Genomic DNA, 288,358 nt, shown 5'->3' with positions numbered 1-288,358 from the left:
CCATTGAGTCTGTTCTGCTATTCATTGAGATCATGGCAGATCTGCTAATCCTCAACTCCACTTCCCTGCCTTTTCCCCATAACCCTTGATTCCCTTAGTGATTAAAAATCTGTCTGTCTCAGCCTTGAATATACTTAACAACCCAGCCTCTACAGCCCGCTGCAGTAAAGAATTCCACAGATTCACTACCCTATGAGAGAAGAAATTCCTCAACATCTGTTTTAAATGGGCAACCCCTTACTCTAAGATTATGCCCTCTGGTCCTAGACTTTTCCACAAGGGCTGCTCCTAGACTCTTCCACAAGGGGAAACAACCTCTCAGTATCTACCCTGTCAAGCACCCTAAGGATCTTATATGTTTCAATAAGGTTGCCTCTCATTCTTCTAAACTCCAATGAGTAAAGGCCCAACCTGCTCAACCTCTCCTCCTAAGAAAATCCCTCCATACCCTCGATCAACCTAATGAACATTCTCTGGACTGCCTACAATGCCAGTACTTCTTTCCTTAGATAAGGGGACCAAAATTGCAGTATTCTAGATGTGGTCTAACTAGTGCCTTGTATAGTTTTAGCAATACTTCCCTATTTTTATACTCCCTTCCCTTTGAAATAAAGGCCAACATTCCATTTGCCTTTTCTATTACCTGCTGAAATTATATGCTAGCTTTTTGGGATTCATGCATAAGAACCCCCAAATCCCTCCATGCTGCAGCTTTCTGCAGTCTTTCTCCATTAAAATAATATTCAGCTCCTCTATTCTTCCTGCCAAAGTGCATAACCTCACATTTTCACACATTATATTCCATCTACCAAGTTTTTGCCCACTCACTTAATTATAAAAGATTTAATAGCTGAGCACATGAAAAACAGTGGCAGAATCAGACAGAGTCAGCATGGATTTATGAAAGGGAAATCATGCTTGACAAATCTACTGGAATTTTTCGAGGATGTAACTAGTAGAGTTGATGAGGGGGAGCCAGCAGATGTAGTTTATTTGGACGTTCAGATGGCTTTCGACAAAGTCCCACATAAGAGATTGGCATGTAAAATTAAAGCGCATGGGATTGGGGATAGTGTATTGAGATGGATAGAAAACTAGTTGGTAGACAAGAAACAAAGCGTAGGAATAAATGGGTCTTTTTCCAAATGGCAGGCAGTGACTAGTTGGGTACCACAGGGATCGGTGCTGGGACCCCAGTTATTCACAATACATATTGAGTTAGATGAGGGAATTAAATATATCTCCAAATTTGCAGATGACACAAAGCTGGGTGGGAGGGTGAGCTGAGGAGGATGCAGAGGTGCTTCAGTGTGATTTGGACAAGCTGAGTGAGTGGGCAAGTGCATGGCAGATGCAGGATAATGTGGATAGATGTGAGGTTATCCATTTTGGTACACAGGAAGGCAGATTATTATCTGAATGGCTATAAATCAAGAGAGGGGAATGTGCAATGAGACCTGGGTGTCCTTGTACACCAGTCGCTGAAGGTAAGCATGCAGGTGCAGCAGGCGGTAAAGAAGGCAAATGGTATGTTGGCCTTCATAGCCAGAGAGCTTGAGTACAGGAACAGGGATGTCTTGCTGTAATTGTACAGGGCCTTGGTGAGACTATGCCTGGAATATTGTGTGCAGTTTTGGTCTCCTTATCTGAGGAAAGATGTACTTGCTATAGAGGGCGTGCAGTGAAGGTTTACCCGACTGATTCCTGGGATGGCGGGACTGACATATGAGGAGAGATTGAGTCAATTAGGATTATATTCGCTGCAGTTGAGAAGAATGAGGGTGGGGGGGGATCTCATAGAAACCTATAAAATTCTAACAGGATCAGACAGGGTAGATGCAGGGTGTTCCCGATGGTGGGGGAGTCCAGAACCAGGGGTCACAGTCTGAGGATATGGGGTAGACCATTTAGGACTGAGATTTCTTCACCCAGAGAGTGGTGAGCCTATGGAATTCGTTACCAGAGAAAGTAGTTGAGACCAAAACATTGTATGTTTTCAAGAAGGAGTTAGATATAGCTCTTAGGGCGAAAGGGATCAAAGGGTGGGGAGAAATCGGGAGCAGGCTATTGAGTTGGATGATCAGCCATGATCATAATGAATGGCGGAGCAAGCTCGAAGGGCCGAATGGCCTACTCCTAGTTTCTATGTAAAAGGACATAGGTTGGTGGAATGGATGAACAAGTGGCAGATGAAACTGAACGTAGTGCAATGTGAAATTATTCATTTCAGTAGGAAGAATAAAAAATAAAGGGTACAATTCCAAAGGCAGTGTGGGATCAAAGGGATCTAGGGTTATTTGTGCATAAATCAATGAAGGTGGCATGAAAGATTGAGAAAATGGTTAATAAAGCAATGGTAGCCCGGGCTATGTCAATAGGGGCATAACATACAAAAGCAAGGAAGTTATGTTAAACCACAAAATAATGGTTTGGCCTCAACTGAAGTATTGCACTAGTTCTTGGCGCCACACTTTAGGAAGAAAATGTAGGCATTAGAGAAATTGCAGAAGGGCTTCACAAGAATAGTTCCAGGAGTGAGAAACTTCAGTTAAGTAGACAGACTGGAGAAATTGGGATTGTTTTCCTTGGAGAAGGTTGGAAGAAGATTTGATAGAAGTATTCAAAATCATGAGTGATCTGTGTTGTAATGAAGTATTCATAGTCTTCTATATGTTAAGAGCAAGTCTTTATTAACTACTTGTAACTATATACAAATATACAGTAAAGGGTACAGGCATGGAGCCATCTCCATCTCTAGTTCTTAACACATCTCTGGCCAACACCATATTGACCCGAGGTCTGGGTCATGTGCCTTCTTAAGGTCCCACATTAATCCTGTATACTTATAATATAGTCTGGACAGAGTAGATATGGAGAAACTGTTCCCATTGGTGGAAGGATTGAGAATGGGAGGACACAGATTAAAGGTAATTGACAAATTAAGCAATGGCAACACAGCAAGCGGTTAGGATCTGGAAAGCACTGCTCGAGTGTGTGGTGGAAGCAGGATCACTTGAAGCTTTCAAAATGGAATTGGTTCATTATCTGAAAAGGAAAAATTTGCAGGGCTACGGGGAAAAGACCAGGGGAGTGGCAATAGGTGAATTATTCCTTCTGAGGGCCAACAGAGAAACAACTGGCCAAATGGCCTCTTTCTGTGCTGTAACTATTCTATGATAATGACAGCAACAACAAAAAGAGTGCACCAAAGAGTGTCACTACCAGAACAAAACCCTGTTTGACCCCACTGCGGATCTCAAAATATTGCCCCATCATAGCTGACCATGTTATCTTGGAAAAAGAAGCTCACATTGGGCAGCTTCAGGAGGCTGCCCATTTTCTCCTCCACTTCACTACACTGCTCACATCGTCGAATGCCTTGGTGGAATCGAAGACGGCAATATATAGTGGTCTCCTTTGTTCACATTTCTCTTGCAGCTGACGGACTGAGATCATCATTCAATTGTAGATCTCTTAGTTCTGAAACCATACTGGAAATTGATGTAGATGCGTTCAATCAGGATCTGCAGTCTGCCAAAGGCAACATGAGAAAATACTTTACCCACAATGTTCAGCAGGGAGATGCCTCAATAGTTGTTGCAATCACTGGAGTTGCCCTTGTTCTTGTACAGGGTCACAAACTTCGGATTAGGCCTATCCCGGATACTGTCCCCTCCCTCCAGCAGAGCCAGAGAAATTAATACAGATGCTGCAGGACTGCTGGTTTCCCATGATGAGTTCAGGCAGTATAGGATCAGCTCCTGGAGCTTTGCTCTTGGCGAGCAACTCAATAGCTTTGCTAATCTCCTCACTGAGAGTTCAATATCCAGCTCTGCCATGGCAGGCAGGCTTTCTATGGTGTCTAGAGCTTCCTCAGTAAGTGTTCTCCCTGGAGTACAACTCAAGACAGCATTCCACCCATTTCTCCAACTGTTAATTGGGTAATTTTCTCCCAGCCTTTGTTTTCAATTGAGCTGTTTTCTTTCCTGATGGACTTGTTACCTTTTGGATGCCTTCATTCATGCTCCTAACATTCCCTGTATTGAAGGGCATCTGGATATTCTGGCAAAGTTGTAACCAGCAGTCACTGGCGCACCACTTAGCAATCTGTTAGACTTTATGTCACGTGGCTCTTAGTGCATTTAGAGTCTTCTCACTTGGACTCTGAAGAGCCATTCGGACTCAAAACGTTAACGCTGTTTCTCTCTCCACAGACGCTGATGGACCTGCTGAGTTTTTCCAGCATTTTCTGTTTTTATTTCGGATTTCCAGCATCCACAGTATTTTGCTTTTATTTTCTCACTTGGATCTCTCTTCTAATTAACGAGAGTGGACTGCTTGGCTTTAGTGACAGGTTCCATCATAGTAATGTTAGCCTTGAACCAGGCAGCATTTTTTCACTCTTGTTTCCTATATGATGACAAAGCAGTATTGCAGACAGTGTCTCGAAGTACATTACACTTTGCTTCTGTACTCTGTGAGAATCTGGAGAGCACCTGTTCAATTGAGTCGAGGAACTATTGGTTTTTATCTGGGTAGGCAATATCGTTGACATTGATACGAGGATGGCATTTCTGCTTTGAATGGAGACACTACACGGGTTGCAACCTAACCCTGGTGCACACCAAAGAATGATTGGTATCACAGTCAGCACTATGGTAGCTGTGTGTTGAGAATACTGTTTAGTCACATCAGGTGATAATCAGGTTCAGCTGGTGCCAAAGCCCCAATCTTGGATGTCTCCAGGACACCTTGTGACATTGTCTGTTCTGAAAGGTGTTAGTTAAACAAAGCACATGATAGAAGCAAAGATCAAGTAGTCTCTGCCTGTTCTCATTTATCTTTCCCAGGCCATGATGTCCAAGGCAGGAGGGCCATGCCTCATGGTTTGTGCCTACACTTGCATTGAAATCCCCCAGCAGGTAAAGATATTCTGACTTAGGGATTCTGCTGATAGCAATGTCAAGCTCCTCAAAGCTAGTCTTTTGCCTCTGTAGTGGAGCACAGCATCGGAGCATAGACACTCTTGAGGTCATAAGGTTAACTGATCCTGTTTGAGTTGAAAGGTGGGTGGAGAGAACACGTCCTGAGCCATTTGTGAAGGTTTCTATCATTGAGAGTAGCGAAGTCCTTGCAGCAAAGCCTACACCTTGCCCATGCATTTCCTCTGAACTCTTCCACTGCCAGATGAATGTGTAATGATTTTCCAGTGGTTTTTCTAACTACTGGTAAGGAATATTTTGTTCATATAAGACTTCATGGGTTGAAATCAGTCTTTAGTTGTGAAATGATGAGTAAATCAGGACTGCACTTCATCTGACTGAATTGAACAGAAAAGAAAATTGTACGCATTGTAAAGTGAGCTGCTGATTCACAATTTCCTGCTTTATGCTACCGCTCAAGAATGATTTCAACTTCCAGTAGTTTTAATTAGCATTAGCCCTTTCCTTTCCAAATATTCAATCTAACTAACTCCAACTGGAGGACAAATTTAGGGTGAAACTCCATTTTGAGGACATACTGAAGACAACTGATATGGCATTTCTACTACAGGACGCAGAACTTCAAAAGCTTAACATTTTAAGTAATGCAATCCAAACAAAGAAGTCCAGAAATTAACCAGTAGCCTGAAATGATGTGCACCGAAGCAACTAACCTTAAGTACTGCATCATCATCTTAAGTAGTGCTGATGACTGTTAGCACCATGAATTGTTGGGGGAGTTTAGCACACGACAGGTCAGGCAAACCAAAATCAAGGAAAGGAATCTCCAACAAGTTGAGGACCTTTATTTACATGTTATTGCTTTACATAATTCTAGCATGTGCACTCAAAACCTATGGAGAAAATGGATTCGATGGGGTACATTTCAGTCTCGTAATAACCACATGCTTCCTACCATTTCATTGTTTTATCCACCTGTTTAGCTACTGAATTTCCAGGCTACTAACTCTAAGTTTAATCTCGAAGGCTTAATGACACTCACTGTGTTAATGTATAGATGTTCTAACGGATTGAAAGTGATTGCGGGGCTGTTCTCAGAAAAGGAGGAGAAATTTGACATATTTTCTTCAAAAGAAGTTCTTAAAGATACATTTATCTAGCTCCCTGTTAAAGGAAGTGATGCTGGTTCAATTCCAACTGCTATATATATATATAAAATACTCTACAAAAAAAAAACTACTATTCTGAAAAGTACAACATTAATTCATTTTGAGCAGCATTTTGCCCATTATAAATAATTACGTTGGTTAATCAATGACCATTGCCTTCCACCTCGGTGATTGCAGAACCCATCTTTAGATTGGTCTAAAAGACTGGAAGAGAGTCAAAGGCAGCATAATACAGTGCCAGCTTGTAATCTGATCCGTACTGTTTAAGAAAAATTGTAAAGAAAATAACCAAACATCCTGTTATACTTTCCTCACATTCTCCAATACTGCACATCCTCTTTTTGCTTACAATGCCCATGGCAGCTTCCTCCATTGGATTGAGGGTTCTCGTCCCCTTTAGTTCCGATTCTCCTGTTGTTGCTTACCATATTGCCCTGCAAGAAGGGTGGGAATGAGCTGGTATATGACACTTGAAAGGAAGTGAAGATATCTGAGGTGGCTTCTGGTAGTACGAATGATCAAAGAGAAGCAGTAGAGCAGAAAATGGTGCTGTGTTCAAGAAAGTACCACAAAATGAAAGCAGTTAGCTGAATAATGAAATGCATTCCAATTGTAATCACGTAAAAGTAGACTGTTGTTCATGCCAGTCAGTGCAGGTGTTGTAAGCAGAGAAAGGTGTGGTGCAATGTTGTGATTATTGGGTGGAATTCTATAGTTGCTTCCTCCATTCAATGTTCACAGAGAATAAAAATTCACCCCAATTTGTAGAGCAATGATGTGCAGAATGCAGCATACTAAGATGTCACCATGGTTAGATTTTTAAAAATTCGTGCATGGGATGTAGGCATCTCTGACGAAACCAGCATTTATTGACCATCCCTAATTGCCCTTGATAAGCTGGTCATAAAGAGCCTACTTCAATTGCTGCAGTCTGTACAGTGTAGGTATACCCAAAGTGCTGTCAGGGAGAGAACTCTAGGTCTTCGATCCAACAACAATGAAGGAACAGTGGTATATTTCCAAAGCAGAATGGTGTGTGATTTTGAGGAGAACTTACATGTGGCGAGGTTCCCATGTACCTTCTTTCCTTGTTCTTCTCAGCAGTAGAGGTTGAATTTGGAAAGGGCTGTCAAAGGAGTCTTGTAGATGGATCACACTGCAGTCGTGGTGTTCTGGCAGTGGAAGGAGTGAATGTTAAAGGGCTGCCAGTCAAGCAGGCTGATTGTCCTGGATGGTGACAAGCCTCTTGAGTGTTTTTGGAGCCACACTCATCCAAGCAAGTGGACTGACTTGTGCCTTGCAGATGGTAGACAGGGTTTGGAGGGTCATGGGGGCTATTTGCAGCACAATACCCAGCCTCAGACTCACTCTTGTAGTCACAGTATTTATGTGGTTGGTCCAGTTAGGTTCTAGTCAATGGTGATCTCCAGGATGTTGATGGTAGAGGATTCAGTCATGGTAATGTCACTGAATGTCAAGGGGAGGTGATTAGACCCTCTCTTAACGGAGGTGGTTATTACCTTGCACATGTATGGCATGAATATTACTTGCCTCTCATCGGGCCAAATGTTATCCTGCTGCATATAGCCATGGTGGGCTTCATCATTCATTCTGACCCTATGATGGAAGGAAAATCCTTGTTGAAACAGCGGAGGACGGTTGGGCCTAGGACACCACTCTGAGGAACTCCTGCTGTGATGTCCTCGGGCAGAGATGAGTGGCCTCCAACAACCACAAGCATCATCCTTTGTGCTGGGTATGATTCCAGCCAGAAGAGGTTTCCCCTTGCTTCCTATTTTACCAGGGTTCCTTGATGTCACTCAGTCAAATGTTGCTTTGATGTCAAGGGGATTCACTCTCACCTCATCTCTGAAATACAGCTCGTTTGGTCATGCTTGAACCAAGACTGTAATGAGGTCTAGAACTGAACTGACCTGTCAGATCCCAAAATGAGCATTGGTGAGCAGAGCATTGGTAAGTGCGACTTGATTGGCTTGATTTAATTTGCTCTGCTTTTACTGGACAGGACATACTTGGGCAATTTTCCACTTTGCTGGGAAGATGTGCGTGTGGCAGCTGTTGCGGACAGCTTGGTTAAAGGAGGAGCTAGTTCTGGAACACATGCCTTCAGCACTATAACCAGGATGTTGTTGAGAAGGTCAAGCTGGTTATTCCCTTGTGTTGGTTCCCTCACCACCTGCTTTAGACCCAGTTTGGCAGCTACGTCCTTTAAGGACTCAGGTCAGTAATGGTACTACCGAGCCACTCTTGGTGATGGACATTGAAATTGCCCCAGAGTACATTCTGTGCTCTTGCTACGCTCAGTGCTTCTCCCAAATGTGTTCAACATGGAAGAATAGTCAGTTGGGGGGGGGGGCAGTAGATGGTAATCAACAGCCCATGTTTGGCCTGATGCCCTGAGACTTCACATGACTTCCATAAGAGTTAATGTTGAGAATTCCCAGGACCACACCCTCCCGACTCTATACCCAACCTGATGGATCTATCCCACCTGTGGGACAGGACATACTAGGGATGGTATCGGAGGAGTCTGGGATATTTTCTGATGGGTATAAACCTGTAATTATGACTCCATCTGTGGAACAGCTCACTCAATTTTGGCACAAGGTACCAAGTGTTATTGAGGAGGATTTTGCACAAGTCAGTTGGACTGTGTGTGACTTTGTCGTTTCCAATGCCAAGTTCAAAGCCAGATGTTCAGTAAGGCTTTATTCTTATTCAACTTTTACTTAACAGTTTGAAACAACTGAGCAGCTGGCTAGGCCATTACAGAGGGCAGTCATGTCAACTGCATTGCTGTGGGACTGGAGGCATACATATTTCCTTGCCTGAAGTTCCTAAAGGGCATTTGTGAACCAGATGGCTTTTTATGATAACTCAGTGGTTCCATGGTGACCATTAATAATTTAAATTAACTGAATTTAAATTCCCCATCTCCCGTAGTGGGATTTGAATTCCGGACGATTACTCCTCCAGTAACATAATCATTATGCCACCCTTCCAGTTGTACTATTAACTATCTTCAATCTGTTCAGGCACCAGAATTTTTGCTTCAACATCCCAATTGTATTTTCAACGATGTTCTTGGTGGAAGCTTTGGCCTTTATAACTATGATTAGTTTTTGTATGGATGCTACAGAGATGACATGAACCTAGGTAACTAGGGATCAATCTTGTACTACCTGATGATTTTCAAAAGAATGGGTGAAGAAAATTGGTGGAATTTGGGACTCATGCATGGTGTGATACAGATCTTCACTCACAGGGGATGCACTGATAAAACAGATACCCTTATAGTCACATAATGTGCACTTCCTTTACCTGGAATACAAAGGGTAACTTGCAAGCTAACCATAAGCCCCTGCACATTGAGAAATCCCATCATTTGGAAGCAATCCAGTGCTTTAGCCACAGAAAAACAATATCATGATCCTCAAGGCCCTCTGGCTCTCTGACCTGACGCAATTGTTAGTTCCTCAAAATAAGTTACCTGCTTTATGCAGCAATAAATAGCAGAGTGGCAGATGAGATTTATGTCCCAAGCAAATAAATTAAGGTATTGGTGACCTTTGCTGCTAATTGTATTACTATCTTTACCTTGGACTAAGGCTGCAGATCATAGTGTTCATGTACTATGGGGAACGGGCAGGGAAGTGAGTTGAAGTCCAAGATCAGCCATGGTTGTATTGAATGATAGAGCAGGCTCGAAGGGCCATATGATCTATAGCTTCTATTTCTTGTGTTCTTGTATGCATCAGCTCCTGAGAGAAATGAATCCTTTAATGGTATTAGTCCTCCATGAGGTTGATTAAGAGCTGCAGGCTTGATATAAAAGCATAAAAACTGGCAAGTGCTTTTCTGTGGTGATGAAGACTGACCTCTTTAGCAGTCAGAATTGCACCCTGCTAGTCCTCTCCACCTCCAAACAAGTAAGTAACAACAGTATCCCAAAAGCGACCACCATTTTGTAGGGTCAATTTTCTTGGTAAGCTTTTCTTTAGCTGCCCCCTAAAAAATAGGCAGGTTAGCACTAGCTCTGGCAGTTCCTTCACTAGTTGTTGCACAGAAAGATCCCAAAATTGATTTTTTTAAACTGTGTCTAGACCTTTAAGCTTGACCACCACAGAAAAACAATATCATGATCCTCAAGGCCCTCTTTTCCTGAGGGCAGCTGGTATCTAGCCTGCAGGTAGCAGGAGTGAAGGCAAAGCAACTGCAGGTCTTTACAATGTCATTATTCACTTATTTGCATGCAGTTTAAATACGTGTACTTTTTCAGTCACTTAGCAAAGCACCACAGGTGCAGCACACCAGTCTACATGTTCAGATGGAAACCAAATAGAACAGTTCGCTATCCAACTAATGCACAAATATTTTGACTGTTATGCTAAAATAAAAAAAATATCTTTAGGACTACCTGTTTAGAAGATAAGCTCAGTCTCACATTGTGCAACGTACTTTCACACGGCTACATTATGCATAACAATAAAATGCAGAAGCACTAGAGCAGTGACTGGTCTCTCGCTTAAATATTTTTCTTTTTTTGTTGTGCTTTTCTTTAACAAATGGTACAATATTTACTTTTAAGTATGGAATATCTTTGAATTGGAACACAGAAGGGAGACATTTGGCCCATATATCCTGTGCTGAATAATTTTGAACACTTGTATTAAATCTTCCCTTAACCTTACCTTAAGAACAATCTCTAGCTTCTCCACATAACCAAAATTTATCATCCAACATTAAAGGGATCCAAAATGCGTTAAATAAAAATCTAGGATACATAAATAATTGAATAATCATTAGGAGTAGAGGGATACTAAGCTAACTATGTATACGAATGTAAGTATGTAAGACTTTTAAGCAAGTTGATGGCATGAGAAACAATTGCTTGCAATTTCTATGCCATGTGATAACTCCAAGACACTTCATATGTCCTCAATAACCACTTGTTTCAGTTGTTTTAACCCAAGCTCAGGACATCTGATGTTGAGGAGCAGCTAGAATCACATTGGGTACGGGAGCCTGAGAATTTCTTGGAATGCATGTTCCAGGAGCCGTTCACCCCAAAGGCAGAGAGTTCAGAAGGATAGTAAGTAGATGGCCAACAGACAGTGTAGGAACTGGCAGGCCATGGAGGAATTCTCTGGGAGTGTCTCAGTACTGAATACCAGTGAGGGTGACAACACCCAATTCTTCCATCCCTGATAGCACTCTAATTAACCTCCTCTGCGCCTTGATATTTTTCCTAAACTACGGTGCTCAGAATTGAACTCAATACTCCAGCATTTGGGCATAACCAATATTTTGTAAAGGCTTAGCATAACTTCCTTGCTTATATACTCTGGGTCTTTATTAGAAATAACAAGCCTTATTTTTCTGTTTTAGTTTAATCTGTATATCTTTAGTCACTCAGGGAGCTCTAGCTTTGGATGTCCTTGTTCCCTCCTTGTAGGAATTTGTCTAGTTTGTACCCAAACTATCTTCTTTTTGAAACCTCTCATTGCTCATTTACTGTTTTACCTGCCAATCTTGATTCCAATACTCTTTTCAACACAATAAAATTAACCCTCCTCCAGTTGTGTTGTTATATTTGATTTTCCTTTGATCTTTTCCATAACTACTTGAAATCTAATGATATTGCGATCATTATTTCCCAAATGCTCCCACAGAAACACTTGCCCATTCATTATTCCCCATGTCCTGTCCAGGAGACAGGAAGAAATATATATGCGTATATAAATCTACGTCAGCCTGACTATACAGTTATTGTGTGTTTTTCAAAATGGACAATTGCTGGATTGATAAAATGGCTGCAGCTGATCACATGCTGGTTTCTGGAAGTTTCTGAGCAGTTTGAAAATGAACAAAGGATAACACATCAAACCCGCTGGACTGTAAATAAAAGCAAAATACTGTGGATGCTGGAAATCCCCTAGAATGTAACTTGCCTGGCATCATATAAACATTCCAGCCAAGCCAACACAAAGGATAATAGATGATAAGTCTGCACCAGCCTCCTAATCTCCAGTGTTGTGCTAATGGTCCCACTGTTACCTGTTCCAAAACACAATGGGTTTCAACCAGGGGCCTCGATAGCTGAATAGCTCAACCCAAAACCACCTTGTCACATGACCGAGAATTGAGCTGTCTGAATTCCTTTAATTACACAGCTTTTGAATTTTATCTTTAATTGCCATTCAACCTCTGAGGAGAACAGGATTCTAGGCTAGCAGCCTGCCTTTCACCTCCATCTCTTTCCAAGACTGATTTCCAGATATTATGACACAACTGATGATAAAGGCGGAGTTGTTCAAAACCCAGAGGGAAACTTGAAACAACTGTCATAATCCATTTTTGCAATTTGTATGTTTCGAGATGTAGGCTTTGAATTCAGTAGTAATAAGACCATCGAGTCTCAAGAGGTTTTTTTTTACATAAAACTAAATTAAGCATTTATTAATTTAACAACAAATTAAACACATACACATGGCTACAAATTTCTACTACAATAACTTTTAAACAAATCCCCAAATTAACCACTTCCGGTTAAATCTCCACCATGGCAACAATAACCCATATATTTTAAAAGACCCCAGGCAAAGCACATTTGACTGTACAAATTCAAAATGAGGTTCCTTGCAAGCACAGTTGGAGGTGTACAGGCTGGTTAGATCTTAAATGACTCTGCCTTACACACACAAAAACTCCTTTCTGTTTATACCAAGCTTTTCCTTTGAATGTAAATTTTCCATTGTATCACTAGGCTTTAAACGTTACATCTTCTAACAATAATATCCTTTAATTCCACTAATTTCATTAGTAAGCTCAAAATAAACTACATTGCTTGGTGTTTTCTAGTTAGGTGAAAGATTTCACGCATTCTTTTGAATGGCTTATTCAACAAATGTACACTTTACCTTTTAACTTCCTTATTGTTTTCCCAAATAACATCTCAAAACTACTATACATCAAAGCACCCAGACTAGCTGGCTTTAATCCAATTAAGACACATATGCCACTAAGCTCTATTTTAAAAAATAATTTCCATTAACATTATAGGCATTAATCTCTTCATGACACAGAAAGAACCCCGTATTTCACCTACAGAGTGAACTAATATCCAGGATTCAAGAATATTTTGCTGCATCTTCAACAGACTCAACCTGCAGCCAAGATCCTAGGACCAAGACCAGCAATTCTGCCACACAAACCCCCAGAAGAACCTTCCTTAGACATTAACTCTGGACTCATGTAAAACCATAATTCTTATTTTTAATCATGGTCTTTGCCCTGAACCCCTTTCTTTCCCTTATCCCTCTTTTATTGTATGAATGCAAAAGGGGCGGACATTGAAAAACCCCTTCCCACATTTTGTGTGCGTGTGTAAAATAAACTACCTCTGTTATTTTACATTATCTCCAGTTTGCTGTGGGGTTATTAATAGAGGATTAAATGACTCCAAAACTGAAGGGTTGGGGAAAATACATCATCACTTATAAAGGGGGAAATCAAAAATATCTTTTTGTTTATTTTATTGTTCTCACTGGAGATTGAGGGGTGACTTGATAGAAGTTTACAAAATTATGAGTGGCATGGACAGACTAGATCGTCAAAAGCTTTTCCCCAGGTGGAAGAGTCAATTACATAGATTTAAAGTGAGAGGAGAAAACTATAGAGGAGATGTGCGGGGCAAGTTTTTTACACAGAGGGTAGTGAGTGTCTGGAATTTGCTGCCAGAGGAGGTGTTGGAAGCAGGTACGTTTAAGAGGCAGCTTGACAAGTACATGAATAGGATGGAAATAGAGGGATACAGACCCTGGAAGTGCAAAATGTTTTAGTTGATGGGCAATATGATCGGCGCAGGTTTGGCGGGCTGAAGGGCCTGTTCCTGTGCTGTACTTTTCTCTGTTCTTTACAGACGGGTTGAGAGTGGGGAAATCAGGGCTGTTTAAATTAATTCACCTCCTGCCCATAACACCCTGAATTAGATCCAACATTGCTTCCTTCCTTGTTAGGCTAGAAATACACTGATCAAGTAAGCTCTTTTGTCAAGGCAAAGTTTTTTTGTAGTTGTTTCAGGAATCCCTCCTTCTCTTTGCCTCCCACTTGGTTATTTTTCCAGTCTGCATTAGGGTAATTGAAGTCCCTAACGTAAAGTTCTTGCAATTATTGGCAATTTGTCTGAAAAAGTGCGCCTCCATCTCCTTCCCACTATTTGATGGCATATAGTATATGCCCAACAGTGTGTTTTATTGTTCCTTATCCTAATCAAAGATTCTATCTTTGGAACATCAACAATATTACTCCTTTCGAGTGCTGTAACACTGCCAGCTCCCTCATCCCACCGCTGCTGTTTTCTTCCCTGTCTTTCATGAATACATTGTAGTCAGGAATAGAAAGTGCATTTATGCACATACACTCCAAACCTATCTTAGTCTATCTTACATTCCCCTCATCTGATCCCTTCTATTTCTAAACCACTTTATTCTAACACTGTTTGTTGTTCCCAGTCCTTTGTGCACCTTATATTTCTCCTCTCTAATGCTTCATCCTCCCCTTTTATTGTTGATTCTATTAGGGGGTTAAGTTGATGCTGAATTTGTTTCACCTTGAGGATTTAGAATTATCCTGCCCCTCCCCTAAAGTATGTAGATCCACTGATTTCTAAGTAACCAACAATCACCATGCTGATTGCACAATATATAAATTAGAAAATATTTTCAATCCGAAGACCGGGCTGGATGCTGTCTTATTCATATCTTTGCGTGTCATGTTCCACAAGCAAAAAATCTTGGGATTCAATTATATTTTAATAAACTTTGTTTAAATAATCAGCTGTCCAAGCTGCTACTTCAGAGCTTTGCTAATCATTCGAATCCTTAAGTGTCATCGGTTAGACTGGATAGTCTTGTATTTCACTAAGCTCCCAGAAGGCCTGTAGACCTCAAACAATTTGCACTGCTAACGATTTGAGGGTTAAAATTAAATTGAGCTGAAGGATGAGGAAATATAATCCAACTCACGCCGTTCACCGCAAGTGCCCGGCGCCACCTACACTTTTTATTATAGTGACTATGATAACTTGCATCACCCTTCATGTCACAATCATGATTGACATACACCCAGTTCTGTGTCCACTACTAACACTGCGTGACTGAGGGTTTATCATGGGGTTTTAGATGTTAAATTGGTATCTTAGGGTTACAGGGTCAATGGTTAGGAAAGTTTTCAGGCTGTAGCGGTTGGAGTGGTTAGGTGTTACAGGTCAATTTTTAGATGTTAAGGTTGGGAGTTGTGGTTAGTTATGTAGTTAAGGCTAGGACAGTGATTAGGAGTTTTGGTCAGTGGTTCAGGTTAAAAGTTGGGATTAGGGTTCAGTGGTAAAGAGCTGGAGTCAATGGTTTGGGATGAGTGTAAGGGTTTGAAGGTAACAAACACTCATGACCAGCACATGTCTCAATGCACTTCACAGCCAATGATATACTTTTTGAACTGTTGTCACTGTTCTAATGTATGAAACATGGCAGCCAATTTTCACACATTAAGGTCCCACGAACAGCAATGTGATAACGACCAGATAATATGTGCATGTGATTCTGATGGCTGGATAAGTATTGGCCAGGGCACGTGATAACTCTTCTTCTAAACAGTGCCATGGGATCTTTTACACACATCTGAGCTGGCAGCCGGGGACTCAGTTTAATGCTTCATCCAATAGTCGCTCAACACCGTACTGGATGTGTCAGCCAGGGTTAGGGGCCAGTGGTTAGGATTTGGGGGTAGGTGGTTAGGGTCAAGTTGGGGGTGAGTGGAATAGGTGATTAGGGTCAAGTTGGGGTGAGGGGCATAGATGGTTAGGGTCAAGTTGGGGGTGAGGGGGATAGGTGGTTAAGGTCAAATTGGGGGTGAGGGGGATAGGTGATTAGGGTCAAGTTGGGGGTGAGGGGGATAGGTGGTTAGGGTCAAGTTGGGGGTGAGGGGGATAGGTGGTTAGGGTCAAGTTGGGGATGAGGGGGATAGGTGATTAAGGTCAAATTGGGGGTGAGGGGGATAGGTGGTAAGGGTCAAATTGAGGATAAGGGGGATAGGTGGTTAGGGTCAAGTTGGGGGTGAGGGGGATAGGTGGTTAGGGTCAAGTTGAGGGAGAGGGGGATAGGTGATTAGGGTCACATTGGGGGTGAGGGGGATAGGTGGTTAAGGTCAAATTGGGGATGAGGGGGATAGGTGGTTAGGGTCAAGTTGGGGATGAGGGGGACAGGTGGTTAGGGTCAAGTTGGGGGTGAGGAGAATAGGTGGTTAGGGTTAAGTTGGGGATGAGCGGGATAGGCGGTTAGGGTCAAGTTGGGGATGAGGGAGATAGGGTCAAGTTGGGGGTGAGGGGGATAGGTGGTTAGGGGCAAGTTGGGGGTGAGGGCTTTAGGGTCAAGTTGGGGGTGAGGGGGTTAGGTGGATAGGGTCAAGTTGGGGGTGAGGGGGATAGGTGGTTAGGGTCAAGATGGGGGTGAGGGGTATACGTGGTTAGGGTCAAGTTGGGGATGAGGGGGATAGGTGATTAAGGTCAAATTGGGGGTGAGGGGGATAGGTGGTTAGGGTCAAGTTGGGGATAAGGGGGATAGGTGGTCAGGGTCAAGTTGGGGGTGAGGGGGATAGGTGGTTAGGGTCAAGTTGAGGGAGAGGGGGATAGGTAATTAGGGTCACGTTGGGGGTGAGGGGGATAGGTGGTTAAGGGCAAATTGGGGGAGAGGGGGATAGGTGGTTAGGGTCAAGTTGGGGATGAGGGGGATAGGTGGTTAGGGTCAAGTTGGGGGTGAGGACAATAGATGGTTAGGGTCAAGTTGGGGATGAGGGGGATAGGTGGTTAGGGTCAAGTTGGGGGTGAGGGGGTTAGGATCAAGTTGGGGATGAGGGGGATAGGTGGTTAGGGTCAAGTTGGGGGTGAGGAGAATAGATGGTTAGGGTCAAGTTGGGGATGAGCGGGATAGGTGGTTAGGGTCAAGTTGGGGATGAGGGGGATAGGATCAAGTTGGGGGTGAGGGGGCTAGGTGGTTAGGGTCAAGTTGGGGGTGAGGGGGTTAGGGTCAAGTTGGGGGTGAGGGGGTTAGGGTCAAGTTGGGGGTGAGGGGGTTAGGGTCAAGTTGGGGGTGAGGGGGTTAGGGTCAAGTTGGGGGTGAGGGGGAGAGGGGGTTAGGGTCAAGTTGGGGGTGAGGGGGAGAGGTGGTTAGGGTTTAGTTAGACACCATTCTTGCCATCAGGTCGTCAATGTGAGTAACACTTCCCCAATCTCCAGTGCCTTGTCCCCGCCCCCGCGGTCAGGGCTCACCGACCTCTTCTTGTATTTCTCCTTGTCCGCCTTGAGGCAGTTGAGCTCCTTCTGCTGCTCCTCCAGCCGGAGCTTCAGGTCGCACCTGGCCTTCTGGAAGATGGCCTCGACACGGCCGTTCTCCTCCTTCTCGGCCAGCTTGAGCTCGGCCAGCAGGTCCTTGTTCTTGCGCAGCAGGTTGAGGATGGTGTTGTTGATGTACTTGGCGAAGCGGTCGTTGAGGTCCTTGAAGCGCTCCTTGCCCTCCTCCAGGCCATCGTGCAGCTCCTTCTCCACCTGCTCGCCCGTTTTGTCGGGGTAGGTGGCCACGGGCCTGTGGCAGCTCGGGTGCATGTCTCCGCGGTCCGAGAGGCGGCGGCGGCGGCGGCGACGACGACCGTCCTCCGCTCTCTCCCACCCCCCCCCCCACCCCCCGCGTAAATCCGCTTTATATCTTGTTTAAAATATAAGTTATGACCGATGAGAACGAAATGGAAATTCAAGATCTCGCCAGTTTGTTTGGTGGTGAGAAAGGGGCGGGTGGGGGGTGTGTGTGTTGGGGGGCGGGGGGGGGGGGTGGAGAAGGAAGGGGTGAGGTAAATTTGAAGCCTCACACGCGCGGCCACCTCAGCCTCCGGCCAACCGCCTCGACGTCGCCCGTTTACTGTCGTCCGCCTGGCAGCCGTTAAAAGCCCGGCTTCGCGCCTGCGCTCTCGCTCGCTCGCTCCCTCCCCCCTTCCACCCCACGCACACCCCAACACGCGCGATTCAACTCAAAACAAACCGCGTCCAACCGACACTCCGGGCCCCGCCTTCTGTCCCCGGCCCGGGCGCCTGCGCACTGCGCCTGGCCGGTTGTTCACGCGCCTGCTCCTCCCTCGCACCCGTGCGCGCCACACGCCAAGCGCTTGAATGTCGTTCACGTCCCCTGCTTCTCGCTCTTAGCCGCCATTTGTTCCGCCCCTCCCTCCTGCGCATGCGTTGTTCACACCTCCGGCTTCCAACTCCCGCGCGCCATCCTTCAGGCGCATGCGCTCACTGCGCCGTCCGCTCCCGCGCATGCGTCGCACACGTCCCCTCACTCGAGCGCCCTATCCTTCAAGAGCATGCGCCCATTGCACCGCCCTTCCCGCGCATGCGCCCTGGCTGTCCCCCTTTGGCGCCTTTTTCTCGCGCTTTTCGATTCTCGAGCGCCTCAACCTGACTCAGCGAAATAAATCTTGCGTATTTTGTGTATAATGATTGTGGGGACCTTTCCGGACAATAATGGAAGAGGTGGGATTTAAAAAAAAATCAATTTTAATAACACGGGGTCCGTCTGCATTGTTACAAGATGTCGGAAAGCAGAATACTGCAGATGCTGGAAATCTGAAATAAATGCAGGAAATACCACAGCATCTTCTGTGGAGGTTGAAACCGTTAATGTTTCAGGTCCATAACCTTACATCGGAACTGGGAAAGTTAGAGATGTCATGAGGCTGACCAAGCGGTGGGTAGGACAAGGACAAAAGGAAGACTGGAGAGATTGAAAGACAGAAGAATTAACCTTCCAGGGCCAAAGGGAATGGTGATGTGCAAGGAAGTAAGGTTAGAGGACACCGGTAAACACTTACATCTCAGCTCCCTTTTTCTCTAGAATTCCCACCTTTCCACCTCTTTCTGCTCCTTTAAAGCATCCTTTAAAACCTACCACATTTGGTCATCTGTCTTAATAACTCTTTACGTGGCTCAGTGTCAGATTTTGTTTGATAATGCTCCTGTGAAGCGCCTTGGGATGTTTTACTACATTGAATGCACTATATAAAATAGAAATTGCTGCTGTTTAAAAGAAATCTGGACCATCTAGACACAAGAATACGTAAGTCTGTCACTTAGATATATACATTTCCCTAAAATGGGAAATTGAAGTTGAAGATACAGCTCCCAGATTTAGAAGCAGAGGATCCAAAAAGAACTGATATCATCTCTACAGATCAAATTGTATTACTCTAGCATTCCAGAAGGTCACCATCATCATCCCAGAGGAAAGCAAGGCAAGCTGCTCAGTTACAGCAGCTCCTAATTACTATGTCATATCGTTTCTGGAAAAAAATTGAACTAGGAGCTTATGGGCTATAATCTATCCAGTAGACTAGCTATCTAATGCTCTTAATTTGACAGCTATCTAATCACAATTAATATCACCATTTTACACATTGGTTTATTGTTACACAACTGAACTGCCTTGGTATCCTCTGTTCATTTTGTCATTTCACCCTAGCTACTAAATATTTACATACAAAGTGTTTAGGTGATTATTATGTTTCTGAAGTTAATAAACAGTTGTTAGTTTGTAACTTTATTGTCTGGCTTCTTTGCTAATCTGACAAGAAAAGGCTAATTAATTCACTCAGTAGCTTGTGCATATCCTGATTGGAGATTGATAGTGCAAAAGCTAATAGAATTTAAACTGGATCATATATAACAGGTTTGGTAAGACAAATTTAGGCATCATAGCGTCCTAGCTGTAGACTACATGGCAAATTCAGGGCAGTTGTTTGATAAGGAATTTAGGTGAAGGGGTTAAGGATTTGACTGGTGCTCTTGATAAATATACTTGTGAGAGTACAACAAAGAACAAAGAAAAGTACAGCACAGGAACAGGCCCTTCAGCCGTCCAAGCCTGTGCCGATCATATTGCCCGTCAACGAAAACATTTTGCACTTCCGGGGTCTGTATCTCTCTATTCCCATCCTATTCATGTATTTGTCAAGCTGCCTCTTAAACCTCACTATCATACCTGCTTCCACCACCTCCTCTGGCAGTGAATTCCAGACACTGTCTACCCTATCGTAAAAAACTTGCCCTGCACATCTCCTCTATAGTTTTCTCCTCTCACCTTAAATCTATGTACCCTAGTAATTGACTCTTCCACCCTGGGAAAAAGTTTCTGATGATCTACTCTGTCCATGCCACTCATAATTTTGTAAACTTCTATCAAGTCGCCCTCAATCTCCGTCGCTCTAATGAGAACAATCCGAATTTCTCCAACCTCTCCTCATAGCTAATAACCTCCAGACCAGGTAGCAACCTGGTAAACCTCCTCTGCACCCTCTGCAATTCCTCCATATCTTTCTGGTAATGTGGCGACCAGAATTGCACGCAATATTCCAAGTGTGGCCTAACCAAGGTTCTATACTGCTGCAGCATGACTTCCCAGCTTTTATACTCAATACTCCGCCAATGAAGGCAAGCATGCCATATGCCTTCCTGACTACCTTATCCATCTGTGTTGCCACTTTCAGTGACCTGTGGACCTGAACACCCAGATCCCTCTGCCCATCAATGCACTTAAGGATTCTGCCATTTACATTTAATTAGCCCAGTTACATTTTCCTCCAAATCATTTATATATACTACAAACAGCAAAAGTCCCAGCACTGATCCCTGCGGAACTCCACTAGCCACAGCTCTCCATTCAGAAAAGCACCCTTCCACTGCTACCCTCTATCTTCTATGACCAAGCCAATTCTGTATCCATCTTGCCAGCTCAGCTCTGATCCTGTGCAACTTTACCTTCTGTACCAGTCTGCCATGAGGGACCTTGTCAAAGGCCTTACTGAAATCCATGTAAATAACATCCACTGCCCTTCCATTGTCGATCATCTTTGTAACTTCCTCGAAAAACTTGATCAAGTTAGTGAGACACGAACCCACCTGCCCTTCAGAAAACCATGCTGCCTCTTACTAATACGCCTATTTGCTTCCAAATGGTAGTAAATCCTGTAACAAAGAATCTTCTCCAATAATGTCCCTACCACTGACGTAAGGCTCACCAGCCTGTAATTTCCTGGATTATCCCTGCTATCCTTCTTAAACAATGGAACAACACTGGCCATTCTCCAGTCCTCTGGGACCTCACCCATAGCCAGTGAGGATACAAAGAGTTCTGTCAAGGCCCCAGCAATCTCCTCCCTTGCCTCCCTCAGTCCTCTGGGGTAGATCCCATCTGGCCCTGGGGACTTATCCACCTTAATATTCTTCAAGACGTCTAACACCTCTTTTTTGATCTCAACATGATCCAGGCTATCTACACACTGTTCCCTAGACAAATCAACCGCTAAGTCCTTCTCTTTGGTGAATACTGATGAGAAGTATTCATTTAGTATCTCTCCCATTTCTTCTGGCTCCACACACAGATTCTCACCTCTGTCCCTGAGTGAGCCTACCCTTTCCCTGGCTACACTCTTGCTTTTTACATATGTATAAAAGGCCTTGGGATTTTCCTTAATCCTGGTTGCCAGTGACTTTTCATGACCCCTTGTCGCCCTCCTGACTCCTTGCTTAAGTTTCTTCCTACTTTCTTTGTATTCTCCACGGGCTTCATCTGTTCCCAGCCTTCTAGCCCTTACGAATGCTTCCCTTTTCTTTTTGACTGTTCTCACAATATCCTTCGTTATCCAAGGTTCCTGAAACTTGCCATGCTTATCCTTCATCCTAGCAGGAACATGCTGGTCCTGAATTCTTATCAACTGACGTTTGAAAGCCCCCCACATGTCAGTTGTTGATTTGCCCTCAAACATCTCCTTCCAGTTTAGATTCCTCAGTTCCTGCCTAATATTGCTATAATTAGCCTTCCTCCAATTAAGCACCTTAACCCGAGGACTCCAGTTATCCTTATCCACCAGTACCTTGAAACTTACTGAATTATGGTCACTTTTCCCAAAATGCTCCCCTGCTGAAACTTCGACCACCTGGCCGGGTTCATTCCTTAATACCAGGTCCAGTATTGCCCCTTCCCTAGTTGGACTATCTACATATTGTCTCAGGAAGTCCTCCTGGACGCACCTTACAAATTCTGCACCATCCAAACCCCCAGCATTAAGTGATTCCCAGTCAATATAGGGAAAGTTAAAATCACCCACCACAACAACCCTATTGCTTTTACATCTTTCCAAAATCTGCCTACATAACTGTTCCTCAATCTCCCACTGGCAATTGGGAGGCCTATAGTAAACCCCCAACATTGTGACTGCACCCCTCTTATTCCGGAGCTCCACCCATATTGCCTCGTTGCATGAGCCCACTGAGATGTCCTCCTGTCATACAGCTGTGATATTCTCCTTAACCAGCAGTGCAACTCCCCAACCTCTTCTACATCCCTCTCTATCCTGCCTGAAACATCTAAATCCTGGAACGTTTATCTGCCAATCCTGTCCCTCCTTCAACCAAGTCTCTGTAATAGCAATAACTAGTAGTAATCTCCTTACTCATAGTCCCCTGGTATTTATTTTACCAACAACATGGAATATCCTATTTAGGAGTGCAGTACTATAACAATTCATGTGCATTAGAACATAAGAAATAGGAACAGGAGTAAACCATTCAGCCCCTCGAGCCTTCTCTGTCATTGAATAAGATCATGGCTGATCTTGTGTTTCCACATTCCCATCTACCTCCGATAACCTTGCCTAACAAGAATCTATCTACCTCTGCCTTAAAAATATTCAATGAGGAAAAAGTTTTTTTCCCAGAACGTGGTGACGGTCTGGAATGTGCTGCCTGGGAGGGTGGTGGAGGCGGGTTGCCTCACATTCTTTAAAAAAAACCTGGATGAGCACTTGGCACATCATAACATTCAAGATTATGGGCCAAGTGCTGGTAAATGGGATTAGGTAGGTAGGTCAGGTGTTTCTCATGTGTAGGTGCAGACTCGATGGGCTAAAGGGCCTCTTCTGCACTCTCTGATTCTGGTTCTGTGACCCTGCCTCCACCACTTTCTGAGGCAGAGAATTCCAAAGTCGCACAACCCTCAGAGAAAAAAATTCTCTTCATCTTTGTCCTAAAAGGACGATTCCTAATTTCGAAACAGTGCCTCCTAGTTCTGGACTCACCCACAAGAGGAAACATCCTTTTGACATCCACCTTATCAAGGCTGTTCAGGAGCTTGTATACTTCAAACAAATCACCCCTCACTCTTCTAAACTCCAGCAATGAGATGAGAAGTATTAGAAAGATGGAGGATCTTGTTATGCAAAGCTGAATTAAGATATATCAGGCGAATTGAGATAATGCATGAATTATTTACATAGTAGCTTATGCAGAAAAAAATACAGTTCTAATCATTCACCACACATTGAAAACTTCCACTTCTCATGAAACTCTTTTCAAGGAGACTCATAAAGTATTTTTAATATTGCAAATTGGAACTGATTATTTTAAGCGTGATGACTCACATTGCAATCCTGTAACCTTCAAAAGTCCATTGAGAATACATTAGACAATGTTCAGAGAAGAATGATTAAAATGTCTCCAGGACCTTGAGCTCTAAGTTGTGAAATGAAGCTTGACAATTTAGCATACAGTCATTGGAAAAATAAAAATTGAGACAAAAGAGGAGAAAGAACAGAATTGAAGGCAACAGCAGAGTTAATCCTCACTTCATACAAATTAGAAGATATCTTTGAACACAATATCAAATAATTTAAGGGTTGAACAAATGTTTGTTCACATGTCTAACTCACTTTTTCCATGTGTACAAAAATACTAGAACATGTGACACATAATCCAGGCCACAATGCAATGCAAGCACTGAGTGGGGGAGGGGCTGATGAGGTGCTTCATTCAGAGAATCACAGAATGATGTAGTACAGAAGGAGGCCATTTGGTCCAACCTGTCTGTGCTGAGTCTTTGACAGAGCTATCAAACTAATCTCCCTCCTCTGCTCTTTCCACATAGCCCTGAAAATGTTTCCCTTTCAAGTGTTAATCCAATTCCCCTTTGAAAATTACTATTGATCTATTCCCACCGCCTTTTCAGGCAGTCCAGATCGTAACAACTCACTGCATAAAATATTTTCCTCATGTCACATCTACTACTTTGTCAATCACTTAAATCTGTGTTGCCCGGTTATTGTCTTTGTTGCCACTGGAAACAGTTCATTTTTATTTACTCTATCAAAACCCTTCATGATCCTGAATACCTGAATTGTTATGACATGGCTGATGGTAAATGCCGAGCTGCTCAAATCCCAGAGGGAAAGTTGAAACAGCTGCCAAAATGGTTTTTGCAATTTGTATGGTATAGGAGAGGCTCTGAAATCAGGAAATGATGTCTCTGACTACTTGTGATGGTTTTGTAACAGAATAAGCATTTATTAAGAGAATAAAGCAATAAAAACACAATTAGACTTCAACACAAGAATGACTTCACATAGTAAACAGTACTTTAAAACAGTTCCACAAGATCTTAATTTAACTATCCTCAGAGCTAACTGTCCCCTTCTGTTCAGCAACTATCCTTATAGATTTCAAAATTAGAGAAATCCAATAATTTTTTTTGCCCTTGGGGTGCCCTCTAAGGCTGAGAGCACCTGGTGCTCTCGGTCTGGCCTTGTTCACATTCTCCTCTGGGAGTTCTGACCAGCTACCCAGCTGTATTCTGGGAGATCTACCCCAGCTACCACCATCTAAGCTTCAGTATTTCCCTAAATGCATTCCTTCCCTTTGATCTCTCTATTGTCTGAACCAGTCTCTTCAGAAATGCTTTCTTCCCAGAATTGATAAAACTTGTTTCTTTACCCTAGTTCTTAGACTTATCAAAAACAAACTTACCCTATCTTTACCTTACACCTTTTTACAACCTGCATATATCCCCCTGTGAACTCAAACAACTCAATTCAAAAGCGCCCCTATTATTGCTTTATGTAAAGCTCTGATTGAAATTGGTCTTGGTTCATTAACATATCAAAACCCCATCTTACTGTTGGTTTTAGACTCTTGCAGCCACTGACTTTTACTCTAATTACCATATTTACAAATCCCCAACAGCCTGTCTTCCAGTACATAAGAAATATGACAGCATTATGAAATTATACCCTGTACGCCCTTGGAAGAATGTCACAGCCTTAAAGAGGGTGCAGGTGAGATTTACTTGAATGATACCAGGGATAAAGACTTCAATTACTGGGAGAAACTGAGGTTGTTCTTCTTAGAGCAGAGAAAGTTGACGGGAGTTTTAATAGTGTCAAGAAAACAAGAAATTGTAATATTTTCCTTTTGTTAATAATGCTGTCATATTTCTTATGTACTGGAAGACAGGCTGTTGGGGATTTGTAAATATGGTAATTGGAGTAAAAGTCAGTGGGTAGCGTACCTGCCTCTGAGCCAGAAGCTCTGGGTTTGAGTCCTGCTCCAGGCCATGGAAGGTGCATTCATAACATGGCCAAACATGTTGATGCCAACCTGCAAAACCTTCCAATACGCCCACAGCAGGCAGTAAGAGCAGGAGAGTTTCCTGGTCAGCTAGGTGGTAGCTTCAGCCTTCCCACGTTAAAAGACTCCCATACCATGAGCTTTTATTTTCTGCAATAACCTTTGATGTGGCACTTTATCAACTGCCTTCTGGAAATCTAAGTACAGTACATCTACTGGTACCCTTTATCCACAGCACGTTGCACATCCTCAAAGAATTCCAAAAAAATGGTTAAACATGATTTCTCTTTCACAAAACCAGGTTGACTCTGCCTGATTACCTTGAGCTTATGCAAATGCCCTGCTGTAGCTTCTTTAATAATAGCTTCTAACATTTTCCCTATGACAGATGTTAAGCTAACTGGCCTATAGATTCATGCTTTCTGTCTCCCTCCCTTTTTGAATAATGGAGTCACATTTGCTAATTTCCAATCTAATGGAACCTTTCCCGAATCTAGAGAGTTTCGGAAAATTAAAACCAATGCATCAACTATCTCACTAGCCCCTTTTAAGACCTAGGATGAAGTCTATCAGGACCCGGGCACTTGTCAGCTCCAACAATTTACTCAGTACCACTAATTTCTCTGATGATTGTAATTTTCCTGAGTTCCTCCTTCATTTCCATTTCCTGATTTATAGCTGCTTCTGGACATTACTTGAATCCTCTATAGTGAAGACTGATGCAAAATACCTGTTCAATTCATCTGCTATTTCCTTGCTTTCCATTATCAATTCTCTAGACTCACTTTCTATAGGACGAACACTCACTTTGTTAACTTGTTTCCTTAAATATTTATGGTAACTCTTATTATCTATTTTTATATTCCTGGTAAGATTTCTCACATACTCTAATTTTCCTCTCCTTATTAATCTTATAGTCATCCTTTGCTGTTCCCTATATTCTGTCCAATCTTCTAGCCTTCCACCTATTTTTGTACAATTATACTACTTGGCACTTATCAGCCCTAGATGTTGTGTAAGTCTTGGTGAATGCAGGCATGGACTGCTTCAATATCTGAGGCCTTTAACAAATCCATGTTGGCTTTTTCATGTTCAGCCATATTTTCAAGTGTTTTGGCCAGGATCGTTATTTCTGATAATTTCCTCGCCACTGATGTTAGCCTGTCTGTCCTGTAGTTGCTAGGTTTGTCTGACAAATTTATTAGAATTCTTTGAGGAGGTAACAAGCAGGATAGATAAAGGGGAACTGGTAGATATAATCTATTTGGATTTCCAAAAGGCATTCAATAAAGTACCACACATAAGGCTACTTAATAAGATAAGAGCGCATGGGGTTGGGGGTAGTATATTAGCATGGATAGAGGACTCACTAACTAATAGAAGAGAGAGATTTGGGATACGGGTGGGCATTTTCAGGTGGGCAAACTGTAACTAATGGCGTGCCACAGGGGTCAGTGTTGGGGCCACAATTGTTTATGATATATATTAATGACTTGGATTAGGGATATGAATGAACTATCGCCAAGTTTGCGGATGACACAAAAATAAGTGGGAAGGCAAGTGGTGAGGGTGACACAAAGAGTCTACAGAGGGCTATAGCCAAGTTAAGTGAGTGGGCAAAAAATTGGCAGATGGAATATAATGTGGGAAAATGTGAAGTATGCAATTTGGCAGGAATAATAGAGGAACTGAATATTAGTTAAACGGAGAAAGACTGAAGAAAGCTGCAGCGCAGAAGGATTTGGAGGTCCTCGTGCATGAATCCCTAAAAGCTAATATACAAGTTCAACAGGTAATAGGTAAGGCAAATGGAATATTTCAAAGGGAATGGAGTATAAAAATAGGGAAGTCTTCCTAAAACTGTACAAGGCACTACTTAGAGCACACCTAGAATACTGTCAACAGTTTTGGTCCCCTTATCTAAAGAAAGATATACTGACATTGGGGGCAGCCCAGAGAATGTTCACTAGGTTGATCCTGGGTATGGAGGGATTTTCTTATGAGGAGAGGTTGAGTAGGTTGGGCCTGTGCTCATTGGAGTTTAGAAGAATGAGAAGCGACCTTATTGAAACGTAAGATTCGTAGAGGGCTTGACAGGGTAGATGCTGAGAGGTTGTTTCCCCTTGTGGGAGGGTCTGGGACCAAAGGACATAATCTCAGAGTAAGGGGGCACCTATTTAAAACAGAGATGAGGAGGAATTTCTTCTCTCAGAGGGTAGTGAATCAGTGGAATTCTGTACTGCAGAGGGCTGTAGAGGCTGGGTTGTTAAGTATATTCAAGGCTGAGATAGACAGATTTTTAATCAGTAAGGGAATCAAAGGTTATGGGGAAAATGCAGGAAAGTGGAGTTGAGGATTATCAGATCAGCCATGATCTCATTGAATGGTGGAGCAGACTCAATGGGCCGAATGGCCCACTTCTGCTCCGACATCTTATGGTCTTATCCCGCTCTCCTTTTTTCAACTGGGATGTAACATTTGTAATCCTCTAAACCTCTGGCACCATCCCCGTATTTAAGTAGCATTGTAAGATTGTGGCTGCAATTTACAATCTTTCTTTCTTCAGCTACCTAGGATACATCTGATCTGGACCAGGTGATTTCTCTACTTAGAGTGTTGCTAACCTTTTTAAGTACTTCTTTATTTTTATCCTATCCAATTTCTCTACAACCTCCTTCAATGACATTAGCATCATTCTCTTCTTTTGTGAATACTGATACAAAGTGCTCACTTAGCATCTCAACTATGCATTTTGCTTTCACAAGAAAATTCTTCTTTGCTGCCTAATCAGATCCTTTACTAATTATATGAGACCCTTGGTTTTCCTTTCATTTTCGCTACTGATCTATTCCCATGCGCTCACTTTGCAGCTCTTATTTCCATTTTTATTTTGCCTCTGTATTTTCTGTACTCACCTGAATTATGAACCTGAAGTGAACTGGGAAACTAGGTTAGAAGGTAAGACAGTAAAGATGCAGTGGCAGACTTTTAAGGATTTATTGAATAGTTCTCAGCAAAGATTTATCCCAGTGAGAAAGAAAAAACTCTTGAGGAGGAAGCATCATCTGTGGCTAAATAAGGAAGTTAAGGATAATATCAAATTGAAAGAAGCACTCTACAGTTCTGCCAAGAATAGTGATGAGTCAGAAGATTAGACAGATTTGAAGAACCAGCAAAGAATGACTAGAAATAAATAGGGAGGAATTGGACTCTGAGAGAAAGCTAGTTAGAAATATAAAAACAGTTAGTAAGAGTTCCTACAAGGACTTAAAAAGGAAATGAGTAACTGAGTGTTGATCCTCTAGAGAGTGACTCTGGGGAATTAATAGAAAACAAGGAAATGGCGCAGGAGTTGAACAGGTATTTTGTGTCTGTCTTCACTGTAGAGGACTTAGAAAACTTTCCAAAGATACTTGAGAATCAACTGGTGAACAGGAGGGAGGAATTTAAAACAATCACCATCACCAGGGAAAGGAAACTGGGAAAACTATTAGACCTAAAAGCTGAGAAGCCCCCAGGACTTGATGCTCATTATCCTAGGGTCTTAAAAATGGCTGCAGAGCTGGAGGCATTGGTTATTGTAGGATAAGGGTCTGACACATAAAGGGTTAACTTGGGTCTGAGCACAAAATGGTGACCTAAAATCTGAGATAATCAGCGATAGAATAGTTGTAGGGGTGGCGGACAACATTCTCAGACATGCTTCAAGCGAAGGAAGATCTAATCCTTGAGATAGTTATCCAGATTGTCAGGCAATCTGAATTCCATTTGCAGCACAGATTCATATTAAGGGGAGAAAGCAAAGCATGGTTCAAAGTAAACCTCACTGTCCAGTTAGCGAAACAGCACAAAAACAGGGACACTCCAGGCCAAGGAAGGCAATACCCTAACTGACCATGTCAGCGCTGTGGAGCAAAGCACCAAGTACCCCCACAGGCGTGATCAATGTCCAGCAATTTCAGCCCAATGCTTTCAATATAACCAAGTAAGATACTACGGGAATTTGTGCAAAGCCAAAGCATCAAAATGCATAGAAGATCCCATGAGGATTCATGAGGTCGAGACAGCATACCAAGAGGACACACAACTATACTTCTTGGGTAAGGTCAAAGATCCTAGATTTTTGTTCTGGAATTCCGGCATCTTGGTTAATAGCAATCTCCCAACTCATTTATTTGAGTTCTTTGAGGAAGTAGCAAGCAACGTGGATAATCGGGAACCTGTAGACGTGGTGTACTTGAATTTCCAAAAGACATTGATGAGGCACCAAATCAAAGGTTACGACACAAAATAAGAACTCATAGGGAAGAATTTTCCCGTCAGTGAGCGGGGGCGGGGCCCGTTCGCCGACACGGAATGATGTCAGACGGAACTCCTGACGTCATCCCGTGTCATTTGCATTTTCAGGTCAGTGGGGGCGCAGTCGAGTCAGCTGTGCCCCTGTCAACCTGTCAATGGCCTATAGAGGCCATTCAGAACACAATTAAACCAATTAGTGGACCTGCCCATCCAACCTTCAGGTTGGTAGGCAGGTCGGGAGCGCTGGCGGCCACCTGAAAAAGCATGGAACCTCATCCATGGGCGGGATGAGGTTTCAGTACTGAATTAAAAAATTCAAGATTCACTTTTATTTAAAGTTAGGTCCATGTCCCAACTCCTGTGACATTGTCATATTAGGGGGCATGGATGGTAAATGAAATTTTCGACAGAATAACTTTTTCACTTTGGGAACTGATCTCCCTGGAGCAGCACTGAGTCTCAGGGAGATTGGAGTGTGTGTGCGCGAAGGAGCGCACTTCTGCATTTGGCATTCACAGCCCCCGCCCCGCCCGTACAGGGAACGCGTAGCGCTTCTATGCAGATGTCATGCTGGGTGGGCCTTAATTGGCCCGCCCACAAAAAATGGCAGCGCGCCCCCAATTGGGGGTCCCAATCAGAAGGCCGTCCGCTCCTACACTTCCCCCACAACGGGGGGAAAATGTTGTCCATAGCCTCTGGATTGAGATTGGTTAACCAACAGGAAACAATGTAGGGATAAATGGGTCATTTCATTGTTGGGAAGTTGTAACTAGTGGAGTGCCACAGGGATCAGTGCTGGGGCCTCAACTATTTACAATCTAAATCAATGACTTGGAGGAATGGACCAAATGTATGGTAGTTAACTTTGCTGATGACACCAAGATAGGTAGGAGAGTAAGTGGTCAAGAGGAGGTAAAGAGTCTACAAAGATATATAAGTAGGTTAAGTGAGTGGGCAAAACTTGACAGATGGGATTAATGTGGGAAAATGTGAACTTGTGCATTTTGGCAGGAAGAATAGAAAAACAATATACTACCTGTACTTAAATGGAAAGGGATTGCAGAACTCAGTAGTACAGAAGGATCTGGGTGTCCTGGTACATGAATCACAAAAGGTTACTATGCAGCACAGCGACTGATTAGGAATATCGGCATGTATCGCAAGGGGAGTTGAAATAAAAGGAGGGAAGCTTTACTGCAGTTGTACAGGGCCTTTGTGAGACCAAATCTGGAGTACTGTGTACAGTTTTAGTCTCCTTATTTGAAAGCGCATATAATTATGTTAAAAGCATTTCAAGAAAGGTTCATTCAACTCATTCCTGGGATGAAGGGCTTATCCCATAAAGAAAGGTTGAACAGGTTGGGCCTGTATCCGTTGGAGTTTAGAGGAATGAGAGGTGATCTTATTGAAACATAAGATCCTGAGGGGACTTGATAGAGCAGATACTTGGAGGATGTTTCCTCTTGTGGGGGGGAAACTAGAACTATGGTGCACAGTTTAAAATAAGAGGTCTCCCTTTTAAAACGGAGATGAGGAGAAATGTTTTCTCTCAGAGGGTTGTTAATCTGTGGAAGTTCTCATGATCCCAGCTGATGTTACTACTGGACAAGTCAGATCCCTGGGCGGATCCTGGCTTGATAGATCCTAATTTTTATTTTTTGTTTAGAAACATGGAGGGCGGCTACTGAACAGAGTCACAGAGTCTGCTGATGTACTTTTAACAAAAGAATAAAACATTTATTAAACAAGGGAAAGATTAACTATATTATACTACTCCTTCATCCACAACTATACCTTTACAGATAAATACGGATTTGTAAGGATAACACAAGTTACAAAAGCTATCTTATACTTTAATGTTCACAGTAAGTACACAGTCCATGAAAACCAATAGGCGACTTGTGGTCGGACACACCACACTCTGAAACCGAGTGACAGATGCCAGCCAAAGCAGATGCCATGGATTTCTCATCAACTCCCCGCAAATGCTTGTTACACTGTGAGCCAACCGGTCCCACTGAGCTCTGTCTTTCATCCAAAGGTTTCCAGTCTCCACTCTCGAAGTACTAGCCTTGGAATTTTCTCCAAAGCTACGCTTTCACTTGGACATCTTCAGCAAGGATCCACCTCTAAGGTTTCAGCCTCTCCTTCTGATGTTCCTCTCCCCTGGATCACCATATGCATTTAAGCTTCGCCTTCCATGCACTCTCTCAGATACTCAGCCATGCCAACAGAACACCACTGCTTCATAGGCCCGTAACAAAGTGCCTCCCACCTTTGGCTGTCTCCTCGGATTTCTGGCTTCTTGCAAACCTATTTTGCTTTAAGTCTACTTTCTGCAGCTTTTTCTCTTTAATTCGGAGCCTTTTACTCTGCTCCTTTCTTTCAGTTCCACTGAACAGGATCTGTTCCAGATCCCTGTCCTTGTCCTTTGGCTTAACAGTCCTCTTCGGACCTTTCCTGTTCCACTCCCTGGTTTTGGGGACTTCCTTCCTTGTTCTTTGGAACCTGCTTCCTGCAGTTCCCTCTCCTGTGTCCAGATTCTCCTGGCACCTGCTTCCAACTGAAGTAAAACTGCTTTCTGTTTCTCCCTGTCTCTGTGTGGGCATCCTGTTGCTAGGCAACAGCTCAGTTTTTTCTGCTTTGTTTTAACTTCCCTAAATCACTTCAAGAGTCATAAAACCTCGTTAAAAATGCAGGTATAAAAACAAAGCTTAAGACTTGCTGTCTCCACCTCACAGAGAAAAACTCTAATTGAAATTAGACCCAGGTTTCACCCTTTTAACCCACAAATAAAAAAAATAAATTAAACTTAAAGCTATATCTTGCTCCTAACACCCACAGATACAAATACAACTTACTTAAAACTATCTGTGGTTCCTAACAAATTCTCTTCCCATAGAGGAGTGAAGGCTGGGTGATTGAACTCGTTCAAGGCTAAATTATATTTTTGATAGACAAGGGGCCCGAGCTTTATTTGGTTTTGGGGGGGGGGGGACGAGGACGAGAGGAGAGAGAAGGTGGAGGTGGAAGCAGACAGGAAAGTGAAGTTGAGACTCCAATCAGATAAGTCACGATCTTATCAAATGGCGGAACAGGCTCAAAGGGCCAAATGATTTAGTCCTGCTCCTAAGTCCTATGTTCTGACAATTATTATAAGGCTCCTTTTCCTGTTTGTTTAATCTTTGAATCTTTAGTCATCTAGGGAGCGCCAGCACTGGATACCCTACTTTCCCCCCCTCATGTGAATGTGTCCAGTCTGTATCAGAATTATCTTCTCTTTGAATGTCTCCCATTGCTTATTTACTCTTTTACCTGCCAACTTTTGATTTCAATCCAGCTGGGCCAGATCCATTTTCATTTCACTGAAATTAGCCCTCTCCGGGTTGAGTATTATAATTGATTTTTCTTTGAATCCATAATCCATTTTCCATAACAACTGAACCTTAATGATGTATTGTGATCAGTTTCCTAAATGTTTCACTAAGGAAACACGTTTCACTTGCACCGTTCATACCCCAGGAGCAGGTCCAGCACTGATGCCTTCTCCATTAGGCTGGAAGTATACTGATCAAGAAAGTGCTGTTTCGTTGTACCATAATCCCACATGGATACTGGTGCCTGCAGTTTACCAACCTTATTTATCATGCTTCATGTAGTGCATGTGGGGCAGCCATGACTCAGTTGATAACACTCTCACCTCTGAGTCAGAAGGTTGTGGGTTCAAGTCCCACAAGGACTTGAGCACAAAAATATAAAATTCAAGGCTGAATCCAGTGAAGTGCCGAGGGAGTGCTGCCCTGTCAGAGGTGCCATCTTTCAGATGATATGTTAAATTGAGGCCTCACCTGCCCTCTCAGGCGGAAGTAAAAGTTTCCACAGGAGGAATTTTCCTCTCCTGCAGGAGAGCAGGAGGTGAAAATTTGGAGAGAGGCCAAAAATCAGATTCTTGCCAGCAAGAAAACAGCTTGGGGTGGGGGAGACTCGAAACTCTGAAACTCTCTGAGTGGGGGGTGTTTCATGGTGGGTTGATGACAAGGTCGGGTATCCCGCTGATCAGTGTCGGCGACGCCATTTGCATTTGTTACTGTATCTTGAATGGTTATTAAATGTGCTACTTGCCAGAATTATGTTCCGGCTTCCAATCATGTGTCGTGCCAGCAGGAATTCACACCTGTCTAAGACATGTTTGAAAATGAGTGATCGGCATCAGTGAGCCCTCACTTCTCTTGTGACTTGGAGGTGAGTGCAACATTCAAAGCCTATCTGCGTCAACGCTGCTCTGGTTTCTCAGTGATGGCTGTGGAATGTCACACTGGTGGGGGTGGGTGTCTCCGTACTCTGGGAGGACACCACTGTGCAGCGGCTCTCAGGAAGGGTTGAACCTGCAAATCAGTATTGCATCCAGGGGTGTGGGGGGTGGGGAGGATGGTGGACACATGGGGGGCAATGGGGTATGAATGGGTTGGTAAGGGGATAAGGGAGGGGTAATGGACACACGGGCCAATGGGCTACGAAGGATTTGGAATGGAGTAGGGGAGGGGTAATAGACACACAGGGGTCAATGGAGTATGAAGGGGTTGGAGGGGTGATGGGGAATGATGGCAGGCAGAAGGGAGACTGAGGGTAGGGAAGCTGGTGCCCGACAAGGAAAACTGAAACAAAGACACCCAAAGAGGTGGGTGAGAATCAAACTGTTTGAATGGGAAGGGATGTATGCAGACTCCAGAATAGGAAAGGGGGACGTGTGTGAATGTGGCACAAGAGAGATGGGTCTCACAGACACAATTGGGGGTTGGTGGGGAAGGGAGACTGTGTTGTGATCAGTCATGAGGGAACCGGGAAGCTCATTGAAAGGCAATCATAGTCTCTAGTCTGGGGCCAACAGGCCTTAGTGAGAGAGTAAAGGCAGTCCTGGACCACTGTGGACCTCAGTCTGAGTGAGAGAGTAAAGGCAGTCCTGAGGCTCTGTGGATCTCAGTCTGGGTGAGAGAGTAAAGGCAGTCCTGGGGCTCTGTGGACCTCAGCCTGGGTGCGAGAGTAAAGGCAGTCCTGGAGCTCTGTGGACCTCAGTCTGGGTGAGAGATAAAAGGCAGTCCTGGGGCTCTGTGGACCTCAGTCTGAGTGAGAGAGTAAAGGCAGTCCTGGGGCTCTGTGGACCTCAGTCAGTGTGAGAGAGTAAAAGCAGTCCTGGACCTCTGTGGACCTCAGCCTGGATGAGAGAGTAAAGGCAGTCCTGGAGCTCTGTGGACCTCAGTCTGAGTGAGAGAGTAAAGGCAGTCCTGGGGCTCTGTGGACCTCAGTCAGTGTGAGAGAGTAAAGGCAGTCCTGGGGCTCTGTGGACCTCAGTCTGAGTGAGAGAGTAAAGGCAGTCCTGGACCTCTGTGGACCTCAACCTGGATGAGAGAGTAAAGGCAGTCCTGGACCTCTGTGGACCTCAGTCAGGGTGAGAGAGTAAAGGCAGTCCTGGACCTCTGTGGACCTCAACCTGGATGAGAGAGTAAAGGCAGTCCTGGGGCTCTGTGGACCTCAGTCAGTGTGAGAGAGTAAAGGCAGTCCTGGAACTCTGTGGACCTCAGCCTGGATGAGAGAGTAAAGGCAGTCCTGGGGCTCTGTGGACCTCAGTCTGGGTGAGTGAGTAAAGGCAGTCCTGGGGCTCTGTGGACCTCAGTCTGAGTGAGAGAGTAAAGGCAGTCCTGGAGCTCGGTGGACCTCAGTCTGAGTGAGAGATTAAAGGCAGTCCTGGGGCTCTGTGGACCTCAATCTGAGTGAGAGAGTAAAGGCAGTCCTGGGGCTCTGTGGACCTCAGTCAGTGTGACAGAGTAAAGGCAGTCCTGGGGCTCTGTGGACCTCAATCTGAGTGAGAGAGTAAAGGCAGTCCTGGGGCTCTGTGGACCTCAGTCAGTGTGAGAGAGTAAAGGCAGTCCTGGGGCTCTGTGGACCTCAGTCTGAGTGAGAGAGTAAAGGCAGTCCTGGGGCTCTGTGGACCTCAACCTGAGTGAGAGAGTAAAGGCAGTCCTGGGGCTCTGTGGACCTCAGTCAGTGTGAGAGAGTAAAGGCAGTCCTGGGGCTCTGTGGACCTCAGTCTGGGTGAGAGAGTAAAGGCAGTCCTGGGGCTCTGTGGACCTCAATCTGAGTGAGAGAGTAAAGGCAGTCCTGGGGCTCTGTGGACCTCAGTCAGTGTGACAGAGTAAAGGCAGTCCTGGGGCTCTGTGGACCTCAATCTGAGTGAGAGAGTAAAGGCAGTCCTGGGGCTCTGTGGACCTCAGTCAGTGTGAGAGAGTAAAGGCAGTCCTGGGGCTCTGTGGACCTCAGTCAGTGTGAGAGAGTAAAGGCAGTCCTGGGGCTCTGTGGACCTCAACCTGAGTGAGAGAGTAAAGGCAGTCCTGGGGCTCTGTGGACCTCAGTCAGTGTGACAGAGTAAAGGCAGTCCTGGGGCTCTGTGGACCTCAGTCAGTGTGAGAGAGTAAAGGCAGTCCTGGGGCTCTGTGGACCTCAGTCTGAGTGAGAGAGTAAAGGCAGTCCTGGGGCTCTGTGGACCTCAACCTGAGTGAGAGAGTAAAGGCAGTCCTGGGGCTCTGTGGACCTCAGTCAGTGTGAGAGAGTAAAGGCAGTCCTGGGGCTCTGTGGACCTCAGTCTGGGTGAGAGAGTAAAGGCAGTCCTGGGGCTCTGTGGACCTCAATCTGAGTGAGAGAGTAAAGGCAGTCCTGGGGCTCTGTGGACCTCAGTCAGGATGAGAGAGTAAAGGCAGTCCTGGGGCTCTGTGGACCTCAGTCAGTGTGAGAGAGTAAAGGCAGTCCTGGGGCTCTGTGGACCTCAGTCTGGGTGAGAGAGTAAAGGCAGTCCTGGGGCTCTGTGGACCTCAGTCAGTGTGAGAGAGTAAAGGCAGTCCTGGGGCTCTGTGGACCTCAGTCAGTGTGAGAGAGTAAAGGCAGTCCTGGGGCTCTGTGGACCTCAGTCAGTGTGAGAGAGTAAAGGCAGTCCTGGACCTCTGTGGACCTCAGTCAGTGTGAGAGAGTAAAGGCAGTCCTGGGGCTCTGTGGACCTCAGTCAGTGTGACAGAGTAAAGGCAGTCCTGGACCTCTGTGGACCTCAGTCTGGGTGAGAGAGCAAAGGCAATCCTAGGGCTCTGTGAACCTCACAGTAGCATAAGAGAGTAAAGGCAGTCCTGGGGCTCTGTGGACCTCAATCTGAGTGAGAGAGTAAAGGCAGTCCTGGGGCTCTGTGGACCTCAGTCAGTGTGAGAGAGTAAAGGCAGTCCTGGGGCTTGTGGACCTCAGTCTGAGTGAGAGAGTAAAGGCACTCCTGGGGCTCTGTGGACCTCAGTCTGAGTGAGAGAGTAAAGGCAGTCCTGGGGTTTTGCGTGCCGTGCTATAGGGCAATGCATGGCATGCACGTCGTACTCCCAATCCAGGGAGGGGCAAGGCTGGTGTGCGCAATTGGGATGAGGCACAGCTTGGTATGCAGGGCATGTTCACAGTCAGTGGCAATTGGCTTGCCTGGTTTGGTACTGGGCTGCAGATGGGATGGGCATGGTCAGGGAAGGCATCTGCAGCCTGTAGATGGGGAAAACGTAATGGGGGGGGAGGGAGACTCGAAACTCTCTGGGTGGGGGCGGGGGGTGTTCCTCTGAACATGACCGTGCATACAGCCTCTAGATGGGGAGGGGTGAAGGCCACATGGGGTCCGGGCACCTCAACAGTGATGGGTATGGGGAGGGGGAGGATTGGAATGTCTATCACAATGACAATGGGATCCAGTGTTACTGGGTGAGGCTGGAGAATAACCAGTGGGAGCTCTACCTGCACATCGTGAGGTTGTAGGAAAATTGGAGCGACCTGAACACTGATAGGGGGAGGGTTGAAGTTGTTCTCAAAATAAAAATGGAGAACCACCATCTGAAATCAATGAAGTAATGGCGCAGTTTGAAATCAAAACTGGAAACGATTCTACACAGGAGGGGTCAGAGGCAGCGTGGGAGGAGTGCACGGCTGGATTAAGGGGCCCTCAAACTTCTCAGAGTCACAACATTAAAATAGAGTCAGAGCCGAGAGGAAAGAGGAAGACTTCTTTGAAAAGGTGCCAGTGGAGACAGTACCTTTTGTTGCACATTACAAGAGACTGCAGGAATCATTAGCTTCACAATTTCTCCATTTCAGCATTAACGGATAGGAGTGTGAAAATAGGGAATGCAGACAACCGTTAAGGAGGCACAGCCGCTGCATATCAGCCAGATCATCAATGAAAGCCTCTAATGTGCTTTCCCTAATTAGCATGGATAACGGGCCAAAGGGCATGCAGTCATTGCTCATGTGCATGTTAACCTTAATCAGTATGCCAGATTCGAGATTGCAGAAATAAGTTTGGTAAGGTGGCAGGTGTCATTAATACGTCCAAACCTTTTCCGACCTTTGTGGGATTGAGATGTCAAGTATCAGAGTTGGCATCTTGGTCACCTAGATCTGTGAGTTTGTGCCTCAGCTATAAGGCTGTATCGGCAACAAGGCTAGTAGCGCAGACGCAGCTTTAGGGCATGACAGTGGCTTTCTGTTTGTGAATGGGAACTTTACTATTTTTCCCTGTTATGTATTAATTTGTTATTTCTCTCAGTCTACAGCGAGAAGGAGGACAGAATAATGGAGCCTGGGCACAATGCTGCCGCCTTGATGGTACTCATCAAGTGGAGGAGGAGGAGAAGGGATCGGCACTGCTGAGCGCAGCTTCAAAATGAAGCCCCACCTGAGGTCCAGGGAGCCCCAGCAAGAACCAAAGGTTAGACCTGTATCACAGAGGCAACTCGTGGGACCAGGGGTCTAACGAAGAAGACTATTCTATCTGAACATGAACGAGAGACAATGCCGCGCATGTCTGCACTTGTCCAGAGATGTGGTGGAACATATCTGCCACATTCTGCGGGAGGATTTAGTGCCCTGTTGGTTGGTTGCCACTGGCCCTGAAGGTCACCGCTGTGCTCAATTTTATTTTCCTGCAGTTCATTCCAGGGATCCACAGGTGACCTGTGCAGCATCTCATAGTGATCCACACATAAATGCATCAAGGAGGCGACATGCCCGCTACTGTAAGGCTCATCATTATTTGAAGTGTGAACACTTGATGAAGATAGCCAGGCAGCTATGAGTTTGCATTATTAGAATCATATCTCCCCAGACTTAAATTTTATTTTACAAAATGGAAGGACATGGCATGATGTGGATGCTAACCTGGGATTTTGTTTTTAAAAGGCCATACATTCACTTTGGAACTGTAAACAAGCAGCCCTCTTACAAGAAATCACCTGACCTATATGGTACTTGAGAAGAAGTTGTTTGCTTATGTTGAACTGCAAGCACTTTAATTAATGAAAAACTGGGAGACAACAAGGCAGTCACATGTGTTAAGAAATAGAGATATTTTAAGCAAGTTATATTGGTATTTGTAGGTGTTAGGAATGAGTTTTAGCTTTAAAGTTTAAGTTTGATTTGTATTTCTGTATCTGTGTGTTAAGAAAGGTCAAATGGAGTTTTAGTTTCACCTTAAAATGGTGCTTGCATTTCTAATGAAAGTTTATGGCTTAAGAAGCTAAGCAAACGCTAGAGTAAAAAACAGTGCTGTTGTCTAGCATCACGAGTCTAGAGAGACAGGTCCCTCCCACAGATACGCAGAAAACTAAAGAAATAGAAGTTCTAAGTTCAGCTTGAAGCCAAGAACCCAGAGAATCTAAACACTGGGAGAGGGAGCTGCAGATTTCCCAAAAGAACCAAAAGGTCCCAAGGCTAAAGGAATGAGACAGAAACAAGGGACTGTCACAGCAGATCTTCTAGTTAAAGGAAGGACAGGAACCGGAAAAGGTCCTGTTAATGAAGTGAAGAGTGAGAGGCAGAGAGAAAGGCTCCAAGCTTCAGATTTAAAAAGATAAAATCTGCAGAAAGCAGATTTAAAGCGAGAACAGCTTGCAAGAAGCAGGAAGTTCCAAAGAGACAACTGAAGGTCTGTAACTCTATGCTATAAGCATGCGAAGCTGTGGTACTGTTGATGGCTGAGTTAGTGAGAGAGAGAGTGCGTGGAAGACAGCTTGAATGCATGTGGTGACCCAAGGAAAAGGAACATAGGAAGGAGAGTTCGAAACATGGAGGTGAACCGTTATGGAAGGTGCATGAGAGAAAGCATTGGTTTGGGAGAAAATTCCAAGACAAGGCATTGGAAAGTGGAGATTGGAAACCCTCGCATGAAAGGCAGAGTACAGTGAGATCGATTGGCTCATGGTGTGACAAGCACCTGGGGGGAGTTGAAGAGAGATCCATAATATCTGGTTGAGGTGACATCTCTCACTTGGTTTTGGAGTGTGGTGTGTCTGACCACGGTCGCCATAGGTGTACTTACTGTGAACATTAAGGTATAAGATAGCATTTAAATCTTGTGTTATCCTTATAAATCTGTATATATCTGTCAAGGTATAGTTGTGGGTGAAGGAGTATTGTAATATAGTTCATCTTTTATTGTTTAATAAATGTTTTATTATTTTGTTAACAGTTCATTAGCTAACTCTGGTGACTCTGTTCAGTAGCCACTCTCCACATATCTAAACAAACAAATAAAAGTTAGGATCTATAAAGCTGGGTTCCACCCTGAGATCAGGCTTGTCCAGGGGTAATCTCAGCTGGGGTCATAATGCATGGCAGAGGGAAAAAACTCAAGTTGTGAACCTGCTTGTTTTGGAAGGCAGTCTTGTTGGAGAATAAGCTGAGGAAAGAAGGCTACCTTGACTGGCTCCGCCTCACTCTACCTTGCCTAAAATTGTGTGTGGCTATCAACCTGTAGCCAGAGAATCCTCACCTGCCTGTAACCAGTCTGCATTTGGACCTGCAAAGCTGATACCAGTGGTGAGAACGTCCAGGCATCCATCGGGACCAGCGGCCTGTCTTCACACAAGAGAACTCCAGGGTTGACAGCGCCGAGACCTTCCAGGCTTTATCCTTTATTTTACAACAACTAACCTCCAAAACCCATCTCTGCAGGGTGAGTCTATCTGTTTATCCTTTGTTTGTCTGTGTATGTGCTGGGGGAATTATTTAGGAAGAGATAGATAGTTATACTTCCCAATTACAATTGTGTGTTAATCAGCACTTGCAACTTGTTAAAAGAAGTTTTGTTTTAAGATAAATTAATCATTCTGAGTTTTAAAAGAAACCTGGTCAGAGTCTCTTCTGGGTACTAAAGGTATAGGTACACAATTGGCCATTTCGGTGAGAAAATTAAACATGTAAATGAGTGGTATGGCCTGTGGAGTAGTCGGGCTTGATAATTCGTGCAACTCTCCCCATCCCAGTTGTAACAGCAGCTATCTCAGGCTTCTGTAGAGTACAGGGTACAATTGATTGCACACATGTGGCTTTGAGGATGGCATGGCAGCTGCCCCCAATGTTCATCAATAGGAAAGGGTTCCACTCCCTGAATGTTCAATTGTTGTGCAAACATAATGCATGTTTGTGCCTAATACCCTGGGAGTTCCCATGACTCATACATCCTGAGTCTTTCTCAGGCGCCTCACATATTCAAAGGGCCTCTGCAAGTACAGGGACGGCTGCTTGGGGGTAAAGGGTACTCGCTCAAACGATGGTTCATGACACCCGTGCGTCATCCTCACAGTGCCTCGGAGGAGAGGTACATGCGGAGGATAACTCTATACGATCCATCATTGAGCAGATCGTTGGCATCCTGAAGATGCGCATGCGACGGTTGGACTGTTTAGGTGGGGCTTTGCAGTACTGTCCAGAGAGGGTGTGCTGCATAATCGTGGCCAGTTGCACCCTTCACAACCTGGTGAGCCTAAGGGGTATCCCTTGCCAGTGGGAGAAATGGAGGAGGCTGAGAGCTTCTCAGACGATGAAGAGCAGTAAGGGCGAGAACCTGAAAAGGGAGATGAAGGTCAGCTTCCGTGTGATGATGCCATCGAAGAAGCACGATGTGGAAGACGTGCCCATGCTATCCTTGATAGCCACGAGCTTCCAGGAGGAGTAAGATGCAGACAGTGGGAGATGGCCACATTCCTGCTGTCCCTTAATGGAATGCCAGTGCACAGAAAGGGCTTTACAACCAGTAACATCGAGAGCAAGTTCTGCATTCGGACTGGCAAATTCAACCTTCATGATTCACCAGGCCCTAATCTTTGGAAAGGTCAGCAGTGAAACCTGTACGTGTGCACTCTGGAAAGTGAAAATCGAGGCAACAGTGCAAATGCTGCATCAAAGGACTTGATACAGTCGTCGCCACCTTAATGAGAAACTGCAACGGACAGTGAGATGAGTGCATGGTTGGAGAGATCATCATGGCATCAGGTCATTTGCTTTGGCACAGCCAATGAGAAGACACAACTACAGCTATCCCTCCAAGGCTGTTGAGCAGGCTTCACCCTATGTTGTCTCACAAGAAATAAAGGTTACAAATGCATTTAGTACCCACTTCCAATAAAGATTTTGACACATCTCCCTGACATAGCATAAGGGTGCAGTGATTATCATGAGCTAGGTAGACATCACATGAATGTGAGGCTCACAAAAGGAGATGATCACTGATAGCTCACTCTCACAATAAGAGGGTGCAAAATGAATATTCATGACATCGTCAAATTATTAGACGATTAAACAGTCAATGTATTTACTGCTACAATACAATCATATTTTTCATAATAGTATTGTGGGATATTGTAAGGTGGGTTTATGGTTTTGAGTGTGGATGGTTCTGTCTGTGACTGATTTAATTGAATTAGAGTCAGATAGATTGCAGGGTTGAAATTATCAAGAGTTAGGCGTAAAGCAGACTTCTGAAATGAAAATGGACAAGCGAGGATGAGGTTTCCACAGATAAAGTATGAGTGAAATTTGCATTTTTAGATAAGTGAAGGGGTTGTTTGATTTACAAAAGGATGGTAAACTTTATGTTTACAACCAATAAGATAAATAGGGCAAGGTTATTATGTTTATTTTCCTAAAAGGAAAGAGGCCATATTGACAACATAAAAGGTTTTTATAGTAGGGGAGGAGTAAATTTCCGAAGACATGTAGAACAATGGAATTTTACACATTAAAGAGAGAGAAATGTATATAAAGAAGGATGGAATGTTATGTGGGGTGTGGCCGTGTAACATCTTGAAAGGTACACTGTGTAAAGCAGCTTTGGGGAAAAGCCTCTAGTCACTTTTGCAGAAGTCTGCTTTGTCCAGTAACAAAAGGTGTGTTAAAAGCCTTTGGAATTCCACTGTCAAGTGGGTGCTGTGGTAACCTTGCTAGATTGCTTATTTAAATTTTAAATCTATTTTGGACTGTTGCATTAAAATGGGTGTGTAGTTGAGAGTCAGGTTAATTAGGAATTTTGGGATGTGTTATACTAGTAACTGTAATCTTACATTAGTGTTTGATTTTTTTTGTTAATAAATGTTTTAATTTAATTTTTAAAATCACTAAAGGTGTTATTGGACACACTACTTCTCAATTCAATGTACAAATCTCTTAATAAATACAAATTGCAAAAACGTTGTGATAGCATGGCCAAGTTTCCCTTGTGGATTTGGTCCACCTAGCACATATTACCTGCCACATCATAACATTACAAATGTGCAAGATATATACAGTGATTGAACACCCGTGCCCCAGAAGTGATGTCAATATTTTTTAACTTTGCTAACTCTACTGCTATGCCTGGGTGCAGCCCTGACATCTGCAGCAGAGATGGAGGCAGCCTGCTACACCCTGCTGTCTGTGATGACCTTGGCAGACGCCCTGTGGAGGCCCCGTGACTGGAGGGCCCCAGCCTGATAAAGGTCCCCTGCTCAGGAGCAGATGCACTCTCCCCCAGCGTGACCAGCTGGAGCTGGAGCTGCTGAGGTCACAGGCAGAGGGGATTCTGAGCAGCTGGACATCCTTGGAGTGCCCTTTGTGGAGGCCCCTGGGGTATCCAGTTGATGCTCAACCTCCCTATGGGTGTCTGAGGGCCCCTCCCTGACTCCTTGAGGAGAAGGGGCACCTGAGGGAGATCTAGGTACCCCACCCCCTCTTGCCTAGCCACTGATGCATCCCACCAATGCCTATAGCCATGGAGTGCAGGACCAAGAATTCCAAAGTGGATGCCACCTTTCCCATGGTGACCTTGAGGCGCTCACATGTCAGAGCCACAACATCAGAGTCCTTGCTGCTGCATCATTTTGCCATCCATGCAATAACCTGCTTTATGTTATTGCTCTTATATTGACTAGTATGTAGCACTGGAAATAATCCAGAAATTAACATCTTTGGGATCCTGTTCTTCAACATCCTCCTAGCTCCTGAAATTCAGACTAGAGTACCTCAACCCTTTTCCTTCCTATATCATCGGTTCCAATATGGACCATGGTTTCAGCCTGTTACCCTTCTCCCATTGACTATTATGCACCTATTCCGTGATATCCTTTACCCTTGCAACACAGAGGCAACATACCAGTGCAGATATCACATCGATTGGCATCCTTTCACCTGCAAGAGATGGAGTTTCGGAACTTTGGTAAGGTCAGATGAGATCATCTGCTGTATGTCGTTTTTATAGTTCAACAAGCCAATTCTGGAAAGGCAACGTCTGCCACCACTGCCACACATAAAGTTGTCACCATCGATCACCAGTTAGAGTTTTCCGAGTGTTGTGATTGATGTTTAGGGCTTTCATCTCTCTTTTGATAGCATCCTTGAATTGGAACTTTGGGTGTCCTGCTGATCTCTTGGCATGGGTTATCTTCCATATAGCGCATCATTGGGGATGTGGCCATTTTCCATACTGTGCACATGCCCAGGCCAGTGAATCCTTCTTTGCTTGTTTGGCGCGAGCATGCTTGCCCTAGAAAGGGCTGCTTCGTTGGTGACTTTGACTTTTGATGCTGAGGATGGTCGTTGTAGAAACACCTATCCATTCCCTTGATGAATTCCTATGTGCTTCCGTACTTTGCTATGCCCCCCTCCCCACCAACTTGCAGTTCTTTGCCCCACAGTGCCATTTCCCATGGTGTTCCCATAGCACCCCCCACCTGGATTCAGTACTGAAAGCCAGTTTGTGAGTGCCACACTGCTGGAGGATACCTGCACTAGCTTGCCTCTTCCTACCTTGCTGGATGGCCACCCCCCTCCTATCCTCCTGAACTGGAGCTGTGGGCTGACCACCTCCTATAACGTACGATCCAGAAAACCTTCAGCCTCTGTGCCTTCCCGCCTCGATGTGACCTGGAGTGATTCTAACCGCTCCCCCAAGCTCAGAAGTCCTGAGTTCAAAAGTACAACAACGGGGGGGGGGGGGGGGGGGGGGGGGGACACATTTTCTGGACGTGTAATTAACCAGGTTACAAGAAGCGTTTCTCCGGTCCCCACTCTATTGAGTGGTGCGATCTTTTGTGCTGTCCTCAGGTGGGTGTGAAAGATGTCCATTTCATGGTATTATTTTGAGGAAGAGCTCCTATTGTCGTGGGCAACAGGACCAAATCAGTCAGTCCGGGGCCATTTGTTTAACTGCTGCTTACGGAGGTTGCAATGCGCAAGTTGCCGTTCACCAGAAGTCGACTACAACCTGAAATGTATTCAACTGGCTGTAAAGTGCCCGCGGTTCATAGGTCGTGAAATGCAATTGCGAGGCGTTGCAGCTAGGGAGAAATACTGCTTGCAGCTTCAGCAGACGCTGGCAATATAAGGGCCATTTGGAATCAGTCGAGCTGTACAATCTGGCAGGATATGTTGGGAGGCAGCAGAACCTTGTGTGGGTGTAGGCGTTAGGACCCACTATCTGGGAGGATTTGCTGAGGCCTGTGCCCGTTAAGGAGGGGAATTGGACTCGAATTTCACTCCTTCAGCCATTTATATCTCCGCAAGTCTTCAGAGCGAGAGAGAGAGAGAGAAAATAAAGTGAACAGAGCGGCGTGCGTTGGAGATAGGTGAGCTTGCGACTGGGGAGCTGCTCTCTCTGATGGTACTCCTGTCAATCGTGTTTCATTCCCGCTTTTTGGTGCAAGACAGAGGGGCTGTGTTTGCGTTTCCAATTCCTGCAATCGGTACGGTAAATGTGGGTTTAAAGGAGTGATACTTGCGTAACGTCAAGGCACCGAGCCAGCAGCCCTTCAGTATAACCTCTCGGGGATACAGCACGCCCTTGGTGTTATCCTTCCGACAAAGCAACGTCTCCTCGCCAGAAATGTGGCGTTTATTACTTGCATTTTCTGTTTCTGCGTATTCCTAATGGTTCTACATTTCATAAGTATAGACACTTGGTTTATTCAGGGACACATCTAATCTGTACATGAGTAAAATACTACAATTATTTTGTACTGTTTTGGTCGAATGCATTAATACTGTTGTACTGATTTGCTTATATTCTGCTGCGGAGAAGTAATATTTTATTGTAACTGCTAAGCTTAGTATCTGGCTGTAGCTTCTGTCAGACCAGAATACTTATAATCAGCATTAAGTTGTTGAACTTCCATGCTAGAACATCAATGAGCCCTGCAGAGGGGACAATTAGGAGTTTATTTTATTCATTCATGGCATATGAGTGTCACTGACAAAGTCAGCGTTTACCCCTCTGCCCTAGGTGCCTTTGAGAAGGTGGTGGTGAGCTGTCTTCTTGAATCCCTATAGTCAGTGTGGGGTAGGTACACTGAGTGCTGTTAGGTTGGCCAGGATTTTAACCCAGTGATAATGAAGGATCAGTGATATATTTCCAAATCAGGATGGTGGGGAACTTGAAGGTGGTGGTCCCAAGCATCTGCTGCCCTTCTTGGTGGTAGAGGTTGTGAGTTTGGAAGGTGCTGCTGAAGGACGCTTGGCAAGTTGCTCCAGTGCACCCTGTAGGTTGTACATGCTGCTGTTGCTGTGCATTGGTGGTGCAGGGAGTGAATGTTTAAAGTGGCGGATGGGGTGCCTATCACGCAGACTGGTTTGCCCTGGACAGTGTCAAGCTTCTTGAGTGTTGTTGGAGCTGCACCCATCCAGGCAAGTGGAGAGTATTCCATCACGCTCCTGACATATGAAACAAAAACAGAATTACCTGGAAAAACTCAGCAGGTCTGGCAGCATCGGTGGAGAAGAAAAGAGTTGACGTTTCGAGTCCTCATGACCCTTCAACAGAACCGTTCTGTTGAAGGGTCATGAGGACTCGAAACGTCAACTCTTCTCCGTCGATGCTGCCAGACCTGTTGAGTTTTTCCAGGTAATTCTGTTTTTGTTTTGGATTTCCAGCATCCGCAGTTTTTTGTTTTTATCCTGACATATGACTTGTTGATAGAGGTTTAGGGGAGTCAAGTGGTGAGCTACTTGCTGCAGCCTCTGGCCAGCTCTTGTAGCTGCAGTATTAATATGGCTAGACCAGTTCAGTTTCTTGTCAATGGTAACCCCCAGGATGTTGATGATGGGGGATTCAGTGATGATAATGCCACTTAATGTCAGGGGCCAATAGTTGGATTCTCTTGAGATCTGAAAAAGAGTCATACGGACTCGAAACATTATCTCAGCCTCTCTTTCCACAGATGCCATCAGAATCAGACCTGCTGAGTTTTTCCAGCATTTTTTTTTTTCGTTTCAGATTTCCAGCATCCGCAGTATTTTGCCTTTATATTTTTAATGAATTCTCTTGTTGGACGTGGTCAATGCCTTTTCACTTGTGTGGCGCAAATGTTACTTGATAATTATCAGCCAAGCCTGAATGTTGTCCAGATCTTGTTGCACACAGACACTGACTGCTTCAGTATCTGAGGATTTGTGAATGGTACTGAATACTGTGCAATCATCAGTGAACATTCCCACTTCTGACCTAATGTTGGAGGGAGAGCCATTAATGAAGCAGTTGAAAATGGTTGGGCCTAAGACACTATTCTTAGGAACTCCTTCAATGATACTCTGAAGCTGAGATGATTGGTCTCTAACAACCGCAACCATCTTTCTTTGTGTTAGGTATTACTCCAGTCAATGCCAAGCCATGTGATTACAAGACTTCAAGCTACATACACAATCTGATTCAGTGTCTCATAGAGCTTAAGTGTTGGAACTCAGCATTGTATTGATCTCCATCTCAATAAGGGAAGGATGTAAGTGTCTCCCAGCCTGTGTAGTGGAAATGGAAACTCTACACGTGGATGCACCTAGCTTCAATGCACTCTGTTGCCACACACCTGTCGATGAATAAATATATTCCTTGAGTTAGCAGCATCTATCTCATACATCTGGAGGAGAATAACGCCTTTTTAATGATTAAATGGTTGCCTTGGGGCCCAGGGGAGGAACAGTAAAGTGGGCACAGTATAGAAAGTATAGTTCCTTATACACAACCCCCAATGCTGCCTTAACTCTAACCTCCAGACCTGCACCACAGAATTGACTGAATGAGTTTGCCAGTTTGGTTCAAATTATGATGAATTAAGAACAGTTTGATTTGGTTGTTCAGACCTACAAATAACTGGGTACAAATTGCTGCCAAAGAGGTTACAGTTCCCTGGGCTGTTGTAGATCAGGAAAGCAAGGGGCCAGACGTGGCATAAGGAAAAACATTTTACACAGCGAGAGAGGTTAGCAGTTGGAATGCCCTACTTGACACAGTGGTGGATGCAGATTCAATAGTAGCCTTCAGAATGGAATTAGATAAATAATTGGAAGGAGAAAAAAATTGCAGAGATAGGGGGAAAGAGTGGGGAAATTGGATCAACTTGATTTACTTCAAAAAGAGCTGGTACAGCCTCAATGGTCTCCTTCTGTGCTGTGTAGTACCAAATGTGCAGTGTTGTATAGTGTCAAAGCATCAAGTATATAATTTCACTAACTATATAGTCACCACATGTGCAGTGTCGAAGCACCAAACAAATGCTGAAATGCCCTGCTGGTGATCAGTATCTGCTGGTCTTACCGGATCTTTCACTGCTATGCTGTAACCCAGACTAAGAACTGTTTGCCCCTGTCCATTTCCTGATCTTTCTGGCCTTTTGCTTTTCATTGCTGCCTCAGCTCCTAGCCCTTCAGCTGTTTACTAGATCACTGATCAGAAACAGCTGTCAATGTACTTATCTCCATGCTGGTTATAGCCCTGTCAAAGACAGATTACACAAGGGTAGCTTCTTCCAAGTAACTGTTGTCCTCACCGGTTGTATTTTTTTTTGCTGCAGTACAGTAGAGTCAGTACATTTGGAGCTAAGAAATAACAAAGGCACAAAACACTGCTAGGAGTACTTTATAGGGCTCCTAACAGTAATAGCATTGGATAGAGTACAAAACAGCAAATTAAAGAAGCATGTAACAAGGGCAATGCAGCAATACCTCAGAACTTTAATCTTCAGCTAAATTTGCAAAAGTAACTTTGAGGACAGTTTCATAGAATGTGTTTGAGACAGTTTTCTAGAACAATTTTTTATTCTTTCACGGGAGAGGGCTTCGCTGGCTGGGCCAGCATTTGTTGCCCATCCTTAGTTGCCCTTGAGAAGGTGGTGGTGAGCTGCCTTCTTAAACCGCTGCAGTCCATGTGGTGTAGGTACACCCACAGTGCTGTTAGGAAGGGAGTGCCAGGATTTTGACCCAGCAACGGTGAAGGAATGGCAATATATTTCCAAGTCAGGGTGGTGTGTGGCTGAGAGGGAAACTTGCAGGTTGTGGTGTTCCCGTGCACCTGCTGCCCTTCTAAGTGATGGAGGTCCTAGGTTTGGAAGGTGCTATCCACGGTGCCTTGGTGAGTTGCTGCAGTTCATCTTCTAGATGGTATACATTGCTTATCAGTCCAAACCTGAATGTTGTCCAGGTCTTGCTGCATAAGAAAATGGACTGCTTCTGTGCCTGAGGAGTAACGAATGGTGCTGAACATTGTGCAATCAGTAAACATCCCCACTTCTGACCTTATAACAGAGGGATGGTCATTAATGAAGCAGCTAACGATGTTTGGGCCTAGGACAATGTGTTGTGGAACCAACCATACAGGCTGTTTTTTTAAAGATCTAGTAGCATGTTTTGAAGCAGGGTTAATTAGTAACTTTATAATAAAGGATCCCCTGGGGAAGAGTGATCATAATATGATTGAATTTCCCATTTACATTTGAGTGTTGGGTTACAAAGGTCTTAAATTTAAACAAAATCAATTACACAGGTATGAGAGATAAGTTAGCTGGGGTAGATTGGGAAATTAGTTTAAAAGGTATGACCATGGTTAAGTAATGGAAATCATTTAATGAAAAACTTCATAATTTTCTAGAAATACAAATTGCCTTGAGAGATAAAAACTTGATAGGAAAACTGGTAGAATAGCTAACTAGAGAAGCTAAGGCAAAGATCAGCTAAGGATGACCAAGAAAGTGACAAAAAGGGAGAAAATAGAATGGGACCAAACCAGCAAGGAGTATAAAAACAAATTGTTTTTACAAATATGTAAAGCGGAATACATTGGCACAATAATGTGGGTTCCTTAGAGGCAGAGAGAGAATAGGTTTAATGGGAAATAAGGAAATGGCAGAGATGTTAAATATTTCCTGTCTCCCTTCACACAGTAAAAGACACATTGGAAACAAAGGATTTAATAAGAGTGAAGAACCTAAAGTAATTAATGCTAATAAAGAGAAAGCACTGGAGAAATTAATGAAACTTTAATGAAAATTAATGACCTAAGCATGAAACCAAAAAGGAATTTAGGAAAGCAAAGAGAAGGCTTGAGAAAATCTTAGAATAGGATCATAGGTTACAGAGAGGGAGTCCTTTCGGTCCACTGTGTCCATGCTGGCCGTCTGCAATAGCAACTCTCCTAGTCCCTAACCCCTGTAGTTTTTTTTCTCTTCAGGTAATTATCTGAGACACTTTTGAAAGCCACAATTGAGTCTGCCTCCACCATACTCTGAGATGATGCATTCCAGATCCTGAGCATTAACTGCATTAAAAAAATCCTCATGTTGCCTTTGGTTCTTCTGCTGTTCACTTTAAATCAGTGCCCTCTGGTTCTTGACCCTTCTGCTGTTGGGAACAGTTTCTCTTTATCTGCCCTGTCCAGGTCCCCCATGGTTTTGAACATCTCTATAAAATTTCCCCTCCAGCTTCCCTAAGGAGAACAGCCCCAGCTTTTCTAATCTATTCACATAACTGAAGTCCCTCACCCTGGAACCAGTCTTGTAAATCTTCTCTGCACCCTCTCCATTGCCTTCACATTCTTCCTAAATTATGGAGCCCAGAGTTGGAAACAGAATTCCATTGAGGCTGAACCAGTGTTTCATATAAGTTCATCATAACAACTTCTTTGCTTTTGTATTCTATGCCTATATTTAAAGCCCAAGATCTCCCTTTTTAACTACTTTCTCAATCTTCCCTGCCACATTCAATGATTTATGTACATTTACTCCAAAGTATCTCTGTTCTTGCAGCCCCTTTAGAACTGTGCTTTTTATTTTAAGTTGCCTCTCGTTCTTCCTACCAAAATGTATTATCTTACACTTCCCTGCATTAAATTTAACCTACATGCCTGTCCATTCAATCAACCTGTTTGTCCTTTTGAAGTCTATCACTAACTTCCCCACACTTCACAATACTTTGAAGTTTTTCTCATTTGCAGATTTTGAAATTGTGCATTGCACAACCAAGTCTCTAGGTCATTAATACATACCAAAAGCAGTGGTCCTAGTACAGACCCCTGCCATCATATTACTTCCTCCAGTCCAAAAAATAATTGCTCACCATTACTCTCTGTGTAAAAGAAATGTATATAACACTATTACCAAAGCCAGAAGACTGCATGCAGTTCTTGCAAATTATTACAGGGTGGATGTGATTGTACTAGAGAGGGTACAGAGGAGACTTACTAGGATATTGCCAGGAATAGATATTTTTTTGAAATGTATTTACAGGATATGGGCAACACTGGCTGGGCCAGCATTTATTGCCCATCCCTGATTGCCCTTGAGAAGGTGATGGTGAGCTGCCTTCTTGAACCACTGCAGTCCATGTGGTATAGGTACACCCACAGTGCTGTTAGGAAGGGAGTTCCAGGATTTTGACCCAGCGACAGTGAAGGAACGGCGATATATTTCCAAGTCAGATGGTGAGTGACTTGGAGGGGAACTTCCAGGTGGTGGTGCTCTCATGTATCTGCTACAAGGATAGGCTCAAGTTGTTTTCTTTGAAACAAAGGAGGCTGAGTGGAGATTTAATTAAGTGGATAAAGTTATGGAGAGTTCTAAATAGAGTGGATAAGAAGGACCTATTTTCCTCAGGAAAGAGGTCAGTGACTGGGACATAAATTTTAAGTATTTGGCAAAAGGATTAGAGTGGTGTTGAGACATATTTTCACCCAGAGTGTGGTGGGGCTGGAGCTCATTGTCTGGAAGGGTGATACACCTACTATTAAGGAAGTGGTAATAGGATCTTTGGAAAATCTCTGTGATTAGGCAAATTCAGCATGGTTTTATGAAAGGAATATTGAGTTTGACATCCAGTAGAGGTTTTTGAGGGTGTAACTAGCAGGGTAGGTAAGAAAACAATGAATGTAGTATATTTGGATCTTCAGAAGGCATTGGACATGGAGCCACATGAAAGGTTCTTTGCATAAGTTAAGGGCTCATGGGATTGGGGGTAATATATTAGCGTGGATTGATTAATGAACAGAAACAAAAGAGTAGAATTAAACGATTCATTTTCAGGATGGCAAAGTATAAATTATTGAAGATTCCACAAAGATCAGTGTTTCACCCTCAACTATTTACAGTCTATATCAGTTAAGGGGGCCAAGTGTCATATATCCAAGTTTGCTGACAGTGCAAAGCTGTGAGGAGGATGTAAAGAGGTTACAAAAGGATATAGACCTGTTAAGTGATTGGGTAAGAACATGGTAGATGGAGTATAATGTGGGGAAGTGTGAAATTGTCCACTTTGGTAAGAATAGTTTTTAAAAGCAGTTATTGGTATTGTAGAACTTGACTATTGCTGAAAAGAGAGACATGTTGCTGAAGCTTTTCATCTTGTACTCATCAGGACAAACACAAGAATGCCAAATTTCAAATGGTCACAACAATTTATACGAGAGGAAGACTAAGTTAACTTGTGAACCAATCAGCACCCTTTTCTCCTGTAGTATAAATGATTGCGACTGTTTGAAATTTGGCTTTCTTGCGTTTGTTCTGATGATTTTAATATTCAAGTTTTTAAAAGGTGGAAGACCGGATTTCGGTGCCCTTGTACATGAATAACAAAGTTACCATGCGGGTACGTCAAGCAATTAGGAAAGCAAATGGTATGTTAGCTGTTATTGCAAGGGGGTTGAAGTGCAAGAGTAAGGAAGTGTTGCTGCAATTATGTAGGGCTTTGGTGAGACCACACGTGAAGTACTGTATACAGCTTTGATCTCCATATCTAAGGAAGGATATACTTGCCTTTGAGGGGGTACAACAAAGGTTCAGTGATTTGATTCCTGGGAATGAGAGTACTGTCCAATGAAAAGAGACTAATTAGAATGACCCTATATTCCCTGGAGTTTAGAAGAATGAAAGGTGATCTCATTGATATGTAGAAAATTTTTAGGGCTTGACAGAGAGATGCAGAGTGGATATTTTCCTTGGAGAGTCTAAACCTAGGGGGCATAGACTCTGGATAAGGGGTCAGCTATTGAGGACTGAGATAAGGAGAAATCTCTTCACTCAGAGGCTTATGAATCTTTGGAATTCTCCAACCTAGAGGTTTGTGAATGCTCAGTCATTCAGTATATTCCGGTCTGAGATCGATTGGGCACTAAGGGAATTGGGATATGAGGAGAAAGCAGGAAATTGAAGTTTGAGGTAAAGATCAGTAATGGTATCATTGAATCTTGGAAAAAAGCTTGAGGAGGTGTACGGCCTTCTCCACCCACTTCCTAAAATTCTTCACTTTTGGATCTTCTTTGACTCATGCAGCCAGCCTGCATCCAGACTTACTGATATTGCCATGGAGAAATAGTCATGTGCTGTAACAAAAGCAAGAGAGAGAACTATTTGCTCACCGATGTGTATATGTTGAGTTCATGTTAAATGTCCAACAGTTTCTATTTGATGTACTCATTCCCATTGGTTTCCTACATATTCAATTTGTTCTTCTGTTTTACAGCTGGTTGTCCGATACAATGGTCGTTCTTGAAGGGTACTGTGAAGGCAATGCATCCTTGTCAGAAGTATGGATACAACAAGGACTTTTCCCATGTTTTTATTTCACCCTAGTTTCAGCAGTACTCTTAAGCATCGCCTTCCTCTTTGGCGCGTTGCAATGTGCTTGTTACAACATGTACGGAACTACAATGGAGCCAAAGTATGTACCTCGCTCTCGTCTCTTCCTCGTGCAATTGTTCCTATCAGTGGTCCTACTACTGCAGTTTGGAATCTATATCCTTTGGCAATCCTTTGGTTTAGGCATGCTGTATGGATACACAATCGTCTACTCATGCCTATCTGTGATTGGGTGGGCATGTACTATCGTTCTGCTGCGTTTAGAACGCACAAGGGTGTTGGTGCAGGACAGAACACGTGGTCACAGTGCTATTTTGCTACTCTTCTGGGCTCTGGCTTTTGCAGCTGAGAATCTGGCATTCATATCTTGGAGAAGTCCGTTGTGGTGGTGGTCACTGGACAGCACTGATCACAAGGTAGGTTCTGAGAATGCCATTTGTTGTGGAGCTAAACGTGAATCACGTGTGAAAGGGTTGAGCTTAACAAGGTTGCTTCTCAAATCCATGCAAGATTGGCTTTTTTGTTTTAAAGGAGTATTCGTGTCTGCTTTTGAAGAGCAACTCATTGATTTAGAGATAAAAACAGGAAATGTTGGAAGCACTCAGCAGGTCAAGCAGCGAATGAAGAGTTAAAAATGGGGGTTAATATTTCAGATTTAGTGAGCATTCATTAGAAACAGCCTCATTAACATGCTACTTGGCAACTTGCTGGAAAAAAAGGATTGGGAAGTTGCCTAGCCAATAAAGTCAGGTGACAGGTGTCTAACACTGGGGACCGGCAGGAATGGTTGGCAGCACAAGTTCATAGTTTCAGAAGAGGAATCCCGAGTTAGGATGAGAGGAGGAGAAGGGATGTCCAGGGTAGGGGAAGGGACCTGGTGCAGCCTACCTGCTCCCCATGGCCCTCAAGGAAACCAAACAAAAATGAAAAACTTACCTTGCGGAGCCTCTTCTAGCTCTGGTCCTGGTTCCAGTAGGTTTGGCCTGCCGTGGAAGGCAGCGCTGCTCCCACTCTCAGGCCAGGTTACAACAGCAGACTGGGCCTTGTAATGTCAATGGAGCCCAACTTGTGTCTTTAAAGAGGACCACACTGGCTTTGATGGATGTCCTTGCTGATTGCAGTCGGCCAGTCTAGGCACGAAAGGATTGGTTAAGTCACTGGCCTGTTTTAACTGCCACCCCTCTTGCTGGTTTCTGGCAGGGGAAGATGTTACAGTTGAGCCCATTATGTCTGATGTGATTAGCTCTGGTGAGAACAAACATTGAGCAGCACACCTAGTACATGTTTACCTTCCATCTTCAATTTAGTGAAGTACCGGTGCAAAATAAATAAATCAAACAAGAACATAGGAATTATAATGTACAAGAAAGGACTCAAGGTTCATCTTGCTCACCTTCTACCGTCCTGGTAGTCACATAACACAACTGTAATAGAGCTACTATCCAATCACAGTGATCAATCTCAATCAGTGAGACTCAGACATGAGGCGAGGAAAATCTTATGTGTGGAGAGTTTTGGGAACCTGAGATCCAAAGTCACCTTTTACTTCTTGAGCACGCTACACTCGCCGCACATCCTGCCTCAAGTTACTTTTATTATAAGGTGCTTGCAGATACCTTCTATTAATGGCCTTTGCTACTTACACGATTTAATCAAGGTTGGTAGTTGGGGGTGGAAGTTGCAGCGGATGGTTGCACCTGCTGTTCTACAAAATAGTGTTATGGGACTTTTATGTTCACCTTAGCAGGCACACGGGGTTTTGGTTTAATACCTCATCTGAAAGATGGTACTTCCCACAGTGCAGCACTCCCTGGTTTCCTTGAGTCTCTGGGATGATGGGGGTCATGAAGTCATCCTCTTCAGATTCAGTTGAGAATGCTGCCAAAGAGCCCACAGTGCAAGGACTCAGTAAGCCATAGGTGATACTGATTATGCCAATCATGTAAAATCTTGTAACCCACTCTGAGAATCCACTACTATTTTGAAAAATGCTAGAAACATGCAGCAAGCCAATCAGTATCAGTAAGAGAAAGATGTGTTAATGGGTTTGAATTAAACCCTTGGTTAGAGGTGAAGATCACTCCAAAACAACTTCTTTGGGCGCATGAACCTTGGATTGTACGTCAGTGCACTGCACTTTTCATGGTCTTTCCCGATAGCCCTGCAGATTTCTCCTTTTTAAGAATGTAACTTTCAAAGTGAAATTGTAGATTATTGAATCTGCTTCCACTTCCCTTTCAGGCAGAACATTTCAGATCGTAACAATTCGCTGTATAAATTTTTTTTAAAAAGTTCATATCCCCTAGCAAGAAGGTCAGTAACTAGAGGACTGAGACTTAAATTGGCTGGCAAAAAAACTGAAGAGAAAATGAGGATTTTTTTTGTTTTTACATAATGCGTTAATTTTATTTCATGCCAATATTGGATATCAAACAAGCCTTCTGACAATACACTGACAGTATGGGTTGAATGGTCAAGAGAGGTGATCGAGGGATAAAGCTGTATTGTTAGTGTACAGTTGGAAGCTGATTCCATGTTTGGATGATGGCCAAAAGATAATGAAGATGATTAAGAGCAAAGGGCCAGGAGAGGTCTCGGGGTGGTGGTGGTGGCAGTGGAGGCTGGGGTCCTTTGGTGGTAGCAATTTGGGGGCAGGAAGAGAAGCCATTCCTGGAGATGTTCTACCTGCCATTACCTATCTGATAGGTAAGAATGGAAGCAGTCGAGTTTTATAAAGACTTTGACTGATTCTTTGTGTGCTTTACAAAAGAAAGCCACATTATAAAGGAAGGTGATATTAGATTGAAATCTAGATACAGCCTGCTTCTGTTAATTTAAAGCTGTTTTTGCACAAAAGAAAATTGAATTATCCAGCAATTAATAAAACACCTTAATTAAAGAGATATTTATCTCTCCTTCTTGCTTGAGGACCTGAAATCATCAGATAACCTAAGTTAAGGAGCAGAATTAAAAATAAGCTCTATTGTCCAGATTTAGCGAAAAGTGAAATTTGATTTTAAAAGATAGTTAATGTGGATTAAATGTCTACCAGTTCCATTTAAGTATTTTCTGGCCAATTTATCCACAAGTATGTGGATATGTGATGGAGGTGGGATGGTGTGAGGCTGACTACTCTGTGGTGGGGAGAGAGGCCTATTCATGAAGGAGAGCAGCAAGGCTGTCTGTACAGACATATTTTAGTATTTGAGCGGTGTGCTGTAGCACTCTTAGTTCCGTACCATTTCCTGCCTTTCGACACTTCTTTCAGAACAATTTTATAACTGCTGTAAACGCCTCTTGAACTGAGGCCTAGGTGTGTGCTTTTGTTTATGTAAACAACTGTCCATGCAGTGACTCAGCATGCCATGGTCGTTTTGTTGACTCATGAATTTTACTGCATTTTTAGGTTGGTTATCCCAGAACACTTTTGCTGAGTCACTATCATTTTCAACTCTTTGTTTTCAAATGTTATTGAAATCTGGGGTAGAATTTAATGCCCTCCGCAAGGCAAGTTTGAAGGCAGGGGCATTTAATCGGGAGGGTGCCAGGCGGGGACCCTGCTGCCTCCTGCCTCTGCCCCAATTAAGTCCGGGTGGAAGGTGCACGGATGACCTTCCTGCCTCACTGCCAATTGAGGCCCTTGAGTGGGCAATTAATCCCTTCACAACTGGTACTCAACTGGTGGGTGTGACAGTTGCCAAGAGGGCAGCCCAAAAAGCAAACCCACTGACATTTGCTAGCTGGCTCCCAGAGGGAGGGGAGGGTTCCTTTGTTCAAATGCACTCAGTACCTGATTGGAGAGACCTGACATCTTGAAGTAGGGGGGTGGGGTGGCGGCTGCTAAGAGACACTCCCTTGCCCTTCCGACCCTCTCCTGTGACCCCCATCCCACCCTCGTTCACCAGTGGCCTGCAGTCCTTTGCTGATCTTGGGCTTTTGGTGGGTACAGTGCTGGCAGCTACCACTGCTCCTGCTGGCGCTGCCTGCAATGGGCAGCTGTCGGCCACTAATCGGCCGGCAGAACTCGGGTCAGCTTTTCCATCCTGGGGTGATTGATCCCGTGGAAGGTCTGCTGCTGGCCACTTGAGTGTCTGCTTGGCCATTAGTACATTGGGCCTTCCCCAAAGGTGGCAATGTGGAGCTCTTGCTGGCTCTCCAGCCAGCAGGCAAGACCCTTGCCACCTGGATTAAATATTGCCCCTTTTACTTGTGCCATTGTGGCAGCAGGTGGAATTTAAATTTTTAGTTAATAAATCTGGAATATAAAGATGCTAGTCTCGGTAACGGTGACCATAAAATTATCTTCGATTGTTTAAAAACCCACCTGGTTCACTAATGTCCTTTTAGGTGGGGAAATCTGACATCCTTACCTGGTCTGGCCTACACTTGGACTCTAGACCCACAGCAATGTGGTTGACCCTTAACTGCCTTCTGAAATAGCTTAGCAAGCCATTCGGTTCAAGGGCAATTAGAGATGGGCAAAAAATGCTGGTCTTGTTAGCAATGATCACATTCCACGAAAGATAAAGAAACCTGTTCAGCGGGTTGGATGTATACTTGAAAAGAAAAAATGAGCCGGGCTGATGGGAGAGACCAGGAAGTGGATAGCTCTTTCAAAGAGCCAGCACAGACACAATGGACGAAATGGCCTACTTACATGCTGTGTCATGAAGAGATTAATATCTATAATGTTATTGGAAATAATTTTGAAATTGGAATTGTAGTAGGGTCTGTTGTCTGTGTGTATCTATATTTATGGCTTAATTGGATTAAAGTCAGCTAGCCTGGGTTCTTTGATGAATAGTAGTTTGAGATGTTAATTAGATAAACGTAAGTCAAAAGGTAAAGTGCAATTTGCATTTGTTGAATAAATCATTCAAAAGAATGGGTAAAAATCTTGCACCTAACTGACAAGTGGCAAGCAATGTGTTTACATTACTAATAAAATTGGTGGAATGGAAGGATTATTATTGGAAGAAGTAAAATTTAAAAACCTAGTAATACAATGGAAAATTTACATTCGAAGGGAAAGCTAACTTTAAACAGAAAAGAGTTTGTGTGTGTGTGTGTCTGTGTGTCAGAGGCATGTAAGAACTAACCAGTCTGTAAGCCAATAACTGTGTCTGCAAATTGAAAGGAACGTCATTTTGAATTCATAAGGTCAAATGTGCTTTGCTTGGTGTCTGTTTGAGGTCTATGGGTTGTTGTTGCCTTGGTGAAGATTTACCTGGGAGTGATTAATTTGGGGATTTATTTAAAAGTTATTATGGTAGTAGTTTGTAGACATGTTTAATTAGTTGTTAAATTAATAAATGTTTAGTTTTATGTTTAAAAAAAAAACCTTTTGAGGCTCGGTGGTTTTGTTCCTGAATTCAGAGCTGCATCTCAAACCTACCAATGTTGTCCACTCACGGCAGCGGACGATTCCGGCCATGAACTTTTTTATTGTTTCATAAAATAGTACAGCACAGAAAGAGGCCATTCGGCCCATTGAATCTGTGCTGGTTCTTTTGGACGTCAGTCCAATCCCCTGGTCTTTGCCATGGTCCCTGTGACTTTTCCAAGTATTTATCCAGTCTCTTTTGAAAGCTGCTGTTGAATCTGTATTCACCACACTATCACATTCCAGATCCTAACCACTTACTGCTTAAAAACATTGCAACAGGTTCTTTTCCTTTTAATTTATGCTGCCTGGTTATTAACCCTTCAGCTTTTGGAAACCATTTCTCTTTATTAAGGTCCCAGAGGACTGGAGAACGGCCAATGTTGTTCCATTGTTTAAGAAGGGTAGCAGGGATAATCCAGGAAATTACAGGCCGGTGAGCCTTACATCAGTGGTAGGGAAATTATTGGAGAAGATTCTTCATGACAAGATTTACTACCATTTGGAAGCAAATGGGCATATTAGTGAGAGGCAGCATGGTTTTGTGAAGGGGAGGTCGTGTCTCACTAACTTGATCAAGTTTTTCGAGGAAGTGACAAAGATGATCGACGATGGAAGGGCAATGGATGTTAGCTACGTGGATTTCAGTAAGGCCTTTGACAAGGTCCCTCATGGCAGACTGGTACAGAAGGTAAAGTCTCACGGGATCAGAGGTGAGCTGGCAAGATGGATACAGAATTGGCTTGGTAATAGAAGTCAGAGGGTAGCAGTGGAAGGGTGCTTTTCTGAATGGAGAGCTGTGGCTAGTGGAGTTCCGCAGGAATCAGTGCTGGGACCTTTGCTGTTTGTAGTACACATAAATGATTTGGAGGAAAATGTAACTGGGCTAATTAGTAAATTTGCAGACGACACTAAGGTTGGAAGAGTTGCAGATAGTGAAGAGGATTGTCAAAGGATACACTGGGATATAGATTGGTTGGAGACTTGGGTGGAGAAGTGGCAGATGGGGTTTAATCCGGACAAATGCGAGGTAATGCATTTTGGAAGGTCTAATACAGGCAGGAATTATACAGTAAATGGCAGAACCCTTAAGTGCATCGACGGGCAGAGGGATCTGGGTGTACAGGTCCACAGGTCACTGAAAGTGGCAACGCAGGTGTATAACGTAGTCAGGAAGGCATATGGCATGCTTGCCTTCATTGGCAGAGGTATTGAGTATAAAAACTGAGAAGTCATGCTGCAGCTGTATAGAACCTTGGTTAGGCCACACTTGGAATATTGTGTGCAATTCTGGTTGCCACATTACCAGAAGGATATGGAGGCATTGGAGAGGGTGCAGAGGAGGTTTACCAGGATGCTGCCTGGTCTGGAGGTTATTAGCTATGAGGAGAGGTTGGAGAAAGTCGGATTGTTCTCACGAGAGCGACGGAGATTGAGGGGCGACTTGATAGAAGTTTACAAAATTATGAGTGGCATGGACAGAGTAGATCGTCAGAAGCTTTTTCCCAGGGTGGAAGAGTCAATTACTAGGGGACATAGATTTAAGGTGAGAGGAGAAAACTATAGAGGAGATGTGCGGGGCAAGTTTTTTACACAGAGGGTAGTGAGTGTCTGGAATTCACTGCCAGAGGAGGTGGTGGAAGCAGGTACGATAGTGGTGTTTAAGAGGCAGCTTGACAAATACATGAATAGGACGGGAATAGAGGGATACGGACCTCGGAATGCAAAATGTTTTAGCTGACGGGCAATATGATCGGCGCAGGCTTGGAGGGCCGAAGGACCTGTTCCTGTGCTGTACTTTTCTTTGTTCTTTGTCTATCTAAACACTTCATGATGTTAACTCTTCGACCAAATCTCCCCTTAGCCTTCTCTGCTCCAGGAAGAGCTTCCCTAGTCTCTTCACACCACTATAATTCCTCATCCCTGGAAACATTCTAGTAAACTCTTCTCTCGAGTCTCCTAAAATTTGGTGCCTGGTATTGAACACACTTGTCCAGCTGGGTCTGCACCAGTGTTTTTTTTTCTAGGTTTAGCATAACTTCCTATCTTTTGTACTCTGTCTCTATTTATAAAGCCCAGGATTCCACATGCTTCATTTACAGATTTATTAATCTGTACTTTTGCAGTTGCTGCTGATCCTGTTGTGCTTTTCCAGCATTGTAAATTCTTATTCCTTCTCGATGAATGGCTGACATTTATTTATGTCTCTCAGGTACACTTTGGTCTGTGGATGGTGCGATACATCTGTACATTTCTGCTCTTTGTCCTTGGACTGAAGGCACCAGGTTTGCCTCGAAGGCCTTATATGATCATGATTAATGAAGATGAACGAGATGTTGAATACAGCCAGGTATGTGTAACACATATTAAACCAAAAAAATCTTGGATTTATATAGTGCCTTTTGTAACCTCACAACCCAGCAACCAATTTGCACAGAGCAGGGCTCCACAAACAGTGTTGAGGTAGTTATCAAATAATCTTTCTTTATCCATCTGTTGATTAGAGATCAATATAGGCTAGGTCACCAAGGGGAAAACCCCTGATGATCTCTGAATAGTGCTATGGCATCTTTTGTGTCCACCTGAGAGGGTTGGCAGGGCCTTAGTTTGCTGTCTGATCAGAAAGATAGCACCTTCAACAGTGTAGAGCTCCCTTAGTGCTTCACCGGAGTGTCAGCTGGATTTTGGGATTGAGTCTCTAGAATGGGGCTTGAACACACAACTTCTAACTCACAGGCCAGTGTGTGACCACTGAACCAAGGTCAAAATACTTGCATTAGGCTCAATTACTTCATAACAATGTATAATTAATTTGCCTTGTGATGGTCCTTTCTTTAAAAATAATCAGTTGATAATATCTCACTTCTGAGCTGATTGTTTTGTTTTATTGAGGGGCACTATTATATCACAAGTGCTGTACTTGAGAAGCCATTGAACCACGGTCTGATTTGCCTGTTTCCCTGGTTCCCATGGCATTATTAAAAGAGGAACTGGGAATTTGACCAATGTGCCTCCCTTGTTCAACAGTTTAAAGAAATAAACCATCTCTTTACAATTTGTAAGATCCTGTTATGTTATGTAGCCTGTTACTGCAAAATATCCATTTCTATATGAATTGCTTTGAGATGTGACTAGTGGCTATATGATATCAAGGTCAGTCATCCTCTAATGAAGAAGTGATTGTTCAAAAAACACATTGCACACCAAAAAGGATTTTTCTTGAAAAATACCAGTAAAATGCTCCCTTTTTAAAGGATAAATAAAATCTGAAGATTGCGTTGACCATTCGGCCCCTCGAGCCTGCTCCATCTTTCAGAATGCCAGCCTATTCATTACTACACCTCTCAACCTGCACCTACAGGCAGATAGAGCCTCAGGTTAACATTTCATTTCAAAGAGGTATCCCTGATCTTTCAGCACCTCCCTTCCCCTCAGTATTGCACTGCAGTATCAGCCAGTGTTACGATCATTGATTGACTGGCAGGAGATAGATAAGCTGGTACCCTCAGTGTAAGGATATGACTTGTGATGCCTCACAGGGATCTGTGTTGGGGCATCAACTATTCACCATGTTTATTAATAGCTTAGACAATTTGATGGAAAACCATGTATGGAAAATAATTTGTCTAATTTTGCTGATGACACCAAGATTGGTGGCATTGTAAACAGTCTAGATGGAAGCATAATATCACAAAGATACATTCATAGATTCATAGTGAATGGGCGAAACTGTGGCAAATGTATTTCAATGTGAGTGTGAGGTCCTCCACCTTGAACCCAAAAGAATAGATTAATTTTAAAATGGTGAAAAGCTAGAAACACTGGAAGTCCAAAGAGTGCTTGGATGTCCCTGTATGTACATGGATCATTAAAATGCCGTAGAACATAAGAAATAGAAACAGGAGTAGACCATTTGGCCCCTCGAGCCTGCTACGCCATTCAATAAGATCATGGCTGATCATCTTGTGTTTCAATTTCCACATTCCCATCTAACCCCGATAACCTTAGATTCTTGTTAGGCAAGGGAATCAATCTACCTCTGTCTTAAAAATATTCAATGACCCCACCTCCACCACCTTCTGAGGCAGAGAATTCCAAAGTCGCACAACCCTCTGAGAGAAAAAATTTCTCCTCGTCTCTGTCCTAAAAGGGCAACCCCTAATTTTAAAATAGTGCCCCCTAGTTTTGGACTCACCCACAAGAGGAACTATCCTTTCGACATCTACCTTGGTTAAGGCCATTCAGGATCTTGTATATAATGGGCAGGAAAATAATCAGAAAAGTTAATGGAATGCTGGACTTTAGATCCAGAGGACTAGAATGCTGAGAATAAAAGTCATGCTTCAGATATACAGAACCCTGGTTAGACCATGCCCAGAGTACTGTGAGCAGTAGCAGGTACCACAGCTTAGGAGAGATATATTAACCTTGGAGGGAGTGCAGTGTAGATTTACCAGAATGATATCTGATCTCAAAATGACCTACTTGTGCTCCTGTGTTCTCAGATCTCAGCCCAGAAGTATAAGTGCACCAACTGAGCCAATCTGGCACTTTTTTTATTCTACAGGGCCACGTGAACAGAATGTTAGCATAATAGACCTCCTGATGCCCAATGCTGATATGCATCCTACCCTCTGACTGTACCCCTTGCCGATGCTGCATCAAGTTTTTTTTTTAACCATTAGTGGTACTCGGGAATGTGGGCGTTGCTGGCAAGCCTGGCATATATTGCATGTCCCTGGATTGCCTGGTGAGGGTGGTGCTCCTTGAATTGCTGGTGGGTTGACACAAATGAGTGGCTTGCTAGGCACTTCAGAATGCCATTGAGAGTCAATCGTGTTGGTGTGGGATTAGATTGGGATATAGGTCAGTCCAGATTAGGCAGATTCCCTCTCCTGTGTGGGATCTTGCTGTGTGCAAATTGACTGTCATGTTCCTACATTATAACAGTGAAAAGGCTCTAGAAAGTACTTCATTGGCTGTGAACTGCTTTGAGATGTCATGAATGAAGCTATAGAAATACAGTTCTTTAAGGGACATGAGTGAACCAGTGGGGTTTATAGGGCAACATACAGCTTCATGGTCACTTTTACTGATATTTCCTGATTTATTTTCAAACTGAATTCAAATTTTCAAACTATCAGTGTTATCTGACCTCTCATTCTCTGAGTTTAAGTCCATGCCTCTGGATTAGTGGCCTAGTAATGTGACCACTAGAATACTGTAAGCATCTGTACAGTGACCATCTTTTTGTTTTGCATTCATGTTATTGCAATTTTATTGTGTTCTATGGAAATGTCCGAAACGGCTTCACAGATGTGTTATGACACAACAGTTGATAAAGGCTGAGTTATTTAAAATCTCAAAGGGAAATTTTAAACAACTGTCATAACCTATATTTTCAATTGGTATGTTTTGAGTTGCAGTTCTAAATTCAGGAATAAGACCATCAGTTCCCGAGAGGTTTTTATATCAAACAAAATGAAACATTGTTTAATTTACAGCAAATTAAACGCATACACATAGCTACAAATTACTACTATCACAACTTTTAACAAATTCCCAAATTAATCTCCACTAAGGCAACAATAACCCAATAGACTTAAACAGACAGCTGGCAAAGCATTTTTCACCTTACGAATTCAAAATGAGGTTCCTTTCAATTTGTTCCTTTGCAGACACAGTGGTAGGCTTACAGGCTTAGATCTTACATGCCTCTGACCTGCACACACACAACTCCTTTTCTGTTATACTCAGCCTTCCCCTTTGAATGTAAAGTTTCATTGTATCACTAGGCCCTTTGAACTCTTTTCATGGTACCAATTTTTTTAGTAATATAAAAATTTCTTGGTGTCTCCTAGCTAGGTCCAAGATTTCACCCAGAGTCTTTGAATTGTTTATTCAACAAAATGCAAATACACCCTTTACCTTACTGTTTACACTTTAAAAGCACTATACATCAAAGCACCCAGACTCGCTGGCTTTTATCCAATTAAAACACACACACACACCCTCTATTTTAATAAAAAAATAATTCTAATAACAATGTATTCATTAATATCTCTTCATGACAGATGTCACTTTACTTTGAAGCACAGGAGTCAGTTTGTGAAGGAGAGAGGGTGGTGGATTTGGCAGATTGTGGCACCAAGGAGAGGCTGTATTTGGCCGAAGGGTTCCTTAAGGAATTGGGAATGTGCCCCTGTTCCTCCTGGCTCAGAAACAGTGCTAGAAAAAGCAATTGGCTGCTGCAAATGGCTGCTTCCATATCCATTTCAGTGCTTTGTTTCCTGAACTCTGGAAAGCAGGCCGGCAACCATTAAATTTAAATCAGGTTCCCAATTGCACGACAGAAGCCCAGCTTAAATATTGCTGAAGTGTCCCACTTCTCCAAGAGGTGGTTCACTAATGCCCTTTAAGGAAGGAAATCTACTGCCCTCACTCAGTCGCATGCTACGTACCACCATACAAGTGATGACTGATGCTTACGTGGTGGTTAGGTCATGGGATTTGTAACCTGCTGCTGGCCATCATGTGGGGATTAATATCACCACTTTGAATCGGTTAAACGTGCAGGCATAGGAACAGGAGCCTCCTCTGCCATTCAGTTTAATCGTGGCTTATCTGTACCTCAACAACATTAACATGGCTTACTTCCATATCCCTTACCCAACAAAAATCTACTGATTCCTGTCTTGAAAGCTCCAGGTGACCTCAAGCATCCACAGCCTTTTGGGGGAGAGTGTTCCAAATTTCAACTACCCTTTGTTTGAAAAAATGCCAGGCTTTCCCTCCAAAATGGCTCCAATTTTAAGATTATGTTCCCTTTGCCTCACTAGGGGAATTAGATTCTCTTCCTTTCCCTTATTGAATCCCTTTAACAGATAGGGAAGGCTCAACTTAATTCATCAAAAGTTAATCTTCTGGGGTGCAGTGTTTTGGACTTCGTTTTGTGTTCCATATCAGGAAATGGCAGAACACAATAAAACAGCCCATTGGTGTTCCTCGTACTGTGGCATAGTGATAGTCTGACTGGACTAGTAATCCAGAAGCCCAGGCTAATGTTCTGGGGACATGGGATCAAATCACACCACCTAGGCTGGTGGAATTTAAATCCAATTAATAAAATCTGGAATTGAAAGCTAGCTTTAGCAGTGACCATGAAACTGACCATGATTGTTGTAAAAACCCACCTGGTTCACTAAAGTCCTTTAGGGAAGGAAATCTACTGCCCTCACCCAGTCTGGCTTACGTGTGACTCCAGACGCACAGCAGTCGGGTTGACTTTTAACTGCCCTCTGAAGTGGCCGAGCAAGCCGCTCAGTTCAAGGATAATTAAGGATGGACAACAAATGCTGGGCTTGCCAGTGACGCCCATATCCCATGAAAGAATAAATAATAAAAAATCTACTGTGAATTCACAGCAATGGGTAAAGGGAAAGCTAGCATTTTTGATGTGCAGTCATTAGTTACCAAATACTTTGTTCAGCAGGTTTGACTGGTCAGTGCTACAGGTATCAGCCAACATATAGCAAAGATTAATAACTACATTCCCTGCCCATGGAAATTGCTGACAAGCCAAAGATGTGACTACAGCAACATCATTCTAATCATACCTTGGTAGAAAACACCCCTCTCACAATATAGATGTGTATTTGTTTAACAAATATCTACCACCATTCTTTACGGAAGTGAAGCAATCAAGATGATCTATAAACACGCACACTGCTTTTTATCATTTTTATCATCATTGTACTAACAGAAGTACAAAAGGTTAAAATTCCCATGCATATACCATACAAATGTTGACATCGCACGCCAAGTGATGGTATCTATTGCTAATTTTTGTTTACAAATTCAAAATGCAAGGACCATATCGGGAATCCCAATTCGTGGCATATGGTTAATGTGTTGGAGAATATTGAAAGGCCGGCTTGGCCCCAGTCTCAGGCAGCCTCTTATGCTTTCCTCCCCTCATTTCATGAAGGCTTTGCTTCTCTTTTGCTGGGTTGAAATTCCATTGGTGCCAGTCACATCTGTTAAGTTGAGTGAGAATCAGCAGGCAACTTGACCATAGAGGACATCACAGTCAAGATCAAAGCCCCATCTTGTACACTTTCTATCAAGGACAGCCAGTGGGCAAAGAATCCTTGCAGGTGTCAGCTGTGGCTCAGTGCATCTTGCCTGTGAGTCAGAAAGTCGTGGGTTTAAGCCTTACTCTAGAGACTCCAGAGGCTATCACTCCAGTGCGGAACTCCACTGCTCCCCTTCAACATAATTTTATGGGATCTTCTAAGCCCACTTAAGGGGGAAGACAGGGCCTTGATTCAATGTTTTATTCAAAGGCAGCATCTCTGACAGCAGCACTCCCAGGTACTGCATTGGGAGCATTGGTCTATGTGCTCAAGCCTCTGGAGTTAGTTAAAACCCTCCCGAGTAGCACTAGCAAATCACCCTGCAAGGTCATTTGTCCTGGCTCTGATCAGGTGCAACTCATCTTAGTTCTGACCAAATAGATTCTGTCCTTGACTCACCTAGGATATCTGTTTTCTGAAGCACTATAAGGTCCTCCTTAATCAGTACTGCTACCCATCCTCCTTTTGTTCCTTCCCTAGCTTTTCTGAACACCCTGTATCTAGGAGTATTTAGTACCCAGACCTGCCCTTTGCTGAGCCAGATCGCCATTGTAACCACCACACCATATTTCCAAGTGACTATCTGGGTCCACAGCTTACCCAACCTTATTTACCACACTCCGTGCATTCATAGTAAACCTGTAATTTAGACGTTACTACATTCCCTATCTCTCGCTCTGATCCTTCCTAATACTTTATTTCCTGCCCTAGTGTTATCTGTCTCTCCCAATTCTCTGTGCACCTTGTTTTTCCTAATATTCGCTCCTCGTACCCACACCCCTTCCAAGTTTTCTTTTTATTCTTCCATGGGATGTGGGTGTCACAAGGCTTGTAATAGTGTAAAGGGTAGAGGGAAAACATTTTGTAGGGTGTGTTTTGAAAAATTTTCTACATCAGTACATTTCCAGTCCAAGGAGGAAGGAGGCATTGGCTGGATTTGGTACTGAGAGGAACAAGGTTGGTCAAGTGGATCAAGCGTCAGTTGGGGAATATTTAGGAAATAGTGATCATAGTATCGTAAAGCTATGACAAAGGGCAGGGAATAATCCAGAGTAAAAGTAATTAATTAGAGGAGGGCAAACTTCAATGAGCTAACAACACATCTGAGCCAGATAACTTGGAATCAAAGACTGGCAGGCAAAACTGGAACAGAATAATGGACTGCCTTTAAAGAAGAGAGAGAGTTTAGGTACCGTCAAAGTAGATTCCCACGAGGGGGAAAGGTAAGGCAAAGAAATCTGGAGTTCCCTGGATGACGAAAGAAATAGAGAGTAAGATGAAACAGAAAAAAAGTGCATATGGCAAATGTCATGTGGATAATACAGTTGAGAACCAGGCTGAATATAAAAACAGAAAATGCTGGAAAAACTCAGCAGGTCTAACAGCACCTGTGGAGAGGAAAGAAAACAGAGTTAATGTTTCGAGGCCTTATGACTCTTCAAGAGTTTTTCCAGCATTTTCTGTTTTTGTTTCAGATTTCCAGCATCCCGCAGCATTTTGCTTTTAACCAGGCCGAATATAGTAGGTTCAGAGCGAAAGAGATAAAACAAATGAGAAGCAAAGAGAGTATGAGAAAGGACTGGCAGCTAACCTAAAAGGAAACCCAACAGTCTTCTGGAGACATGGTAATAGTAAAAGGGTGGTAAAAGGAGGAGTGAGGCTGACTAGGGACCAAAAAGGGGATTTACTTATGGTGGCAAAGGACATGGCTGAGATACTAAATGTTCTTTGCATCCGTCTTTACCAAGGAAGAAGGTACTGTCCAAGTCATGGTGAAAGAGGAGGTGGCTGAGGGACTGGATGGGCTTAAAAATTGAGAAAGAGGTAGTATTAGATAGGCTGGCTGAATTAAAAAGGCTTGAGGACTGGATAAGAGACATCCAAGGATGTTGTTGGGAAGTAAGGGTGGAAATTATGGAGGCATTGGCCACAATCATCCACTCCTGCTTAGATACCAGGGTGGTGCCAGACTGCTAGAGAATTTCACATGTTATACCCTTGTTCAAAAAAGGGTGTATGGTTAAGCCCAGCAACTACAGGCCAGTCACTTTAACTTCGGTGGTGGAGAAAAGCTTTTAGAAACAATAATTCAGGACAAAATTAATAGTCACTTGGACAAATCGGGATTAATTAAGGAAAGCCAGCACAGATTTGTTAAGGGCAGAGCCTGTGGAATAAAAGGGACAGTAGCAGCATGGATCCGAAATTGGCTGAGTGACAGGAAACAGCGTAATGTTGAATGGCTGTTCTTCAGACTGGAGGATGATATATTTCGGGAAGCCCCATATATATGTTAGGACTACTGCTTTTCTTGATATATATTAGTTAAACTTAGATGTACAGAGCACAATTTCAAAATTTGCAGATGACACCAAACTTGGCAATATTGTGAAATGTGAGGAGGATAGAGTAGTACAGCACGGGAACTTTCAGAGAACATAGACAGGCTGGTGGAATAGGCAGACAAATGGCAGATGAAGTTTAATGCTGAGAAGTGTGAAGTTGGGGTAAACGATTCCGTCCCTGTCTCTGTTATCTCCAGACCCACATATCTGTGCTCCACTGATTCTGGCCTCCTGTGCATCTCCAACTTTAATTGTTCCACCACAAGTGGCCGGGCCTTCAGCTGCCTGGGCCCCAAGCTCTGGAATACCCTCAGTTCACCTCTCCGCATCTCTACCTTGCTTTCCTCCTTTAATACACTTCCTTAAAACCTGCCTCTTTGACCAAGTTTTTGCTCCTTATGTGGCTCCGTGTCATACATTGTTTTATAATGATCCTGTGAAACACCTTTATGTTAAAGGTGCTTTATAAACATAAACCTGCATAAAACAATAGTTCTACCTCAACTAGAGTATTTTGTTCAGTTCTGTACACTGTAGGAAGGATGTGAAGGTTTTAGAGACGGTGTAGAAAGCATTCAAGAGAGTGGTTTCAGGGATGTGGAACTTCAGTTATGTGAACAGAGTTGAGAAGCTGGAGCTGTTCACCTTGGTTTGGGAGATTTGATAGCGGTGTTTACAATCATGATGGCCCCGTACAGTCTAGATAGAGGGAAACTGTTTCCATTGGCAGAAGGAACAAGAAACAGAGGACATCGATTTAAGATGATTGGCAAAAGAAGCAATGACGACGTGAGGAAAATCTGTTGTTTTTTTTTATGCAGCTGGTGGTTGCAGCCGGTGGTTAGGATCTGGAATCGGCAAGCTGCCTAAGATGTGGTGTAGGCAGATTCAATTGTGGATTTCAAAGGACAGTTGGATAATGCTTTGATGAAAAAGATTTCCAGGCCCATGAGGAAAGGGCAGGGAGTGGGATTACATGAATTGCACATGTAGAGAGTCAGCATAGGGAACAACAGGCCAAAGGGCAGCCTCCTGTACTGTAACAATTCGATGAAAAAAATGTGTTGGTGGTGGGCTAAGAAGCTGAGAGTATTGAGTAACTTCCCCCCTGCTGCTCCTTCACAAAATCAGTCTGGTTGAAAAATCATGTGAAGTACTTTACACTTGACAAAACGGAAGGTTTGTCCTCTTGCCGCTATCCATGATGCAGCCTGTTTAGTAACTTTAGAGTAAAGGGAATTCTCAGCTGCTGTTGCACGTCACTAGTTATGCCAATTTTCTTTTAATTCATCTTCTCTTCTGCCCAATCCCTGCCCGCTGCACCCCAAACCCCCACTCTCAGAACCAGAATACAGAAGAGTATGACTTTTAGTTAAAAAGAAAGCTGTCCTAAGTCACTTCAGAGGTAATTGAAGAGAAGGAGTAAGGAGAAATGGCAAGAGATATGCCAGAAGCATTGGCTAGGTTTTGAGGAGCTTTTGATAGTAGGGAGAGGGGGTCCCATAGTAATGGAATCGCAGGAGAGTAAAACTGCTGCATGGAATTGCAGAAACCAAAACCTTTTCTTCTGGCAAAAAAGGCAGCTTTACCCCCCCCCAACCACCATTCCTGAAAAACCAAGTAAATACCAGGTGCAAAGCCATTGCTTTCAGATAATTAAAGAACTAAACTCCCATTTCACAAATACCCACCCACATTTAGGGAAGGCTAGAGGCTCCTCTTCCTAATCAGAGACTCTCCAGCAGCCACCCCTCCACCAAATCAATCTAATCTGTGCTTTAGAAAATATGTACAGTCACAGATTACATTACCTGTTTACAAATTTATCTTGCCTCCATTTTAGGGCTTGTTTTCTTCTCAGCTACTCTGGTGATATCAGTGAAGGGGGAGCCTCATTTCATTTTCAGTGGGAGGGGGCTCAGTTGATTTTATTGTTGGTGGCCGGGGTGGGGGTGGGGGGGGGGGGGGGCGTGGGGGGGGTGGAAATAGCTCAATTGGCTGACCTGGGAGCCAGCCCAAAGCTGGAGTCACTAGACCCTAGAATCACATAATTCCAGCTGAGTGTGCAATACTATAGGATTCAGCTGACAGTGTGCATTTCCATTGTCAGCTGCCTCTGGGCCTATCTGAAGTGCTGCTTTCCCCCCACTCCCTCTGCTGAACTGAACAGACACTCTCCAAGAACAAGTTCCCCAACGCGATATTACAGGAATAACTGAGGAAGGAAAGGTCATGGTGAGTCCTTTATAAAAGGGGAGCATAAGATTCTGTTATTGCCTGGGGAAACATAAAAACATGAAGGACTGGGAATAGCTCTACCATTCACTGGCTCCTCAGAGAAGCGAAAATATTAGATAGTTCATGCCTCACGTTCAATGCCTGTCGTGTAAACTAGTTAAATCACTACACCTTCCCTGTTCTAGACTTGTGCCTTCAACCCCAGGTCCAGATTTGCAGCAACCTTGAACATATTAAAGGGATTCAGTTTAACTGCTAAGCTGGGAGCAGTGGAGGTTCAAAGAGATTTAGGGGTCTGTGTAGACAGATCACTGAAATGTAGCGGTCAGGTATAAAAATAATTGGGCTAATGGAATGTTAAACTTTATAACTAGAAGGTTAGATTATAAAAGGGTGGAAGTTTCTCTACAATTGTACAAAGCCCTGGTTAAGTTACATATGGCGCCCTGTGTGCGGTTCTGGACATTGCACCTTAGAAAAGATATATTGGCCTTGGAAGGACTGCTGTGCAGATTCCACAAAGTTAACAGGGCTTCATAGGTTGAGGAGAGGAGAGATTCCATAAACTGGGTTTGTATTCGCTGGAATTTGACAAGGTAACGCACAATTTAATTTTGTAAGATATTGGAAGGAATTGGCAGGATTAGACAGAGAGAAACTGTTTCTTTTGGTGGTGGGTTGGGGAGTATGGGGAACTTGGGGATGAAGGCACAAGCTTAGAATAAGGGAGTGCCGTGATTTAACTAATTAAAATCAGAGGCAGGAGAGAAGTTAGAAAACACTTTGTTATGCAAAGGGTGGTGGAAGTGTGGAACTCTCCCTCGCAAAAAATGGTGACATAATTAACAATTTTAAAATCCTGTGTTCGACAGATTTTCCAATAAGAGATGGGAGCCAGGGCAGGTGGATGGAGTTAAAGTGTAGATCAGCCCTGATCTCTGTGAACGACAGAACAGGCTTGAAGGACGGCTTCTTCCTGCCCCTATGTTACAATTTATCAATTTCCTGAAGGGACCAAATCCCCGCAGCACCCTCAAAATAACCCTGACAGTAGTGCACTGGAAGGGCCAGGATCTTCCCTCGCTATCCAGATATACAGGGCTTGGGTTTAAATGAGCGGTTCCTCCACCTGACCCAATTAAGGCCAGCTACTGCCAAAGTGGGTGGGGTCTGGAATTCCCAGTGGGCACCTAGGCTCTCTGAGGAGTGATTGGTGGCCCACATGTCTGGTGAAATCAGATGAGAACCCTGAGCATTCAATTGTTCAGTTTTTGTTTTAATTTTAGTACCAGGCTTTTTACAAGAGAATGGAAGGGGGTCGGAAAAGCTTCTTCCCGTTAGGGAGGGAATTTGGCAACCATTATCATCTTATGTGACCTCTTGGGCAGGTGGGTCCCCAGATGTGCTCCATCCACTCTCAGAGGCACAAACCTCTCCCATTTGATGTAGATTGAGAGGAACCCAGCCCCATTTGAGCCCATGATCTTTGGCAGGGTCAGCACTAGAGAGTTCTGGATACTACATCCTAACACTTGTGCTGGGATGTCTTCCCCTCTGCTCCACAGTTTCAACGTTTCACTTCCAGAGTCTTTAATTTTCCCCTCACAACCTCTTCATTGTAAATAAGAACTCTTTAACCTCTCCTCGTAACTCAAATCCCTTAAGCACAGTATTAGTTAGGTTGACCTCTTCAGCACTGCCTCCTTTCTTGCTGTATTAGGGAAATTAGAATGATGCACATTGCACTAGGTGTGAGCATGCCTGTGCAAGGTGCATACTTTTTAATCCTTCCTGAGATTTATGCTTTATCGCACTGACTTTACATCTTGAGAGCCATTCAGCTTTCCTATGCTGTTGCATAGTGTTTGTTTTAGTGAGCCTCCTGGTCCTTTTGTAGGGTTGTGTCCTGTAGGTGGCAGTCACGCTTCACTATTTATCACTCTTGCCTCTGAGTCAGAAAGTGGGCTCAGGTTCCACTCCAGAGACTTGGGCACATAATCCAAGCTGACACAATCCACTGGAAAGGAGAGGAAGGAAGAAATATGTGGACAAATTAGGAAATGATGTTTTTTTTTAAAAAATGGCCTGGATGTTTTGGTCGTTGGGCGTGCGTGCACGATCGACAGGCCCAGGAGTGGATAGGAAACGGGCCACCAAACATGATCGGCCCCCGACTGTGATTTCACACTGGCTGGCCAATTAATGGTAACTAGTGACAGAGAATTAATCAGCGCAGATAAGAGAACAGAAGTAAAAGTAGGCTAACATCGAGGCAATAGTGACCTTTAACCTATAATAGAGAAGCTCAAAAGCATGGCGGAAACCAGTTAATAAATTGAAGAAAAGCTTGTTTTGAGGGGCTGAGAAAAGAACGTGGGCGGGGGGCTGGTGTTGGTGTAATGGCAACAATGATAATTAAAAACTACGATGGAAAACATTCAAAATGGTGTTTAACAGAATGCAGGAAAAACATATTCCGCTAGTGGGAAAGAGTAAACTAAACACTGGTGAGATTCTGTGGCTGAATAAAGACATAAGGGAACAACTGAGTGTTAGGCAAGAGGCATACAGTAAGTACGTAGACAACAGAGGAGTGCATGACAGGAGAGACTATTTAAAAAAAAAAACAATTAGCAAGGTAAAGAAGAGCTATGAAATTAAATTATCGTGCTACATAAAAATAATTTATCGGTGTATTAATTTTAAGAAAGGAAGACTGGGTTGGAAATGAGACCATTAAGGGACAGGCAAGGACATACCACAGGTTATGAGCAAGAGGTGACCGAAATATTAAATAACGACTTAGTTTTGGCGTTTACCGGTAAGGTTAAACAAGTAGACATGCCATTGGATGAGTAATGAGAAGTACATTTAAAATTTTTAAAAAATACAAGAGGTGTGTTGAACAGACTAATCAAACTCAAGGTTAAAGGATTGCATCCACACATTTTAAAAGAATCAAGGGAAGAAATAGCAGAGGCATTATTACACATTTAATAATTGGTCAGAAAAATTTAGTGCCAGAGGACTGAAGGATAGCTAATGTAATACCAATATTTAAGGAGGAGGACAGAACAAACCAAGGGAGCAATAGCTGAGTCAGCTTAACATCAATAATAGGAAAACATAATGGCATTCCTACTAAAGGAGAGAAGAGAAGAACATCTAGAACTGAGAAATATAATAATGAATAGTCAACATGGATTTCAAAAGGAAAAGTCTTGCTTGACCAAACTTATTGAATTTTTTGAGGAGGTAACAGAGAGTAGACAGGGGTAATGCAATAGATGTAATTTATCTGGATTTTCAAAAGGCCTTTGGTAAGGCTCCCGCATAGTAGATTAATGAATAAGGTCCGAGAAGTGAAGTCAGGGGGCAGAGGGAATTGCTAGCTGGCTTCAAGACAGAAAGCAGAGGGTGTGAATAAAGGATAGTTATTCAGAGTGGCAGTGCTGGGACCGCTGCTGTTCGTAACTCACATTAACAACTTGGACTTTGGAATCAAAAACACAATTTCAAAATTTGCAGATGACACTAAATTTGGGGAGGTTTAGTCAATATTGAGGAGGACTGCAACAACTTACAGGAGGACATTAATAAATTTGGTCAAATAATTGTCAAAATAATTTCAACACAGATAAGTGTGAGGTGGTATGTTTTATTAGAAAGAATAGGGAGGTCACTTGTTACTTGGAAAGTGCAAGACTGGGTGGGGTAGAGGAATCACAGAAATTTTACAATGCAGAAGGAGGCCATTTGGCCCACCGCCTCTGCACCAGCTCTCCGAATGAGCAATTCTCCCACTTTCTTCCCCATAACCACAAAAGTTGTTCCTTTTCAAATAACATTCTAATTCCTTTTTGAATGCCTCAATTAAATCTGCCTCCACCACACTCTCGGGCAATGCATCTCAGAACCTAACCACTCGATTTCTTTTTCCCCTTTTGTTCCTTTTGTAAATTACCTTAAATCTGTTTCTCTTGTTCTCAATCCTTTCATGAGTGGAAACAGAGTTTCCCCCTTTCTGCTCTGTCCAGACCTTTCATCATTTTGAATACTTTTATCAAATCTCCTCTCAGCCTTCTTTTCTCCATGGAAAATAGTCACAGTTTCTCCAATTTATCTTCATAACTGAAATTCCTCATTCCTGGAACCATTCTCGTGAATCTTTTCTGCACTCTCTCCAATGCCTACACATCTTTCCTAAAGTGCAACGCCCAGAACTGGACACAATACTCCAGCTGAGGCCTAACTAGTGACTTATATAAGATCACCATAACCTCCTTGCTCTTGTACTCTATGCCCCTATCAATAAAGCCCAGGACACTCTATGCTTTTTTTAACTGCTCCCACAACCTGTCCTGCCACCTTCAATGACTTATGCATGTGTACAGCCAGGTCCCTCTGCTGCTGCTGCACCCACTTCAGAGTTGTACCTTTTATTTTATATTGTCTCTCCATTTTCTTCCTAACAACATGAATCACTTCACATTTTTCCACATTCACCTTCATCTGGCACCCATCCAACTTGACTGTGTGCTTCTGAAGTTCTAAACTACCCTCCTCACAGTTCACAATGCTTCCAAGTTTTGTATCATCTGCAAATTTTGAAATTGTGCCCTGTTCACCAAGGTCTGGGTCATTAATGTAATAAGCAAGGATTCCAACACTGACCCCAGGGAAACTCTACTACAAACCTTCCTCCAGTCTGAAAAATATCCATTAACCACCACTCTGTTTCCTGTCAGTCAGCCAATTTTGTATGCATGTTGCTGCTTTTCCTTTTTATTCCATGAGCAGTATCAGTGCTCACAAGTTTGTTGTGTGGTGCTACATCAAATGCCTACATCAGCAGCATCACCCTCATCTATCCTTGCTGTCATCACTTCAAAATAAACTCCAGCAAGTTAGTCGTTTGGTAATACAACGTTTGAGTATTGCTGAAATAAGAGACATGTGGAAGCTTTTCATCTTGCGCTCATCAGGGCAACTCACAAGAATACCAACACAAGGGGAAAACAACAGTTTATACTGTATGTAAGAGAGTGCTGATTGGTTGGCAAGTGGACTCTGATTGGTAGAGATGTTGCCATGGAGAATGCATCAGTGATGGTGACTGACAGTTAACTGCCAAGCATTGTTTGAAATTTAAACCAGGGCAGCCTGACCATGATTAGTCAAAGCATTGCCCTGAGGAATGAGTCAGACACTTCTTCCAACCTCCCCCGGACCATGACCTCACCACCGAATATCAAACCATTGTTTCCAGGACTGCCACTGACCTCATCTCCTCTGGTGATCTTCCCTCCACAGCTTCCAATCTATTAGTCTCCCAAAGCACAGCTCGCTTCCACCTCCTTTCCAAAATCCACAAACAGGACTGACCTGGTAGACCCGTCGTGTCAGCCTGTTCCTGGCCCATTGAACTCATTTCTTCCTACCTTGACTCCATTCTCTTTCCCTTAACCAGCCTCTTTCACCTTTTATTTGCAATTTCTCTGATGCCCCACGTCATATCAACAATTTCAAGTTTCCTGGCCCTAACTGCCTCCTCTTCACCATGGACATCAGGTCCTTCTACACCTCCATCCCCCACCAGGACGGTCTGAGGGATCTCTGCTTCACCCTTGAACAGAGGCCCGAACAATCCCCATCCACCACCGCTCTCCTCCATCTGGCTGAATTTGTTCTCTTGCTGAACAATTTCTCCTTTTATCTTGTCTCACTTCCTCCAAATAAAAGGTGCGGCTATGGGTACCTGCATAGGCCCAAGTTACACCTGTCTTTTTGTTGGGAATGTGGAACGTTTCTTGTTCCAGTCCTACTCAGACCCCCCTCGCACCTGTTTTTCTGTTATTTCGATGACTGTATTGGTGCTGCTTCATGCTCCCGTCAGGACCTGGAAACATTTGTTGATTTTTTTTTTAATTTTGCTTCCCATTTCCAGACACCTCTCACTTGCACATGGTCCATCTCTGACACTTCCCATTCCTTCCTTGACTTCTGTCTCCATTTCTGCTGATAGATACAATCCCATTGACTCTCACAGCTAACTCGACTAAGCTGCTCACATCCTGCTTCCTGTAAGGATTCCATCCCATTCTCCCAGTTCCACCACCCCCATCGCCTCTGTTCCGATGATGCTACCTTCCAAAACGGCGCTTCTGACATGTCTTCCTTTTTCCTGAACCGAGAGTGCTCCCCCTCCCACCGACACTGTGGTTGACCGGGCCCTCAACCATGTCTGATCCATCTCCTGTACCTTTGCCCTCACCCCTTCCCCTCCCTCTCAGAGCCATGATAGGGTCCCCCTTGTCCTCACTTTTCACCCCACCAGCCTCCACATTCAAAGGATCATCTTCTGCCATTTCCGCCAACTCCAGCATCTTCCCCTCACACTGCCCCTGTCGGCATTCTGTAGGGACCATTCCGTCTGTGACACCCTGGCCCACTCCTTCACCCCCAACTCTTCATCACCTTCCCATGCAATCACAAAAGGTGCAACATCTGCCCCTTTACCTCCTCCCACTCACTGTCCAAGGCCCCAAACACTCCTTTCAGGTGAAGCAGCACTTCACTTGCATCTCCTTCAGTTTGTTCTACTGTATTAGCTACCCCCAATGTAGCCTCATCTACATTGGGGAGTCTAAATGCAGACTGAGTGACTGCTTTGTGGAACACCTTTGCTCAGTCTGCAAGCATGACCCGGACCTTTCTGTCGCTTGCCATTTCAACTCACGATCTTGCTCTCATGGCCACATGTCCGCCCTTGGCCTGCTGCAATGTTCCAGCGAAACCCAACGCAAACTGGAGGAACAGCACTTCATCTCCTGACTAGGCACTTTACAGCCTCTGGATATAACATTGAGTTCTACAACTTCAGACCATGAACTCCCCCCTCCATTTTGACCCCCATTTTTAATCCATTTTTTCTCCACCACCCACCCGCCACAGAGCCGTCTGTCATTTGTTCTTATGTTTTGCATTTACAGAGCGCTGACCCTTGTTCTGCTATCAACACATTCTGCTATCTTACCCTTATTCCACTGTCAGCACCTTCTTTAATCTTTAACACCACCATTAAGGCTTCCTTTGTCTTGTGTCCATGACATCTTTGTTAATCTCTCCCGAGCTCCCACCTATCCCTGACTTCCTATTTTGCTCCACCTGTTCCACCCCGTCTTAAACAGGATAAAATCTATCACATTTCTACCTCTCTTCAGCTCTGAAGAAGTGTCAATGTTAATTCTGTGTCTCTCTCCACAGATGCTGCCAAACCTGGGTTTTTCCAATATTTCTGAATTTACTTCAGATTTCCAGTATCCCGCAGTATTTTGCTTTTATTTTATTCTCTTTTCATACTTTCTCCTTGTTTCTCTTATCTGCTTTTTCATCTCTCCTCTGAATCTTCTATACTCTGGTTCTGAATTGTATTTTCTACCTGACATCTATCATAGATGTCATACTTTTTCTTCCTCATCTTAATTCCTACTTTTTTAATCGTCATCCAGGGAGCTCTGGATTTATTTGCCTTACCTTTCCCTTTCGACAAAATGTACCTTGACTGTATCTGAACTATCTCCTCTTTAAGGTAGCCCACTGTTCAGCTACTGTTTTTCCTGTTGACCTTTGACTCCAATTTATTCGGCCCAGGCCCATTCTTACACCACTGAAGTTGGTTTTCCTCTAGTTTATTATTTAAACTTTAGATTGTTCTTTGTCCTTTTCCAAAGTCAGCCTAAACCTTATGATACAGTGATCACTGTTCCCTAAATGTTCTTCCACTGACAGAATTGATCCACTCAGACCAACTCATTCCCAAGAACCAGCTCTAGCGGTGTCTGCTTTGAACAAAGGCGGGGGGGTTCTTGGAGTCCAAATACATCAATCTCTAAAAGTTGCGTCACACGTTAGCAAAACCATCAAAAAACACACCAAGCACCAGGTTTTATTCTGGGATTGATAGAATTGAAAAGTAGGCAAATTATAATAAGCCTTTATCAAACCTTGGTTAGACCACACATTATAATACTGTACAGTTCTGGCAGCCATTTATAGAAAGGATATAGAGGCATTACAAGGGTGATCCTGGAAATGCGTGGGTGTACATATCAAGAAAGGATGAGCAGGCTGGATCTCTTTTCACTTGGAGATAGAACAGCTGAGTGAGTTATCTAATAGAGGCATTTAACGTTGTGAAAGGTTTTGATAGAGCACATACAAGAGAGAATGTTTCTCTTGTGGAGAAGATCATAATTAGAGATCGTTAAACTAAGATAGTCACCAAGAAACCTTATAGGGGAATCAGAAGAAACTTCTTTACCCAGAAAGCGGTTAGTGAGGATGTGGAACTCGCTACCACATGGTTTGGTTGAAATGAGTCATGTCAATGAATTTAAGGGAAAGCATGACAACCATATGAGGGAGAAGGGAATAGAGGGTTACAATGGGAGATTTGGGTGAGAAAAGATGGGAGGAGACATGAGTGAAGCATAAATATTGGCATGGACTGATCGGGCCGAATGGCCTGTTTCTGTGCCGTCTCTTATGTAATTCTGTGATTCTAATCCAAGAATGGGGCACTATCGCAAATGCTATATTTTGGCAGAGACATTAAATCGAGGCCCCATCTTTCTCCTAAAATGGTCATTTATAAAAAAACCCATGACTCTATACAAAGAAGAGCAAGGGAGTTCTCCCCTGTAACCTGGTTAGTATTTATCCCTCAACCAACACCTTGAAACAGATAATCTGCTCATTATCGCATTGCTGTTTGTGGGACTTAACTGTGCACAAATTGGCTGCCACATTTCCTACATTCCAACAGTGACCACACTTCAAAAAAACTTGCATTTATCTACGGTGAGGTGAGAAGAATGTAAGGAGGCTGCAAATGCATATGGACTGGTTAAGTGATTCAGCACGACGATGTTGGGGGAGACTAGAACTAGGGGGCATAGTTTATGAGTAAGAGGCTTCCCTTTTAAGACAGATATGAGGAGAATTTTTTTTGAGGGTTGTTAGTCTTTGGAATTCTCTTCCCCAGAAAGCAGTGGAGGTTGGATCATTGAATTTGTTCAGGGCTAAATTTTGATAGACAAGGGAGTCAGGAAAGTGGAGTTGAGACCACCATCAGATCAGCTATGATCTTATTGAATGGCAGAGCAGGCTCGAAGGGCCACAAAGCCTCATCTTGCTCCTAAACCTTATATCCTGTGTTCCTATGATGCAATATCATGTGGGGAAATGTGAAATTATCCACTTTGAAATGAAGAACAGAAAAGCAAAACATTCTTTAAAAGATGAGAGATTAGTAAATGTTAGTATCCAGAGGGATTTGGGCAATCTTATACACGAATCACAGAGGTTAACATGCAGGGACAGCATGTAATTAGGAAAGCAAAATGTATTTTAGCCTTAATTATGAAGGTGTTGGTGTATAAGAGTAAGGAAGTCTTGCTGCAATTATGTAAGCTTTGTTGAGACCACATTAGAGTACTGTGTGCAGTTATGGCCTCCTTGCATAGATAGGGTGCAGCATATCTATTGATCTCTGGTTTGAGTATATCCAACAACTGAGCATCCACAGCTCTCTGGGGTAGAGAATTCCAAAGATTCACAACCCTCTGCATGAAGAAATTTCTCCTTATTCTCAGTCCTAAACGGCCGACTGCTTATTCTGAGACTATGACCCCAACATCTAAGCTCTTCAGGAAACAGCCTCTCAGCATCTAACCTGCCAAGCCCTCAAAGAATTTAATACGTTTCAATGAGCTCATCTTTCACTCTTCTAAATGCCACAGAGAATATAGACACATTGCTACTCAATATCTACTTTATAGGACAGCCATCTCATCCCAGCAAACAATCTGGTGAACCTTCATTACACCCCTTCTTAGACTAATGTTACAGACAGGAGAGGGGCAGTTCAAACTGCACTGACTTTCTCTTGCCACCTGTCCATAAGCAGGAGGTGTTTTGAATTAATTTTTTAAAAAGAATAGGCAGTGGCATGTTTTCCCAATCCCTTGGTTTTTGTGATCCAATTTTACTAATAATCCACAGTAAACTCGAGTTAGTAATGAACTCGGAGGTTAGTTTATTTTTACACATTCAAAACTCACAAAAGAATGTTCACAACATCCCACTCTGCACATTCACACCGTAAAGGGAGAGATAGAGAAAAGGAGTTTTACAATACAAGTATCACAGAAAAATGAATATCGGTTCATGGGAGTTCCAGAGCCCAATGAGGAATTCTTTCATGTCGGCATTCGAGTTCAACTGGCTGGAGACCAGAGTTGTAGGGTCCGCTTTTTAGTTGGGGCTGATGTCACCAGATGAAGTGGGCGAGCAGAGATTGAGTTGGTTCTATAGGCAATGGTACGAAATCTTCTGGCAAGGTCAGGTTAAATGGGCAGTTTGATCTGCCTGGAGGAGCCTGCTGCTTTGTGGCTTACCAATTAGACGTTGAAACTGTAGACTGGTTATGAAAACCAAAGGTGTAATATTAAAATGCCCATAAGGCCAGAGCCTTGAGTCATGTGACCTTCCTTCCCACAATGACTTCAAAAGTGATGTTTATCCATCATTTGCAATTGGCTTTGGTTTCAGGACTGATAATGTCTCAGTGATTAGTTGTTGAAAGGGTTGCCATTATGTTGAGGGTCTGGCATATGGGAAGCCATTGTCCCAACAGACCCACTGACTCCACTAGCAAGGTTGTCATTTGCATCTAATAAGCCATCCCTGTAGGTTTTTTTTGCAATTGGTCTGAGGAGTCCCAGGTGTGATATGTGTCTGCTAATAGCTCTCTAGGAGAAACGAGGTGTGACATTCTTCGAAGCTTAGAATATAATTATTTTATTCTTGAAACTACTGGGGATAACTCCCTGACAGAGGGCCAACTCTGATCGGATTACTTGTAGCAGACGTCTTACATTTCTTAGTTCAGCAGAAATGTCCAGTTTAAAATAAAAATAGCAACAAGGATAACGTTTTTGAAATATAATGATGGGTTTCTTTCTGTGTTGTAGGAACCCAACACTAATTGTTCCTTGGAGAAGGAGACTAAAACTGTATCCTATATAATTGGTGGCTTGGGCAAAAGTTGGGGTCTCCATTTTGAAATCTTTGAATTTCAGCCGCTGAACAACTTTGCTTTCTTTCCAGCCTCTCTTGAATCGGAACGGCAGCAGTCAATCAACATGGAAAGACTTCTGTAAGAAGGTGCAGTTGCTTGTGCCCTACATGTGGCCTAAAGGGAGTTTCTCTCTGCAGGCCCTGGTCCTGTTCTGCCTGGGCCTCCTTGCGATCGAACGAGTCATCAATGTTTTTGTGCCAATCTACTACAGAAACATCGGTAAGCTCTTAAAAATATTTTTATCTTGAGCTCCCTGAAAAACTGACTTTGTGCTTGCACTGAATGTGAAGACTGACTGGGAGAGGAGCAAGGGAAGAATCTGAAGCTTTGTAGAGGAGAAAATATTTCCCACAATATGTATAAGCCAGTAGGAAGTAACAGCAGTCCCTACCTGATCAATCTGGGGCGGACTTGAAGGATGCACAGAATTAGACACAACTGCATTTGCTACCCAGTATGTGATAGAAATATAGAAATATATATAGAAATCTTAGTTCTGTTGAAGGATCATGAGGACTCGAGACATCGGCTGTGCTCTTCTCCGCCGATGCTGCCGGACCTGCTGAGTTTTTCCAGGCATTTCTGTTTCTGTTTTTGTTTCGTGGTAGAAATGGAGTTTGGTGGCATTGCAAGCAGCCTAAGAATGCCAAAGTAAACAAAAATATGTCCCTTGCACATAGAAAGTTGTTCTCACTCCTGTTCTCATTTAAACATAGGCAATATTGTCACCTGGATATTTAGTAAGGTGCACTGTGGTGGAGGTGTGTTTGTGGGGGGTGCTGCAGAGTGTGAAATTTTCATACAACGCTCACTGTCCCTCATTGGCCTTGGCTCAATGGACAGTAGTCTCACCCCTGAGTCAGAAGGTTGTGGGTTAAATTCCACCAGAACACAGATTATAGGCTGACAACTCAGTGCAGTACTGAGGGAGTGAGGCACTGTTGGAGGTGCTGTCTATCAAATGAGATGCTAAAATAATCCCTGTCTAAAAATTGAGAGAGATATAAAGCAGGTTGCTGATGCATTTTGGCCCACTTTACACTATCAGACAGATAATCAAAATATACCTGAGACTTTTCCTTGATGGAAGATATGAAGGAAAAAAATAGATTTTAAATTGGATTTTCTTGTGTGGAATGTTGATAAACAAAAAACAATTTCTACCATAAACCGCCTAGATTAAGTAGGATTTTTTTCCCATCTTGCTTCTGATATAACTGTAGAACCAGTTAGATATAAGCTGGTCAACTGTACTCATTCAGCGAAACCTCATCATTGCTGTCTCCTCTGTTGAGCTGCTGCAGCTGTCTGCCTGTCGCCACTCTTCAATCGATTATTCCTGCGCTCAATCCCACCTCAGTTTTGGCCTCTTTTCCTGGTTGGGACTGCAGTCTATCGATTTTCAAGGTGCTGACCTTCAGCCACACACAACACTTGCCCTGCCTGCTTCCACCTTCTTGTCACAATACACTTTGTTACTTCCTGCCACTATTGCTCATTACTTGGATCTATTGGAACAAGAAACATCAAAGCTTTAGCTCTGAGTAGAAAGTCTCCTATAATGTTGCCATGAACCCCGATCTGTTCCATGAGAGAGTTTCATTGCATACGTTTACACACCAACAAAGCTAACACTTATAACATTATAGTTAGAATTATTAGGAAAGATTGGAGAGGCTGGACTATTTACTGGAGAGAGCAGCTGACTGAGGTCATGGGATGTGGGCATTGCTGGCTAGGCTAGCATTTGTTACCCATTCCTAATTGCCCTTGAGAAGGTGGTGGTGAGCTGTCATCTTGAAGCACTGCAGTCCATGTAGTGTAGAATACCCACAGTGCTGTTAAGGAGTTCCAGGATTTTGACCCAGTTACTTCTAAAGGTCTTTAAGATTATGAAAGGATTTGATAAGATAGACATAGAGAAGGTATATCACTTGCTGGGGAGCCCAAAACGAGGGTTCATGAATATAAAATAGTTACTAATAAATCGAATATGGAATTCAGCAGAAACATCTTTACCCAGAGCGTGGATAAAGTGTGATACTTGTGCCAGAGGAAGTACTTGAAGAGAATAACGTAGATACTTTTAAGGTAAAATTAGGTAAACACATGATAGAGGGAGGAATAGAAGCATCAGTTGAGATGAAGAAGGGTGGGAGGAGGCTCGTGTGGAGCATAAACATGGCATAGACCGATTGGACCAAATGATCTGTTATTGTGCTGTAACTTCTATGTAATTCTAAGCAATCTGTTTGACTTGCAATAAACTGAATCCATTCCTGGCTGGAGTAGGATTGTTGGAGGTTGTTCTGATTAGTGACATTACTGTTTCACAGTCAGGAGAGGGCAGTCTTAACTTGTCAAATCAATCTTTTCAACATAAAATGGTTGTCAACAAGAAACTGTCATCATCCTTCAACAACAAAGATTGATCTCCTCGTAAAAACACATGCTGAGGCTTCCAAAGTATGAAGTGAAATTTTATGTGTTATAAAAGCAGAGCCTGGGTCTTGCTGGAGTAAGTAACAGAATACATTATAACAGAATCTCCATCTTTCACGACTCCAGGACATCCCAAAGTGCTTTATTTTTTGATACTTCAAAAAGTGTTCACTGTTGTAATGTAGGAAAAGGGGCAGCCAACATGTACACAGACAGGTCCCACAAACAGCAATGAGATAAATGGCCAGATCATATTTTTTTAGTTATTTAGGGGCATAAATATTGACCAGGTCACTGGGGAGAATGCCCATATTCTTGTTTGAATAGTGCCATTGGATATTTAGCACCCACCTACGAGCAGAGACCCAGCCCTGGTTTAATGTCTCATCTAAAAGATGGCACATCCTAAGGTGCAGTGCTGGGAGCATCAGTCTAGATTAAGTGCTCAATTCTGAGGCATGAGTGTTGCCATAGCTGACAGTTGCTGCTGTTCTAGTGAAAATATACTGGAAGAATGCCACACAATTGATCTGAGCACACCTGAGTTGGAGAAAGGAAACTTCATTGCTGGCCAACAACTCCTGTTGGAAAGTGTACATGTCAGTGAGGCTTTCGTTTTTTTTTTATTCATTCATAGGATGTGAGCATCATTGGCAAGGCTGGTGTTTATTGCCCATCCTTAAATGCCTTTGAGGTTGTGGGTGAGCTGCCTTCTTGAACCGTTGCAGTCAATGTGGTTGACTGTAGTGCCTTGTGTAGGTCTCATGGTCTATGGCATATCTTACCAGGGCTCATGTTAACAGCATTCATTTGGGTGAGGTGCCAGAAGGCTGCCAGTGCCTGCGGGTCTGGATCTTGGTATAAGTCAGCATCTTCCTGGCTGAGAACGAATGGGATAATATTTATAAACTCTGGTTTTAGGGGGAGCAATCTAGAATTGCTGTATATTTGCAATTCAACAAATGCAGTGAGCTGGAACCATGTACATTATAGGTTAGTAAGCTCAACACCTGCCATGGGGAAACTGATGGACCATTTTCCAGTATGTTGTCACTGTTCATCCAAGTAACATAGAGGCCATAAAGAACAATCCAGTAATAGCAACAACTTCCAGTTTGTATAGCACCTTTAACCTAGGAAAACACCCAAAAGTGCTTCACAGAAGTATAGTCACGCAAATTAACACTGAGCCAAAGAGGGAGAAATTAGGAGGGGATGACTAACATGCTCAGTCAAAGAAGTATGGTTTAAGGAGGAGAGCAAAGCAGAGAGTTTGGGGGAAATTTCAAAGCCTTGGACAAAGCTGGCTGAAGACGCAGCCATTGGCGGAGCAAATGGAATGGGGAACATGCACGAGGCCAGACTTGGAGGAACGCAGATATCGTGGAGGGTTGTAGGGACTGGAAGGGTTTACAGAGATAGCAAGGAACATGGCCAGGGAGGGGTTTAAAACGAGGATGAGTCAAATTGGATTTAGATGCAACAAACAACTCTAATGCGATTTGCCTGTTTTACGCGTTGGCTGGTGAATGACCTTTTTGACTGCAGTGGCATCCTGATCCTTTAGATGATTTATCTGGAAACCATTGATGTCTTTGATATCTTGCCAGGACAGCCCATGGTGAGTGGCTGGAGATTTACAGCTATTTCAGCCTCAGCAAGTCCATGCTGTGGAGGACTCTGCTGACAAAGGCCACAGCAGCCACCATCTCCGTGGTCAGATCAGTCCGACTGAAAGAGCTGCTGATGGGCATATGGCAGCTTTATCAATATAAATAGCAAGATTTCACCTTGCATTTTGTTGAAAGCCTGAACGATGCTTCTCAATTAGTCCAGAGCTTCCATTTTGCCACAAACTCACTTCCTGCCTAATGCTTGCAAGAGAAGAGGGTTTAAATGTTTACATGTAAGAGGAGGATCTATACAATAATGACAGTAGAAAGCATTGAGATGAGCATTCTTCAGATTGACTAATGCAGCCTACAGTATTTTTTGGGACTGGATAAAGATCAGAATGGATTCATTTGGCTAGAGCAGGGGAGATGGATCCGTGATAAGTCGATTAAACATCAACAACTTAAGTTAGCAACATGATTAATACAGTCCCTTTACTTTGGCTCTGAGAGTAGCATAATGCATCAGAAAAGAGCAACAATCTGAATTTGATCAGGTGCCAGTGGGCGGGTGAGTAAACACAAGGATGCAGGAGTATATCATGTGGCATGTTAAATCTGCTCTGCCATTCAGTACGATCATGGCTGATGTTGGGCTTCAACTCCATTTTCCTGCCTACTCCCTATACCCTTTGATTCCCTGAGAGACCAAACATCTGTTTATCCCAGCCTTAAATGTATTCAATGATGGAGCATCCACAACCCTCTGGAGTAAAGAATTCCAAAGACTCCGAAACCTTTGAGTGAAGTAATTTCTCCTTATCTCAGTCCTGATTGTTACCCCGACACTGTGCCCCCGTGTTTTAGATTCCCGAACCAGCAGAAACAGTGTCTACCCTATCAAGCCCCTTCAGAATCTTTCATTTTTCAATAAGACCACCTATCATTCTTCTAAACTCCAGAGAATATTGCCCCAATTTACTCAGCCTCTCGTGATAGGACGACCCACTTGTCCCAGGGACCACTTTAGTGAACCTCCAATGCAAGTATTTCCTTGCTTAAATATCTCAGTTATCTAAATGATTGACTCCTTATCCTGAGACTATGCCCGTGTGTTTTAGAGGAGGCCTTGTGGTGGGTGGTGTCCCTGCCCCTGAGCAGGAAGGTCCAGGTACAAGTCCCACCCTGGGGCTTGATGGCCAAGGAAGGTGAATTTATAATGCAGCCAAACAGGTTGAGTGTCAACCTGTAAATCCTTATAATATACGCCAATGGTGGTGGTAAGAGCAGGAGAGATTCAGATCAGCCATGTGATGGAAAGAAAATTGGAGTCTCTACCATAAACTATCCATAGCTCCGGACTACAACATACATATAAAAGCACTTGGCAACTTGGATTCCCTGAGTGTACCGTAAAACATGCCCCCGTGTTTTAGATTCCCAACCAGCGAAACAATCTCTTGCTTTCTACCCTATCTACCTCTTCAGAATTTTATATGTTTCAGTTAGATCGTGCCTCATTCTTCTTTAAACTGCTGTACCCGCTTCCAATGCAAGTATATCCTTTCTGAAACATGGAGTCAAAACTGCTCACAAATGTGATCTCACCAAAACCCTGTAGAATTGTAGCGAGACTTCTGTATTCTTGTACTCCAGTCCCCTTGCAATAAAGGCCAATGTGCTATTTGCCTTCCTAATTGCTTGCTGCACCTACATGCTCTCTTTGTGTTCCTTGTATGAGCACGTCCAAGCCTCTTTGAACATCAACACTTACAAGTTTCACTCCTTTTTTTAAAAAAAATTCTGTTTTTCTATCCTTATGACCAAAGTGAATAACTTCACACTTCCCTACATTATAATCCACCTGTCATCTTGTTGCCCACTCACTGAACCTGTCTATAATCTCTTTGCAGACTCTCTGTTTCTTCCCCACAGGCTACGTGCCCACCTAGCTTTGTATCGTTATATTACTCTCTGTTTCTTCATCGAAGTCATTGATATAAATTGTAAATAACTGAGGCCCCAGCACTGATTATCATAGCACTGCACTTTTCACTGCCTGCCAAGTTGGGAAAGCCCCATTTATGTCCACTCTCTGCTTTCTATCTGTTAATCACCCCTCGATCCTTGCTAAAATATTACTCCCAACTCCATAATCCCTTACCTTGCCTCTTATATATGTTAATATTTTATGTGCGGCATCTTATTGAATGTCTGTTGGAAATCCAGGTGTCCTTCATCTACTAGTTCCCCTAACCTACAAGTTATATCCTCAAAAAACTCTAAATTTGACAAACAGGATTTCCCTTTAGTAAAACCATGTTGACTTGATCTAATTATATAATGCTTTTCTAAGTGCATTGTTGAAATTTCCTTAGTGATAGGTTCTAGCATTTTCCCAAAAACCGATGTTTGACTAACTGGCCTGTAGTTCACTGTTTTGTCTCTTCCCCCCTTTCTTGAAAAGCAGAATAACATTCCCAATCTATTGGAACCATTCCCGAATCAAAGGGTTTAGGAAAATCATAACCAGCACATCCACTATCTCTGTCGCTATCTCTTTTAGAACCTTAAGGTATATGCCATCAGGTCCTGGGGATTCCTCAGAATTTAGTCCCTTAAGCTTCTCTAATACTTTTTCTCTGCTAATATTAATTTATTTAATTTCCTCACTTTTTTAGCCCCTGGGTTACATCTACTTCTGGTATGAAACTTGTGTCTTCTGCTGTGAAGACACACAATATTTGTTCAGTGTCTCTGCCATTTCCTCATCCCCAATGGTAATTTTTCCTGTCTCTGTTTAAAGGGACCAACATTTACTTTAGTTACTTTTTTCCTTTTTATATACTTATAAAATCTTTTATCTGTTGTCATATTTCTGGCTAATTTACTCTCATATGTTCTGTTTCCACATTTTTAATCAACTGTTTGATGGTCCTCTGCTGGTTTCCAAAACGTCCTCAATTCTAAGACTTGTTACAGTTTTTTTTTTAAACATTATATGCCTCTTTTTTTAATCTAATACTATCCTTGACTTCCTGAGTAAGTCACAGATGGGTCTTCCTTCCTGAGTTTTTATTTCTCAATCTTTATTTTTGTTGAACATAATGTTTCTTTAAATGTTTCCCACTGTTCATTTACCTCCACATCTCTTAGTCTATTTACCCAATTAACCTGAGCCAGTTCTCCCCTCATACCTGTGTAATTGGCTTTAAGATTCTTGTTTATGATTGGTGTATGTCACTTTCAAACTTAACATGGAATTGAATGGTATTATGATCACTATTTCCCGGAGGATCTTTTACTATGACATTCCTAATCAATCCTGCTTCATTACACAATACTAAATCTAAGATAGCTTTATCTCTAGTTGATTCCATAATGTATTGCTCCAAGAAACTTCATGAAAACATTCTACAAACTCATCTTCTATACACGAACATACGAATTAGGAGCAGAAGTAGACAACTCGGCCCCTCGAGCCTGCTCTGCCATTCAATAAGAGATCACAGCTGATCTGATTGTAAGAGCCATCCACATTCCTGCCTACCCCAACAACGTTTCACCCCCTTGCTTATCAAGAACCTATCTAGCTCTGCCTTAAAAGTATTCAAAGACTCTGCTTCCACTGCTTTTTGAGGAAGAGAGTTCCAAAAACTCACAACCCTCTGAGAAAAGATTTCTCCTCATTTCAGTCTTAAACGAGCAACCCCTCATTTTTAACCCATGACCCTTAGTTCTAGATTCTCCCACAAGAGGAAACATTCTTTTCACATCCATCCTGTCAAGACTCCTCATGATCTTAAAGGTTTCAATCAAATCACCTCTTACTCTTCTAAATTCCAGTGAATACTAGCCTAGCCTGTCCAGCCTTTTCTCATAAAACAACCTGCCCATTCCTGGTATTAGTCTAGTAGACCTGCTTCTAATGCATTTACATCCTTAAAGGAAACCAATACTGTACACAGAAGTCTAGATGTGGTCTCACCAGTGCCCTGTAGAACTGGAGCATAACCCCCCTACTTTTGTAATCAATTCCCCTCACAATAAACGATAACATTCGATTAGCTTTCCTAATTACTTGCTGTACCTGAATACTTGCCTTTTGTGATTCATGCACTAGGGCATTCAGATCCCATAAGACATAGGAGCAGAAGTAGGCCGCTCGGCCCAGCGAGTCTGCTCTGCCGTTCAATGAGATCATGGCTGTCCCGATAATCCTCAACTCTATTTTCCTGCCTTTTGCCCATAGCCCTTGATTGCCTTACTGATTAAAAATCTGTCTATCTCAGTCTTGTATATACTTAATGACCCAGCCTCTACAGCCCTCTGCGGTATTGACTACCCTCTGAGAGAAGAAATTCCTCCTCATCTCTGTTTTAAATGGGTGACCCCTTACTCTGAGATTATGCCCTCTGGTCCTAGACTCTCCCACAAGGGGAAACCACCTCTCTCAGCATCTACACTGTCAAGCCCCCTAAGAACCTTATATGTTTCAATAGGGTAGTTTCTCATTCTTTTAAACTCCAGTGAGTACAGGCCCAACCTAATCAACCTCTCCTCATAAGAAAATCCCTCCAGCTCCTCTACTCTTCCAGCCAAAGTACATAACCTCACATTTTCCCACGTTATATTCTATCTGCCAAGTTTTTGCCCACTCACCTAACCTGTCGATATCCCTCTGTAGACTCATTGTGTCATCCTCACCACTTGCTTTCCCACCTATTTTTGTATCATCAACAAATTTGGCGGTAGTATGTTCATTTCCCTCATCCAAGTCATTAATATATATTGTAAATATTGGCCCCAGCACTGATCCCTGTGGCACTTCACTAGTTACAGGTTGCCATCCTGAAGATGCCACCCTTTATCCCAATTCCAACTCTCTGTCTTCTATTGGTTAGCCAATCTTCTATCCATGCTAATATATTACCCCCAACGCCATGGGCTCTTATCTTATTAAAGTGACCTTACGTGCGTTACTTTACCAAACGCCTTTTGGAAATCCAAATATATTACATCTACTAGTTCCCCTTTATTTATCTTGCTTGTTGCCTCCTGAAAGCATTCTAAGTTTATCAGGCATTATTTTCCCCTTAATGAAGCCATGCTGACTCTGCTTGATTAGATTATGTAATTCTAAATGCTCTGCTATGACATCTTTATAATAGACTGTAACATTTTCCCAATGACCAATGTTAAACTAACTGGCCTATAGTTACCTATAGTTTTTTGTCTCCCTTTTTGAATAAGGGTGTTACATTGGCAGTTTTCCAATCCTCTGGGACTTTTCCAGCATCTAGGGATTCTTGGAAGATTACTACCAGTGCACCCACTATCTGTGTAGCTACTTCCTTTAATATCCTAGGATGCAACCCATCAGGTCCAAGGGACTTATTGGCCTTTTAGCCCCATTAGTTTCACTTGTATGTTTCCCTAGTCCCTCTCAATCATGGAACTCTGCAATTTCTCACCATTTGGATAATATGTTTTTTTATTCTTCCTGCCAAAATGGACAATTTCATACTTGCCCACTTTATACTCCTTTTGTCAAATCTTTGCCCACTCTCTTAACCTTTGTAGTCTCCTTGCATCCTCTTCATGACTTACTTTCCTACCTATCTTTGTGTCATTAGCAAATTTAGCAACCATACCTTCAGTCCCTTCATCCAAGTCATTTATGTAAATTATAAAAAATTATTCTAGACCGCTTTTGTCATTTGATTGTCCCTGTCTTTATGACAATTAAAGCCCCTACAGTTATTACATTACCTTTATTTCAGGCTCCAATTATTTCTTGTTTAATGCTCTGCCCAATAGTATAACTATTGTTAGGAGGCCTATAAACTACTCCCACCAGTGTTTTCTGACTCTCGCTATTCTTAATTTGCACCCATACTGATTCTACTTCATGATTTTCTGAGGCCAGATCCTATTTCACTCATGTCCTTATGACATCCTTTATTATCAGGGCCACCCATCCTCCTTTTCCATTCTGTCTGTCTTTTCGAAATATTGTGTACCCTGGAATATTTATTTCCCAACCTTGATCACCTTGTAACCATATCCCTGTAATGGCGATTTGATCGGAATCATTTAACTCTATTTGTGCCACTAATTCACCTGCCTTATTGTAGATGCTACATGCATTCAGATAAAGAACCTTTAACTTCATTTTTTTTACTTCTATTCCCTGCAATGATCTTATTCAATGATGTACAATTTATGTTAAACTCTCTGCCCCTTCCTGTCCTACAAATGCTTGCCTTTACCCACATTTCTATACTGTTCTGATGCCTCGACCTCCCTCTTTGAATTTCTAAATCTCCCTTCACCTCAACCATCTCCCCTCCCACTCCACCCAGTTTATTTAAAGTCCTGTCCACAGCCCTAGTTTTAAAATTGGCTAGGACTCTGATCCTAATCCAGTTCAAAGTAGAACCCATCCCAACGGAATAGCTCATTCCTTCCTGAGTACTGATGCCACTGGTCCATGAGCTGAAACCCCTTCTATCCACACCACTCTGCGCCGTGTATTTAATTCTCTAATCTGTTTGACTTTATGCCAGTTGGCGTGTGGCTCAGGTAACAATCCAGAGATGATTACCTTTGATGTTCTGCTTTTTAATTTGGGCCCTAACTTTTCAAATTCTCTTAGGTAGAACCAAGAATGCTGATCTGCTATGTCATTGGTTCCCTCATGGACCACAACAACTGGATCCTACCCCTCCCACTTAAGTTCCTATCCAGCTGGCACTGGGCAGGCAACGCAAACCTTCGGAGCTCCCTGTCATGGCTGCAGAGAACAGTATCTATCCCCCTAACTATACTGTCTCCTGTCACCACCACATGCCTCTTTGCTCCCTCCCACTTGAATGCCATCGTTCATTGTGGGCAGTCTGCTCATTCACTACTGTGCAGTCCTTCTCCTCATCCACACAGGTAACAAGCCCCTCGTTCATACCTGTTGGACAAAGTCAGGGGCTGAGGCTCCTCCATCACTACATGCTGGTTCCCCATACCTGCCTGACTTGCAGTAATACCCTCCTATCCCTGACTAGTGATCAACTCTGAAGTTCTGCCTAACCTAAGGGGTCTAATTGCCTGCTGGAACAAAGTGTCCAGGTAACTCTCCCCCTCCCTGATGCTCTGCAATGCCCACAACTCCAACTCTAGCTCAGCAACTCTGAGCCAAAGTTGCCTAAGCTGCAGACACTTGCTGCAGAAATGGTTGTGAGGGATTGCAGTGCATTCCACAGATTCCTACGTGCTACAGTCACGGCACACCACCAGTCCTGCCATTTCTGTCAAACCTTCTTTATTTATAATTAGTCAATTAGTTAATAATTTACATGGATAAAGTAATAGAAAGTTGACTCACCTAGCTTGGAGACAAAAGTAGAAAGCTCACCAACTACTGGAGGCTGAAAAGAAGTAGAAAAGAGGAGCACCTCTTTGTGCCTGCACCGGATTCTCACCTGAACCTAATTCCCAACTGCACACTCTTTCTGCATCTCGCTCTGGCAGTGTCTCCTCTCTGCGTCCCCTTAGTTCAAACGCAGCTATTTGTACCCAAAAAGAAACAAGCACTTACAATGCTGTAACCGGCAACTTTGGACTTGACTCTGGACTTAATGCAGATGGCTATTTGGTCGATATAAGCGACTGCCTGTTTTAAATTCAGGTGTTTTATGTGGTGTGGACTGTAATAACTCAAAATTGAAGGACCAGAGCTGACCTGATATAATTTACTTGGATTTTCAGAAGGTAATGTTCTGTTCACGAGACCCCTGATAATTCAGACTGTGAAGACCATTCAAGACCGTGAAAATGACCACTGCGGAAAATGTATGTCCACTATGGACTCTGCACTGCCCATTTAATATCCTGAAAGAGTCTCCCATATTAAAACTCTGATTTCCAACATAATGGTCCTTAACCCATGTAGGTAGAGTGAGACCTGCCCAGGAGGAGGTGGAGCGACAGAGGGTGTCCAGCAGGACAGTTAAAGAGATCAATGATCGTTGCACTGTAATTAAAAAGCCAAGTTTCATTGCCTCTGCAGAGTGGGATACAAAGAGTGCTGCTGTTGCTACTTTGAAAGATATTTTGATTCACTGCACATTTTAAATTAAAGCATCTCAAGGCAGTCAAGCTGTTCCCTCACTTGATGGTAAGTGCTTTTGTAACCAATCAGGACCAAATGACACAGAACAACCAGCTAACATGTTTGTGTTTTGTGCAGAATCAGAGTGTTGTCTGCTGAAGACGTGATGAGAGAGAGAGTGCCCAAACAATCCCATCTTCGGCCTTCAGTGGAGAAACTAAATGAAGGAGTCAGCTGGCCCTTCCAGTGGTTGAGACAGATGTTAAAGATTCTGTGGTCACATTCAGAGAGCAGGGAGTTCAGTGACTGTCATGTGTAACATTCCTCCCTTAACCTATATCAAAAACAGATTAACTGCTTGTACATCCTGTTAAAGTCTGTGGGATCTTGCTGTTGCATTTGCTACACAACAACAGTCTCCACAGTGCACTGTAATTTGTTTTGCCACAAGCTGTCTGGGATGTTTCTAAGAGATGTCCGGGGGGGGGGGGGTGGTTAAAATGGGCGTGAATCTTTGTCTCAGAAACCCTGTGGGTTAAGTCTGTGTCCTGGGGTCAGGAAGCCACGATGCTCTACTCTTGGAGAAACCCCTGTGAGTTTGGTTGTGGTTATCATCGACTAGTCTGCTTCCTCTTCCTGCTCCCCAACCACCCAGGACATATACATGGAGTGTGGATTTACCAGCTAGTAGTTACTTGTGCTGAACTAGTGAACCTCGCCTTCTCTGGGGAAATTCACAAGGAAAAGCTAGACAGGATCTAACTCAAACATACAGGAAACCAGGGTTGCAACTATTGGTCTCATTCTCTCCATCCCACCCCTTAATTTTCTATCTCTTGCCCCAAACTTAATTGGACTTTAATAAAAGAAAAATACTGGGTCTGCTCCGAGCCAGCAGGTTTGTTCTAAATTTTCAATAAGGTCATTAGCAGGTTAATTAATGAATGTAAATATTACTGACTCTATGAAATCCAGTTCAAGCAACTTTTTGAAAGTTGATCTCAAAAGTAGTTTGTCCACGGGTTTTCACATGGATGCCAATTCGATTGATGTACCCTGTCCAGTAGTTGGAACTTGGAACGCTTTGGTCGTGGGATTTCTCATCCCCTTGGAGCAACAGTCACATTGACTCTGAGAGATTCTGAGGAAGCTCAACCTCCTCTGTGCTTTTTCTCCCTTTTAAAATAGGCAGATATGCCTTCTAAACATAATCCTTGCTGCTTGCCCTCTTTCCCCTTGTTCCCTGAACCAGTTTCGAAGGATATAAAAAGAGCCTGTGAGCTCCTCCTAACGAGAAATGTGTTGGCGCCACATTAAAGAGACAGAGTTAAATGCCATCTTTTGAACACTCATCGACCTGTTCGGTGGGTCGGCAGTGGGGGGGTCAGCTTTCTCACCAGTTAAGATTAAGGGCAGGACTCCTTTAACAAAGGCAATGCCAAGCTGGTTTACTGGCTGAGACAAGGCTCCTTTTGTCTGTATGTGTAAACGATTGCCAAAGTGAGATGGCTGAGGATTGGAGACTGACATGGGACGTGTTTCTGCTTTTGTTTCTCAATCTGCATCTGCAGTGAAAAGGCAGCAGAGACTTCAGAGAGTGGAATTAAGTTCAAAGGAACTGGCTGGTGCTGAGAGAGGCTCACCATTTGCGGGAAAAATAGTTCAAGTGAGCAGTGAGTGTTTCTGCATAGCTCTAGTGCTGATACTATGAGCGCACTCATTGATAGGATGATAGAAGATAAGCTGCTTTCATGGTATTGGCTGAGAATGGACTGCCAAAGAAGCAATTGTTTTGAATTACTGGCAAGAATCCAAAACACTTCCACAACAATTACAAAATGACAGCATTCATACACCAGTCGCTGAAGGTAAGCATGCAGGTGCAGCAGGCAGTAAAGAAGGCAAATGATATGTGGGCCTTCATACCCAGAGGATTCGAGTACAAGAACAGGGACGTCTTGCTGCAATTGTACAGGGCCTTGGTGAGACCACACTTGGAATATTGTGTACAGTTTTGGTCTCCTTATCTGAGGAAGGATGTTCTTGCGATAGAGGGAGTGTAGCGAAGGTTTACTAGACTGATTCTTGGGATGGCGGGACTGACGCATGAGGAGAGATTGATTCGGTTAGGATTATATTCACTGGAGTTCAGAAGAATGAGGGGGGATCTCATAGAAACCTATAACAGGACTAGACAGGGTAGATGCAGGAAGGATGTTCCATATGGTGGGGGAGACCAGAACCAGAGGTCACAGTCTGAGGATACAAGGTAGACCATTTAGGACATAGATGAGGAGAAATTTCTTCATCCAGAGAGTGGTGAGCCTGTGGAATTTGCTACCACAGAAAGTAGTTGAGACCAAAACATTGTACGTTTTCAAGAAGGAGTTAGATATAGCTCTTGGAGCAAAAGGGATCAAAGGGTATGGGGAGAAAGCGGGAGCAGGCTATGGAGTTGGATGATCAGCCATGATCATAATGAATGGCGGAGCAGGCTCGAAGGGCCGAATGGCCTACTCACCCTATATTCTATATTTCTATCTCAAGATCAAACTCTCTCTCCTACAGAATCTCTCATCTCCTCAGCAAAATGATGGAAGGTGTCGTTGACAGTGCTATCAAGCGGCACTTATGCATCACCCAGTAACCTGCTCACTGGCACTGTTTGGGTTCTGTAAGGGCCATGCATCTCCGGATCTCAATAGCCTTGGTCCATACCTAGCACAAAGGAAGATGGTTGTGGTTGTTGGAGGTCAGTCATCTCAGCCCCAGGACATCACTGCAGGAGTTCCTCAGGGTAGTGCCCTGGGCTCAACCATCTTCAGCTGCTTCATCAATCCCCATCCTTCCTTCATAAGGTCAGAAGTGGGGATGTGCAATCATCAGTGAACAATGTTCAGCACCGTTCATGACTCCTCAGATACTGAAGCAGCCATGTCCAAATGCAGCAAGACCTGGACAATATCCAGGCTTGGGCACAAATGGCAAGTAATGTTTGTGCCACACAAGTGCCAGGCAATGACCATCTCCAACAAGAGGGAACCCAATCATTGCCCCTGATGTTCAATGGCATTATATCACTGAGTCCCCCACTATTAAAATCCTGAGGGTTACCATTGACCAGAAACTGAACTGGACTAGCCATATAAATACTGTGGCTACAAGACCAGGTCAGAGGCTTGGAATCCTGCTGTGAGTAACACACCTCCTGACTCCCCAAAGCCTGTCCACCATCTACAAGACATAAGTCAGGAGTGTGTTGGAATACTCTCCACTTGCTTGGATGAGTGCAGCTCCAATAACACTCAAGAAGCTTGACACCATCCAGGACAAAGCAGCCCACTTGATTGGCACCACACCCATAAACATTCACTCCCTCCACCACCGACGCACTGTAGCAGCCGTGTGTACCATCTAAAAAATGCACTGCAGGGATTCACCAAGGCTCCTTCTACAGCACCTTCCAAACCCACAACCAGTACCATCTAGAATGACAAGAGCAGCAGGTAGATGGGAACACCACCACCTGGAAGTTCCCCTCCAAGTCACTCGCCATCTTGACTTGGAAATATATCGCCGTTCCTTCACTGTCGCTGGGTCACAATCCTGGAACTCTCTTCCTAACAGCACTGTGGATATACCTACACCACACAGACTGCAGCGGTTTAAGGAGGCAGCTCACCACCACCTTCTCAAGGGCAACTCGCGATGGGCAATAAATGCTGGTCCAGCCAGTGAAGCCCACATGCCATGAATGAATTTTTAAAAAATATGGACAAAGAGCTGAACTCTTGAGGTGAGGTGAGCGTGACTGCCCTTGACATCAAGGCAGCATTTGACCGAGTGAGGCATCAAGGAACCCTAGCAACACTGAAGTTAATGGGAATAAGTGGGAAAACAGTCCACTGGTTAGAGTCAGACCTAGCACAAAGGAAAATGGTTGTGGTTATTGGAGGTCAATCTCCTCAGCTCCAGGACATCACTGTAGGAGCTCTTCAGGGTAGTGTCCTAGGCCCAACCATCTTCAGCTGTAAGACCATGAGACGTAGGAGCAGAAGTAGGCCATTTGGCCTCTCGAGTCTGCTCCACCATTCAGTGAGATCATGGCTGACCTGATGATCCTCAATTCCACTTTCTGCCTTTGCCCCATAACCCTTGATTCCCTTACTGATTAAAAATCTGTTCATCTTACCTTGAATATACTTAACGACCCAGCCTCTTCAGCCCTCTGCGTTAAAGAATTCCACAGGTTCACTACCCTCTGAGAGATGAACATCCTCCTCATCTCTGTCCTAAATGGGTGACCCGTTACTCTGAGATTACCCCCTCTGCTCCTAGACTCTCCCACAATGGGAAACAATCTCTCAGCATCTACCCTGTCAAGCCCCCTAAGAATCTTTTATGTTTCAATAAGGTCGTCTCTCATTCTTCTAAATTCCAATGAGTACAGGCCCAACCTACTCAACCTCTCCTCATAAGAAAATCCATCCATACCCAGGATCAACCTAGTGAACCTTCTCTGGACTGCCTCCAATGCCAGTATATCTTTCCTTAGATAAGGGGACCAAAACTGTTCACAGTATTCTAGGTGTGGTCTAACTAGTGCCTTGTATAGTTTTCGAAAGACTTCCCTATTTTTATATTCCATTCCCTTTGAAATAAAGGCCAACATTCCATTTGCCTTCCCTATTACCTGCTGAACTTGTATACTAACTTTTTGTGATTCATGCACGAGGACCCCCAAATCCCTCTGTGCTCAGCTTTCTTCGGTCTTTCTCCATTTAAATAATATTCAGCTCCTCCCTTCTTCCTGCCAAGGTGCATAACCTCACATTTTCCCACATTATATTCCATCTGTCATGTTTTAGCCCACTCACTTAACCTGTCTATATCCCTCTGTAGACTCTTTGTGTCAGCCTCACCATTTGCCTTCCCACCTATTTTGTCATCTGCAAACTTGGCGATGATACATTCACTTCCCTCATCCCAAGTCATTAATATATATTATAAATAATAGTGGCCCTGGCACTGATCCCTGTGGCACTCCCCTAGTTACAGATTGTCATCCTGAAAATGGCCCCCTTTTCCCAACTCTGTCTTCTACTAGTTAGCCAATCTTCTATCCGTGCTAAGATACTACCCCCAACACCATGGGCTCCTTGTTAGCTTAAATAGCCTTATGTGCTGTACCTTCTCGAATGCCTTTTGGAAATCCAAATACATTACATCTACTGGTTCCTCTTTATCCACCCTGCCTGTTAACCACCTCAAAGAATCCTAATAAGTTTGTCAGGCATAATTTCCCCTTAATGAATCTAATATGACTGCTTGATTTAGATTATGTAATTCTAAGTGCTGTGCCATGTCATCCTTTATTATAGACTGTAAGATTTTCCTAATGACCAATGTTAAATTAACTGGCCTATAGTTACCTGTTTTCATGTCTCTCCCTTTTCGAATAAGAGTGTTACATTGGCAGTTTTCCAGTCACAGAGGTCTATAACCCAGAAAAAGGCCCATCAAGTCTGCACTGGTCAAACAAGTACCTAACTATTCTAATCCCATTTTCCAGCACCAGGCCCATAGCAAGTGCACATGTCCTCTGGGACTTTTCCAGAACCTAAGGATTCTTGGAATATCACTACCAGTGCATCCACTCTGTGTAGCTACTTCCTTTAATATCGTAGGCTACCACCCATCAGGTCCAGGGGATTTATCAGCCTTTAGTCCCATTAGTTTTCCTAGTACTTTTTCTCCAATGATAGTTATTGTATTTATTTCCCCCTCCCCCTTTTGCCCCATGACTATTTAGTATTTTTGGAATGCTATTAGTGTCTTCTACCGTGAAGACTGATGCAAAGTATTTATTCAACTCCTCTGTCATTTCCTGGTTCCACATTATTATTTCCCCAGTCTCATTCTCTAAGCAGCCTCTGTTCACTTTGACCTCTTTATACATTTAAAGACACTCTTATTGTCCATTTTTGTACTACTTTCTAGTTTACTGTTAGTTTATTTTCTCCCTCTTTATTTTTTTGGTCATTTTTGTTGGTTTTTAAAACTTTCCCAATCCTCTGGCTTACCACTAATCTTTGCCACATTGTACGGTTTTTCTTTCAGTTTAATGCTATCCTTAACTCCCTTGATTAACCATTGTTGGTTTATCCTCTTCCTAGAATCCTTCCCCCTCACTGGGATATATCTTTATTGTGAGTCATGAACTATCTTCTTAAACATCTGCCATTGATTATCAACCATCTTTTTTGCTAAACTCCTTTCCCAGTCCACTCCAGCCAACTCCTGCTCTCATTCCTTTGTAATTACCCTTATTGAAGTTTATCACAATTATTTCCCACCCAAGTTTCTCACTCTCAAACTGAATACTAAATTCTGTCATGTTATGGTCACTGTTTCCTAGGATATCTTTTACTCTGAGATCTTTATTAAACCTGCCTCATTACACATTACCAGATCCAATATGGCCTGATCCTTGATTGTTCCAGGAAACTGCCCCAAATACACTCTGAATTCTTGCTCATGGCTACCTTTGCCAATTTGATTTTCCTGATCTACATGATGATTAGAGTCACCCATGATTAATGTACTACCCTTTTTACATGCTCTCATTATCTCCCAATTTATTCTCTATCCTACAGTATAGCTACTGTTAGAGGGCCTGTAGACTACACCCACCAGCGTCGTCTTCCCCTCCTTATTTCTTACCTCCACGCATATGGATTCCACATCTTCCGATCCAAGGTCATTTCTTGCTATCGTACTTATTCCATCTTGTACTAACAAAGCTACCCCATCACCCTTTCCTTCCTGCCTGTCCTTTCAAAAAGTCACATGCCCCTGAATATTTAGTTCCCCGCTTTGAACTCCGTGTAACCATGTCTCCGTAATGGCTATAAGATCATACCCATTAACCTCTATAAGTGCCGTTAATTGATTTATTTTGTTCAGAATACTATGTGCATTTAAGTATAGAGGCATTAAGTTTGCCTTTTTACTATCTTTTCCTCCCTTTGACCCTATTTTTTGCTGTTTTTTTTATATTTGTACACTCTGTCCCTTCCTGTCACACTCTAGGTATCATTACCTAAATTGCTGCTCTGCAATGCTGCCATGTCCTTTTGCTTTGTAAACCCGTATCCCCTCTCCAGAACCTACACCCTCCCACACCCCCTATTTAGTTTAAAGCCTGCTCTACAGCCCTAGTTATTCGATCAGATCCTGATGGACTTCATCCCAGGGTCTTAAAAGACATGGCTAGTGAGATAGTTGATGCATTGGTTTTAATTTTCCAAAACTCTGTAGATTCAGCGAAGGTCCCATTAGATTGCAAGAAAGAAAATTTAACTCCATTATACAAAGAGGGAGAGAGATGGAAAGTGGGAAACTACAGGCCAGTTAGCTTAACGTCTGTCATAGGGAAAATGTTGGAAGCCATTACTTAAATAAGTTATAGCAGGGCACTTGGATAAGTTCAAGGCAGAGTCAACATGGTTTTGTGAAAGGGGAATCATGTTTAACCAAATTATTGAAGTCCTTTGAGGAAGTAACGTGTGCTGTGGATAAAGGGGAACTGGTGGATGTAGATTTTCAGAAGGCGGTTGATAAAGTGCCAAATCAAAGATTATTGTGGAAAATAGAAGCTCATGGTATTGGGGGTAACATATTGGCATGGATAGAAGATTGGCTGGCTAGGAAACAGTGTAGGCATAAATGGGTCTTTTTCAGGTTGGCAAGATGTAATGAGTGGTGTGCTACAGGGATCAGTGCTGGGACCTCAACTGTTTACAATTTATATAAATGACTTGGATAAAGGGATGGTTGCTAAATTTGCTGATGACACAAAGGTATGAAAACATTTTGTGAAGAGTATGTAAGGAGGCTACAAAAGATCGATTAAGTGAATGTGCAAAGACCTGACAAATGGAATATATTATGGGAAAATGTGAAATTGTCCATTTTGGCAGGAAGAATAAGAGAGAGGGATATTACCTAAATGGTGAGAGATTGCAGAGCTTGAGGTGCCAAGGGATCTTAGTGCATGAATCACAAAAGGCTAGTATGCAGGCACAGCAAGTAATTAGGAAAGCTAATAGAATGTTATCATTTATTGTGAGGGGAATTGAATACAAAAGAGGGGAGGTTATGCTTCAATTATACAGAGCACTAGTGAGACCACATCTGATGTACTGCGTAAAGTATTGGTCACCTTATCTAAGGAAGAATGTAAATGCATTGGAAGCAGTTCAGAGAAGGTTTATCAGATGAATACCTGGAAATGGTGGGTTGTCTTATGAGGAAAGGTTGGACAGACTAGGCTTGTGTGCACTGGAGTTTAGAAGAGTAAGAGGTGACTTGATTGAAATGTATAAGATCCTTGACAGGGTCAGTGTGGAGAGGATGTTTTGCCTTGTGGAAGAATCTAGAACTAGGGGGTCACTGTTTAAAAATAAGGGGTCAACCATTTAAAACGGAGATGTGGCGAAATTTTTTCTGAGGTTCGTGAGTCTTTGGTGGATAGATTCTTGGTAAGCAAGAAGTGGGGGGGGTGATAGGTTATCTGGGGTAGATGGGATGCAGACTTGAGGTTACTATCAGATCATCCCTGATCTTATTATGAATGGCTTACTTCTGCACCATGTTCATATGTTCTCCAGGGCACTGGTCCAGCACTGTTTCATCAATGACCTTCCCTGCATCATAAGATCAGAAGTGGGGATTTTGCTGATGATTGCACAATGTTCAGCCCCATTCGTGACTCCTCAGATACTGAAGCAATCAGTGTCCAAAAGCAACAAGGCTTGGACAATATTCAGGCTTGGGCTGATAAGTGGCAAGTAACATTTGTGCCACACTAGTCCCACGCAATGACCATCTCCCCCTGACATTCAATAGCGTCACCATTGCTGAATCCCCTACTCTCAACATCGTGGGGAGTTACCATTGATCAGAAACTGAACTGGACCAGCCATATTGTTTTTGATCCAAGGACAGACCCCCAGGTTTTTGGTAAGATTCAGTTAGGGACCAATAATGTTAAATTAGACAAAGTTTGATATTTAAGACACTTGCTTAGCGAACAAAGCCTCAAGATTCCACAAGTGGTGAACAAACAAAAGTAAGCATTACTATACAAGGGTAGAAACATACAGCACTATGCAATATCTACCTTATACTCTATCATTCGGGGTAAGTTTGTGGTACCTGTGAATTAATAAGCCAACTGTGGTTGAACACACCACACTATACAATAAGTGGCAGATTACCACCAGGTCTGAGTCCGTTGATTTCTCAACAACCCACACAGTTGTGAGTAACACTGGGTCAACCAATCTCACTGAAACGCTGTCTCTCATGAGGGATTCTAGTCTTCACCTTCGAAAATCTGACCTTTTGAATTCTCTCAAAGTTGCTCCAACCCAGACGACAACAACGGCCCACTTCGCAAGGTTTCAGTCTCCTCTCCCGAGATTTCATTCCCTGGATTCCCAAGGATACACCCCAGCGCCAACTCGGAAGCGCAACTTCAGATCTTCGACTGTGCCAATCAGAACACTGCTGATCCAAAGGGGTACCTTTGCCCCAGCTGCCCACAGTATGACGTCACCAACCTTCAGCTGCCTTCTTCACTTAGTCTGCTCCCTGCAGCTCTTTTCCTGTTTGGAGCTTGTTTCTCTAGTCTTTTTTTTAACCTGAACTGGAACCTTTTCCTGTCCCTGTGCCCTCTCTGGGACTCTCCCTGTCACCTCCTTTTGGGACACCCTCCCTGTCACCTCTCCTTTTGGGACCTCTTCCTGTCCCCTGGCTGGCACTAGTCTTCCGGCACCTGATTGGACTTTTATGCTGTGTTCTCTTCCTGCCCAGGTGCACTGGGCCAAACGAACTCAAAAGTGTGCAACTGCGCTTACGCAGCCCACTCCCAGTCTATCCAATTGCAAAAGTTCCAAGGCTCATCGGGAGTTGAAGTTCCCGACCTCTGCTCTCCTTGAGGTATTGTTTTCGTAACAATATAAATACTGTGGCTACAAAAGCAGATCATAGGCTGGGAACCCTACAGCAATTAACTCGCCTCCTGACTCCCAAAAGCCTATTCATCGTCTACAAAATACTCTCCACGTGCCTGGATGAGTGCAGCATCAACAAAATTCAAGAAGCTCAACATCATCCAGGGCAAACCAGTCCGCTTGATTGGCACTCTATCCACAAACGTTCACTCCCTCTATCACCAATGCACAGTGGCAGCAATGTACTATCTACAAGTAGCAACCACCCAAAGCTCTTTAAACAGCACCTTCCAAGCCCACGACCTCTACCATCTAGAAGGACAAGAGCAGCAGATACATGGGAACACCACCACCTGGAAGCTTCCATCTTAGCCACTCACCGTCCTGACTTGGAACTGTATTGCCATTCCTTCACCATCACTGGGTCAAAATTCTGGAACTCCCTTACTAACAGCACTCTGGGTGTGCCTATATCACAAAGGCTGCAGCGGTTCAAGAAGACAGTTCACCACTACCTTCTCAAGGTCAATTAGGAATGGCCAATAAATGCTGGCCCAGCCAATGAAGCCCACATCCGGTGAAAGAATTCTTCTTTAATTTGTACATACGAACAAGGAGCAGGAGTAAGCAATTCAGCCCTCGAGCCTGCCCTGCCATTTAATAAGATCATGGCTGATCTGAAAGTAACCTCAAATCTGCATCCCACCTACTGTCGATAACCTATCACTCCCTTGCTTACCAAGAATCTAGTCACCTCTGCCTTAAAAATATTCAAAGATTCTGCTTCCATCACCTTTTCAGGAAGAGAGTTCCAAAAACACTTGACCCTCTGAGGGAAAAAAATTTCTTCTCATCTCTGTTTAAATGGGCGACCCCCTATTTTTAAACAGTGACCCCTAGTTCTAGACTCTTCCACAAGAGGAAACATCCTCTCCACATCCACCCTGTCAAGACCCCTCAGGATCTTTAATGTTTCAATCAAGTCAGCTCTTACTCTTCTAAACTCCAGCAGATATAAGCTTAGCCTGGGAGGTGGGAGTCACTGGCTAGATCAGCATTTATTGTCCATCCTTTAATTGCCCTTGAGCAGGTGGTGGTGAGCTGCCTTCTTGAGCCACTGCAGTCCATGTGGTGTAGGTACACCCACAGTGCTGTTAGGGAGGGAGTTCCAGGATTTGACCCAGCGACTGTGTAGGAACGGTGATATATTTCCAAGTCAGGATGGTAAGTGACTTGGAGGGGAAATCCAGGTGGTGGTGTTCCCATATGTCTGATGCACTTGTCTTTCTAGATGGTAGAGGTCGTGGGCTTGGAAAGTGCTGTCTAAGGATCCTGGTGAGTTTCTGTATGGCAACTACTAGATCGCACACACTGCTGCTACTGTGCGTTGGTGGTGGAGGGAGTGAATCTTTGCAAATAAGGTGCCAATCAAGCAGGCTGCTTTGTGCTGGATGGTGTCAAGTTTCTTGAGTGTTGTGGGAGCTGCACTCATCCCAGCAAGTGGGGAGTATTCCATCACACTCCTGACTTGTGCCCTGGAAATGGTGGACAGGCTTTGGGGAGTCAGGAGGTGAGTTACTTGCTGCAGGATTCCCAGCCTCTGACCTGCTCTTGTAGCCACAGTGTTTAAATGGCTAGTCCAGTCCAGTTTCTGGTCAGCAAAAAAAGCAAAATACTGGAAACCTAAAGTAGAAAAAGCATGGCAAGCAGCATAACTGGGGAGAAGCAGAGTTAACTTTTCAGATTGATGACCTTTCATCAGAATTGGAAGAATATAGTGATGCAATATGCTTTAGGCAAATAAAGGAAAGGGGGATCAAAGGCTTGTGATGGGGGAGCAGACAGGAGTGATTAAATGATTAAAAAAAAAATGGTGTGCGAGGTAATATGGGATAATAGTGGAACAAATGACTTCAGTGACTTATGCACATATACTCCCAGGTCCCTCTGCTCTTGCACCCCCTTTTAGAATTGTACCCTTTATTTTATCTTGACTCTGCATTTTTCCTACCAAAATGAATGACTGCACATTTCTCTGCATTAAATTTCATCTGTCACTTGTCCACCTATTGTACCAACCTGCCCAAGCCCCTTTTTGAAGCTCGACATTATCCTCCTCACAGTTCGCAGTGCTCCAACTTTTGCATCAACCGTAGATTTTGAAATTCTGCCCTGTACACCAAGGCCTTAGATTTTTTTTGTACCTGACTTACTCCATTTTAGTGATCTGTGTACACATACCCGACTTCTCTTCGGACCTCCACTGCTCCTAGGTTTTCACAATTAAAAAAATACATATTCCAGTTCTGTTCTATTTTGGTCCAAAGTGGGTGACCTGAAAATACCTGTATTCAAATCAATCTATGCTCTTGTCTACACTACTAACTACGCCACCAATCTGTGTCAGTGGCATACTTGGACATACAGCTCTCTCGTGCTTTATGTAATTTGTTGATAAGTATAGTTGAGCCCCCAGAGCAGTACACTATGGAACACCATTAGGGACTTCCTTCTGATTTAAGTACATACACGTTACCCCTACTCTCGGCCTTCTACTGCCTAACCAATCTCCTAAATTTATCAGTAATTTGCCTTCAATTTGTGAACTTTAATTTTAGCTAACAGTCTCTTATGTGGAACCTTATTGAATGTCGCCTGGAAGTCCATAAAACTACATTCATAGATATTCTCCTGTCTACTATTATAGTTACTTCCTCGAAAAAAATCAATTATGTTTGTCAGATGTGCTCATTAGACATGTTTACAAATTCATGTTTTTTTTTTGGATTGTGAACACAGTCTGATTTTACTAGTTAGACTCTGTGGATACACAACGGTGAAACACTGTAAATGCCCTCTTTAACCAACAGCAATTTACAATCACACTAATTGCAATCAATGAAATTACAGGCTCTATATCCCAAGGGTTGTAGTCATTGGAAATCAATGCAGTCATTAGCCCAGACCATCCTCCTGCTGATTCTGCTCAGCGTTGCTTTCTCTGGAATGAGCAGCCTTCTGTGAGCCTGGCCTTGCCCCCAGTGGGCTGGCACAGAACAGTGGAACAGCCGACACACAGCACGACAGTCTGAGCATGGCTGAACACCGTCGTGATCTTGTAGCAGCCTGGGCACTTGACATCCATGTAATAGGAGCTGGGGCTTTGTGCCAGATGTTTTTTCTTGTGTTGCTTCCGTTTCTCCTTAAAGACGGTCAGAAAGATCGCAGACAACACTTGCCCTCCTGTTCCAGAGCCCAGATGCTGGCTCTCTTTAATCAACGCAAACTCTCTTAAGTACTCAATCACTCAGTCCTTAATTATAGCTTCTGTTAATGTGCACACGACAGGTGTCTGACTAACAGGTCTATAATTTCCAGGTTTGTGTTCTCAAACATTTTTCTAAAAATTGCAAATATAATGCTACTATTTACAAATATTCAGCAAGCCTGCCATTTCCTTATTTTAATTTGCAATGGTTCAAACATGGACAAAGGAGCTGACCTCCAAGGTAAGCTGAGAGTGAGTGCCCTTGACATCAAGGCAGCATTTGACTGAGTCTCACATCAAGGAGCCCTAGCAAAACTGTAGTCAATGGGAATCAGGGGGAAAACTCTCCACTGGTTGGAGTCATACCTAGCACAACGGAAGATGGTTTTGGGTTGGAGGTCAATTATCTCAGTTCCAGGACTTCACTGTGGGAGTTCCTCAGGTTAGTGACCTAGGCGCAACCATCTTCAGCTGCTTCATCAATGACCACCTTTCCATCATAAAGTTAGAAGCATGGATGTTCGCTGATGATTACACAATGTTCAGCACCATTCACGACTCCTCAGATACTGAAGCAGTCCATGTCCAAATCAGCCATACCTGTACAATATCCAAGCTTGGGCTAAGAAGTGGCAAGTAACATTTGCGTCACACAAGTGCCAGGCAATGACCATTGCCAACAAGAGAGGATCTAACCATCGTCCCTTGACATTGTGATATTGCCATCACTGAATCCCCCACTATCAACATCTTGGAGGTTACCAATGACCAGAAACTAAACTTGACTAGCCATAAAATCACTGTGGCTGTAAGAGCAGGTCCGAGGCTAGGAATCCTGTGGTGAGTAATTCACCTCCTGACTCCTCAAAGCCTGTCCACCATCTACGATGCACAAGTCAGGAGCGTGAGGAATATTTTCTACTTGCCAATTCCAACAATACTCAAAGCTCAACACCATTCAGGGCTAAGCAAACCCATTTGATTGGCACCCCATCCACAAAGATTCATTCCATCCACCACAGAAGCACAGTATCAGTAGTGTGTACCATCTACAAGATGCACTGCAGAAACTCACCAAGGCTCTTTAGGCAGCACCTTCCAAGCCCATGACTGCTACCATCTAGTAGGACAAGGGCAGAATCACACCACTACCTGGAGGTTCCCCTCCAAATCACTCACCATCCTGACTTGGAAATATATTGTGTTCCTTCACTGTCACTGGGTCAAAATCCCAACAGCGTAGTGGGTGTACCCACACCACGTGGACTGCAGCAGTTCAAAATGGCAGCTCACCATCACCTTCTCAAGGGCAATTAGGGATGGACAGTAAATGTTGCCCCAGCCAGTGAAACCCACATCCCATAAAAATGAATAAAAATTTTACCTGCATCTATTTTTAAAGGACCCACATTACCCTTGTTTACCCTTTTTCTTCCAATATAATAGTAGAATCCTATTTTGTTAGCCTTGATATTCATCAAGTTTCTTTTCATATTTTTTTTTTGCAATTCTTATTGTCTTTTCAAAAAATCTTCCTTTGCTGTTCTTAGTGTCTACCCAGCACCCCCAGGGTCTTCTCTCCATTCCACTTCTGTATGCTCTTTAGTTTTATATTATCTCTCACCTTTGTTGATCATGTCTGCGTTATTTGATAAATAGAGCTCTTGCCCTTTGAGGGTATTAAGCTGAATTATTTTTGACCAAGTACAAATTCTTTTTCTGTAGCTTAGCCCAATAACAGTTCTGACCACTGTCATTCTCTATCTCATCCCGTTTCAGTTAGCCTTACTTAAACCTAGAATCTTAATAACTGTGTTCAGTTTCTCCTTTTCAAACCCAATGTTGAATTCGATCATATTATGACCAATATTATGTTTGTTAACTAAGTTCACTTACTGTTAGATTGTTAACTAAGTCTGGCTGATTGATCATGAATAAATCTGGCCTGACCAGCCCACTTGTTGGTCCGAGAACACACCGTTCCAGAAAGCTATGGCCGGAATTTTCCAGCCCAGTTGGTTTTGGCGTCTTGCTCGGATCGCGAACATCGGAGGAACAGGAGATGCTGTAGCCCTATAGCTATCGGACCCTGGAGGAATACATGCATCGCATGCTGCATGGATTCTCATGGACATGACTTCGCTGCAAAGTTCCCCACGGAAGGTGGGAGGTCTCCATTGATGACTTGGGTCTGCTTCAGAACATCACTGTCTTAGCTATGGGCTGGTGTGTATGATCAACGGTTTGGACGGGGTGGTGGGGCGGGGGGGGGGGCGGTGGGGGGCGGGGTGCAAAAGTGTCGGGGGTGGGAGGTTGTGGAGGTGCCGAGGGGAGAGGAGGGAGTATTGGGGGAGTTGGGTGTAACAGGAGAATGCAGCAAGTGGGGAGGAAGGTGTAGGGAAAGGAGTCCGGGGCAGCGGGGGGTTGTCCAGGTGAATGTGCAAGGGAGGGCTCTGTGGAGTCAATGGCTGCCTCCTAGGGAGCAAACTGAGGGTGGGCTTGGTAGAGGGGAATGGTGAGTATGAGGGGGTCCAGAGTGAGCCGGAAGGGTGGGATGGTGAGGGTGTGATGGTCACTGTAGAAAGGGTAGTGAGGCTGGTTGGTGGGGACTCGGAGGCAAACACGGATCCTGTGGTGGGAAGGAGGAGGTCAACGTAGGTGGGGAAGGGATTCTCGAGAAGGTAGGGAACGTTCACCTGGGCATCCTGGAAAGAAAATGGTTTGGACTGGTAGGTGACGATGGGGAGGTGGAAGGAGATGCCGGAGGGCCCCAACAATGATGGGAAAAGGACATGGGTGATTAGGGGAGGAGAAAGGACAGAGGAGTTTACAATAAATTTGAATATGACCATGTTTTTCAAATTGAAAGTGAGCAGAGCCTCATGTTGGATGGGCACAGGTGTTGCATGGCAGAGATGCAAGTGAGCTCAGATGGACAACTGAAAGAGAACCCTGGCAGGAAGCATTGAAAATTCTCAGGGCAGTGAGATGAGTGTGATGGAGGAAGGTTCCATATGTTTGGGAGAGTGCTTGCATGAGGCTATGAAAGGCCCTGCCCCACACACACACACACACACTTGTCCCTCCCGAATCATTCCTGGTCTGGCTGTGTGCAGCTGAACTGCTAGTGGTGGGGGCAGATGCAGGGAGAGGACTGTAAACAAAGCTGAAAGACAACATTACACATTATTTAGTGAAAGTGAATATGTTATCAGATTATAAAGTGACAAAATGTGTTCACCCATGCAACCACTTGTGATCAGAATTCTGTAACTTTTCTAGGCCTATCACCACTTCTTCTAGGTGCTGCCCTGACATCCACAGCAGAGGTGGAGACAGCCTGTACATCGGTTGGCCCTGTTGCATTTGATGACTGATGCGTGCGTCTCTGGAGAGCGGAGGGCTTGAGGGCCCCATCTTGCTTTGGCTGTCCTCCTGTGGGCCAGCTGCTCCCTCTGTGGTGACAGAGGACAACATTGAGCGGATCACAGGCAAAGGGGACTCAGAGGGAAAGGACAGCCTCTGAGATTCCTGAGTGGATGACCCAGGGGTGTCCAGCTGCTGCTCTTCCCGCCCCACCTTGGGGTGCCCATGGGCCCAAGCCTGACTCCCTGAGTGGAAGGAGCACCTGGAGGAACATCGAGGTGCCCTGTTTCCCCCTCGCGTTGCCACTACAGGAACTCACCCATGGCTACCATGATGACGTGCAGGTCTGCACTAAAACAACTCTGCTTTTGCTGCAAACCCCTTTAATCTCTGAATTATTACATCCCACCATTTCAGTGCTGATATCGGGAGGCTTGGAGACATTAGAACTAAAGCCTCTTATTCTTTCATTCTTAACCAAAGAGCCTCTTCTTTCACCATGTCCTCTCTTATTAATGTTGTAATGATATTTTTAATCAACAAGGCTCTTCCATTTATCTCTTCCATTTTCCTTATCGTAGCCAGCATGTCCTTGAAGGTCAAATGAAGGCATTTCCTGAGCTAAGCACTTCTTTGACCGAACTTGCCACACTAATGTTTGCCCTCTTTTACCTTTTTGACGTATAGTAAATGAGCTGAGTGGAGGAGCCTCCTGGAAGACACTGGCCATGACTGTCTGCATATATGCCCTCCTCAAGTTCCTGCAGGGAGGTGGTGCAGGTAAGAGGTTTATTAAAAGTGGGTATCAAATGTTGTTAGATCAACCAGAATGGTTGGATAGCAGTTATGTAATCCAGTGAACGTAATTTCAATCCCATCACAACAGCTTGTGAATTTGAAGTCAGTGCAAGAAATAAACCTGAAAATAAAAAAGCTGAAATCAGTGCATGTGACCATGAAACTGTCAGCTAGTTGTAAAAACCGACCTGATTCTTTAACGTCCTTAAGGAAGCCAAACAGTTTCCGAACTGCCCTGGTGAGCCACTTGGTTGTGTCAAGCTGCTGACGTTCCGAACAGGCAGGGCTATCTATCCTTCTTGATTGTTCTGAAACGAAGTGTTGAACTAGGTCAGTGAAATGAGCGTTAATTCCTGGGCAAAGATGGAGCAGAAATACGATCGTTCCATTTCTGTTACGGATGCTGGATTCAGATTCCATTTCTATTGTCAGCCTTCCCTCTTCAAATACTGTCGCTCAATTATGCAACTGGTTTGAAAGGATGCCTGTCGTACTCCTGAAATTAACCACGGCTGAACGGTTCTGGATATCATTTTGAGTAAGGAGGTTCCGTGACTGTGATGTCTTCCAGATTTGATCTCTTGTGATGTGGAATTCAGAGTAATCAACCCTCGACTGTAGATAAACAATGCCTGCAGTGAGGCTAAGGAGACGATGCTGTTAAAGAGCTGATTGTTTCCACAATCTCCAGCACGCCCCCAACCCGCCTAAGTGAGGACTGTGATATTCCCACTCCTTCTCTGACCTTAGCGATTAGTTTCTAATTACTAATAAAAGATTTTGGGAAGCGTAGGAAAGGATGGCGGTCTCTGGAAACTTTAAGAAGAATTATTATACTTCTTTACCGCCTTTCACGACCAAATGACATCACAAAGAGCTTTACAGCCAATGAAGTATATTTGGGATATAGTCACTATCCTAATGTAGGAAACGTTCAGCCATTTCCCACAAGCAATCTGTTATAGTGATGTTAGTTAAAGAATAACAGCCCAGGGAGCAGGGAGAAGCTTCAAAATAGTGTCTTGGAGGGCAGTCGGGGTCAATTTGACATCTCATCCAGAAGGCAGCAACTTTGACTGTGCAGCACTCCCTCAGTGCTGCCATGCGTGTGTCAGCTTTGAGTATATGCTCAAGTCCCTGAAATGGAATTTGAACCCATGACCTTTTGACTCGGAGACTTGAGTCAAACCTACTGAGTCACAGATGATACCTAATGTATGAATCTGCTGCTGGATTTGTGGTTGCTGCAGCCATTTACATTTCCTGCATTACAACAGTGACTATACCTCAAACCTATTCCATTAGCTGTAAAGCAATTTGGCATGTTCTTTGGTTGGGAAAGGTGATAAAGAATTGTACTTATGTCTTATTACATTAAACTTCCCGGAAGCTTTAACCCATGTGGTGAGAACACTACCACATGCTTTGCAGGTTTGTGTATGACGATGATTTCTTTTCGTTCAGGTGCATCGGGTTTTGTTAACAACCTGCGCTCCTTCATGTGGATTCGCGTCCAGCAATATACCAACCGACAGGTACAGATCGATCTCTTTGCTCATCTCCACTGCCTTTCACTTCGCTGGCACCTGGGCAGGAAGACTGGGGAAGTTCTACGCAGTGTGGACCGTGGCACTAGCAGCATCAACTCCTTGCTGAGGTACTTGGGATAATGAGAGGAACGTTTTTTATCACCCTTAGTGGGTTTGACGTGCCTGATTTAATTTATCCTTGTGTATAATTACAATCTCTCCTACAATTATTACTATGACGTTCCTTAGCCTAGTCTGACATTCCAGCACAGTAAAGAAAGAAAGGGTGCATCTTGTACAACCTCCGAATGTTCCAAGGCACTTTACAGTCAATTTGTTGTAATATAGGAAACAGGCAGTCATTTTACGCACAGCAAGCTCCCAGAAATAGCAATGTGATAATGACCAAATGATCTGTTGTTAAGTGTTAGTTGAGGGCGTTATTGAGTCATAGAGGTCTACAGCACCAAAAAAGGCCCTTTGGCCTATTGAGTCTGCACCGGTCAAACGAGTACCTAACTATTCTAATCACATTTTCCAGCACTATACCCATAGCTTTCTATGCCCTGGCATCGCAAGTGCATATCCAAATACTACTTAAATGTTATGAGGGTTTCTGCCTCTACCACCCTTTCAGGCAGTGAGTTCCAGATTCCCACCACCCTCTGGGTGAAAAAATTCTTCCTCACATCCCCTCTAAACCTCCTGCCCCTTACATGGTGTTACAGGATGTTACAATCCCAGCTGATACTACTGGACCAGTCAGATCCCCGGGTGGAACCCGGCTTGATAGATCCTAACTTTCTTTGTTTAGAAACGTGGAGAGCGGCTACTGAACAGAGTCACAGGAGTCAGCTGCTGAACTTTTAACAAAAGAATAAAACATATTTAAACAAGAAAAGAGGAACCATATTACAATACTCCTTTATCCACAACTGTACCTTTACAGATGTATACAGATTCTTAAGGATAACAAAAGTTACAAAAGCTGTATTGTACTCTAATGTTCATGGTAAGTACACAGCCCATGTAACCCACTGGGCGAGCTGTGGTCAGACACACCACACTCTAAATCCAAGTGACAGATGCCACCCCAAACAGATTTCTCATCAACTTGCTTCAGACCTGTGTCACACTGTGAGCCAACCGGTCTCACTCCATTTTTCACGTGAGAGTTTCCAATCTCCACTGCCGAAGAACTTGCTTTGGAATCTTCTCCCAAGCAACGCTTTCTATCGGACACCTTCTGCAAGGATCCATCTCCAGGGTTTCGATCTTGCCTTCCAATGTTCCTCTTCACCGAATCGCCATGTGCGTTCAAGTTTCGTCTTCCATGCACACTCTCTCAGATACTCAGCCAACAGAACTCCATTGCTTCACATTCCCACAATAAGGAGTCACCAACATTTGGTTGTCTCCTCAGATCTTCTGCCTTTTTGCAAGCCCACCTTACCTTGATTCTGCTCCCCGCAGATTTCTGTCTTCAGTTTGAAGCCTCTTCCTGTGCTCCGTACTTTAATTTACAGTGAACAGACCCTTGGACAGATTCCTGTTCTTTTCCCATGACTTGACTGCCTTCCTGGGATTTCTTCTGTCCCTTTCCCCGGTTTCTGGGACTTTCTGTTTTTCTGGGAAATCTGCTCTCTGCAGTTTCTGTTCTTGTGTCCAGTTTCTTCTGTGCCTCTCTGTGTAATGGTGTTTTACTTCTGATTTGTCTGACCCTCTTTTCGCACTGTTTCTCTTCTGGGGTCGCCTTTCCTTTTCTGTGCAGGCGCAGGGTTAGCTTTAACTTTTAAAAATGACCTGAAGATGAGAATATGCCCAGACACTGCTGAGGCCTCCTGGGACTTGTAGTTCCCAGGCTCTCAGACCAGATCTCCATTTTTAAAGGTAAATTTTTCTTCCCCTGGGATCCGTGACAAGGGATAAATATTGGGCAGGACACAGAGAAGAACTCCCTTGCTTTTGTTTGAACTAGTGCCATGGGATCGTGCATTTCTACTTGAGAAGGAAGGCAGGGCATTGGCTTAATGTCTCATCCAAAAGACAGCTCCTCCAAAAGTGCAGCAGTCCCTCAATACTGTACCGTCAGCCTGGATTATGTGCTCAAAGCTTAGGAGTTTGGCTTGTATCCACAGTTTTTACTCTGAGGCATGTATGCGACCACTGAATCAAGGCTGGCACTATATTGAGGAGTGCCATGAAGTCTGTGCTGCCATCCTTTGCTTGAAGCTTAAGCTTAGAATAATTACAGCACGAAAGGAGGCCTTTCAGCCTGTTGTGTTCATATTGGCTCTCTGCAGAGCATTTAGCTAGTCCCATTCCCTCACCCTTACCTTGTAACTTACAGTTTTTCTCCAGGTGCTTATCCAAATCTTTTTGAAAGCCACAATTGAATCTGCCTCCACCACACTCTCAAGCAATGCATTCCAGATCCTAACAACTCGCTATGCAAAAAAAATCTTTTCCTCAAGGCACCTTTGGTTTAATCTTTACTAATCACCTTAAATAGGTATACCCTGCTTCTTGACTTTTCCACCTACAATTTATTTTTATCTACCCTGTCTGGACTCCTCATGATTTTGAACGCCTCTAGCAAATTTCCGCTCAACCTTTTCCAGGGAGAACAACCCCAACTTAGGCAATTTATCCATGTAACCAATGTCCCTAACCTCTGGCACCATCTTGTAAAACTTTACTCTACCCTCCCTAAAGCCTTCACACCTCTCCTAAAGTGCAGTGCCCAGAATTGGACTCGATACTCCAGTTGAGGCCAAACCAGTGTTTTATAAAGATTTGTCACTGTTTATAAAGCCCAGGATCCTGTTCAATCGCTTTCTCAACCAGCCCTGCTACCTTTAACAATGTGTGCACATATACCCCAGGTCTCTCTGTTCCTGCGCCCCCTTCAGAATTGTACACTTCAATTTTGTTATGATCCTCCTAGAGTCCGGATTAACTTTTAAAAAGAAATTTGAGCTTCCAGGTTAACAGCTGAAAGAATAACAAGTCTAGATTTCACATTTTAAAACTTTTTCTGTAACATATAACTAAAAGCACCATTGCCTTCAAAAGAAAATAATGTTTAGTCAACTTATACTTTAACTGGCAGAGAGAAACGTTCCCCTTTTACACTTGCCACACATCTCACACTCCATGGAATTACAGTCCTCAGAGCAAACAGTTCACAGTTGCTCTCAGCTTTCAATGGGATTCCGTAACCCCATTTCGTCGAGTAGTAACTTTGACTGACTATTCCCAGGTGCTTTCCTCAGTTTTTGGAGAATGTCTTAAATGCACCACCAGCAGTAAAGCCTGTTCTGATGATCCTTCTCCCTGGCCACATGCTAGAACAAATCCCCCAGAATCAGTAGAAAGCCGCAGGATGTGTTTTTTCAACACAGACCATCTACTTCCTGCATCTGGCTGTGATGGCTCATAAAGTGCAACAGCCTTTTCTCTCTGTTGACCGTACAAAACCTCTGCTGTCTGTCTGTGATATTCATTGATTTGTAGGGAAGGCTGTAACCTGATCTTAAAAATGGCTTCCTCTTCCCCATGGCAACATGAAACACATTAACCTTGTATCTAGATAGAAATGCTAACTAGTTATTCTTGACCCCAGCTCCCTTTCATCTTGGAAGTAAATGGACACCTTACAGCGCAACCATTCATACCCGATACCAACAACATCATTCTGGGACTTTGGGAGACTCATTGGAAACCCAGAGATTGTTGCCATTGTCTCCAAGCATAAATACCTGGGACCTTCTCCTCAGTTAAACAATCTTAATCCTTTTTTTGATCTCTAATAATTGGACTACCCAGACTTACTGTCAGGCAGACTGCAGAACAGGTCACATGACTCCTTCATTTACCCTAAATTTAAAGCTGCAGCCCCAAAATATAATAATCTTATAAACCTCATAATTATAACAGTTAATATTGCCTCTCCTCATTCGTCCTACCAAAGCATATTAGTTCCCACTTCTCTGCATTAAATCCCATCTGCCACATGGCTGCTCATTTCAACAGCCTGTCTACGTCCTCTTAAAATCTATCACTACCCTCCTCACATTTCATAATGCTTAAGTTTTGTGTTAGCTGCAAATTTTGAAATTGTGCCCTGCATATCCAAGTCCTAGGTCATTAATATAGATCAGAAAAAAAGAGAGATCCTAGTACCGTCCACAGGGGAACACCACTGTATGCCTTCTTCCAGTCCAAAAAACACTTTTCATCACTCCATTTCCTGGAATTTGTTTGTATCCATGCTGCCACCGTCCCTTTCATTCCATGTGCTTCAACTTTGCTGCCAAACATATTGTATGGCATGTTATCAAATAGCTTTTGGAAGTCCGTGTAGACTATCAACCGCAGTTTCCTAACCAGCATCCCTCCCACAACCAAAGCCACTAAAAGTAGGTTAACTAGTCATTTACTTCATTGCTGTTATTGAGGTCTTGCTTTGTGAAAATGACTGCTTTTTCCCACCTAACAGTCACAGAATGGCATAATCTACTACATGTGATCTACTTTTTAAAAGTTCCGGGAGGCGTAATAAGGCACGAGCAGGTTAGCAGGCGACAGGCACAGTGTGACAGGCGCATTTTAATGCGGATAATTGAGAGTTTGGCTTGGGAGATGGAAATTTAAAATGAGAATATGCACTGAATGACAAGATACTGAAGGCTGTCGATAATCAGAGAGACTTGGGGCTTTGAATGCTTAATTTTCTGAAAGTGAGAGTGCAGTTAGATAAAGCCACCGAAAAAAAAGCCAGTAATATTTTAGGTTTTATAAATTCCAGAGGTAACGATGAATTCATACAAGAGACTGATTGTTGATGTCTTCATATCTTCACACTTTATCCTAGAAGAATAGTGTGAAGTAGTAGAAGAATTGGCAGTTAATTACCAGTCTGACAGGCCACGGCATGAACATTCCTTCCAATGTCCATAAACATCTTTATTCCAGCCGATGTTGGGGTGTGAGTGGGTGTTAATGCTTTATGGTGGGGGGAGGGTTATGGGTTTCCGCAACCTGTACAGTGTAGCTGAGAGCACCGACATACACTGGATGCAAGTAGGCCAAACCAGAACTCAGAACTGAGATTGGGGCTCTACCACTCCGCCAAAGGCTTAAATCAAAACAAGAGTTAATCCACAGTTCACGTTGTGCACAGTTTTTGGTGCCCTATTAGAGAAAGGATATTCAAGCTATTGAGAGTGTACAGCATAGATTCATCAGGATGATTCCACTGCAGCTTTTAGCAGGCTAAGGAAAGATTTCAGATACATTTTGTAAATTATGAAGAGTTTAAACACAGCTCCAATCTTATATATTTGTGGTCAGGGTATCACCTGTAAAGGCTTGTCTTCCCACTCCAGATCGTTCACAAATGGTGTTCACCAAGGATCTATCTTTTATCCCTTCCCATTTCTCATCTACATGCTGCCCTTCAGCAGCACCATCTGAAAACACAGTAACCTAGTTAACTCCTAAATGCTCCCTGTATTGGCCTAAGAAGCCACTCAGTTGTATTCGAGAAGATGGCTCACCACCACCTTCTGGAGGGTAATTAGGGACAGGGAATTAATTCTGGTCTTGCTGGCAATGCCCGCATTCTATGAAGGAATTTTTAAAAAAATCTGCACTGCTTTGTCTAATAAACCATCATACTTCATACTTGTGATTAGGAAAACAGCACAGGTTCAATAAAATGGCCCCTCAAATTTTTAGAAGCAGTAAGAAAGTCTGTTTTCAAAAACTTAAAGTTTATGCATTGTAATTGTCTTCATTCCGTGATAAATAAACTTTAACTTTATTTTCCAGCTACATTGTTTTCAGCATCTCCCCAACAATTGCTGATATCATCATCGGCATCGTCTACTTCACCACAAACTTCAATGCTTGGTTTGGTCTCATTGTCTTTGTTTGCATGGTGCTGTACTTAAGTAAGTATCCTGACCAACAAGTGAATTCCTCCTTTTATACTCCCTAAATTGTTGTTGATTTACTGCTTAGAGTAAGAAGCTTCACATTCTTTAAAATGAAGCCTGAGTGTGGCTAAATAGTTAACAATGCCTTTCCCAATGAAGGCCAGTTGCTGCAGCTAAAAACCTACAATTGTCGATGTGACTAAGTGAGACCGTGAGGGCACCTGCTGTAAGAAACAGAACATATTAGATTTACACAGGAGAATCTCCCCTTCGTCATTAGCATTTCCAGAATTTTTTGTTTTTATCTCTGATTTCCAGCTCCACGGTGTTTTGCATTTGTATTTAAAGTTGAGAGGAGATCTGATAGAGGTATTCAATTATGAGTGGACTGGGCAGAATGCATAGGGAGAAACTGTTTCCATTGCTGGAAGGATTGAGATCAAGAGGGCCCAGATTTAAGGTATCTGGCAAAAAGAAGCCTTAGTGACATGAGGAAAAACGTTATCATGCAGCAAGTGGTTAGGATCTAGAATGCACTGTCTGAGAGTGTGGTGAAGACATGTTCAATCGCGGCATTCAGGAGGGAATTAAATTATCTGAAAAGGAAGAATGTACAGAGCTGTGGGGAGAAGGTGGGGCTGTAGTACCAGGTGAATTACTCATTCAGAGAGCCAACAGAGACAGGAAAGGCTGAATGGCCTTTCTCTGCTGGAACAATTCTGTGATTCTGTTTGGAGTTGAGGCACCTTGTTGCTAATTCATGTTCTTTATGTAAGCCCAACACATACTGTACCTGCCCTGGGAGTGTTTGATTCCAGACAGTGTAAAGGGAGCTTTACTCTGTATATTACCCTGTGCTCTACCTGCCCTGGGGGTGTTTGATGGGTTAGTATAGATACTAAAAGAAGATCACTGCCATTTTTAAGAGTTTGTAGATGGTAAGACAGTTCTCGTTAAAGCCCATGTGATGCTGATTTGATCTGTGCTGCTGACAAACTGTTGAACACAATGGAATCTCTGGCTTTTAAAGTGGTCTCGTCTTACATCACTCAGTCACTCCTCGGAGCGGAAAAAATGCTTTCTGCTGATAATTAAATCCTGTGTTCTTGGTAGAGAGTCTGCTCAGATGAAGCGCAAAGTGTAACCTCGAGGGCTTTTCCATGTAATAGAACATCACTTCCTTTGTTAGAAAGGCCGGCTATTTGTCTTTAATGTCTGAGATGCAGGAAACATGAAAGAAAACCATTTCACCTCTTAATGACAAAAGAGCCGAAAGCAGAGAATGTGTCTTGTTCCCGACTGTAGGTAATTGAGGGGGCTGTGCTGGGCCACACTTTGCAGTGTTTGTAATGTCTGATATCAAAGGGCTGGTTGTCAGGAGAAACATTGCAAAGGCAATAAGCTGACACTTTCATACATCGTTCATAGTAGCAAATGAGAACTGAATGAGTGCATTAATCGGCTTTTCTTTGCCCCAGAAACATAGGAATTGCTAGACAAGAAAAGACTGAGATCCATTTATTTTTGCCTTCTGGTAGTCGCAGGGCACAGTGATAATGGGAGTTGGTCGCAGTCAGCTAAAGTTATGCAAAGAATTGCTGTGTTATGCGAAGCACACGTCCTTGGTGGGTTTCTAAAGGTGCTTTGTATCATGATACCTTTAACCGTCACTGTGTATCTCACACTATTAACACCAATAGCTTGTGTTTATAAAGCACCTTCAACATAGTGAAAAGCCCCAAGGTGCTTCACAGGGGTATTATCAAACAAAATTTGACACCGAGTTGCATAAGGGCTGATCACCAAAATCATAGCCAAGAAGGTAGTTTTTAAGTGTCTTAAAGTAGGAAAAAAGAGGGAGAGAGTTTTGAGGGAATTCCAAAGCTTAGGGCCTCGGTGGCTGACAGCACAGCTGCTAATGATCAAACGATGGAAATAGGGGATGCAAAGTGGCCAGAATTGGAGAAGTTCAGATATAGGAAATAGGAGCAGGAGTAGACTGTTCAGCCCCTCGAGCCTGCTCTGCCATTCAACTAGATCATGGATGATCTTCCACCTCAAAGCCATTTTCCCGCACCATCCCCATATTGCTTGATACCTTTTAATGACCAGAAATCTAGTGATCTCTGTCTTGAATATACTCAGTGACTGAGCCTCCATAGCCCTCTGGTGTAGAGAATTCCAAAGATTCACTACCCTCTGAAGAAATTTCTCCTCATTTCAGTCCTAAATAGCCTACCTTTTATTCTGAGACTCTGTTCCCTGGTTCGAGACCCCCTAGCCAGGGGAAACATCCTTTCTGTATCTACCCTGTTGAGCCCTGTAAGAATTTTGTATGCTTCAATGAGATCACTTCTCATTCTTCTAAACTCCAGAGAATACGAGCCCAGGCTCCTCAGCCTCTCTTTATACGAGAGTCTGGTGAATTTTTGTTGCATTCCCTGTATAGCAAGTATTTGCCTTCTTGGATAAGGCAACCAAAACTCTACACAATACTCCAGTTGTGGTCTCATGAAGGCTCTATACAATTGCAGCAAGACATCTTTACTCATATACTCAAATCCTCTTCCAGTGTAGGCCAGCATACCAGTTTTCCTTCCGAATTGTTTGCTGAATCTGCATGTTAGTTTTCAGTGACTCATGAGCAAGGACATCTAGGTCCCTTTGGACATCAACACTTCCCAATCTCTCCTCATTTAAGAAATACTCTGCATTTCTGTTTTCCCTACCAAAGTGGATAACTTCACATTCTTCCACATTAGTTTTGTATCATCAGCAAACTTGGAAATATTACATTTGGTCCCCATGTCCAAATCATTGATGTAGATTGTGATACCTGGGACTGAAGCACTGATCCTTGCAGTACTCTACTAGCCAGAGCCTGCCAACCTGAGAATGACCCGTTTATTCCTACTCAGTTAACCAAAGTTAACCAATCCTCAGGTGATGTCAGTATATTATCCCTAATCCCATGTGTTCTAATTTTGTTTACTAACCTCTTGCATGGGACCTTATCTGAAAATCCAAATACACCACATCTATTGGTTCTCTCTTGTCTATTTTACTAGTTACATCCTCAAAAAACTCTAACTGGTTTGTCAATTTCCCTTTCATAAATCATGTTGTCTCTGCACACTCTTACCATTATTTTCTAAGTGTCTAGTTATCACATCCTTTGTAATAGGTTCTAGCATTTTTCCTGTTACTGATGTCACGCTAATAGGTCTGTAGTTCCACATTTTTATCTCTTCCCTCCTTGCTTAAACAGTGGGATTAATTTGCTACCTTCCAATCTTCATGAACCATTCTAGAACCTGTAGAATTTTGGATGATGACCACCAATGCTTCCCTATCTCTACAGCCTTCTTGGAGGGTTGTAGGGTTGGAGGAAATTACAGAGAAAGGGAGGGTAAAGGTCTAGACAGATTTGAAAACAAGGATGAGAATTTTAAAATTGGCTCTCGGTTAAGCAACACCCAGATGGATCAGCAAGCACAGGGATGATGGGTGAATGGACTAGGTGCAAATTACAGCACAGGCAACAGGGTTTTGGCTGACCTCCAGTTTAAGGAGGGTAGAAAGTGGGAGGCCGCCAGGTGTGTGCAGGAATAATCAAGTCTAGACGTAACGAAAGTATGGGTGGGCTTTTTAACAGTAGATGAGCTGAAGAGGCAATATTGCGGAGGTGGAAATGGGCAGTCTTAGTGATGGCACAGATATGTGATTGGAAGCTCATCTCCAGGTATAACCCTAAGATTATAAATGGTCTGTTTCAGCTTCAGACAGTTGCCACAGAGGGGGATTGAGTCAGTAGCTAAGGAACTAAGTTTGTGGCAAATGTGACCTCCATTTCTGTAGCATTGCCCATTTTCACCCCTGAAGACATCTTTACTCCTATACTCAAATCCTCTTCCAGTGTAGGCCAGCATACCAATTTGCTTTCCGAATTGTTTGCTGAATCTGCATGTTAATTTTCAGTGACTCATGAACAAGGGCATCCAGGTCCCTTTGGACACCAACTTTCTACCTGCAGTAGAAACCTTCTTAAAGTGCTTTTGTTGCTTTTAAACCCAACTACTCCAGTATCCTCCTGGCCAGCATTGCATCCCCAATTAACTTCAACTCATTCAAAACTCTGCTGCCTGATGCTATCCTAAGGATGTACATCTCATCTACCCTTGATAATTTACATTTGCTCCCAACAGCTACAATTTAAAATTATTGTCCTTAAATGCTTTCATGGAGTACCTCAGGGTAGTGGCCTAGGCCCAACCATCTTCAGCTGTTTCATCAGTGGCCCTCCTTCCATCAGAAGGTCAGAAGTGGGATGTTCGCTGATGATTGCACAATGTTCAGCACCATTTGCGGTGACTCAGATACTTAAGCAGTCCATGTCCAAATGCAACAAGACCTGGACAATATCCAGGCTTGGGCTGACAAGTGGCAAGTAACTTTCATGCCACCCAAGCGGCAGGCAATGACCATCTCCAACAAGAGAGAATCTAACCATCATTCCTTGACATTCAATGGCGTTACCATCACTGAATCCCCCACTATCAACATCCTGGGGGTTACCATTGACCATAAACAGAACTGGACTAGCCATATAAATACTGTGGCTACAAGAGCAGGTCAGAGGCTCGGAATCCTGCTGCGAGCAACTCACCTCCTGACTCCCCAAAGCCTGTCCACCATCTACAAGGCATAAGTCAGGAGTGTGATGGAATACTCTCCATTTGCCTGGATGAGTGCAGCTCCAACAACACTCAAGAAGCTTGACACCATCCAGGACAAAGCTTGATTGGCACCCCATCCACAAACATTCACTCCCTTCACCATCAACGCACAGTGGCAGCAGTGTGTACCATCTACATGGTGCACTGCAGAAACTCACCAAGGCTTCTGAGGCAGCACCTTCCAAACCCACGACCACTACCATCTAGAAGGACAAGGGCAGCAGATAGATGGGTACACGACCTGGAAGTTCCCTTCCAAACCACTCACGATCCTGACTTGGAAATATATCGTCGTTCCTTCACTGTCGCTGGGTCAAAATCCTGGAACACCCTGTGCACATCCCAATGTGAGCAAAATGGAAATTGGACTGGTGAACGGCTGTTTTCTTTCCTCCACATCTTGGATCTCTATAACGAGGGACAAAGTATTTGACAAACTAATGGGACTAAAGGCAGATCAGTCACCAGGACCTGATGGCCTGCATCTTAAAGGAAGTGGCTGCAGAGATAGTGGAGGCATTGGTTGAAATATTCCAGAACTCTCAGGTTTCTGGGAGGGCCCCAACAGATTGGAAAACCGCTAATGTGGCGCCCCTGTTCAAGAAGGGAGAGGGACAAAAAGCAGGAAACTATGGGCCAGTCAGCCTAATATCTGTCATTGGGAAAATGCTAGATTCCATTCATAAGGAAGAAATAGCAGGACATTTAGAAAAGCTTAATGCAATCAAACAGAGTCAACATGATTTTGTGAATGTGAAATCGTGTTTGACAAATTTGCTAGAGTTCTTTGAGGATATAACAAGCAGAGTTGACAAAGGGGCACCAGTAGATGTTGTATATTTGTATTTCCAGAAGGCATTCGATAAGATGCCACATAAAAAATTATTGCACAAGATAGAAGCTCACTGTATTGGGGGTAATGTATTAGCATGGATTGAGGATTGGTTAACACACTGAAGACAGAGTCGGGATTAATGTGTCTGTTTCAGGTTGGAAAGACATAACTAGTGGAGTGCCACAAGGATCAGTCCTAGGGCCTCCATTATTTACTATCTCTATTAATGCCTTGGAGAAGGGGGCAGAGTGTAATGTATCCAGATTTCCTGATGATACAAAAATAGGTGGGAGGACATGTTGTGATGAGTACGTAAGGAATCTGCAAGGAGATCTGGACAGGTTGAGTGAGTGGGCAAAAATTTGGCAGATGGATTTTAATGTAGGAAAATGTAAGGTCATGCACTTTGGTAGAATCAAAAGGCAGACTATTATTTAAATGGAGAGACTCTCCAAAAAAGTGCAGCACAGAGGGATCTGGGTGTTCTTGTGCATGAAACACATAAAGTTAGCATGCAGGTGCAGCAAGTAACTATGAAGACAAATGGGAATTTGGCCTGTATTGCTAGTGGGTTGGAGTTTAAAAATAGGGAAGTCTTGTTACAACTGTACAGGGTATTGGTGAGGCTGCACCTGGAGCACTGTGTACAGTTTTGGCCCCCATATTTACGAAAGTTCAAAAAGAGATTCACTAGGCCGATTCCTGGGATGAAGGGGTTGACTTATCAAGAATGGCTAAACAGGTTAGGCCTTTATTCATAGAGTTTAGAAGAATGAAGAGTGATCTTATTGAAACGTACAAGATTCTGAGGGAGCTTGACAGGGTAACTGTTAAGAAGATGTTTCCATTGGCGGGGGAATCGCGAACTAGGGGGCATAGTTCAGAATAAGGAGACACTCATTTAAAACTGGGATGCGAAGGAATTTCTTTTCTCAGAGGGTAGAATTCTCTACCCCAGAGAGTTATGGAGGCTAAACTACTGAAAGCATTTAAAGAGGTGCTAGATAGATTTTTGAAATATGGGTGAGTTAAGATCTAAGAGGAGCTGGCACGAAAGAAGAGTTGAGGCCTGGGGCAGATCAGCCATGATCTTATTGAATGGCGGGACAGGCTTGAGGGGCTGAATGGCCTACTCCTGCTCCTATTTCTTATGTTCTGATGCTGCTGTTTCCCATGATTGGATTGGCTTCCTCCTACTTTGCTTTGAACTGATGCTGAGAGTTTTAGCAGCCTCCACAGTATCTTAGGAACTAACTTCATGCACCATTAGCGTGATTCCTGCTACTGCAGTACTGTAATAAATGGAAAGGGGTTTCTGTAATGCAGAAGGCAGCGCAAATTCTCTTTTCCATAACATTACAGCATCTACCTCGAATAATTGTAGTGTTTGCCGACGCTTCTTTGTCTGAAGACCATTTGAGGAATGTGTTTCCTGAAATCATCCTTCAACTTATCCATGTCTGCTTTCCTGATTTCACCTGAATTACTGCATCATTTCAACCTCTTAAATGGCTCAGAAATATTTCCCTCACTTCCCTTCCTTCCAAGATAGATGCAACTTTTTTATTTAGCCTTTCCTTGTAATTCACATAGGATTGCCTAGGATGTACAGCACAGAAACAGGCCATTCAACCCAACCAGTCCAAGCTGGTGTTTATGCTCCACTTGGTCATCCCTCCAGTCTTTCCTCAAATAAAGCTACCATTGTAATCCTATGTTCACATCTCCCTCATATGCTTGCCCAACTTCTCCTTAAGTGAATCTATCCTTTTTGCTTCAACTCTGTGGTACTGAATTTTCTTTTGAATTCCCTATTGGATTTCTTGGTGACAATTTTATATTGATGGCCTCTAGTTCTGCTCTTCCCCATAAGAGAAAAAATTCTGCCTATATCTACCCTATCAAAACCTTATCATAATTTTAAAGACCTTTAGGTTACCTCTCAGCCTTTTTTCAAGAGAAAAGAGACCCAGCCTGTTGATCCTTTCCTACTATGTATACCTCATTCCTCTTGTGCCAGGGAACAAGCTTGTGCATCCCCTGTACACAGATGCCAGGGCTTGGAATCTTGCCTTGTGCTTCAGCAAGATGATTTGAATGCTGCACTGAAAATGCAACCTGACCAGAGCAATATATGGTTTCAGTGTGCTTGCCGAGAGTTGTGCCTTTCTGATTTGGCTAAATTGTTAAACATTCTCCTTGCTTGCTTCATTGTTGTGCTTGTGGTCAGTCCCAAATTTTTCAGTTTGTTCACCTAGCCATAGTTTAATATCGTTCATTAAGTTATAGCATCAATTGAACTTTGCCAAGCAGGGCAGGAGGGAGAAGGAAGGACTGAAAAATATTGGGGAGGATCAGGAGGTGTGGGTCTGGGAAGAGGGGAGGTTGGAGGTACATAGCTGAACTGTAGCCACCTGCTAGAGGGACTCGATGGGGGGAGAGTTGAGGCAAATTTTACATTGAAAGGATGTTGGATTTAGGAAAGCTGTGAGCCAGCCTATCACAATATTATTCCAATGACTGATAAGAGTAGAGCTTTGTGATACCAACTTGCTCCCTCTCAAATCCTGTCCCTCTGGTTTTCCTTTTGCTTCTTTCCACCCCCCTGCTCCCTCATTTGATATAGCTTTTTGCTATGATAAAGCTGACGAGGGCTGTGAGGCAGGAGCCCAGAACCGGACGCAGATGTTGTGGGGCAGATACAGAATGCAAACCAAACTTCCAGACCAAGAAGTATATGCATATGGGAGCTTTTGAACAGCCCAACTGGACACCTAACTGATTGCAAAAGTATACTTGGGAGGAGAAAATAGCATAAGGAAGAACCAGTGAGAATGTATCAAGGAGTGAGTAACAAAGAGTGGAAATACTGAGAGGAGAATGAAGAGACTTAAGCTCAGAAAAGGAGCAGTCCAGTGATCCTCTTAATCCTAGTGGTACCAGAACAAGAGGTAGACAAGTCAGTTTCCTGATACTAGCCATGGAGGAACAGGGGAAAGCCCAAGGATGTTCCTAACCCTAGTGTTACTGAAACAGGGAACAGCCCAGTGATGCTCCCAATTCTTGGTAACTGCAACAGAATGGGCAGTCTGGTGGTACCAGGCTCATTCACTATTCGCACTATACAGTACTTGACTTTTATCCACTTGCTCATCACTGCATTTCTCTGTGATACTGTTTGGATAGATAAATATTATTGAACACAACTGACATCTCTGTGATCTGGCTTCAAATCCAGCTCAGACGGGTGGATAAAATTCTCCTTTGTTTGTGTTACGAAATTGAGATAGTTTAAGTAAAGTTTTTGTGTATTTGGGTGTGTTGGGAATAAGATATATATTTAAGTTTAATTTGTATTTCTATTTGTGGGTTAAAAAGGTAAAACTGGGATCTAATTTCATTTTTGAGTGAAGACTAAGGCTTTGTTTGTGTGTCTGCGTTCTAATTCTAAAGAGTTTTATGACTCTTGAAGTGGTTTAGGGAAGTTAAAACAGTTCTGTTGAAGAATCATTCGGACTCGAAACGTTAACTGTGCTCCTCTCCGCAGATGCTGCCAGACCTGCTGAGTTTTTCCAGGTATTTTTGTTTTTGTTAAGGTTAACAAAAAACTGCTACTGTTCAGAGTGAGGGACCCACAGAAATAGTGAAAACTGGGGGCAAATAAGTTTCAGTTCAGTCTTTTAAAATTCGTTCGTGGGATTTGAGTGTCACTGGCTAGGCCAGCATTTATTGCCCAACCCTAATTGCCCTTGTTCAGAGGGCAGTTTTTTTTAGTCAACCACATTGCTGTGGGTCTGGAGTCACATATAGGCAGATTTCCTTCCCTAAAGGACATTAGTGAACCAGAAGGGTTTTTATGACAATCGACAATGGTTTCATGGTCATCATTAAACATCTGGAATTAAAAGTCAATTGAATTCAAATTCCAACACCTGTCTTGGTGGGATTCGAACCCACGTCTCTGGAGCATTACCCTGGGTCTCTGGATTATCAGTCTAGTGACAATACCACTATGCCACCACCTCCTCTATGTAGAAGCCAGGATTCCAGAGAAGCTGGGCAGCAGAGGGACAGATAGCAAGACCTAAACTAAAGTTGAAGCCAGCTGCCAGGAGAAGCTGGGCACAGGAGAAGAAAGTGCAGGAGCAGGTTCCAAGAATAAAGAAAGACCTCAATTCCAGGAAAGTGGAACAGGAAAGGTCCCAAGAGGACAGTCTAGTCAAAGGACAAGGACAGGAATCTGAAAAGAGTCCTGTTCTGTGAAAGTGAATGTAAAGAGCAGAGAGGAAGGCTCCAGGCTCCAAGCTTAAAGAGAAGAAAGCTGCATGAAGCAGATTGAAAGCAATATAGGCGTGCGAGAAGCCAGAAGGTCCAAGGGGACAGCTGAAGGTCTGTAACTCTTAATGGGCATGTGAAGCCGTGGTGTTCTGTTGGCACAGCTGAGCATTTGAGAGAGAGTACATGGAAGGAAGCTTAAATGCATGTGGCAATCCAGGGGAGAGGAACATCAGAAGGAGAGTTCGAAACCCTGGAGGTTGACCCTTTTGGAAGGCATCTGAGTGAAAGTGTTGTTTGGGAGGAAGATGCCAGAGCTAGTTCTTTGAGAATGGAGATTGGAAACCCTCGTGTGGAAGATGGAGTTCAGTGAGGCTGGTTGGCTTACTGTACAACAAGTGTCTGGAGGGAGTTAAAGGGTGATCTATAGCATCTTTTTGGGGTGGCATCTGTCGCTTGGTTTCAGAGTGTGGCGTGTCTGACCACAGGTCGCCTATTGGTTCACATGGACTGTGTACTTATTGGGAACCTTAGAGTATAAGAGAACTTTTGTAACTTGTGTTATCCTTACAAATTGTATGTATCTGTGAAGGTATAGTTGTGGATGAAGGAGTATTGTGATATAGTTCATCTTTTCATGTTTAGTAATTTTTTTTTGTTAAAAGCTCATCAGCTGACTGTTGTGACCCTGTCCAGTAGCCACTTTCCACATTTCTAAATAAAAAATAAAAGTTAGGATTTATTAAGCTGGATTCCACCCTGAGATCTTGCTTGTCCAGTAGTAACATCAGCTGGGATCATAACATTTGTGATTGTGTTATATTAAGAAACCTCAGTGTTATCACTTAGTATTTCAATAAACCCTAATAGTAGATGCATGAGATGCTCATACAATGCCCAATTGAACCGTGCATCCAGCACTACAGTTATCAGTTCTGCCTTCCAAATTGCCTATGCCTGGATAGAACTTACAGAGATGAGGAGAAACTTCTTTAGCCAGAGAGTGGTGAATCTATGGAATTCATTGCCACAGAAGGCTGTGGAGGCCAGGTCATTGAGTGTATTTAAGACTGAGATAGATAGGTTCTTGATTGGTAAGGGGATCAAAGGTTACGGGGAGAAGGCAGGAGAATGGGGTTGAAGAACTTATCAGCCATGATTGAATGGCGGAGCAGACTCGATGGGCCAATTGGCCTAATTTCTGCTCCTATGTCTTATGGTCTTATGGTCTAACTTTTTAACTTTATGGCGAATACTAGGACAGGGCAGCAAAAAGCTTTCTCGCCCCATTGTGCCTCTTCTAGCTCTTTGGTAGTCCCATTCTCCCCCAACTCTTATCCTAGAACGCTGAAAAATTTTCACCTTCCAAGTATTTATCTATTCTCTTTTGAAAGTTACTTTTGAATCCGCCTCCTCTGCTCTTTCAGGCAGCGAATTGCAGGGCAGTAGCTTGTTGTGTAACAAAATGATTCCTCCTTGCCAATCACCTTTAACCTGTATTATTGTCTCTTATGCCACTGAAAACAGTTTCTTCTTATTTACTCTTCATGATTTTGAACATTTCTATTAAATCTTCCTTCCAACTTCTCTGCTCCAAAGAGAACAGTCCCTGCTTCTCCAGTTTCTACACACAACTCAAGTACCTCATCGCTGGTGCCATCCTAGTAAATCTCTTCTGCACCTGCTCCAAAGCTTTGACATCCTCCCTAAAGTGGTGCACTGAATTGAACATAACATTTCAGCTGAAGCGCATTAGCAACTTGGAGATAAACTAAGTGTACTTTGTCTGGCGCGTATTGGCTTAAATTCCTCTCCATAGTCTATCAGTACACTGTAACAACTTAGTGACAACAATGGATTGAATTGACAGTCGGGTTCCTTGCTGCAATTGGTCCATATATTTGCACTCAGTGTAACTAATATTATGACCTGAGCTGCTCTGCTGGTATAAACTATATCATGGTTTCATGTTAACTGCTGCTGTTCTTTTGGCCTACAGCCATAACCATTGTGATTACTGAATGGAGAACAAAATACAGGAGAGAAATGAACACCAGGGACAATGAAGCAAAGTCCAAGGCCGTTGACTCCTTGCTCAACTTTGAGACGGTAATGTTGATTTGACCAGGTTGTTATTCTAGTGTTGGGTAGGCTCTGGAGGGTAGTGGGAGATGTTGGGGGATGTAGTGGGTAGGAGAGGTGGGATGGAAGCAGGAGATGCAATGGTAAAGGATTGGTAATGATGGGAAAGAGATGCTGAGGAAATGTAGGAGTGATGAGAGGGAGCAGAGTGAAATGCTAAACAGTTGCTGAAAGAGGAGAGCATGAGGAGATGAGGTGGGTTATTTTGCCAAAGTTTTGATTCTTGCTTTGGTTAGTTCGTGTTGGCAGCAGGATCAGTTGTGGTTAATTCACTATGATGGTCATTGTGCTTCAGTTTCATCTCAGTAACTGGGATAAAGTAAAGAGAAGAACTAACTTGTTCACTTGCGCTTTTCATGACCTCAGGATATCCCACAGCTCGTTTTGAGCCAATTATTAAGGATACTTGAAGTGTAGTTACAGTTGTAATATGGAAAATACAGCAGCCAATTTGCACACAGCAAGCTCCCACAAACAGCAACGTGATAAATCATCAGATAACCTATTTTTAGTTATGTTGATTTGAGGGATAAATAAAGGCCAGGATGTCGAGGAGAACTCCCCTGCTCTTTGAAATAATGCTGTGGGATCTTTTAGCTCCATCTGAAGGACCAGGCAGGGCCTTTGTTTTAAGTCTCATCCAAGAAACAGCACCTACAACAGTGCAGCATTCCTTCAGTACTGCACTAGAATATCAGCTTTGATTTTGTGCTCAGGTTTCTGGAGTGGGGACTTGAACCCATGACTCCTGACCCAAGAGGCAAGGGGGAATGCTATCCACTGAGCCATGGTGGAGGAAGCATTATGTGCAACACTGAAGGGTTTTTAAACTTCACAGGGGGTGGATGTAGGTGCATGGGAGGGTACAGCTAAAGAAGGAAGAAATGCAGAGGCGTCAGGAACCTGACATGAACCCAGCGACTTCCACGTTTAATTACTCTGCATTTCGAGGTGGGCAGGAAACCCCGCACAGGACAGGTGCCGCAGTTGTCTGAAGATTTAACCCTGCACCTTGGCTTTAACTGCCAATGCATGGGTTTTCTGGGTTGTCTGAAACTGGTCAGGGTCAACAAGGCAAAAGCGCAGTGGGGATTGACAAGGCTGTGAAACTGACAGGCTGGAAAGTCTTTGAATGCTAAACCAGGGCATCTGTTCCATTGCCTAAATGAAAGGGGCTGCTCACAGGGGTTGTTCTGAGAGTGTGCTATCACTACTTCAGAGGTCATTTCTGCTATCTTAGAGATTTTTCATTTTGATCTGCACTTCTCAGCTTTCACAGCAGCGTAGTGACGGCTGGTGACAGCTAATGCAACCCCACCTTGGACCTCTGATGAAGAACAAGAGGAGCAGCACCAGCAACATGACCAACAGCAGGAGCAATACCGGAAGGACATCAAGGCAGCATTTGACTGAGTGTGGAATCAAGGAGCCCTAGCAAAACTAGAGTCAATGGAAATCAGAGAGAAAATTCTCCACTGGTTGGAGTCATACCTAATACAAAGGAAGAATGGTTCTGGTTGTTGGAGGTCAATCATCTCAGTTCCAGGACATCACTGCAGAAGTCCCTCAGGGTAGTGTCCTCAGCCCAACCATCTTCAACTGCTTCATCAATGACCTTCCCTTCATCATAAGGTCAGAAGTGGGGATGTTTGCTGACAATTGCACAATGTTCAGCATCATTTGCGATTCTGCAGATGCTGAAGCAGTCCATGTACAAATGCAACAAGACCTATCCAGGCTTGAGCTACCAAGTGGCCAATAACATTTGTGTCACACAAGTGCCAGGCAATGCCTATCTCCAACAAGAGAGAATCTAACCATTGCCTCTTGACATTCAATGGCATTGCCGTCACTTAACTCCCCACTATCAACATCCTGGGGATTACCATTGACCAGAAACTAAACTGGACTAGCCATATAAATACTGTGGCTACAAGAGAGGTCAGAGGCTAGGATCTCTGCAGTGTGTAACTCACCTCCTGACTCCCCAAAGTCTGTCCACCATCTACAGGGCACAAGTCAGGAAAGTGATGGAATACTCCCCACTTGCCTGGATGAGTGCAGCTGCAACAACACTCAAGAAGCTTGACACCATCCAGGACAAAACAGCCCTGCTTTATTGGCACCACATCCACAAACATTTACTCCCTCCACCACCGACGCACAGTAGCAGCAGTGTGTGTACCATCTACCAAGATGCACTCCGGGAACTCACCAAGGCTCCCTGGGCAGCACCTTCCAAACCCATAATCACTGCCATCTAGAAGGACAAGGGCAGCAGACACATGGAAACACCACCACCTGGAAGTTCCCCTCCAAGTCTCTCCCCATCCTGACTTGAAAATATATCGCTGCTCCCTCACTGTCGCTGGGTCAAAATCCCTTCCTAACAGCACTGTGTACCTGCACCACAGGGACTGCGGCAGTTCTAGAAGGCAGCTCGCCACCACCACCTTCTTGAGCGCAATTAGGGATGGGTAATAAATGCTGGCCTAGCCAGTGATGCCTACATCCTGTAAATGAATAAAGGAAAAAGAATTCACCTGCAACTCCACAGGACAGAAGGGATGAACGCTGCCTTCTCTTGTGGCTTTTGCTGGCTTCAATGAATTGAGGCCCTCCTAAATTACCTTTGATTTCATGACTGCTTTGGTGCTGGAAGTAAGTGAATTAGCGACGTGTTTAACATAATAGGATTGCACTTCATGTTCTGCGGCTAAACAGAGCAGAATGAGGTGTAGAAGATGCAGCCGTACTTTTAGCTCTCAAACTACAATCCTGTGCCTCGCAGCATTCTGGAAGGCCATCAAAGATTTTAACGTTTCCTACCTCTTCCCGATTCTTCCCCCTGACACTTTCTGCTTTGCTACTGGGATCAATGGACTTCAAAGCTTATTTGTATACAAAATGGTACTGATCAGGTAAAAGTGAATTATTTACTTCTGCCTCCTGGTATTCTATGGTTTGTAAGTGACACCATGTCCACTCCTGCACATGTGCAATACAAAGTGAATGAAGGATCAGTTCATTTCACTTCCTTTTGAACTTCTGAGGCACAGCGATTGAATAAACTGTCTCATTATAATGGCCAGAGGCCATTGGTTTAACTGCAATGACTTGAACAGATAATGCAGATTAACACAACCTGTACAGCACTGAGGAAATCTTGAACTCTTGGAGGTGCTGTCTTTCAGATGAGACCTTGTCTGCCCAATCAGGAAGACATAAAAGATCTCTCCAGGATTATGTTGAAGAGCAGGGTAGTTCTCCCTGGTGCCCTGGTTAATATTTAACCAATGTTATTGAAACAGATTATCTGGTCATTATCATGTTATTTGTGGGAACTTGCTGTTTACAAGTTAGCTGCCATGTATTCTATGTAAAAATAGTGACTACATTATACATACTTCACTGGCTTTCAAGTGCTTTGGGCCACCCTGAAGTAATGGAAACCTTTTCTATTCTCTGTTTAGGGGTTCATTATGCATGGATTGCATTCAAATGGAGCAAAGATGAAGGTCTAGTTTTCATGACTTGTGCTTTTGTCTGGTGTAGCTCTGCCTCGAGGATAAAATCAACCCTTTAATATCCTCCCTCAACTAACCACCACCAAATTTCTTTAAGTGGTCAGTCAACTTTTTTTTGTGTGTAAGAGTGCATACTGCATTTGCCGACACAACAGTTGCTGTACTCCAAGAATAGTTAATTGTTTGAAGCACTTGGACACAGTACTGTTACATAACATCTTGTGTAAATGCAAGCCTGAACATACAAACATCAGAAATAAGAGCACAAGTAGGCCATTCGGCCCCTCAAGCCTGCTGCTCCATTAATTAAGATCGTGGCTGATCTGTTTGTGTTTCAAATTCCACATTCCCATTTACCCTCTAACTTTTGATTCCCTTGCTTAACAAGAATCTATCTACCTCTGCCTTAAAAATATTCAATGACCCCGCCTCTACTGCCTTCAGAGGCAAAGTTCCAAAGTCGCACAACCCTCAAAAAAAAATTTCTCCTCATCTCTGTCCTAAAAGGGCAATCCCTAATTTTAAAATAGCGCCCCCTACCTCTGGGCTCACCCCCCCCCCCCACCCCCCCCCAAGAGGAAACACCCTTTCCACATCCACCTTGTCAGTACTGTTCAGGATCTTAAATACTCCAATCAAGTCACTCCTCACTCTTCCAAACCCCAGTGGAAACAAGCCCAGTCTGTCTAAACTTTCCTCATAAGACAACCTGCTCATTCCAGGTATCAATCTAGCAAACCCCCTCCGAACCACCTCCAACACATTTACAGCACCTCCACTGTCTTTCCTCTCTTTCTCTCTCTCTCCACCTAGACTTGCACATAATGAAATTTTGGAGTACAATAAATTATTGAGTAATCATAGCCTTCCAGTTGGCAGTGCACCAATTGAAGATCCATCTGATCACTTCAGTCAGAGTGCATTTGAATCCATTTCTTTGCTGCAGGGAACCCAAGTGTCATGTTTCCCATTTATGCATTGCTGGCATCACAAAATTCTGACCTTTCCTTTCTTTCACTCCAGGTGAAGTATTACAATGCTGAGAGTTACGAGGTGAACCGTTTCAATGATGCCATACTGAAGTACCAGGTAGGAGCACCAGAGGAAGGGCATTCCAATGTTGACAATGCTGCAGAATAGTCCAGCTCCTTTTGCCCAAAAGCAAAATACTGCGGATGCTTGAAATCTGAAATAAGAACAGAAAATGTTGGAATTACTCAGTAGCGCTGGCAGCATCTGTGGAGACAAACCAAGGTCATTGACCTGAAACGTTAACTCTGTTTGTCTCACCACAGATGCTGCCAGACCTGCTGAATATTTACAGGAATTCTGTTTTTATTTCAACTCCTCTTATGTTGGTTTAGCTCCACGTCCATGCAACCAACTCCAGGCACATGGGCCTGTGCCAATCCCAGTATGCAGGTCAGACCCGTGGTGCTCACAACACATTGGCCTCTGCTGCTGCCAATTGCACCAGACTAAACCTTACCTGATACGCTAAGGCTGACATTTACACCTGCAAGCCTTCTCAAAGCATATTTACTTTCCTGTTGAGCCCATTAACTCCTCAGGTCCATTCACATAAGAACATAAGAAATAGGAGCAGGAGTAGGCCATTTGGCCCCCTGAGCCTGCTCCACCATTCAATAAGATCATGGCTGATCAGATTGTGACCTTTCACTCCATTTTCTTGCCTGCACCTATAGCCCTTGACTCCTGTGTCAATCAAAAATATGTCTAACTCTGCCTTGAATATGTTCAATGACCCAGACTCCACCTGCTGGACCTGAGGTCAACCCTATGTTGACTGAAGGTATGGAGTAAAAACAGTAAGTGCTGGAAAAACTCAGCAGGTCTGGCAGCATCTGTGGAGAGAGAAACAGAGTTAATGTTTTGAGTCCAATATGACTTCTTTGGTAGGTATGGAACTCTCCTTCGTAAGGTACTTATATGAAGTGAGTTTGGGCGGCTCGGTCTGCACTGGGATTCAACACTAATGCAGACCAATGTAAAACCAGCTTTTGACAGATTAGGATCAAGTGCCAGACAATTCCCCTTATGAATTTGAGCATTGGTTGGATTGGCATTAAACCAAAAATGCTAGAAACACTCAGCAGGTCAGGTAGCTTCTGTGGAGAGAGAACTAGAATTAATACTTCAGGTCAGTGACTTTTTATCAGTGGATTAATGCCTTTGGTTCATTCACATTAGCTCCTGGAGCTGAAAATGCTGCTTGTGTTTCTCAATATTATTCCTATTTAGACGGCAGAATGGAAAACGAGTGCCAGTCTCGCCCTTCTAAACCAAACACAGAACATGATCATTGGCCTCGGACTGCTCACTGGATCACTGCTCTGTGCCTACTTTGTCACAGAGAAAAAACTTCAGGTAAGCAGCTTCTCGCATTCTGTCCCAGTATTGGAAATCGGATCAAAGTTTTCATTTTTAGTAAAAGTATCTTCTATGTATTTCACACCCTATTTGTGTGCTTTACACCTTGCCCGACAGTTAGTTCTCTCCGACCTATTCTCTGTCCTGTAGATCCCTCGCTGCTATCCGGTGTGGCCCTCTTGCCTTGCCATGTCAATCCATTGCCTTATGCTATTGATGCCTCGCCTTCTCCTGTGATCCATTGTTGAAAATCTCTAATAAACTTTTTCAATATTCTAATTGAATGCGTGTTTCTGCTTTTCTGCATAGGTTGGTGACTTTGTCCTGTTTGGGACTTACATTATTCAGCTTTACACACCCCTCAACTGGTTTGGGACCTATTACAGGTGAGATATTTCCATTTGCCTCCTTTGTTATTCTAATCTTCTACTGCCATCCACTTCCTTCAGTATAATCCTTTACTACTGCCATGTTGTCTTTCACTGTGATCCTCTTGCCCTGCTTTGCATTCCCTTACTCTAACCCTCTCATAGTGCTGCATATTTCTTCAGTATAATCACTTTATAGGGCTCTGTGCCTCCTACACTATAAACCCCTTACTGTCTTGTGTTTTTGCATTCTAATCTCACAAAGTGTCATGTGTTCCTTCACTACATCTATATATAATGCTGCATGCCTCCTTTACTCTAACTCTGTTGTATTACTGTGTTCCTTCACTGTATCCCTCATGTATTATTGTGGGCCGCCTTCAATCTTAACTCCTTTGCACTTCCCTTGAAGCACAGATCATTTAGTCAAGTAGCTTTCTCTCATTTCTGCTTTATAATTCCTCGGTCCATCACTGTTCTGGCTCAGTAACTGTGTATTTGGTGTGACATATGTTTAGTGGGTTTCTGTATTTCTGGTCGTTGACCAGGGTGTGGAGATTTTCTCTGTTTCACATTAGTGGGTCAGCTATGGTGTTTCTTTGCGTCTGTATTGCATGAGTAAGAGGAACTTGTTTTTGAAATGAGCAAAATTTGAGAACATACCTGTTCAATTAGAAATTAGGCTCCCACCTGTGGTTCCCATTGAGGTAGAGAATCTTTGAACACTGAGGATGAAAAGCTATGTTTTTGAAAGCTAGTGAGCAGCCAAGAATTCCATACATATGTGTTCCCTGTTCTGCACGCTCTGCAGCACCTTTCCAAACAGACCTAACTCATTGAGAGAAGCAGAGAATTGATCCTCTCACCAATGTGTGAAATATGTTATTTTGTAAAGTGTTCTGATGAAAGGCCATTGACCTGAAATGTTAATTCTTTATCTCTCTTCACGGATGCTGCCAGATCAGCCGAGTGTTTCCAGCCTTTTCTGTTTGTATTTCAGAATTCCAGCATCTGCAGTTATTTCATTTTTGTCTGTAAACCACATTGGGACTAATGCTTGTCTGCTTCATTAATGTAATTGGACATCCTAGCAACCATAGGATGTTTGTTTCGGAAGCAGATGAGTTTGCCATCAATCCAGCTGTTTTCCATCACAGCCACCAATAGATATCAGATGTTAGTTGGATTATAGCTGGTGACTCCTATTCAGTCTGAGTGCAGGATAGAGAACCTATAAGAGTTCATAAGACATAGGAGCAGAAGTTAGGCCATTCGGCCCATCGAGTCTGCTCCGCCATTCAATCATGGCTGATAAGTTTCTCAACCCCACTCTCCCCATAACCTTTGATCCCCTTACCAATCAAGAACCTATCTATCTCGGTCTTAAATACACTCAATGACCTGGCCTCCAAGGCCTTCTGTGGCAATGAATTCCATACATTCACCACTCTCTGGCTAAAGAAGTTTCCCCAAATCTCTGTTCTAAAAGGTCTTCCCTTTACTCTGAGGCTGTGCCCTCGGGTCCTAGTCTCTCCTACTAATGGAAATATCTTCCCTAAGTCCACTCTATCCAGGCCTTTCAGTATTCTGTAAGTTTCAATCAGGTCCCCCCTCATACTTGTAAACTCCATCGAGTATAGACCCAGAGTCCTCAAACATTCCTCATATGTTAAGCCTTTCATTCCTGGGATCATTCTCGTGAAGCGCCTCTGGATTCTCCAGGGCCAGAACATCCTTCCTGAGATATGGGGCCCAAAATTGCTCACAATATTCTAAATGTGGTATGACCAGAGCCTTACAAAGCCTCAGCAGCACATTCCTGCTTTTATATTCTAGTCCTCTCGAAATAAATGCCAACATTGCATTTGCCTTCCTAATTACTGACTCAACCTGCAAATTAACCTTAAGAGAATCTTGGACTAGGACTCCCAAATCCCTTTGCACTCCAGATTTCTGAATTCTCTTCCCATTTAGAAAGTAGTCTATGCCTGTATTCTTCCTACCAAAATGCATGACCTCACACTTCCCCACGTTGTATTCCATCTGCCACTTCTTTGCCCATTCTCCTAACCTGTCCAAATCCTTCTGCAGCCTCCCCGCCTCCTCAATACTACCTGTTCCCTCCACCTATCTTTGTATCATCTGCAAACTTAGCCAGGATGCCCTCAGTTTCTTCATCTAGATCATTAATGTATAAAGTGAAAAGTTGTGGTCCCAACACTGACCCTTGCAGAACTCCACTAGTCACTGGCTGCCATCCTGAGCTGAGAAGGGCGACCCTTATCCCCACTTTCTGCCTCCTTCCAGACAGCCAATCTTCTATCCATGCTAGTACCTTGCCTCTAACACCATGGGCTCTTATCTTACTGAGCAGCCTCCTGTGCGGCACCTTGTCAAAGGCCTTCTGGAAGTCCAAGTAGATAACGTCCATTGGCTCTCCTTTGTTTAAACTACTCGTTGCCTCCTCAAAGAATTCTAACAGATTTGTCAGGCATGACCTCCCCTTGATGAAACCATGCTGACTTGGCCCTATTTTACCATGCACTTCCAAGTATTCTGAAATCACATCCTTAATAATGGACTCTAAAATCTTACCAACAACCGAGATCAGGCTAATCGGCCTGTAATTTCCCATCTTTTACCTCACCCCTTTCTTAAACAGGGGGGTTACATCACATTACATTTACATTGGTGCAGAGAGATAGGAAGCACTGAAAATAAGACAACAGCAACCTACAACCCTCTACATGTGCTTTGTGTTGCATTAACTCTGGGCCCTTACACAATCCTCACTTCCTTTACCCCCCCCATTGGCGGTTGTGCCTTCAACTTTCTAGGCCTTAAACTGTAGATTTCCCCCCCTAAACCCCCCTATCTCTCTCTCTCTCCTCCTTTAAGAAACTCCTTAATCGCTGTCTCTTCAATGTCTCCTTCTTTTGCTCAGTGGCAAATTTTTGTCAGATTATGTTCCTGTGAAGCTTCTTGGGATGTTTTGCTAAGTTAGGGTACTAAATAAATCCAAGTTGAAAATGAGACTGTGCCCCAGGGAAGGCTTTGGCATAGTGGTATTGTCACTAGGTTGGTAATCCAGAGACCCAGGGTAATGCTCTGGGGACCCGGGTTTGAATCCCACCATGGCAGATGGTGGAATTTGAATTCAGTAGGAATCTGGAATTAAAAGTCTAATGAAATAAATAAAAATCTAATGTAAAAACCCACCTGCCTCACTAATGAGGAAGATCTGCCATCCTAACCTGGTCTATATGTGACTCCAGACCCACAACAATGCTGTCAAGGGCAATTAGGGATGCAATAAATGCTGGCCTGTCCGGCAACACCCATATCCCAAGAACGAATAAATAAAGAAATTAATACTGTACCTTCTCAGTTGGTAAAGGGGATGGGCCAAGAAAGGCCCAGGTTCAATCCCTGATATGTGGTGACCTAGCTGATCTCAGTGTCACAGTTGACCCCCAGAATCTCTGGTCAAGAGAGAAGAGAGTTAAACAGCTGTATCCTGGACGCAGCCAGCACCTTCAGGAGAGATGAGAGAGAAAAAGAAACTATAACTCTGTGAGAGAGAATATCAGTGCCTTCAGGAAAGGGGAAAGCGAAACCTAGTGCTTATCGCCTTGTTCTCAGGAACAAAGCTTGGTCCAATTTTGCACCAATAGAAGACACTGGGTCCTTTGTGGTGCTTTATTACATTTTAAACACCACAAATCACGCGATGAATGTATTTGAAATGCAGTGACAGTGATTATGTTATCACCTGTTTAATTGATGGAGCAATGTTGGCCAGGACACAACTCTCTGCTCTTCTTCAAATAGTAGCTTAGGATCTTCAGCATCCATTTGAAATATCAAAAGAGGCAAGTAGGGCCTTAGTTTATCATCTCATTATGAAGGGCAGAATCTCTGGCACTTCTTCAGGACACTGAAAGAGCCTAGATTATGTACTCAACCTCCTCCTGATAGGAGACTCGAATCCACAACCTGCTGAACCTGAGCCATCATGTCATATAATGAATCCTCAGATGCTTCAGTTCCTTTCAAACTTAAGCCTTCTGTTTCTGTGTGTGTTAATGTGTCAAACCACAACATGTGGCAAGAACAACCTGAGTGAAAATCTGAGGTCCCTATAGTCTCATTGCGGTGTCCCCAACACCAGTAAAATAAGAGTAAACCTCAGTAAAATACCACACGATTGCTCTGTACAGGAAGGAGTCGAAGACACTAATTAGTTGGAAGATTTTCACTCTGTTCCCTTTTAATTATGCAGGTGATTAAGGTTTTGTGTGGGAATACAGTGCTGTTGATAGTTTGTATGTACGCCATTTACTTTTACCCTGCATCTCTTGGTCCTTACTCTGCGGTTTCAAAGGAAATACAGCAGCTGACGATCCGCAAATAGGATTTTGAGGAGTCATTGGGAGAGCAATTCATTTGCATAGTGCTAGTGGGTGCCTGATCCACTGTGGGCACACCTGTCACCCATTGTCAAGTAACCCCAAGATGATATCCATCTGTCATTTGACCCTCTGTGTAAGGGAAGACAGGAGCAGGATGAAAACTTTCTCTTGAGAGGGCTAGCCCACCTCCATCTGCCTGGAAGACCCATTCACCCGATAGGGACAATGTACATTTATTTAGTGTCCCCATCTCTCTTTGTTCCTCATTCCAGTCTCTAAGCTGGGAAAGGAGGCCAATTACCGCCCCGTAAGTCTAGTCTCGATTATCAGCAAAGTGATGGAAGGGTCGCTGACAGTGCGAAGGAAAGGCGAGGCGGTGGAATGGTGGTAATGTCACAGGACTAATAATGCAGAGGCCCAGGCTAATGATCTGGGGACATGAGTTCAAATGCCACCATGGTACCTGGTGAAATTTAATTTCAATTAATAAATCTGCAATAAAAAGCTAGTCTGTTATAATGACCATTGTTGATTGTCATAAAAACCTATCTGGTTCACTCATGTCCTATAGGGAAGGAAATCTGCTGTCCTTACCTGATCTGGCCTACATGTGCCTCCAGACTCTTAAATGCCCTCTTAAATGGCTGCTACGTAGTCTAATAAAAAGAATGCAACCGAATGGACCACCGACCAGAGACCGAGGCAGCAGAAAAGACGACAGCATACTCAGCCCTGTTGACTCTGCAAAGTCCTCCTAACTAACGTCTGTGGCCTTGTGGTAGAGCTCTCCCAATTTTGGCACAAAGCAGTCAAGCAACAGCCTAACATAGTCATACTCTCAGAATCATGCCTTACAGGCAGTGTCCCAGACATCACCATTACCATCCCTGGAGATGGCCTGTCCAACCAACAGGATGTACCCACCAGAGGTGGAAGCTGAGTGGTATACAGTTAGCCCTGGGGGTCCTCAAAATTGACTCTGGACCCGATGAGGTCTCATAGCATCAGGTCAAAGATGGGCAAATAAACCTCCTGATGGTTACCATCTAACGTGTCCCCCTACCCCCCACCTTTCCCCCCGCTGATGAGTCAGTACTCCTCCACATTGAAAACCATGAGGAAGAAGCTCTGAGAGTGGCAAGGGCACAGAATGTACTCTGTGTGGGGCACTTCAACGTCCATCACCAATATTGGCTTGATAGCAGCACTATTGACTGAGCTGACCAAATCCTAAAGGACATAGATGCTAGACAGGGTCTGAGGCAAGTAGTGAGGTAGCACAAAACAGGGAAGAATCTTATTGACCTCATCTTTGCCAACCTGCCTGTTGCAGATGCATCTGTCCATGAAGGTATTGTTAGGAGTCTCCAGCACACAGTCCTTGTGGAGACGAAGTCCCATCTTTGCATTGAAGATACCCTGCATCATGTTGTGTGGCATTAGCGCTATGCTAAATGGATAGATTTTGAACAGATCTAGTAACTCAAAATTGGGCATCCATGAGGTGCTGTGGGCCATCAGCAGCACCAGAATTGTACTCAAACACAATCTGTAACCTCATGGCCTGGCATATCCCCACTCTACTATTACCATCAATCCGGGGAATCAACCCTGGTTGAATGAAGAGTGCAGGAGAGCACCCCAGGAGTAGCACCAGGCATACCTAAAAATGAGGTGACAACCTGGTGAAGCTATGACACAGGACTACTTGTATGCCAAATAGTGTAAGCAGCAAGCGAAAGAGAGAGCTAAGCAACCCCATAACTAGCAGGTCAGATCTAAGCTCTGCAGACCTGCCACCTCCAGTTGTGAATAATGGTGGACAATTAAGCAACTATCTGGAGGACGCTCCACAAATATCCCCATCCTCAATGATGGGGGAGCCCAGCACATCAGTGCAAAAGATAAGGCTGAAGCGTTTGCAGCCATATTCAGCCAGAAGTGCCGAGCGGATGATCCATCTCGGCCTCCTCTGAGGTCCCCAGCATCACAGATGCCAGTCTTCAGCCAATTCAATTCACTCCACTTGATATCAAGAAACTGCTGAAGGCACTGGATACTGTAAAGGCTATGGGCCCTGATAATATTCCAGCAATAGTAATGAAGACTGGTGCTCCAGAACTAGCTGCGCCCTTAGCCAATCTTTTCCAATATAGCTACAACACTGGCATCTAACTGACGTTGTGGAAAATTGCCCAGGCATATCCTGTACACAGAAAGCAGGATGAATCCAACCCGGCTAATTACCACCCCATCAGTCTACTCTCGATCATCAGTAAAGTGATGGAAAAGGTCATTGACGGTGCTATCAAGTGGCTTTTACTGTGAAATAACTTGCTTACTGACGCTCTGTTTCAGTTTCACCAGGGCCATTCAGCTTCTGACCTCATTACAGCCTTGGGTCAAACATGGACAAAAAAGCTGAACTCCAGAGGTGAAGTGAGAGTGACTGCTCTTGACAACAAGGCAGCATTTGATTGAGCGTGACATCAAAGAGGCCCTAGCAAAACTGGAGTCGATGGGAATCGGGGGAAAAACTCTCCACTGGTTGGAGTCATACCTAGCAAAAAGGAAGGTTGTTGTTGGAGGTCAATTATCTCAATCCCAGGACAACACTGCAGGAGTTCCTCAGAGTAGTGTCCTTGGCCCAACCATCTTCAGCTGCTTCATCAATGACCTTTCCTCCATCATAAGGTCAGAAGCGGGATGTTCACTGATGATTGCACAATGTTCAGCAACATTCGTGACTCTTCAGATACTGAAGCAGTCCATGTGCATATGAGGCAAGACCTGGACAGCACGCGGGCTTGGGCTGCCAAGTGGCAAGTTACGTTCATGCCACACAAGTACCAGGCAATGACCATCTCCGATAAGAGAGAATCCAACCATTTCCCCTTGACATTCAATGGCATTACCATCACTGAACCCCCCACTATCAATATCCTCAGGGTTAACATTAACCAGAAACTGAACTGGACCAGCCATATAAATACTGTGGCTACAAGAGCATGTCGGAGGCTAGGAATTCTGTGGTGAGTAACTCACCTCCCGACTCCCCGAAACCTGTCTACAATCTACAAGACACAAGTCAGGAGTGTAATGGAATACTCTCCACTTGCTTGGGTAAGTGCAGCTCCAACAACACTCGAAGATTAACATCATCAAGACAAAGCAGCCAGCTTGATTGGCACCCCATCCACCAACTTCCACAATCACCCTCTTCCTAACCGCTGTGGGTGAACCTACTCCACAGGGACTACAGTGGTTCAAGAAGGCAGCTCACCACCACCTTCTCAAGGGCAATTAGGGATGGGCAATAAATGCTGACCTAGCCAGTGACATCCACACATCCTGTGAAAGAATTAAAAAAGGTGTCCCTTCTTCCAGGTTCAAACATTTTCGTTCTGTCCCTTACAAGGGCAACTGGGATCTCCCTAATACTGTGAATCCCCTTGATATGTTATGGTTTCACAGGCTCTGGTATATAGTATCTCGCCCAAATAGCCATTTGGCTGTTTGACCATGACTGAGCCTGAAACCCATCCTCAGGTGCAAATAATGTAAAATCAAATGTCACCAGATAGACCGTTGAGGCCAATTAGAGTAATTCTACCACCTACCAGTTGAGACCAGGTAACTCAACACAGACTTGAGGCCGGATTTTCATCAGTGAAGCGGGAATTGAGATTTCCCGACATCGCGATCCTGCCCCCTATTCGTGAGTGCCAGCCAAAGCTATTTTCATGAGGTGGTCCCTGCCTGGAGTCATCTGCTTCTGGCCAGGTTAAAAGGCCTGCCTGTATTGTTGAGACATTGGCCCAGTTCTAGAGATGAGCGTGAGCCCCCCTTAACCCTCTCGCCAATACCACCCCATCCCCACTTCACCTCTTACCACCCCATACCATCCCCCAATCCACTCAACGAGTATCCATTATAAACAGAACTCACGAGCCCTATAATAACATTCGAAAGTCTTTGAAAAGCTCATAAATCTGTCAAAATGAACAAACTTTCCACTTTGACAGCTGTGCCACTTAAAAACATCCTCTTTGAAAAGTTCAAAAATCTATCAAAATAAGCTCACGTTCCCTTTGACAACTGTATAAACCACTACTACTGTGCTGAATCCAGTAGTGTATAAGAAGTATGCCAAACATTCACAATGATATTCTACTGAACAACTGTCAACAAACCTTCCTAAGCAGAATCCATTAAAAACTTTGAACGTAGAGAGAAGCTGAGATATCTGTCGAAGCTTTTAAACAGTCATACTGATGGCTGAGCTGAACTTCAAGGAATAGAATTCAAAGCAATGAAGACATTGGATAACATCAGATCTGGATTTCACTATTGCACAATGCAGAATAGCACTTTATCTAGGTGGCAATGTACTCTAATGCATCAGAAGCCTTTTCCACCTTCACAATGCTGTTCTTTCCCTTGACAGCTTGCCAGTTGTCAGAAGTAACAACCTTACGTACGGGTAGTTACCTTTTCAAAAGCGCTACGATCACTCAGTGGTTTAAAAACATGTACAACTTATGGTACAGCATTTCATTATGACTTGTGAAGTGGTCAACACCTTTTGTACTGACCTTTTCATACAGTTCTTGCCTCCAAACCATGGCTCCCCCATGGTTTACCACACCTTTGTGCTGGTATGATTCACATCACCTTTCAAAACCAGCCCAATCCATCAAAATTGTAGGTCTAAAATACCCATTTCTGCAATGTTGCCAGCAACGTCAGGACATTAGCGTACAGGCTCGCAGTCCACCTCTTTATCCCAGACCAGTGAAAATTGCCAGTGCCGGGAATTTGGGGCAGGAATCATGTATTCAGGACCCGCCCATTACTTTTAAAACCCGTCCGATGTACTTTGGTTCTACATCAGGAGATGGAAATCCAGCCCTAGCTGTCAACTGTAGTTCAGTGGGTAGCATTCATAGCTGCCAATCAGAAGGTTGTGTATTCGAGTCCCATTTCAGAGACTTGAGTATAAAATCTAGGCCAACATTTCCAGTGCAGTAATGAAGGAGTGCTGTACTGTCAGAGGTGGCGTATTTTGATTGAGAAATTAAACTGAGACCCTGTCTGCGCTGGAATGTATGTGAAAGCTCTTGTGGCACTATTTGAAGAAGAGCAGGGGAGTTCTCCCAGCTTTCCTAGCCAATATCTATCCCTCCACCAACACCACGAAAACGGTTTACCTGGTTATTTATCTCATTGTGTGCAAATTAGTAGCTACATTTCCTGAATTACAACAGTGATTTCACTTCAAAAAAAGTACTTCATTGGCTATAAAGTGCTTTGGGTGGCCTGAGGTCGTAAAAGGCATGCAGATCTTTTTTATATATTGCTTGGGATGAGAACGTCACTGGCAAGGCAAGCATTTGCTGTCTTCTTGAACCACTGCAGTCCATCTGGTGTAGGTACTCCGAGCGCTGTTAAGAAGAGCGTTCCAGGTTTTTGACCTTGTGAAAGTGAAGAAATGGCAGTGTATTTCCAAGTTAGGATGATGTGTGACTTGGAGAGGAACTTGCAGGTGGCGGTGTTCCCATGCATCCACTGCCTTTATCCTTCTAGGTGGTTGAGTTTGCATGTTTGGAAGGTGCTCTTGAAGGAGCTTTGGTGAGTTGCTGCAGTGCATTTTGTGGATGGTGCACACTGTTGCCACTAGGCAGCCCTGGTGAAGGTGGTGAGTATTTAAGGTAGTGCCTGAGATGCTAATCAAGTGGGCTGCTTTGCCCTGGATGGTGTCAAGCTTTTTGAGTATTGTTGGAGCTGCACTCATCCAGGCAATTGGAGAGTATTCCATCACACTCCTGACTTGTGTCTTATCGACAGGCATCGGGGAGTTAATAAGTGAGTTACTTTCTGCAGACTTCCCAACCTTTGACCTGCTTTGTAAACACAGTATTTATATGTCTGGTCCAGCTTAGTTTCTGGTCAGTGATAACCACCTGGATGTTGGTGCTGGTAGATTCAGCAATGGTAATGCTAGTCAAGGGCAGATAATTAGATTTTCTTGTTGCAGATGGTTGTTGCCTGGCAGCCTTGGATGTTCATTGCCTGACATTTTATATGGCATGAATGTTTCTTGTCACTTATCAGTCCAAGCCTGAACGTTGGCCAGGTCTTGCTGCATATGGGTATGAACTGCTTCTGTATCTGAGGAGTTGTGAATGTGCAATGATCAGCAAACTGGGAAGGCCATTGAAGCAGCTGAAGATGGTTAGGCCTAGGGCTCTACCCTGAGGAACTCCTGCTGTGGTGCTCTGGAACTGAGATGATTGACCTTCAACATCTTCCTTTATGCTAGGTATGACTCCAACCAGTGGAGGGTTTTCCCCCTGATTCACATGTTTTCAATTTTGCTAGGGCTGCTTGATCAAATACTGCTGTGATCTTGAGGGCAGTCACTCTCACCTCACTCGTTGAGTTCTGCTCTTTTGTCCAAACATGGTCAGGAGCTGAATGACCCAGGTGGAACCCAAACTGAGCATCAGTGAGCAGGTTATTGCTGAGTAAGTGCTGTGTGATGGCACTGTCGGCGACACCTGCATCACTTTGCTGATGATCGAGAACAGACTGATGAGGCAGTAATTGGCCAGGTTGGATTTGTCCTGCTTTTTGTGGACATGCTATACCTGGGCAATTGTCCACATTGTCAGGTGGATGCCAATGTTGTAGCTGTACTGAAACAGCTTAGCTAGAGTTGTGGCTAGTTCTGGAGCACAAGCCTTCAGTTCTACTACCTGGTTGTCGGGTCCATAGCCTTTGCTGTATTCAGTGCCTTCAGCCATTTCTTTTTTTCTAATTCCTTCATGGGATGGGGGCCTTGCTGGCTGGGCCAGCATTTATTGCCCATCCCTAATTGCCCTTGAGAACTGAGTGGCTTGCTAGGTCCTTTCAGAGGGCATTTAAGAGTCAACCACATTGCTGTGGGTCTGGAGTCACGAGTAGGCCAGACCAGGTAAGGACAGCAGATTTCCTTCCCGAAAGGATATTGGGGTACCAGGTAGGCTTTTACAACTATCTGCTAGTTTCATGATCGCCATTACTGAGCTTAGAAATGCACCTGTTTCTTTCTTAGGGGACAATCCTGGAACCTTGCTCTTTGGTATGCTTCTCCTGCTCACTGTGCCAAATGTGCACAATGGTTGCAGTTCCAGTGGTTAGAACTTCCCCTGTCTAGGACATGAGTGGAGTAGACTTATTGTACAAGGGACCCTTGACAGTACTGTAGAAGCAATTTGTGCAGGGCACTGGTTCAAACCTGTCTCAGAAGGGCAGCAGATATATTGGGTCACTGCTTTCACTTCAGTCCTTTTAGAGTTTTTGAATTATTAATTGCAAATGTCTAATCTTCCTCTGCCCGACAGGATGATCCAGAGTTCATTTATAGACATGGAGAATATGTTTGAGCTCTTCAGAGAGGAACAGGAGGTAGGTAGCTTCGCTAATAGTCTATTTTTAATTCTGATTTATGTAAATACAGAAGTGTAACTGCTAATGAGCTGGGGAGGCTCCAGGAAAATGAAGGTTTGGGAAGTTCCTCTGTGCTCCCCCAATTCTGTGCTCCTTGGGCAGCCCCAGCTTCCTTTGCTGCACCATTGGCGGCTGTGCCTTCAGCCACCAAGGCCCGAAGTTTTGGAATTCTCTCCCCAAACCTCATTGCAGCTCCACCTTTCTTTCCCCCCTTTTAAGACAATATTTTAAACCTACCTGCTTGACCAAGCCTTTGGCTCAGTCAATTTTTTTTATCTGATTATGCTCCTGTAAAGCAACTAGGGATGTTTACTACATTTTGGGTGCTTTTTAATTGAGAGTCGTTGTTGAGCTGCCAGTGATTTTAGATGCTGATTGGAAGGGAGTGGCGTCACACACAGCATTTAGCCCTGGATGGTGAGGACGAGCTCTAGATCCATTCAGCCAGGAGGAAAAATGTGGACTGTTGGATATAGAATCATAGAAGGAGGCCATTCAGCCCATTGTGTCCATGCCAACTGACAAGTAGCCATCCAGCCTAAACCCACATTCCAGTTCTAGGTCCATGGTCATTGTCTTGTAGTTACGGTGCATCGAACATACGTGCAAGCATACAAATTAGGAGCAGGAGTAGGCCATTTGGCCCCTCGAGCCTGCTCTGCCATTCAGTAAGATCATGGCTGATCTGATTGTTGGCCTCAACTCCACATTCTGCCTACCCCTGAAAGCTTTTGACTCCGTTACTCAAGAATTGATCCTGCCTCTACTGCTGTCTGGGGAAGAGGGTTCCAAAGATTCGCAACCTTCTGTAAGAAAAAATTCTTCTCATCTCTGTCTTAAATGGGAGACCCCCTTAAAATATGTCCCCTAGCTCTAGTTTCTCCTACATAGGGAAACATCCTTTCAACATCCACCCTGTCAAGTTCCCTCAGGTTCTTATATACTCCAATAAGGTCACCTCTCATTCTTCTAACCTCCAATGAATACAGGCCCAGTCGGTCCAACCTTTCCTCCTAACATAAGCCCCCTGCCCATCCCAGGTGTCAATCGAGTGAACCTTCTCTGAGCTGCTTCTAAGGCATTTATATCCTTTCTTAAATAAGGAGACCAAAACTGTACACAGTGCTCTAGATGTGGTCTCACCAACGTCCTGTACAATTGCAGTAACACAACCCTCATATATTATATTTATATTGCATTCCCCTTGCAATAAACGACAACATTCCTTTTGCCTTCCTAATCACTTGCTGTACCTGCATTCTAACTTTTCCTGATTCATGTACCAGGACACCCAGATCCCTCTGTACCTTCTTCAATCTCTCTCCATTTAAACAATACGTTGCTTTTCTATTCTTCCTGCCAAAGTGGACAAGTTCACGTTTTCCCACATTGTATGTCATCTTCTGATTTTTTTTCCCACTCACTTAACATATCTATGTCCCTTTGCAGACTCCTTTTGCCCTCTTCGCAACTTACTTTCCTACCTATCTTTGTGTCATCAGCAAATTTAGCAACTTAACATTCGGTCCCTTCATCCAAGTCATTGATATAAATTGTAAATACTTGAGGCCCCAGCATTCCACTCGTCACATCTTGCCAATCTGAAAAAGACCCATTTATCCCTACTCTCTGCTTCCTGTTAGCCCTCCAATCCTCTTTCCATAATAATATGTTACCCCCTACACCATGATGTCTTATTTTGCATAGTAACCTTTGATGTGGCACTTTGTCAAATGCCTTCTGGAAATCTAAGTACAGCGTATCCACAGGTTCCCTTTGTCCACGTTGCATGTTATTTCCTCAAAGAGCGTCAATAAATTAGCCAAACACAATTTCCCTTTCACAACACCGTGTTGACTCTGCTTGGTTGCATTGAGGTTTTCTAAATGGTCCACTATTACCCCCTTAATAATAGATTCCAGCAACTTCCCTACTACAGACGTTAAGCTAACTGGCCTGTAGTTTCCTGTTTTCTGTCTCTATCTTTCCTTGAATAGAAGAGTCACATTCGCTGTTTCCCAATCTGATGGGACCTTTCCTGAACTAGTGCAGATCCAAGTACTTTTTAAATGTTGAGGGCTTTTGCCCCTACCTCCCTCCCTCCCTCTCAGGCAGTGAGTGCCAGATCCTCGTCACTGTCTTGGTGAATACCTTTTGAATACCCTTTTAACTCGTCTTCCATCAGCCTTCCCTATTTCTTCTCCTGCTTCTCTTAACAGCCGTGGATGCATTTTGTCCAGACCTGGGAGGGGTTATCCACTTTCAAAGATGTTAAATCCCTTAATAATCCTCTCTCACTATGTGAATTTTATCTAATATTTCACACACCTCCTCCCTGATTGCATTTTCTGTATCATCCCTCTCTTGTGAAAACAGGCGCAAAGTATTCAATAAGAACCATAGCAACGTCCTCTGCTTCCACACAGTTTACCCTAATAGGCCCAACTTTTCAATAAAAGCAAAATATTGCGGATAGAACCATAGAAAAGTTACAGCACAGAAGGAGACCATTCAGCCCCTCTTGTGCATGCCAGCCCGAGGACACCCAGGTGCCCTTTCTAATCCCATCTTCCTGCACCCGGCCCATAGCCCTGCAGCTTACAGCACTTTAGGTGCAGATCCAGGTACTTTTTAAAAAGAGTTTAGAGTTTCTGCCTCTACCACCAACTTGGGATGCTGGAGGTCTAAATAAAAACAGAAAATTGAGTTCCGAAGAAGAGTCATATTGGACTCGAAACATTGGCCAGGATTTTCCGGCCCCATCGTGGGTGGGATCCGCCCCGGACAAGGGCGCCCCCCCCCCCCCCCCCCCCCCCCCCCCCCCCCCAATCTCTCTCCGCCTCTCCACCAGCCGCCACCCCCCCCCCCAATCCAGCCGGAAGTCCATTGACTTGCGGCGAGACCGGAAGGTCGCAGTGGCAGGCAGGTATGGAAAATCCCACCCGTTAACTCTGTTCCTCTTTCCACAGGTGCTACCAGACCTGCTGAGATTTTCCAGCACTTTCTGTTTTTGTTTTAGGCCTGCCTCTTTCGTTATCCACTTGGTCTTCATGTAATTATAAAAAAAAAAACCTCTGGGGTTTTCCTTGATTTTACTTGCCAATGGTTTTCTCATGCCCTCCCTTTGCTTTCGTAATTTCCTTTTTAATTTCACCCCTGTACTTTTTATACTCCTCAGTATATGACAAAAAGTTCCCTTATTTTTGTTCAATCCTTTAAGCCCCTTGACATCCAGGGGGCTCTGGATTTGTTGCTCCCACCATTTTTCTTTAAGTGACCATACTTGCTCTGAACCCTCACTAACTCTTCTTCTAATTGGGCACGGATTTACCTTCATGTCATTGTTTCCAGCCTACTAACTAAATCATGTCTCAGCTTAGTAAAATTAGCTTTTCCCCAATTGTGCACTCCTGTTCCCTTTGTCCTTTTCTAGTTCTGATACTCAGTCCAAGCTATGCCCCAAGTTATTAGTGTGCCATCTCTCCAAAGCACTGTGAGCTGGAGCTCTGGTGTTCCGATGACTAAGATAACCGAGCAGGTCTACATTTGAATATCACTGGCTCCTTAACTTGCAGGAATTTGTTATGCAGCAAAGTTGGCATTGTCTGGTTTTTCCAATTTAGTTTATGTAAAGGGTTTATTTGGAAGCCATGTCTACTATCAGATGACTGTTATCCTTAAAGTCCTTTATTTGAAATACAAATAGATTAAAAAGAGATTTTGCTACAAATGTTGACATATCTGGAGTGCACAGTCGGAAACTCAAAATAATTAATAGAATTGCACATAATCAGACCAACGGGTCCATGCTAGTGTTTATGCTTGATATAAGCCTCCTCCCATCCATGTACTTCACCTCTATGTGTTAGTGAGTTTCACATTCTTACCATGATCAGGGTAAAGAAGATTCTCCTGAATTTCCCATTGGATTTATTAGTGATTCTCTTATATTTATGGGCCCTACTTTTGGACTCTCCTCTATGTACCCTATCAAACCTCATCATAATTACAAAGACCGTTATTAGGCCACCCTTCACACTTCTCTTTCCTAGAGAAGAAAACCCCTGACTTTTTATTTGATCATAGTGTGGTTTAGCTGCTGTGGTTGACTGCCAAATACCCATTGGGCTTTTCCCAGCTGTCATTGCTTGCATCAGCATTCCCCTCCTTATTCAGTTTTTTTGGGCCTTTTGCTCCCAGAACACTTTAAATGCCATTAAACCTGTTGGGGAATGAGCCAGTGGAGGGAATTTTACAACCTGATATTCCAGAAGAGCAGTCGCCTCTGCCAAGAACACACAACGGAGATTTGAGTATTCCAACTGTTAACTTCTTGAACTCCCACTGAGCATTTGTGGCGATTAGGTTTCCCAAAAGGAGGAAGAAGTCGGAAAATTACCCTTTGTGTTCAGGTTCCATCCGTAGGTAGGGAGGAAATTTGGGAAAGTTGTTCATCCTGGGGTAACTCAGGCACATATCATCAAGCCTGGATTAGGACCAGCGTTGGCAGAAACCTTTGATTAAACCTCTCAGCTGGCGAGTACTGCAGAGAGAGAATAGCTCTCATAAAGATAAATAAACATGCCAACTGAAAATGATCATCTATATTTTGCAGATTACTGATGACATCAATGCAGCAGATCTAGCCTTCAAAGTTGGGAAGGTGGAGTTTGACAAAGTTTACTTCAATTATGTCGATGGGTAAGTAAATGATGTATGAATGATGGCAGGGAGCTGCAAGTATTGGACAAAGGCATTGAAAGTAATCAAAAGAATGTTGGCCGTTATCCTATCAAGGTTAGTAGGGGGTGGGGCTGTAATACCAAGTGCAAAAGTTATGTTTTGGTCTCAGGAAGGATATATTGGCCTTGGAAGGAGTTTGGCGTAGATTCACCAGAATGATATCAGGGCTTCAGGGGTTAATTTATGAAGATTTGGCTTGTGTTCCCTTGAATAAAGGAGATGGGATGATCTTATCAAGGTGTTTAAGATGTTTAAAGGATTCTATGGGGTAGATACAGGGAAGTTATTTCCTCTATTTGGAGAATCCAGAACAAGGGGACACAATCTTACAATTTAAACTAGGCTATTTGGTAGTGAAATTTTTTTAACGCAAGGGTGAAGGATGTGTGGGGTTGCTGGGGAACAATTGGAGCTTTCAAGACTTGAGATCAAGAGATGAGGAGCAGCAGCAGGTAAATGGAATTGAGGTACAGTTGAGGTATCAGCAGGATTTAATTGAATGGCGGAGTAGGCTCAAGGCATTGACTGGTCTTCTCCTGATCCTAACTGCAACAGAGTCTTGGCTGGGACTGTACCTTTAATTGCCCTTTACGTTGTGCCAGTTTCCTATTGTCTTTTTATCACCTCAAACCGCATGTCCTTACATGACCTGATTTGGTCTCTGTATGCTGGCCGTTGTGTAAGGCAGTTTGTATCTCTGCACATGTACTAGCATACAAAAATGGTGAGCAAGAAAAGGCCATCTGGTCCATCAGGTCTGCTCATGATGCCTGAAGCATCTTTACCAGGCACTCCCTAAACCCACCCGTAGCCGTATCATCTCCTGAGGGAAGCAAAAGAAACGGGAAAAACCCAGAGGAAATAAGGGGGAAGAAAATTTAGAATATTCTTATCCGACTGGTCAAAATCAGTCCAGGATATCACATTGACAATGTAAAAAAGACATTGGAGAAGGAGTAGGGCCCTTTGAACTTGCTGCTCTATTTAGTAAGGCCATGGCTCTACTCCATTTATCTCCATATCTCTTAATTCCCTTAGCACCCAAAAATCTATTGTTCTCAGTTTTAAACATACTCAACAATTGAACATCCACAGCTTTCTGGGATAAAGAATTCCAAAACTTCACAACCATCAGTGAAGGAATGTCTCATGTTCCACAGGTACCAACAGCTCTTCTGTACTTTGTCCCTGGAACCATTCTTCAGGTATCATGGAAGGAATCAGAGCTAGTCTCGATCCGGGCCTCAATGGACCAGATCCATGTACCACAGTAAAGATCATTTGATAATGGTCAGGGGTGAGAACCCTGGCTACTTTTCAGTCTTAAATGCCTGACTCTTTATCTGAGTCTATGACCCTTAGTTCTAGGCTCTTCAACCAGGAGAAACAGTCTCTCATCATCTACCTTCTCAAGAAACAGTCCAGCTCCCTCTTGAAGGAATGTAGAGTCAGCACCCACTCATCTTCTACTTAGGCAGTTCCCTGGGATCAAGGATGACTTGCTTCCACTCCATTTCGATAGGTTCGAAGATGGCTGATAAGTCCAATGAGTGATCTGCAGATCCTACCATGTGTGGGGCAGCTGGTGCTTGAAGGGTTGGGTAAATGGAGGTTTACGCATTCCCTCCGATGCCTCGACTTTGCCTCTGCACGTTCCTGACAAAGTCTGTGTGTTCGATGCCTTCCTGAATGAGCCTTCTCCATTTTGGTCAGTTACAAGCTAGGGTCTCCCATGAGTCGGTGGGCATGTTTGACCACTTCAGGGATAATTTGAGAACATTCCTAAAGCATTTCTGCTGCCCTCCTGGGAGTCTCCTGCCACAAATAAGCTCCGAGTAGAGCAGTTGCTTTGGGGATCTGGTGTCAGGCGTATGAACATGTCCTGGCCGGCAGAGTTGATTTTGAGTGATCAGCATCTTGATGCTGAGCAACTTGGCTTGGGAGAGGATGCTGCTGTTGGACCGCCTTTCTTGCCAGTGGACTTGGAACTTTTTGCGAAGGCACCGCTGGTGGTACTTCTCCAGTGCTTTGAGGTGCCGGCTGACAGTCATCAATTTCGCTGAAGCATAGGGATCACTGCTGCCTGGTAGGCCATAACCTTAGCTCCGAGTTTGAGATCCTGGTCCTCAAATACTTTGTTTTCTTCGCTTGTTGAAGGCTGAACTGGCATACAGGAAGCAATGATGAATTTTGTCATCAATGTCTGCCTTCATCAAAAGGAGGCTCCCAAGATACAGGAAGCGCTCCAATTTGCCCATCACTCATACCAGTGGACGATACACTCCAGAGGTTCATTACATTCTGGGAAAAGAAGAGCCACTCAACCTCCAGACTATTTCTACATTTGCACTGTTTAAATGTTTGTGTGCAGTGTGATTTTTTTACCTTTATAATTATTTAATACTTTATAATGAGCCAAATTTCAATTGGTGATCTGTCCTGATCTAGATGTTATTAAGTCCATGGAGTAACCCGGGTGCTTCAAATTGTTTCACTGGCCCGAGGCTAAGAAAGGGGAACAGTAGCCAGGGTTCTCAGTCTTGACCGTTATCCAGTGATCTTTACTGTGGTACATGGATGTGTTGAGGCCGGGATCAAGATTAGCTCCGATCAAATGGGTGTGTTCTAGTCACAGACCTGAAGAATGGCTCCATGGACAAGGTACAGACAGGCTGCTGGTGCCTGCGGAACATAAGAACACAAGAAATAGGAGCAGGAGTAGACCATATGGCCTGTTGAGCCTGCTCAGCCATTCAGTACGATCATGGCTGCTGATCTTGGGCTTTATCTCCACTTTCCCGCCTGCTCCCCATTCCCCTTAATTCCCCTGAGAGACTAAAATGTGTTTATCCCAGCCTTCAATGTATTCAACAAAAAGTTAACAGTTAAAAGTTAACACCTCATGAAGCAGAGGGTGGAAAAACTAGCAGGAAGTTAAAAATATAATGCATGTGGTTGGGTGTCTGCCTACTCTGTTTCCTGTGTTTCGCTTTAGAACTGTAGCCAAACGCATCAAATTAAATGGTGTCTGCTCCAGATGTAAATGTGGCCCTGATTTGTTTCCTTCTAAAGTCACTCAGCTGGTCAAATTGAAATGAAAATGAGCGAGTGTGTTTGTGTAAGTAATTCTTGTACCTTGGCTGCTGTTACTGTCTCGATAATGAGTCCTCCAAACAAAATGAAACCAGGATAATCAATTCATGGTCATATCATTCTCTTTATATACACTCAGGATTTTAGACTCTCAAACTGCTTGTATTTGCTCTCTTTCCTCACTTTGCCTTAGTGTTATGATTTTTTTTTAAAATCACTAGTTAGAAGCAACAGCAACAACTTGCATTTATACTTCAGCTTTAACATAGCTAAAAACCCAAGGCGCTTCACCGGAGTGTAATCAGACAAAATTTGCCACACATCCATGTAAAGCGATGTTAGAACAGATGACCAAAAGCTTGGTCAAAAAGGTAGATCTTAAAGAATGACTTGAAGGAGGAGAGAGAGGGGGAAAAGGTGGAGGGGTTGAGGGAAGGAATTCCAGAGTTTACAATTCAGGCAGCTGAAGGCACTGGAGTGAAGGAAATCTGTTGCAAAAGAGGCCAGAGTTAGAGGAGCACCCAGATCTCTGAGAGTTGTGGGTTGGAGAAGATTACAGATTGCCTGTTGTGGCACAGCAGATGGTAAATGCTGAGTTGCTCAAACTCCAGAGGGAAACTTGAAACAGCTGCCACAACTGTTTTTGCAATTTGTATTTTAGTTTGAGGTGAATTCAGTAGTAATGAGTCCACCGAGACTTGGAGGTTTTTTACAAAACTAAATTAAACACTTATTAATAGAAGAAGATTTTAAACACTACATAAGTTTACAAATTACTACTATGATGACCCCTAGATCCCCTAATTAACCTGACTCCCAGTTACACCTCTGTTAAGGCAACAGTAAAAACAAATAAATTTCAACAGACCCAGGCAAAGCACACAATACCCTGGACAGGGAGATTCACGGTGAGTTTTCTTAGCTTCGGTTCCAATTTGATGCATAGAGGCTGGAGCTTTCCACACTTATTAGATCTTAGAATGCCTTCACCTTACACAGAATCTCATGACTTTTTACAGGTTTCTCCTTTTTTAATGTAAATTCCATTGTCCCAGTACGTCTTTGCAATTTTACTTTTTCCATAATATAAATCTTCCATAGTAATCATATTATCAGTAATCTTTGGGAAAAATAAGCAGACTGTTCGGCTTAGCCTCTGTTGGCAAGGTGTAACACCTTACCATCTCTTTGAAATTCACGACTCTGGTTTATCTAAAAAGGCAAATGTTCCTCACACCTCACAATCTAAAACTTCAGCCATGTTTACATATTTAGCGTTTCAAACCTAGTTTCTCTTTTGATAGCTCAAAAGCTCCAGACCACCTGCCTCCAATTCAAGTAAACTCCCCCCCACCATCCCCCACACGCAATCTCAGACAGAGAAATTAATCCAAAGCCCACTATTAACCTAGCTTTACAATAAATCACAATATTAAGAAAATTATTATATTTTCCTGACATTGCCCAACTCTGGCAGTGAACCTCCTGCACACCATTTGTTGATCTTAATAGGTGTAATTTGCTAACATGTGGGTTATGTGTCTGTACTTGCCTCTATTTTTGTGTGACTGGTAAATGTCATGATGGACCAGTTTCATATAACAAATCTAAATATTTCTGCCTGTGTGTGTCTACTTTGGTGATGTGCATATGTCTGTACACACACGATAGTCTACCTGTATATATTTTTAAATCATTAAGAGACAACTTGATGTTTACCAAGTTTTATCAGGTTTCAACAGACTTTCCTTCAATTTTAAAACAACATTTCTTGGTTTTCATGCCTTTTCCAATGCTGTCCTAGCTGGCCTCCCATCTTGCACCCTTCATAAGCTTGAGCTCATCTAGAACTCTGCCCATATCCTAACTTATACCAAGTTGCTTTCACTCGCACCAACTGACCTACATTTGTAACAAGATAAATGAGTTGACAGCACAAATAGAAATAAACAAACATGACTTGATAGCTATTACAGAGACGTGGCTGCAGGGTGACCAAGACTGGAAGCTCGATATTCAAGGATATTCGATTTTCAGGACATATAGGCAAAAAGGAAAAGGAGGTGGGGTAGCTTTGTTAGTAAAGGAAGAACAGTGGCGAGTAGTGATATTGGTGCAATAGGTCGTGATGTGGAATCAGTTTGAGTGGAAATAAGGAATATCAAGGGGAAGAAATCACAGGATTTTTAAAAATTCATTCATAGGATGTGGACACCGCTGGCTAGGCTAGCATTTATTGCTCATCCCTAATTGCCCTTGTTCAGAGGGCATTTAAGGACATTGCTGTGGGTCTGGAGTCACATGTAGGCCAGACCAGGTCCTTACCAGCAGATTTCCTTCCCCAACAATCGACAATGGTTTCATGGTCGTCATTAGACTTTTAATTTTTAATTCCAGATCTTCATTGAATTCAAATTCTACCACCTGCCTTGGCGGGATTTGAACCCGGCTCCCCAGAGCATTACCCTGGCTCTTTGGATTACCAGTCCAGCAATAACACTATGCCATCGCCTCCACGGTGGGAATCGCGCCTATAGGTCCCTAAAGAATTGCCTCACTGTAGGACAAAGTATAAATCGAGAAATAATGGAGGTGTGTAAGAAAAGCTGTACAATTGTCATGGGTGATTTTAATCTGCATCTTGACTGGACAAATCAGATTGGTGGGGGTAACATGGAAGACAAATTTGTAGAGTGCATCAGGAATTGTTTCTTTGCGAAATATGTTGCAGAACCTACCCGGGGACAGTCTATTTTAGATCTAGTAATGAGATAGGATTAATAAGAGATATCATAATTAAGGATCCTCTGGGTGGTAGCGATCACAACATGGTAAAATTTCAAATTCATTTTGAGGGCAAGCAACTCTGGTTTCAAACCAGTGTCCTCAACTAAACTAAGGGCAATTACAGAGGTTTGTAGAAAGAGTTGTCCAAAGTGGGTTGGGAAAATAGATTAAGGGGAAGGTCAGTGGAAGAGCACTGGCAGACATTTAAGCAGATATTTCATAACATTCAGCAAAAATTTATCCCGGTCAAAAAGGAGGACTCGATGAGAAGGACGAACCAGCCATGGTTAACAAAGGTGGACAAGGAGAGTATTCAATCAAAAACTAAGGCATACAAAGCAGTGAAAATTAGTGGTAGGCCAGAGGATTGGGAATTTATAGGAACCAGCAGCAGATGACTAAAAAACTAATGAGGAGGAAAAAAATTGATTATGAACCTAAATTGGCAAGAAATATAAAAACAAACAGCAAGAGCTTCTACGGTATACAAAAGGAGACTGCCTAAAGTGAGCGCGGGACCCTTGGAGGATACGACTGCAGAATTGATAAGGGGGAGCAGAGAAATGGCAGATAATTTAAACCAGCATTTTGCATCGGTCTTCACAGTGGAGGACACTAAAAATCCCAAAGATATCAGATAAGCCAGGAGCAAATGGGAGGAAAGATCTTGTAATAGTCTCTATCATGAGGGACAAAGTATTTGACAAACTAATGGGAATAAAGGCAGACAAGTCACCAGGACCTGATGGCCTGCATGCAAGGGTTTTAAAGGAAGTGGCTGCAGAGGTAGTGGAGGCATTGGTCGAAATATTCCAGAACTCATTGGTTTTCGGGAGAATCCGAGGGGATTGGAAAACCACTAATGTGACGCCAAATCTTCTGATGATACAAAAGTAGGTATGAAGGCATGTTGTGATGAGGGCCTAAGGAACCTGCAGGGGGATATAGACAGGTTGAGTGAGTGGGCAAAAACTTGGCAGATGGAGTTTAATGTAGGTCATGCACTTTGGTAGGAAGAATCAAAAAGCCGACTATTATTTAAATGGAGAGAGATTCCAAAAAAGTGCAGCATAGAGGGATCTGGGTGTTTTTGTGCATGAAACACAAAAAGTGAGCATGCAGGTGCAGCAAGTAATTAAGAAGGCAAATGGAATTTTGGCCTGTATTGCTAGGGGGTTGAAGTTTAAAAATAAGGAAGTCTTGTTACAACTGTACAGGGTGTTGGTGAGGCTGCACCTGGAGTACTGTGTACAGTTTTGGTCCCCATATTTAAGAAAGGATAGACTGGCATTGGAGGCAGTTCAAAAGAGATTCACTCAGCTGATTCCTGGGATGAAGGGGTTGACTTATCAAGAATGGCTAAACAGGTTAGACCTTTATTCATTAGAGTTTAGAAGAATGAGGGGTGACCTTATTGAAATGTATAAGATTCTGAGGGGGCTTGACAGGGTAGATATTGAGAAGATGTTTTCACTAGTGGGGGGAATCTCGAACTAGGGGACAGAATAAGGGGACACTCATTTAAAGCGGAGGTGCGAAGGAATTTCTTCTCTGAGGGTAGTGAGTATCTGGAATTCTCTACCCCAGAGAGCTGTGGAGGCTAGATCACTAAAAGTATTCAACGAGGAAGTAGATAGATTTTTGAAATATGGGCAAGTTGCAGGCTATGAGGAGCTGGCATGAAAGAGGAATTGAGGCCTGGGGTGGATCAGCCATGATCTTATTGAATGGGGCGGGACAGGCTTGAGGGCCTGAATGGCCTACTCCTGCTCCTAGTTCTTATGTTACGTTGGCATCAGGCCAGCAACACTTCAATTTTTAAATTGCTGTCATTGTTTTCAAATCTTTCTATGGCCTCGCCCCTCTCTGTCTCTGATCTTCTTCCAACCTTACAACCCTCTGAGATCTCTGTGCTCCTCCAACTCTGGTGTCTTTCATATCCCTGATTTTAATCACTCCACCATTGGAAGTTGTGCCTTCTGCTGCAGAGGACCTAAGTTCTGGAATTCCCTCCCTAAACCTACTTACTTCTGCACCTCTTTGGCCCAGATTTTCACCATGACGGAGAGCCTCGCTATTGTGGCAGAAATAGTGGAACTGCTTAAAAATCATGAGCCCCACCCTGACCACGTCACTTCCCATTTTCATGGGAATTGGACAGGGCACCGTTCCTGCTTATGCATTTTACAGAGGTGACTGACCATTTAACTCATCAGCTGCCTCCACTTGATTCTGAGCTGGGTAGCCCAGGAGTGTGGAACCCATTGTGTGCAAAGTAGACCTGGTAAGAGCAGGTGTGAATTTGGCATATTTCTTTGGATAGACAGGGGACTCCTTTGGACACGTAGGGTACCCCTGAGGAATTTGCTTTAAAAATTTGTTCACAGGCCCAGAAGTGGCACAAAACAAATTCAAATCATCTTCCCTTAACCCAAGGGAGTAGGAAGGTGGGGCTCCTGGCCTCACAGGACAATTCTTCCTGCCCCTCCTGACTCGTGCACCCAGGTGTTAGGAAGAACTTTGTGCTAGAGAAGGACACATAGCACTTTGTGTGACGGCACATAGAAGATGGTCATGGCACCCTTGCACATGGAGGCCATAGAAACCAATCACCGTGAGCAGCCAGAGGGAGGGCAGAAAGTCAGAAGGAAGAGGCCCATGCACCAGCGAGGAGGAGGAGGAGAGACAGGACAACCAGGTACTGCCTTGTGGATAACACTGAGTGCCGATGAATGCCTTGCACCCAGCAGTCATACTTGAGATACACATGCTGCCCAGCATCTCTCTGTGGAGACTGATCATTGAGCCTCCCTTAAAGTCAAGCTTGGAGGGATAATGAAAGACAAGAGGCATCTCAAAGTTTAGCTTTTGACCTCTGGAATTTTGTGTGTTACAATCCCAGCTGATGTTACCACTGAACAAGCCAGATCCCAGGGTGGAACCCAGCTTGATAGATCATAACTTTAATTTTTTGTTTGGAAGCTTTGAGGGCGGCTACTGAACAGAGTCACAGGAATCAGCTGATCAACTTTTAACAAAAGAATAAAACACCTATTAAACAAGAAAAGATGAACTATATCACAATACTCCTTCATCCACAACTATACCTTTACAGATATATACAGATTTGTAAGGATAACACAGCTTACAAAAGCTATATTATACTCTTATGTTCACAGTAAGTACGCAGTCCATGCAAACCAATCGTTGACCTGTGGTCAGGCACATCACACTCTGAAACCGAGTGACACGTCCCACTCTAGACAGATGCTATGGATCCCTCATCAACTCCCCCCAGACCCTTGTCACACCATGAGTCAGCTGGTCTCGATGAACTCTGTCTTTCACGCAAGGGTTTCCAATCTCCACTCCCTAAGAACCTGCTTTGGAATCTTCTCCCAAATGACGCTTTTTCTCAGACGCCTTCCACGAGCTCCACCTCCAGGATTTCAAACTCCCCTGCTGATGTTCCTCTCCCCTGGATCGCCACATGCATTCAAGCTTCCTCCCATGCACTGTTCTCAGACACTCAGACATGCCAACAGAACACCATTGCTTCACATGCCTGTAGTAGGGAGTCACCAGCCTTTGGCTGTCTCCTCGGATCTTATGGCTTCTCACAAGCCCATTTTGCCTTGAGTCTGCTTCCTGCAGCTTTCTCTCTCTTGGAGCCTTCCTCTCTGCTCCTGTCTTTCATTTCCACTGAACAGGATCTTGTTTTAGATTTCTGTACTTGTCCCTTGAGATCCAGAACTCACTCAACATTCAATGTTACTTTAACTTCAGAGCAACTCCTCTAGAATTCTTAGACTTATTCTTCTCAGCAATCTCCTATATGTCCAGCTAGAGAGAAACTTAAACTGCTTCCTTCATCTGACAGCAAAATAACCAACTGAACTCAAACTGCTCTTCTGTTTCTCCCTGTGTCTGAGAGCCCCCTGTTGCTAGGCAGCAGCCCAGTTTTTCTACTTCAAGAGTCGTAAAACCTCATTAAAAATGCAGATATACACAAAAACCCACAGGCTTGCAGGCTTTGGTGTAAAGTGAAACTAAAACTCAAGTTTCATCCTTTTCACCCACAAATGAAACATATAGCTTACCTTTAAGTTTAAGTTTTAGCTTTAAGTTCAAGTAACATCCTAACACCAACAAATACAAATACAACTTACTTAAACTATATCTAGTTCCTAATATATGTGATACAGCAGAGAAGGAAGAAGCCCTTCAAAGCATCACAAATCAGTCAACAACCTTGATTCTGTTGACTGATGGACCTCGGCACACCACCCTCATAATCACTGGTAAGAACCACCTTCATAATTTTACCAACCTTTTTGTGCTCTCTAGTGTACAAATAAGCACCGAGTCATGTCCAATTTAAGTAAATATATTAAAGAAGTGCTAAAATGTGCTGTATACAATGTGAAAAGTATAATCATGGTGAACCCATTAGTACTCGAGGTGCTTCACTCCCTCACACATCTACAAAGTGCCCCCCTCCCCGTGTTGCCTCAGAAGAAGTGGAGGTGGGCTGCTCACTTCTGTCTAAATGGCATTGAGGAGCTTGGTGGCTGTTGGGGACCTCATTCTCATTATGGCCTCTGCATTGCTGCTTGGACAGCCATGGTCACTGGCACATGTGCAGCAGGTGAGTGCTCTGATGGAGGGGCTGGGGAAGCGGAGGAAGATCAGAGTGCTGAGGAGCTCTTGGTACTTTCATCCTCCTGCACAGCCCTGGGTTGGCTTTCAGGTGAGGTTGATGGGGCTGGTTGCTGGTGTGCAGCAGTCTTCCATTCCAGCCACAACTTTGCCAATAGTGCGACGGTCCTGTTAAGGTACGCAGTTCCCCATGTATTCCTTGAAAGTCAGTTCTTGTACTCTAAGCAGACTGATCCAGGTTACTGCGGGAGGCTTGCACCCTAGCCAAGATGCTGCTCTTGCAGCCCCTCCGCGTGCTGTTAATCTCTCATGGTCAGAGCTCGTGACACTGAGCTCCCGGGAGCTCAATGTGGAGCTCATGATGGCAATGGACTCTTCTATTCACTGTCCAAGAGCTCCCACTGCCCCAGGGAACTCTACCAAACGTCCATACATCTGCTACTGGTTATCCAAATACTGGGCCCCAAAATGTGACTCCTGAGGTTCTACATTCCTGCCCACTGGAGCATCATTGTGACTTTCTCCCCTCTTCCGAGTGGGGACTGTGCACACTTGTCTCTGATTCTGACACTCCTCCTGCAGTCTGGTTTGGTGACATTCATCCTGTGCCACTGACTCTACACGTGGGCCAAGTCATGTGCTTGTATCTGAGTTGGTGGTGTGTGAGCTAGCATGATATGACACTGCCTCCTTGGACATCTCTTCTTCTTGATCTCTGAGAACTGATTTAGCCTGGGGGAGGGGAGGTGTGGGGTACAGTGTGGTGAGGAATCAGAGCTGGGATCTATGTCAGACCCACAAAGTGTTATATAGGTATGGGCCATCTTATTGTGAAGCATGCTGTTATGCACATCATTGCCTTAACCATGCTCATGCTGCACTTATGGCGCAATCCCATCCTTGCACTCCCTCTTATGCCAATGTCCCCTTGTGCTCAATGAACTGAATCATGACCTCCACCATTATCGCCATGCGCCAAGGTAAATTCAGCACCACCTTTATCACCTGCTACTGGCAATTCACCATCACCAGCAGACGGCTGTACAGGCACCCTGGAAATCTCCATGGCCATCTTCTCCCTGGGTTGGATACATCTCAGCCAAGCTGGCTCTTTCCCCAGTCCAGGCCATCTCTGGCATTCTTCACTCTTTTCACCTGTAATGGCACCATGAATTTATGCTAGCCTATAGTGCATGAACGGATATTGCTCTTCAGCATATTTGTGCATCACAGTGCTCGTTCACATGTTCTGTGTGCATGAGTTGTGTACACATACCTCTGCTTCGGCAATGAGGCTTGTATGTGCCATGTCTCGCACCTTAGCTGCAGCATGCAGATATGACCCTTGCCTTGGAGTTCAGTGTGGATGAGCCAAGCTACTCACCTTGCCAGAATACAGCAGGTCATTGAACCTTTTCCTGCATTGAATCTATGAGTGCTGCGCTCATGGCTGCTGCAATTTGAATCCAGGCCGCCTTGGTTGCTGCAGGGGTATTACAGCAGCCAGCTGGGTAGGGGACTGGTCTCTTCTGGACCTCTTCCACCAAAGCTTGCAGGTCTTGGTCAGAAGAGCATGGGGCAGCTGGATCCATCCCTGCCCGCACCCCCACCATATCTCTTCTGTGTGACATTCAATAAATAAAAATGTAAAGTGAAAATGGTCGTGAGCCATTCAGATTATAATGCTCTCATTCACTTTTGTGTGCTTACACGAACTAACCATTTCCACCATAGCATCAATGGTTACTGTTAAGGTTTGTTGAAGAGAATGGCTTTGCACAAGTGCTTAGTGCCATGTATGTTGCAGCTGTGACTTCTAAGATATCATGCTGTGCTCCAGCTCCACCGACAACCCCACAGTTTTTCCCCCCTCTTTAGTCACACTTATGCTGTGACAGTGTGCAGATGTGAGGGACCCGGCCAAGGGTCAGAAGTGTGGGTGCATGCTGATAGATGGGTGGCAGGAGGGCAGTTGGATGGGACAATGAGCGTGGCACTGTTCATCATGCATCCACCTGCTAAGTCTTGGCAGATAACTACATGACTGCACAATATTTGTACCAGGCAGTGGTGGCAAGACAGTGCCATGCCCATGGCTGTGTCTTGAGAATCCACTCCACTCCATGCTTTCAGTGATTCAGTAGGTTACACATTGATTAGGCAGCGACAATGACAATTCTCCCATAGGGAAAGCCCATGATGAGCCATCTGTTCCAGGGTTAGCTAGTAGTTGGGCAACACTTAAAGCTCTGACACTCACCTGACAAGCAAATAGCTTCTCCGAGGCACAGAGGCTTCAGTATTGATGCTCTGCCTCTCAAATGGGCCTTTCAGAAAGCCCCGCTTTTTATCCGTGCCTGAGTTAGCCAACCTGCATCAGGCCCGCCCCCGACTGCTCACTACTTTTGGGGTCGTCCGCCCCAGCACTTATTCTAGCCCGCCCGCGGACTGAAATTTGGAAGTTCAGGCAGCCATTTTTAAAGGTCACGTTTGCGAAGCCAGGAATTCTCTGCAGCCTCTGAACAAGGAGTGAAAATCTGGGCCTGTGAAGACACTCCTTACCTCTTTGACCAAGATTTTGGTGACCTGTTCTTCTATCTTTTTGTGGCTGAGTGTCAGATTTCATTTAAATATGTTTCTGTGATATGCTTGGCACTTCTTATTAAATGCGCTACACAAATGCTAATTGCTGATTTCTCATTTTGTGTGCTTTGGCTTCACCCATTGATGCTGGAGCACCTGCAGTAATGCACACTAGTTGTAGTAAATAAGATGTGTTCAGCACAGTTTTAGATGATGAGATTTGCTTTCCCCTCACAAGCTAAAGACAATACAATCCCCTTGAGGAATGGAAAGCTAGAAGAGAGCGAGCAGCTTTTCCGTGACTTATAATCCGAGCGTCAAACTTTACAAGAAGGTGACCGAGTTAGAAAGAGCTTCCCTTTCAGGTCTGGTATCTGTGGTGCCGGGAAATGACTCCTCCAAGACACAGAGACTTCAACATTGACGCCCTAGCTCTCAAATGGGCCTTTCAGGTTGGCCTGAGTCAGCCAACCTGCCTCGTGCTCGCTCTCTTGACCCCTCGCTACTTTTGGGGCCTCTCTCTGTGCCTCCTGAAGTTTTTAAGTGAAATAAATTTTGAATATTTTCAAAGCATTCCCCAGTGGACTTGAACCAAATCTACTCATGAGTCAGAAGCAGCTTTACTGAAGTTGAAAGCCTGGAAGAACTTAATCAGCCTGCATAGTTATAGTTGTATCTGCTATAGTCAATATGTACAATGTTCATCCATAAGAACATAAGAGCTAGGAGTCGGAGTCGGCCATTCGGCTCCTCAAGCCTACCGCGCCATTCAATAAGATCATGGCTGATCTGCCCCAGGGCTCTTTCGTGCCAGTTCCTTATAGCCCTCAACTCCATGATATTTCAAAAATCTATCTACCTCCTCTTTAAATACTTTGTGATCTAGCCTCCACACCTCTGAGGTAGCGAATTCCAGACATTCACTATCCTCTTAGAGAAGAAATTCCTTTGCATCACAGTTTTAAATGAGTGTCCCCTTAATCTGTAACCATACCCCTAGTTCGAGATTCCCCCTATAGTGGAAACACCTTCTCAACATCTACACTGGCAAGCCCCCTCAATATTGTACGTTTCAATAAGATCACCCATTCTAGATAAGTCAACCCCTTCATCCCAGGAATCAGCTGAGTGAATCTCTTTTGAACTGCCTCCAATGCCAGCATATCCTTTCTTAACCACGAGGACCAAAACTGTATACAGTACTCCAGGTGCAGCCTCACCAACACCCTGTACAGTTGTAACAAGACTTCCCCATTTTTAAACTCCAACCCTCTAGCATTACAGGCCAAAATTCCATTTGCCTTCTTAATTACTTGCTGCACCTGCATGCTAACTTTGTCTTTCATGCACAAGGACACCCAGATCCCTCTGTGCTGCACTTTTTTGGAGTCTCTCTCCATTTAAATAATAGCCTGCCTTTTGATTTTTCCTACCAAGGTGCATGACCTCACACTTTCCTACATTAAACTCCATCTGCCAAGTTTTTGCACACCTACTCAACCTGTTTATATCCCTTTGCAGATTCCTTATGTCTTCATCACAACATGCCCTTCCATCTATTTTTGTATCATCAGCAAATTTGGATACATTACACTCTGCCCCCTCCTCCAAGTCATTAATAAGGATAATAAATAGTTGAGGCCCTATGACTGATCCTTGTGGCACCCAAATAGTTACGTCTTTCCAACCTGAAAAAGACCCATTAATTCCGATACTCTGTCTTCTGTCAACCCTCAATCCATACTAATACATTACCCCCCATACCATGAGCTTCTATTTTGTACAATAACCTTGTATGTGGCACCTTGTCGAATGCCTTCTGGAAATCCAAATACACTACATATACCAGTTCCCCTTTATCAACTCTGCTTGTTATATCCACAAAGAACTCTACCAAATTTGTCAAACATGATTTCCCTTTCACAAAAGCATGTTGCCTCTGTTTGATTGCGTTAATTTCTAAATGTCCAGCTATTTCTTCCTTATTAATAGATTGTAGCATTTTCCCAATGAAAAATGTTAGACTGACTAGCCTATAGTTTCCTGCTTTTTGTCTCTCTCCCTTCTTGAAAAGGGGTGTCACATTAGTGGTTTTCCACTCCGCTGGGACCTCCCGGAATCCAGTGAGTTCTGGAATATTTCGACCAATGCGTCCACTATCTCTGCAGCCACTTCCTTTAAAACCCTTGGATGCAGGCCATCAGGTCCTAGTGACCTGTCTGTCTTTAGTCCCATTAGTTCCTCCCATTTGCTCCTGGCTTATCTGATATCTTTGGGATGTTTAGTATCCTCCACCATGAAGACCGATGTAAAATACTGGTTTAAATTATCTGCCATTTCCCTATTCCTCCCTATCAATTCTCCAGTCTCATCCTCCAAGGGTCCCACGCTCACTTTAGGCACTCTCTTTTTGTATACCCTTAGAAGCTCTTGCTGTTTGTTTTTATATTTCTTGCCAATTTACTTTCATAATCAATTTTCTCCTTCTTTATTAGCTTTTTAGTCATCTGCTGCTGGCTCTTAAAAAGAAAATCCCAATCCTCTAGTGGCCTTCCACTAGTTTTCGCCACTTTGTACACCTTAGTTTCAGATTGGATAACTCTCCTTGCCCACCTTTGTTTCCTTGTTCATCAGGCTCAGTAATCACTCAGAAGCAGGTTCCTGTGTCATTCCACCTCTGCAATCCTGCTCTGTCACTCTATCAGGCTTAGTAAATCCTTAACAAAAACAGAATTACCTGGAAAAACTCAGCAGGTCTGGCAGCATCGGCGGAGAAGAAAAGAGTTGACGTTTCGAGTCCTCATGACCCTTCGACAGAACTTGAGTTCGAGTCCAGGAAAGAGCTGAAATATAAGCTGGTTTAAGGTGTGTGTGTGGGGGGCGGAGAGATAGAGAGACAGAGAGGTGGAGGGGGTTGGTGTGGTTGTAGCGACAAACAAGCAGTGATAGAAGCAGATCATCAAAAGATGTCAACAACAATAGTACAATAGAACACATAGGTGTTAAAGTTAAAGTTGGTGATATTATCTAAACGAATGTGCTAATTAAGAATGGATGGTAGGGCACTCAAGGTATAGCTCTAGTGGGTTTTTTTTTTATTTTATATAATGGAAATAGGTGGGAAAAGGAAAATCTTTATAATTTATTGGGAAAAAAAAAAAAGGGGGAAACAGAAAGGGGGTGGGGATGGGGGAGGGGACTCACGACCTAAAGTTGTTGAATTCAATATTCAGTCCGGAAGGCTGTAAAGTCCCTAGTCGGAAGATGAGGTGTTGTTCCTCCAGTTTGCGTTGGGCTTCACTGGAACAATGCAGCAAGCCAAGGACAGACATGTGGGCAAGAGAGCAGGGTGGAGTGTTAAAATGGCAAGCGACAGGGAGGTTTGGGTCATTCTTGCGGACAGACCGCAGGTGTTCTGCAAAGCGGTCGCCCAGTTTACGTTTGGTCTCTCCAATGTAGAGGAGACCACATTGGGAGCAACGAATGCAGTAGACTAAGTTGGGGGAAATGCAAGTGAAATGCTGCTTCACTTGAAAGGAGTGTTTGGGTCCTTGGACGGTGAGGAGAGAGGAAGTGAAGGGGCAGGTGTTGCATCTTTTGCGTGGGCAAGGGGTTGTGCCATAGGAGGGGGTTGAGGAGTAGGGGGTGATGGAGGAGTGGACCAGGGTGTCCCGGAGGGAGCGATCCCTACGGAATGCCGATAAGGGGGGTGAAGGGAAGATGTGTTTGGTAGTGGCATCATGCTGGAGTTGGCGGAAATGGCGGAGGATGATCCTTTGAATGCGGAGGCTGGTGGGGTGATAAGTGAGGACAAGGGGGACCCTATCATGTTTCTGGGAGGGAGGAGAAGGAGTGAGGGCGGATGCGCGGGAGATGGGCCGGACACGGTTGAGGGCCCTGTCAACGACCGTGGGTGGAAAACCTCGGTTAAGGAAGAAGGAGGACATGTCAGAGGAACTGTTTTTGAATGTAGCATCATCGGAACAGATGCGACGGAGGCGAAGGAACTGAGAGAATGGGATGGAGTCCTTACAGGAAGTGGGGTGTGAGGAGCTGTAGTCGAGATAGCTGTGGGTGTCGGTGGGTTTGTAATGGATATTGGTGGACAGTCTATCACCAGAGATTGAGACAGAGAGGTCAAGGAAGGGAAGGGAAGTGTCAGAGATGGACCACGTGAAAATGATGGAGGGGTGGAGATTGGAAGCAAAATTAATAAATTTTTCCAAGTCCTGACGAGAGCATGAAGCAGCACCAAAGTAATCATCGATGTACCGGAGAAAGAGTTGTGGAAGGGGGCCGGAGTAGGACTGCAACAAGGAATGTTCCACATACCCCATAAAGAGACAGGCATAGCTGGGGCCCATGCGGGTACCCATAGCCACACCTTTTATTTGGAGGAAGTGAGAGGAGTTGAAGGAGAAATTGTTCAGCGTGAGAACAAGTTCAGCCAGACGGAGGAGAGTAGTGGTGGATGGGGATTGTTCGGGCCTCTGTTCGAGGAAGAAGCTAAGGGCCCTCAGACCATCCTGGTGGGGGATGGAGGTGTAGAGGGATTGGACGTCCATGGTGAAGAGGAAGCGGTAGGGGCCAGGGAACTGGAAATTGTTGATGTGACGTAAGGTGTCAGAGGAATCACGGATGTAGGTGGGAAGGGATTGGACAAGGGGAGAGAGAAGGGAGTCAAGATAACGAGAAATGAGTTCTGTGGGGCAGGAGCAAGCTGAGACGATCGGTCTACCGGGGCAGTTCTGTTTGTGGATTTTGGGTAGGAGATAGAAGCGGGCCGTCCGAGGTTGGGCAACTATCAGGTTGGAAGCTGTGGGAGGGAGATCCCCAGAGGAGATGAGGTCAGTGACAGTCCTGGAAACAGTGGCTTGATGTTCAGTGGTGGGGTCATGGTCCAGGGAGAGGTAGGAGGAAGTGTCTGCGAGTTGACGCTCAGCCTCCGCGTGGTAGAGGTCAGTGCAGGTCAGTTTCTTCCTTAACCGAGGTTTTCCACCCACGGTCGTTGACAGGGCCCTCAACCGTGTCCGGCCCATCTCCCGCGCATCCGCCCTCACTCCTTCTCCTCCCTCCCAGAAACATGATAGGGTCCCCCTTGTCCTCACTTATCACCCCACCAGCCTCCGCATTCAAAGGATCATCCTCCGCCATTTCCGCCAACTCCAGCATGATGCCACTACCAAACACATCTTCCCTTCACCCCCCTTATCGGCATTCCGTAGGGATCGCTCCCTCCGGGACACCCTGGTCCACTCCTCCATCACCCCCTACTCCTCAACCCCCTCCTATGGCACAACCCCTTGCCCACGCAAAAGATGCAACACCTGCCCCTTCACTTCCTCTCTCCTCACCGTCCAAGGACCCAAACACTCCTTTCAAGTGAAGCAGCATTTCACTTGCATTTCCCCCAACTTAGTCTACTGCATTCGTTGCTCCCAATGTGGTCTCCTCTACATTGGAGAGACCAAACGTAAACTGGGCGACCGCTTTGCAGAACACCTGCGGTCTGTCCACAAGAATGACCCAAACCTCCCTGTCGCTTGCCATTTTAACACTCCACCCTGCTCTCTTGCCCACATGTCTGTCCTTGGCTTGCTGCATTGTTCCAGTGAAGCCCAACGCAAACTGGAGGAACAACACCTCATCTTCCGACTAGGGACTTTACAGCCTTCCGGACTGAATATTGAATTCAACAACTTTAGGTCGTGAGTCCCCTCCCCCATCCCCACCCCCTTTCTGTTTCCCCCCCCTTTTTTTTTTTTCCCAATAAATTATAAAGATTTTCCTTTTCCCACCTATTTCCATTATATAAAATAAAAAAAAAACCCACTAGAGCTATACCTTGAGTGCCCTACCATCCATTCTTAATTAGCACATTCGTTTAGATAATATCACCAACTTTAACTTTAACACCTATGTGTTCTATTGTACTATTGTTGTTGACATCTTTTGATGATCTGCTTCTATCACTGCTTGTTTGTCGCTACAACCACACCAACCCCCTCCACCTCTCTGTCTCTCTATCTCTCCGCCCCCCACACACACACCTTAAACCAGCTTATATTTCAGCTCTTTCCTGGACTCGAACTCAAGTTCTGTCGAAGGGTCATGAGGACTCGAAACGTCAACTCTTTTCTTCTCCGCCGATGCTGCCAGACCTGCTGAGTTTTTCCAGGTAATTCTGTTTTTGTTTTGAATTTCCAGCATCCGCAGTTTTTTTGTTTTTTTTTTAGTAAATCCTTTCCCCTTTTGGCCACCAGTATCACACCATAACTGTATCACCACTTCTGCTACAAGCAATCCCAACTGTAATGACCAAGCTGTGATGTTGATGTAAATGAAGTGGATTAGTGCCTCTGGCACCATCAATTCTTATCTCGGTCAATGTTTTTTTTTAACCAAGTCACTGGTGGCACAGTGTATAGGGAAACATCGGTCAGCACTGGATGCTACATTTTGCCATTTATTCCAGTCGCTCCTTTTACGAGCCCCATCGTGGACTCAATCCCAACTACTGACTACCAACTATTTAGCCATGGCTCAATAGGTAGCATTCTTGCCTCCGAGTTAGCAAGTATGAGTTCAAATCCCACTCCAGGGACTTGAGCGCTGTCAATTCAATGCAGTATTGAGACAACTGTTATGTGTAAAAGATCAAATGGCACTATTCAAAGGAGAAAAGTGGTGTTCCCCCCAGCGTCATGGCCAATGTTGATTCCTCAACTGGGATTCAGTCCTATCTACTGCGCTTGGAGAGAGAGATAAAACAAGACTTGCCTGCCATTTGCTCATTTTAACCTTCTGTCCTTTAACCCAGCATTCAGTAGCCTCGACTCAGCGGCAGTACACTTGCCCCTGAGTCAGAAGGTTGTGTGTTAAAGCCAACTCCAAAGATCTGAACACATAATCTAGGCTGTGGGAGTGATGTTAAACTGATGCCATTTCAGCTGCTTCAGATGGATGTAGACAATTCCTTATCTCTATTTCAAGAAGAGCAGAGGAGTTTTTCCCCCATGTCCTGGCCAATATTTATCTCTCAACCAACATCACTAAAACAGCTGGCCTAAACATTTATCTCGCTCCTATGTTTTGGGAGCTTCCTTTGTGCAAATGGACTGCCCGCTTCTTAGATGCCAAAAAGCTATACATAAAGTGCATTCTGGCCAATAAATTACTTTTTATGATGTCCTGTGAATGTGAAATGAACTACATAAATATGACAAAACAGAAGATGCTGGAAATACATATCCGGTCCATAAGACCATAAGACATAGGAGCAGAAATTAGGCCATTCAGCCCATCGAGTCTGCTCTGCCATTCAATCATGGCTGGTAAGTTTCTCAACCCCATTCTCCTGCCTTCTCCCTGTAAACCTTTGATCCCCTTACCAATCAAGAACCTATCTTGATGGCACCTGTGGTGAGAGAAACAAAGTTAACGTTTCAGGTTGATGACGTGTCATCAGAACTACAAAAAGAGATGTTACAGGTTTTAATCAATACAGAGGCAGGGAAAGCAAAGAGGAGCGAGAAAGTAAAGAACTAAAGGTAAGGTCAGGTCTGTAATAGGATGAAAGGCAGGAGAGATTAAAAACGTTGACAGTATACAGCAATAGGGCAATGGTAATGAAACAAGTAAAGATGGAAAAGATAGGTTTAGAGGAGGTGTAAATAGCAATAGCAGAATCATTACCACAGCTGCTATTTGTAAAAAAAAAAGGTCGGAGCAGTGGTTATGACCTGAAACTATTGAACTCTGAGAGTCCTGAAGGCTGTAATGTGCCTCATCAAAACATGAAGTGCTGCTCCTCCAACTTTTGTTCAGTTTCATTAGAACAGTATAGGAGGCCAAAGACAGGTCAAAGTGGGAGTGGTGCGGAGAATTAAAATGACATGCTACCAGAAGCTAGGAGCCTTGCTTGCAAACTGAGTAAAGTTGTTCCCCAAAGCGGTCACCAAATCTGAATTTGGACTCTTTATTGTTGAAGAGACTGCATCATGAAGACCAAATATAGAATACTAAATTTAAAGAAGTATAAGTAGATTACTACTTAACCAGGAAGGAGTGTTAGTGGCCCTGAACAGTGGAAAGAGGGAAGATTAGCGGGCAAGTGTAAGAGTGATGGAATACTTTCCACTTACCTGGATGAGTGCAGCTCCAACAACATTCAAGAAGCTCCACACCATCCAGGATAAAGCAGCCCAGTTGATTGGTGCCCCATCCACATCATTAAACATTGTCCCCCTCCACAACCAGTGTACAGTGGCAGCAGTGTGTACAAGATGCACTGTAGCAAGCGCCAATTCAAAGGCACCTTCCAAACACGATACCTAGAAGGACAAGAGCAGCAAGTGTGTTGGGGAACACCACCACCTGCAAGTTTTCCTCTTGTTCTCACACCACCCTGAATTGGAAATATATAAGCTTTCTGTCATCTTTGCTGGTTCAAATTCTGTAACTCCCTACCTAATAACCCTGTGGACCTATCTTCACAACATGGGCTGCAGTGGTTCGTTCAAGAAAGTAGCTGAAAAGGGCAATTAGGGATGGGCAGTAAAAACTGACCTTGTTAGCGGTGCCCACGTCCTGTGATTGAATTTTTTTTTATAAAAGCTTGTTTTGATTTCTAGCTAAATGCCCCTTAGGTGCCACCTAGTATTTGATTGGCTGATAACGGCTTCACAGTCACTAAATATCCTTTTGTATTGCACACATTTGCTGTTTCCTGTTCCAATGTATATTTACTTTACTTTGAATTATATCCAAGTATCCATTTGCTTAATACATCCAGAATGCTGTTGGTATCCCTCACGTTTGTCACCTTGCCACATTTCTTGGTGTGATCATCAAAGCTTTGTAATGCAAAAAGTACTCTGTTCCAAGAGATTTACTTCTTTCCACTTACCCTGTTTCTTGCTGCAAAACCAGTTTCAATATCCTGTAACTAATTTGTAGTTAATTCCATGACCTTCAATTTTTTAAAGGCTTCACATGTGGAACTATATCAAATGTTTTCTAAAAGTCTAACTAAGTAATGACAACCGGATAGCCAAATCTACTAGTTTAGTCACATCCTTGAAAAACTTCAGCGGATTGTGCTAACTACCCGTTTTAAATACATTAGTTGGGTTAAAGGTATTTAAACCTGAGAATGATATTTTGCAACTGGAAGATTTGAGAGATTGGGAGCCAGTATGGGTCAACAGCAACAGGGGTACTTGGTGGTTGGGGCAATTTAGGGGGAAAGGTAACTTTTACTAAAAAAAAAATCCTTTGCGCTAGTGCTGAAATTCATCATCTCATTTTCTGGAACATTACTTCGTAGGAGAGCCAATTTAGAGATGAACCGGACTCCCAAATAGAAACTTCCCCATTAAAAATGAAATGACGACAGGTTTGCACAATGCTGCCTAATTCATTTCCGCCCACAAGGTTTATAAGCTCTGAAGTTCATTGTATTGTTTCCTTGAATCTTTGGATACTTGTAGAATGTTACTGTAATTGGATGGTAAATATGCATGAACCTAATACTCGCCTGGGAGGGGGGACCCCATTCAGTTCTCATCTACTCCAGGCGAGTGGAACAGTGCAGTCTTCACCCACAGATGGCCTACCTTTCCTAATCCTGTTAACACAAGTTTTATTTTCTTTGTCTCTTACAGTAAGGAAATCTTGCATGACGTATCATTCACTGTTCCACCTGGACACACACTGGCCCTGGTAAGTCCGTTTACTGCAATGTGTGAGTGACATTCCACCAAACTTGGTTCAATTGATATACATATCTTCAGTACCAATGCAATGAAATCAGATTGTGGCAAATATTTATGAATCCAATTCTCACCCGGTTAGAGGGTTCCACCATTACCCACGCAGGTGGAGGACCACCTGATATCCAGGTAGTGATATTTACTAATATCTGGATAATTTATAGGAATAACCCAAATCATGCTCATGAATTGATGATCTTTGGTTTCCTGGACAATACCCAGTGTTGACAGCACCATCACCACTTGTGCTACAGTGATTCAAAGAGAAGGTCCATCAGCATTTTCTCCACATAACTAGGGATGAGCATTAAATGCAGCCTTGCCAGCATCAGCCACATCTCAAGAATTAATTTTTAAACAAAGGACTATAGTAACAAAGAGTCCTCGTCCAGGGCATTATCAGCTGGTGCTACTGTCTGGATCAATTTATTGGAAAAGATGGATCCTGCACCAGGACACACCAGCCTATCCCCCCACCCCTGACCCTGCCATCCTAGCAAGCAGTTTATAAGTTAACCTACTTATTTAGTCCTTTTACTGCACTTCCTCTCTCCTAGACAACAAACTGTCCAATCACTGCATTGTCCCTTCCCCTCTCTCACAACTAGTCTTTCATTGCCACAACGGACCTGTTGCTACTTCAATCTTTGAAGAGTTGAGACAAGAGGGTTTTTATAAGTTGGGGCATAAGTGTGATTGACATGGGGGAAGAATGCAAATGCCATTTGTGTACATTTGAGGAGGTGAAACAAATATTTTAAGTCACAAGTACAAGCCAATAGGCCATTGAAGGTCTCTCTGAAACCTTTTGTTCTGCAGTGAACATTTTTCACATCCTGCAACTGTACATGTTTATAGCACGAGAGGCCATTTAACCCATTGGTTTAATGGTTCTGTTACTTGTATTTTTGCACTAGGTTGGGCCCTCTGGATCTGGGAAAAGCACCATAATCCGACTGCTGTTCCGATTTTATGATGTCAAGGGAGGCTGCATTAAAATCGATGGCCAAGACATCTCAAAGGTAAAAGCAGATACTTATTCGAGAAGAAAGTCAAGAGCTTTGATCAGCTTCAAGTGTTGAGACTGAAACCATGTATGTCTCAAATGGGGCCTAGTGTCCATCAGCCCCATGCAGAATGCAGAACGCATGTTGGCCTTAAGCAGGACTGTGTTGGGAGTGTTGTGAACTGTGAGGATGGTGTGGAACTTCAAGAACACATAGACTTGTTGGTGGAGTGGGCAGATAGGTGGCAGATGTAGTTCAATGTGGAGAAGTGTGAGGTGATGCATTTTGGTAGGAAGAACATGGACAGACGATATAAAATAAGGAGTGAAATTTTGAAGGGGGTGGAGGAGCAGAAAGATTTGGGTGTATATGTGCATAGATCATTGAAGGTGGCAGGACAGGTGGAGAGAGCAGTTAATAACACATATAGTATCCTGCGCTTTATAAATAGGGAGGTTATGCTGAATTTATATAAGACACTCTTTAGACCTCAGCTGGAATATTGTGTACAGTTCTGGGTGCCGTGTTATAGGAAGGATGTGAACACATTGGAGAGAGTGCAGAAGAGGTTTACAAGAATGGTTTCAGGGATGAGAAACTTCAGCTATGAGGATAGATTGGAAAGGTTCGGACTGTTCTCCTTGGAGAGAAGAAGGCTAAGAGGCGATTTGATAGAGATGTTCAGAATCGTGAGGGGCTGGACAGAGTAGATATGGAGAAGCTGTTCCTGCTCGTAAAAGGATCAAGAACGAGAGGGCACAGATTTAAAGTGATTTGCAAAAGAAGCAAATGTGACATGAGAGAAAACTTTTTCACATTAACGAGTGGTTCGGGTCTGGAATGCACGGCCTGGAAGTGTAGTGGAGGCAGGTTCCACTGAGGCGTTCAAGAGGGCATTGGATGATTATTTGAATAGAAACAATATGCAGGGCTATGGGGGAAAGGCAGGACAACAGCACTAGGTCATAATGCTCATTTGGAGAGCTGGTGCCAACATGATGGGCCGAATGGCCTCCTGTGCCGTTGAAATTCTGTGACCCTGTGAACAGAGGAAGGGAACAGAACAGAGGGAAAACCGGTAAGAAGGCAGAGACGAGAGGAGCGAGGGGAAAAAAAAGTGGAATGGGTGAAAGAGATCAGAGAGAGAAAACAGGGAAAAGGAAAGATGGGAGAGAGAGGAAAGGCAATCAGTGAGAAAAGTATAACAAGCATAAAATATAACTGGGAAAAAGGGTAAGAGAGAAAAAGTACAAGTGAGAACAAACAGACAATGAGCGATTAGAAAGAATCAGAAGATAGAGGGAATACAAAGACAGCAGAAAGCAAGATCACATATTGGCATTGGTTAGGCTATCCGTTAAAAGCAATGGAATCTCAGACTGTTTCTGTGCGAGTCTGTGTGCTTCACTGGAGAAGTGCCACCAGCAGTTCCTTTGCAAGATCCTTCAAATCCAATGACAAGAAAGGCATCCAACAGCAGTGTCCTCTTTGAAGCCAACATGCCAAACATTGAGGCGCTAATCACTTAAAACTAGCTCTGCCGGGCAGGACATATTGTGCGCTTGCCTCACACCGGCTTCCCAGAGCAGCTGCTCTCCTCGGAACTCAGTCGTCTCAGGAGACTCCCAGGAGGACAATGGAAACTCCTAAGGGATGTCTTCAAAGCAATCCTGAAGGGATCAAATATCTCTGCTGACTCATGGGAAGCTCCCTGGCTTGTGACCGACCAAAACGGAGAAGGTTCGGGAAGACATCGAGAGACTCTGGGAACATGCAGAAGAAAATCTGAGGCGTCAGAGAGAATGTAAAAAATTCCAAACACCTCATTTACCCGACTCTTCAGGCACCACCTGTCGAGTTTGCAAATCATGCATATCAGCCATCTCGAAACGCATTGAAATAGAGCGGAAACCCTCGACCCAGAGAGATTGCCTAAGAAGAAGATATTTATTTCAATATGTGAGGACATAAAGACATCACTGATACAATGAGCAAAGCCAGATCAGAAACCTGGAGTGACTGCTGATCAAGGGCTCTCCAATGGTTTAGTAAATGCCCTTATCCTTTTGAAGATGTTTATTGTTTTTTGACATATGGTCTCTCCTGCAGCATTCTGTATCTCAGTGAGAGCTCTTAGTGAAATGTCAGGGCAAAAAAAATGTTGTTCCAGTGTTTTTACCAAAGACTTTTGAACTTGTAATAATAGGTGCTTACAAAACACCCCTGGTTCTACATTGAAGGATTGCAGTTGTGAGACATGGGATTAAGATTTGAGTCTGTGCCTTCAGCCCTATAAACAGGCAGGAACGGAGGCATTGAACTACAAACCAGTAGGGCACTCCTCTTTCATTTCCTGCCCCTCTCCCCTTTTTATATGTGTTTCAGCTTCCTACTCGTTTGCACAAATAGCTGCATTAGTGTGATCAGATCCTTTGAGGCCTACATATCTCCAGCCTCAGCCAGTTGACTAAACTGCCATGGACTCTACCATATATAACAAAGCCAGCATCCATTGTTCGTTTTGTGGGTGTTCAGATTTAAAGAATTTACTTGCACTTTGTTTACAAGTTGGGTAACCTGACCACCTGAACAACTAACCAGCAGTAAGCAGTCATGCCTCACACTTGGAACATTTGTTTCATTCATCTGTCCAAAGTCTGTAATAGAAAGTGCGGCAGAATGCTTGTTTTATATCCTTTCTATCATCGTGTGACAGCGATCAAGGATTTGGCATGCCGCTGGTGTCCGGTAAATACGCTGTTTATAAGCAGTGGCAATTTTAACTTGTTTGAAGCCATGATGTTTGCATCACGGGGATTAGAACACGAGAAATTAATTATTTGTCGCATCTAGCCCATGTCAGCATTTACCCTTCAGCTGAGTAAATAGCTGACCTGTTCCATCAGAACATAAGAATAGGAGCAGGAGTAGGACATGTGACATCTCAAATCTGTTCCGCCATTGAGTGAGGTCATGGCTCACCTACTGTTGCCATTCCATTTTCCTGCTCTATTCCCATATACCTTCATCCACCTCCCTGCTCTAAATTTGGTTCTTAACATAAGGCCTGAACTTTCACGCTTGGCTTGGGAGCACAGAGTTAGGACAATTGCCACAAACCCAACCCAGGAAAAAGTGCCCCAGAGGTTCTGATTTTCGGCTGGGGATAGGGAGAGAGGGGGAGAGGGTGGAAGGAGGATGGAGGGGTGGGGGACACAGTGGGTGAAAATAGGAGTCATGGTGAGTGACCCCAAATAGAGTTCGGAGGCAGGCTGGGCAGAAGGCATGCCTCGGTGCTCTGGCATTTTGTCAAAGATGTGAAAAAATGAATAAAACCAATACACAGCCCTCACCCCTCACCTCCCTCTCCACAACCTCCCCATGGCCCCATTCTCGCGAACTCATGCCCTTATAATGACCCCCCCATGGTCCTTCATATCCTCTGTGCCAATCTGTGCCCTCCACTCTTTCCCCCTCCCCCGCCATGGCCCTCAGCCCCTATGGCCTCCACCCATCCCCATAGCCCTTTATAACTCCTATTCCAACTTATGCCCCTCTACCCACCCACATGGCCTTTTATAGTCCCTATACTAACTTGGCGCCAACTCATGCCAACACTATTCACCCCCACCCACCATCCTTTACACTTGCACTTACCATGCCAACTCACCCAGTATCCACCATGGGCAGTCCTCAGGACCCATGCTGAGATTAAAAGCTCTTAAAGGTCTATTGATGAATTCACTATATCCAAAAGAAAACACTCTCATTGAAAACCCATTTACTACATTTAACTTCTTTTCATCTATTATGAAAACAAACATTTGTATTCATGGTCCCACTTCAAAGAGATTATAAGCACTTGGAGCTGTCAGTCAAACTGTGAACTAATAGGCATCCCACTGTGATGATGATAGGTTGTGAAATCAGTCATGCAGCACTAATCATGTTATGATGGCCCTCAGGCTTATGTCAACAGACAAAATGAATAGCAAAGCACTGATTTTTTTTAGAACTCTGCAGACAGTTGTTTCTACTATTTAAAGGGAAAGATATTTAAATTCCTTGACAGTTCTCGTAAGAGGCCCAATGATTTTATGTACTTCTTACGCACATTCATGTTTAATTTTAATAATCTCAAACAGTATCTTACCTCTCTCAAAGGTGCCCCTTGACCATATCCAAAAGGATACCTTACGTCTCCAAAGAACTCTTGACAGCTTTAGACCTTCTCCTACCTGGTCTAAAGTGCAGAAGTCGTGTTTTGGACAACCCACTAGCCAAAATCAGATCTGACTGAGGCAGCTGCACTTGTGCCTCCATTTCCCTCCCCTGTAAAAACGGTGGAGGCCGGGTTTGGGGATAGAACTTCCGGATGTGGACCTCCTCTGCCATTTTTGCTAAGATGTTAGAGCCTCTCTGTCTGTGTGAAAATTCTGGCCATAGTTTCAGCCTTAGCCACTAATCCTAGATGTGAGTTCCAGAGTCTCTCAACTCTGTGAAAAAGTTTCTTCTGCCCTCTAGATTAAATGCAAGAGATTTAGAACAATCGATGCCACCTCATTATAGACCTCTCAACTATTGGAAATAGTCTGCTTCTATTTATTCTGTCCCGGCATTTCATCATGTTAATCATTTCTAACAAAATTCATTGTTCCAACTTATGAAATAGGCCCAGCTTTTCACATTTTTCTTTGTTATTCATGTGTCCTGATAGCAGGCAGCATCCTAGTGACCCTCTCCAAAGATTCAACAGCCTCCCTATTGTGCAAAGGCCAGCTGAGTTCTTAAGATTTTATAAAGGTTCATCAGCACCTCGTTTATTATGCTTTTTACGTTTGTAAATAGTGACATTGAATTTTTTTAAAAAAAGGCAGCCCATACTGAACTTTTACAAATCACTTGTTAGGCCTCAGCTGGAGTACTGTGTCCAATTCCGGGTACTACATTTTAGGAAGGATGTCAGGGCCTCGGGAGAGGGTGCAGAGGAGGTTTACAAGGATGATACCAGGGATGAAAGACTTATTTTATGTTGAGAGACTGGAGAAACTGGGATTGTTCTCCTCAGTGCATTAAAGGTTAAGGAGAGATTTAATAGAGGCATTCAAAATTATGAGAGGTTTTATAGAGGAAGGAGGGAGAAACTGATATCTGGGGTGAGTGGGTCAGTAACCAGTGGTCCTGGATTAAATATAATTGGCAAAAGAACTAGAAGGCAGTGAGAAATTTCTTGACACAGAGGGTTGTTAAGATCTGGTACGCACTACCTATGATAGCACCCTAGTGGATCTACGTTGATCCCTTTCCAAGTCTTAATAGCCTTCCTACTGTGCGAAACCCAGTAGGATTTCATAGAAACTTTTAACAGGTAATTGTTTATATACTTGGAGAAGACTCATTTGGGGGGTGATTAGGAAAAATCTGGACTGTTGGACTAAATTGGATAGCTCTTTTAACGAGCTGCCTCCGGCTTGAAGGGCTGAATGGCTGCCTCCTGAGCTGTAAGATTCCATAATATTCTATACTTATTATGATGAAACCTATAATAGTCATATTAATCCAGGATAAAAACACACTCCTTTCAAGTGAAGCAGCATTTCACTTGCATTTCCCCCAACTTAGTCTACTGCATTCGTTGCTCCCAATGTGGTCTCCTCTACATTGGAGAGACCAAACGTAAACTGGGTGACCGCTTTGCAGAACACCTGCGGTCTGTCCGCAAGAATGACCCAAACCTCCCTGTCGCTTGCCATTTTAACACTCCACCCTGCTCTCTTGCCCACATGTCTGTCCTTGGCTTGCTGCATTGTTCCAGTGAAGCCCAACGCAAACTGGAGGAACAACACCTCATCTTCTGACTAGGCACTTTACAGCCTTCCAGACTGAATATTGAATTCAACAACTTTAGGTCTTGAGCTCCCTCCTCCATCCCCACCCCCTTTCTGTTCCCCCTTCCTTTTGTTTTTTTCCAATAAATTATATAGATTTTTCTTTTCCAACCTACTTCCATTATTTTTAAATATTTTTAAATCTTTTTTGCTCTCCCCACCCCCACTAGAGCTATACCTTGAGTGCCCTACCATCCATTCTTAATTAGCACATTCATTTTGATTAAATCACCAACTTTAACACCTATGTGTTCTTTTGTTCTGTTTTTGGTGACATCTTTTGATGATCTGTTTCTATCACTGCTTGTTTGTCCCTACAACCACACCAACCCCCTCCACTTCTCTCTCTCTCTCCCCCCCCCCCCCACACACCTTAAACCAGCTTATATTTCAACTCTTTCTTGGACTCGAACTCAAGTTCTGTCGAAGGGTCATGAGGACTCGAAACATCAACTCTTTTCTTCTCTGCTGATGCTGCCAGACCCGTTGAGTTTTTCCAGGTAATTCTGTTTTTATATTAATCCAAGGTATTGCCTTAATGTTATATGAACTTGTTCCATCTAAATCTCCCTGCTTTTCCATAGCAGCAAGCCTATTTCTGTTCACATCACAATTTATTCTTCATTTGGCATTGAATTTCAGCTCCCAATTTTTAACCCATTCCCCCGTTTCGTCAGTATTCCTCTGCAGCTCCTTTGGTCCACTAAAGAATTAATGCTTTCTATTTTGAGACGATTCCCTCTAGGTCTACATCCAAATCACTGATATGCACAATGAACAGAAATGATCCAGAATTGAAACCTGTGGGACACCACTACCCAGAATCACAGAATGTTACAGCACAGAAAGAGACCATTTGGCCCATGGCTCTGGCACTTGGTAGGAACAGTTTACCTGGTGGTACTCCCCTGCCTTCCGCCCATAACCCTGAAAATTCTTCCAATTTCGATAACAATCCAATTCCCTCTTGAATTCCTCAATTGAGGGAGGCGGTGGCGGAGTGTTATTGTCACAGGTCTGGTAATCCAGAGACCCAGGGTAATGTTCTGGGGTCCCAGGTTTGAATCCATTGGTTGTGGAATTGCTTAGCTCTGTTCTTCACTTGCTGCTTATACTGTTTGGTACGCTAGTAGTTCTGTGTTGTAGTTTCACCAGATTGACATATTTTTAGGTACGCAGGTGATGGAATTTGAATTCAATAAAAATCTGGAATTAAAAAATAAAGCCTAATAATGACCATGAAACCAATGTCGATTGTTGTGAAAACCCATCTGGTTCACTAATGTCCTTTAGGGAAGGAAATCTGCCACCCTTACCTGGTCTGTGTTACATGTGACTCCAGATCTGCAGTAACGTGGTTCACTCTTAAATGCCCTCTGAAATGGCCTAGCAAACTACTCAGCTGTATCAAACCACTAAAAAGTCAATAAAAAAGAATGAAACCGGCTAGCATCGGCCTAGGAACCGAAAACGACAGTGGCAATCTCAGCCCTTTTGACTCTACAAAGTCCTGCTTACTAACAAGTGGAGGCTAGTGCCAGAAGTGGGAGACCCGTCTCTTAAACTAGTCAAGCAACAGCCTGACAGTCATACTCATGGAATCATACCTTACAGATCATGAGCGAGACATCACCATCACCATCCCTGGGTACGTCCTGTCCCACCGGCAGGACAGACCCAGCAGTGATGGGAGCACAGTGGTATACAGTGGGGAAGGAGTTGCCCTGGTAGTCAATTCATGGGAATATACCTTAACTGTGCCTGAACTATCTCTCCTCTAAAGGCATCCCATTGTTCAGATACTGTTTTGTGTGCCAACCTGCGATTCCATGGACCAGATCCATTTTCTACCCATTGAGGTTGGCTTTCCCCCGTTAATTACTCCTGCTCTGAATTTTTCTTGTCCTTTTCTATAACCAACCTAAACCTTAAGTTATAATGATGACTATCCCCTAAATATTCCCCTACTGACACTTGATCCACTTGGCCTGCCTCATTCCCAGGAACCAGATCTAGCAGTGCCTCCTTTCTTGTTGGACTGGAAACACACTGCAGTAGAAAATGTTCCTGAGCGCACCCTACACACTTCCAACTACAATGGAAAACTGCCCTTAACTTCTACTCTCTATCGTCTTCCATCTAAACACTTTTTGCTATTCTCCCTCTAATGCTATATCCCTTAAACTTTTCTACTAATATCCTGTGAGATATCTTGTACAAACTTTAGTAAAGTCCATAAACACTACCTTTTTCCAATCACCATCCTCAAAAGATTTCTCTGTGGCTGCATAGTAAACATGAACACCCCTTTTAAAATCTGTGCTGGCTACTTCTAGCTTTTTGATCTTTAACTAGACACATGGTAATTTCATTTTTAATTAAATACTCTACAATTTCATCTCCCACAGATGTTAAACTAGCATTCCTTTTAATTACCCGGATTAGCTCTGTCTCCCTTTGTAATAATGGGTACTACATTGGCCACTTTCTAGACCTCCGGCGCACATCCACATGTAATAGAGCCTGAAATAGAAGTACAAGGATCTCAGCAGTCTCCTCCTGACTGCCTCAGGACCATGGGATGTTATCCCATCTGTCCCTGTTTTCCTTAGCCTATCTAAAATTTTCTTTTTATTTATTATGAGATTGCTCATCTTGTACTCATCCACTTCACCTCCTCCACGATATACTTCTCTTTACTAAAGGTTGATGCAAAGTACCTATTAAATATTACTGCCATTTTTTCAGTGCTTATAAGTTGATAATTTGCTAGGTGTAGGAGTCCCATCTTGCTTTTAACAGTTTGACATAATCTGACATACTTTTAAAATACTTAACTGTTACTTTTAAAGCCTTAGGAATGCTCTTCTCATAATTTCTCTTGGCCTTCCTTATTCTGTTCTTACCTCTTTTATATTTTCTATTATTCTGCTTTCGTTTCGTTCATTATTATTCTTATGATTCTTTATGGGGGCGAAAGGTTATCGGAGGTAAATGGGATTGTGGAATTCGAAACACAAACCGATCAGCCATGATTCTATTGAATGGCAGAGTAGGCTCAATGGGCTGAGTGGCCTACACCTGCAAACTTGTATGTTCATATGTTTTGTTCAACTTTAATTGGTCTCTAACCTCTTTATTTGTCCCAAAGCTAGTATTGTTCCTCAATTTTATTATGCTGGTATCTTCTGTATGTTTGCAATCTCTTATTTAAAAAAAAATTCCACTGTTGCTCTTCAGTCCTGTGTGTCAATTCCTCCTTCCACCTCACCTGGCCGGTTCACTCAGCGGAACCACTAGAGCTGTCAGAACTTCGTTTAGCATCTCACCTGAAAGAAGCCATCTCCAAATATGCAGCATTCCCTTACTGCTGTACTGGAGTGCTTATTGAATAATATAACACAAAAGAAGGCCCATTGAACCTGTGACGGCTATTTTGAACTCCAGTTAGTCCCCCTCATTGCTCCTTCTCCATATGCTCTTTCTGCACCATTTTCTCTTTCAAGCTTTTATGTAATTTCTTTTGAAAGCTACTGTTAAATCAGCTTCCAATACTGTTTCAGGAAATGCATTTCAAATCCTAACCAGTCATTGTGTAAAAAAAAAAAAGTTTTTCTTCATGTTGCCTCTAGTTCTTTTGCCATTCTTGGAAGATGCAACTGGAGAATTGATAACAGGGAACAGGGAAATGACAGATGATTTAAACTAATATTTTGCATTGGTCTTCACAGTGGAGGATACTATAAACATCCCAAAGATATCAGATAAGCAAGGAGCTAATGTTTATCTTTGTATACTCTACCCTGGATTATGTGATGGACTCTCACAGCAGTCTAACTAAGTCAAGTGGCTGCAGAGATAGTGGAGGTATTGGTCGAAATATTCCAGAACTCTGGATTCCAGAAGGGCCCCAGCGGATAGGAAAACGGTTAATGTGACACCCCTGTTCAAGAAGGAAGGGAGACAAAAAGCAGGAAACTATAGGTCAGTGAGCCTAACATCTGTCGTTGGGAAAATGCTAGAGTCCATTCTTAAGGAAGAAGTAGCAGGGCATTTAGAAAAGCTTAATGCAATCAAACAGAATCAACATGGTTTTGTGAAAGGGAAATCATGCTTGACAAATTTGCTAGAGTTCTTTGAGGATATAACAAGCAGGGTTGATAAAGGGGAACCGGTAGATGTAATGTATTTAGATTTCTAGAAGGCATTCGATAAGGTGCCACATAAAAGGTTATTGCACGAGATAGGAGCTCACGGTATTGGGGGTAATGTATTAACATGGATTAAGGATTGGTTAACACACACACAAGACAGAGTCGGGATTAATGTGTCTTCTTCAGATTGGAAAGACATAACTAGTGGAGTGCCACCAGGATCAGTCCTAGGGCCTCAATTATTTACTATCTATATTAATGACTTGGAAAAGGCAATTTATCCAAATTTGCTGACAATACAAAAATAGGTGGGAGGGCATGTTGTGATGAGGACATAAGGAATCTGCAAGGGGAAATAGACAGGTTGAGTGAGTGGGCAAAAACTTGGCAGATGGAGTTTAATGTAGGAAAGTGTGAGGTCATGCACTTTGGTAGGAAGAATCAAAATGCAGACTATTATTTAATTGGAGAGAGACTCCAAAAAGTGCAGCACAGAGGGATCTGGGTGTTTTTGTGCATGAAACACCAAATGTCCCAAGTAATTAAGAAGGCAAATGGTTTTGTTACAACTGTACAGGGTGTTGGTGAGGCCGCCCCTGGAGTACTTTGTACCGTTTTGGTCCCCATATTTAAGAAAGGATATACTGGCATTGGAGGCAGTTCAAAAGAGATTCACTAGGCTGATTCCTGGGATGAAGGGATTGACTTATCAAGAACGGTTAAACAGATTAGGCCTTCATTCATTAGAGTTTAGAAGAATGAGGGGTGATCTTATTGAAATGTATAAGATTCTGAGGGGGCTTGACAATGTATATGTTGAGAAGATGTTTCCACTAGTGGGAGAATCTCGAACTAGAGGGCATAGTTACAGATAATGGGACATTCATTTGAGACTGAGATGCGAAGGAATTTCTTCCCTCAGAGGGTAGTGAATGTCTGGAATTCTCTACCCCAGAGAGTTGTGGAGGCTAGATCACTGAAAGTATTTAAAGATGAGGTAGATAGATTTTTGAAATGTTGGGGAGTGAAAGGCTATGAGGAACTGGCACGAAAGAGGAGTTGAGACCTGGGGCAGATCAGCCATAATCTTATTGAATGGTGGGGCAGACTTGAGGGGCCGAATGGCCTACTTCTGCTCCTGTTTCTTATGTTCTTATCAGCTTAAATCTGTGACCCATTCAGCCATTGGAAAAAGTTTATCTTTATATAATCTACCCTGAAGTTGGCCTGGATTATGTGATAGAGTCTCGCAGCAGTCTGACTAAGTCAAGTGTTACCAACTGAGCAAAGCTGGGATAAAAATGGAAAGTGCTGGAAAAACTCTGCAGGTCTGATAGCAACTGTGCAGAGAGAGAATAAGGAGTTAAAGTTTCGAGTCAGTTTGGAAGAAATGTTAACTCTGTTTCTCTTTTTAAATTTATTTTTTCATGTGGGTGTCGCTGGCAAGGCCAGCATTTGTTGCGCATCTACAATGGCCCTTGAACCAGTGGCTTGGCACACCATTTTAGAGGGGAGTTCAGAGTCAACCACATTGCTGTGGGTCTGAACTCACATGTAGGCCAGACCTGGTAAGAATGGCAGATTCCCTTCCTTAGAGAACATTAGTGAACCAGGTGGGCTTTTACAACAATCGACAATGGTTTCGTGGTCACCATTACTGAGACTAGCTTTTCAATTCCAGATTATTAATTCAGCTTAGATTCCATCAGCTACTGTGGTGGGATTTGAACCTGTACCCCCAGAACATTAGTCTGGGCCTCTGGATTACCAGTCCAGTGACATTACCACTAAGCTACCATCTCCCAAAATTGGGAGCGGTGAGAGGCGTAATCGGCAGGGTTTGAACCTATGTGGGGTGACCCCAATGGATTTCTAGCCCTTAACCACTCAGCCACGACTACTGGCTCCACAGATGCTGCCGGAACCCCTGAGCTTTTCCAGCACTTTGTTTTTATTTCAGATTTCCAGCACCAACAATACTTTGCTTCTATTTTGGAGCCAAGGCTAGGATACTGTTTGACTGTGGGGAGCACCACACCTGAGCCCAACATCGACAAATAAATCTTCCAGCGCTACTCAGCAGTCGCAAGCTTGTTTTTCCTACCTCACTAATTTGGGATTAAAATCATTTGTTTCTGAAGTGCTGTCTATTGGAGATTGGAAATCAGCATTAGCTAAACCCAGGCATGGTTGTAACCATGCTTCAGCTTCGTTATTAAATTGTATGTAAACATGTTTTTTACCCTTCCTGGTCCTGTTACATTATCCTACGTTCTGTTCTGTAAATAACCCATGTTAGCCACTTACCATGACCAAGACCATAAGAAAGAAGAAAGAGGTTCCCGGTGCACCTTAAACACCTCCAGATGTGCCAAAGCCTTTTATAGCCAATTAAGTACTTTTGAAGCGTAAACATTGTTGTATTGTGGCAGCCGGTTTGTGCACAGCAAGATCCCGTAAATAGCACTGTAATGGTGACCAGGCAATCTGTTTTAGTTATGTTGGCTGAGGAATAAATATTGGCTAGGAAACTAGGGGGAACTCCCCAGGCCCTTCTTTGAAATAGTGCCATACCATCTTTTATGCCCATCCAAGAGGGCAGCGGAGGCCTCAGTTTAACATTTTATCCAAAAGATGGCACTTGCCATAGTGCAGTACTGCCTCAGTAGTGCACTGGAAGCGTCCATTTAGATTATATGCTGAAGTCTTTGAAGTAGAAACTGAACCCATGACCTTCTGTTTCAGCAGTGAGAGTGCTACCCACTGAGTCTTGGCTAACTTCATAATAAGTTGCAACCCTTCAATCCTTTTATACCACCTCACACCCTAACCCTGCAGACGTTAATCAACAAGTCTCTAATGTTAAGATTTGGTCAGTGCCTTGCATTGTCACATATAATGATATCATACAAACTTGACTTGCTTATTATCACATCTTTGCACAACATCAGCAAAAGTAAACGAGTCAGAAACGTGTGTGATGTCTGTGTGTGTGGTAGGATGGTGCGCAGCAGTCAAAGGGTTAATTTGGTAATTGGGGTCTTTGAGAAAAAATGGTCTGGAGATTTTCTTGTTTACTTAGTGGGAGTGTAGATGATAATGTAAACTGCATCGATGTTTGATGTCCAGACAAGAACTAAACAGCAGCTTGTGGATGAATGTGCCGATCTGTTCCTGTCCACAGATGTTTATGCATTTGGAATCACAGGAAGTCCTGATCTGAGTCGGTGAACTCTGCATTCAATCCCTTTATTTGTTTAGCCTTTGGATAAAAGGCCTCCACATGTGTAACTGGAGTGACTTTTGTGTTTTTAATGTTGGGACCATTTAATCTGCTTCCAAACCTCAGAGGCATTTTCTCTTTGATTGGGTCTGACTTTTTGTGCCTTACAACATGCACTTAATTAACTAAAGCCAACACCTCACAGTGAAAGCATCTTGCTGGCAGTCATATCACTCCCTGGTAATCTGAATGGATCAAATATCCTGAAGCCTTCTATTTGAGCAGCACTGTATCCATGATTCCTTTATCATGGAATCACAGAAGGAGATTGTTCACCCCACCATGCTTCAACTGACTCTCTAAAGGACACATCTGTTAATTTGAGTCCTTTATTTCTGCTGGCCCTGTGTAGTTTTCCCCTTCAAGTATCTTATTCCCTTTTGAAAGTTACTACTGAATCTGCTTCCAATACCTTTTCAGTTGGTGCATTTTAGATCAAAGTAACTCGCTGCATAATAAAAAAAACCTTTTCATGTCCCCTCTGGTTCTTTTGCCAATTATTTTTCCATCTCTGTCCTCTGGTTATCGACTCTGGCAGTCGTTTCTTCCCACTCTATCAAATCCCTTCATAATTGTTGACATCTCTATTAAATTTCCCCTTAACCTCTTTGCTCTAAGAACAATCCCAGCTTCTCCAGCACCTCCTTGTGACTAAAGCCCCTCATCCCTGAAACCATCTCATAAATCTCTTTTACGTCTTCTCCAATGCTCTTTGGCATCCTTCCAGCAATAAACTGCCAAAGAAAACTATTGTTGTATTGTAAATCAGGAAGTAATGAGGGCATTTTAAAAAAGGCAGTATATTAATCATGGGTAGCTTTAATCTCCATGTAAATTGGGAAAATCAAATTGGCAGAGGTAGCCATGAGCAAGAATTCATAGAGTGTATTCGGGACAGCCTCCTAGAACAATACGTTGTGGATCCAATCAGGGATCAGGCTATTTTGGATCTGGTAATGCTTTAATAAATGATCTCAGAGTAAGAGATCCCCTAGGAAACAGTAACCATAATGGTGGAATTTAGCATTCAGTTTTAGAGTGAGAAACTTAGTTCAGAAACACCTGTGCTAAACTTAAATAAAAATTACAAAGGAATGAGAACAGAGTTGGCAGGAGTGGACTGGGAAAGGAGTTTAGCAGAAAAGACGATTGGTGAACAGTGGCAGACGTTTAAGAAAATAGTTCATGACTCACAAAGATATATCCCAGTGAGGATAAAGGATTGTAGGAGGGGGATAAACCAACCATGGTTAACCAAGGAAGTTAAGGATAGTATCAAAGTGAAAGAAAAAGCATACTTTGTGGCAAAGATCAGTGGTAAGACAGAGGATTGGGAAAGTTTTAAAAACCAACAGAAGATGACCAAAAAAAAATAAAGAGGGAGAAAATAAACTTTGAGGGTAAACTAGCAAGTAATATAAAAACGGACAGCAAGAGCTTCTTTAAATATATAAATAGGAAGAGAGAGCCCAAAGTCAATATAGGCCCTTTAGGGAATGAGGCTGGGTAAATAATGATGGGGGACCAAGAAATGGCAGAGGAGTTCAATAAATTATTTGCATCAGTCTTCACGGTAGAAGATACTAATAGTATTCCAAAAATACTAAATAATCATGGGGCAAAAGGGGGAGGGGGGAGGAAGTAAATACAATAACTATCACTAGAGAAAAAGTGTTAGGGAAACTAATGGGGCTGAAGGCCGATAAATCACCTGGAGCTGATAGGTTGCATCCTGGGATATTAAAAACATTAGCTGCAGAGATAGTGGATGCACTGGTAATAATCTTCCAAGAGTTCTTAGATTCTGGAAGAATCCCAGAGAATTGGAAAACTGCCAATGTATTCAAAAAGGGAGAAAGACAAAAAACAGATAACTGTAGGCCTGTTAGCTTAACATCTGTCATTGGGAAAATGTTGGTGTCTATTATAAAGGATGTAATAGCAAAGCATTTAGAAATACATAATCTAATCAAGCAGAGTCAGCATGGCTTCATGAAGGGGAAATCATGCCTGACAAATTTATTAGAATTCTTTGAGGAGGTAACAAGCAGGATAGATAAAGGGGAACCAGTAGATGTAATATATTTGGATTTCCAAAAGACATTTGATAAGGTACCACACATAAGGCTGCTTAATAAGATAAGAGCCCTTGGTGTTGGGGGTAGTATATTAGCATGGATAGGGGATTGGTTATCTAATAGGAGACAGAGATTTGGGATAAGGGGGCCATTTTCAGGATGGCAACCTGTAACTAGTGGAGTGCCAAAGGGATCAGTGCTGGGGCCTCAATTATTTATAATATATATTAATGACTTGGATGAGGAAAATGAATGTACCATCGCCAAGTTTGCGGAGGACATAAAAATAGGTGGGAAGGCAAGTGGTGAGAGTGACACAAGGAGTCTACAGAAGGATATAGACAGGTTAAGTGAGTGGGCAAAAATGTGGAAGATGGAATATAATGTGGGAAAGTATGAGGTTATACACTTTGGCAGGGAAAGGAGAGGAGCTGAATGCTATTTAAATGGAGATAGACAAAAGAATTTGGGAGGGATTTGGGAGTCCTCATGCATTAATCCCAAAAAGCTAACATACAAGTTCAGCAGGTAATAGGGAAGGCAAATGGAATGTTGGCCTGAATTTCAAAGGGAATGGAATATAAAAATAGGGAAGTCTTGCTAAAACTATACAAGGCACTAGTTAGACCATACCTAGAATACTGTGAACAGTTTTGGTCTCCTCAGCTAAGGAAAGATATACTGGCATTGGAAGCAGTCCAGAGAAGGTTAACTAGGTTAATCCCGGGGATGGAGGGATTTTTTTACGAGGAGAGTTTGAGTAGGTTGGGCCTGTACTCATTGGAGTTTAGAAGAATGAGAGGTGACCTTATTGAAACATAAAAGGTTCTTGGGGGGCTTGACAGGGTAGATGCTGAGTGGTTGTTTCCCCTTGTGGGAGAGTCTAGGACCAGAGGGCATAGTCTCAGAATAAGGGGGTGCTCATTTAAGACAGAGATGAGGAGGGATTTCTTCTCTCAGAGGGTAGTGAATCTGTGGAATTCTTTACCACAGAGGGCTGTAGAGGCTGGGTCGGTAAGTACATTCAAGGCTGGGATAAACAGATTTTTAATCAGTATGGGAATCAAGGGTTATGGGGAAAAGGCAAGAAAGTGGAGTTGAGGATCATCAGATCAGCCATGATCTCATTGAATAATGGAGCAGACTCGATGGGCCGAATGGCCTACTTCTGCTCCTATGTCTTACGATATTTCAGCCACCAAAAGATTGATCCATATAAACTGCATTGGTGCATCTACAGCTGTTAGATATGGACCTTTCCACCCTTTTTCTTAATGGTATGATGGATCACATCACCCTCTTCCCAATAGGAATAGTTTGGGAGGGGCCTGTGTTGCTCCGTGTATTAATCAGTGTTGTTCTCCAATATGGGTCGAGAAGCTATCCTGTGTCCCGTTAGAGCAAGGGGAGCTCACCAGCTGTTTCGCCAGAATTGGGGATGGTGGAAAGGATTGTCAATGTAGGCCCCTTCTCTTTCAGCTCTGGTGTATTTCTCTACCATTGCGGAGTTCAGAAGAATGACAGATTGAAACATATAGGGCAGAATCGTCCCAGATTTGCACTGAGTGCGTTAGCTGGCGGGACAGAGGATATTTGACTTGGTGGCATTTCAAGCCGCATCATCTCAATCCCGCCTCATTAATCATGCTTTCCCAGGAAACATGTTGTTTCGATGGTGGGCGGGTGCTCGTTTGCCCGCCACGCTGTCACCTCACCGCTTCCTCACGCCGAGGCCATATTTAAAGTGCAGCCGCGCGCACACCTCTCAGAGCTTCCAGGCCAGGACTGCTGCACAGAAGACATGGATTGAAAAGCAAGAAGACTGCCGCCCCCCCCCCCCCGATTCAGTGATGTGTCCCTGGAACGCCATGGGAGGCCCGCCGTGATGTCTTCTACCCCTACTCTGGCCACGGGAAGTCTAGCAATCTCACCACTGCGTCTTGCTAGGCGATGGCCGTGATGATCAGTGCCAATGCTACACAGAAGAGGTTGACCATCCAATGCAGAAAGAGGGTGAATGATCTCATCTGTGCTGCCAGGGTAAGACAACCATTTCATCACTCTGAACTCACACACTGAAGCCCATCACACATTCACAGGCATTTCGCTCACTTCAAGCTCAAGGGATATTACCACTCACTCTCTCACACACACCCTCACATCTCCTCTAGGGACTGCCCCCTCAGCCCTCATCATCACCTTGAGGCCACTTGCACAGGTCAACTTGTGCCTCTATACACACCCTGGGATACCCCCCCTTCCCCAGTATAGTCCTAGCCCTGCAGCTGTTAAAAAGCCACCCCCCCGCCTTACGGCTGGTCTGGTAGGTAGAGACCTGCCCGTGAGCCCCCCTAAAGGTGATGTGGTGGTGTCTGCCAAGCCTGGCACTGATGGCCGCAAGTGCTGCCTGAAGCAAGGTAGGCAAACAAAACTCAAAATCCTGAGTGAAGTGAAGCCCGCCAGGTGCAAGTCGCTATGTACCATTGTGAAACATGTTGGTGTGCAATTTGGTCAAAGTGCTCGGATGATTCTGGTGAGCTGGGCTTATGATATGTAGATGTATTACAATGAGGTCCCCGAAGTCCGACAGCAGGAAACGCGGCCCGCCACTGATGGGCAGAGCAGATGATTGCAAACTGGTTTCACAATGTCTGGAAGCCGATTTTTGGCCTTCACACCATGTTGCCCACTGACACTGCCGAACGCCTGCTGCCAACAGGCACGGAAAATTCCACCCGTAGACATTTTAGAGGGCTTCACAGGGTAGATGCTGAGAGACTGTATTTTCTCTGGCTAGAGAATATAGAGCTGGGGCCATAGTCTCGGGGCAAGGTGTTCAGCTATTTAGAACTGAGATGAGGAGAAAGTTTGTAACTCGTAGGGTTGTGAATTCTTTACCCCAAAGGACTGAATGCTCAGTCATTGAGTAGGTTCAAAACTAAGGTCTATATCTTTGGCACTAATTGAATCAAAGGGTCGGATGGGAAAGCGGTGTTAAGAGAGATCAGCCATGATGTTACTGACCCTAACCCTAACCCTAAACATACTCCTGATCCTATTCCTCAAGTTCTTAATATCATTGATTCAGACTGTAGTAGGATCTGTACAGAGGTTGAAGTGTGAGACTTTGGCACAGGATTCGGTAGTGCCTGTAAAGAACAAAGAAAAGTACAGCACAGGAACAGGCCCTTCGGCCCTCCAAGCCTGCGCCGATCATATTGCCCGTCAACTAAAACATTGTGCACTTCCAGGGTCCGTATCCCTCTATTCCCATCCTATTCATGTATTTGTCAAGCTGCCTCTTAAACACCACTATCGTACCTGCTTCCACCACCTCCTCTGGCAGCAAATTCCAGACACTCACTACCCTCTACATAAAAACTTGCCCCGCACATCTCCTCTAAATTTTTCTCCTCTCACCTTAAATCTATGTCCCCTAGTAATTGACTCTTCCACCCTGGGAAAAAGCTTCTGACGATCTACTCTGTCCATGCCACTCATAATTTTGTAAACTTCTATCAAGTCGCCCCTCAATCTCCGTCGCTCTAGTGAGAACAATCTGAGTTTCTCCAACCTCACCTCATAGCTAACTTAGTGTGTGAGATTATTGTTTGTAATTTAATTGAGATTGGAGACGAAGAACGATTGAAATACAAAATGATGGCAGAGAGTTATGTTTGGTTTATACTGACACCCAGTCCAGTGGGGCCTGGGAAAAGGAGAGCTGCTTCTTTCTGCCAATTATTGAACCTTATTGGGAATTCATGCTTGTTGACCAGTCAGATTTTATAAAGTGCATATTACCATTTTTTTTGGAAGTTTAACATTATTGATGGATGGATAAGATTACTACGTTAACAATGAGATGAGTACGGACACTCCTTGTGCCTCTCCGAATTACGTTCTAACTCTTTCCTGGATTAAAGGCAGTATATCAATGCAGGACTTTGTTGTGTGTAAAGAATGGCCTAAAGTTTGCTGCCATCATTAATGTGTAAAACTTACACCAACTTTTGGTGAGGAAGCAATACACAGTGAATTGTGAATTGTCACAATTTGTTGGAGAAGCTGCAAATTGCTGGCCACTCCACAGAAGTGGGAACTCGAGAAGTTGCTGACTTGCACATTAATTACCTAGTAAACTCACTGCAGAAAGTTAAGGTTGGTACTTAGGAACATAGGACTTAGGAGCAGGAATAGCCCATTCAGCCCTTCAAGCCTGCTCTGCCATTCGGTAAGATCATGGGTGATCTAGTTGTCTCCACTCCACTTTCTGGTTTGGCCCCCATAATCCTTGATCCCCCCCTTGTCTATCAAAAATCTATCCAACTCAACCTTGAATAAATTCAATGACCCAGCCTCCTCTGCTTCATGGGAAAGAGCATTCCACAGTCTAACAACCCTCTGAGAGACTAAAAACAATCCTCATCTCCATCTTATTCTTAAACTGGGTCTTATAGTTCTACTCTTCCCCCACAAGAGGAAACATCTTCCCGCTTATCTACTCTATCTTATATGTTTCCAGAAGATCACCTCTCGTTCTTCTAAACTCCAATGGGTATAGGCCCAACCTGTTCAATCTGTCTTGATAATATAAGCCCTTTTTCCCAGGAATGAGTCATGTGAGCCTTCTCTGAACTGCTTCTGATGCAATTATAACCTTTTTCAAATAAGGAAACCAAAATTGTACACAGTATTCCAGATGTGGTCCCACCAAGGCCTTGTGCAGCTGTAGTAAAATTTATCTTCCTGGAATCCTATCCACTTAAGGGTCCCATCCCACTGCACCAGTGGTGAGCAGGGCAGCCACCACGTGGGAAGCCTGAAAAGCAAAGCTTCCTGTTTGTTTGCATGCTCCCAGGGTTTGTGGGGATCCTTCATTTAAAGACACTCAGTGCCTGCTCAAGGCACCCAGAATTGGGTAGGCACACTGCCTTTGCCGTTGACCTTCTCCCTCCTGCCCCCACAACAACCCCCACTCCTGTGAATCCCATCCTGCCCTCACTCAACTATGGGCTGGGTGCCTTAGTGATTCTAGGCCTCTCCCCAGGTGCATTGCCGGCAGCTGCCACCATCCCCGTTGACACTGCCTGCAATGGGCAGCTGCTGCTCTCTGGTCAGCAGCTTTCAGGATGCAGGATTTCCGCCCCTGGTGTCCTTGATCCCAGAGATGGTCCACCACTGGCTACTTAATTAGCACTTAATTCCGGCAGAACTTCCCCAAAGGCGGCAACGCAGGTTTTCAGCCAGCTCTCTAACCAGCAGGCCAGATCCCGTCACCTCCATTAAATACCATCCTTTGTTTCTCTTTAACTCATTTTAATGATTGTACCTGTCATGTACCTTGTTGACCAAAAGTAGAACAGTAATGGTACTTGCATCTTTCAATAACTTAACTCTATCAAATTGTGTCACTGATTTTTCCACTTGGATTTGAAATTGGTGTCTCATTACTGGAGAGCGCTAATATACTTCTGCAATCACTGAAGATAATGTTGTGGCGGGGGAGGAAGGGATTATTGCTCTAGCTCTCTCTGCAGATGTTTAATTGTTTGCTTATGTTAGGTTGTGTTTCATTAGTGTTTCAGTTTTTTTTAAATGTAAAATGTGGGTTTATTTATTGGGAGATGAAAGGCCAACAGGAATGTGAGCTTTAGTTGGTGCTGTGAAACACTTTTTTTTCTCCCCCTTTTGAAAGGCCTTTCTGAAAGCAAGGTTTACTATCTGGTGTCTGTTACTGTAGCTGTGGGCTTGAAAGGAGACACAGGCACAAACAATTTTAAATTTCCTAAATATATCATGGTTTTAGGTCAGTCTAAAAGCAATGTTTATGTCTGTCTCATGCGAAGGCCAGTAAAAGTGATTGCACTAATTGGACAAGTGACTGACATTTACCATCCCAAGCCTGCTCCTTCCCTGGAATCACTTGAATGAGCATATCCCTTCAGCATGCTGACTTCAATTAAAGGTTGATGCTGAGAGAAACTTCTCAAGCAGAGTGAATCCTCCTTTTAGGACAGTAAGTTTCTGCTCCTGTCACTAACCATTGCAAATGCACAAATCTTTCCAGCATCCGCAGTTTTTTTGTTTTTAAATCTTTTCCTGCCTGGTTTTTTCTCTCACCGCAACCCCCCCCCCCGCCCTCACCTGGTGACTTTGACCCTTCGGTAGGTGAGATTCCTCGGACTGAAACATCCTTTTGGTACGTCACCTGATTGGCCTTTCATGGATGTTATCACGTGAATATTTTGTTGCTGTGATATAGTGGTTGTGTTAACAGACCTGTAATTCAGAGACCTGGATTGATAACCCAGGAACAAGAGTTTTAATCCAAACATTGGATTTTGAGAAATTTAATCCAGTTTTAAGAAATTTAGAAATGAAAAGCTAGTATCAGTAAAAGTGACCATGTAAACTGTTAGATTGTTACAGTCCTTTGGGGGAGGAAACCTGCAGTCCTTACTCAGTCTAGTCTATAGCTGACTCCTGTTCCACACTAATACGGTTATGTCTGAACTGCTCTCTGAAGTGCCCTAGTTGACTAAGTTGTAAAAATGGATGTATGAATTGAGTGTTTTGGGCTTAATTATTTGGGACATTCAGATTAAAAATATACTGTCAATGAATGAGAAAAGGACATTCCACCCATCAAGCCTGCCTCCTTTAAACACCATGTAGAATGTATTTGCTCTTTTGTGGATTCTATCCCATAAATTTAATCTTCTGAAGGTAACTACATTAATTTATGAATAACTTTTTTTTATAACCTTAACTGCTCTAAAATCATCTCTCAAACCACATCTCTCCAGGCTGAAGGTCCAAGATCCTCCAGACCCCTGACATTGAGCATGAGTGTGTGTGGCTTTTCTGTGTCACCTCCAATATTTATCTATCTTGTTTCAGGCACAAAACTATTATGCCTATCTCCTTTTTACTTTCTCTTGACCATTCCTTGTTTTCATTTTCTTTTTTTACAAACCTTTGACATTCTCTTGGGTGCAGTTGTCCTAGTTGTTGACTATAAGTGTTCTGAGGTTCTTGAGTTCAGGATTGTGTCCATTCTACCCAATTCCTAATTATAGGTTAGCATAAATAAGTGGGAGTAACAACACACGCCTCTTATAATCTAAATTTATTGTGTTGTTTGGATAAGTGCATGTAAGAGCACAGGCAATCTTTCCAAAATTGCACAGAAACACTTCTGCGAGATGAGACCAAATATAAATCAGTAAGCTGCTTTATTTTACAGTCAGCAAGAGTAACATAATGAAAGCTCACCTTGTTTCAACTAACTGTAGAATACTGCTCACAAACAAGAAAAGCAATATTTTTTTTTTAAATGTAGCACGCTAGTGGATCTGTTTAACTTTCCCTGGTCACTTCTGATCCGGCAAGCTCTAGACTTGAGGAGAGTTCCTCCTTAGAAATTACTTCCCAGATATTTATTTGCACTTTTCCCTTGTATTTTGACCAAGTGGGAGTGGCGTTCCTGTGAATTATTTCCCCATCCAGTGATTTGCTGGTCAGCTTGGCAATCAAACCAACTGCTTCTCCTCCTGCCACCACCACCTTATGGTATGGACCTCGAAGCACGACCTGCAATCCTCAAGAAAAATAGGGAGCCATTGTGGTTAAATCAGGTTGTCATTACCAACGTCAGACGAGACAAGGAGCTGTGCAATTCCACAAACTGGCTTGTCCAGCTCTAATAAATGTTTCCTGTACCTGTTGCCCATGCATTCATAGAGACATATGCAGGTTCACTTTATTTCAAAGCACGGCCCATCAGTTTAACTCACTGTCAAATCCTTTTCGTGAAGACCAAAAATTGATACAAGATTCCAAGTTGTTGCGCTCCCTTTTTCAGTTGTTTACTCCCAAATTAAGCAGGAAGATTTACAGCACAGAAGGAGGCTGTTCTTCACACCATGTTCATGTCAGCCATTAAAGAGCTTTCCAACTTAACCCCACCGCCCAGCTTTGGGCCCGTAGCACTGTAGGTAAAATGGCACCTCAAGTGCATATCCAAGTGTTTTATGACAAGGCTTTCTGCCTCTACCCCCCTTTCAGGCAGTGAATTCCATACCCACATCATCCTCTGGGTGAAAACGTTTCCTATCAGACCCCTCTAAACCTCTTACCCTAAATCTATGGCCCGTAAGTCCTTCCCATCCATTCTGCCCAGGCTGCTCATAATTTTGTGCACACAAATTACATCTCCTCTCAACCTCCTGTGTTCCAAAGAAAATAAACCCAGCCATTGCAATACTTCCTCATGGCTAAAATTCTCCATTCCTGCCAGCATCCTTGTAAATCACTTTTTTAGCCCCCCCCCATAGTGTGATCACATCCTTTCTGTAACACAAGGGCCAGAACTGGACACAGAACTCTAGCTGAGGCAGAACTTGTGTCTTATACAAGTTCAACATAACCTCCTTGCCCTTGTCCTCTGTGCCCATATTAATAAAGCCTAGGATACTGTATGCTTTATTAACCACTCTCTCAACTTGCCCTGCCAAACTTAATGATTTATACACATATTACCTAGGTCCCTCTGCTCCTGCACCCCCTTTAGAGTTGTACGCTTTATTTTATGTTATCCATTTTCTTCCTACCAAAATGAATCGCTTCACATTTCTCTGCATTAAACATCATCTGCCACTTGTCCAGCTATTCCACTAACTTGCCTATGTCCTTTTGAAATTCGACACTATCCTCCACACAGTTCACAATGCTTCCAAGTTTCGTATTATCCGTAAATTTCGAAATTGCGTCCTGTACACCAAGGTCTAGGCCATTAATATATATCAGGAGAAGCAAGGGTCCCAACACTGACCCCTGGGGAACCCCACTACAAACCAGTCTCCAGCTAGAAAAACGTCCATTAACCTCTACCCTCTGCTTCCTGTCACGCAGCCAATTTCATATCTATGTAGCTGCTGTCCCATTTATTCCACGAACTATAACTTTTCTCACAAGTTGTGCAGCCCTTTATCGGATATCTTTTGGAAATCCATATATAGCATTGCCCTCCTCAACCCTCTCTGTTACCTCTTCAAAAAAACTCCAGCGAGTTAGTTAAACACGATTTTCCCTTAAGTTTGTACTGGCTTTCTTTAATTAACCTGCATTTGTCCATGTGACAATTAATTTTGGCCCCAATTATTGTTTCCAGAAGTTTCCTCACACCGAAGTTACACAGACTGGCCTGTAGTTCTGGGCTTATCCTTACACCATCTTTTTTGAACACGGGTGCAACATTTCTGCAGACCTCTGGCACCACCCCAGCGTCTCTGCAATTTCCACTCTCTAAATGACAATTTATACCACCTCAGAACGATTTCCAAAGATTTACCAGGTCAGGCTGATTGGCCTGTAGTGACTCAGGATATTCCTTTCTCCCTTGTTAAAAACGGTACCACATTAACAGTTCTCTGGCATCAAGCCCCTAGCCAGAGATGATTGGAAAATGGTGGTCAAAGCCTCCATTGTTTCTTCCCTTGCTTCCTTTAGCAGCCTGGATTCCATTCCTTCTGGTCCTGGTGCTTTATCCACTTTCAAGGATGCCAAGCTCCTTAATATTTGCTGCTTCACTTTGGTTACCCTGTCCAATGGCTGGAATTTTGCCACGGTGGCTGAAGTCCCGCCGCCAGGGCCACATGCAGGAGGTAACCCTGCTTTGGCTGGTAGCAGAACCCAGGGAGGTAAATGGCCTGTTAAGGATGGCAATAACAGGGCTCGCAGCACCACCGCTCTCAGTGGCCAGTACTGTGGCTACAGCTGGGAGGAGAGGGTGCCTCAATGGCTGGGCACCCTTGAAGAGGTCTTGGAGGGTTGGGATGTTTAGTAAAACATCCCTATTTTTATATTCTATTCCCCTTGCAATAAGCAACAACACTCCATCTGCTTTCCTAATCACTTGCTGTACCTGCATACTAAATTTCCCTGATTCATGCAACAGGACACCCAGATCCCTCTGTCCGGCTGAGTTCTACAACCTCTCTCCATTTAAATAATTTGCTGCTTTTCTATTATTTCTGGACAAGTTCACATTTTCCCACATTATACTCCATCTGCCAATTTTTTTCCCATTCACTTAACCTATCTATGTCCCTTTGCAGACTGCTTATGTCCTCTTCACAACTTGCTTTCCTACCTATCTTTGTGTCTTCAGAAAATTTAGCAACCATGCATTTGGTCCCTTCCTCTAAGACATTGATATAAATTGTAAATAGTTGAGGACCCAGCACTGATCTTTGTGGCATTCCAGTTGACACATCTTGCCAATCTGAAAAAGACCCATTTGTCCCTATTCTCTGCTTCCGGTTAGCTAACCAAACTTTTACACATGCTAATATGTTATCCTCTACACCATGAGCTCTTATTTTGTGTAGTAAGCATTGGTGTGGTGAGTGCCTTCAGGAAATCTAAGTACAGCACATCCACAGGTTCCCCTTTGTCAAAGAACTCCAATAAAAAGCATTTACTAGAATGATATACCTGAAATATTTTGCCTATCAAGAAAGATTGAACAGATTTATGCCTCTTCCCTCTGGAAAAGGGGAGACTGAGGAGTGACCTGATAGAGATCTTTAAGGCTGTGTAAGGGTTTGATAGGGTAGATGTAAAGAATATGTTTTCACTTACAGGCAAGACAGAACTCAGGGCAATGAATATATCAGAGCCATTAATAAATCCAATAGAAAATTCAGGAGAAACCTCTTTACCCAGAAGGTCATGAGAATCTGGAATTTACTACCAAAGGGGGTAGTTGAGGCAAATAGCATGGATGCGAGATAATCACATGGACAACCCTCTGTCGTGTTGTATGGCACTACCACTGTGCTAAATGGGATAGATTCCAAACAGATCTAGCAACTCAAAACTGGTTGTCCATGAGGCAGTATGTGCCATCAGCAGGAGCAACAGTATTGTATTCAACCACAACCTGTAACCTCATGGTGCAGCATATCCCTGCTGTACCATTACCATCAAGCTAGAGGGTCAATTCTGGTTCAACGAAGAGTTCAGGAGGGCATGTCAGGAGCAGCAACGGACAGACCTCACATGGGGTGTCAACCTGGTGAAGCTACAGTACAAGATTACTTGCGTTCCAAACAGCAGAAGCAGCAAGCAGTAGACAGAGCTAAGCAGTCCCACAACCAATGGATCAGATCTCAGCTCTTCAGACTGGATGTGGCAGGACTACAGAGTGGTGGACAATTAAACAACTAACTGGAGGAGGAGGCTCCACTAATATCCCCATCCTCAATGATGGGGGAAGTCCAGAACATCAGTGCAAAAGACAAGGCTGAGACATTTGGAAACATCTTCAGCCAGAAGTGCTGAGTGGATGATCAATCTCTGACTCCTCCTGTGATCCCCAGTAACAGATACCAATCTTTAGCCAATTCGATTCACTCCACGTGATATTAAGAAATGGCTGAAGGCATTAGATGCTGCAAAGGGTATGGGTCCTGACAATATTATTTTTTATTCATTTATGGGGTGTGGTCATCGCTGGCTAGGCTAGGATTTATTCCCCATTCCTAATTGCCCTTGAGAAGTTGATGGTGAGCTGCCTTCTTGAGCCACTGCAGTCCATGTGGTGTAGGTACATTCACAGTGCTGTTAGGGAGGGAGTTCCAGCATTTTGACCCAGCGACAGTGAAGGAACAGCGATATATTTCTAAGTCAGGATGGTGAATGACTTGGAGAGGAGCTTCCAGGTGGTGGTGTTCCCATTTATCAGCCGCCCTTGTCCTTCTAGATGGTAGCGGTCGTGGGTTTGGAAGGTGCTACCTAAGGAACGTTGGTGAGTTTCTGCAGTGCATTTTGTAGATGGTACACAGTGCTGGCACTGTGTGTCAGTGGTGGAGGGAGTGAATGTTTGTGGAAAGATCGCCAATCAAGCAGGCTGCTTTATCCTGGATGACTTCAAGCTTTTTGAGTGTTGTTGGAGATGCATTCATCCAGGCAAACAGAGAGTATTCTATCACACTGCTGACTTGTACCTTAGTCGATGGTGAACAGGCTTTGGGGAGTCAGGAGGCAATAGTACTGAAGACTTGTGCTCCAGAATTAGCTGCACCCCTACCCAAGCTTTTCCAGTACAGCTACAACACTGGCGTCTACCCAGCAATGTGGGAGATTGCCTAGTCCACAAAAAGCAGGACAAATCCAATCCGGCCAATTACCATCCCTTATGTCTACTCTTGATGAGCAGCAAAGTGAGGAAGGAGTCATCAACAGTGCTACCAAGTGGCTCTTACCAATAACCTGCTCAGTGATGATAGTTTGGGTTCTGCCAAGGCCGTTCGGCTCTTGATCCCATTATAACCTTGGGTCCAAACATGGTCAAAAGAGCTGAACTCCAGGGGTGAGGCACAAGTGACTACCCTCAACATCAAGGCAGCATTTGACCAAGCGTGGCTTCAAGGAGCCCTAGCAAAACTGGAGTCAATGGAAATCAGCAGGGAGTCATGCCTGGTGTTATGAACGGCCCCTGGGTGAAGTTCCCCAATTTGTTATGATCCCAGATGAGATACCCCAAATCGTTATCCTCCCGGGTTAGGAATGAATTGGCTCCTTTTCTTTATTCAACCCCCTCGGTTAGTCATAACAAGGTTAATATAAAAAGGATCCCTTCCCCCGTGGATACCTTTTCCCAGTCAAAATATATTGATGTTTTCAAAGGAGCCAATTTAACCAGGCTTTCTTGAGCTAAAGAAAGCATGATTTATTAGTTAATAAAATTTGAGAAAAAAAAACTGCAACACAAGTGCACACAGATTAGAAATAAGAAGTGAGTCCAGCGATAAAAGTTAAAAAGATATATGAATCAGCCTTTGGCTGGTCCGTGTGGAGTAAATGGTGAAATGTTGTGGCCATTAGGTTGGATGATTCTGGTAGAGCTGACTTTGAGCAGTTGGTTTGGGGATTCTTGGTTCTGCAAGTTAGCTGAAAGGAGTTGTCCTAGAACTATAGAACACTACAGCACAGAAAACAGGCCATTCGGCCCTTCTAGTCTGTGCCAAAATATTATTCCGCTAGTCCCATTGACCTGCACCTAGTCCATTGGCCGCCAAACCTCGCCCATCCATGTATCTATCCAATTTATTTTTAAAACTTAAAAGCGAGCCCGCATTTACCACGTCAGATGGTAGCTCGTTCCACACTTTCACCACTCTGAGTGAAGAAGTTCCCCCTAATGTTCCCCCTAAACCTTTCCCCTTTCACCCTAAAGCCATGTTCTCTCGTGTTTATCTCTCCTAATCTAAGTGGAAAGAGCCAACTCGCATTTACTTTGTCTATACTCCTCATAATTTTGTAAACTTCTATCAAATCCTCCCCTCATTCTTCTACGCTCCAAGAAATAAAGTCCTAACTATTTAAGCTTTCCCTGTAACTCAACTCCTTAAGACCCGGCAACATCCTAGTAAATCTTCTCTGCACTCTCTCAATCTTACTGATATCCTTCCTGTAGTTTTTTCGACTGTGGATTTGCTGACTTGTGACTTGCTTCCAACAATCAGGGAGATTTTTTTACCTTCAAATACAGGGATGCCTAGTTGAGTTCTAAAGCTGTGACCTTCACAGCATTCCCTTGTACACCAGGCCTGGAACACCAAAAATAGCGCACACAACCAGGGTTGCACTTGGCATTTTAATCCCTGTTCTTGTGTATTCCTGGAAGGGAAAAAACAAACATGTCTTTCGCCCAGATCTGCTTTCTTTTCAACTCGCATCATGTCCACAGTCTGGGATATGGTGTCTGCTGAGATGGTAATCAGCCTTCATTATCTCCACAACAACAGGAGATTGCAGTTCAATTTTTGCATTGCACCTTTTCCTTTGAAGCATCTCTGTCTGAAGAAGGCCTTGACACCTTTTTAGGTGCAACGTTCTGTTCTCTGGACTAGTTGATCAAGTGTAACCTCCATCAGAATTTTCCAGCAAGTGATTACAGTCTCAGCCAGCTTTTGCTTGTATGTCCTTTTCTGAAAAAGACATGTCTTACTTAGAAGTTCAATTTGTCTGCTGTCATAACACTGGATAGAGCAAGATGGTTGTGGTTGTTGGAGGTCAATCACCTCAGTCCCAAGACATCACTGAGTTGAACTCATGGAGTTCCTCAGATTAGTACTGTAGACCCAACCATCTTCAGCTACTTCATAAATGCCCTTCCCTCCATCATAAGGTCAGAAGCGGGAACGTTTACTGGTGATTGTACAATATTCAGCATGATTCACGACAACCCAGATAATGAAGCAGTCCATGCCAATATGCAGCAAGACTTGGACAACATTCAGGCTTGGGCTGATAAGTGGCAAGTCACATTCCTAATCAAATACCATAGGAGCCCCCACACGGACTTCATCTGTTCAAGACTCACCACCACCTTCTAAAGGGCAATTAAGGATGGGCAATAAGTGCTGGCCAGCGAAGCCCACATCCCATGAAGGAATAAATGAACAAAAATGAGGGAGAAAGGAATAGAATGTTGATGGAGTTGAATGAAGAGTACTAAGAGGAGGTTCATGTGGAGCATAAGCATTGGCATGGACCTGTTGGGCTGACTGGCCTGTTTCTGTGTAATACGTACTTTGTAACGTGCTTTCTTGACAGACATTTCCTTGATTCTCTCATAAGTCTTAATTGTCAAGTTTAATTTTTTTCCTGAATCAGATCAAAAGATTGGGTGGGTGAAATTAGTTGTAAGTGTATGATTTTTCAGGTCAAGAGTGTTAAAATGGTCTTTGTAATCCTAGAACAGACAAGATACTTATTTAAGCATTGTTATATCCGTCTTCACCAAGTACAATATTTAGCACTGCTGTGCACCATTAGCTGCATCTTAAGCACTTCCTCCAGTTATGTGTATGACCAAGCTGACTGAAGGTGTGTCTACTGTTAATAATCTCTGTGTCAAATGATAAGCCTTAGGCATGTTAGAACATCAGTATGTTGCTGGTTTCAAGGTATATTTAGTTGACCACGATTTCTGAGGTAATTAGTGATTTAACTGGAGTTAACCCTATAAACAAAATACTGAAATTAGTATCTACCCTTTAAGTGCATTGTAGTACGCTGTCTTTGAATATATTGCTTGTTACAAGGGTTTCTTCAGTAGGCCTCACAAAGAGGTCCAGAGATTTGTAAGGTTGAACAGAAGTGTTTATTTGTAATGCGTACTATATACATATGTACAAAGTATAGCGCAGACAAAGAGAGAACTTCATGCTGACTTCTACTCAAGTCTCTTCATACAACTTCGTCCCCTGTCTACTATCATGTGCCTCCCTGCATCATACTGTAGGCAGTATTGATCTCCAGTCCCACCTTAACCCTTGCTATGCTGAACACCCTATACTACATTGCTATCCTTTTGTGACCCTCCAAATCTGTGTTGACAGCTGTTTAAGTCTCTCTCACACTTCTGTCCATGCAGAGATCTCCATGGGTCGTATTCTCTTCCTTCTCCAAATCAATTGAAAGATGACTAAAAGAAAGAATGACTTGGAGTTATATAGCAACTTTCATGACACCAAGCGTCCCAATGCCCTTTACAGCCAATGAGTTACTTTTTGAAGTGGGGAAGTGCTGGACTGTTGAAGGTTCCTCAATATTGTAGCTGGGACAGTCAGGCTAGATGGACTCTAGTTTCTAAACTGGGGACTCAAAACCCACAACCGTCTAACTTAAAGGCTACAATGCGATCTACCCACTGATCCACAGCTGGATTCTGTCTGCTACAGGACATACGGCAGCACAGAAGTAAAAATGAGGATGAAGTGAAGAAGTGGGAGTGGGGGGGTGGGGGGTGGGTGCGTAAAGCCCAAGGGACACCCAAAATTAACATGACCTTTCTACCTTTCTGGTCTGATGCTTCAAAGTAGTGGATTGCTGCTGATCAGAAAGCATAATAAGATCAAAGGTAATTCTCCCAGGCTGAAGCCAAATTGATTGCTTGAGATGAAAGAATTTTGGAAGGGTGAAGAGTTAGGGGTTTGCTGAATGTCTGAGATAATTGATCCCATTACTCTACCACATCACGAAGCATCTAAGTGGACACTGGATATCAGGGTCAGACGGTAATCAGTTAGGATGAAGCCTCCTTTGCTAATGATCAGCAATGGAAACCGTTTAAAGGAGCTGTAAGAATAGAGAAGGGTCAACAACAGCTGGCAGTGCAAAATGAAGGAACTGAAAGCAGTTTCCATCATAATGTATCTTAAAACAAAGGCAGTACAAACAGCTCAGAGGTCTTTGGACAGTAGAATGGGGAAATGACCCTTACCAAATGGAATAAGATGCTGCAGAATATTGGGAAAGAGTTGGAACACAAATGGATGCAGTGAAGGAGCAATAGGAGGCACAAAACTTTAATCTTGATTATTACATTTCGGATCTGTAAAAGAAGATGTTTACAAAATGTTAATTGATGACAGACTTAGAATCCAGGGGACAACTCATTGTTCTGAACAACAGTCTGATATTTTTTCCATCTAATTATTTTCAACGACAACCATGTTCAGAGCCTGTTTCCCTCTCCCTCTCTGCAGCCCTATTGCCCCTCCCCCCTCCAACACCCCCTCCAATTGGACTAGCTCCACCCCGCTGTGCGGCCTTATCTATGCAGCTGCGAGCTGCATGGTCTTTCTAACCAGGTGGATAAGCTCAAGTTTGCAGTGAAGATCGGACTCATAGTTTGGCAGTCACACAAGAAAACAATCTCCAGTCCAGTTCATAGTGAGAGCTGTCTTTCTGTGAGACGTAGTTACAGTCTTCCTGCCAGGCCCAATCTACAGTTGAGTTCCGAGTGATTTCCCCTCTCCTGAATGTAACCTCGACTAGGAACTCTAAATTAAATAGCAGATAGCCAAGCAGAAAGAGAGGGCAGGGTAGGGAGTGATTAAGGTTACAAGCATTTTACAGCATCCCTTCAAACAATGTGGAAGGCCAGGTAAGTGTGCATCTGCTGCTGGAAATGACAACGGCAAACCCAGCCTGGCAAGCCTGAAAATTCCTCCTTACCAATATGGGGCGGGGGGGGGGGGGGTGCTTGTGTCAAAGTTGGGAGAGCTGCTGCACAAACCAGCCAAGCAACAGCTGACATAGCGCAGAATTTTCCGTGCCTGTCAGTGTCTGGCACGTTTGGCGGCATGAGCGGACAATATGGCAAGAAGGCCAAAAATCGGTTTTAAGACGTTGTGAAACCAGTTTGCAATCGTCCGCTCTATCTGTCATTGGTGAAACATAGAAACACAGAAAATAGGAGCAGGAGTAGGCCATTCAGCCCTTCGAGGTCTGCTCTGCCATTCATTATGATTATGGCTGGTCATCCAACTTAATAGCCTGCTCCTGCTTTCTCCCCATATCCTTTGATCCCTTTTGCCCCAAGAGCTATATCCAACTCCTTCTTGAAAACATACAATGTTTTGGCCTCAACTACTTTCTGTGGTAGCGAATTCCACAGGCTCTGGGTGAAGACATTTCTCCTCATCTCAATCCTGAATGGTCCACCCTGTAGCTTCAGACTGTGACCCCTGGTTGTGGACTCCCCCACCATTGGGAACATCCTTCCTGCAGCTACCCTGTCTAGTCCTGTTACAATTTTATAGGTTTTTATGAGATCCCCCTCGTTCTTCTGAATTCCAGCGAATATAATCCTAACCGACTCAATCTCCCCTCATGTGTCAGTCCTGCCATCCCAGGAATCAGTCTGGTAAACCTTCGCTGCACTCCCTCTATAGCAAGGACATCCTTCCTCAGATAGAGACCAAAATTGCGCACACTGTTCCAGATGTTGTCTCACCAAGGTCCTGTATAATTGCAGCAAGACATCCCTGTTCCTTTACTCGAACCCTCTGGCTATGAAGGTCAACATTCCATTTGCCTTCTTTACTCCCTGCTGCACCTGCATGCTTACCTTTAGTGACTGGTGTACGAGGACACCCAGGTCTCGTTGTTATCCGGGTCTCGTTCCACATTCCCCTCTCTCAATTTATAGCCATTCAGATAATAATCTGCCTTCCTGTTTTTGCTACCAAAGTGGATAACCTCACATTTATTCACATTATACTGCATCTGCCATGCATTTGCCCACTTACTCAGCTTGTCCAAATCACACTGAACATAAGAACTAGGAGCAGGTGTAGGCAATTCAGCCCCTCGTGCCTGCCCCACCATTCATTACGATCATGGCTGATCTCATTTTGGCCTCAACTCCAATTTCCCGCCCTCTCCCCATAACCTTTCACCCCGTTACTAATTAAAAATCTGTCTATCTCCTCCTTAAATTTATTCAGTGTCCCAGCATCCACTGCACTCTGAGGTAGTGAATTCCACAGATTCACGACCCTTTGAGAAAAATAATTCCTCCTCATCTCTGATTTAAATCTACCACCCCTTAGTCTAAAACTATGGTCTCTCGTTCTAGAATGACCAACAAGGGGAAACATCCGCTCCACATCTACTTTGTCTATCCCCTTTAGCATCTTATATCCTCAATTAGATCTCCTCTCATCCTTCTAGATTCTAGCGAGTATAGGCCTAAACTGTTCCATCTCTCCTCATAAGACAAGCCGCACATCTCTGGAATCAATCTAGTGAACCTCTTCTGAACCGCCTCCAGTGCAACAACATCCTTCCTCAAGTAAGGGGACCAAAACTGTGCACAGTACTCCAGGTGTGGTCTCACCAATGCCTTGTACAGTTGCAACAACACTTCCCTATTTTTATACTCTATTTCTTTAGCAATAAATGCCAAAATTCCATTTGCCTTCCTTATTACCTGCTGTACCTGCATACTAGCTTTCAGCGATTCATGTACGAGGACACCCAGATCCCTCTGCACTGAAGCATTCTGAGGTTTCTCCCCATTTAAATAATGTCGCATTTTTATTCTTCCGACCAAAATAGATAACCTCACACTTATCCACGTTAAACTCCATCTGCCAAGTTTTGGCCCATTCACCTAACCTGTCCATATCCATTTGTAAATTTCTTATTTCTTCCTTGCAACTTACTTTCCCACCTATTTTGGTGTCATCTGCAAATTTAGCTATAGTACCTTCTACCCCTGAATCCAAGTCATGAATGTAGATTGTAAATAGTTGGGGCCCAAGGACCAAACCCTGTGACATCCCACTAATTACAGCTTGCCATCCAGAAAAAGACCCATTTATCCCGACTCTCTGCTTTCTGTTGGTTAGCCAATCCTCTATCCAAGCTAATATATTACCTCTAACTCCATATGATCTTATCTTGTGTATTAATCTTCTGTGCGGCACCTTATCAAAGGTCTTCTGGAAGTCCAGATATACTACATCTACACTGAAGCATCTCTGCATCCTCCTCAGAGCTCACCCTCCCACCCAGCTTTGTGTCATCTGCAAATTTGGAGAAATCACATTTAGTTCCCTGATCTAAATCATTAATATATATTGTGAATAACTGGGGACCCAGCACCAATCCCTGTGGCACCCCACTAGTCACTGCCTGCCATTCGGAGAAAGACCCATTTATTCCTACTCTTTGTTTCCTGTCTGCCAATCAGTTTTCTATCCATCTCAATACACTACCCCCAATCCCATGCGTTTTAATTTTTACATGCTAATCTCTAATGTGGGACTTTGTCAAAAGCCTTATGAAAGTCCAGATAAACCACATCCACTGGCTCCCCCTCATCAACTCTACTAGTTACATCCTCAAAAAATTCCAATAGATTTGTCAAGCATGATTTCCCTTTCCATGCTGATTCTGTCTGATTCTACTACTGTTTTTCAAGTGCTCAGTTATTAAATCTTTTATAATGGACTCTAGAATTTTCCACACTACCTACATCAGGCTTTCTGGTCTATAATTCCCTGTTTTCTCTCTACCTCCCGTTTTAAATAGTGGGGTTACATTAGCTACCCTCCAATCTGTAGGAACTGTTCTCGAGTCTATAGAATCTCGGAAGATGACCACCAATGCATCCACTATTTCTAGGGCCACTTCCTTAAATACTCTGGGATGTAGATTATCAGGCCCTGGGGACTTAACAGCCTTCAATCCCATCAATTTCCCCATCACCATTTCCCTACTAATACTGATTTCTTTCAGTTCCTTCCTGCATTTCCTACCATCAGATGTCAGGAACCCCACTGTAATATATCTGCACATCATTGTAAGTCCAGCTCTCCGGAATTATCCACCCACGCTGAATCATCCAAGCAAATCATGCCAATGTGTTTCACAACCGTGTACATAAGTGATGTGCACCTGGTGAGCTGCACTTCACTCGGGACTTTGAGGTTTGTTCGCCAACCTTGCTTCGGGCTGCACTCACAGTCATCAGTGCCAGGCTTCACAGGCAGCACCACATCGCTTTTAGGGGGGCTCTGAGGTCAGTATCCAACTACCAGACCAGACATTAGGCAGGGGTGGCTTCTCAACAGCTGCAGGGCTAGGGCTTGCTTGGGGAAGGGGGAAGAAGTGGCCTCAGGGAAGGGAAGAGGCTGCTGGGCGAGGGCTGCACTGGGGAAGGGGGTATCTGAGGGTGTGTTGGGGGGGGGGGGGCACAAATTGATCTGTGCAAGTGGCCTCAAGATGGTGAGGGCTGAGGAGGCAGTCTCCAGAGGAGATGAGGCCAGATGGAGATGTGAGGATGTGCGTGAATAAGTGATGATATCCCTTGAGCTGGCAGTGAGTGAGATGCCAGTGAATGTGTGATGGGCTTGAGTTTGAAAGTTTAGAGTGATGAGACGGTTGCCTGACCCTGGTGGCATGGATGAGATCATTCATCCATTCTCTGCATTGGATGGCCAATCTCTTGGCACTGATCACCACTGCCATAGCCTACCAATCCAGAGTGGTGAGATTGTTGGACCTCCTGCAGCCAGAGCAAGGGTAGAGGACATCACGGTGAGCCTCCATGGCATCCAAAGGTGCTCGAAGATGCATCACTAAACTGTGGGGGGGTGGGGGGGAGCTGCAGTCTTCTTGCCTTTTGGGGCCATGTCTTCTTTGCTGCAGTCTAGCAGCTAGGTCCTTTTGGATGCCGCCAGCTCAGTCAGTAGTGGTGCTACCAAGCCACGCTTTGTGATGAACATGAAAGTCCCCCACCCAGAGTATATTCTGTGCTCTTGCTTTCCCAATTTCGGCACAAGCCCCCAGTTAGTAAGCAGGACTTTGCAGGGTCGACATGGCTGATTTTGCTGTTGTCGTTTCCAGTGCCTAAGCCAATGCCAGGCGATATGTCTGGTTTCATTCCTTATCAGATTTCCTGTAGCATTTTTTATACAACCAAGTGACTTGCTAGGCCATTTAAGATCTGACCTTACATGTAGGCCACACCAGTTAAGGACATTAGTGAACCAGATGGGTTTTTTGATAATTGACAATGGTTTCAGGCTTTATTTCCAGTTTTTTTACCCAATTCAAATTCCACCATCTGGGTCTCTGGATTTCGAGTCGAATGACAATACCACTACGTCACCGCCTCCCCATGATGAAATGCCCTTCAATTTCCTGCATGAGTGCAGCTCCATCAACACTCGGGAAGCTCAGCATCATCCAGGACAAACCAGCCTGCTTGATCAACACGGCATGCACCACCTCCAACTTTCACTCCCTCCGCCACTGTCTCAGTGACTGCAGTGTGTGTACCATCTACCAGATGCATTGCAGAAACTCACCCGGTCCTCCTTCGGCAGCACCTTCAAACCCACGACCTCCACCACCTAGAAGGACAAAGGTAGTAGACGCATGAAGGTCACCACCACCTGGAAGTTCCCCTTCAAGCCACTCACCATCCTGACTTGGAAATATATCGCCGTTCCTTCACTGTCGCTGGGTCAAAATCCTGGAACTCCCTCCCTAACAGCACTGTGGGTGTATCTACACCACATGGACTGCAGCGGTTCAAGAAAACAGCTCACCACCACCTCCTCAAGGGACAATTAGGGACAGGCAGTAGAAATGCTGGCCTAGCCGGCGACACTCATGTCCCGTGAATGAATGAAAAAAAGATGCACATGCATGCATCAATGCACATTTATGCTAACAAATTCTCTATTCCCTTGTATGCCTCTCTAATACAAACTAAAGTAACCTGTATTCTGTTAAAATCAAATAGCTTTAAAATGCTGAAAATACATTGCAGGTCAGTTGATAGAATCAGACAGAAGGAAGTCATTCATCCTTCCATCTGTGCCAGCTCTTTGAAAGAGCTCCCCGGTCAGTCCGCTCCTTGCTCTTTCCCATAGCCCTGCAAATGTTTCCTTTTCAAGAATATATTCAATTCCTTTTTGAAAGTCACTATTGAATCTGCTTCCACCTCCCTCCCTATCAGAACACATAGGTGTTAAAATTAAAGTTGGTGATATTATCTAAACGAATGTGCTAATTAAGAATGGATGGTAGGGCACTCAAGGTATAGCTCTAGTGGGTTTTTTTTTTATATAATGGAAATAGGTGAAAGAGGTGGGAAAAGGAAAATCTTTATAATTTATTGGAATAAAATAAAAAAAAAGGGGAAGGGGGAAACAGAAAGGGGGTGGGGATGGGGGAGGGAGCTTACGACCTAAAGTTGTTGAATTCAATATTCAGTCCAGAAGGCTGTAAAGTCCCTAGTCGGAAGATGAGGTGTTATTAGGTCATAAGCTCCCTCCCCCATCCCCACCCCCTTTCTGTTTCCCCCTTCCCCTTTTTTTTATTTTATTACAATAAATTATAAAGATTTTCCTTTTCCCACCTATTTCACCTATTTCCATTATATAAAAAAAACCCACTAGAGCTATACCTTGAGTGCCCTACCATCCATTCTTAATTAGCACATTCGTTTAGATAATATCACCAACTTTAATTTTAACACCTATGTGTTCTATTGTACTATTGTCGTTGACATCTTTTGATGATCTGCTTCTATCACTGCTTGTTTGTCCCTACAACCACACCCCCCCAACTCTTTGTCTCTCTATCTCTCCGCCTCCCACACACACACCTTAAACCAGCTTATATTTCAACTCGTTCTTGGACTCGAACGCAAGTTCTGTCGAAGGGTCATGAGGACTCGAAACGTCAACTCTTTTCTTCTCCGCCGATGCTGCCAGACCTGCTGAGTTTTTCCAGGTAATTCTGTTTTTGTTTTGGATTTCCAGCATCCGCAGTTTTTTTGTTTTTAACTTTAAATATGTTCTCTGGTTACCAACCATCCTGCCAGTGCAAACAGTTTCTCTTTATTTAAAATCATTGTTGGAACACCTTTTAAATCTCCCTTACCCCTCTAGACAGAACCATCCCAGTTTCTCCAATTTCCCCACATAACTGAAGACTCTGCACCCTCTCTAAGACCTTGATATTCTGTCTAAAGTATGGCGCTCAGAATTAGACATAGCACTCCAGCTGGGGTCAAACCAGTGTTTTATAAAGGTTTAGTACTTTGTACCTCTGTTTTTAAGTCATGGATCCCTTATACTTTTTTAACAGCCTTTTCTGTAGTCAGATATCCTAAGTATACCTATGAAGTGAAAAGCCAAGGATGGCATTTCACATATGAATCCTTCATCAGCCTGATGAAGTAAGCGCTCATATACCCTGCCTTTTCCCTTGAACACGATATAACACAGGAAGTGGCCATTCTGCCCATCACACCTGTGCCAGATTTATGGATGCCAACTAAGCCACTGTGTATTTCCACCATTTTCTGGTTGCCAGTATTTGTACTTGTTCCTATTTCATGTAACATTTTTAGTTCAAACCTTCAACAGGAGGGGCATCGTTAGCGGCAAAACATCGGGCAGAATTTTCTGCCTGTCAGGTGGGCGGGCCTGACCCAATCTCCGGTGGGCGGGGAGCTGAACCCCGCCGGAGAAGCGGGTCCTGCCGCCATTTTACGTGGGCGGGCCGAGTCCGGTGGGAAGCGCTATGCGTTCCCTGTGTGGGCAGGGGGGTGGGGGTGGGGATTCCCCAAAAGCGAGAGTACGCTCTTTTGATCATGCGCACGAAAGAGCGCACATCTCCCCGAGGCTAAGTGCAGCCTCAGGGAGATCGCTGACAGTTTTTAAAAGAATATGAAAAATTGAAGAAAAAATTCCCTAACGTGTCCACCTTACTTGACAATGTCACATGAGATGGGACCTGTTCATAATTTACATAATAAGTTTATTAAACTGTTTAAAACCCTACATGAAGCCTCATTCCGCCAGTGGATGAGGTTTCATGTTTTCTCTAGTTGCCGCCGGGACTCCTGGTCGACCCACCAACCTTAAGGTTGGACGGGCAGGTCCTTTAACTGTTTAAATGGTCCTGATAGTGGCCTCAATTGGCCATTGACAGGTCGGCGGGCCCGCAGCTGATTTTGCTGCGCCCCCGCCTTCCTGAAAATTTAAATGGGGCGGGATGAGGTCGGGAGTTCCGCCCAACGTCATCCCGCGTCATTTTACGTGTCGGCGAGTGGGCCCCGCCCCCTGCTCGCCAACGGAGAAATTCTGCCCATTATTCCACCTCCCACCACTGCCACGTCTCTCCGTTCTTCCTGCTTTTTCCAGTCGCTCCTCTGGAGGGCCCCATGAAGCCTGAGTTCCCTTTCCTGCCCTGCTATCGATTACCGGTGACCTGCCCCTTCCCTGAAGTGTAGGAAATAAACTGAGCTGCTGCCTACTACTCAACCCCGTTACCTCTGTTCAGTGAACCTGTCTCCCAGTAAGAACTGAAACCTGAACCCCTTCTCCATCTGCCCAGCTCCACTCCATCTCACTAACTACAAAGTAGCCGTCACATGGAGACGTGTGTGCTTCTTGGGCATTGCACACCTGGCTGATTGAAATTAAAACCAACTGCTCTCCTCACCATTCAGTTGTATTTACTATAAACAATATATTTCACGTGGAAGCATACCTATTAGGTATCAATCACATACAGCAGAAATACCCAAGCTGTTTCCACGCATCCAATGTTGCTGTACGTAGCCAGGAACTGATTGACAATTAATGCTCAAAGTTCCAACTTACTATCGACAGGGAAGCAGATCAATGAGAGCGAATTCTGAGAGATGTCCGGTTGCGGTAAAACCAGAGGCAAAGGGCGCACCAAGGCCAAGACTTGCTCCTCCAGAGCCGGGCTGCAGTTCCCCGTCGGCCGTACGCACCGGCTGCTGTGCAAGGGTTGCTATGCCGAGCAGGTCGGGGCTGGAGCCCCCTGTCGACCTGGCCACTGTCTTCGAGTACCCGACGGCCGAGATCCTCGAGCTGGCGGCCGGCAACGCGGCCGGGGACGACAAGAAGACCCGCATCATCCCTCACCACCTGCAGCTCGCCGTCCGCTGGGAGGGGTCACCATAGCCCAGGGTGGGGTCCTGCCCAACATCCAGGCTGTGCTGCAGCCCAAGGAAACCGGACACCCCAGCAAGGTTTACGCCTGAAGGGGCGAGATTGCAAAAACGTCAACAGAGAAGCAAAAAAAGTTTGATCATTCTACTGGACCACAATCACTATCCAGTGAACCACTGCCACGGGACCCTCCCCCCTCCCACTGCAAGTCCCTCTCTAACCCAGAGCACACCGCCTGAACCGTGTCACCAGGCAGACAACACAGCCGTCTGGACTCCCCCTCACGTTTGCAGGGAACAGTGTCTATCCCCTGACTATATTGCTTCCTTTACTATCACTAAATTCCTATTTGGTCATATGGACAATGCAGGTCAACGAAGGAAAGCCAGCAAAGATATTTTTTTAAGGGGAAATCGTGTTTAACTAACTTGTTGGGAGTTTTTTGAAGAGAGGGGTTGATGAGGGTAATTCTGTTGATGGCACTATTTTGGACAAGAGCAGGATATCTTGCTGGTGTCCTGGTCAATACCTCCGTCCCTCAAGCAACACGTGAAAACAGATCACCTGGTCATTAGGTCATGGCCCTGTGTTGGATTTTTGTGTGTAAATTGAATGCCGTGTTTCCTGCATCGCATCAGTGTCTATGATTGAAAAGTGCTTAATTGGCTCTGTCGTGCTGGGGTTGTGAAAGGTGCCGTTTAAATGCAAGTCTTTCATCTGATTTACTATCAAGTGATTCCGCAAGTACCAATAAATCCTGGCTCAGCTGTGACTCTCTCCGTGGTCAAGTAGCCACCTGATATTCACTGTCCGGGGTCCAGAGTGTGAAACCAATTGTACCCCAGAAAGAGTCAGAGTCAGGAGATGAGAGGGAAAAGCCAGCCATACCTCAGGAAATGTTAGCATCTTTAGAAGAGGAGAAAGAAATCAACCCCAGGGACAGTCAGAAAACTGGCAAAAATAAAAGACTCCCTCAGGTTTAAAACAGCATGATAATGTTTTCAACCACGGCATTGGTTGAAAAACTCAACATCTTGGGACAATCTCAACATAATGTGCATGACGCATATCCATTCATGGGATGTAGGCGTTGCTGGCTAGGCCAGCATTTATTGCCCTTGTTGCGAGGGCATTTAAGAGATTGCTGTAGGTCGCGTGTAGGCCAGACCAGGTAAGGACAGCAGATTTCCTTCCCTAAAGGCGCATTAATGAACCAGGTGGGTTTTGACAACATTTGACAATTCCAGATTTTTATTTAATTCAAATTCCACCATCTGCAGTGACGGGATTCAAACCCAGGTTCCCCAGTGCATTACCCTGGTTCTCTGGATTACTAATCCAGTGAAAAATACCACTGTACCATCGCCTCCCCTTAGATTTAAAAGATTGTGTTCCAGTTGCACCATCAGGAAAAGCTCCCAGAGAAAGGCCTCTCCTTCTGGATAGAAACTCCTCCCACAGAACTGCACCCATTATTGCAATAGTCCCAAGACAGTCCCCAAATTACCATTCTTTTCATGTCCTTCCCTCACCTGGGACTCATTACCAAGAGCTCTTTGTCTGTGCCTTAGGCATCCTTGATGATCAGAGAGCTGTGAGCAGCCACAAGGAGCTGGAGGGGGTGTAATGCTATTTTAAATTGATCTGACACTCTCACTCCTTGATGTTAATCTTGGTGATGGGGCAAATGGGCAGTTGGGAGGGCTGCAAATACTTGATGTGTACCTGACACTAGCTTCCATATGCTGCAAAGCTCATGCAAATGGTTCCGTGTTTCTCTTGTTATTTTTGAAGTACTTTGAACTGTTTCAAAGACTTCTCTATATTAACCAACCCCACACTTCCCCGGGTCTGTGGAGGCACCAATCTAAATGGAAACACAGCTCAATCTTTGTTCTTTCCTCATAGCACAATTGGGGGAAAAAAAACTTTTTGCATGAAACTTACAGCAAAGAAACAGGCCATTTGGCCCAAATGGGCCACCTATGCTCCAAATAATCCTTCTCCCTCCCTGCATCATCTCATCATATCAACATATTATTTTATTCTTTTCTCCGTCACTAACTATTTAGTTTCTCTTTAACTGCATCTATACTTTTCACCTCAATTCATCTGTGGTCTCAAATACTCCATTTTAAAATCTAAAGCTAGCCAACCAACACTTTTATTTGACACGATCCTCATTCAACCGATCACACTGCACATCCTTCCACCTTGGGGATTGTGATCTTGCAACCACCATTGCTCATATTCTGTTACTGGAGGCCGAAAGGAAGACAATAGTTTAGAGACGGCCCCATCATAGCATCAGTGCAGTAGTTACAGGCTTCTAAAGGGCCTGGGATTAAAGACCTGTACATGGGAGCTTGCAATGTGCAAATTAGCAGCCGCATTTCCTACATTACAGCAGTGGCTATAGTACTTCATTGGCTGTAAAGCACTTTGAGATGTACTAAGAAGGTGAAAGATGCTATATAAATGTAAGTCTTTCCATATTGTATTCTGTAGTCCTGAAGAAATTAATGGGACTTAAAAGTCAACAAATCCTCTGGACCTGATGGCCTACATCCTAGGATTTTAAAAGAAGCAGCTACAAAGATAGTGGATACATTGGTTTGATCTTCCAGAATTCCCTAGATCCTAGGACAGTCCCCATGGATTGAAAGTTAGCAAACATAACTCCACTGTTCAAGAAAGGAGGGAGAGAGAAAACAGGGATCTATAGGCCAGTTAGCCTGGCATCAGTAGTAGGGAAAATGCTGGAATCTTATTATTGAGGACATGGAAACAGACACTTAATTAGACAGAGTCAACACAGATTTATGAAAGAGAATCGAGTTTGACAAACCTCCTAGCGTAGATGAGGGGAAGTCTGTATCAATTTTCAAAAGGCATTCAACAATTAGATGAGGCTATTACATAAAATTAGGGTTCATGAGATTGGGGATAATATAGTAGCATGGATTGAGAATGGGTTAACAGAAAGAAAACAGTAGGAATAAATGGGTCATTTCAGATTGACAGGCTGTAAGTAGCATGTACTGCAAGAATTAGTGTTTGAACCTCCTCTATTTACTATCTGTGTTAATGACCTAGATGCAGGGACAAGTTTAAGGTATCCAGGTGTACTCACAAAACTTTGTGGAAAAGTAAGCAGTGGGGAGGATGTGAGGAACAGCCATGTCTGGTCCCTCCAGGATGTCTTTCGCCTTGAAGGGGTTTTTTGTAATTCTTTCATGGGATGTGGGGCTTCGTTGGCTGGGCCAGCATTTATTGCCCATCCCTAATTGCCCCTTGAGAAGGTGGTGGTGAGCTGCCTTCTTGAACCGCTGCAGTCCATGTGGTGTAGGTACACCCGTAGTGCTGTTAGGAAGGGAGTTCCAGGATTTTGACCCTCAGCAACAGTGAAGGGGTGGGGTGGGGATGCCATGTCTAGATGGAGTCCAGGTGAAGGGCTTAGCACTGTCCTGCTGGATTTTGAGATAGAGGGTAACTAGTAAAGGAATGCTTCCAAAATGTGTCTCTTCAATTTGTTCACACGTCCACTAAGGCATTGATGATGTAGGCTGCAGGCAACCCTGCCTTGGTAATTGCTCTCATCCAGATGAGGAGAAGGAGGGCCCATCGCAGGCTGATACAGGGCCAGGAGGAGCAAGGGCCTGAGCAGCAAGAGACAGTGTGGCCTCTAGAAGGTCAAGATGCTGGCGAACATGGTCCAGTGCAACAGGCAACATTGGCCTGACCATGGGTTTATTGCTGACGATACTCTTACCTAGAGATGAGCAAAAGACAATGCCGGAGGCATCCTTGTACGTCCTGGGATGTGGTTGCTCACATCTGCCAGCTTCTCCAGTGTGAGCAGCGGCCACAAGGAGTTTGGAGGAGTAATGCGGAGCTCCTGGCTCGCAGTGAGTGAACATGTGTCCGGACGTCCTTTAAATGTGGTTCCAGGACCTTGGACCCCTTGAGGTGATGGCAGGACGGGCGACCTCCTGCCCACTGTGAAATGAGGTTTTCTGAGCACCTCGCGGATGCACAATTAAAATGAGATGAAAGTGGAAGATCACTTGTGTTCATTTGCCCTGCTGCCTCATTAATAATGCATTCCTAGGAAACACGTCATTGCAATGGCGGGCAGGCTCTCATTCGCCCGCCACGCTATCACCTCACCGTTTCATCACACCGGGCGCCATATTTAAAGAGCAGCCGTGCGAACACCTCTGTGCTTCCGGACAAGGGTCTGCTGCAAAGAAGACATTGCCCCGAAAGGCAAGAAGACTTCAGCCCCCACCCAGGCTCAGCAGTGCATTCCTCGAGCAACTTTTGGACGCAATGGAGGCCCGCAGTGATGTCCTCTGTTCCAACATCCGACGGTGGGAAACAGGGCCCGCTGTCGACGGGCGGAGCGGACGATTTCAAACTGGCTTCAGGACGCTGTGAAACCGATTTTTGGCCTTCTCACCATGTTGTCTGCTCCCGCTGCCGAACACGCCCGACGCCAGCCGGCATGGAAACCGACGCCAACCGGCATGGAAACCGACGCCAGCCGGCATGGAAACCTCGGCCCTAAATTCCCAGAATGGAAGATTCCGCCCACCATCTCGGAATAAGACCTTGGGCACTTAGGACTGAGTTGAAGGGTTGCAGGACTTTTGAACTTTTTACCCAGAGAGCTGTGGCTGCTAAGTCATTTGAGTTTGCTCAAGGTAGAAATCGAGAGATTTTTATTTTTGGAATGCTCAAGGAATCAAGTTTTATGGGGCTAGTGCGGGAGGGTGGAGTTGAGCTAGGTCAACCATGATGGTGTTGAACAGGGGAGCAGGCTCAAAGGGCCAAATGGCCTACTGCAACTTCTATTTCCTATGTTCCTAAGGAGTCCAAATTTGATGACGCGAGTTGCACTCTATCCTGTGCTGAGGCTTCTTCTGAAATGTCTAAATTTCTTCCCCAGGTGAAGCAGAGCTCTCTGCGCTCGCATATAGGGGTAGTGCCTCAGGACACTGTTCTCTTCAATGACAACATTAGAAACAACATCCGGTATGGCAAAGTGACTGCTAGTGATGAGGACGTGGAGGAGGCATCTCGAGCAGCTGATATTCATGAGCGAATAATCACTTTCCCTGAAGGTAAGAGGATATGTTTTGCCTTGGTCATATTAGATCACAGGTTCTAGAAGTACCTGTTGAAAGAACCAAAAGTTTTCAAACTTTGGAATCATAGGGTTTGGTGTCTGCTAGGTCATCTTGGGGGCCCCAAGCCTTCACATTTCTGTAGTTGTTGGCCTACTAACATGTTATTTTTATTGCTTTATGCTAATAAACATTTCTTCCGACGATAGCACAATTTCCTTTTGGATAACTGATACTGTCCTTCAAAAGTAATGACAGGATGTCCCTGGAGTGTATAAATATTTGTAGAGCCTGCAAACCATTCCGAATGTCGAAAGACCTCCTTGTTTGTTAGCACGAATTCCCTCTATATAAAAAATACGTTTTTGAATAGAGGCAATCTACCCTCCCCCACAAGGTTGTGCATGAGGGAGGGGATTTCTGACGCACAGCTTCCCCATGTCTCCCCTCCCCACACATTGCAAACAGCAGCAACAAGCATTTAGATAGCACCTTTTAAAGTAGTGAAGCTTCCCAAGGTGCTTCTCTTGTGTGTAATGAGACAAAAATTTACAATGAGCCAAAAAAGGAGACATGAGGATGAAGAAAGAGGTATGTTTTTAAGGAAGGTCTTAAAGGAGGAGAGAGAAGTGGAGAGGTCTAGGGAGGAAATCCCAGAGCTCGCGGCCTAAATAGCAGCTATGATGGGGTCAAGGAAATGAGTGATGCGTATCAAGCCAGAATTGGGGGAGTGCAGATTTCTCAAAGGGTTTGTAGGCTTAAAAGAAGTTACAGGGATAGGGAGGGATGAGGGCATGGAACAATGAACATGAACATGAGGACGAGAATTTTAAAGTGTAAACCTGAGTCTGATGACATGCACTAGGCCATATTAGGGCAAAATTGATTGGAACTTCGCCCAGTTTTACTTGTGGTACGCCGGAAAGGGCCCTAAAAGAGTTTTGTTTAAATTATTCTGTAGGGCCGAGAGGAGCAAGAGTGCTCTTCTGGATACCAAAGAGGAGTCATGTTGGACTTGAAACATTAACTCTGTTTCTCTCTCCTCAGATACTGCCAGATGTGCTGAGTTTTTCCAGAACTTTCTGTTTTTATATCAGATCTTCAGCATCCACAATATTTTGCTTTCGCAAAAATAATCTGGACTGCTGTTCTCCAGGCCCTTCCCCCTCCACCAACTCCCGCTAACTTTACCTGTTGTCAGTTGGGTGACCTCCAAGCTGCCGATGTTGCATCTGCCCAATTCATGAACCACCTTGTGCCCCCATTTTTGTGCCCACTGCCCACCATTTCCATTTAAATGAAACCCAGAATTTTCAGTGGTTCTGACCTCTTCACTGCCCATCCTTACTGACGGCTTCACCGAGATCAGCCGACTGTCACATAATAGAACAGTCCCCACTTTCACCCTGACGCCTACCTAGGTCCAACTTTCTAGACTGTCTCTTTATGTCTTTGTCTCTCGGTCTCTTTGTCTCTGTCTCTCTCACTTTGTCTCTATTTATCTCTCGCTGCCTACCATTCACTATCTCTCTCTCTCTCTCTCTCCTTTTCTCTCTCTCTCTCTCTGTCTCTCTCCCTCTCTCTCTCCCACTCTCTCTTTCTCTCCCTTTCTCTCTCTCTGCTTTTGAAAATATCCTTCAAACTTAATCTTTGACCAAGCTTTTGACCAATCTGTCCAATATCTCCATCTTTGTCTCAGTGCCAAATTTTTGCCTGATTACATTGCTGTGAAACAGTGCCGATGACCCCTTTTGAATACTGAATGCTTTGGAACTTGCATGTGTATTATCTTCCAAAAATGGGACACTTTACTACTTTAAAGGCACAACACAAATGCAAGTTACTGTGAATAAGCAGATTACGTGCATTTCCTGGAACCTGTAGGAACGAGGAATGTATTGGATGCAAGATGTAAATTGCCAGGTCACAGAGCACAGTTAATGCTACAGCTACTTGTAACACGACATGTTCTTCAGGTTATGATACACAAGTGGGTGAAAGAGGACTGAAGCTCAGTGGAGGAGAGAAACAAAGAGTGGCAATTGCCAGAACAATCCTGAAGGCGCCTCAGATCGTTCTTCTGGATGAGGTATGTAAGAAGGAAAATCACAGATAATACATGAAGTCTGAGAAATGAGTCTGAGGCACTCAATCCAACTAGGTATCATATTCTACTAAAATTAATAAATTTTGCTTCTTAAACTCTCAGAACTATGACTGAAAATGGTTAATGAATCTGGCCTAGAAGGTAAAAAATGTTTCATAAAGAATAAATCTGCTTAGCTTGGTGAAGGAGTGCCACTATTGGTTAGAGATTATATCACAACTTCCATTCCTGGCCCTCATGCTAGCTGATATAACTGGTTCCCTCTGCTCACCAAGAAAGAAAGACTTGCATTTGCGACCTCAATATGTTGCAAGGCACTTTACAGCTAGTGACTTACTTCTGATGTATAGTCACCATTGTAATTGGGAACAGATAGGGACAAGACTGTCAACTAAAAAGGTCCACCTTCAATATGTCTGTTTTAGAAAACTACCAAAATTCCTTTCTCCTCCAAAGTTCTTGGATGCATTGCCCCCTCCCAAATCCACACCCAACTTTCTTGAAACTCCATGTTTGAATCTCAACACGTGCCACAGCACTGCACCAGTCTTTATAAAAGTCATAAATGACATGATCTGCAGGTGTAAACATAGTCCATTATGCTTCCTCATCCTGTTCAATCAGCCTACAATTTACATGTCAACAACACCATCCTGCTGCAATACCTATTCTCCATTGTTCGGCTCAGTGGGGTTGCCTCACCTGATTTCACTCTTTCCTGCCATGTTGCAGCCAAAGCATCACCAGCAGTGACCTCTCTCCCTGCCTAATTCCTTTAACGATCTGCGCTAAGCCCTCATCTATATCTACACACTGATTTTCATGACATTGTCCAAAACATGCGATCAACTTCAACATGTCCAAGAGCAACAGGCAGGTAGTGCCGGAGTCCCCAGCTCACTAACCGGTTTTCCATTCTGGATATCGATGAGGGCAATGGATCCTTGGAGGAGTGCAGCAAGAGCCAAGCCCGTGGCACTACAGGTGACCCAGCTGTACAGGAGGGGAGGAAGAAGAGTGGAAGGGCAGTACTGATAGGGGATTCTTTAGTTAGGGGAGCAGACAGGGGTTTCTGCAGCCGTCAATGTGACTCCAGGATGGTTTGTTGCCTCCCTGGTGCTAGGGTCAAGGATGTCACAGAACGGCTGCAGAACATTCTTCTGGGGGAGGCTGAGCAGCCAGAGGTGATGGTCCACATTGGTACTAACGACATTGGTAGAAAGGGGGATGTGGTTCTGCAATCAGAGTTTAGGGGACTAGATAGAAAATTAGCAAGCAGGATCTCTAAAGTAACAATCTACGGATCACTCCCAGTGCCGGGTGCCAGTGTGTACAGAAATAGGAAGATAAGACAGATGAATGCATGGCTGGAAAGATGGTGCAGGAGGGAGGGCTTTAGATTCCTGGGACCCTGGGACTGGCTCTTGGGGGGATGGTACCTGTACAAGCCTGATGGGTTGCACCTGAACAGAGCGGGGAATGAGTTTTGCTAGTGCTGTTGGGGAGGGTTTAAACTAACTTGGCAGGGGTGTAGGAACCAGGAGAGAATATTAGAAAGTAGTACCAGAGTGCATGGAATGTTGGGAGAGGCAGATAGCAGTAAAATAGAGAATAGGAAGTTAATAGATGGAGTCAGAGTAAGGGAGCAAGTAATGAAGTCTAAATCAGGGTCACACTGCATGTATGTGAATACGGACTATAGTTAAAAATTGGGGAGTTACAGGCACAGATTGCCTTGTGGGATTATGATGTTGTGGCGATGTAAGGAAGGGCAGATCTGGGTGTTAAATATTCCTGGTTACAAAGTGTTCAGAAAGATAGGAAAGGGAAAAGAGGAAGAGGGGTGGCATTTTTGGTTAAGGAAAGTATTGCAGTACTGGAGAAAGAGGATGGCCCAGCTGAACTCCTGAGCTCATATATCTCCATCACATTGCCTGACTCTGTCCCTGCCTCAGCTCCTTTCCTGCTGAAACTTTCATCCATGCCTTTATCACCCTGAATATTTCCTTGCCATTTTCCATCCTCCATAAATTCCAGCTCATCCAAAACTTTGCTGCCCATACTTGACCTACGTTGGTCCCCAGGGCCTCAGATTTAAAATTTGCAGTCCTATACTTATATCCCTTCTTGGCCATGCCTCTCCCTATCTCCCTCCAGCCCTGCAGCCATATACCCTGAACTTTCTATTCCCTGACTTGGGCCTCTTGTGCCATGCCCATGCTCTTCACCTCACCATTGGTAGTTATGCCTTTAGCCGTCTAGGCCTTATGCTCTGCAATTCCCGTGCTCAACCTCGCTGCGTCTCCACTTCATTCTTCTCCTCTAAGGTCCTCCTTAAAATCCACCAGACATTGGTCTTCCTTCCTAATATCTCCTCTTTGCCACAGCATCCATTTTTTTCTGTCTGACTATGCCTCTTTGAAGGACCTCGGAACATTTTCCTACACTAAAAGCACTATATGTGTGCAAGTTGTTGTAACAGCAGAAGGGAAGATGCCGGAGTAGTTAGGTGGATCACTGAGGAATGGAGAAGTTCAAGAAGGCCAATAGTGGTCCATCTGACTATTAGGATGTATCCCAGACAGAAAGAGACTAACACTTCAGATCTATGACCTTTCAGCAGAACCAGTTCTACTTAAAGATCATAGAGCTGAAATATTAACCAAGCTAAAAAAAGCATAGTTCAAATATTTCACCAGCTATTTTATACAGTAGGTTGGTAATAATTGATGACTTGGGTCAGCTGAACCAGTTCTGCTGAAAGACCATACAGCTGAAATATTAACTCTTGTTTCTTTCACCACATAGGCTGCCAGAACCCCTGAGTATTTCCAGCATTTCCTGTTTTTATTTCAAATTTCTTGCAACTGCAGTAATTTTCTTTTGTGTTGTTGTAGAGTTTAGTCCATAATGAGGCAACTTATAAGACTTCTTCAGGATGACCTGTGTAGCCTTTCTCTTGTTCTATACTTTATTTCCAAACATATACCCTGAGCCAGATGCACACAATCGCCCTAAAGACACATAGGCAAAAAACTTACATTGATATAACGTCTTTACATAGTAAAACATCCTCAGTCATTTCACAGGAGCATAATCAGCTAAAAGGACATAAGGAGCAGTTATAAAAAGTTTATCCAGTGATAGGTTTTAAGGAGTATCTTAAAGGGGGAGAGGCTTCAGTAGAAGGATAAGCTCAGCAAGCCAGATAGCTTCCTCCATCTGCAATCTTCAAAACTGATCTAAATGTGTACATTCACCCAATACCCCTCCCACATGCAAACTAAGATGTTATGTGATGTGTGTGTAGAGCCACTTCAATTATGGGGAAATATTTGACTGAAGGAACTAGTTGGTACCAAGCTGAAAAAAACACAGTTGCTCAAACATTTCACCAGATATTTTATACAGTAGGTTGGTAATAATTGCTGTCTTGGGTCAGCTGAACCTATTCGCTGGCTGCCTTGCCAGTGAATTTTTGCACTATCTTGTTTCAGCGTTATTACTGATCACCTTTATTATTTTTGAACAGGCTACTTCCGCTTTGGACACGCAAACCGAAAGGAACATTCAAGCCTCCCTGGCCAAAGTGTGCGCCAACAGGACCACGATTGTTGTGGCTCACAGGTAATGCTGTAGGGAAAAACTGATTCATATCACTGATTTGGAATTCATTGTTAAACACTAATTTTTTTGAGTTGCCTTGGTGGAAAAAAAGTCTCATCTTTTAGTTTTCAAATGTGTACTGTTTAGAGTTACCAATTACAGCCATTGGAAATGCTAAATTAGTGCTCTGATCAAGATTATTTTAATGTTAGCATATAGAATATGAGGTGAGAGTGACTGCCCTTGCCGAGTGTGGCACCAAGGAGCCCCAGCAAACAGGAGTCAATGGGAATCAAGGGGTAAACTCTCCGCTGGTTGGAGTCATACCTAGCAGAAAGGAGGATGGTCATGGTTTTTGGAAGTCAGTCATCTCAGCTCCAGGATATCACTGCAGGAGCTCCTCAGGGTTGTGTCCTAGGCCTAACTATCTTCAGTTGCTTCATCAATGACCTTCCTTCCATCGTAAAGTCAGGAGTGGGGATGTTCGCTCCTGATTGCACGATGTTAAGCACCATTCGCAACTCCTCAGACACTGAAGCAGTCCATGTGCCAATGCAGCAAGACCTGGACAACATCCAGGCTTGGACTGACAAGCACCAAGTAACATTCATGCAATGCAAGTGCCAGGCAATGACCATCTCAAACAAAAGCGAATCTAACCATCGCCTCTTGACCTTCAGTGGCATTACCATCACTGAATCCCCCACTATCAACATCCTGAGGGTTACCATTGACCAGAAACTGAACTGGATTAGGCATATAAATACTGTGGTTACAAGAGCAGGTCAGAGGCTGGGAATCCTGCGGCGAGTAACTCACCTCATGACTCCCCAAAGCTGTCCACATTCTACAAGGCACAAGACAGGAGTGTGATGGAATACTCCTCACTTGCCTGTATGAGTGCAGCTCTAACAACACTCAAGAAGCTTGACACCATCCAGGACAAAACAGCCCACTTGATTGGCACCCTTCCACAAATATTCACTTCCTCCACCACTGACACACAGTGACAGCAGTGTATACCATCTACACGATGGACTGCAGAAATACACCAAGGCTCCTTAGGCAGCACCTTCCAAACAGATACATGGGAACACCATCAGCTGGAAGTTCCCCTCCAAGCCACTCACCATCCCGACTTGTAAATATATTGCCATACCGTCACTGTCCCTGGGTCACAATCCTGGAACTCCCTCCCTAATAGCACTGTGTTCCTACACCACATGGACTGCGGCGGTTCAAGAAGGCAGCTCACCACCCCCTTCTCAAGGGTAATCAGGTTTGAGCAATAAATGCCAGCTTAGCCAGCGATACCCACATCCCTTGAATGAATAAATATTTTGTTAAAATCCCAGCAGAATTGAATATTATTGCTGAGTGGTTAAGGATGGGATAAGAGTGTCAATAACGATGAAGAATGAAGGGTGGAGCTGTCCAAGGTAAGAAGGGGAAGGTGTTGGTTGGAATTGCAAGAAAAGTAACAAAATTATCTCTGAGGTATTGAAAGGCCTTCCATTTCCTTTAGTCCACAGGAGGCAGAGAGGAGATCATGGTGTGCTGGCTTAAAGAAGAGCAGGATTGGGTGTTAAATATTCCTGGAAACAAGGTGTTCAGGAAAGATAGAAGAGGAAGAAAAGGAGGAGGGATGGCAGTGCTGATTAAGGAAAACATTTCAGTGCTGGAGAGAGAGGATATCCAGGAGGGGTCAACAACAGAATCTATTTCGCTAAAGCTAAGGAACAAAAAGGTGTAATCACATTGCTCAGCATAGCCTTTGGGCCACCAACTAGTTGAAAGGATGTAAATTTTAAAAATTTGCAAGGAAATTACAGAAAGGTGAAAGAAAGGGGGACTTAATTACACAAATATAGACAGGGATAGTAGTAGTGTAAAGGGCAGTGAGGGGCAAGTGTTCCTAGAGTGCGTCCACAAAAACTTTCTACAGCATGTTTCCAGTCCAACGAGAGGGGAGACACAGCTGGACCTAGTTCTTGGGAAGGAGGTGGGCCAAGTCGATCAGATATCAGTAGGAGAATATTTAGGGGATGTTGACCATTGTGTCATAAGGTTTAGGTTGGCTATGGAAAAGGACAAAAAACAACTAGAGTAAGAATAGCTAACTTAGGGGAGAGTCAACCTCAATGGGGTAAGAATGAATCTGGGCAGAATAAATTGGAACCAAAGATTGGCAGGAAAATCAGTACCTGAAAAATGGGCCACCACCAAAGAAGAGATAAATCGGGCACAGTAAAGGTATATTCCCGTGAAAGGAAAAGGTAGGGCAAACACATCCAGAGCTCCCTGAATGACAAAAGAGATAGAGATTAAAATGAAGAAGCAAAAACGTGCTTTGAAGAATGAGAAGTGACCTCATTGAAACTTACAAAATTCTGTATTTCTGTGTGACAGGGTAAATGCAGATAGGATGTTTCCCCTGGCTGGTGAGTCTAGAACCAGGGGACACAATCACAGAATAAGGGGCAGGCCATTTAGGACTGATATGAGGAGGAATTTCTTCACTCAGAGGGTGGTGAATCTTTGGAATTCTCTACCCCAGAGGGCTGTGGAAGCTCAATCATTGAACATGTTCGAAACAGAAATCTATAGACATCAAGCGATATGGGGATAGTGGGGATAAATGGCATAGAGGCAGATGATCAGCTATGATCTGTTTGAAGGATGAAGCAGGCACAACAGGCTAAATGGCTTACTTCTGCTCATAGGTTCCTAACAGCTATCTTGGTCAATTTTCTGATGCAAGCGCACAAATTAGTATGTTTATTTTCAGAACTTTTCATGGTAGAGTTGGAGCTCACCACCTTCTAGGTTGCCGGAGGATTGTCGTAACACCAAATCCAAACAAATTGAGTCAAATGAGTGGTCCTGGTATCTGGGGGAGCAAGCACACTTGTGAATTGACAGTATCTTTCATGTGAATGTAACGCAGCCACTGCCTCTGTCAGTTCAACTTAGAATCAGGAAGAATGACTAAGACCAGAATTAACTGTTGCAATCCGCCTGACCAGCCCCAGAGTTCAGGAAATCTCAAGTTCCACAATGGAGCACGACTGGGCTGTGTGCTGACCCTGTAATACCTATCCGATATCAGCAAGCTCATGCTCCATCTGTTAAACCCAGATGGAATTGTTTGTCTCAGTCTGCCTCAATCGTGCCACGCCCCATATTGATCCAATCAACATTGCTGAGACTGATGAAAGGTGCCGCCTGTTTTATGTTGTAATTGACCGTGTGGGTAACAGATGTTTCCAACATCAGATTATTGCAGAATTCTCCTTGACTGAATTACACTCAAGAAATGCAACCTGCTGCCAATATCTTAAAAAAACACTTCGTTAAAAATCCTACACTGAAATTGTATTAAGATGAAGTGTCAGGGTGAAGTACTTCTTCAGATGGTCAGTAATGCATTTGGATAGGCATGTGCAGTGTTTGATTATGGGCTGCTATGTATAATTGTCAATCATGGCTCTCTCCTGGTAGCACTCTTACTTCTGGTCGTGGGATCCACTCCAGAGGCTTGAGCACATAATCTAGGTTGACATTCTGATGCAGTATTGAGAGGGTGCTAAACTGTCAGTGGTGCCTTGCTTCAGATGAGACATTAAACCACGGCCCCATCTGCCCCCTCAGCTGGATGTAAAAGTTCCATGGTACTACTCGAAAAAGACCAAGGGCATTCTCCCCAGTGCCCTGGCAAAAGAACAAGGGGTGACACAAGGAATTTTTTCTTTACACAGCAAGTTGTTGTAATTTGGAATGCATAGCCTGAAAGATTGGTGGAAGCAGATTCAATACTAATATTTAAAAGAGAACTGAATAAATACTTGAAAAGAAAAATATGGGGAAAGAGCGGGAGAGTGGAATTAATTGAACTACTCTATCAAAGAGCCAGCAGAGGCAGAATGGGCTGAAGGGCCTCCTGTGCAGTATCATTTTATGATTCTGTTACCGACACCTGGGAACCACCACATGGTGCAGATCGTAAACATGGCACAGAGGCATTCAGTGAACGTGACACAATGAACTCGGAACAGAGCCAGCTACTTGGGGATGTCGGCTGTGGGTGGACAGTTTTAAACATAATCCTTTATGTTGCTAGCTAGATGTGAGAAGGACGTGTTTCATTATCTGCAGGACAAGTTAAAGTAGATGATAATGTCCTGTCTGCAGCTGCACCAAGAGCTGGGAAGGCTTTGTACTGTAAGGGGATAAAGGCAACACTGTGTACAGTTGGAACGTTCTGTGTTCCTCTGTGAACAGGGCTTCTACTCAGCATGTAGCGTGAACATAGTTGCTCTTTGCTGTCCTCCGAGGGTTAATGCTGTTTTATTTTTCTTTCAGTAATTAATTGCGGTATGAACAAAGGCTTGGGAACCTGCCGTGCCATCCTCCCTGGCTGCTTTGTGATGACAAATTGTAAATACATATCCTGCTCTTTGATCTCTGACTAAATGTGTGTCCATCAACAACTTTGATCTTCAACCTTATTGAGCTATAAAAGTGGTGCCCCCCCCCCCCCCCCAATCGTTTTTTTGATGTGGGTAGTGTCTATTTATGAGGAACGTATGTATATGCCACTGGGGTAGAAACAGCGAGGGCTCTGGCAGTGGATTCAGGTGGTGACCACTTCCCATTGGACTCGAGTGGAATAGCGAAGATAATAGAAAACATTTTTAACGATTTTTGGAGCAAAGATGTTTTCAATCGATTGACCTTTTTGAAGTGCAGCAGCTGCAGCTGGTGGGAGCACCGTGCTGCCACATGCTCCGCACAGCAGTTTCCTGTGTATGGCAAGAGTGCAGGCGCAGAGAATTGTAAGTGTAAAGGGAATGTCAGTGTCTTGAATGAAAGGCCTGGTAGGGGTTTAGTACAGATTAAACTCAGTGGAGACTTTTCCCTGAAAAGAGACGTTGGAATCCTGCTATGTGCAGGAAGTTCTGGGCAGTTCACTTCTGTTTAGAATAGAAATAGCAGCGACGCAGGCTGAGTACTACTCGGTAAAAATCCTCCTGCAGCCAATGGCACTTAATAAGCACACAGATAGTGCCGATCTTGTTATAGAGACGGATCCTTTGGCTGCATGTGGTTACCAAGGAATTTAATTAGTAATAGGGATTTGATAATTAGGGTAATTTTATTTCTACTGGGATCTGTCAATTAACAGGCTTCACTTGGAACACGAATTACTATCACAGTCAGATTTGCAAATATGTAGATTGGCTTGTAATTCTTATCCCTTTTTTCTACCTTCACCCCAATAGAAAAAAGGACTTGCATTCATGATGTGCCGAAGTGCTTTGCAGTCGATGAGTACGTTTTTGAAATGTAGCCTCTGTTTTAATCTACAAAATGCGGCATCTCCCACAAACACCAGTGAAATAAATGGCCAGATACTCTGCACTTTAATGTTGTTGGTTGATACTCGTAAATATTTTCCTGACGCTTGACTCGTGAAGCAGTGGCAAGTTGATGAAAGATTAAATGACAGATGTCAAAGGGATGGATATAATAAGAGAAGTGTTGAAAGAATTAGCGATGGCTCATGATCCTACTCGATGTTGTTTGAGGCAAATAATGACGGGCATCATGTTGTGTAACAGTGTAAAATTGTCCTGCAAAAGTAGATTCATGTTTAATGTAGCTCACCCCTTTAAGGTTATAAGTTGTACCACTGTAAGCAAGCAGAGTCCGAGGTCAGACAGAGGTTTATTACTATTTAGGCAGGAAATTTTGTGGATTAGAAAGTGAAACAGAAGCTGTACGATAATAATAAAGATATGAAACTGGAAATTATGAAGGAGTTAGTCCAATATTTGAAGTGGGGGACATGCTTGAGAGAATTAAACAGGAGGCTACCCTGAATTTATCAGCAGAACATTGAGGTCATAGAGAGCAGTAAGCATAAATTGGAAGCAATAGGTCATGTCTCATGAATCTGTTGGAGTTCTTTGAAGAAGTGTTTAATTAGTGGCTATGTAGTGGATATAATTTACTTGATAAAGTTCCACTTATGACGCTTTAACATGGTGGTTTACTTACTGCTTTGCTTGCCCACGTAACCACAGTTCGAAAGTAATTCATTAGTTGCATAGCGCTTTAGGACATCCCATAATAAGCTACTCTATAAATATAAGTCCTTTTCTTTTGCTTAACACGGATTATCCATAAATAGAAGAAAGTTACTTTCTTTATTCAATGTTTTTTAATTAAATAAAAAATAACTTTACTGGCAGTATCCATTGCTGTCTGCTAGCAAACTAGAGATATAAAGAAGAACTTGCATTTCTATAGTGCCTGTCATGACCTCAGGACGTCCCAAAGCCCTTTACAGCCAATAAAACTCTTGCTGATGTATTGGCACTGTTGTAGTGTAGGAAAAGTGACATCCTTTGTGAATAGCAAGCTTCCTCAAACAGCAATTACATAAATCTGTTTTGGATGTTGATAGTGGGTAAAGTGTTTGCCAGGATACCAGGAAATTCCCCTGCTGTTCTTAGATAGTGCCATGCAACCTGATAACATTGGCCTGAGAGGACAGACAGGGTCTTTGACATCTCAACCAAAGGTACCCTCAGCATTTCCCTGCAGCATCTCCCTAGAACACTCTGAAGTGAAATTTGAGCCCACAACTTATTAATTTAAGAGGTGAGGCTACTACCACTGGTCCAGGGATGACACCTAGCTTGGAGCACCCACTCCCCCTCATTCCAATGGATACTGGCCCAGCTACACACTGATGAATTCAGTGACCCACTGTGGGTAACTATGACATTTTTTTTCTTATCCCATCCCCTCTCTGGTTACAGATGATCAGTCAGATTCTGTAAGAGTTAGTGTATTTTGCTCACCCCTCTTCACCTGCCTTTGCTGCTCAGTTAGAAGTCCAGCAGAATTGCTTACTTTGGCCAAGTTTGAGTTTCAGTGAAGCAGGAGTAATTATCGAGCATGAAGGGTTGAGGGTGGGGGGGGGGGGGTCATGACCCTGGATGCTCTGGGCTAGGTTGACTGCACAGAGTGGAAGAATGGGCACCAATTATATTTTCCTTTGAAGATGTTTGTTGCTTCCCTAAAATCTGTTTCCATTTTTCAGTGAGTGTGCAGAGATAAATCCAGTGTATTTTCATCTGTTATAGATTCTAACCTGATCAAGTTGAAAGTCCTAGTTTGTTCTCTTGTATTCACCCAGTGAGTGAAAAGCATGCCAGTTTATTTAGATATTCTTAGTGCACTAAAACCTCATGGGGCTTATCCAGTGAATAACTGAAATATATAATTCTTGGGCTCAATCCCTGGTCTTTGCTGAATGAGGTGAGCAAAGGGGCGATGGGTGAACAGAGTTCAGTATAAGTTGGGATGCAGGCAGCAGAATTTTAATGAGCTGAAGTTTTAGTTGCTGGAAGATGGGAAGCTGGCTGTTTAAATATTAGAATAGTCAAATTTGGACATAACATAAAAATGAACAGAGTTAAGGGAAGAGAGTGAATTAGTAGGGTGATTTTTGGATTGGAGTGGCAATGAGCTAGTAAAGGTATGGTGGGCTGAAAGACCAGGCCATGTGTCTAGTCTAATTTTTTGTATAGTAATAATTGCTGCACCAGGGACGCTGATTGTTTTGCATCAATATAGGAAATACCAGGGCAGTATTGTTGGTTCAAACTCCATTCCCTGGACTGCTCTGTTTGCATTTTCATTGTGTGAGGGCATTGCATAATCCCTGCTTCTCAGGGAACTCTTTTCTACTGCAGTGGAAATTGCTCCCACTGGGACAATCTGCTAATAGACTAAAGGTGTTAATTTCCTCAGCTGTAAACTCTTCAAATGGGAGGCTAATTGACTCTTTGCCTTTGAGAGAGTTCAACAGTAAGTGCATTAACCCGATGACTGATCAAGGGGAAAGGAACCCTGGAGCCCAAGAGGAAATCGGATTCTGGGAGCAGCCATCTAGAAAAGGCAGAAGAATCAGAGCAAGTAGTTGGCAAAAAAATATGCTGCATTCCAGAAATAATTCTCCCTCCACCCCCACCCACAACAAAAAGCATAGCCAAACGGACTGTGTCAAGTCTTGTGTGTTGCTCTTACCAAAGACACATTCCTAAAATTGGCTACAAAGTGCTCTTTGCTCTGTTTGCAGTGCTGTGCATCCCAGAGCTGTAGGTTACACATGCTAGTTTTAATATTGTGAAAGGGCACGAGGCTTGCATGCTAATTCACTGACTCCAGTCCAACTTTTTAGAAAACAAAAGGCTCCATCAAGGAACCCCTGAACTCCAGTTTCCCAAGGACTATCTTAAAGAAGTAAACTCAGGGCTTGGATACCATGTGCATGGAAATATTTACTTGTAAGACGTGAGTTACTAGGTTATGCTTTTATCATCTCTACCCTCCGGTTTTCACCCAAATTTATGTCCTTTGGGCTTCTCCAGGTTGGATATTTTTCAACAACCAGTTATATTTATATAGCACTTTTAATTAAATAAAACGTCCCAAGGAGCTTCACATTATAAAACAAAGCATAGCGTCAAGCCACATAAGGGGAGATATCAGGTCAGCTGATCGAAAGCTTGGCCAAGGAGGTAGGTTTTAAGGAGTGTCTTAAAGGAGGATGGAGAGGAGAAGAGGTGTAGGGAGGTATTCCAGAGCTTGGGGCCCAGGCAGCTGAAGACATGGCCAGCAATGGTAGGCAGCAACTAAAATTAGTGATGCACAAGTGGAGTGCAGATATCTCAGGGTTGTAGGGTTGGAGAGATAGGAAAGGTCAAGGCCCTGGAGGGATTTGAAAACAAGGATGAGCTGAGACAGGGACAAAGTCAGGCCATGTTACAGAGCTGGAAATAGGTGGCCTTAGTGATGTCAAGAATATGAGGTCAGAAGCTCAGAATCAAATGTGATGCCAAGATTGCGAACAGACTGGTTTAATATCAGACTATTGCCAGGGAGATTGACAGAGACATTAGCTAAGGAGTGAGGTTTGTGACAGGGACTGAAAACAATGGCTTTAGGCTTTGGGGAGGCAATGGCGTAATGGTATTGTTGCTGGACTAGTAATCCAGAGACCCAGGGTAATGGTCTGGGGACCTGGGTTTGAATCCCGCCACGGCAGATGGTGCAATTTGAATTCAATAAAAATCTGGAATTCAAAGTTTAATGAGGAACATGAAACCATTGTCGATTGTTGTAAAAACCCATCTGTCATCCTTGCCTGGGTCTGGCCAACATGTGACTCCTGACCCGCAGCAATGTGATTGACTCTTAAATGCCCTCTGAAATGGTCTAGCAAGCCAAGTTGTAACAAATCACGACAAAGTCACAGAAAAGGAATGAAACCAGACGGACCACCCGGCATCGACCTAGGCACCGGAAACGACAAAGGCAAACTCAGCCCTGTCAACCCTGCAGATTCCTTCTTACTAACATTTGGGGGTTACTGCCAAAATTGGGAGAGCTGTCTCACAGACTAGTCAAGCAACAGCCTGACATAGTCATCCTCATGGAATCATACCTTACAGATAATGTCCCTGACATCACCATCACCATCAACATCTCTGGGTATGCCCTGTCCCACCGGACCCAGCAGAGGTGGTGGCACAGTGGTATACAGTCGGGAGGGAGTTGCCCTGGGAGTCCTCAACATCGACTCCGAACCCCATGAAGTCAGGTCAAACATGGGCAAGGAAACCTCCTGCTGATTACCATGCCTTCCCTCAGCTGATGAGCCAGTGCTCCTCCATTTTGAACCTCGGGGAAGCACTGAGGGTGGCAAGGGCGCAGAATGTACTCTGGGTGGGGGACTTCGATGTCCATCACCAAGAGTGGCTCGGTAGCACCACTACTGACCGAGCTGGCCGAGTCCTAAATTGGTGAGGGAACCAACAAGAGGGAAAAACATACTTGACTTCATCCTCACCAACCTGCCTGCCGCAGATGCATCAATACATGACAGTATCGGTAGGAGTGACCACTGCACAGTCATGGTGAAGACTAAGTCCCACCTTCAGATTGAGGATACCCATTGTGTTGTGTAGCATTGCCACTGTGCTCAATGGGATAGATTTCGAGCAAATCTAGCAACTCAAGACTGGGCATCCATGAGGCACTGTGGGCCATCAGCAGCAGCAGAATTGTACTCGAACACAATCTGTAACCTCATGGCCTGGCATATCCCCCATTCTACTATTACCATCAAGCCAGGGCATCAACCCTGGTTCAATGAAGAGTGCAGGAGGGCATGCCAGGAGCAGCACCAGATATACCTAAAAATGAGGTACTTTACAGCCTTCCGGACTGAATATTGAATTCGACAACTTTAGGTCTTGACCTCCCTCCTCCATCCCCACCCCCTTTCTGTTTCTTCCCCCTTCCTTTTGTTTTTTTCCAATAAATTATATAGATTTTTCTTCTTCCCACCTATTTCCATTATTTTTAAATATTTTTAAATCTTTTATGCTCCCCCCACCCCCACTAGAGCTATACCTTGAGTGCCCTACCATCCATTCTTAATTAGCACATTCGTTTAGATAATATCACCAACTTCGACACCTATGTGTTCTTTTGTTCTGTTGTCTGTGACATCTTCTGATGATCTGCTTCTATCACTGCTTGTCTGTCCCTACAACCACACCACCCCCCTCCAATTCTCTCCCCCCACCCACCTTAAACCAGCTTATATTTCACCCCTTCTTGGATTCAGCTAGTTCTGTCGAAGGGTCATGAGGACTCGAAACGTCAACTCTTTTCTTCTCTGCCGATGCTGCCAGACCTGCTGAGTTTTTCCAGGTAATTCTGTTTTTGTTTTAAAAATGAGGTGTCAACCTGGTGAAGCTATAACACAGGACTACTTGCGTGCCAAACAGCATAAGCAACAATTGATAGAGCTAAGCAATCCCACAATCAACAGATCAGATTTAAGTTCTGCAGTCCTGCCACATCCAGTTATGAATGGTGGTGGACAACTAACCAACTCCCTGGAGGAGGAAGTTCCACAAATATCCCCATCCACAATGATGGGGGAGCCCAGCACAGCAGTGCAAAAGATAAGGCTGAAGCATTTGCAACAATCTTCAGCCAGAAGTGCCGAGGGGATGATCCATCTCAGCCTCCTCCTCCGGAGGTCCCCGGCATTACAGATGCCAGTCTTCACCCAACTTGATTCACTCCACGTGATATCAAGAAATGGCTAAAGGCACTGGATACAGTAAAGGCTATGGGCCCTGACAATATTCCGGCAATAGTACTGAAGACTTGTGCTCCAGAACTTGCGATGCCCCTAGCCAAGCTGTTCCAGTACAGCTACAATAGTGGCATCTACCCGGCTATGTGGAAAATTGCCCAGGTATGTCCTGTACACAAAAAGCAGGTCAAATCCAATCCGGCCAATTACCGCCCTATCAGCCTACTGTTGATCATCAGTAAAGTAATGGAAGGGGTCACCAACAGTGCTATCAAGCGGCACTTGCTTAGCAATAACCTGCTCACTGATACCCAATTTGGGTTCCGCCAGGGCTACTCAGCTCCTGACCTCATTATAGCCTTGGTTCAAACATGGACAAAAGAGCTGAACTCCCAAGGTCAAGTGAGAGTGACTGCCTTTGACATCAAGGCAGCATTTGACCGAGTATGGCTTCAAGGAGCCCTTGCGAAACTGGAGTCAATGGGAATCAAGGGGAAAGCTCTCCGCTGGTTGGAGTCATACCTAGCACAAAGGATAATGGTTGTGGTTGTTAGAGGTCAGTCATCTCTGGTCCAGGACATCACTGCAGGAGTTCCTCAGGGTAGTGTCCAACCATCTTCAGGTGCTTAATTATTGACCTTCCTTCCATCATAAGGTCAGAAGTGGGGATGCTCGCTGATGATTGCACAATGTCCCGCACCATTCCCGACTCCTCAGATACTGAAGCAGTCCATGTCCAAATGCAGCAAGACCTGGACAATATCCAAGCTTGGGCTAACAAGTGCCAAGTAACATTCACACCACACAAGTGTCAGGCAATGACCATCCCCCAACATGAGAGAGTCCAACCATTGTCCCTTGATGTTCAATGGCATTACCATCACTGAATCCCCCGCGATCAACATCCTGGGGATTAACATTGACCAGAAACTGAACTGGACTATCCATCTAAGTACTGTGGCTACAAGAGCAGGTTAGAGGCTCGGAATCGTGCAACAAGTAATGCATCTCCTGATTCCCCAAAACCTGTCCACCACCTACAAGGCACAAGTCAGGAGTGTGATGGAATATTCCCCACTTGCCTGGATGAGTGCAGCTCCCACTACACCCAAGAAGCTGGACACCGTCCAGGACAAAGCAGTCCACTTGATTGGCACCACATCCACAAACATTCACTCCCTCCACCACTGACGCACAGTAGCAGCAGTGTGTGTACCGTCTACAAGATGCCCTGCAGAAACTCACCAAGGCTCCTTCAATAGCATCTTCCAAACCCATGACTACTACCACCTAGAAGGACAAGGGGAGCAGATAAATGGGAACACTACCACCTGGAAGTTCCCCTCCAAGTCACTCACCATCCTGACTTGGAAATTTATCGCTGTTCTTTCACTGTTGCTGGGTCAAAATCCTGGAACTCCCTAACAGCACTGTGGATGTACCTACACCACATGGACTGCAGCTGTTCAATCAGGCAGCTCACCACCACCTTCTCAAGGACAACTAGGCCCAGCCAGCGAAGTCCACACCCCGTGAATGAATTTTTAAAAACGAACATATGAAATATTACGACCAGTCCCTGGGCGAGGTCCCCCAATTTGTTATGCTCCCAGGTGAGGAGGATTGATCTGGCTCCCCTTCGTTATTCAATTCCCCTGGTTAGTTACAACAAAGCTAATTTAAAAGGGATCCCTTCCCTCGTGGATACCTTTTCCCAGTCCAAATATATTTATGTTTTAGAAGGAGCCAATTTAACCAGGCTTTCTTGAGTCAAAGAAAGAGTAAAAGTAATAAAATGCAACACACATCAGAAATGTGAAGTTGAATCCAAAAATAAAAGTCCAAAAAGATATATGAATCAGTCTTTGGCTTGTCCGTGAGACATAGATGGCAAAACATTGCAGCCATTAACTATGGCAGTTCAGTAGTTGGTTTGGAGACATTTGGTTCTGCAGGTTAGCTGAAGAAGCTGTTCTATTTCCTTTTTTGATTTGGGCTTTGTTGACTTACCTCCAGCAGCAGAGAGAGCAAAAAAACCTTTGCCTACAAGATGCAAAGTGGTGCCTAGTCGACCTTCCTCTGCTGTGGCCCTGACTAGCACACAACAGCAGACCAGAACTAGGACACAGATCAAACCTGCAGCCAGCTTTTTAACCCATTTTCTTGTGTATTCCTGGAAGGGGAAAAAACAAACATGTCCTACGCCCAGAGTGCGCTTTCTTTCAACTCAGATCATTTCCACATTCTGAGATATAACTCAGCAGGAGATGGTTTCTGTTGATATGCGATAATCAGTCTCATTTGTCTCCAAAACCACATGAGGTTAAATTCAGCCTTTTGCATTTCATCCCTTCCTTTCAAGTGCCTCTGTCTGAAATAGGCCTTGACAGCTTCTTAGCTGCAACATTCCACAGAGGAATTTTCCAGAAAGTGGTTACTTTACATCCTCAGCCATCTCTTGTTCACTGTCTTTGCTTACATGTCTTTTTTAAAAAAACACATGTCCTCCTTGAAAAGTTCAAAATGCCTGTAAGTAATTTTGGGCTGTAATCCACTGTCGAGGCAGAAATAGGGACAGAGGTAGGCCATTCAGCCCCTCAAGCCTGTTCCGTCATTTAATCAGATAATGGCTGATCTGTTTGTGTTTTGAATTCCACATTCCCATCAACCCCTAATTGCCTTTGGTTCCCTTGCCTAACAGGAATCTGACCCAGCCTCCACCACCTTCTAAGGCAGGGAGTTCTGAAGTCAAACAATGCTCAGAGAAAAAAAATTCTCTTCATCTCTGTCCTAAAAGGGTGACCCCTAATTTTAAAACAGTGCCTCCTAGTTCTAGACTCACCCACAAGAGGAAACATCCTTTCCATGCCCAATGGTCAATCCCAGTCTTATCTGTCTCCGTTTGTATCTCCCTCTCCGTATCCCCCTGTTTGCATCTCTCTCTCTCCATATACAAGTCTGTATCCCTTTCTTTCTCTCTGTGTCTCTCCCTGCCTCCCAGTCTGTACCTGCCTCTCTCTCTGTTATCCAGTCTGTATCTCTATCTCTCCCTCGCTCAATCAGTCAATCAAGTCACGTTTCACTCTTATAAATTCCAATGGAAACAAGCCAGTATTTAATTAGAAGAAATTTATGCTCATCCACTACTGGATGTCGGATAAACAGTCTGCTAATTTAGCAACAGCGAAGGAGTCAAGAGAGGTGCTGGTGAGGTGGAGCTGGGTGTTATCAACACACATGTGAAAACTAAAGTTGTATTTTCGAATGGTATCACGAGGGCAGCATGTAGATTAGAAATGGGGGGGGGTGCTTAGGATAGATCCTTGGGGGATACCAGAGATAACAGTGAAGATGCAGGAAGGGAAGCCATTGCAAGTGTTCGTTTACAATCAATAAGATGAAAATACTATCTGTTCAAAATATAGGAAGCTTTATTTCTGCTAGTTGGAGAGACTGGGACTTTGGGGGGGCGGGGGGGGTTTACAACCTAAAAATTCAAGCCCAGCTTTTCAGGGGTGTAACTAGAAAACACTTCTACGCCAAAGGGTAGTGGAAGTTTGGAATTCTTCTACAGAGGGAAATTGATGCTAAATCAGTTGTTACTTTTAAATCTGAGATGGATAGATTTTTGATAACAAGTGGTATTGAGATATGAGGCACAGGAAGATAAATAGGTTCAAGGGGCCAAATGACCTATTCTTGTTCCTGTGTTCCTGGGAAGGAGGACCTTGCTTCAGTTTGTTTGACCTCAACACCCAACTTTTAGAGGGGGTGCAGGAACAGAGAGACCTGTGGATCTACATACACAAGTCTTTGAAGTTGGCAGGACAAGTTCAGACGTCATTTAAAACATATTATAATCTCGGTCAAGACCAATAACTTTTTTTTTAAAAGGTGGAATTTGAAATCCCGGTTATTTACTAAAAGAATGAAGCCGCAAGATTCCATGGTTCAAACAAAAAAACTTGTACTATTACAAGAGTCAGACAAAGCAAACGCTTTGCTTACTTTCTTAACTACCCTCCCATACGCCAAAACCCAAAGTCAACATCAATTAAACATGAATTAACAGGAAAATTATGGTTGATTACAAACTATAAATTACACATTAAATGGCAGATACATCAAGGATAGATTTACAAGTTGGCTCGGCAGTCTAACCAGCATATATGTCATCAATCTCAGTCACAAAGTCCTTCAGAACCCTGTCTTCCTCACAAAGAATTTCAGCTCCTCTTCTTATAGGATTTAACCTGATTCTCAGCCGATAGCAGTGCACAACCAACCCGAATTCCACGGGCATAGTCTTCACCAAAAATGTACACATCTGCAGAATCTCCTCAACTCGTTCTGGATGGTGTAGATCCACCGATGCTATCTTCAAGTAACAGGAACAGCAGCAACAACTGTATGTTTGCTTATTCTCAGCTTCTGGACTTAAAATCTGTCTTCTTCAGCCTGCCTGTACTGCACCACTGAACTCATCATCTACTGAGCTCTCATGGCTCTGTCTCCTTCTGTATTTTTTTTATTATATATAATTATATCCTATAATTGGCATGGACAGAGTAGATAGTCAGAAGCTTTTTCCCAGGGTGGATAGATTTAAGGTAAGAGGAGAAAACTATAAAGGAGATGTGCGGGGCAAGTTTTTTACACGGAGAGTAGTAAGTGTCTGGAATTCGCTGCCAGAGGAGGTGGTGGAAGCAGGTACGATAGTGGTGTTTAAGAGGCAGCTTGACAAATACATGAATAGGATGGGAATAGAGGGATACGGACCCCGGAAGTGCAAAATGTTTTAGTTGACGGGCAATATGATCGGCCCAGGCTTGGAGGGCCGAGTTCCTGTGCTGTACTTTTCTTTGTTCTTTCTTTCTTGTTCTTTGTTTGTATAGTTTCACTCAGAAATTTTGGTTTCTAATCTCAGTTGCAGACTTAGTTTCCTTAGAAACTAAGAGGGTCAATTTTCTTTCTCAGTTTCCCTTTTCAGTTTGTCTTTTTGATTTCCCTTTTCAAATAGGGTCTATTTTTAAAAATGCAAGCTTTGAAATTCCATCACAAAAGGCATACAGAATTTACAGCTTTACAAGCCAAGGCATAAGAGTGCAAAAGCAAGGAAGTTATGCTGAACCTTAACAGAGCACTCACTAGGTCCCAGCTAATACCTAACTAATTCTGGGCACTGCACTTCAAGGATATCCAGACTTTAGCGAAAGTGCACAGGTGATTTACTAGAATGATACCAGGGATGAGGGACTTCAGTTTTGTGGAGGGACTGGAAAAGTTATCTATGATGGGCCGAATGAGCTCCTACTGTGCCGAAACTTATATATTTCTGTGGTGTTCTCCTTAGAGCAAAGAAGGTTTTTGGGAGATTTGACAGAAATGTTCAAAATCATGAAGGGTTTTAAAGTAAATAAGGAGGAATTGTTTTCAGTGGCAGAAGAATCAGTAAAAGGACCAGAGGTGACATGAGAAAAACATTCTGTTACAAAGTGAGTGAGTTGTTGTGATCTGGTATACAATTGCCTGATTCAATAGTAACTTTCAAAAGATTTTGGATTGATACTTGAAGTGTAAAAAAATGCAGTACAATGGGGAGAAAGCAGGATGGTGAGGATAATTGGATAGTTCTTTCAAAGAGCTGACACGGGCAGGACAGGTCAGTTGGCCTCCTTCTGTACTGTAAGATTCACTGAATTCCTAATGATTGGGTAAATTCAGCACTCCCGATAGCTGCACAGGTCAGAGTATCAGCACTGCCATGCTACTTTAACCTGCATTCCCATTGAGTGTGGTTTCCCAGTGGGAGCTTGACACTGCTGGAAATACCCTCGGACCCCACAGTCGCTTAGTTCTCCAGAAACGGACCAAGTTGTCATTTGAATTCTCTTCATGCTATTTTCTTTAATTGATTCTTCATGCCTCTTGCCCTTTGTGTGAAATAGTTCCAATGTATTGTTCTAAATTTTAAATGATACCATCTAGTCCTTGACTTTTTTACTTTTATGAGCAATTTTCCTGGGTCTGTTTTTACCATTATCCCTCTTTCAGTGGATGTTCGGCTCACTGACCTGTTATTTCCTGGCTCGTACAGATGGCCCTTCTTAAGGATTGATGTTACGTTAATTATATTATAATCCTCAAGCATTACTCCTCTTTCTAATGATTCAGTGAAGATAGAGGAAAGGATGAGACCAATTTTGCACGCCATTTTCAAATTCTTTGCTATGAAGCTCTTGTCTTTCATCTCCTCTCCCTGTCTGTGACTACGTTCTATTTCTTTCAGTACTTTCTCTCTCCCCTCCTAAATATTTGGCTTTCTTGCTGTTAAGGCAGCACACATTCTTCTCTCTGAAAGAAGAATTCATTTACTGAAAAAGCAAAATACTGCAGTTGCTGGAAATCTGAAATTAAACAACAGATCTAAAGTCCCGTTGAAAGGTCATAGACCTAAAACATTAACCCTGTTTCTCTCCACCGATGCTGCCAACCTTGCTGAGTATATTCAGCATTCTCTGTTTTTAATTCAGCCACCATATTTGCTATCCTTTGATTGCTTGATATCTTATCACCTTTGGGATCTTTTCCCCACAATTTACTTTTTCTCTTTGAATATGCTTATTGAAATATTTAACTTTTTTTAACATTGCCTGCCATCATAATTTTATTTCTTAGTCCTCATGACCACTTTCTTGACCTCCTTTGTATTATTCGTGGTGCACTGTGCCACTGCAGCTTTACCTTTCATGAACTAGCTCTTTCTGATCCTCATTTCCTCAATTCCTTTCTCTGTTGATTTTTCCGTGTTATCCTTTTGTTCTGTTAGGACAGGCTAACAGGCACCTGTAACCTCAGGTAAATGTCCATTCTCCATCTCTGAAGGTGAGTGCCAAGACCTTTTCTGCCATGGAGGGTCCTTCCTTCTCCGCATTGTCATGCAAAATTGCCCCCCCACCCCCACCCCCCCCCACACACACACACACACACACACACACACACACACACACACAGGCACGCACACACACACACACACACACACACCCCCACCCCCACCCCCGGACAGGGAGAAAATTCTCCCCTTAATGTTGAGGTAAACTCCCTTGGCTGCAAGAAAGTTGAGTTGCTTGGAAACACAAATTAATCTCAGCATTTTCGCGGTTGTTTTAACCTGAGTGAATATTATTTGGCAGTCACCTGACAAGGACTTGACAATTGTTACTGAAAAATAAGTTTTGCCAATAATTAATCGAATTCAGATATGCACTGAATGCAGGCCTGTGTACAGTAAGTGAAGGAAGGAGAGGAGGTGAATGAAGCTTCCTCAAGTCATGCAGTTATCTCCCTGTTTCTTTTCCCAGGAAAAATTTTGAGAATTTTCTTTACTGTTTCCTTCAGGTTGTCGACGGTGATCAATGCAGATCAGATCCTGGTGCTTCAGAATGGAAGGATAGTAGAAAAAGGAAGGTAAGCAGCCCATTTAACAGGGGACTCCCATTCTCATTTAACACCACCGGGCCAGAGAAGGCAATGGCTTTTAAGTATTCTGCTTTTGAAATATGATTCAATACAGCTTCCCCAGGTGGTTAAGGCAAAGACCATACACAAAGAGATCCCCGTGTCAGCCCCCAGCCTGTGCCATTAGCTGATCTCCACTACGATGGATATAGGAGTGCTATATTTGATTGTAGCATTCAAGAATTAAGTAAAGGGATACTGATTGTGTTTCCTCCTCCTGAATTCTAGCCAGAGCCCCCCTCCCACCCCGCCAAAATGGGAAAGTGTGCAGACTGTGGGTGAGGACAGAATTGGGGTGCATTGTGATGCTGCTTCCAGTCAAATAAAAGAAAGACTGACTTGGATTTCTATAGCGCCTTTTGCAACCTTAGAATGTCCCAAACCACTTTGCAGTCAATTAAGATTTTTTAAATGTTGTAATGTGGGAAACGCAGCAACCAATGACCAGATACTCGGTTTTAGTAATGTAGGTTGATGGACAAATATTGATGAGGACACTGGGGAACTCCCCTGCTCTGCTTTGAATAGTGCAATGCAATCTTTTACACCCACATGAGAGGGCAGACAGTGTCCTCCATTTAGTGTCTTATCTGAAAAGCAGCGCCTCTGACAGTGCAGTGCTCCTTCAATATTGCAGTGAGAGTGTCAGCCTAGATCTGGACTGTAACCTGAACCCACAACTTTCAGCGCTGAGCATTGCTATCCACTGAGCCCCGGCTGACGCCAGAGAATTACCATCATATAAATATACGAGTTAGGAGCCGGAATAAGCTGCTTGGCACTTCGAGCCTGCTCTGCCACTCAATACGATCATGGTTTATCTGACTGTAACCTCCCACCTAACCCCAATAACCTTTCACCCCGTTGTATATCCAGAATCTATCTACCTCTGCCTTGAAAACATTTTAGGACTCTGCTTCCACTGCCTTATGAGGGAGTTCCAAAGACTCGTTATCCTCTGACAGAAGAAATTTCTTCTCATCTCTTTCTTAAATTGGTGACCTCCCTTATTTTTTAACAGTGACCCCTAGTCCTAGATTCTCCCACAAGAGGAAACATCTTCTCCACATCCATCCTGTCAAGGTCCCTCAGGATCTTATATGTTTCAATCAAGTCTCCTCTTACTCTTCTAAACTCCAGCAGATACAAGCCTAGCCTGTCCACTCTTTCCTCATGAGATAACCCACCTAATCCTGGTATTAGTTTAGTAAACCTTCTCTGACCTGCTTCTGATGCATTTACGTCCTTCCATATATAAGGAAACCAATACTATACCAAAACTGTAATGAAACCCCCACTATCAACATCCTGGGGGTTACCATTGACCAAAAACTGAACTGGACCAGCCATATAAATACTGTGGTTATAAGAGCAAGCCAGAGGCTTTGAATTCTGCGGAGAGTAACTCACCTTCTGGCTCCACCAACCACAAGTCAGGAGCGTGATGGAATACTCTCCAGTTGCCTGGATGAGTGCAACGCCAACAAAACACAAGAAGCTCAACACCATCCAGGACAAAGCAGCCCACTTGATTGGCACCCCATCCACAACGTTCGCTCCCCCCGCCAGCGATGCGCAGTCGAAGCAGTGTGTACCATCTACAAAAGGCACTGCAGCAACTCTTCAAGGCTCCTTTGACAGCACCTTCCAAACCCATGACCTTTTCCACCTAGAAGGACAAGGGCAGCATATGCATGGGATCACCACTACCTTCCAGTTCCCCTCCAAGTTGCACACCATCCTGAATTGGAAATATATCGCCCTTCCTTCACTGTTGCTGGGCCACAATCCTGGAACTCCTAACCTATCAGCACTTTGGGTGTTCCTACATCACATGAACTGCAGCAGTTCAAGAAGGCAGCTCATCACCATCTTCTCAAGGGCAATTAGGAATAGGCAATAAATGTTGGCCTAGCCAGTGATGCTCACATCCCATGAAAGGATAATATAAAAGGGATAGCGGTGAAATTTCCACCTTCTGATCATCTCTGATCACTGGGCACTGGCCATAATCTTTCAATCTTCCCTAGGCTCGGGGATGGTGCCGGAGGACTGGAGAATTGCAAACATTAAGACATTGTTCAAAAAAGGTTGTAAGGATAAGCCCAGCAATTACAGACCAGTCAGTTTGACTTCAATAGTGGGCAAGACTCTAGAAACAATTATTCGGGATAGAATTAATTGTCACATGGAAAAATATGGGTTGATAAGGAAGAGCGAGCATGGATCTCTAAAGGGGGAAATGGTGTTTAACTAACTCGTTGGAGATTTTGAAGAGATAACAGAAAAGCTCGATGCGGGTAATGCTGTTGATGTGGTGTACATGGACTTTCAAAAGGCATTTGACACAGTGCCACACAACAGACTTGTGAGAAAAGTTATTGCTCATGGAGTAAAAGGGGCAGTAGCAATGTGGATACAAAATTGGCTACAAAATAGGAAGCAGAGAGTAATGCTCAATGGATATTTTTCAGGCTGGAGGAAGGTTTGTAGTGGAGCTCCCCAGGGGTTGGTATTGGGACCCTTGCTTTTCTTGATATATATTCATGATTTAGATCTTGGTGTGCAGGGGACAATTTCAAAGTTTGAGGATGATATGAAGCTTGGGAGTGTTGTAAACTGCGAAGAGGACAGTGTGGAACTTTAAGAGGACATAGTTGAGTTGGTGGAGTGGGCTTATAGGTGGCAGATGAAGTTCAATGCGAAGAAGTGTGAGGTGATGCATTTTGGTAGGAAGAATGTGGACAGACATTAAATAATGGGTGAAATTTTGAAGTGGGTGCAGGAGCAGAGGGACCTGTGTGTATATGTGCATAGACCATTGAAGGTGGCAGGACAGTTGGAGAGAGCAGTTAATAAAGCATATAGCATCCTGGGGCATAGAATACAAGAGCAGGAAGGTTATGCTGAATTTATATGACGCTCGTTAGACCTCAGCTGGAATATTGTGTACAGTTCTGGGCGCCACATTATAGGAAGGATGTGAACACATTGGGGAGAATGCAGAAGAGGTTTACAAGAATGGTTCCAGGGATGAGAGACTTCAGTTACAAAGATAGATTGGAGGGAATGGGACTGTTCTCCTTGGAGAGAAGGTTAAGGGGAGATTTGATAGAGGTGTTCAAAATCATGATGGGACTGGACAGAATAGATAGGGAGAAGCTGTTCCCGCTCGTAAAAGGATCAAGAACGAGAGGGCACAGATTTAAAGTGAGTTGCAAACGAAGCAAATGTGATGTGAGAAAAAGCTTTTCTGGTCTGGAATGCACTGCCTGGTAGTTTGGTGGAAGCAGGTTCAATCGAGGCATTCAAGAGGACATTGGATGATTATTTGAACAGAAACAATGTGCAGGGTTATGGGGGAAAGGCAGGACTATGGCACTAGGTCACAATGCTCATTTGGAGAGCCGGTGCAGACACGATGGGCCGAATGGCCTCCTGTGACGTTAAAATTCAGTGATTCTACCCAGTGCCCCTAAAGAGGAGCTGTGCAAACTTTGGGAGAGGGCAAGATCGAGTTGCCCTATGAAGCTTTTTATGATCAAATAGCATGCCAGGACTTGCAATCAAGCCTCATATCTGATTAGCAGCCATTTGTCTATGATACCAGAGGACACCAATGAAACTGACCTCAATCAGGAGAGGTGAAAGTGAGGAGAAAGAAAAGATCAGCGATTGTACCCAAATGTTGTGCAACTTCAGTAGATGGTGAGATGCTTGGATTGTTTTCAGATACACAAACTACTGAAAGTAGAAGGGCAGGTTAATAAGGCCATAATAATGGCAACCAAACATTAGGATGTATTCCTAGAGGCCTGGAATTAAAAAGCGAGGAAGTCTTGTTAAATTTGTATAGAACCTTGGTTAAGTCACGTCTGCAGTACTATGAACAGTTCCAGTCTCTGGTGAAGGTGTAAACATGAATTTACAAGGGTGATACCTGAACTGAGAGGTTATATCTATCAGCAAAAGATGAATAGGCTGGGGCTATTTTCTCTAGAAAAGATAAAGAGTGAGGGTGACATGACCAAGGCTTTTATAATAATGGAGTTTATTAGATAGACAGAAAGAAGATGTTTCCACTTGTAGGGGATTCAAAAACCAGCAGCCATAAATATAAGATAGTCCCTAATAAATCCTATAGAGAATTCATAAGAAACTTCTTTACCCAGTCAGTGAGTGGTGAGATTATGGAAATCTCTGCCACAAGGAATAGTAAAGGCGAATTGCATTGGTGCATTTAAGGCCAAGATAGATAAGCACATGAGGGAGAAAGGAATAGAAGGATATGTTGAAGAGGTTAGATGAAAGGGTGTGAGCGGAGGTTCTTGTGGACTATTAATGTCTGTGTAGACCACTTGGGCTGAGTGGCCTGTTTCTATGCTGTAGACTTGATGTAACTCCTTCGAGCAGAGAAGATTATGGGGAGATTTAGTCTAGGAAGAGTGTCCTGCAGTCAGCATCGCGGTGAAGCATGGTCACCCCACAGCTTACGGATGTGCAGACAGAGAGACAATAAGTGACCATTAGTCAGAAGAAAGGTGTCAGGAAATCCCCAGGGTGCATCTCGCTCGAGAACCATTTTTCTGTGTTGGAAAATGATGAGAGTGATAGTTCCTCTGGGGAGTGCAGCCACGCTCATGGCACTGTGAATGGCTCAGCTGCACTGGGGAGGAAAAAATGGGGAAGAGCAATAGTGGTGGGAGACTCGATATTAAGGACAACAGAGAGGCGTTTCTTTGGCCGTAGACATGATGCCAGGATGGTATATTGCCCCCCTGGTGCCAGGGTCAAGGATGTCACTGAATGGCTGCAGGCATTTTAAAGGGGGAGAGCAAACAGATTGAGATCATGGTTCATATTGGTACCAATGACATAGGTAGAAAGAGGGATGAGGTCCTGCAATCAGAATTTAGGGAGCTAGGAACCAAATTAAAAAACAGGACCTCAAAGGTAATAATCTCTGGATTACTTCCAGTGCTACGCACTAGTGTGTATAGAAATAGGAGGTTAGTCCAGATGAATGCGTGACTAGAGAGATGGTGCAGGAGAGAGGGTTTTAGATTTCTGGGACATCGGGATCGTTTCTTGGGGCAGTAGATCTGTACAAAGCGGACGGGCTGCACCTGAACCGGAATGGGACCAATATGTTTGTGGGGACGTTTGCTAGTGCTGTTGGGGAGGGTTTAAACTAACTTGGAAGGGGGATGGGATCCAGAGAGGAGTTCAACAAGGGGAGATACATAGCCAAAATTAGAAGAGAGAGCAAATGAGCCTGGAAGGCATAGAAATTAAAGGCCAGTTAAGGCATAAGGGAGTTTGGCAAGGTTGGATGGTATTTATTTTAATGCGAGGAGTCTGACGAATAAGGCAGATGAGTTAAGGGCACAAATTAACACATGAAGTATGATGTCACTGCTGTCACAGAGACATGGTTGAGAGAGAGGCAGCTGGATTGGCAGCTCAATATTCCAGGATATAGGGTCTTCAGGCGAGACAGGGAAGGAGGAAAAAGAGGATGGAGTATCACAATATTGATCAAGAAATCCATTATAGCAGTAAGGAAGGATGACATCTTAGAAGGCTCCTCAAATGAAGCCGTAGGAGTAGAACCTAAAAACAAAAAAAGAGCAATCACATTGCTGGGAGTGTACTATAGGCCCCCAAATGGTCAGAGAGAAATAGAAGAGCAGATATGTGGGCAAATTTCAGAGACGTGTAAAAATAATAGGGTAGTAATAGTGGGGGATTTCAACTTCCCCAACATTTACTGGGTTAGACATAGTGTGATAGGTTTATGGGAGAGGAATTCTTTTTAAAGCTTTTTAAACCAGTACGTAGAAGGTCCTACAAGAGAGGTCCTGGACTTAATTTTAGGAAATGAAGCCAGGCAAGTGTTGGAGGTATCAGTGGGGGAGCATTTTGCAGATAGTGATCATAGCTCTGTTAGATTCAAGCTTGTTATGGAAAAGGACAAGGATGGACCAGAAATCAGAGTTCTAAATTGGGGGAAGGCCGATTTTAATAAGATCAGATATGATTTGGACAGAGTGGACTGGGAACAGCTACTTTTAGGTAAATCTGCGTCAGAGCAGTGGGACTCATTCAAGAAGGAAATAGGGAGAGTTCAGCGCCAACATATTCCAGTAAAGATAAAGAGTGGGACCAACAAATCCAGGGAACCCTGGATGTCGAGGGATATACAAGATTGAATAAAGAGAAAAAGGGAAGCTTATGGCAAGTACCGAGGGCTCAAAACAGCGGAAGCCCTAGAGGAGTATAGAATGTGTAGGGGGGTACTTAAGAAGGAAATTAGAGCAAAAAGGGGCATGAAGAAACATTGGCAGGTAAAATAAAGGAAAATACAAAGTTATTTTGCAAGCACATTAAGAGTAAGAAAGAGTAGGGCCCATTAAGGGCCATAGTGGTAATTTGTGTGTGGAGCCAGAAGACGTAGGTAGGGTTCTAAATGAACACTGTGTGTCGGTGTTCACAAGTGAGAGGAACGAAGTGGGTATGGAAATCAGGCAGAAGGACTGTGATATAATTAAAGAAATTAGCATAGAAAGGGAGGAGGTGCTAAGTGGTCTGGTAGGCTTAAAAGTAGATAAATCTCCAGGCCCGGATGAAATGTGTCCCAGGCTGTTGAGTGAGGCAATGGAGGAGATAGCAGGGGCGCTGGCAATAATTTTCAATACCTCTCTGGCCACAGGAGAGGTGCCAGAGGACTGGTGGACAGCCAATGTGCTACCATTATTCAAGAAGGAAGGAAGGGATAAACCAGGGAACTACAGGCCAGTTAGTCTAACCTCAGTGGTGGGAAAACTGTTGGAAGCAATTCTGAGGGACAGAATTAATCTACACTTGGGGAGTCAGGGATTAATCAAGGACAGTCAGCATGGGTTTGTTAAGGGGAGGTCATGTCTGACCAATTTGACTGAATTTATCAAAGAGGTGACCAGGTGTGTAGATGAAGGCAATGCATTTGACGAAGTCTACTTGGACTTCAGCAGGGCTTTTGATAAGGTCCCACATGGGAGACTGATAACAAAGGTAAGAGCCAATGGGATCCAAGGCAATTTGGCAAATTGGGTCCACAATTGGCTGAGTGGCAGAAAGCAGAGGGTGATAGTCGAGGTGTGTTTTTGTGACTGGATGCCTGTGTCCAGTGGGGTTCCACAGGGATCGGTGTTGGGTCCCTTGCTGTTTGTGGTATATATAAACCATTTAGACTTGAATTTAGGAGGCTTGATCCGTAAGTTCGCGGATGATATGAAAATTGGTGGGATGGTAAATAGTGAGGAGGATAGCCTTAGATTACAGGAGGATATAGACGGGCTGGTTAGTGGCAAGTGGAATTTATTCCAGCTAAGTGTGAGGTGATGCACTTGGGCAGGACAAATAAGGCACGGGAATACACGATGAATGGTAGGACCCTGGGAAATACCAAGGATCAGAGGGACCTTGGTGTACATGTCCACCAATCCCTTAAGGTAGCGGGACAGGTAGATAAGGTGGTTAAGAAGCCATATGGGATACTCGCCTTTATTAGCCGAGGCATAGAATATAAGAGCAGGGAGGTTATGCTGGAACTGTATAAAATGCTGGTTAGGCCACAGCTAGAGTATTGCGTGCAGTTCTGGAATCCTCATTATAGGAAGGATGTGATTGCACCAGAGAGAGTGCAGAGGAGATTTACCAGGTTGTTGTCTGGGCTGGAGAGTTTTATTTATATGGAGAGATTGGATAGACTGGGGTTACTTTCCCTGGAGCAGAGGAGATTGAGGGGGGACATTATTGAGGTGTATAAAATTATGAGGGGCATAGATAGGGTAGACAGGAAGATTCTTTTTCCCTTGGTGGAGGGATTAATAACCAGTGGGCATAGATTTAAGGTAAGGGGCAGGAGGTTTAGAGGGGATGTGAGGAAGAATTTTTTCACCCAGTGGGTGGTGAGAATCTGAAACTTGCTGCCTGAAAGGGTGGTGGAGGCAGAAAACCTTATAACATTTAAGAAGTATTTGGATGTGCACTTGCGATGCCAGGGCATACAAGGCTATAGGCCTAGTGCTGGAAAATGGGACAAGAATAGTTAGGTACTTGTTTGACCGGTGCAGACTCAATGGGCCGAAGGGCCTTTTCCTGTGCTGACGGCCTCTCTGACCCTATGATTTAATAGAGGTGCTCAAAATTATGAGACTTTGATAGAGTAAAAGGGGAGAAACTTTTTCCACTGGTAATAGGGTCAGTAACCAGAGATCACAAATTGAAGGTAATTAGCAAAAGAACCAGAGGGAGGAGCTGAGGAGAATTTTTTTATGCTTCTCATTCTTAGTGGCCTGAAATGCATTTCCTGAAAGGGCAGTCGAAGCATATTCAATAGTAACATTCAAAAGGGAATTGAGTAAATATATGTCAAGGAAAAATTTGCAGGACTATGGGGAAAGAGCAGGGGGAGTGAAACCAGTTGGATAGCTTCTTCGAAGGACTGGCCAGGTGTGATGGACCTAATGACCTCTATTCTGTGCTGCATTTTAATCAGTCCACCATTGCCTTTTCGGGCCTACGGCCATACTAGTCTGAAAATGCCCGATCTCGTCTGATCTCGGAAGCTAAGCAGACTCAGGCCTGGTTAGTACTTGGATGGGAGACCGCCTGGGAATACCAGGTGCAGTAGGCTTTACCTGAAAGATTATTGCCTTTTCGGACTGGCTGAACACATCCACCCCCGAGTCCCAGTGCGGTTTCAGAACTGGACGGTCTACAATTGACGTGATCGTCTCAGTCCGGCAGCTGCAAGAGAAATGCCATTAACAAAGGGAACCAGTATATATTGTTTTCATCAATCTCACCAAGGCATTCGACCATGCGAGCAGAGGCGGCCTATTTAAACTGCTGGAGATAATTGGCTGCCTGCCAAAGCTGCTCAGTGCCATCTCCTCTTTCTATGACAACGTGATGGGTAAGGTCAGCTATGATGGAGCAACACCAGAATCTTTTGAAATTCGCAGTGGGGTCAAACAAGATTATGTTCTGGCTTTGGCACTCTTTGGCATATTCTTCTCTGCTGATGTCATAAGCCTTCAGGTCATGTACAGAATGTGTCTACATACACACCAGAACTGACGGAAAGCTGCTCGTCCTTGCTCGCCCGAGATCCGAGACAGTTGCACCAAGTCCTCATCAGAGATTTCCTCAACCCTGATGATGCCGCACTAGCATTCAAGGAACACCTTCAGCGGCAAATGGGCAAACTCTCACACCTGTAAAAGAGTTTGGTTTGACCATCAGCATCAACGCCAGGATGTTGTCTTACCGCCATCTCTCAGCATTGACAATGTGGCGCTAGCTTCATTTATCTAGGTTCCACAACCACAAGCAATCTGTCATTCGATGCTGAAATCAGCACACACATTGCAAAAGCTGCAGCTGTTCTGCCCAACCTGAGCAAGAGATTGTGGAACAACAGCAACCTGACGGAGAGCACCAAATTGTGAGTCTACCAAGCCTGGGTCCTCAGCGCACTGCTCTGTAGTGCTGAGATCTGGACAGCATGTGCTAGGCAGGAGAAAAAGCTGAACGGTTTCTATCTTCACTGTTTCGGACATATCCTTGGCATGGCATCTCTTGGCAGGACATGGTCACCAAACAGAAGTTCTGGAGCATGCTAATTCCATCAGTTTACACTCATTGCTAAGCCAACAATGTCTGCACTGGCTCGACCACCTTCAAGGGATGGATGACGACAGTATACCCAAAAACCTTTTGTATAGTGAACTGCCCACTAGGTCATGATCTCCTGGGAATCCATACCTCCTCTACAACCACAAGCAAGTTATGAAAATAACAGGCATTGATACTGACGATTGGAAGGCAGTGGCTGATGGCTGTGACCTTTGGAGGCTGACTGTTTGGAAGGGCATTGGAAGAGCCGGGCAGAAACAAAAAAGCTCAGCTGACTGAGAAAAGGGCCCAAGGAAGAGTCCAACAATTCATGAACCTTCTGAGCCCATTGTCTTCCTCTGCAGCAAATGCAGCAGAGACTGCCATGCCAAAGTGGAGCTCCTGAGCCACACCAGGTGATACTCAAAACAGAGTTAACCACCACGGGGTGAACTGTCGTCTGACGAGATGGAAGGCTGCAACTCCATCATTAGCCCCTGTGCTTCCCCTGCCGAAGATCATAAGCTCTGTAATTCTCTGTCCTGAACCTCTCTGCCTCTTTACCTCTCCTTCCTCCTTTAAGACACTTCTTAAAACTGAACTCTCCTCTTCCTTAATATTCCCTTAACGTGGTTCAGTGTCAAATTTTGTTTAACAATGCCCTCATGAAGCACCTTGATATGTTTTACTACTTTAGAGACACTGTATAAATACAAGTTACTGCTTTTGTATGATTCTAACCTGGTGACTTGATTAAGAGGGCTCAAGTCATTAGCATTTAGAGTCTGTGAATCCTGTTGCTAATTTTAGCCGCTTACCCAAACCAGGATATGTTTATGTTGTAACCAGTTTGGTCAGACAGGTCAGTAATGGGGGTTAGGTGTGTCTTTGGGATGCTCATACTGCAGGGTAAACCCTAGCATTCCACCTTGTGTTTCCCACTACCTACTCTGGGATAAATGTAGCTAGTGGACTCTGCTAGCTGAAAACACATTCATGCTTTGGGAGCGATACTTAGAGGAGGGACAGAGGCCTGGATTTTCGCCCTTAAGTCGGGTGCCAGAGTTTGGAGAATTCCTGTTCCGCAAACCTAACTTTTAAAAATAGCTGCCTGGTGTGTAATTATGGTTTTATGTAATGTGCAGTATACCTTTAAGAAGGATGTTACAAAGGAAGATCACATGATCTTATGTCACCAATAGAGTAGCAGCGCAGGCTACCTCTGTAGTCAGTGGTCTGTAGTTAGTAGTCAGCAATGTGGAGATAGGGTTTGATGTGAAAGCACACAAACGTAGCTGCTGAGTACCTTTGTAAATAAACAAAATGTGTTCCACCTAAGAAGTGTCTGCTGATCCACTCTGTCTATTATATCAACTCAGCCATCCCACAACGGGCATGCAACCAGGATCCATAAGCCCAACAAGCTGGTGACCAGGATCCAACACCTGGCTGTCAGATTTTCAGTCCCCAGAAGTACTGAAGAGGATGGCAGGTGCAGAGGTGGTCTGGTTGGAAAGCCTGCCTCGGGGTATCAGCGCTGAGTCCAAAATTTTAGAAAGAGGAATAAAACACAAAACATCCTTCAAGCCCTCACTCTTCCCCCCTCCCACACACTCCCCATGCCAAACAAATTTTTAAAAAACAGTATCCACCATGGGCAGACCTCAGGACCCATGCAGAGAAGAGATAAAATAAAATTCTATAGAATAAAGTTCTGTGTCCTTTGTAGACTTCACTATATTGAAAAAAACACTTTCATTCATAAAAACCCATTTACTACATTTACGTTCTTTCAACTACATAAAGCCGTATAACAACAACCATTGGAATTCATAGTCCCACTTCAAAGAATCTATAACCACTTGTAGCTGTTAATCAAAATATAAAATCGCAGGCACCCTACCGTGATACTGTATGGTTGAGAAACCAGTTATTCAGCCGTAATCCTATAAAAGAAGGCATTTGTCAACAGACAGAGTGAAATAGCAAGCAATGATTTTTTTTCACTCCAGACATTTTTCTTAACAGACTTATAGAGCAGGACTTCTTAAATGCCTTGAAAGTTCCCTTTGACTGGTGCTTCTGACAGTTCCTCTTGACACTTTTGACAGGCTGTCTTGACAGGTGCTCTAGGCACTCTTGACAGTAGCAATGAGCTTGACAGTTAATGAATGGGTTTATGCACTTTTTACGCACATTTACACCACTTTTAACAATTCCAACATGTACCTCAACTCCTCCAAAAGGCACCATACCTCCCCCAAAGGTGTCCGGGACCATAGAACCATTTCCAAAGGGGTGCCTTACCCCTCCAAAGGGAAACCCTGGCTCTCCCACTGAATCCACAAATTTCAGACCAGCTCTTACCAGGTCTAATCTGCACACTTCAGGTTTCATACTCCTGGGGGCTACCAAAATCCAACGCGAGCGGAGGAAGCTGATGGTTTAAATGGCCAGCTCCTCCGTGAACTGCGTATGTGCAAAATGTGAACTGTCCCCATTCCCACCATCAGGAAAATGGGAAGTACCATGTTTGCGATTTTTGGGCTCTTGCACCATTTTTGCCATGAAAATCCAGGCCCAAGAGTTGAATCCTGACTCATTGTTTCTTGCAGTTATGCTGCTTAGGCAACAGAGTGAAATTCTACAAGAAGTAAGTTAGCTGGGATACAGTTTCACTGAGGAGACTTGTGGCACTCTTATTAAAGATTCACTTATTATCTCCCAATACAGGACTTGCAGCATCTGAGAACCATATAAGTCAAATTCATTCCTATCAGAGTTCCGTACCTGCGGCAAAGCTAGATTTATCTTCCTCTCCCTTTCCCTTCACCATCAGAAAACAAAGTCCATTAGTCCAGCACTGCTGTTGTGAACCTATTCCCTACCCTGAAATAGCCCAGAAAGAGGCTGTACCCTCCTCACACAGTTAATGAAGTTTTAATTCCTGTCTGAAATTCTTCAGCTCTTTATCTTTGCTGAAAGGTTTTAATGAACTTTACATTTCCTGCTTCCTTCAAAGGCCTGCCTGTTCCCTGAAATTGAGGATTTAGTTTCTTCCTGTCCCAGGCCATGTTTCATCAGACAGATTGTTAGCCTTCCCTTTGCCACAGTTAATGGGCTCAGTGTTTACTTTAGCACACGGTGCAGAAAGTAAACTTCACACTTGGGTTAGTGCTATTCACAGGTTGACTGAAACTTCACAACCTCCCATTGCCTCCAAGCCTGAAAACAAAGCCCCCTCAGAGCTCTACTTCCTCTTGGGAATTAAACATACTCTGCATATCTCTTCTCTTGTCCACACTCTCTGTCTTTCTCCCTCTCTATCTCTCTCTGTCTTACTGCATCTCCCTCACTCCTCTGGAGCTCAACCTCCTGTTTGTGGTTTTCGCTTTAATCCAAAGTACCAATTCGGACATCACTCCTGTCTGTTCCCGATCTTGAAGCTGATTGTACCTTTCAGAAATTGGAAATTGTACTTCCCACAGTATCAAATTTAGAATTACACTGTAGTTTGGAATTCGGTCAGTTTCAGTTGAGCTAATTCTGGGTGACCCTGTGCTAGTGGTGGGGCTCCAGGTACAGGATTTCCCTGGCCCCAGACAGCAGGCTGGAAAGCAAGAGGATTTTGCAGGTGGGGGGGGGGGGAATGGTGAAATAGTGGAGAGCCGTATTGGAAAGGCTCCCCAACACATTCCCACGGCCAGGGAAGTTTCCATTTGGTCCCGACATAGGGGTCCCAAAACCCATGGTAAAATTCAACTCTGGGACTCTCACTATCATGGAGTTTGAACCCAAGGTCTATATTATTTCCATTACTATAAATCCATTGCCCCTTGTCAGGAGCTTGCAACACATTGATCAGAGTTCTGATTAAAGGTCACAGAGCTGAAACATTAGCTCTGTTGCCAGATGCTGTCTGAGCTGCTGAGTATTTCCAGCATTTTATGTTATTTCAGATTTCCAGCATCTGCAATCTTTTACTTTTGTGTTACAATTGAATAGTTTTCACAGCCCTGTTTTCATGGTAAACCCTGCAGAATTGGTTGGTCGCAGCTGCTCAGTCAGAAATAGTTCCCTGGATAATAGTTCTCCTCCCTGCCCATTGTGCAGGGCGATGAATGGGGACTCAGTCTTACAACCAATGAATTACTTTCAAAGTCACTGTTGTAATATAGGAAATGCGGCAGCCAATTAGTGCACAGCGAGGTCCCACAAACAGCAATGTGGTAATGACCAGATCATCTGTTTTTTAGTGTGTTAGTTGAGGGGTAAATATTGGCAGGAACACCAGGGAGAAATCCTCGACCCCTGAGTAGTACCATATATCGCACCTGAGAGAGCAGATGGGGTCTTAGGTTAATACGTCATCTGAAAGACGGTACCTCTGACAGTACAGCACTCCCTAGTACCCCACTGGATTTTGTGTTCATGTCTCTGGAGTAGGACTTGAACCCACGATCTTCTGAGGTGAGTGCTACCCAAACAACCATGGCTGGCAACATTCAATTGATTGTGTACCATATACAAGCCAAGCCTCCTTCAATAACACCTTCCAAACCCGTGACCTTGATCGCCCAGAAGGACAAGGGCGAGAGACAGACTGTAACTACGGATATCTGGCTCCATGTTTCAAATGCCATTGTTAGGAAACGCCACCACCTGGAAAGTTCCCCTCTAAACCACAAACCGTCCTGACTTGGAACTATATTGCCGTTTCTTCACTGTCGCCAGGTCAAAATCATAGAACTCCCTGATAGCATTGTGAGTGTACCTACTGCAGTGGTTCAAGAAGGCGGCTCATGACTACCTTCTCAAGAGCAATTAGGGATGGGCAAGAAATGCTAACCTTACCAGTGGCATTCAGTTCCCATGACAGGATTTTAAAAATGTTGTAACAGTCAATTTCCTGATCATATGTTTTTAATTTCCTTTCAGGCACGATGTGTTGCTTGCTAAAGGTGGTGCTTATGCTGAGATGTGGATGAAACAGCAACAAGCTGAGTCGACTGAATCAGCATCTGACACAGAAACCAAAGACAAGAGCACTGAGAAACTGCAGCCACCCAGCAACAGGAAGATCTGAAGGCATTGGACTAAGCACCTGACCAGTGGTTATTTCACCACATGAAACCATCAGTTTATTGAGCATGCTTGGCTAGCGTAGTGTGCCACACGATTGTTTTCATGTTGAAAATAGTGGTATTTGAACATGGAGCCAGATTCCCGTAGGTACAGAGTTTCTGATAATCCATGATGGGAAAGATCTCATCGATTTTTCTTAGTTTTACACCTGTCAGAAAAATTTAAGTGATAGCCAAGTTCCTAAACTTACTACTGCATTTCTTTGTGTATCAACAGGCACAAATCTCCATGTGCCTTGTGATGAGGGCCCTTTGGTGAGCTTTTAATTCAGGCAGAAACCCATACAGAAAATTTACATATAGATATAGAATCATTAGCCAAGCTTGGAAAGTGACAGGAGAATGAGAAGAATGGGCCAAAGAGCCATCTTCAACCATGTAATTATAATTGCAAATCTTTACCAAAGCTCCCTTAGTGTGTGTCTCCCTTGGTCTCTGTCACCTCAGCATCTACCTCTTGTGATTCTATCCTTGGTACGTTCTGAGTTAGCTGATCTCAGCCTGGCTATTGGTGAGAGGAAATATATTACAGTCACCTCATCGCTCCTGAGCTAGGTGGCAGAGATTTGACAAAGGTCTCTGCCTTTGATTACCATCCTTTAATGCTTCCCAGCAAGTGCATGCATGCAGGCACCAGAGGAGGACCAGATCAGGCTCTTCTGTGGTGACTGCACTATTGAACTGACATTAATTGAGTAGCCTCATAGCTGAGGAACAGTCTCTTGAATACCAGCAGAGCCTGTAACCCAGCAAGAGTTTCAGCCTTTACAAGAGGAAAGGAAATTTCAGGTGCAGAGAACAAACTATTAGTAATTGGGACAGAATCCGTGGGTTAGAAGTATAGTTGGGGCGGTAGCTTTAAATGACAGCATTGTATTGACCGGCTGTTACACTCCCAGCCTGCCGTTCCCTTTTGTTTGAAGTTAACGGGACTGAATATCAGGCAGGGGGTATAATGATCAGCAGATGGGATACCACCTGTTTAGTACTATAACCCAAACCAAATGTCTGCCCTGCATATCTGTCATTGTAACTAAATCTTCAGTTACCAACCCCTAGCACAAGTGTCTCTGTCACAGGCTTTTTTGTAAGCTTATGAAGGCCTAGAGCTATTTACCTATACAAACAGTGGACCTGGCACATCCAAATTAAGGGTCACACACCGCCAAAGTCCTGGTGAAGCTGTTTCTACTCCTGTTCACATTTCTCAGCCTGCTAGATTTGTCCTGTGTCTAATTTGTCTAAAGGCTAGAAAAGCCCGTTCTCATTGGTGGATAGATCCACCTGTAGCTTGGCTTAGGGGAGCTATTGTATAGGAATTTAGTCATGCAGTTCATGGGTCATCCATTTGCATTGTCATTGTTTAGATGTGACCAGCAGGACTCCATGGTGCATGACTACAAGCCCCACTGGGAGGCACCTGCAGAAGACCATCCAGTATCCTGAAAGTCACTGGGAGGCTACTATTCTTCCCTACCTACCAATTTAACTTTATAAGGATATTGGTTCCTCTGGAATGCCCACACACCCCCGATCTCTCTGAGAAATTGATGTTTTCAGCTTAAAATAGGGACTTAAAGGTTTGCAGTGAAGCTTGATCAGTGAACCAGTTAGAGAGACCACAGCGCCTTTTGGGTCCCATGGACAGAATCTGACAGTAACAGCGGCAGCATTATAGAAAAGAAAAAGTCTCATTTCTATAACACACCTTTTACCACCTCCCGATGTCTTAAAGCGCCTTACAGCCAATTAACTACTTTTGAAGGGTGGCCCGTGTTGTAGTGCGGAAACAGCCAACTAACAGACAGCCAGCTCCCACAAATAGTAAGGAGGTGTGGATTACATTATAATGATGTTGGGTGAAGGATAAATATTGTCCAGGACACCATGGAAACACTCCAGTCTTTTACAACCACCTGAGAAGGCAGATGGAGCCTATCGCTCTAAAGTCCCTTCAAAAGATGGCACTTCCTGCAGTGCAGTACCCCTTCAGTACTGCATTGTACTGTTATCTGGATTTTTTTTTTTTACTCATTGAGCATCGCTGGCTAGACCAGTGTTTATTGCATATTTCTAATTGCCTTTGAGAAGGTGGTGGTGAGCTGCCTTCTTGAACCGCTGCAGTCCCTGTAGTGTAGGTACACCCACGGTGCTGTTAGGGAGGGAGTTCCAGGATTGTGACCCAGCGACAGTGAAGGAATGACGATATATTTCCAAGTCAGGATGGTGACCGACTTGGAGGGGAACTTTCAGGCGGTGGTGTTCCCATCTATCTGCTGCCCTTGCCCTTCTAGATGGTAGTGATGGTGGGACAAGGATGGCGGATGTGCTCCAGTTTAAAGAGCGGGGCTTGAACCCACAACTTCCTAATCAAGAGGTGAGAGTTCTGCCTACTTAGCCAAGGCTGACACACAAGTACACAGGGCTGCAGAAACCTGAGGCCCAAGTGCCTCAATGGTACAAAACATGCAATGCCTGAGCTCACAGAACACAGAAAGACAATTTAACAACTTAAAGTTGAAACACTACTGAAGAGAGCAAGAAACTTGAAGATGAAGAAAGTGGCAGAGGCCACAGAGTGTAAGCTGCAATGGCTGTTGTGGATTTGTGAGAAAATATAATGGAGAGGAAAAAGGTGATAAATTAATATTTCTTGTCTACTTCCCATGTCATTGTTACTTTGAATATCCTCAACAGCAGGTCTCTGGCATCAAAAATTCCAAAGATTTGCAACCATCTGAAGAAATTTCTTTTCATCTCAGTCCTAAAAGACCAACCCCTTATCCTGAAACGATGTCCTTTAATTCGAGACTGTCTGGCCAGGAGAACCAGCCACTCAGCTGGTAGCCATTCTACTTCATTTTAGCCCAGTGTGTTGCTGAGTAAGAGTTAAACCCAATGTTCTATTGTGTCTTACTGAGTAAAGAACACCTCTTCCCCGTTGTGGCTCCAATATAACGGACTGAATCCTCCGAAATAGTTGAGAGCCAGCCTCCTATGGTACACGAAATAACATTGAAACACAATCTCGTTTAGAAAAATATGAAGAGGATCTAAGTCTTTGTCTTGTGGGGCCATTTCTTCTGCCAGTATAATAACCACTCACTTTCCTAGTATTGGGCAGAGTGATGTACTTTAACTCTGACATATTGGCTCTGAACAAAGAAAGATTTACAGGTTGCATTTATATAGCTCCATTGATGTAGTAAAAATGTCCCAAGGCACTTAAGCCATATAAAGAGATATTAGGACAGGTGACCAAAGGATCAAAGAGGTATGTTTTTAATAGAGTGATTTAGTGGGGGAGAGAGAGGGGGGAGAGATTTAGATAGGGATCCTAAAGCTTTGGGCCTAGGTAGCTGAAGGCACGGCTGCCAATGTAGGTGTGCAAGAAGCCAGAATTTGGAGAATCCCTGAGGTCTGTAAGGCTGAGGGTGTCTAGTTATATCCAAAAATGTTTCACATATATTGAATTGCTTTGGTGCAGAAACTTCCTCTGTACACAAACATATCATTTAGAAATAACCCTCAGATAAAGATCCCATTGTATTTGTGGTGAAGAATTCAAGCTAAATGAAATAATCCAGTAGAAATTAGACATCAGCTGCACTGACAACACAAATATCTCTCTAACTCTACCGTGTACATAAGGTGACTTGTTTCATTGGGAGACATAAAAAGGAAGATATAAAATCACTTTCAGGGTGAATTATTCCATATAACAAGGTGCCTGGGAAGGCTGTGTCTGAGTTGTATTTATTTAATTTGTTGCTAAACTGTTTGAAAAAATGAATGAAATAAACAATTTTCCCAAAACTCACTTGATTGCTATTGCTTCTGCATGTCACAGTGGGAGCTATTTCCCACAACTGGGCATGCTTCATGTCCGGTAGATTACTTTGAAGCACAGTGAGTGAGGTCTGCCTCAATACCAGCTCCCTGTCCTGATAATCTGAAGGAAGTTACCAGTTGATGCTCATTAAGCATAACTCCACTCACTGAATCTTTCCCAGTGATTCGCAATAAATAGAGTGGATAAAGTTCATGTTAACAGACTTGAAGGTGCCGTGGGCTCATATCAATTTGCCTTTAATGGGTGATATTTTGTTTTAAGGATGCTTTTATGCAAAACAAACACAAAAAAAGTAACAGCAATAATTACACTGGAGAGGGATTTCTGTAATAATGTGTTTAGAAGTATGGACAGGAAGAGCAAGTTTCCTTTTTGCAGGACCGTGATGATTTAAGTTCTATAAGGGCCAATATCACAAAGACATGACCCATGTGGTTTTCTGTATGTGCTCCCAAAAAGGGTGACTCCTAGCCAGGCGTGTACATTCACAGAATTGACTCTTATATTTTCTTGTACATTCAGGTGACTCAGTATCTGTGATTGGGTTAGCCTGGGCTGATTCATCATCATTTTGTAGAGTCAGCCATTTCCTGCAGGATAACATTTGGTGCTTGAGATGAAAGTAGAACATGCTGAAAACACTCAGCAGGCTTTGGAGAGAGGAACGGAGCTAACTTTTCAGATCGACTGCCTCGTCTGAACTGGAGGTGAACAGCTTGTAAGCCAGTGTGGAGCCAGAGAAAAGCTGGGGCAGGGAAAGACTAAAAGGGAAGGTCAGTGATAGAAGCAAAATACTGCACATACTGGAAATCTGAAACTAAGTCAAAAATAGCTGGAAAAACTCAGCTGGTCTGACAGCATCTGCGGAGAGGACCACAGTTAACGCTTCAAGTCCGTATGACTCTGATGAAGAGTCCTTCAGACTCAATGTTGACTGTGCTCTTCTCCGCAGATGCTGTCAGACCTGCTGAGTTTTTCCAGCTATTTTTGTTAAGGTCAGTGATAGGCTGGATGACAGGATTGATTAATTGACCAAAGGGATGATAGAAGGTGGTGATGATGGTGGGGCTAGTATGGAAATAAAGGACAGGTCCGCAGGAGGTACAAGATTTCAGAACAGGAGTAGGCCATACAGCCCATCCAACCTGTCATTCATTCATAGCTGACCTATAACCAAACTTCATCCATCCACTTTGGCTCCATGTCTGTTTATGCCATCAGCTAGTAAAAATAAATCAATCTCATGTAAAATTATTAATTCAGTCAATATCTACAGCTTTGTGAGAGAAAATTGCACACTTTGCATGAAGAAGTGTTTCCTTATTTTTCTCCTGAATATTGAATATTCCTTATTTCTCTCCTGAATTCTGACTTTAAGGTTATGTCTCCTTGTCCTAGACTCCCAAGGAGTGGAAGAAGTTTCTTTTTATCCATCCTAGCAATTCCTTTCAATGTCAAAAAACACCCAAGAGGAAATGCAAGTGGTTGTTTTGATCTGTTGATGTTAAATACAATGTTGAGGCTGTAAAGGCCCCGTAACAGGATGAGGTATTGTTTCAAGAGCTTGTGTTGAATATCATTGGAACTGCAGGAACTGTGGGATGGAGAATTGAAAGTGGCAAGTGACCGGAAGCTGTCATAGGTCATGTTTGTGGACTGAATGGAGGTGTTCAGCTTCAACAGTCTCCCAATCTGTGTTTGGTATCGCCAATATAGAGAAAACCACATCATCAGCAATGAATACATTATACTAAATTGGCCATTGAGCATTAGCCAAGGAACTACTGACATCTGAGACCAGCCACCTCAAAGAAAAGGAATCATATTTTTCAGTTATTTTTATACAAAAGTTACTTTATTACAAATATATACAGTCACTTACAATCCAATGAATAACATCTACAGTTAGCATAAATAGGACAGCCAGGCTGCATTGTGAACACGGAAATCATGCATGCGATTCCTCCCAGTTACCATAGCCATACACGACCCTACAATTATTTACAATCCCTATCAGGCAAGTTATACAGGTGCTTTCATTTACAGCTTTGAATGCATAGTTTGTGCTTTCCAATCAGAACATTTTGCAGATGAGTGTGGGGAGGGGTGCTTTGTGTAGCCGTATCAAGAATGCAAGTTTCTTTATATATCTGAAAGTACCTGAAATGGATTCCATTATTGCAATTACATTAAGTATATGCAAGATGAAGAAAATCCTTTTGTCTTATTTTACCTCATCCTTGCTGAATACCAACTCTAACTGCTCCACATTATAGCATCAAACTCTGAATCCAGTGTCCTGGTCTCAATCACCTTTTCTACCAACTGGATCTGGCTATTGATCACTCTGTGTAAAGAACTTTTTAAAAAAAATTCTTTCACAGGATGTGGGTATCGCTGGCTAGGCCAGCATTTATTGACCATCCCTAATTGCCCTTGAGGAGATGGTGGTGAGCTGCTTTCTTGAACCACTGAAGTCTATGTGGTGTAGGTACACCCACAGTGCTATTAGGGAGGGTGTTCCAGGATTTTGACCCACTGATAGTGAAGAGACGTGGTATATTTCCAAGTCAGGATGGTGAGTGACTTGGAGGTGATGGTGTTCCCAAGCAATTGCTGCCCTTATCCTTCTAGTTGACAGAGGTTTGCAAGGTGCTGTCAAAGGAGCCTTGCTGAGCTGCTGCACTGCATCTTGTAGATAGTACACACTGTGCGTCAGTGATGGAGGGAGTGGATGAGTGAGGTGGTGCGTGGGTGCTTGTCAAGTGAGCTTCTTTGTCCTGGATGGTGTTGAACTTCTTAAGTGTTAGAGCAGCACTTACCCAGGCAAGTGGAGAATATTCCATCACGATCCTGACTTGTGCCTTGAGGACAGACTTTGGGGGTGGGGGTCAGGAGGTAAATTACTCTCTGCAGAATTCCCAACCTCTGTCCTGCTCTTGTAGCCACAATATTTATATGGCTAGTCCAGTTCAGTTTCTGGTCAATGGTAACCCCCAGCTTGTTGATAGTGGGGGATACAGTGATGGTAATATCATTGAATATCAAGGGGAGATGATTGGATCTTCTCTTGTTGGGGATGACTTACCTCTTATCAGCCCAAGCTTGAATGTTATCCATGTCTTGCTACACATAGACGCAGACTGCTTCAGTATCTGAAGAGTTGCAAATGGTGCTAAACATTGTGCAATCATCAGAGAGCATCCCACTTCTGATTTTATGATGGAGGGAAGGTCATTGGTGAAGCAGCTGAAGATGGTTGGGCCTAGGACACTACCCTGAGGAACTCCTGCAGTGATGTCCGAGGATTGAGATGATTAACCTCCAATAACTACAACCATCTTCTTTTGTGCTTGGTATGACTCCAACCAATGGAGAGGTTTCTCCCTGATTCCCATTGACTCCAGTTTTGCTTGGGCTCCTTGATGTCACGCTCTATCAAATGCAGCCTTAATGTCAAGGGCAGTAACTCTCACCTCATTTCTGGAGTTCAGCTCTTTTGTCCATGTTTGGACTAAGGCTGGAATGAGGTTTCCTTTTTTCCCTGAAGTATGCCCTCGTGCCAAGGTGGATCAGGAAGGATTGATCGTGATTTGCTTTCATTATCCTGTTAACAAATCATTTTTGTAACGCCAAGGGTCAATCTTGTTACGTTCCTCTACACCATCTCTAAGCCCTGGGTCACCCAGTTATAACATTAGTGACCAGAGCTGTACACAGTATTCTGGGTGTGGCTGGACCACCTCAGCATGAATTCTCAGGATTGAGAGGTAAATTCAGTGACCCACAAAAGGAACACACGGGGAGGGGTGGGGGGCAGAGACCAAGTTCCGACGCTGTAATCCAAACTCTACAACTCATACTCCCTCCCAGTGCAGCTCAATAGCCGCAAGGATGGACTGCTGAATTTTAGCCTTTGAAGTTGACCGTACCTGTTGAATGCAGTAGGTCAGTGCACACGTTGCTCGTGGATGGGAGAGGTGCCCACAGCTACTAGATGTTTGAAGAGTTTTTAATCAATAGCTACAAATATAGCGCCTTTCACAACCTCAGAATATTTTAGAAGGTTTTGCAGCCAATGAAGTACTTTTGAAGTGTATTCACTGTTCTAATGTAGGAAATATGGCCGCTAATTTGCACACGGGAGACTCTACAAATAGTAATGAGGTAATGTTTTGAGGTGTTATTTGAGGGATAAAAGTTAGCCAGGATTCAACAGTGGGAATCATGGTCAGTTTTCCTTTCTTAACTCATTGCTGGATCAATCAGGATAATCTCACTTAATCCGTATCCCTTCGAACGCTGATCACAAAAGGCAGTGAGTGGTCACTCTCCAATGGAACAGGCAGCAGTGAGCAGATCCACACATCTGGCAGTGGGAGAAGAGGGGGCATGTGATAGTAAGGCTATGACCCACCAGGCTCTGGCTTGCATTTTCTTTCAGACCAAGTTAATTTTAGAATCGCTCAGATCAATATTGCAACAGCAACTACACTTCAAAAAATCATCTTATTGGCTGTGAAACACATTAGGACATCCTGATATCATGAAAGTCAATGTATGTCGACCAGAGGGCTCTTATTTACGTCTTGCCCAGTATTTTCCCCCTGATCTCAAAAGTTTTTGTTATGGTGACTGGGTGAGCCTGAGTGTAAACCTCGACAGACAGTAATGGCAGAGGCCATCACAGTTAAGGCTGATTCTGCCCTCACTCAGTGCAGTATGCAGTGGAAGATGCTGGGTAGCAGTCAAGATCCCTGACCGGTTTTTGCCCTCCCTCACTGAGGCCAAGTGTAGCATCTTTACTCATGCAATCAGCTAACTCAGCGCTGCACTGGAGACCTTGTTCTAACACTGGGTGCTGCCTTAGCAGTGATATCATCAGGGGAACTTAGTGTGATTTTCTTCTTTGAAGCTGAACATTGCATAAATGTAAGTTGTAAAGCTATGTCTTGTTCTTAGCCAGGCATTTCACTGGAGCATAATCAGGCAAACAAATGGGCACAAAGCCAAAGAATGAGAGATTAGGTCAGGTGACCAAAAGCTTGGTTAAAGGGTTATGTTTTAAGGCGTGTTTTAAAGGAGGAGAGAGAGGTGGAGAGGTTAAGAGAAGGAATTCCAGAGTTTAGGGTGCAGATAATTGAAGGCATGGCTGCCAGCAGTGGAGCAAAGGAAGTTGGGAATGGGCAAGAGGCCTCAATAACCATCCTTCTGTACAGCAAGGCCTAGTGCTGGTCAATCCATTTAAAGTAAATCTGATCTCTGACAGCGGTTACTTCCCAGTGGAAGTAGTTAAAACAAGAACAGAGTTAAAATCTTGCAAAAGTTGATATTAAGGTTTATATCTGCACTTTGATAAGTTCCCAGTCCCATTGAGAGAAAAGTCTGTTGAAATGAGCTGGAGTAGTTAGTGCAGGAGATCCTTCTGCTGGATTGTCTGGTACCACACTGCAGTGGGGAGATTTTGACAGCCCATGTACTCCCGCTTCACTTCTTCTGGAGTCAGAGGTGGGTTGTTATAGCAGGGTCCTCCATAGATGGTGCTGTTCAGGAGCCCAGAAGTGGACTCAACTACTCCAAGAGTCGAGGGGGCAGTCCACGCAACATGCTGGGAAAAACATAAGTCAATAAGTGTCAGCACTTTTCTGAACTGAAGTTAAAGTCAAATAACTCAACAACAGCGGACGCTGATACAACTGATGTCCCATTCCCCAGCAAAAACATTCCAGCCAATGAACATTTTATTCCCTTGGCTGACTTTTCCCTCAGTTTGTTTCTACATTCACTAGACAGCAAACAGGTCCAAAGATTCATAACGGCCCTTGACACCAGTCCCCAACTCCCTTGTCAGTAAGGCACATATATCCTGCGTAGTGAAAGAGCAATCTTCTTGCCTAACTAGCAAGGGCGATGAACCGAAAGAGATAAGCAGGACGAGAGGTGCTTGTGCTTACAACATGGTGAGAGGGAAAGAGGGGATACTCCCCAGTAGGAGGAGGGAGAAAGTGGGGCTGCTCCTCAGTGTGGGAAGAGATAATGAGCAGGCTACCATCCAGTGTGGGGAGAGGAGCTGTGTCTTCAACACAGTGTGATAAGCAGCGCACCCATTCAAGGTAAGGACACTGTCCCATCAGGGAATAACATAGCAACACAACTGGAAGATAAATGTAACCCCACTATTTAAGAACGGAGGGAGAATGGAGAACTACAGACCTGTTAGTTTGACATGTAGTAGGGAAAATTTTAGATCTATTATAAAGGATGTAATAACTTAGAAATTAATGGTAAAATTGGGCAGTCAACATGGATTTATGAAAGGGAAATCATGTTTGACAAACCTGTTGAAGTTTTTTGAGGATGTTACTTGTAGAATGGATAAAGGAGAACCAGTGGATGTGGTGTATTTGGATTTTCAGAATGCTTTCAATAAGGTCCCATGCAGGAGGTTAGTAAACAGAGCACATGAGATTGGGCGTAATATACTGGTATGGATAGAGAATTGGTAAACAGACAGAAAGCGGAGAGTAGGAATAAATGGGTCATTTATAGACTGCACCTGGAGTATTGTGTACAGTTTTGGTAGGTGTTATCCTTGTCTAAGGAAAGATATACTTGTCATTGAGGGAGTGCAACAGAGGTCCACCAGACTAATCCCTGGGATGGCGAGATTGTCTTATGAGGACAGATCGAGGAAACTGGGCCTGCATTCTCCAGAGTTTCAAAGGAGAGGTGATCTCATTGAGACTTACAAAATTCTTACAGGACATGACAGAGTGGATGTAGTTGGGATATGTCCCCTGGCTGGTGAGTCTAGAGCCAGGATACATAACCTCAGAATAAAGGGCAGATGAATTAAGACCGGGACGAAGAGGAATTTCTTCACTCAGAGGGGGTGAAGATTTGGAATTCCATACCCCAGAGGGCAGTGGAAGCTAAATCATTGTGTAAGTTCAAGATGGAAATTGATAGATTTCTGCAGATTAATGACATCGAGGGGTATGGAGATACCGCGAGAAATTGGCGCTGATATAGGCGATCAGCCATGATCTAAGTGAATGAATGTTGGAGTAGGCTCGATGGGCTGAATGGCCTGCTCCTGTTCCTATGTTTCAGTAAATCCAATACATATGGGAAAAATAGCATTTAACATTCACACTACCAGTTTGTAAAACAATCTCTAACTCTGTTTTGTGACTTACTGGGAGAGTGTCAATGAAGCATTTGTAACTTTAGCACTGAGTCCATGATAGATTTTAGCGTCAGACCCTCCCCTATTACAGAGGTCATTCTCCTGAGGGACAGCGATTAGCCAGGCAGTATGAAGCTGGGATGGTCAAGCGGGCAGTATTAGGCTGGGATGGTCAAGCGGGCAGTATGAGGCTGGGACGGTCAAGCGGGCAGTATTTTATGCCTGTTTTACATGCTACGTATGTTCTTAAGCAACTTAAAACTGACCTTGAAGAGGTAATCGATGAGACACTGATCAGGTTGAAGCTCTGCCCAAAATTCAGTGAAGCAGGAGGCCCAGGTGAACTCTGACCCCCTGCTGTTGCTGATCAAGATGACATTTGGATGCTTCTTGGAAGAAAGCAGTTTCTTCACCAGAGTCCCAGGGTAACTTTGATCAACGAATATTAGCACCCTTCTTGCATTGCACCCTTCCAGATCCATCAGCAACTCCCCCACCGTATACTTCTCCTTTTGATCAGCCTGAAAATTTAATTCATAAACTGTGTCAAACAATCATCCGAACCTGAAATCTCACACAGAACTGGGACTCCACTCGCCTGCTCATCACCTCAGCTACCCTGATGGCTCAACATTATAGATCAGATGGTATGACGTTCAAAAGTTGGTTGGGTGCTTTACCTTTTTTCATTCACTCTTGGGATGTGGGCATTGTTGACAAATCCAAAACTTATAGCCTTGGGAAAACTTGATTGAACTGAGTGACCTGCTGAGCCACTTTGGGGGGGAAACTAAGAGTCGACCGTGTTGGTGTGCGACTGAGGGAATAGGCCCCAACTGGCTAAGAAGGGCAGGTTTACTTCTCTAAAGAACATTAGTGGACCAGTTGGGTTTTTAATGACAGTCTGACAGTTTTCATGGCCACTTCTACTATCCTAGCTTTCTCTTTCTATGTTTTTTAACCGAATTCAAATTCACAAACTGCTGTGTCCAGAGATGCCTTATTTTGAGGTACTATTCAAAGAAGGGCACTGGTGTTCTCCCCAGTGCCCTGGGCCAATATTTTTTCCTCAACCAATGTCTAGTCCTTATCAATTCGCTGTTTGTGGGATCTTGCGGTGTGCAAATTGGCTGCTGTGTTTACTACATTCCAACAATAACTACAAAAGTGCTCCATTGGCTGTAAGCATTTTGAGACATCCTAGGTGGTGTATGGAGCTGTGAAATGGGGGTTCTTTCTTAGTCACAGAGGCAGGATCATCTCAGTAAGATGATTAATAAGATGTGTCATCAACTCAAGGAGACCAAGGTACAGCATAAAGCACCTGAAAGTCCATGGTGATTAATTAAAACATTCGCTCCCAAGTAGAAATGAGTCTGCTCGATGCTTTGTAAAGTTAAGCCGACTCCGGCAGAAAAATCAATATCCTGTAAACGCACCTGCACAAACCACAGTGAATTACTGAGGGAGATTACTGAGAAATTAAATTCCAGGCATGCTATTTATCTTAAGGCATTTTTAAAAAAAATCAGAGTTGATTGCCAGACTGTAGTGAATTAGCCAAAACTTTCTCCTGTTTCCTGGATTAGATGCCAGGAATTAAGATGAAATGAAAGTGTTGCTTCTCCAACCCTCACTGGAACTCAATCCTTGTGGCCACTGTCTTTTGTGATCCACCTAATCCTGCCCCTGAAAAGGTGCATTTGATAGACCATTATTCAGCTTTCTCCACTCGCCGCTCAGATTGACAAATAAACACTTAACAATTGTCTTTACATGCTCCCGGGTGCCTTTGGTGACCCTCACGCAAAATAGGCTCCCTTTTACAAAAAAAAAAATCTTTTCATTATCCAGACGTGAATACCTTGGAGTGCAGGCCAGGGCAATGGATACTGAGAAAAGGAATGACGTTACCCCCCCTATTTTCTCTTTCAGTCAGCAAAAATGAGGCTGTGGGAAATGACCTGGGCTCTACCTGTACTGACTCATCAAAGGTTCAACTGACTCATCAAAGGTTCAACCTGTACTGCTAATACTCTTGAGTTTTTCATGTATGGATTCACCTAGAGTTCTCCCTGCACTGATTCAAATCTGAACTCTACCTGTACCTGACCCCAGTATGAGGGGCCCAAATAGTTGATTGCAGTAAAACCCAGCCAATGAAGTACTTTCTGAAGTGTAGTCACTGTTGTAAGATAGGAAATGTGGCAGCATACTTATGCGATAATGATCAGATAACCTGTTGAGATCAAAGGATAAATATTGGCCAGGATACGGGAAAACGCCCCTGCTGTTTTTTGAATAGTGGACGTAGGATCTTTGACATCCACCAGAGAGGGCAGACGGAGCTTAACATCTCAACTAGAAACTAAAAATATAAAAATGAATAGTCAGCACGGATTTCAAAAGGAAAGATCTTGCTTGACCAGCCTTACTGAATTTTTTGAGGAGGTAACAGAGAAAGTAGACAGTGGTAATGTAGTAGATTTAATTTATCTGGATTTTCAAAAGGCCTTCCATAAGGTGCCCCCATAATAGACTAATGAATAAGATCAGGGAATGTAGAGTCAGGGGGCAGAGTGGATTGCTAGCTAGCTTCAAGACAGAAAGCAGAGAGTGGGAATAAAGGGTAGTTATTCAGAGTGACAGATGTGAAATAGGGAGCTCAGAAGAAACTTATTTATCCAGACAGTAGGGGGAATGTGGAACTCGCTACAATGGGGAAAGGTTGAAACGAATGGAATGCATATAAGAGGAAGATAGATAAACACATGAGGGAGAAGGGAATAGAGATTATGTTAATAGAGTGAGATGAGGTAATACAGGAGGAGGTTCAGGTTAAGATAAATGCTAGCATGGATTGGTTGGGCTGAATGGTCTGTTTCTGTGTTGTACCTAAGAGCATAAGAAATAGGAGCAGGAGGAGGCCATTTGGTCCTTTGAGCCTGCTCCGCCAATGAAACTCCACTTTGCTGCCTGCTTCCATAACCATTCACCCCCTTGTAAATCAATAACCTAACTCAGCCTTGAATATATTCAATGACTCAGCCTCCACTGCTCTCTGGGGAAGAGAATTCCACAGAGTAACCACCCTCTCAGAGAAGAAATTCCTCCTCATCTCCGTCTTAAATGGGAGACCCCTTATTTTGAAACTATCCCCAAGTTTTAGATTCTTCCAAGAGGGGAAACATCCTCTCAGCATCCGCCCTTTCACACCTCCTATGTAAAGATAAGGCACCTCTGACAGTGTAGTGCTCCCTTAGTATTGCACGGGGAGTCAGTCTGTTTATGGACTGGGGTCCCTTTAGTGGAACTTGAATCTAGAATGACATTACAAGGAAGTAAAACCTCAGTGTTTGTTTAAATACTTACAATTCCATTTTTATTAACGTCCCAGAGCAACATGGTCCCATCATTTCTTGTGGGGCTGTTAAGATACAGAACCAGAGAATCAGCGCAGTTGACAGCACGACAGATATAGGAGATGTAGCTGCGGATCATCACCTTCTCTGTGGCCGGGTAGATGTCCTCAGTCTCCTCATCCACTGCAAAGAACGAAAACAATGAAACTGTCAGGAGCCTCAGCTCACTGAGTTAAACAATTAAAGTAACCAACATTTATTTCTTAATCAACATCCCTCAATTAAGTTATCTGGTCATCAACACATGGCTGTTTGTGGAGCTTGCTGCTCGCAAAACGGCTACCGCATTTCCTACATTACAACAGTGATCAGAAGTAGTTCATTGGCTGTAAAGCATTTTGGGACACCCTGAGGTCATGAAAGGTTCCATATAAAAGCATGTAATTCTTTCTGATTTATTTTCCCCAATTTCTCTCCCTCACTTTCACTTTCTCTCTTTCAAGTATTTATTCAATTCCCTTTTGCAAGTTACTACTGAATCTGCTTCCATGTGTCAGTGTAGAGCCTAATGTGCCTGCATTGACCATGAATCCGGTTATAATTGCTCATATAGAATGCAGGAGGGCTGCATTTACTGGGAATGATTCAATTTACTAATACAGAGAATGGTGTGACTCTAATTACTGGGGACCTGGTTATTTTTGCTGCTGCAGACTGTAGTGTGTCTGTATTTACCTGGGATCTGTCCATCTCCTGCAAAGAACGTTTTGATGTTCTCTGTCCGGAATCCATTCCTCCGCAGCATTCGGTAAAAGTGTAACACATTGTACACGTGCCGCTGGTATGTGAGGTGCTCCTTCCACCCTCCTGAAAATTAATAAGATAGCAGGGCTAAGGAGACAAATCTGTGGGCAACAACCAAATGCATTCCTGAAACACTCATCCCACACGGAGAGACCCGGACTCAAGATGTCAGACCTGGTTCGCGGATAACACTCTTGCCTCTGAGTCAGAAGCTTTGGGTTCAAGTCCCATGACAGAGACTTGAGCCCATAATCCAGGTTGACTCTCCAGTACAGGACCAATGGAGTGCTGCACTGTCAGATCGCTGTCTTTCAGACACAATGTTAAGCTGGTTCACCTTTCTCAGGTGCACGTTAAGGATCCCATAGCTACATTTGAAGAAGAGGTGGAAAACGTTTATTCTTCAGCAAAAGGAAAATATTTTGGTCACTATCTCATTGCTTCACTTCCGTTCCTCTTTCCCACTCACTCTTGTTGTTTGCTTCCCCCTCTCTCTCTCTCTCTCTCCTCTCTTGTCCTTCCTCTATCTCCCCCGCCCTGTTTCCCCCTCTCCCTCTCTATGTTACCCCTCCTGCTTTCTTTCGCTTTTTGTCTCCTCTTTCACCATCCCTTCATCCTCCTTAATCTCTCCCTTACTCTTCCCTCTCCCACTCCCTCCCTGTCCCATCTTCCAGTCTCTCTCTCACTCTCTCCTTCCCTATGTCTCCTCTTTTTTCTCACTCTCTTTCTCCCCACTCCATCCCCCACCACCCCCTCCACCCTCTCCTCTTCCTTCACACTCTCTCTCCCTGCCTCTCTCTCACACACTCTCTCACACACGCAAACACATCTCACCGGAGAGCAGCACTCCGTGGTCACATGTCTGGTACATGCGACAGGATTTCTGTGAAGACAATTGTTGCCGATGACACCGGCGTGTGTTTTTGTTTAACTCACAGTCGGCGGCGGCAGGATTGGGGCTGGTGATGCTCAGAGGCCGAGGACAGGCGGCAAAACCCTTCTGTTCTGGAACGAGAAAACACAGAGTCAACTTCGAGGTAATTGCTTCAAAACAAAACCGAGTCTGATGGTGGGGGAAAAGGGCAAGGTTCCTTAAAACAAACAATTGACCCGACCTCAAAGTTGTGACTGATATTTAATCCCAGGTTGTAACCTGAGAATCGAGGATCAAGTTCTACTTCTGCTGAAATATTCTGGGGACAATTTTACCCTAAATTGCCCATTGGAAAACTGTTGGGATTGGATGAAATGCTGTTTTCACACCTCCCAAATTACATAAGGAAAAGGAGTATGCCATGTAGCCCCTCGGCCTCAACACCCACGTTCCTGTACTATCCCTGCATCCCTTGATTCCCTCGGTCTTCAAAAATCTATCAATCTCAGTGTCAAATATGCTTGACTGAGCATCCACAGCTCTCTGAGGTGGAGAATTTCAAAGATTCACAACCCTCTGAGTGAAGAAAGTTCCCCTCACCTCAGTCCTAAATGGCCAACCCCTTATCCTGAAACCCTGACCTCTGGATAGAATAAAACAGAATCATAAAATGGTTACAGCACAGAGGGAGGCTATTCGGCCCATTGAGTCTGTACCGGCTCTCAGAACAGTTTAGCTGGCCTCACTCCTCTGCCCCTTCCCCAGAGCCCTACAGGTTCTTTTTCCCTGTAAGATGCTTACCTGGTTGCCTTTTGAAAGCTTTGATTGAATGTGCCTCCCCCACCCTTTCAGGTTGTGCATTCCAGATCCTAACCACTCGCTGTGTCAAAAAGCTTTTCCTCATGTTGCCTTTTGTTCTTTTGCCAATCATCTTAAATCTCTATCCCATAAAGATCTAAACTCTCTAGTCAGGGGGTACAGCCTATTCAGTATCTACCTTGTCAAACCCTCTAAGCATTTTATACATTTCAATGGAATCACCTCACATCCTTATAAATTCCAGAGAACTTGGGTCTATTCTAATCAATCTCTAGCCTTAGGCCAGCCCTCCCACCTCAGCAACCAGCCTAGTGAACCTTTGTTGCACCCCTTCTCCATTAAGGTCAATCCTAGGTATGTGTAAAACTGATATTCCATTCCATCCCTAGGGATTTATGCCTGGCAACTTGGGTTAAAATTACTCTCATTCTTTTTTGGCAAACCATGAAACATTCAATAGAATAGACCAGGTGGATTTCAATAAATACTTCAAAGTTAGCCAAGGAACCAGGGTGAAAGGAAATGGGTCAAATTGGAACATTTTACAAACACCTGAACCAGGCTCTTTATTGCTGTCGAGTGAGCTTTATTCTGTAACCCCGTGCTGTACCTGTCCTAGGAGTGTTTGATGGGGACAGTGTAGAGGGAGCTTTACTCTGTATCTAACCCCGTGCTGTACCTGTCCTGGGAGTGTTTGATGGGGACAGTGTAGAGGGAGCTTTACTCTGTATCTAACCCCGTGCTGTACCTGTCCTGGGAGTGTTTGATGGGGACAGTGTAGAGGAAGCTTTACTCTGTATCTAACCCCGTGCTGTACCTGTCCTGGGAGTGTTTGATTGGGACAGGGTAGAGGGAGCTTTACTCTGTATCTAACCCCGTGCTGTACCTGTCCTGGGAGTGTTTGATGGGGACAGTGTAGAGGCAGCTTTACTCTGTATCTAACCCCGTGCTGTACCTGCCCTGGGAGTGTTTGATGGGGACAGTGTAATGAGAGCTTTAGATTGTATCTAACCTGGTGCTGTACCTGATCTGGAGATTGTGCACTAAAGTTGATGGAGGTAAGAGTTAAGGAAGACACCAACCTACACAGCGGAGTCTCTGCTCTTTGTGCACATCCTTCTGGCCTACCACCAGGGGTATGAAATGTATCTCACACAGTCCCACAAGCCGCTCCTCTCTCCGGGACTGACTCCCGGCGTTGCGGACCTCTCTCTTCAGACTGCTCCTGGCAGCCTGGGCCTTTAGCCTGTTCTTTGCTCGATCTTTGGCATTGTGTCGCTCATTACGGCTGGTCCTCCTCTTCAACAGGTTCTCACAGCGGCTCTTCAGGGCCAGGGTCATGCACTCGTAGTTACCTGGGGTGCAGATCATCTTCATAAATCATGTTAGCACATTGTTCACCTTGCCTACAGCACCAGAAACTATTTCAGCCATTGTCGTTCCCTTCCCCCATCCCATTGTAAATCTTACCTCATCATGCATTTATTCACTTCCCTTTTAATTCAATTCCTTCTTGCTGCTCGAGCATCCACTTTCTCAATAAGAAAATGATCTTCTGGTTCCTGCCTTTGATGGGTGATCTTTAATTTATCTGTTTTGGTTCATCCATTACCCCCCCACTGTGCTCACTAATGTACGTTTACTCCCAGTCCGTCATCCTTGTTTTCAAATCCCTTCATGGTGGTCTCACCCCTCCCTCTTCAGTAACGTCCGGCCCTAAACCCACCGAGATATCTGCCCTCCTCCAATTCTGGCCTCTTGTACATCCCTGATTTTAATCCAACCGCTAGTGGTAGCCTTTAGCTGCCTGGGCCCTAAGCTCTGGAATTCCCTCCCTAAACTTCTCCACCTCTCTACCTTACTCTCCTCCTTTAAGATGCTCCTTAAAACCAACATTTTGACCAAGCTTTGGGTCACCTGTGCTAACATTTCCTTATATAGCTCAGAGACAAATTTTGTCTGACAATGCCCCTGTGAAGCACTTTTGCGAACATTTTACTACGTTAAGTTCACGACACAAATGTGAGCGTACAGACAAAGAGATAAAAACTGTTGAAGGGTCATGAGGACTCGAAACGTCAACTCTTTTCTTCTCCGCCGATGCTGCCAGACCTGCTGAGTTTTTCCAAGTAATTCTGTTTTTGTACAAACAAATCCTTACTTCTTTACTCTTGTACTCTCTGCCCTTTAAATAGTCTGTCTACCTGTGAGTGATTGTTTAGATTGGTTCCCGTGGCCATATTACGCTCACAGCGCCAAAAATAGATTACCTGACCCTTAAAAGCACCATTCACTGTCTGTGTGACCTTGCTATTTATAAGTTAATTACCTGCTGTGTTTGGCTGCAAAGCAAACTATCTTACATTTCTGTAATTTCTTCCACATCCCAAAAAGCTTCACAGCTTTAGGAGATGTAAAACGTGACAATCGATTTCTGCACGCTAAGGTTCCACAGAGACAACAAGTGATAAAAGCATAGTTCTGTCGGACTCGAAACATTAACTGTGTTCCTCTCCGCAGATGCTGCCAGACCTGCTGAGTTTTTCCAGGTATTTTTATTTTTGTTTTGAGACAACAAATGAATTGGGTGACAAGTGGACCTGTTTCCTTAGCAATATTGGCTAAGGTGCAATTATTGACCCAGGAATAGTGCCATGGGATCTTTAACATCCACCTGAAAGGGCAGCCAGGATCACGGATTAACATCTCATATGACAGTGCAGCACCTCTGACAGTGCAGCATTCCCTCACTACTGCACTACTGCACTGTCAGTGCTTGCAAGGCCCTGTGGTTGTGATACGGCGCTATTAAGATGGTAATTACGCTCTTGTGATTGGCCTCTGTATATTAGGGCTATGGAGGGAGAAATTCAACAAGGACTTCCCTCCTGACCACGCCCAGTGGGGCTGTTGGTGTGAATATGGGCGAGGAGGAATATTCCACCAATTCCTGGTGATATCTAAGTTCAAATTTTTTTTATTCATTCACAGGCTCTGGTTATCACATGCAAGGCCAGCATTTATTGCCCCTCCGTAATTGCCTTTAACTGAGTGGTTTGTTGGGTCATTTCAGAGAGCAGTTGAGAGCCAACCACATTGCTGTGGTCTGAAGTCACATGGAGGCCCAGACCAGAAAGGGTAAAAACAGCAGATTTCCTTTCCTGAAGTGCATTAGTGAATCAGATAGTTTTTTGGTCACCATCACTAGTGCTAGCTTTTTATTTCAGACTTATTGAAATTAAATTCCCCAGCTGGCTCTGATGGGAACATAGGAACAGGAGGAGGCCATTCAGCCCATCGAGCCTGCTCCACCTTTCAATTAGAACATGGCTGATCATCTAGCTCAACACCACTTTCCGCACTATCTCCATATCCCTTGATGTCATTGGTCTCCAGAAACCTATCGGTTCCTGTCCTGAACACAGTCAATGAGTGAGCCTCCACAGCCCTTGGGGTAGAGAATTCCAAAGATTGACCACCCTCTGAGTGAAGAAATTCCTCCTCATCTCAGTCTTAAATGACCTGCCCCTTATCCTGAGACTGTGTCCCCTGGTTCTAGACTCACCAGCCAGGGGAAACATCCTATCTGCATTTACCCTGTCACGCCCTGTAACAATTCTGCAAGTCTCAATGAGATCACCTCTCATTCTTCGAAACTCTAGAGAACACAGGCCCAGTTTCCTCAGTCTCTCCTCATGAAACAATCCTGTTATCCCAGGGATTAGTCAGGTGAACCTCTGTTGAATTCCCTCGATTGCAAGTATATCCTTCCTCAGATAAGGAGACCAAAACTCTACACAGTACTCCAGGTGCGGTCTTACCAAGGCTCTATACAATTTCAGCAAGACATCTTTACTCCTGTACTCAAATCCTCTTGCAATGAAGGCCAGCGTACAATTTGCCTTCCTTATTGATTGTTGCACCTGCATGCTGGCTCTTAGTGGATTTGAACTTTTTAGGGGTTTGAACTCTTGTCTCCAGATCATGAAAATCCAGGCTTCTGGATTCCGAGTTCACTAACAAAACTATTATGTTGCCATACTTTGAGGAAGGCTGGCCTATTAGAGAGCAGCTTGCTCCTGTGAGACACTCTGCCCTGGCGAGGGTCAATAACCCAGGAGGGAGTGAGGGGAAATGATGCCTGAGCGCTCGGCATCTGTTACACTCCACGTAACTTGATCAAACATTAGATCATCACAGAATACCATCACCTCCTCTCACTCAACGTTCTCTGTTTGTCACTGAGATTCTATCAATATCAGGAGTGCGACTTAAAACCAAAATTGTAACAATAACCAGCAATATGTAACCATAACCAAAAATATAGAACTACAATATAGCCAGCAATATATAGCTATAATAAACTCTATATAACATTGGCCAGAAATAACTGTCAACATGTAACGCTAACCAAGAATACATTACCACCAGCAGCAATAGCTAACAATATATAATTAAACCCAGCAATATATAACCATAACCAAAAATTAACTATAGCACAGCCATAAACAGTGATGTAAAGTCACAACTGGCACTATGTAAATACAGAAATATCCACAAACATACAAATGTAAAAACAGGCACAAAACACCCAACACTACCAAGCCCAAACTCCCAAAGCATTCCAGAAATCCAAAAGCTTTAAAAATAAACACTCTGGGCACTCTTGCAATCTCTGGGATTGCAAGAACCAAACTCCACACTCAATTCTGGCCACTGAGTCTAGGCACAGTCCCAAAAGGTCAGACATAGTCACACACAGTAGGTTGCAATCACACACAGTCACACACAGCGAACTCAGTCCTTCACAGCTGGACACAGTCACACACACACAGACGTAGTCCCACGCTGTCTGACATGGACCCACACATTTCCATACAGTCAAGCCTAATCCCATACAGTTGGATGCAGTCACAGCCCCGTGCTGTCAAAATAAGTCCCACACAGTTAAGAAAAAGTTTCACATACATTTGAACACAGTCACAACTCTCATCCAACCTCTTCTCCCCCTGTCTTTTCCGTTATCTTTATGTTTTACTTTCTCTGACCTCTGATTTTGGTCAAGAAATCAAGTTACACCAAACCGTAAACCCCTAGCATGATCATGTTATCAAAAATTAATAACAGTTCTCATTCTCATTGTCATGGCCTGTGTTCTGAGTATTTTGGCCTTCATACCTCGTTTTGAGTTTGAATCTGTTAAGACTCTTTTCTCGCCACATAAACCCTTGACTTTTTCATCCTACATTCTCAATATTATTCTGCTCTTTCCTTCCATCTTCTTTTAGTCTCTCCGTCCTTCCCTCTCCTTGTGGTTCCTACTCGCTAAGCCCCCTCTGGTCATCCCAAAACAATCTCCAGCCGTGCAGTCAGTTAATCTCTAACCTCTGTCAGTCAACAGGAACAGAACTGATCCAACATCGGACAACAACAACTGGCATTTGTATAGCCTCTTTAACGTGGTGTAAACAATCGGAAGGTGTTTCACAGGAGTGTTACCAGATAAACGTTTACTACCGAGCTGCTAAGGAGGGGGGGGGGGGGGGGTATGAGAACAGGTGACCCAAAGCTTGCTGAAAGAGGTGGGTTTTTAAATGAACGTCTTGAAGGAGGAGGGAGAGGTTTAGGGAGGGAATTCCAGAGCTTAGGGGCCCGGGAGGCTGAGAGCACGGCTGCCAAGAGCGGAGCAAAGAAAATCAAGTGATGCGGCGATGACACAAGAGATGAATTCTCTGATCCTTACCTAAATACAGTCCCTCCCGGATTCCACATCGCCGCTCGTTCACATTGAAGTCGACGTAGAAGACGGTGACCGGGTGGCCAAAGCTGAGCTCCGGGCTGGGGTCCAGGGTGATGACCGCGTCATGGGGAGATCCCAAGCTGAGGCCAGAGTCTGGTAGGATGGTCAGCAGCTTCTCCCCCGCCCGGGGCTCTGCTGCATAGACCGCCACGGCTGTCTGCGGGATCTCCGCCAGTCGCTTGCACTCAGAGTCTGACAGAAAGGAGACCCGATGACACAGGCTGGATTTGAGGTAGCCCAGGCTGGCTGTGGACCAGCGATGCAGGCGGGCAGCTTTGAACTGCGACCCCTCGGCCCCCAACAGCTCGACGAGAACCGCCACGGACAGCAGCCATTCCCAGCGCCAGTTCATGACCGGGATCGCGAGGCAACACACGGGGTCCCCAAGGAGGGGGCAAGAGCAGAAACCCCGCACTTTAAGAAATGGTCAAAGTCAATCTTTCAGGAATGCAGAGAGTCAGGCACATGCACGCAGGGTTCCAGCTGTCTCTGTCAGTGAGCCGAAGGCAGATGCACACACACACTCAGCAGCAACCTCAGGAGGGATCAGGCTGCGGAACTGACTGGTCCAAACTGTGGGGAGCCACTGGAGCAGCCTGAAGTCAGTTCTATGAATGCCGGTTCCAACTCCACCCTCCACAGCCTGACACCAGCACTGGGCGGGGCTTGGCAGCCTCTTCCCTCTCAACTCAGCATCTCCCCACAGCACAAGGCAGCAGCCAGAGTCTCCCTCACAGAGACTGAGTCCCTCACACACACACACACACACACACACACACAGTCCTTCACACACAAACAGGATCCTTCATACACACTCTCAGTCTCTCATACTCATACACAGACAGTCATGCACACACAAACAGGCTTCCTTAACCCACACACACACACACACAGTCCCTCACACACACAGTCCTTCACACACAAACAGGATCCTTCATACACACTCTCAGTCTCTCATACTCATACACAGACAGTCATGCACACACAAACAGGCTTCCTTAACCCACACACACACACACACACACAGTCCCTCACACACACACACACAGACAAACAGGGTCCTTCATACACACTCTCAGTCTCTCACACTCATACACAGACAGTCCTTCATGCACACACAAACAGGCTTCCTTACCCACACACACACACACAGTCCCTCACACACACACACACACAGACAAACAAGGTCCTTCATACACACTCTCAGTCTCTCATACTCATACACAGACAGTCCTTCATGCACACACAAACAGGCTTCCTTACCCACACACACACACACACACAGTCCCTCACACACACACAC

The 288,358-nt window shown here is 43.9% G+C and overlaps 4 protein-coding genes and 1 non-coding gene across 7 annotated transcripts in view; 2 read left to right on the top strand and 3 right to left on the bottom strand.

Annotated features, from left to right (window-relative positions):
* LOC121285069 (desmin-like) overlaps positions 1 to 17,789 on the bottom strand; it is a 150,888-nt gene extending 133,099 nt beyond the window's left edge. The window contains exon 1 of the mRNA XM_041201193.1: positions 17,461 to 17,789. Coding sequence (XP_041057127.1) covers positions 17,461 to 17,789 — 329 coding nt within the window. The remainder of the gene's footprint in view (positions 1 to 17,460) is intronic.
* Positions 17,790 to 45,258: 27,469 nt separating this feature from the next.
* Positions 45,259 to 264,540, top strand: LOC121284857 (ATP-binding cassette sub-family B member 6, mitochondrial-like). 3 transcript variants are annotated; one of them, XM_041200687.1, is made up of 20 exons: positions 45,259 to 45,347; positions 54,015 to 54,546; positions 61,726 to 61,863; positions 83,404 to 83,593; positions 112,877 to 112,969; positions 114,452 to 114,644; positions 120,352 to 120,473; positions 132,304 to 132,413; positions 136,997 to 137,062; positions 138,236 to 138,361; positions 138,674 to 138,750; positions 150,530 to 150,593; positions 155,251 to 155,336; positions 178,166 to 178,223; positions 179,191 to 179,295; positions 224,951 to 225,125; positions 227,105 to 227,217; positions 230,768 to 230,862; positions 249,428 to 249,496; positions 264,149 to 264,540. In XM_041200687.1, the coding sequence occupies exons 2-20, from the start codon at positions 54,031 to 54,033 to the stop codon at positions 264,294 to 264,296; spliced, it is 2,544 nt and encodes an 847-aa protein (XP_041056621.1). In that variant the 5' UTR covers positions 45,259 to 45,347; positions 54,015 to 54,030; the 3' UTR covers positions 264,297 to 264,540. The 3 variants fall into 3 exon arrangements, 2 of the variants coding, with proteins under 2 accessions (XP_041056621.1, XP_041056620.1); XR_005944560.1 differs by lacking the exons at positions 45,259 to 45,347; positions 249,428 to 249,496; positions 264,149 to 264,540 and adding exons at positions 45,464 to 45,868; positions 235,204 to 235,278; positions 236,124 to 236,248; XM_041200686.1 differs by lacking the exon at positions 45,259 to 45,347 and adding an exon at positions 45,480 to 45,868.
* LOC121284793 (40S ribosomal protein S27-like) lies at positions 108,542 to 108,700 on the bottom strand. The gene has a single exon (XM_041200474.1). The coding sequence runs from the start codon at positions 108,698 to 108,700 to the stop codon at positions 108,542 to 108,544; it is 159 nt and encodes a 52-aa protein (XP_041056408.1).
* LOC121285371 lies at positions 258,109 to 258,227 on the top strand. Its single transcript, XR_005944656.1, has one exon. It is a non-coding gene; the product is annotated as a 5S ribosomal RNA (ribosomal RNA).
* Positions 264,541 to 271,612: 7,072 nt separating the features above from the next.
* si:ch211-67e16.11 lies at positions 271,613 to 287,615 on the bottom strand. Its single transcript, XM_041201257.1, has 7 exons — positions 286,999 to 287,615; positions 282,338 to 282,610; positions 280,397 to 280,567; positions 279,494 to 279,625; positions 278,769 to 278,941; positions 275,663 to 275,917; positions 271,613 to 273,815 (listed from the first exon to the last, which is right to left on the bottom strand). Exons 1-7 carry the CDS (start codon positions 287,405 to 287,407, stop codon positions 273,615 to 273,617), a joined length of 1,614 nt encoding a protein of 537 aa, XP_041057191.1. The 5' UTR covers positions 287,408 to 287,615; the 3' UTR covers positions 271,613 to 273,614.
* Between the last annotated feature and the right edge of the window lie 743 nt (positions 287,616 to 288,358).

The sequence above is a fragment of the Carcharodon carcharias genome, chromosome 12 (genome assembly GCF_017639515.1).
Source record: "Carcharodon carcharias isolate sCarCar2 chromosome 12, sCarCar2.pri, whole genome shotgun sequence".
NCBI lineage: Eukaryota > Metazoa > Chordata > Chondrichthyes > Lamniformes > Lamnidae > Carcharodon > Carcharodon carcharias.
The sequence above is the reverse complement of the archived record's forward strand: the minus strand, read 5'-3'. Positions and strand labels throughout refer to the sequence as shown.

Bases quoted from the DNA above. Each gene is read 5' to 3' on its own strand.
- LOC121284857 (XM_041200687.1), top strand. From the start codon at position 54,031: ATGGTCGTTCTTGAAGGGTACTGTGAAGGCAATGCATCCTTGTCAGAA. The intron at 112,970-114,451 runs GTAAGAGGTTTA...CTTTTCGTTCAG, and splicing joins CCTGCAGGGAGGTGGTGCAG to GTGCATCGGGTTTTGTTAAC. The intron at 227,218-230,767 runs GTATGTAAGAAG...ATTTTTGAACAG, and splicing joins AGATCGTTCTTCTGGATGAG to GCTACTTCCGCTTTGGACAC.
- LOC121284793 (XM_041200474.1), bottom strand. From the start codon at position 108,700: ATGGATGTCAAGTGCCCAGGCTGCTACAAGATCACGACGGTGTTCAGC.
- si:ch211-67e16.11 (XM_041201257.1), bottom strand. From the start codon at position 287,407: ATGAACTGGCGCTGGGAATGGCTGCTGTCCGTGGCGGTTCTCGTCGAG. The intron at 278,942-279,493 runs GTAAATACAGAC...CGTTCTTTGCAG, and splicing joins AGGAGATGGACAGATCCCAG to TGGATGAGGAGACTGAGGAC. The intron at 275,918-278,768 runs GTAAGTATTTAA...TTAAATTTTCAG, and splicing joins ACGTTAATAAAAATGGAATT to GCTGATCAAAAGGAGAAGTA.